The 261620-nt window shown below is 37.7% G+C and overlaps 1 protein-coding gene and 2 pseudogenes across 8 annotated transcripts; all 3 read left to right on the plus strand.

The window, feature by feature from the left end:
• The first annotated feature begins 45416 nt into the window (after nucleotides 1-45416).
• LOC128779822 (forkhead box protein M1 pseudogene) lies at nucleotides 45417-48900 on the plus strand (annotated as a pseudogene).
• A 15985-nt stretch (nucleotides 48901-64885) lies between these two features.
• Nucleotides 64886-65979, plus strand: LOC112311198 (farnesyl pyrophosphate synthase pseudogene; annotated as a pseudogene).
• Nucleotides 65980-74241: 8262 nt separating this feature from the next.
• On the plus strand, nucleotides 74242-228480 carry TSC22D1 (TSC22 domain family member 1). 8 transcript variants are annotated; one of them, XR_006656654.3, is made up of 3 exons: nucleotides 74242-77139; nucleotides 104812-104981; nucleotides 105879-138962. XR_006656654.3 is itself a non-coding variant. In XM_024569479.3 (3 exons), exons 1-3 carry the CDS (start codon nucleotides 74270-74272, stop codon nucleotides 227353-227355), a joined length of 3180 nt encoding a protein of 1059 aa, XP_024425247.2. In that variant the 5' UTR covers nucleotides 74242-74269; the 3' UTR covers nucleotides 227356-228480. The 8 variants fall into 8 exon arrangements, 7 of the variants coding, with proteins under 7 accessions (XP_024425247.2, XP_045058281.2, XP_053772424.1 ...); XM_024569479.3 differs by lacking the exons at nucleotides 104812-104981; nucleotides 105879-138962 and adding exons at nucleotides 225883-225934; nucleotides 227098-228480; XM_045202346.3 differs by having other exon boundaries at nucleotides 104825-104981.
• Nucleotides 228481-261620: the final 33140 nt, after the last annotated feature.

The following is a 261620-nucleotide window of genomic DNA, read 5'->3' on the forward strand; positions in this document are numbered from 1 at the left end:
TTCCTCCAGCAATCCCACCCCTTAGTTCATGTTCATGGGTCATGCATATAAGTTCTTTAGTACTTCATTTCCTATACTGTTCTTAACATCCCCCTGTCTATTCTGTACTTACCAGTTTGTACTACTTAATCCCTGCACCTTTTCCCCCATTCTTCCCCTTCTCCCTCCCAACTGATAACTCTCCAGATGATCTCCAAATCTATGATTCTCTTTCTGTTCTGCTTGTTTGCTTAGTTTGTTTTTTAGATTCAATTGTTGATGGTTGTGAGTGTATTGCCATTTTAATGTTCATAGTTTTGATCTTATTTTTCTTAAGTCCCTTTAACTTTTCATAAGTAATGGTTTGGTGATGATGAACTCCTTTAGTTTTACCTTGTCTGGGAAGCACTTTCTGCATAAAGAGAAGTTAACTCTCCTCATGGGCTCTGACCATGTCTTGCCCTCTCTCCCTGCCCTTGCGTTCTAAATGATAGCTTTGCTGGATAGAATAATCTAGATTGTAGGGCTTTGCTTTTCATCACTTTGAACACTTCTTGCCAGTCCCTTCTAGCCGCAAAGTTGCCTTTGAGAAATCAGCTGACAGTCTTATGGGAATTCCTTTGCAGCTAACTATCTGCTTTTCTCTTGCTGCTTTTAAGAGTCTTTCTTTGGCATTCTAATAATGATGTGTCTTTGTGTGGGCCTCTTTGGGTCCATCTTGTTTGGGACTCAATGTGCTACTTGGACTGGTATGTCTACTTCTTCCACCAAATTAGGGAAGTTTCCTTTTATATTTTTTCAAATAAGTTTTCAATTTCTTGCTTTTTCTCTTCTCCTTCTGGCACCTCTATGATTTCAATGTTGGTATGTTTGCATTTGTCCCACAGGCTCCTTAGCCTATCCTTGCTTTTTTGGATTCTTTTTTCTTCTTGCTTTTCTGATTGAATGTTTTTTTCCTCCTTGTGTTCCAAATCATTGATTTGATTCTCGGCTTCATCTACTCAACTGTTGGCTCCCTCTAAATTTTTCTTCATTTCACTTAGTGTAAACTTCATTTCTGCCTGGGTCTTATTTCTGCCTGAAGTGCCCAGTGAGTTCCTTGAGCATCCTAATAACCAATATTTTCAACTTTCCATCTGTTAGATTGCTTACCTCCATTTTGTTTAGCTCTTTTTCTGAAGTTTTGTTCCGTTCTTTTATTTGGGCCATGTTTCTTTTTCTTTTCATTTTTTGACAGTTTCTTTTTTTTACTGTTGTTCAAGAACAGTTGTCTGCATTTTCCACCCACCACTCCCCCTCATCTCACCCATCCCCACCTTCCACACTTGATACTAACCCCCTTTGGCTTTGTCCATGTGTCCTTTATACATGTTCCTGATGACCCTTCCCCCTTTTTCCCCCATTATGCCCTCCCCGCTCTGCTCTGGTTACTGCCAATTTGTTCTTTATTTTAATGTCTCTGGTTCTATTTTGTTCTCTGTTGTTTTGTTGATTAGGTTCCACTTACAGGTGAGATCATATGGTATTTGTCTTTCACCACCTGGCTCATTTCACTTAGCATAATGCTCTCCAGTTCCATCCATGCTGTTGAGAAAGGTAGGAGCTCCTTCTTCCTTTCTGCTGCATAGTATTCCATTGTGTAAATGTACCACAGTTTTTTGATCTACTCATTTACTGAAGGGCACTTAGGTGTCTTCTAACACTTGGCTATTGTAAATTGTGCTGCTATGAACACTGGGGTGCATAGGTTCTTTTGAATTGTTGTTTCAGGATTCTTAGGGAATAATCCCAGCATATATCTCTGGACCCCCTGCATGTCCTCCTTGGAGAAGTATCTGTTCAGGTCCTCTGCTGGTCCATGTTTCTTTGTCTCCTCATTTTGGTAGCCTCCCTGTGTTTTTTTCTATGTATTAGGTAGAGTTGTTTTGACTCTTTGTCTTAGTAACGTGACCTTTTGTAGAAAAGTGCACCAGTAAGTTGGATAGAGCAGAACCTTAGGTAATTGCCTGGAAAGGGCAACCAGGTTGATGGAGTCTCTGATAAGGTGTCACCACTCTGTGGCTGTGTGTGGGAAAGGGCTCAGAAAGGGGACAATGCTGCTACCTGGCCTCTGGAATTTTGTCTGGGAGAAGCTGTCCCCCAGCACTAACCTTGATGCCAGATACTTCAATTTCTCTCCATATGCCACTGCTGCCCTTTCAGCTGCTGTCCCCCTGCTAGAGCCCAGAGGGAGTGAGTCTGCCCAAGTCCTAAGTCCGTTGTGGGCCCGTTAAGATGAGACTCCTGAAAATCCCACAATTCCTTCCGTTGTCCCAACCGCCTCTGGGCTCTACAGCCTAAGATTATGGGGACATATCTTCCCTGCATTGGAACCCTGGGCTGGGTTGTCTGGTGTGGGGCTTAGATCCCTCGCTCCTAAGGCATCCCTCCAGATTTTTATTTACCACACGTGGGTGTGGGACCACCCATTCTATATCTCTATGTCCCTGTGCCTCTCTGTGCATCTCCATGTCTCCACCCCTCCTACCCATCTGGATGAATGTGACTTCTTTAATTCCTTGGTTATTGGACTTCCATGTGGCTCAATTTTCTGATGATTCTGGGTGATAGTTGTTTTGTAGTCCAGTTGTAATTTCTGCTGTGGTTGTGCAAGGATGCGAGCCATGTTTACCTATGCCTCTATCTTGACCAGAAGTTCAGAAACTCTTCTTATCACCACCTAAATGTTAGTCTCATATTCAACCCTTTTGTTAATGTTAGTATTTTAATGTCTTTTTTTTGCACTCTATATGTTCTCCCAGGTACATCTAATTTACTCCCATTCTTTTAATGATTACCTACCTACATAGGGACAACTGCAGTGTCAGTTCAGGTTCTCCAAGAAGCAGACACCAAAATGGAATTGGATGTCTAAGAGATTTATTGGGAGAAATATTTATAAGGGATAAAAGAGAGAGGGGTAGTCTTTAGACCTTTGTGCTAAAAGACTCTATGAAAGGGGAGTGGAAAGGAAGGAAATTGTGTGGAAAGGGCCTCAGATTGCAGTACAGTCCTGAAAGTCTGTGTTAGAGAAATGCTGCAGAGCATGGAACATGCTCAATCACTGGGTCGGAGCAGTCCAGGGAGAGCATGGTGGTATGAACAGGGCATTGAAGGTAAAGGAGAAAAGGCTGTCGGTCAGCTACATGCTTTGCAGCAGGTTCCCCTGACAGGAGATCAGAGCAGCACATGTCCACGATCCCCACCAAATTCTAATCTACATTTTAAGTTCTAACCTGTCTTTGAACCCAGCCTTCTACCCCAACTGCTTGTTCCCCATATCTATCCCACTCCCACAGAATCTCAAACGCAGTATGTCCAACACTGAACTTATACAAGGGCCTTACTCAAAGTTCCATATTTTCTCTCTTTCTTATCTCAGGATGTGGCACTGCCAACCACTCATCATCTAAGGATGTTCCCTTCCTTTTTCTCATGTCTGCACACATAATCAGTAAAAACATTCTGTGGATTTTATGTCTTAAATTTCTGTTAAATTAGTTAGTTGCTTCCTCTCCATATATACTACTGCTGCCTTTGCTTGGACCCTCAGCACCTCACTGTTGTAAGAGCTTCATCTGGTCTCCCCATCTCTGCTCTTTTGCAATTGCATTGTCAACAGAGTAATCTCTCCAACTCAAAACTGACCTCCTGAACTAATCATCTCAATATGACATAGTGAAGCTTAGAGGTGAGCCCTGAGTGTTACGAAAGTTCAAAGAGGGGGTGGTCAGCTTCAAGTGGAAATATAGGGAAGACTTCCAAGAAGACAAAACCTGAAAAAAAATCAAAGTAGATGACCAACCCCTGTTTAAATAGATACTTATTCACTCACCCGTGATTGTTCAAGGCCAAGAAAGTTTCATGCCACTGTTAAAACAGTGAATTGCTAATGGCAAATAATGAAGGCGTTTTAATTTCCCTGAAACTTGAGTATCTTTACATTTGGGATCTCTGTCTTTTAAGCACAGACAACAATGACATATGTCTGTTGGATGGGTTTCAAGTTCAGCCACAGGCTTAGCCTAGTGTTCCCTGACCTCACCTCATACTTCCCATCTCTTTTCAACTTGAAAGGCAAATTTATTCTCACCTGTCTTCAGAGAGGGATTGTTTATTGTCTCTTCAAAAAGAAACCTGAGAAGGCCAACAGCATAGGCCTTTCCTGCAGGTACAATGAATTCTTGATGTGTCTGAGAAACAACAGAGTCTATTTCAGTTTTCAGGGTGACAACTTTACAGAATCATTCAAGTTTTGAGTATTTTGAGTTGAATTTCAGAACATGTCCATCGAGATATGACTCTAATATGCTCTAGAGGATACTAGATATTTTGCTCAGTGAACTGACTTGTGAGTTTAATCAGCTAAATTATTCTTCCTCTGTCTCAACATCCAGGGTACAGTAATGAACACTTTCCATCTTTCAGAAGAAATTTATTTTCTTTTTTTTTTCTTTTTTTTAATTTTTATTTTTTTTAAAAATATATTTATTGATTATGCTATTACAGTTGTCCCATTTCCCCCCCACTCCACTCCATCCTGCCCACTCCCCTCCCTCCCACATTCCCCCCCCCCATAGTTCATGTCCATGGGTCATACTTATAAGTTCTTTGGCTTCTACATTTCCTACACTATTTTTACCCTCCCCCTGTCTATTTTCCACCTATCATCTATGCTACTTATTCTCTGTACCTTCCCCACCCCCCCTCCCACTCCCTTATTGACAACCCTCATGTTCTAGTTGTTTGCCTAGTTTGCTCTCGTTTTTGTTTTATGTGTGGTCGTTAATAACTGTGAGTTTGCTGTCATTTTTACTGTTCCTATTTTTTATCTTCTTTTTCTTAGGTAACTCCCTTTAACATTTCATATAATAAGGGCTTGGTGATGATGAGCTTCTTTAACTTGACCTTATCTGAGAAGCACTTGATCTTCCCTTCCATTCTAAATGATAGCTTTGCTGGATACAGTAATCTTGGATGTAGGTCCTTGCGTTTAATCTTGGGTAATGTAATTATGATGTGCCTTGGTGTGTTCCTCCTTGGGTCCAGCTTCTTTGGGACTCTCTGAGCCTCCTGGACTTCCCGGAAGTCTATTTCCTTTGCCAGATCGGGGAAGTTCTCCATCATTTGTTCAAATAAGTTTTCAATTTTTTGTTCTTCCTCTTCTCCTTCTGGCACCCCTATAATTCGGATGTTGGAACGTTTCAAGGTGTCCTGGAAGTTCCTAAGCCTCTCCTCATTTTTCCAAGTTCTTGTTTCTTCATTCTCTTCTGGTTGGATGTTTGTTTCTTCCTTCTGGTCTATACCATTGATTTGAGTCCCAGTTTCCTTCTCATCACTATTGGTTCCCTGTACATTTTCCTTTGTTTCTCTTAGCATAGGCTTCATTTTTTCATCTGTTTTTCGAACAGATTCAACCAAGTCTGTGAGCATATTGATAACCAGTGCTTTGAACTGTGCATCCGATAGGTTGGCTATCTCTTCCTCGCTTAGTTGTATTTTTTCTGGAGCTTTGAAGTGTTCTGTCATTTGGGCCATTTTTTTTTTTTTGTCTTGGCGTGTCTGTTACTTTAAGGGGTGGAGCCTTAGGTGTTCACCAGGGCGGGGTAATGCTGATCGCTGCACTGTGACGCTGTATGTGGGGGAGGGGCCAAGTGGGAGCAATGGCGCCCGCCTCACTGTCCTCTGGATTTCAATCTTTCACTCTGATACCCACAATCAAACTGGGCCCCTCTGGTGCTGGCTCCTGAGTAAGTGGGCCTGTGCACACTCTAGGCCCCTGTGGGTCTCTCCAACGTCCTCTCCTGTGAGGCTGGGAGTCTCTCCTGTTGCTGCCCCAACCCCCAGGGGCACTCTCAACCAGAGGTTTGAGGCTTCACTTCCCTGAGCTGGAGCCCGGGGTTGCACGGTCTGCTTCGCTGCCTGTCGTTAGTCCGGTTTATCTGTGGGCGAATGTGGTGCCTCAGGGTGCTACCCGCCACTCTGCCTGCCCCACTCTCCGCCACTCTGAGTCCAGCCCTCTGGGTTTATCTGTGCAAATGTGGGGCCGCAGGGTCTGCTAGTGCTCGGACTGCCTGTGCCATTTGTCCCACACTCCGCCAGTCTCAGTCCCTGCCACAGCCACGCGAGTCCTCTCCACCCCCGTGCCCGTCTCCGCCCCTCCTACCGGTCTGGATGAATGTTTATTTTCTATTTCCTTGGTGTTGGTCCCCCTTGCTGTTCGATTCTCCGTCAGTTCTGGTTGTGCGAGGAGGCACAGTGTGTCTACCTACGCCGCCATCTTGGTTCTCCTCAAAATTTATTTTCTATTTTCTATGAGACAATGCAATAAAAACTACAATAGAGCAGATGAACTGATACATGTGAAGATGTTATCAACTATAAATAATACCAAATATCAGCCTTATAATTTTGATACCTAAACATAATTTCCTTAGAGGATTTCATTTTAATAATAAGTAGTTTATAAACTTGCTTTCAATTAGTGTTTATTTCTAAAGGAAGTGATCCCATTATCATCCTTTCGATTGTAGGAGGAGAGAGAGACAGCAGGAGAAAGATGGCTGGAGGAAAAAGTCATGGATATGGATTTGATTGTTCAGGCTGATGATGCACTGCCTCTGCAGAGACATCCCCTGGGGCCCAGAACCCATTGGCCAGTGTAAGGCTTTTCCAAGTTTCCCTCTTTATTAGTAGACCAAACCAACACTTTGGTCTACTATAATCCAGGTAAGTTGAGACATCCTGTGGTGTCAGGATCAGTTGTAAAATGTGTGTCACACGTATACAATACTACTAATAAAGTTGTAGTGTTTTTATTAGTAGCAATCATTAGTACCATGAAATAAATGTGAGTTGATTAAGGGTTATTTTTAAAAGCCTCTCTCACTCCAGTGAGCTTTCCTATAAGAGAGACTGAGGAGGGAGATGGCAACTAATGGGCCAGTGGAGAATAGGAAACCACTCGATGGCAACTCCAGTGTTTTGTGCCTGAGAACCTCATCTGTGTTGGTTATCACAATCAGAATAAAATTGAGAACTGCTGGTCTAAGAATCTTTCAAGGAGACCTTTGAGCCTCTAAATTGGTGCATGACCATGCTTATGTGTGGCAGCTTTCTTCCCTCTTCCTTCTTACCTGGCCTCTGATGAAAATACTAACACAATACAATGTTCAGGGGGTTCTCATACTTCACAGGAACTCTGAAACCTCATTTCACTGAACTGTCTTGGAGTGGGTTGCTACATCTAGCTGGTTGCTACAGTCCTATCCTCAGGGCTCCAAATGCCCAAGGAGAAGCAGGAAACAACCAATCACCTTGCTGTTGTAGGACATTGGCATTGCATACTTAACACACCAGGAAAATTGGCTGTTTTTCTTTTTTCAAACAATAAACATTCAAACCCCATCTCTGCCATTTAACTACTGTGTGGCCTTAGGAAAGTTTCTTAATCTCTGCAAGGTAAACTTTTCTCATCCGCAAAATGGAAATACAGTAAGGTTGTTGTAAGGATTAGTGAGATGATGTTGTTGGGAAGAAAAACTTCCTCTTCCAGCTTGAGTTCAGATTATCTGGTGAAAAGACAAAGTTTAAGTACATTCACAGGAAATTTTGGAGGAAATGGCTCCCAAGCAGCAAGAGAAAGAGATTTATAACCAACTAAATAGGGAAAATGGAGGGAGGACAAAGGGCTTCTATGCAAGAACAAATAGAAGGTATGGCAGTTTCAGATAAAGTTTGTTAAGCAATTACTCATCCTGGTGATAATGGTTAATCTCCCTTCTGGCTGTAAACCTCCTAGAAAATGGATCTATGATAGCTGTATTTGGGAGGAGGTCTGACTTAAGTCACCCAAATAAGTCTAGATAAGGTTTTTTTTCTGCAGATGCTGTTTGTTCAGATGTTTTTAGTTTAAAATAGTCTTTGTGTCCCCAAGGTACATGTTGGAGTCCTTAACTGTAAAACACATAGTGCTATCTAGGTGTTAGTGGTGGTGCTGTTTCAAGATAGATAAATCTTTCAGAGTTCAAAGATATTACCCACAAAGTGACACAGTCACTCCTAGGGCCAATGGCTCCTTTCTAGACACTGAGAAGTAGAATATATCCTAGAGGTTATAGCAGTGAGGGCAGCCATGAGTAGAAATGCTTTGTTTGTCCCAAGAGGTGAAAAGCAATTCCCATTCTCTATGCTTCTATCAAAAAACACAAGTGAAGTGTTCCTGCCCCTACCTGGTAACAGCCTTGTCTTTGACCAGCACAGAAAAAATCAAGCTGAATAAACATCATTTTATTTATGAAGTTTTTACTCCAAGTATCTGTAGCAATGTTCAAAGTTAGGCAAGGCACATCACAGAGGGATTCTAAGAGACAAAGTAAGAATTATAATCACCTAACAAGAACCAGAAGAAAATCCACAACTCAGGTATGTATATTCTTAATTCCTGGAACACAGAGAGACTCTGCCAAAGTGAATATCTTTATATAAAGGTGTTATTTGTTTTCAAGGTATTTAAAACCCTTATAGGAAAAATCCTTAAAACAAGAGATAAATCTCTACTTTGTTCATTAGAGAAAAGAATGGCAGAATGGTCTATAAGGCATAGATTTTCATGTTTTATTTCTATTTTGTTAGGAAATCCATTTCCCATTTTATTTGTGGTATAGCATGTGTAGCTAGGAATGAAGACATATTAGAAAAAATTATGCAATATATAATTACATTGAAGATAGTGATTGTATCAAAACAGATTCTCAATGAGAAATTTGCTTTAAGTTTATTATTTATATTATTAAGGATTTATTAACTTCATGCAGTGCAAATGGGCATTGCACCAAATATATAAATGTTATTCTATCCTGGTGCAAAGAATTCAAAAGTGGATAAATCTGAACTTTTAATTGGGCCTATGTAACAAATATTTTCTTCAGTAAAGTAGATTCCCACCTTCCCCAGGCTACCTGGTAATAAATAAGAAGGAAGGACAGTAAGGTACATTGGTGGTTGGAAAATTAGGTTTGTTTGTTTGTTTGTTTTAGTGTAAATATATCACTCAGCATTTTTTTGTAGTGACTTAGTTACTGACTCCAAAGATTATCAGTCAGACTAGTGGTACATGCTAAAATATGTAATACATATTAACAAATAATCATTTGTGGAATTATTGGAAGAGTGGTGATATTTTTGTTATTCTAAGAGGTACTACTCTAAGTTTACCCATTCTTTCTTCCCTGTAGGCACTTGCTTATGATCAATAAATAGTACAACTATGTAATTGTTCTATTCACTTAAAAAAAATCTTGCTCTCGGAATATTGTCAGCATTTTATCTGCATTATTAATTCTTTTGGGTGTTAAATCCCAAAGCAGTAGTTTTAGCCCTGGTGTTATAAGCCATTGGTGTGTCATCATCATCTATGCAATGGAAAGGAAAGGATGACAACTCATGGGATGGGATGTGGGTGGGATTGAGCATAACTCATAGCTGCCCTGCTGGTGTACCTAGACCCATAAAACATCTTTGATGTTTGTGGGCATCAAGTTTGTCCCTTCAGAACACGCTTGAGGGTTCAGACCCCATGTGACTTAAGGTCGTGTTAACCCAGATGTTCTGCCTGGAACACAGTGGTACTATAAGTGGGCAGCTTTTAAAGGCTCCCTGATGATGACATGACAGTGGTGATGACAATGAACCTGTTAGTGTTGATGATAATATGCCTTTGTTCTCAAGTAGTTCCTGATTTCCTCTACTTCATCTCTTCTTAGCCTATACCCAGAAAAATTAGAAAGTTGGATAGCCAAAGACTCCTTTTCCCAGGAAGAACAATGAAAGTTAAGAGGTAAGATGTACCAACTTTTCTCCTCTGCTTGTTATACCTGTTGGCCTGGATAAAGGTAAGATCTGTTTTCCCATGTCTGCAACCCCACTGGAGCCCCATCAGTATAAGATCCAAGTTAAGCATGGCCAGAGAAGAATAATGGGTCTTATTCTTGTGGCAGACACTGTGCATTGCTCACTCAATAGCCAGCCTCACTCCCAACTGCTCTGTATTTACTGTGCATCTGTGTGTTCAGAGAAGGTAGTGCCTCCCCAGCTCTGGAGGATGAAACATAACGGTAAAGGCCGCCATACTGGTCTACTTCTCTTTGCCAGTCACAAGCTTAAGCATTTGACACTTTGACCTGTTCTTTACCTGAGGGTAAGTCTGCTGAAGCAAGTCTAGAAAAGCTTTTTTTCATTGATTGAAAATAAAAAGATGCACAGAAGGATGAATTTCTCTTCTTTTTTGGACATCTTCATATTCACAGGTTATACCTGTTACAGAGCTTGCCAAAACTATAAGCAAGCAGACTGGGGCCCTTTCATATATCATCTTGGTATGAGACCCAACAATTAATACTGGAAGGATCAAATCTTTATTTACAACGTTACAACCCTGGGGGATCCTGGAGCACTCATGCTTTCTGCCCTGTTTAGAGAACTGTTTAGAGCAGCTCAGCTCAGAGCCTTCCTTTTCCATGAGACCCAGCACTTTCCATGCTTCCCACCAGGCTGCTAGCCAAAAACCCCAAAAGTTTCCCATGTCCTTATCTTAAGCTGCCTGCACAAACAGTTCTCCAGTCTCTGGATCAAAGTCGCCATCCTCATGCAGCAGCCCTCTCCTTCAGGATCTGGGATATGTGTCCATCAGCCTCCATTTAATAGTTCAGAAAAGCATGTGCTATGTTTCTCTGGATAATGGGGAAACTAAGGAAAGGCCAAAATCTTAATAGTCCAGGTAAAAATCCAGGTGTAGCAGGACAGGATCTTATAAGGAAGTCCTTTGCAGCTCCCCAGGCTGCATGGCCTCCTTCCTCACTATAAACCACATCCTACAGGGCAGAAACCCTCCTCCTTTCTAAATTGCGTGGCCAAGACCATTCCCAAACCACATGGTCAAGAGCCCCTGCATGGCTGCTGCACTTGAGTTTAAATCCTTGCCCTGCTCCTTCTCTGTAACCCCATTTCCAACTCCTCCCACAATCGGCCACCTATGCCAGCCCTCATGTATCTTCTGCCTTTCTTGGTTGCCATTGCTAGTATTGGGCAGGCATGGTCTCCTGACATAGGGAAACCACCTCCTGGCTACATCACGGGTTAGCATGACTATAAAGTTAGCCAGCTGTTATTGATATGCAAAGTAACTCTCAATGGCTGTCTTCCACTTCTCCCTCCCCCAAGCCATGTTAGTGGGGGACTTTCCTATTTTGGGAACCTCTATATTCCCTGTTACATACCTAGAATTGCTGCAACCTAAAGGTCCATGAGAAGGGGGACATTGGCAGTACACTGGTGATGTTGAGCTGCTGAGCCAGAAAGAAGGGAAGTACCTGGGTCCTTGCTGCCATCATGGTGCCACCGTATTAAGCAAACTTTGAACTGCCCTTTCTGTGGAGTTCTAGTTAGTGTGAGATAATAAGCCTGTTATTCTTTAAACCATCTTAAAGAAGGTAGGACTTCTGCTGCTTGTGGCCAAAGACATTTAACAGACATACCCATTAGAGGATAAACCAAGGCTGTGGTCAGACAATCAGGCCCTCTAGTTGATAAAGGAACCACTGGCACTGGACCATGCATATAAGTTGTCTCATCATCTTAGATCAGTTGCTGATTTAAAAAAAATTTTAAGTATATTTTATTAATTATTCTATTAGAGTTTTCCCAAGTTTTTCCCCTTTATCCTCCCACTTCCCTGCACCCCTCAACCATCCAGCATTTCCCACCTTAGTTCATGTCCATGGGTTGTACATATAAGTTCTTTGACTTCTCTGTTTCCCATACCATTCTTAACCTCTCCCTGTCTATTTTATGCCTACCAATTATGCTTCTTGCCTTTCATGACTTCAAATACTTCTTTCCAGACCCTTCTTGCCTGCAAGGTTAATTTTGAGAAATCAGCTGACAGTCTTATGGGAACTCCTTTGTAGGTAACTCTCTCCTTTCCTCTTGCTACTTTTAATATTCTCTCGTTATCTTTCATCTTGGGTAACTTAATGATGATGTGCCTTGGTGTGTGCTTCCTTGGGTCCAATTTCTTTGGGACTCTCTGGGCTTTCTGGACTTCCTGGAAGTCTATTTTCTTCACCAGACTGGGGAGTTTTCCTTCATTATTTTTTGAAATAAGTTTTCAATGTAGTGTTCTTCCTCTTTTCCCTCTGGCACCCCTATGATTCTGATGTTGTAGTGCTTAAAGTTGTCCCAGAGGTTCCTAAGCCTCTCCTCATTTTTAAAATTCTGGTCCTTCATTCTGTTCCAGATGGATGTTTATTTCTTTCTTTTGTTCCAAATCGTATTTGAGTCCGTTTCCTTCCCTTCACTGTTGGTTCCCTGTATATTTTGCTTCATTTCACTTTGGGTAGCCTTCATTTCTTCCTTCATTTTGCAACTGAGCTCAATCAGCTCTGTGAGCATCCTGAGTACCAGTGTTTTGAACGCTGCATCAAGTAGGTTGTCTATGTCCTCATTGCTTAGCTCTTTTTCTGGAATTTCGATCTGTTCTTTCAATTGGGCCATAGCCATATTTCTTTGTCTCAGTGTACCTGTTATCTTATAAGGGGGCAGGGCCTTAGGTATTCAACAGGGCAAGGGAACCCTCTTGCTACATTGTGGTGATGTCTGTGGGGAAGGAATCAGAGAGAGAACAAGGTGGCTTTCTTGCTCTGCTCTAGCCCCACTTTCCAACTAACTCTCTCTTGTGACACTGGGAGTTTCTCCCACCGTGGCAACCTCTGCAGTAGTTTACAGCTAGCTTTGAGTCTTTAGTTTCCTGTTCAGCCAGCCCTGCCTCGCCCGCATGCTTGCCACCTTGCTAGCATGTCCTCTCAGTTCGACTGCCTGTCTCCCATCTCCACCCCTCCTACCAGTCTGTATGAATGTTTCTTTAACTCCTTGGTTGTCAGAATTCCATGCAGTTTAATTTTCTGGCACTTCTGTTGTTTTTAGATTGGTTATTATCCTTCTTTTGGTTGTGCGAGGAAGCAAAATTTTTCTACCTATGCCTCCATCTTGAAGGTCAAGATCAACTAAGAAATTCTTTTATTCTCTTTCTCTCTCAACATAAATAGCTTATTTTCCCCAATTATATATAATATTTTTAAAATTAAACAATCAACAAAAGTATAAAGAAAGTAACAAAATCATCTGAAATCCCATTCCTAAGATAACTGTCATTAACATTTTGGTGAGTTTTACATGTGTTTGTATATAAATGGGATTTTCTGGATCAGTCTGTCTGATTTCTCCAATCCTTTACCTAGATGATAAATGAATAATTATCTAATTAGAGCCTACTACAAATTTGGTTGTCAGACATAGCCTGATGCTTATGCTGCTTAGCAATATTTAAAAATCTGCCTCATTTCCTTCCTACCACACGTGGTTAGTTGACATATTATCAGTTCTTCTCAGGCACTACCCACATTGCTGAAAATAGTGAGTTTCTCTTCAAATCCCCTTTGCCTCTGTGGACTTCTGTCATGGCCCATGCATCAAAACAGGATAAGTAGGAGCAAAGAGAAAAGAGGCAAGTCAGGGCTACCTTGGGATGGGCAGCTGGCAAAGTTAGAAGACAGAAGCTGGAAAAGTGAAGCATATCAACCCAAGATGGTATGTTCACTGCAGCAAGGCCAAATCTAGATGCAAGAGCTAAAAAGTAGGATTGCAGTAAAAACCAATTCTGTTAGACACCTGAGTATGGCTCCAATAAGTTTTTATTCCAACGAACTCCAGATGCTAAAGAATTTAAAGGTATAAATGTGACTCATGACAGGCTGGATGGAGTTCTGGCTCTTGAGAACTGACCCAATGTCAATCTTTGGTCAATTATTCCCCTTACTCCACTTGCCTGACTGTAAGCCTTGAAACCAGCTCTTACCTTCATGAAGGCTAAGCTTGTACCATTCTTCATTCTATAGCTTATCTATGGAACTTCTCTTCCAGATGTAGTTGCTTAGGCTCAGCTGCACCCTGGTGAGTGGTTCTCTCGAATCATTCTTCCTGATGTTCCTAAAATGCTTGCCAAGCACTGACAAAAGATAATACATTTATTACTGCAAGCCATGTTCTAAGGTACAAGACAACCTATGTTTTGGTGCTGTTGTGTAAAAAGAAGAAAAAAATCACCAGATCCTTCAGTGTCCAAGTAAGACCTGAAAGGCCACTGGGAAGATGAAGGGGGCAGTTGTATACCACAGTAGAGGGGATCTGAAGGTCTAGTGGCTTTGTATGCAGATTTTCAAGCAATCTACTTGTTTTTAGCTATGTGTTCATTGTCACACAGGTTCCTGTGATTCCAACTCCTAAGCATTTCAGAGATTTTATGGAATAAATTAGATCACTCCTAGACTTCCCTCACTGCTGATTTAGGATTCATTTTTCACACGTCCACTAAGTCAGTCATCACTCATCCATATGCTTTATAGTTTTCTAAATGTTTGTCTTTATGGGTGTATGCTTACCTTTGAAATCTATTTATTCTTAACATTTTACTGTCATTTTCAAGGGGTTTGGGAAAGATCGAAGGAATATATGCTCCATAATCTTAAACCAGAAGTTAATATAAAAGCATTTGAAAAGGAGAGCAACATGATAAAAAACTGATATCATCTATAAAACACAGAATAAATTAGAGGGGCAGAAACTTAAGTCATGGAGGCAGGAGAGCACACAAAAACCCAATAGGAGAAAATTAAAAGTCTAAAATATGACTGTGGCAAAGAGAATGAAAAGGAGCAAGACATTTTTAAAAAAGGGGGGTAAAGGAAGGAATTTGTTGACCAATTGACCAAAGGGAAGAAAGAAGACTTCATGTGCTGTTGAGCTTTGGACAGAGTGACTGAGTGAATACTAAAAATGTATGAAGAAAAATGAAACAGGAAAAAGAGGTTTTGAGAAGAGTTGATGGGTTCTGTTTTTATAATGGTGACTGTTGAGAATGAGGGAAACAGTATGCTATTTTTTCAGAGCGTGCAAAATATAACAGAAATTCTGCCAACTCTCATCAAAATTTCAAATTAGTGTACAGGGAAATAAATTTTTTTAAAGATATTTGGAATACATACCCAAAAACTTCCAAGTGTAACATTGGAAATTAATGGATTCAGGGATTTAGGTAGTAATGTCCTCTCTCTTCCTCCATCTAAGGGTCACAGTTTTTGAGGAAAAGAGTTCTTATTATTTGGAGAGAGTAAATCAGAAAGTTTCTGATTTGGAAGTTACCAAGCACAATTTAAGTTTGGGGTACTACAATAAAATCACGGGGTTAAGAAAAATCCTGCAGTTTTCTTATCTCACTGGTAGCCAGGCAACCTTTTTAGTCAAGAGACCATAAGAACCTTTTAAAGAAATCTGACTAGCCCAAGAGGAAAACCTAAATATACAGGCAACAGAGGCTCCCTGTGCTAGTTCCAGATCTCCATAGAAACAGAATCAATAGGATATATGTATATTTATATGAAGAAATTTATTTTAAGGAATTGGCATGTGCAGCTGTGGGGGCCAGAAAGCCCAAAATCTGTTGAGCAGACCAGCAGGCTGGAAACTCAGACAAGAGTTGATGTTGCAGTCTTGACTGAAATCTGTAGGGCAGGCCAACAGGCTGGAAACTGAGGCAGGATTTCTTTGTTACAGTCTTTTCTCTGGGAAACCTGTTTTTTGTTCTTAAAGCTTTCAATTCATTGGATGAGGCCCATCCATATTATTGAGGGTAAATTCTTCTAAAGTCAATTGATTGTGGATGTTAATCACATGTATAAAATACTTTCACACCAATGTCTAGGGTAATGTTTGACCAAACAACTGGATACTATATACTAGCCAACTTGGCACATAAAATTTAACTTTCAGACTCCTTATTGAAACTGCTCAATTAGATCACCCCCACACTAAAGCTCACCATCAACAATGCTCACTCATGGTCAGCTTTTTAAATGCCCAATGCTAAAGAAAGAACAGCAAACCAAGAATAAGTAGATATCTGAAGAAAGTCACTTGGAATAAACAGAAACAATTCAGAGAAAAGAAAACAACAAAAAACTACTATTAATGTCCTCAGGGAGATAAGAGAAGATAATTCAGTTATGAAACAAGACAAAAACTATTCGGGAATAAAGGACTTAGAGAACAAAAAGCAGCTCTTGCAAATTATAAAAATCATAACAAATAGAAAACTTGGTAAAAGAGTTATAAGATAAAAATTAGAATATCTCCAAGAAAGCAAACAAAACAACAAAGAGATGGAAAATAGACAAAGAAAAGAAAAGAGGTCAGTTTAGGAGGATTGACATCTGAACAAGGTTTCTAAGAGAGAACAGAGAAGACCAATGAGGGAAAACTATCAAAAAAATAATTCAAAAGAATTCCCAAGCATTAAAGTTTCCAGATTGAAAAGGCTCAGCAAGTTCCCAGCCCAGTGGATAAATATATATCCACACTAAGCTACTTCATAACAAAATTTAAGAAAACAGATATGAGACGAAAGCTTTGGGTGAGGGGGAGGGATAGATTACATACAAATGATCCAGAATCACACTGACTTTTGGCTTCTCAACAGCATCAGTAGAAGGCAATGGAACAATGTCTTCAAAACTTTAAGTAAAAAAAAAATGAGCCAAACCTAGGAAATTTAAGAGTACAAGAATGATGTTTTCAGAAATGAAGTTCTCCAAAAATTCACTTCCCAAACATTTTTTCTAGGCAAGTAATGGAGGACGCATTCTTTATAAAAAAGAGAGAGAGAGACTTCTGGCCAAGATGGAGGCATACACAGATATGCTGTGCCTCCTCATACAATCAAAAGGAGGACAACCAAAAAATTAAAAACAAAAAACAATCAGAACTGTCAGAAAATTAAACTGTACGGAAGTCTGACAACCAAGGAGTTAAAGAAGAAACATTCATTCAGACAGGTAGGAGGGGCAGAGACAGGTGGCCAGGGCAGAGAGGACTCAAAGCAAGGTGGCAGCTGGAGGACCTGGGCAGAAGAGGTGGCACCTGATGGACCAGGTGGTCCCACATTTCCATGCAGACAAACTGGAAGGAACAACTGGGGAGCAAGACAGACTGAGCAACCCAGGGTTCCAGCATGGGTTAATAAAAGCCTCAAAACTTCTAACTGAAAAAACCTGTGGGGTTGTGGCAGCAGGAGAAACCCCCAGCCTCACAGGAGAGTTCGTTGGAGAGACCCACAGGGTCCTAGGATGTACACAAACCCACCCACAAGGGAATCAGCACCAGAGGCTCAGATTTGCTTGTGGGTAGTGGAGGAAGTTACTGAAAGCTGGCAGAGAGACTAGCAAGTGAAACTGTTCCCTCTCTGACCCCTGCCCCACATATAGCACCACAATGCAGCAAAGTGGGTTGTCCTGCCCTGGCCAATACCTAACACTCCAACCCTTACTACATAATAGATGTGCCAAGACAAAGAAATATGGCCCAAATGAAAAAACAGATAAAAGCTCCAGAAAAACTAGAACTAAGTGATGAAGAGATAGCCAACCTATCAGATGCAGAGTTCAAAACACTGGTAATCAGGGTGCTCACAGAAATGGTTGAGTATGGTCGCAAATTAGAGGAAGAAGTAAAGGCTATGAAAAATAAAATAAAGAAAAATATATAGGGAACCAACAGTGAAGGAAAGGAAACCGGGACTCACTTGAACCACTCGAATCGGTGGTTTGAAAAAATAAACATTCAACCAGAACACAATGAAGAAACAAGAATTCAAAAAAATAAATAAATAAAATAAGGACGCTTAGGAACCTCTTAGACAACTTTTAACATTCCAACATCGGAATCATTGGGGTGCCAGAAGGAAAGGAGGAACAGCAAGAAATTGAAAACTTATTTGAAAAAATAATGAAGGAAAACTTCTCCAATCTGGCAAAGGAAATAGACTTCCAGAAAGTCCACAAAGCTCAGAGAGTCCCAAAGAAGTTGTACCCAAGGGAGCACACACCAAGGCACATCATAATTACATTACCTAAGATTAAAGATAAAGAGAATCCTAAGAGAAGCAAGAGGAAAGGAAAGAGTTACCTACAAAAAGTGCTCATAAGGCTATCAGCTGATTTCTCAAAAGAAGCCTTGCAGGCAAGAAGGTTCTGGAAAGAAATATTTGAAGTCATGAAAGGCAAGGACCTACATTCAAGAGTACTCTATCCAGCAAAACTATCATTTAGAAGGGAAGGGCAGACAAAGTGCTTCCCTGATAAAGTAAAGTTAAGTAGTTCATCATCACCAAGCCATTATTATATGAAATGTTAAAGGACTTCTCTAAGAAAAAGAAGATCAAAACTATGAACAGTAAAATGAAAACAAACTCACAATTATTAACAACTGAACCTAAAAAAAAACAAAAACAAAGACAAACATGAACTAAACAAATACATAGAACAGGAACAGAATCACAGAAATAGAGATCACATGGAGGGTTATCAGCAGGGAAAAGGAGGGGGAGAATGGGGGAAATGGTACAGGGAATAAAAAGAATAAATGGTAGGTACAAAATAGAGAGCGGTTAAGAATCATATAGGAAATGGAGAAGTAAAAGAACTTATATGTACAACCCATGGACATGAACAAAGGCAGGTGGATGTGGGTAGGAGGGGGTGCAGGGTGGAGGGGAATAAAGGAGAGAAAAAATGGGACAACTGGAATAGCATAATCAATAAAATATATTTATAAAAGTGTGTTGAAAGGGGTGGGGTTGTATAAAGGGACTAAAAGGTAATGTAAAAAAATACAATAAAGATTCAATTTTCTTAAAAAAGTAAGTGATGGGAAAAAAAAGGAGTATGTAAAATTTAGGAATCAAGGGATCAAATGAAAAAGAGAAACAAAGGGAATACTTAGCAAGATGGTAAAGAGAGATCCCAGGACACAGCTGTATCATACAGAGAATAAGGTCAGAGGGTTCTGGGAGACATGTCTCTGAGAATATGAAATTAAGAGGACACCTGGCTCATTTGGACATATTAAATGGAAAATTATACCTTTTGGGGACAGGTTGGAAACAGAAAACTAAGCAAATTTAAACAAAAACAACAACAAGAAGCCCTGGCCAGTGTGGCTCAGTTGGTTGGAGCATCATCCCGTGGACTGAAGGTTCTCTAGTCTGATTACTGGCCAGGGCACGTGCCTTGGATGCAGGTTTGGCTCCGGCTAAAGCATGTGCAAGAGGCAACTGATTGATGTTTTTCTCTCACATCAGTGTTTATCTCCCTCCCTTCCCCTCACTCTAAAATCAATGAGCATGTCCTCAGGGGAAAGTAAAGCAAACAAACAGACAAAAAACCAAACAACAATAACAAAAAACCCCAAGACAACAACAAAAACATTAGTAAAGCCATGAAAAGCAAAAAGATACTGAAGAAAAGTAATAGCGCCAGTTAGTACTACTTGGCTCAGGTATGAACAGTATTTACCTAGTCAAAATTATGTAAATAGTGAATATTGTTTAACAAAATTATGTATTTGTGTGGAGGATATGTATCTGTGGTGCAGACAAGGAAGTGGAGAAAAAGAGAGAATCTTAATCATGTATAATAGGTATGGTAATACAGAAAAAAAAAATATATGGTAATACAGAAAAATCAAGAAACAGCAGTCCAGTAATGTTATTTAAAGAGTTAGAGGAAAATTACAGCAAAGAAAAAAAAAGAGTTAACAGGGTTTGTCTTCAGCTCACCTTGGCGGGGTAGCTCAGTTGATTAGAACATCATTCCCATAGGCAAAGGTGGTGGGTTCAATCCTTGGTCAGGGGCACATACAAGAATCAACCAATGAATGTATCAGTAAGTGGAACGACAAATTGATGTTTCTTCCCCCCCTCTCTCTTCCCCCTTCCTCTCTGTCTCTAAAATTAATAAATTAAAAAAATTATTTTTGAAAAAGTGTTTGTCTTTGGGAGGAGAAAGTTCATGGTAGAAACAGGAAGAGAAGAGGATGGTTGTTTTTCATAAGATTTGTAAAACAGTTTGATCCTTCTTGCATACATAATTTTGATAAAAATTCAAAACTAAAAAACAAAAAATACAACTTCCCGAACCTTCTGGCAATTTAAGAACTCAGCTTATGGAGTCAGAGTGACCTGGGTTTTAATACCAGCTTTGCCGCTTACCTACTATGTAACCCTGGACAAGTTATCTAAGTTGTCCAAACTCTGTGAGGAGGGGATAATAGTTCTCATTGTCACGGTAAATACTGACTGATTCATAGCCAGTGGTTGTAAAGAAAGAAAATAACCAATGGAAGTCTAAGCATTATGCCTGATACAAATCAGTGATGTATAAACTTTCACTAATATTTTTTTTTGTGCTATTATCAGGCTGACATTCAAACCTGATAATCTTTGTAATCTCTCCAATCTGCTTTTCCAGCCTCCTGTCTTATCACCACCTAGACAAACTCTAAGCATGTGCCAGGCAATGCTCATTCTTTCTTAAATATACCATGTTCTTTCTTGCCTCCCTGCTGTTTGTTGCTTGTGCAATTCTTTGTTTTCCTATCCACCAACCTATTTTGGTTGAAATAACAATTAAAATGAAATAAATGTAATACTATACCCTGAAAATAATTGGGCAATATTTGCATTCATAGGATCAAAATCCAAGATGTAAATATTTCCTTTAGGGGCTAAAAGCTGAAAGAAGGCATTCCAGTTTTGCTCAAGACATGTTAATCTTGCCATTATTCAAGGTTGCCATGGTTCCTTTTCGTTGCTTCCAGGACTTCTTCAGCTTATGCCACTATATCTGAACAAGTGGAAATAACCCCATTTGACTGAGACAGGCGGGGTAAGATTCTTGTGAGATATAGGTCAAGACTGGAAAAAGAAATGTAAGCCAAGATTTTTGTGACTCAGTTACAAACTGAGCCTGGCTGCCACTGACGCTATTTCCAGCTTCATTATTATTTTTTTTTCTGAGGAATCAGGGAGCAATTTATTTTGTAAACCAAAGAGATACTCTTTTCTCTTTTCCCTTCCTGTGGCATAAGTTAAATGGAAAAAAGTAGTAACCATTTGCTTGTAGTTTTAAAAAATAAAGTCTTGGATTTTGTAAGTAATTTGTTAGAGCCAATTAGAGAGAGCTTCATTACAATATGAAATAAGTCCTAGCCTAAAAATAAAGATTAAACCAATGAAAATTAACATAATTAAGTTTGACAAACCACACACTTCTGTCAACTTTTCATATTCACAGACATAGACAGAAGAGTCCCTTGAACAGAAATGAAAATCTTGTTTTTATGAAACTCACAAACCTATCTCTGATGATATTTATGTGTCATGGTATTTCTTTATTTGAAATCTTCACCCAAGGATATATGTTTATTGATTTTAGAGAGGGAGGGAGACAGAGATAGAGATAGAGAAATATAGATGTGAGAGAGAAACATCCATTGGTTGTCTCCCATGTGCGCTCTGACAGAGGATCGAACCTGCAACCTTTTAGTGTATGGGATGATGCTCTAACCAACTGAGGCACCTGGCCAAGGCTCTGGTGGTATTTTTTTGATTCTTATCTAGTCTCCTAGAGACTTTTGGTCTCTGGAGGATACAGGAAGTAAATAGTAATGTGGGAATAGTGTTAATTGCTCTTGGTTGCTTAAAATGGTCACAAGAGTTCATAATTTATAATTTCATAAATGATTTTATAAGGTATTCTTTAATAGATTTAAAGTAGAAGAGGGATATTATCTTTCTTCTAACCATGATTCTAAGTTCAATTCAGATAGACTATGCAGAATCTTATGCAAATTTAACAGCATTATCCTTGCTATCAATATTTTGTTGATTAGCTGACAATTTATGAATGTCCTTAAAGCATGTGATAATAAATCAGTTCTATAAGGTGTACATTTGTATGGTCTAGGAATATTTCCTTTCCTCATAGAGTAAATAATTTGTGAAAGGTTGTTTCATATGAGCTGTATTAATTTTTAAAGTATCAACAATAAAGTGAGTGATGAGAAAATTGTAATGCAAAATAGAACAGTTAAAAACCTCATGTTAGGTTTTAAAAGTGCCTGTTCCCTTGGCTTTAAGGAGGGATAAAGTAGAAGGCATTTATTTGAGCAAAGGACCTCTAAAATTTACACTTGCATTTCCACCTCAGTCCTGTTTCTATGCTCTCCCTCCCAAACCAAACACTATTTGCTCAGGATACTTCAGGAACAACTAGAGCACAGTTCAATCTCTATTTTAAATAATTTCTTATAAATTTAGTATTAACCCATGATTCCCCTTTATTTCTAATTACTTCCTTGCTTATTAATATCTGTATTAATTTAAATATATGTGCCTGCTTCAATCTCATGGTAACAAAGTCTTGGATAGTAGACAAAAATTTGTTGCCAATGATAAGTTTGCCAGCTGCAGGTTGAAACTGTTCTTGAAATAAGAAGGTCAAATCCAAAAAAGGACCCATCAACTAAGTTCCCAGGACCCTATAGTGTCCTGGTGGGTATGTGGTGGATATTAACGATTACACATGAAAGTAATATCGAATATGGGACTTTGTTGTTCAGAAATTTCATCTAATCATGGTGTCCTTGGGTTCAATACTATGACTTCAGATATAATGGCTGCCAACTCTTCAATTAACAGACTGATGAATATTGTTGAAAAATTGGCAGTTGTCAATGGTAATCTCACTAATGGATACTATATTTGATAAATTAATTCTTAGGCTTAACTTCTCTGTGGAGTGGAAAAGAATTAGAAAGTCAAAGAGAAAACAAAAAGTAAAAAGACAGTATCACAAGGTACAAATTTCAAAGATATGGCTTATAGTTTCTTAGAGAAAAGAACAAGAAGAAATAGACATTTCCAAAAATATAGCCGGTGACACAAGATGCCTCAAGTGTCTGAGTGGCATGAAATATTGCATTGCACAAGCACATTCATGTGTGCAAAAGCTTTTTGTTCATGATAATTTTACTGCTGTCTATGCAGGACTCACTCAATTACATTTGATGACCTCGTACTTTTTCTATAGCAGCATCTATAGAATGTTTAGTTTGGGTTTTCCAGAACAACAGTCTAATGGCCAACAAGGCCTTAAACCCCTTCCCACACAGGAGCACCTTGGGAACCCTATTCCTGATTGCAGGTGGTAACTGATCATTAGGTTTAATATTTCCTGATTTCTTTACTTTTTTTATTCAACTTTTTTTTCCTCTCTATTAACTGCTGGTAATATACATATTGGGGTAAAACACTTGACATGTTATTTCTGGTTTAATACTCCTCATTTTCAAATGTTCTTTTTTAGACTTTAATTAAACCTAGTTCCCTGAGGGCCTACAAGGAAAAACTGTTTTTGGTTTTTGTTTTGCTTTGTTTTGGGGGTGGGGGGTGGGTTGTTTTGTTTTTTTCCTGCAGAAGAGAACAATGAAAATGAAAGAATGACTACAGACAGTAATAGTGGAAAGGAATAATAAAAAAGAAAACATTCTGCCTTATTCTGAACTTACACACTTTTTGGCCTTTCCTCACACCTAAATTTACACTATTAAGCCTTTTGGGGGAAATCTGTTTCCTTGAGGAGTTGAGAGGTATTCTATTCTAATTCATAATATGAGAAAAAATACTCATTCACTGATTCCTTATATGTGTAACATCACATATAAATTAAAATACAAAATATTAAAAAAGTCCACTTTCAGCTAATTTGATTAGACAAATATGTTATTTTATTATTTATTATTAAATAATTAAAAGTATTATTATTTTTTCTTTTTTCTCCATTTTTAAAATTTCATTGCTGTCAAGTACAGTTATCTGCCTTCTCCCCCCACCTCTCCCCACACCTCAGCCATCCCACCTTCCTCCCCTAATTCCACCCCCCCTTGATTTTATCCATGTGTCCTTTATAGTTCCTGAAAACGCTTCATCCTTTCCCCCCCATTATCCCCTCACACCTCCCCTCTGGTTACTGTCAATTCGTTCTTAATTTCAATGTTTCTAGTTATTTTGCTTGCTTGTTTGTTTTGTTGATTAGGTTCCACTTAAAGGTGAGATCATATGGTATTTGTCTTTCACCACCTGGCTTATTTCACTTAGCATAATGCCCTCCAGTTCCAGCCATGCTGTTGCAAAGGGTAGGATCTCCTTCTTTCTTTCTGCTATAAAGTATACCATTGTGTAAATGTACCATAGGATTTTTTTTCATATTTAATTAATTTATTTTTTAAAGTACTTTTTATTGATTATGCTATTACAGTTTTCCCATTTTCCCCCCTTTATCACCCCAACCCTCCAGCATCCCCCTACCTTAGGTCATGTCCATGGGTTATACATATAAGTTCTTTGAATTCTCTGATTCCTATACCATTTTTTTATCTCTCCTCATCTATTTTATGCCTACTAATTATGCTTCTTCTTCCTTGTACATTTTCCCCCCATTCCTCCCTTCCCCCTCCCCACTGAAATCCCTCCGTGTGATGTCCATTTCTCTGATTCTGTTCCAGTTATAGTTGGTTGCTTAGTTTGTATTTATTTATTTTTTTAGGTTCAGTAGTTCATAGTTGTGAGTTTGTTGTCATTTTAATGTTCACAGTTTTGATCTTCTTTTTCTTAGATAAGTCCCTTTAACATTTCATATAATGATGGCTTGGTGATGATGAACTACTTTAACTTTACTTTATCAGGGAAGCACTTTGTCTGCCCTTCCATTCTAAATGATAGCTCTGCTGGATAGAGTACTCTTGGATGTAGGTCCTTGCCTCTCATGACTTGGAATACTTCTTTCCAGTCTCTTCTTGCCTGCAAGGTTTCTTTTGAGAAATCAGCTGATAGACTTATGAACACTTTTTCGTAGGTAACTCTTTCCTTTCCTCTTGCTTCTTTCAGGATTCTCTCTTTACCTTTAATCTTGGGTAACGTAATGATGATGTGCCTTGGTGTGTTCCTCTTTGGGTCTAACTTCTTTGGGACTCTCTGAGCTTTGTGAACTTTCTGGAAGTGTATTTCCTTCGCCACATTGGGGAAGTTTTCCTTCATTATTTCTTCCAATAAGTTTTCAATTTCTTGCTGTTGTTCTTCTCCTTCTGGCACCACTATAATTTGGATATTGGAAAATTTCAGGTTGTCCCAGAGGTTTGTAAGACTCTCTTCACTTTTTTGAATTCTTGTTTCTTCATTCTGTTCCAGTTGGATGTTTATTTTTTCCTTTTGTTCCAAATCATGGCTTTGAGTCCTAGTTTCCTTCCTGTGGCTATTGGTTCCCTGAATATTTTGCTTCATTTCATTTTGGGTATCTTTAATTTATTTTTTTCATTTTTCAACCAAGCTCCATCAGATCTGTGAGCATTTTGATTACCAGGGTTTTAAATTCTCCATTAGATAGGTTGGCTATCTCTTCATCGCTTAGCTCTCTTTCTGACATTTTGCTCTGTTCTTTCATTTGGGCCATATTTCTTTGTCTTGGCGCAAGTGATGAGTTGTAAGGGGGCAGGGCCTTAGGTATGCACATGGGCGGGGAAGTCTTCCTTGCTGTGCTGTGGCGCTGCCTGTAGTGGAGGGACCAGAGAGGGAACAATGCCGCTCACCTGCTAGTCTCTAGTGCACTTTCCAATGGACTCTTGTGTGACATTAGAAGTTTATCCCACTGCAGAAACCACCATAATACACAGTTAACTCTGAGTCTTGGTTTCCCCTTAAGTTGACTCTGCCTGCACAGCCCGCTACCTCACCTTGGTTTTTCTGAATAGGCCTGCATGGCCCACAGCCTTACCAGTCTACTTGTTCTGGTTGATTGTTTTCTCCACCTTGGTTGGTGGAGTTAAATGCAGTTTGATTTTCTGGCATTTCTGTTTGTTTATTGATTTTAAATTGGTTGTTATCCTCCTTTTGGTTATGCAGGGAAGTAAAAGGTATCTACCTATGTCTACATCTTGGCCAGAACTCCCGTATTATGTACCATAGTTTTTTGATCCATTCATTTACTGATGGTCCCCCTAGGTTGCTTCCAGCACTAGGCTATTGTAAATTGTGCTGCTATGAACATTGGGGTGCATAGGCTCTTTTGGATTGGTGTTTCAGTGTTCTTAGGATACAATCCTAGCAGTGGAATTGCTGGGGCAAAAGGTAGTCCCATTTTTAGTTTTCTGAGGAAATGCCATACTGTTTTCCACAGAGGTTGCACCAGTCTTTATTCCCATCAACAGTGCAGTAGGGTTCCATTTTCTCCTCAACCTCTCCAACACTTGTTGTTTGTTGCTTTGTTTATGATGGCCATTCTCACTGGTGTGAAGTGGTATCTCATTGAGGTTTTAATTTGCATCTCTCTGATGGCTAGTGATGCTGAGCATCTTTTCATATGACTCTGGGCCCTTTGTATGTCCTCCTTGGAGAAGTGTCTGTTCAAGTCTTTTGCCCATTTTTTAAATGGGTTGTTTGTGTTCCTGGAGTGGAGTCGTGTGAGTTCTATATATAGTTTGGAGAGCAAACCCTTATCTGAGGTATCATTGTCAAATATGTTTTCCCATATAGTTGGTTCTCTTTTCATTTTAATGTTGTTTTCTTTAGCTGTGCAGAAGCTTTTTTATTTTGATGAGATCCCATTTGTTTATTCTTTCCTTTATGTCCCTTGCTTTAGGGGACGTGTCTGTGAGGATGTTGCTGTGTGGAATGTCTGAGATTTTCCTGCCTATGTTCTCCTGTAGGACTTTTATGGTGTTATGATTTATATTAAGTCTTTTATCCACCTTAATTTATTTTTGTGTATGGTGTAAGTTGGTGATCGAGTTTCATTTTTTTGCATGTAGCTGTCCAGCTCTCCCAACATTTGTTGAAGAGGCTATTTTTGGTCCACTTTATGCTTCTTCCCCCTTTGTTGAATATTAGTTGACCATAGAGACTTGGGTTTATTTCTAGGCTGTCTATTCTGTTCCATTGGTCTATATGTCTGTTCTTAGGCCACTACCATACTGTTTTGATTACAGTCACCTTGTAATACAGTTTGATATCAGGTATTGTGATCCCTCCTACTTTGTCTTTCTTTCCCAAGATTGCTGCGGCTATTCGGGATCATTTTTGGTTCCACAAAAATTTTTGCAATGTTTGTCTTATATCTGTGAAATATGTCACTGGTACTTTAATAGGGATTGCACTGAATATATAAATCACTTTGGGTAGTATGGACATTTTGATGATGTTAATTCTTCCAATCCATGAACATGGTACATGTTTCCATTTGTTTGTGCCTTCCTTAATTTCTTTTTTCAGTGTGTGTAGTTTTCTGAATACAGGCCTTAAACTTGGTTAGGTTTATTAGTAGGTAGTTTATTTTTCTTGTTGTTTTATCAAATGGGATTTCTTTCCTGATTTCCGTTTCTGATATTTCATTGTTGTACCAAAATACCTCGGATTTCTGAATATTGACTTCGTGTACTGCTGTTTGGCTAAATTCACTTATTAGGTCAAGCAGTTTTTTGGTGAAGTCTATAGGATTTTCTGCATACACTATCATGTGATCTGCAAACAATGACAGTTTTGTTTCCTCCTTTCCAATTTGGATGCCATTTATTTCTTTGTCTTGTCTGATTGCTGTGGCTAGGAATTCCAATACTATGTTGGATAGAAATGGTGAAAGCAGACACCCTTGTCTTGTTCCTGATTTTAGTGGGAAAGTTTTTAGTTTTTGTCCATTGAGTATGATGTTGGCTGTAGGTCTCTCATATATGGCCTTTATTATGTTGAGGAATGCTCCCTCTATTCCCACTTTGCTGAGTGTTTTTATCATAAATCGGTGCTGTATCTTATCAAATGCTTTTTCCACATCTATTGATATGATCATATGATTTTTGTCTTTGCTATTGTTTATGTGAAGTATTATGTTTATTGATTTGTGAATATTGTACCATCCTTGCATCCCTGGGATGAATCCCACTTGATCATAGTGTATGATGTTTTTAATGTATTTCTTGATGTGGTTTGAAATATTTTGTTGAGGATTTTGGCATCTATGTTCATCAGCGATATTGGCCTGAAGTTTTCTTTCTTTTTTGTTTCTTTATCTGGTTTTGGGATTAGGATAATGCTATGTTCATAAAAAGAGTTTGGGACTCTTCCATATTCTTGGATTTTTTAGAATAGCCTGTGAAGAATAGGCATTAACTCTTCCTTAAATGTTTTGTAAAATTCTCCTGTGAAACCATCTGGTCCAGGGCTTTTGTGTGCTGGGAATGTCTTGATTATTGCTGCAAATTCATTAGCTGTTACTGGTCTGTTCAGGCTTTCTCCTTCCTCTTCATTCAGTTTAGAAGATTATATTTTTCTAGAAATGTGTCCATTTCACCTAGGTTTTCAAATTTCTTGGCATACAGTTCTTTGTAGTAATTTCTTACAATCCTTTGTATTTCTGTGGTATCAGTTGTAATCTTTCCTCTTTCAATTCTGATGTTGTGTATTTGGGCCCTCTCTGTTTTTTTCTTGGTGTGTCTGCTTAATGGCTTGTCGCTTTTTTCTTTTTAAAGAACCAGCTCCTAGATTTATTGATCCTTGGAATTGTGCTTTTAGTTTCTATGTTGTTTAATTCTGCTCTGATCTTGGTTATTTCCTTCCTTGTACTTGCTCTGGGTTGTCTTTGTTGTTTTTCCTCCAGTTCTTGTAGATGTAGGGTTAGATTGTTTATTTGAAATGTTTCTATCTTTTTTAGGTAGGCTGAATCACTATGAACTTCCCCCTCAGCACTGCCTTCGCTGTTTCCCATTAAGTTTTGGACTGTTGTGAGTTCTTTTTCACTTTTTTCCAGAAAGTTGTTGATTTCTTCCTTGATCCCATTCATTGTTTAATAGCTTGCTATTCAAACTCCATGAATTTGAGTGTTTTTGAGCTTTTTTCTTGGGTTGGTTTCTAGTTTCAGGCCCTTGTGGTCAGAGAAATGCTTGATAAGATTTCAATTTTCTTGAATTTGTTGAGGCTTGTTTTGTGTCTTATCATGTGGCCTATCTTTGAAAATGTTCCATATGCATTTGAAAAGAATGTGTATTTTGCTTCTTTGGGATGAAAGGTTCTGTATACATTAGTTAAGTCCATTTGATCTAGGGCATTGTTCAATTTCACAATATCCTTGTTGATATTTGATTTGGAAGATCTATCCATTTTTGACAGTGGGGTGTTGAAATCCCCTACTATAATTGTGTTTCTGTCAATATCTTTCTTGACGTCCTCCAAGATTTTCCTTATATATTTTGGTGCTCTTATGTCGGGTGCATATATGTTTATAATGTTTATGTCTTCTTGATGGGTTCTTCTCATGAGTATTATGAAGTATCATTCTGTGTCTCTTTTTATGGCCCTTGTTTTGAAGTCTATTTTGTCTGATATGAGTATTGCTACCTTTGGGGTTTTTTTGTTTTATTTTTTTGCTATCCATTCGCTTGGAATATTTTTTTTCAACCCTTCACTTTCAGTCTGTGTAAGTCTTTTGTCCTGAGTTGGGTCTCTTGTTGGCAGCACGTGTGTGATCATGATTTCTTATCTATTCAGCTACTCTATGTCTTTTGATTGGAGTATTTAATCCATTACATTTAACGTTATTATTGATAGGTACTTATTCATTGCCAATTTACTTCCTCCATACCTGTGTTTCTCTCTCTCCCACTCTTTTTCTTCCTTTTCTTAAAGCAGTCCCTTAGCATATCTTGCAGTACTGGTTTGATGGAGGTATATTCTTTGAGACTGCTTTTCTCTGGGATACTCCTTATTTTGCCATCCATTTTGATTGAGAGCCTTTGCTGGATAGAGTATTCTTGGTTTCAGGCCTTTGGTTTTCATTATTTGGAATATTTCTTGCTATTCCTCCTGGCTTGGAGTGTTTCCATTGAGAAGTCAGCTGCTAGCCTTATCGGGGCTCCCTTGTATGTTATTTCTTGTTTCTTCTTTGTTCCCTTTAAGATTCTCTGTTTGTCTTGGAATTTTGCCATTAATTTTGATATGTCTTGGATTGGGCCTCTTTGGGTTCCTGCTGATTGGGATCCTCTGTGCTTCCTGGATTTGTGTGGCTTTCTCTCTCATCAAATCAGGGAAGTTTTCCATCATTATTTCTTCAAACAGGTTTTCTATCCCTTTCTCTTCTTCTTCTCCTCTGGTATCCTTATTATATGGATATCATTATGTTTCATGTTGTCTTGCAGTCCTTTGTTCTTTTTGGGTTTTTTCCTTTTCTTGCTCTTTCTGGGTGTTTTTTTCTACCTTGTCCTACAGCTCACTGATCCGATCCTCTGCTTCATCTAGCCTGCTTTTCATTTCTTCTACTGTGTTCTTCAATTCAGAAATTGTATTCTTCATTTCCTCCTGGCTCATGTTGATAGTTTTCATTTCTTTTTTCATGCTGATATAGTTTGCAGTAAGTTCCTCATAGTTTCCCTGTAGTATTTGGTAATTGTAAGTGAGCTCATTGACCTTCTTTATAACCATTGCTTTAAATTCAATAGAGTTGACTTGCCTCTATTTCATTTAGCATTCTTTCTGAGGATTCCTCCTTTCCTTTCATTTGGGGTATGTTTCTTTGGCTTCCTATTATTTGTGAGACTCTTCTTGTTTGCTTCTGCTTCTTAAATTGATCTGTTTTGACTCCTTGAGTTTTTGGTGTGAACTTCTATGGTAGGAGATCTGTGAGATTCAGTGGTGCTGTCTCCTTGATCTCCTGAACTTGAAGCTCTTGGGATGTGGTTTATGTTGGTTCTCTGGATGTAATTTGGTTTTGATGTTAGTTCATTCTTTGGTTGGTCCTTCCGTCCAACTGGTTGACTGAGGGTCACTCTGCCCAGTGCATCTTGCATGCTGTTGTGCAGGTACTGCCAGAGGAAAACCACAAAGCCCAGGGAACAAAGCCATATCTGCAAAAGTTTTCTTGCCCTCCTCCTCCCCTACAATCTCAGTATCAATAGCAAAGGAACCAGTATTAATAAGGGTGTAAAGAGATTAAGACTATTATAAGAAAGGAGAGAAATACATTATAGTATAAATTCTAGTGACTTAATATGCACACACTTGCTGTACATAAGGGAATGTTAAAATGCTATGTAGTATAGAAAATATCACTAATTATGGAGAAGACCACAGTGGATTTTGTCTTGGTAGCTTCTAGTATTTACCACTGTCTTTTCTTTCTGGATCCGCCTCTGCTGATGTCATATGTTGACCTCGTCTGACCTTAGGCAGCCTGCTCTGAGACTGCCAGGGATCTACTATCTATGGTTGTCTCCTTCAGTTGCTAATCTAGTCACTCTGCACTCAGCAGTCAGGCTTAAGCCCCATAAGGCAGGGCAGAATTCCTGCTGGGGTTGGGGCTATTGTTTCCACTAAGGCTGCTGCTGCTCATGGAGGAGTGGTCTGCTTGAGCAGGATGTTGCTGCCATATGGGGGATGATTCAGTATCAGGATTGTAGCAGCTACACTCTCAGCTCTCTCCCAAAAGCTTCCATCCCCAGCTGGATGTCTCTAGCCCACTCTGCTCCCACCTTTGCCAGAATCCCAGGTAAGTGACAGCAAATGAAAATTTGTGTGTTGGCTCTTTAAATGGTTCTTTGTGTTCAGCCATCTGTCTCTGGCAGAGAGCAAACCTGCTGCAGAACAATGCTGCCATTTTTTGCCTCTGGTTGTTATCTATGTACTTTTTGGGCTCTGGTGCTCTAGGCTGTGGATCCCAGCTTAGGGTTTAGACCCCATTCTTCTCAGGGGGATCCAACCTGCCGCTTAATTATCCCTTTGGCACTGCTGCCTGTGGGCACCCAGCCAGTCCTTTTGAGTCCCTACTGCATTCCTTACCAGCCAGATTGTGCTGAAGGTGATTCTTCTGTCTGTCCGAGGTTATAAGGCTTCTTTCTTGCTATTGTTCTGGGTTTTTTTGTGGGTAATTTCTCCACAATTTAGCTGTAATTCCAGATTGGTCCTGGGAGGACGCTAGTGTGGCTTCCATTCACTCCTCCACCATCTTGCCCAGCTCCTTGAAGAGTGTTGTGAACAGTGGAAGAGGTTCTGGGAGAACTGGGTGAGGTCTCCAAGCTGCCTACTTCGAAAGGGAGTGAGGCATCATTGTCCTATGTACAGTGTTTCTGGTATCTAGTATCTTCAATTAATGAGAAATATCTCATATTCTATGGCTGGATATTTACCCTTCTCATTGCTCTTTATTCTGTTCTGCATTTTAGGCTTCTATCTGAGATCATTTTCTTTCTTCCTAAAAAATATCCTTCGTATTTTCTTTACTGTGAATTTGCTCATATGAATTTTATCAATTTTTACTTGTCTGGATATTTATCTCAGCTTCATTTTTGAAAAATGTTTTCATTGGGCATATAATTCTAGGTTAACAGTTATTTTATTCCAACATTATGCATTAATTATTTCATTTTATTTTGGTTTTTCTAAGTCTATGGAGAAATTAGCTATATGTCTAATTTTTGTTGCTTGGAAAGTTGTTGCTCCTTCTCCCCCAGATGCTTTAAAGAGTATTTCCTTTGTCTTTGGTTTCTATATGATCAATAGGTGTGGGATACTTTCATTTATCCTGTTTCGGTTCAGGATAAATTAAAAAACTGAATCTATGTAGTTATGTCTTTCACACATTTTAGAAAATTCCTAGCCATTGTCTCTTCCAATATGTCTTCTGCTTCATTCCGTTTCTCTTTCCTGTTGGTACTCTAATTACATGTATCTTGGACTGTGTCCTTGCATGCTCTATGGCTCTTATTGTTTGTTCTGTATTTCCCATCCTTTTTTCTCTCCAGTTGAGATATTTTCTTCTGCTCCATCTTTCAGTTAACTAATTCTCTTTTTAGCTTTATCTGATCTGTTTTTAATCTCTTCCATTAAATACTTAAATTTTAGTTATTTCATTTTTAAGTTATAAAACTTCTACCTGGCTTGTTTTTAGGTTTTCACTTCACATATAAAATCTCAGTCTTGTCTTTTATAATCTTGACATATTAAATACAGTTGTTTTTGAGTCTGTGACAGATGGAGTCCCAGCAGGTTTATTCCTGTTTTCTCTTCTTTATCTAGGTTTCTATTCATGTTCCCCACCTTGGGTATTTTGTTATTTTGGATGCCAGACATTTTTAGAGAAATTTGCTTCTATAGGCAACAAGGGATTCCAGAAATTCAATTTCATGGTTAAGATTATATGAAGCTGGGACTCAGTCCCTGCACAGGTCAAGTGACTCTCAACTTACCCTTATTACTATAGGGTAGCCTACTGAAATATTAACTCAAAGCTTTTACAGTTTACTAGGTTTATCTCTCACCCATTTGTGATTTCTGTTTTTTTCCTCAGTTCTACAAGCCTAGCAAAAACACCACTTGGTTTTTCAACTTGTCAGTCTCTTCTAGAATTGGTAAAGAGCTCTATAGGAAAAGTTGCCCTAACTGCCATGCTTATATTTGCTAGTTTCTTCTTCTCCTGGAACTTGGCCCTATAATTTTTAATTGACTTGTCAGTTCTCTAATGCCTTCAAGGACTTTTCTTATAAAAACATTTTCCCAGAGTTTTTCTTGTTATTGTTGTTTATAGTGGGAGTGTTTGTTTAAATTGCCCAGTCTACTACACCAGATGTGAAAAACCTCATCTTTTAAAAAGTCACATTATGCCACCAAAACTCTCTATACACAGAAGAAAATCCAATGTTTTAACCATGGTCCAGAAGATCCTGTGAAATCTGGCTCCAGGTTGCCTCTCCAACTTTATCTCCTTAAAGTTTTCCATAAATATAAGGATCAACAAAATGTAAACTTCTAGAAGAAAAAGATTACATGATATATTTATTACATAACCTCCATAATAGCATATCATCAAAGCAATATATCAGTTATGATTACATTTTAATTTATCCTAAAATATAAAGATTCCCAAAATAGTGGCTTCAACTACACAGTTTATTTCCTGCTTACATGGAAGAAGTCTGGAAATAGGCAGTCCAATGTTGTATGAATGCAGCAAGTACCAGGCACCCAAGTTCTTTCTATCAGAGTAAGGAGGAGGAGGGAAGTTAAGAGAATGTTTCTCCATTTTAGGAGACTATTTAGAAGTACCACATAACTCCTCTGCTTTCTTTTCATCAACAAGTCACATGGCTTCACCTAGGTATACAGCAACTGGGAAATTTAGTCTTTTAGCTGAGAAGCAGTATGCCAATCTAAAAAAAGAATTGGATACTTTTAGTAAAGAATAGGAAATATGGTACTGGCTTGTAATAATCTTTGCTATAAAAACAGCATAATTTTTTCTGAAATTGGAGTTTCTTGGATTATTTCTTTTCATTGATCTTGATTTCCTTAACTACTGCTCATATAGTAATTTATTTAGTGGTTGTAGCATTAAAATTAACTATTTCAATCTCCAAAAGATTCTTCTTACAAAATCTTACAATTGATACCTCTTCGCCAGGCAAATCAGCCTGTCTTCTCTTTCTTAAGCAAATGTGGAAATTTGTTTTTAGTGAAATCCCCTTTGGAAAAGTGAGAGATGGGGCAGTCTTCCTTGAACACTCAGGGTTGTCAATTACATATCTCCAGACTTCACTGTGGTTTTTACAAAATGTGGAAACTTCCCTTAATTAAACCATATCTATATTTAATTTATGTGGTGTGAATGTCATTGTCATAGTCCCTTTAGGCTACTATAACAAAAGGCCATAGAGTGGTCCACAAAAGAAATATCCAAACCTGCAGAGAGTTTTGATGAGTTTATTTGACTAAACTGATGACATATGCCAGGGAGCAAGATCTCAAATGCTCCAGAGAATAAGAGTTTGTTTGTTTGTTTTTTAAATTTTTTATTGTTATTCGATTACAGTTGTATGCCTTTTCTCCCCATCCCTCCACCCCACCCCAGCTGAGCCCACCTCCCTCCCCCATCTCCACCCTCCCCCTTGATTTTGTCCATGTGTCCTTTATAGCAGTTCCTGGGAGAATAAGAGTTTTGCATCTTCTTTTATGCATTTGAAATTAAGGAGGGAATATAAGGAAGATTACATTGAGGTGGAAAAAAGCAAGGCCAGGATTGGATTACAGGGTAGTTAACATTATTATGTGCTTTCTTAAGGATGGTTACACTGGATCATCAACCTTCTCTCCTCAATCCTGAGCTTCCTCAATTTGCCCAATATGTTCCTTTCTTGCTTAAGTTTACCAGAGGCAGTTACTGCTGCTTGCAACCAAGAACTTTACCTGAAACAGTCAAGGAAGAAGACAAGTGGAAATACATGCTGAAATGAAGATCTGAAATGAGATTCACTGAAAATGTATTTTTAGTTCCTAAAACAATAGGTATTGAGGACAAACAATTCTAGTTTAAACCTGAAACAACTTAGTGCAAATTAGTATTCAATCATCTCAGCACATCTCTAGGAGCAAATATAATCAACAAGAAGGTGTCCAAACAGTGAGAGTAATATTCTTTTTCAAGGATAACATTGACATCACAATTTTGAGTACTAAATAGAGAATTTGCTTCCTGCAAGGCAGGTTTACCTCTGTTTTCACTATGTAAGAGCTTTGTGTCTTTGATAATTTCACATCTTTAGCATGACTAAATTATTTTTTAATTCCAATTGAACTCCTTTAACTTGGCTAGTCCCTCCCCTGTCCTGCCTCCCCTTGACTTGCTCTGTGGGATTCTTTTCATTGCCAATGATTAAATTCTCTGTAAAAGCCTTAAAGGCAATAGACATTTTTGCTGGAAATGAGACACAAAACTGTCCAAAAATGAGAGGAGCAATCCCAAAGGTTAAGTGAAAAAATTTAAACTCATATTGTAGGGGGAGAAGTCTGGTTGCTCACTGAGTTTCTTACTGACTTTTTTTTGTCATAAAAAATAATCATTTAAATTGAATAAGAAACTCTTATTCTTCTCTTTTACCAAATATGCTAGGTTTTACATGTTTTAAACATCAAACAAACATCTCCGTAGAGAATGGCTTGCTGCCAATATGTGGTGTTCTCAGGAATCTTAAATGATCTCACTCTTAAAGGTTATCCTCACATACCAGACTCTTCACATACTAGAATAATAAACATAATTTAACCAAACATCTATATTTTTTTTAAAAGGCAAGCACCTGTGTTTAACTAAACTACAACATGGGAATGGAAATGCTCTTTCTCTTTCTCTTTACAAAGTATATTATACACTTTGCTATCCCTATTAAGAGTAAGAGAGCAATCTTTGGGTAGAATGACCCTTTCTCCTCATGAGCAGCTCGTCATGACATGCCAGACATTTAGAACAGCCCATGTATACCAGTTCTGTGTTGGTGGGTGAGTGATTCAAGATAAAAGGCTGAATTAGGATTCAGTCCTAATCCTGTTTGGGGTGCTGGTTTTATTGGGTCACAGCTTAGTGGTTAGAAGATGACTTCATATACCCACAATAGCACAGATTCATGGCTCCCTCCTCAAGTTATGCACATGAAAGGTACCACATTGTTTGTAATGTGCAAACATCAAATGTGATAAGTACAAATAAAAAGGACCCACAGTATACACTGTATGTATCTTAACTATTACCTTGTTATTTTAACCCTCATTTATGAAATATCTTACAATAGCTTTATTTTCTAGTAACTGGTGTGTGAAGCCATAATTGTGCCAAACTAAATTGCTTGTGAGTTTAGACAAGATGATAAGGAGGATTGTATAAAAATTATGTACTATCAAAACTGTACCATCTCAGCTTCAGTCAGTTGTTCAGTCTATCAATCCAAAAAGCCATGAGAAGCCCAAGGCTGGATATGAGGATATGATTCAGTTCATAAGAACTGAGCTCTAGATAGTAGCTCTTACAAAATAGGCCCTTGAAAATGTCTTTTCTTTATGTTTATTTGCCATGGGAAATGGTATCAATTTTAGCTCTGTGGAAGAAAATTTAGTTTTGGGGAAAAGTCACATCGGTTATTATGACAGGTCTCCCAAATGGTTAGATGACCCTTCAATAATAAAAAAAAGACCTAAGGGTCCTTTGCTTTTCTTATAATTTCTCAGGCTTCAATTCTATTGAAAAGTGACTTGAAAAACCATTCTATGAAATGACTCTTTAATATTTGATAAATGAGGCAGTCTTACGGGCCTATATGGCCACAGTAGTCATGCTTCTCACCTAAAACTGTATATATTCTCTTGGGATGGTCATTAAGCAAACATTTTGAGATTACACGAGTCAGTTCTTCTGTCTCATTTACAGAAGAAAGGAGAATAATGGAATAAAGTCTGGAGGGTTCAAAGGAAAAGAAAAGGCTATGCATATAAGCATGAAACATCTTTCTAACCTAGAGAGGCAACATGATTTGTGGCAAAGAGCCACATTCTAACTGAAAAAAATAAACAGAAGACATTTATTTCTAAATATTCATAACACTTTAATGAGATAGTGGGATAATATTATTAGGTCCTTAATGATTGAGAAAATTGAGGAAAAGGGATGCTAAAAAATATATAAAATACTACACTATTAATCTGAATTAAAACACCAGAACTTGCTCACTTATCCTCATACAGAGAAATGAACCTCTAGCTGGGGAGGGAACTGGATGATATAGATACCAGATATTCAGTTTCCATCAGATGCAGAAGTTGTTTCTATTCTACTCCAAGTGAGATAGCACTGCTTTTAACCACGGACTAAAAGAGCTCTGGAAATCTGACTCTCAGACCTCTCCCTTGGATTTCTCCTCTCCATCACACACTCCCAAACTCCAATGTAACTCCACACATACCTACCAGCTGCCTACAAGAGCCAGCTGCCCACAGTAGCCAGCTGTTTTAAGCCAGGCTGTCCAGGCAAGTCTTTGTATGGATGGGCAGCCTTTGGCAGCAGGAGAAGCCCTTCAGCAAAATTGTCCCTTTGGCCTCAGTTCTGACTTTTGACTGTAACCCAGGTCTGATAAAAAATAATACACACCCATTGTAGAAAACGTAAAAAATACACAGAAGTTTTTATTTGTTACATCACTCATGATCTCACCACCCAGAGTTGGGGTCACACTGTATATGCAATTTTGAATCCTACTTTACTTCTTTTTTTTTTTTTACTTAACTTTATATTGTGAGCACTTCTTCATGTCATAAAAACATTCTTTGTAATCACCACACACATCTACTCCATATAAAGTAATGATTTTAGAGATCAAGGAGAAAACACAAAACTGAAGGGGAAAAGTAAACAATCAAACACTGGAAGATGAAAGAATAATCGTTCCAATTACCAATTTGCACTAAAGGTTAAGGGGCAGGATGTTCAAGAAAAAAGTTAGGAACTAGTACAAGAGGAATGAAGCTACTTTGATAAATGTATAAAATAATGAAAAGATAGTGATTAGCAAAAGCATAACATATAGTATTTAAATACCAAGAAAATAATGGTTGTTGTGCAGCATCAAATTATACTGGTAAGATTAATGTAGCTTTATTAAATAATGAGAGTGAAATAGTTACATTTTCAAAAGCTGTTTAGAGAAAATATGTAAAAATGAGCTCATTAACTGTAAGTATAATATTCTTAAAATAGTATTGCAGGTTCCAACATTAGATTCCCTTTGGAATCTTCAGTGAAGGCACAGAAAAAGAGGTAATGGCAGAACTGTCCAATTCCCTAACTCTTCCTCAGTCAAAAATTATTCTCAAGAACAAGAAAAAAAATGTAGTATTTAACCTCTAGCAAACTGTTTTGGGTTCACCGAGTTTGATCCTGATACCACCAGCCCCTCACTTTGCTTCAGAGCTTTCTCCCACTACCCAATTATAGTCAGGGGAGTGGGCTAGACTCTGGGTTCCAATGGATCTGGGAAGAAAGAACTCAGATGAGAGCCTTCGAGAAGATTGTGGCTTATAAGCACACAGGTGGCACTAATAATATTCTTTAAAATGTTCATAAACAAAAATTTCCTCAATAAACTTTTTATTAATGCCCTAATATGTGCTATGCTAAGTGATATGGCTAGAAATTAATAAATCTTATTTGGATACAAAGTCAAAGAGAACACTGTCTAAATAAATTTAGGAAAATGCTTAGGCTAATAATTGAAAAATGTATAATAGATGGGGTGAATAAAAAAAAAGTCTGGTTGGTTTAAATTCAAAAAGCTTTCTGATAGGGAAACAATGTGAATTAAGAAATTGGAGAGGCAACTTCTGGCCAAGATGGAGGCATAGGTAGATACAGTTTGTCTCCTTGCACAACCAAAAGAAAGACAACAACAAATTTAAAAACAAAAAATAACCAGAACTGCCAGAAAATTGAACTGTATGGAATTCTGATAACCAAGGAGTTAAAGAAGAAACACTCATTCAGACTGGTAGGAGGGGTGAAGATGGGCAGCTGGGGCACAGAGGACACATGGCAAAGTGGCGGCTGACAGACTGGGCAGTCCCATGTTTGCATGCAGATAAACCAGAAGGAACAACTGGGGAGTGAAATAGACTGGGCATCCCAGGGTTTCAGTATGGGAAAAGAAAGCCTCAAAACCTCTGGCTGTAAAAATATGGGGGGGTTGCAGTGGTGGGAGAAACTCCCAGCCTCATAGGAGAGTTCACTGGAGAGACCCACAGGGTCCTAGAATGTACACAAACCTACCCACGTGGAAACCAGTACCAGAAGGGCCTAATTTTCTTGTGGGTAGTGGGGGAGATGACTGAAAGCTGTCTGAGAGCTGAGCCAGTGGCATTGTTCCCTCTCTGACCCCTCCCCCACATACAGCACCACAACACAGCAAAGTGGGTTGCCCCGCCCTGGTGAATCCCTGAGACGCCAACCCCCTTACAACATAACAGGTGCACCGGGAGAAAGAAATATGGCCCAGATGAAAGAATAGATCAAAACTCCAAGAATAGAAGTAAGTGATGAAGAGATAGCCAACCTATGAGATGCAGAGTTCAAAACACTGGTAATCAGGATGTTCACAGAAATGGTTGAGTACGGTCACAAAATAGAGGAAAAAGTGAAGTCTATGAAAAGCAAAATAAAGAAAAATATACAGGGAACCAACAGTGAAGGGAAGGAAACCAGGACTCAGATCAATAATTTGGAGCAGAAGGAAGAAATAAATATTCAACCAGAACACAATGAAGAAACAAGAATTAAAAAAAAATGAGGAGAGGCTTAGGAACAAGCAGGATAACTTTAAACATTCCAACAATGGAATCATAGGGGTGCCAGAAGGAGAAGAGGAACAGCAAGAAATTGGAAACTTATTTGAAACATAATGAATGAAAAATTCCCCAATCTGGTAAAGGAAATAGACTTCCAGGAAGTCCACAAAGCTCAGAGAGTCCCAAAGAAGTTGGACCCAAGGGAGCACACACCCAGGCACATCATAATTACATTACCTGAGATTAAAGATAAGGAATCTTAAAAGCAGTGAGAGAAAGGGAGACAGTTATCTACAAAGGAGTTCCCCATAAGACTATCAGCTGATTTCTCAAAAGAAACCTTAAAGGCAAGAAGGGGCTAGATAGAAGTATTTGAAGTCATGGAAGGCAAGGACCTACATTCAAGATTACTCTATCCAGCAAAACTATGATTTAGAATGAAAGGGCAGATAAAATGCTTCCCAGATAAGGTCAAATTAAAGGAGTTCATCATCACCAAGCCATCATTAAATGAAATATTAAAGGGACTTACCTAAGAAAAAGATCAAAACTATGAACAGTAAAATGACAACAAACTCACAACTATTAACAACTGAATCTAAAAACAAAAAGAAAAACAAACTAAGCAAACAACCAGAACAGGAACAGAATCACAGAAATGGAGATCACATGGAGGGTTATCATTGGTGTGGGGGAGAATAGGGGAAAAGGTACAGGGAGTAAGAAGCATAAACGGTAGGTACAAAATACATAGGGGGATATTAAGAATAGTATAGGATATGGGGAAGTCAAAGAACTTATATGTATGACCTATGGACATGAACTAAGGTGGGGGAATGCTTGTGGGAGGGGGGTGCAGGGTGGAGGGGAATAAAGGGGACAAAAAATGGGACAACTGGAATAGCATAATCAATAAAACATACTTTAAAAAATAAAAATAAAAAAATGAAAATTCAGTGACCTTCAAAAACAATAAATAAATAAACAAGCTTGAGAAACACTGAATTGAAAAAGAAAAAAAAAAGAAGAAAAATTGGAAAGGCAAAGTGGAGTAGTAGTCAGGAGACCATTTTCAGCCCATGCACTAGCTGTACAATTTTGAGCAAGATATTTAATTTTTCTGGATTTTTTTCTTTCTCTCTAAAACAGAAATCAGTGTTCACAAACTAAAATAAATAAAATATTCTCTTAATGGACTTATGGGTTCAAGAGGAAATTACAATGAAAATTAAAATATATTTTTGTAATACTTTTTATTTTTCAATTACAGGTGAAGTACAATATTATATTAGTTTCAGGATACAATGTAGTTATTAGATTTTTATATAACTTACAAAGTGATCATCCTCAAAAGTCTAGTATCCTTATAACACATATATAGTTATTATAATATGATTGACTATATTCCCTATGCTGTGCCATACATTCCCATGACTGTTTTTTTAATTGACAATTTGCGTGTCATAATCCCTTTTCACCCATGCCCCCAAGTCATCTGGCAACCATCAAAATGTTCTATGTATCTATGAGTTTGTTTCCATTTTGTTTATTTGTTTATTTTGTTTTTAGGTTCCACATATAAGTGAAGTCTTATGGTATTTGTCTTTCTCTGACTTTTTTACCTTAGTTTAATACCCTCTAGGTCTATCATGTTGTCACCAATGGCAAGATTCCATTCTTTTTTGTGGCTGAGTAATATTCTATTGTGTATATATACCACATCTCCTTTATCCATTCCTCTATTGATGAACAGTTAGGTAGCTTCCATATTTTGGCAATTGTAAATAATGCTGCAATAAACATAAGGATGCATATGTGTTTTTGAATTAATGTTTTGGGTTTCTTCAGAGAAATAGCCAGAAGTGAAATTGCTGGATCCTTCTTTGCCTCTTGTTATAGTCTTTGTTTTAAAGTCTATTTTGTCTGGTATAAGTATTGCTACTTCAGCTTTTTTTTTTCCATTTCAATTTGCATTCCATCCCTTTAATTTCAATCTGTGTGTATCCTTTGATCTGAAGTGGGTCTCTTCTAGACAGCATATATTTGGGTCTTGTTTTCTAATCTGTACATCCACCCTATGTATTTTTATTGGAGTATTTAATCCATGTACATTTAAAGTAATTATTGGTGGTTTGTAGTAATTGCCAGTTAATTATTCATACTTTGGATCATTTTTTCTTCTTAAAGAAGTCTCTTTAACATTTCTTGTAATATTGGTTTGGTGGTTATTCACTCCTTTAGCTCTTTCTTGTCTGGGAAGCTCTTTATCTGTCACTCAATTCAAAATAATGTCCTTGCTAGGTAGAATAATCTTGGTTGTAGGTCCTTGTTTTTTAATCACTTTTAATAGTTTATGCCAATCCCTTCTGGCTTGCAAAGTTTCTGTTGAGAAATTAGCTGGCAATCTTATAGGAACTCCCTTGTAAGTAACTGCTTTCTCTTGCTGCTTTTAAGATTCTCTCTTTGTGTTTAACCTTTGGCATTTTAATTATGATGTGTCTTAGTGTGGGTGTCTTTGGGTTCATCTTGTTTGGAACTCTCTGCACTTCCTGGGCTTGTATGTCTTTTTTCTTCACCAGGTTAGGGAAAGGTTTACATCATTATTTCTTCAAATAGTTTTTCAATTCTTTGTTCTCTCTCTTCTCCTTCTGGGACCCCTAAGATTTGAATATTGGTATGCTTGATGTTGTCCCAGAGCACCTTAAACTATCCTCATTTTTTAAAATTCTTTTTTTTCTTTGCTGTTCTGATAGGATGTTTTCTACTACCTTGTCTTCCAGATGGCTGATTCAGTCCTCTGCTTCATCTAATCTACTCTGATTCACTGTTATATATTCTACATTTTGGTTATTGTATTCTTCATTTCAGACTGGTTCTTTTTCATGTTTTCCATTTCCAATTTTATGTTTCCTATCTCTTTGTTAAGAGAATTGATTGAGTATCCTTTTTTTTTTTTTTTTTTTTTTTAAATATATTTATTGATTATGCTATTACAGTTGTCCCATTTCCCCCCCCACTCCACTCCATCCTGCCCACCCCCCTCCCTCCCACATCCCCCCCCCATAGTTCATGTCCATGGGTCATACTTATAAGTTCTTTGGCTTCTACATTTCCTACACTATTTTTACCCTCCCCCTGTCTATTTTCCACCTATCATCTATGCTACTTATTCTCTGTACCTTTACCCCCCTCTCCCCCTCCCACTCCCTTATTGACAACCCTCATGTTCTAGTTGTTTGCCTACAGAGTATCCTTTTAACCAGTGTTTTGAACTCTACATCTGGTAGATTTTCTCCATTTCATTCAGTTATTTTCCTGTTCTTTCATTTGGGACATGTTTCTTTGTCTCCTCATTTTGACTGCCTCTCTGTTTCAATGAATTAGGTGGAGCTTCTATATCTCTTGGTCTTAATAGGATGGCCTTATGTAGTGTCATAAGGCCATCCTACCTTATGGTGTCCTGGGAGGGTCAGTTGCACAGTCTCCCTGTTCACCTGAGCCAGGTGCTTCATATGTGTGCCTTGTGTGGGTCATGTGTGCCCTCTTGTAGTTGAGTCTTGATGGCTGTTGTACATCAGTGGGAGGGGTTAACCCTTAGGCTGACTAGCTGTGAGGACTGGCTGCGACTACAGTGGAGGAGCTGTTGTGCAAGCAGTATTTGCTTTAGTGGGGCTCTGGTGCCTGCTGAGTCTGCCTTTTGGATGTGTCATTTGTGGAAGTGGTTGGATGGTGGTCTGGTGTGGTCTGAAGCTAGCCCCTAGGTGTATTGGTTCTGGGCTCTATTAGGAGGGGCTCTGGTGTAGCCCAAGACCAGTCACTGCTTTTGCTCTGCCCAGAGCCACCTTATATGAGCTACAAAGTAATTTGAAGAGGGTTGCCACTTGTGTTGCACTTGGAGGTGCCTGGGAAAGGCTAAGCTGCAAACTGAGGCTGCTGCCAGTAGTGGCAGGCTTAGAGACACTTAGCAAAAGGTATGGGCACACTGAGGCTAAATGCTGCTTATTTGAGATTTGTGAATCTTTGAGAGAATTTAGGAAAGTCTGCAGCATAGGCCATTTGTGGAAAAGCCCCTGGAAATGATTTGGGTGGACCCCAAAGTTGGGTGGGTTGAGGGTCTCAGGAAATCACTTGGGCAAGGTGAACAAAATTAGCCAGGTTGATGGAGAATCAAATATGGTACCTGCCTGTGCCTGCAGGTGGAAGATTAGCAAAGGAACAATGGCTTTTGCCAGCATGTCTGTTTGGGAGCAAGCCACCTCTCTAATCCTAACCCCAAAGCCACATAATTCAGTTCTTCCCTGTATGTCCCTTGTACTTTTTGAGCTTCTGCTCCAGCACCGGAGCTCAAAGCAAGTGAGTCTGTCAGCAAGTAAGTGTGTGCACATACCCTTTAAAAGGAAAGCCTGGGACTGGGACTCCAGCAGTTCCCTGTCTCAGTTGCAATCCCTGCTGGTTTTCACAACCAGAGGTTCTAAGGACCTTTTTTCTAGGCACTGAAACCCTGGCGTTGGTAGCCCCGTTTTGGACTGGAGTGACTTGCTCCTCAAGAAGGACCTGTGCAGCCAAGATATCCCTCCAATTTTTAACCATCATGTGTGCATGTGGGACCTGCCCATTCTGGGTCTCCATTCTTCCTATCAGTCTGGATGTAGCTTCTTCTTTATATCCTTAATTATAGCAGTTCTCTTCAGCTAGACTTCAGGTGGCTCTCAGTGATTGTCTGTTCTGCAGTTTAGTTGTAATTTTGATGTGGTCATGGGAGAAAGTGAATATATCATTTACTTATTCCACTATATTCACTGGAAGTCCAAAAAACATTTTTATATGTACCACAACATATCAAAATTTGTGGATAATTGAAAGGTAATGGTAATTACTATTAATTAGAATAAAATGCATACATATAGGTAAATTTATTTAAAATATGTTGACATGCCCTTGCTGGTGGGGCTCAGTTGGTCGGAGCATCATCCCATACACCAGAAGGTTGGGGGTTCATTTCCCAGTCTGGGCTCATACCTAGGTTGCGTGTTCAATACCTTTTCGTGGTGTGTATGGGAGGCAACTAATTGGTGTTTCTCTCTCACACTGATGTGTCTCTCTCGCTCCTTTCCTATCTCTCTAAAATCAGTAAAAATATTTAAAAATTAAAAAAAATATATGTTGGGAAGAGCCCAGAACCCACCCTAGGAGCCCAGCAGTGACAGTAACTACAGTCGGGAGGGTCCCTGCTTGTGATTCTCAAGGAGTGTGAAAGCACAGATTTATAATGAAAACCAGCCCCCATTGGCCACTGATTCTTAAAAAATGGAGGCTGTCTCCTCCTGTTCAAATGCCCCTGGTGAAACATCAGAGGAGGAGCCTAAGAGGCCCCCTGCCCAACAAGAGCCTGGTCAAGTGCAGGTCTCCAAGGAGGTGGCAGAATCCACCTCTCACAAGTTTCCAGCCGGGATAAAGATTATTAACCACCCCACTGTGCCCAACACCCAAGTGGTGGCCATCCCCAACAATGACAATATCCAGAGCATTATCACAGAATTGACCTCCAAAAGAAAAGAGAGTGGCCGCAATGGGCCCAACAAATTCATCCTCCTCAGGTGTGGGGGAGCCCCCGTTAACCCTCCAGGGCCCCAGCCTCAAGCCCAAACCAGCAATGATCACAAAAGAACAGAAATGATCACTGAGAACCTGGGACCAAAACCTGCAGATGGTCACAGATTTGAATCTTCCTAGACTACCTGGAGCCCTTCTCAGGCAGTGATGGGAGAACTGTGCTGGTGGTGAGGCAGCAGGCTGCCCTCTTAACAACAGCTTGACCAACATCCGGTGGCTTGGAAATATGACTTCTGATGGATTGGGCTCCTGCAACATCAAGCAAAAGATGGAGGGAAAGGAGAATTGGCACTTGGAGCAGAGTCAGGACCAGGTGAACTGTTCTGTCACTCACCAGGGAAATCAGAGCTGGTTCAGGGAAGTCCTAAGAAGGGAAATGGATCAAGTGGCCTGTGCAGCAGAATTTCCAAATGCTGGTATTAGCACTCACTTACTGAGATTCTGTATAATTGTTTTTTTGTTTGTTTCTTATTTTTTTCTTTTTTTTATTGTTGTTCAAGTACAGTTGTCTCCATTTTCCTGTCACTCCCTCTTGCCCCACCCATCTGCACCTCCCACCCTTGCCTTTGGATTTGTCCATGTGTCCTTTATACATGTTCCTTGATGACCCCCTTCTCCCCCCATTATCCCCTCTCCCTTCCTTTCTGGTTACTGTCAATTTGTTCTTTATTTCAATGTCTCTGGTTATATTTTACTTGCTTGTTTGTTGTTGATTAGTGGTGAAAGACAAATACCATATGATCTGACCTATAAGTGGAAACTAATTGACAAAACAAGCAAGAGATTCTGTATAACTTTTGAGCTACTTTTCTGCTTGGGATCTTTCTCCCCCATCTGCAAAATTTGCTTGGGCGGAAGATTCCTCTGGCTTGCTGTATTCCATCAGCACTGCATTTAGTGGTCTGCCCTTAGAAGGTATTCAGGAAATGATGAAGAATTCTTAGTTTGAAAAGCCACTTAAACTTTAAAAGAGCAACCCAGGAATATGAAATGAATACAACATTTTAACCAGATAGTTTTCTTAGAAGGTATATTATTAGAAAATAAAGTGAGTTAGATCTGAATTTTAAATATTTGCCAGCAACCAGAATTGATTTGACCCAATTGTGTGGCCTGAAGTTGTTTTTCACAGTTGCTGCACACCTAGGTTCTGTTGTATATTCCTTTTAGTCATTCATTTCACAACCTTTAAAAGTGAAAATTTACATGTATGTGTACATATATAAAAATTGAGATGTTCACTTAAAACTCGTATAGTTTAAAAAGTTATTTATATAAATATAACAAACTTTTAAAGATAAATATATTAAATATATAAACTGACAAATATAAACAAACAAACAAATAAATAAAAGGTATGTTGATGTAAGAAACATCCAAATCTTTTGGATTAGGACATTTTTATAAAAGTGTATTCGAGGCAAACTGATGACACGCCAGGAAACACAATCTCAAATGCTCCTGAGAGTGGCAGTTTTGCAGTTTCTTTTACACATTTGGAATTAAGGAGGGAATGTAAGGAAGATTACATGAAGGTGGGAAAAAGCCAGGTACAGGATAGTTAACAAGATCATGTGCTCCCTTGAGGGTTTTTAAGCCTTCATGGGTCCAGAAATGAGGATTCTTTCCAGCATCTCAAGGATGTGTTAACCTATATGTACAAGAACAATGAATAAGGTTTGCTGAAAAAGAAGTTAAAGGCCCAGTGCATTACTACTCACCATGACCTTCCCAGTTAGTAATTTATGATCAGATCACCCTTTAAGGTTATTTCAGTCACTAAATTTATACATACCCTCTTTATCATTCACAAAATAAGACAGACTGAAAATAAGTGAGTTACATGTACAATTCAAAAATCTAGGAGAAAACAAATTGCAAAAGGAAAATTGTAAAGGAAATTAAGGAAATAGAAAAAATAATAAAAATACAGTTTATCAACAAAAGAATAAAGCTCATTATGGAAAAAAATCCAGACAAAGTAATTTATAGAAAGAAAATGATGGGCCAATTCCATTTATGAATTTAGATGGAAAATTTCTAAATTAACTACTAACAAATCATATGCAAAAATGAAAAATACATTGTGAGCTACAGGGCAGTCATTATTGAAAACAGCATGGGGATTAGAACTACCATATCATCTAGCAATCCCATTTCTAGGTATATGTATAACCAAAAGAATTCAGAGTAGGATCTCAAAGAGGCATTTGCACACCCATGTTTATTGAAGCTCTATTGACAATAGCCAAGAGGTGGAAGCAACTCAAATGTCCATACTGTATAGTTAAGTCCTCACTTAACATTATCAATAGGTTCTGTGACCTATGTGAAATGATATATGATAAAACCAATTGTGCCACAGGCTAATTGATACAAAAAGAGTTAAGTTCCTATGGCATCTCATCAACGTTATAAGGATATGATGCTGAACAAAAGAATGTTATAGAGGGGTCTGCTGTACATACAATGGAAAAAAGGAAATCTTGTCACATGCTACAATTTGGATGAACCTTGAAGATATTATACTAAGTGAAATAAGCTAGTCACAAGTGGATAATTTGATTTTCCTCATAGGAAGTATCTAAAGTAGTCAAAAACAGAAAATAGAAAGGTGATTACTAAGAGCTAGGAGGAGGAGGGTAGCAATTAGTGTCAGGAGGGTATAGAGTTTGAGTTGCAAAATAAAATAGTCCTAGAGATATGTGAACATACTTAACACTAGTGAACTGTAGACTTGAAAAAGGTTAAGATGATAAATATAATATTATGTGTTTTTACCACTATAAAAATTTAATTATGGCACAGAGGATAATACTCAGACATTAGAGTGAAATAGCCTGGGTTCCAATCCTAGCTCTACCACTTATCTAAGTAACCTCAGGAGAGATTACTTTTCTGCTCTTTAGTTCCTTATTAAAATAAGGATAAATATAGGTCCTAAAACAAAACAAAACAACAACGCCAAGCACATTGTGATGAAGATGTATTCCAAAATCTGTCAGCCTAATCCACCATATTAACAGATGAAAGGATCATTAAATACAGAAAATTTTTGTTAAAATTCAACATTTGAAATGTTCTTCTCTCCAACTTATGTGGCTTTTCCTTCTCTTCCTTTAGGTCCTGCTCAGATGTAGTCTTATCAGTGAGGCCTTTTCAGACCACCCTATTCTTCACAAACACCCAACCCCACCCTGTCATATTGTAACCCTGCTTTATATTTCTTCATAGCAGTACTTCCTAAGCATAAAGTTAATAGAAGAAACCACGAAGATAAAAATAGGCAAATTTGACTACTTAAAAATGTAAAAACTTTAGGATGCCAAAAAATCATAATCAACAAAATTAAAAAATTAGAGGGAATATTTATCATCAACATAACTGGCAAAGGGAAATGAGATCATATATAAATAATAATAGAAAAACTTTTATAGAAAAGTGAGCAAAGACATGAACAGATTAACCCATTCACATAACATGAATTAGTGACAATTAAACTTTTGAAAACAAAAATTCAACCTCACAAATAGTCTAAGAAATGCAAATTTAAGTAAAGAGATGCCTTTAAAAAGTCTTTGAAATTAGAATGATATTTTTTAGAATGATTTTTTAAATAATACAACTTCATGTGGTAAGTGAGGCCTTCATGCCCTGCTGGTGAGAATATAAAATGATGCACACTTTCTTATATTATCTACTGTAATGTAACAAGTTACTACAAAACTTAGGAACTCAAAGCAACAAACATCTGTCATTTCACAGTTTTTGTGGGACAGGGATCCAGGAAAGGCGCTCAGGAAGGGCAATGTGTATCTGGGGACTTTGCAGGCTCCAGTGGGGAAAGAGAACCAACTTTTAAGGTCACTCATGTGGTTTTTGGCCAGCCTCGGTGGCTTACAACTATAGTCTAATGACTTGAGTTCCTTGCCATGTGGACTTCTCCACAGTCTTCAGCATGTTCCCACACCATGGTAGCTGGCTTCCCTCAGGCCAGGGCCCTGGGAGAAAGTGACCAGGAGAGGAGCCACAGTGTCTTTTATAACCTAATCTTGCAGGTGACATACTATCGTTCTGCTATATTCTTCTGGTTATCCAAACAAATCCTTGTAGAATGTAGAAGAGGACTACATAAGGGTATGAAGACCTTCCTGATGAAGGCTGGTTACCACATTTCTTTAAGGCAGTTTGTCAATATTTTAAAGTTTATGCCTACCCCTTAATCCAATATTGTTAGGTAATTACATCTCTAGCATTTTATTCTAAGAAAATAATCATATACGTGGACAAATATTATGCCTAAACATTTACTATTACATTTTTATAATAGTAAAATATGGAAATAATTTAAATGTATAATAGAGGATTTATTATTAAATAAATGGTAATACCATATGATGGATTATTATGTATCCATCAACAGTGGTGATTCTGAAGAATTTTCATATCATAGGAAAATGATAAAATGCTTTTTTTCTTTAAGACAGGACATGATAATTTATATATAACATACTTGCTATGTAAAAATTAAGATGTATATATAATCATGTTAAAAAAGGTTGAGCATATGCTAATGCAGTGAGAAGATAAAATAGTACATATGTATTCCCAGCATACCTCCCCTGACCCCTAAAAAGAAAGTTTAACTTGGATCTGGCTATGAAGAAACAATCAAAGAAATCTAGCTTGTGGATTTGTTATATTAATATTAATAAATGTAATATTACAAAATGACTGGTTGCAATCTTTAAAAATAATCAGTGTTACAAAAGACAGAAAAAGACTAGGGAATTGCTCCAGATTGAAAGAAGGTGCAATGCATTTTCCTCAATTGATTCTTAGATTTTTTTTAAAGTTATAAAGGATATTATTAGAACAATAACTGGGCAAATTTGAACCTAGATTTTATATTACATAACAGTGTTGTAACAACAGTAAATTTCCTGAGTGTGATCATAGTATTATGATTATGGAGAAGAATGCCATTATAATTAGGAGACATATGTTAAAGTCTTTAGGGTTGAAATGTCCCGCAACTAACTCTCATGTGTATGTGTGTATGTGTAGTGAGGATGAGACAGAAAGCTACACAGAGAAGAAGTAAATGTAGCAAGATGTTAACAATTAATGAATCTTGGTGAAGGGTATAGGTGTTCATCCAACTTTCCAAATGGTCTGAAAGTTGAAAAAATGATCTTTTAAAAGTAAATGAAACATTAGAAAGGACTAAGTGGCTTTATTTTATTGTAAAATTAAGATAAAAGTTTATACTTTTCTGTAGTTAAATATTTTCAATATTTTAATATAATGAGCATGCTATTTCTATAGTTGGCAAATAATAAAAGTTGTATAAAAACAGATTTTTCTTCATTAGGAATGTCCATTTAAATTTTGTGTACATGATTCTATAATTGTTAGTGACTTTAACATTGTATATGGCATAAATTTTGTCTTGCAACTGAAATAAGATGATTAGGAGACAACATATAGAGCAACCACATATGCTGGTTGTAAAAGACCTAGGTTAACAACATGAATGATCCTCAAAAGCATTGTGTACATTATACAGGTGGGGTAAAAGTAGATTTACAGTTGTGAGTACGCCAGAGTTTATTTTTGTATTATTACTCATTAATTATTGTATTATTTTCCATATAAACAATTGTTAACCCACTTTTGTCCAACCCTGTATAAAATGTCTTTAAAAATGGCAAATACAGAGACAGAAATTAGAGTAGTGGTGCCTAGGAATAATGAGTGACTATAGATGGGCATAAGGGTTCTTTTTAGGGTGATGGAAATGTTCTAAAATTATATTGCAGTGATAGTTGAATAACTTTGTAAATATATTAAAATCCATTGAATTCTACACTCAGAACAGGTGAATTTTATGGTATATAAATATCTCAGTTATTATAAAAGATATAGATTAAAATATTTTAGTCAATGAAACACACTCTCAATTTGAAGACATATCAAAAGTATGAGAAGTCTAGCTATGGCTGGGTAGCTCAGTTGGAGTGTCATCCTGCACACCAAAAGGTTGTGGGTTCGATTTCCAATCAGAGCATCTGCCTAGGTTGTGGATTAGATCTCTGGCCCAGGTGTGTCTGGGAGGCAACAGATCGATGTTTCTCTCTCACATCGATGTTTATCTTTCTCTCTCTCTCTCTCTCCCTTTCTCTAATCAATAATAAAAAATATCCTCAGGTGAGGATTTAAAAAAAGTATGAGAAGTCTATTAGAACTACTTGTAACATAGCCAATAGAACCTTATTATTTTATCCTTAGATTTTCCTTATTTAAATCAAAAGAAGCAAAATTAATTCAGACTTCCTGGAGGCATTTAGATGTAGAGAAACATATGATTTGTAGACTAATTTTTTAAAATACACTTTTGTAAATTTAAAGTGCCCACAATGACTAGAATCAAGCTAGTAGTGGATCATAGAAGACATGTTGCTTAATGATTTAAGCTGCTTTATAACTATAATTTAAATCTTTGATTCTTTCAGCAATTGATTGTTGAATGTTTACTATTGCCAGTTTTACAGGTAACTGCCAACATATAATTCTCTTGAGTAATGATAAAGGTAAATACTTAAAAATGCTTTTTAGAGTCAGATTTATAAGCATATCTTTTTTTTTAATAGGCAATGACAATGTAAGTTTACTCTCAGTCCATGAATCATGATGGTTAATGCAATCTGAATTAGTGAGATCTCACTGTGTTCTCCAAAGTGTTAATGAGGTTATTCTTTGTAAATCTAAATGACTCTATAATATTCATTAAAAGATATTTGAGAGACTCGGGAGAAGATGGCAGCGAGATAGGTGGGAGCGGAGTCCACTTTCCCTCAGCACCAGTGAAACACCTACCTGATCTGAGGAACAGAGCGAACAGCCAACGGTATTCCAGCATATATGAAGATCGGAGACCAAAGATAGAGGACATTGAAAGATCTGAAGGTAAGAAGAGTGCTTAAGGACAATAAGGTCCCTGGGACCTGCACGGGGACCAGGGTGGCTGAAGCCCCAGCCCAGATGCAAAGTCTGCTCAGGATTCTTGGGAGAGAGCCAGGCTGGGCTGTATGAGCAGCCAGGTGCTTGTTTGGACCAGGGGGGCTTGAATAGGAAGAATTTCTCAAAAAGAAAAACACAAAATAGAGGCACTCAGCAGCTAGTTAGAGAAATGTCCGCAGCAGCCGTGGCCTCTGGCACCCCTCCCCGCTCAGCCCCTGGACTGTGAACGCTGGATAAGCAGCCCCAGCACACACCTGAAGCCCAGTTGCAGGCACCCAGATTAGCAGTATGGGCGCCCACACCTGAAACCTCGGGTGGGTGCGCACCGGGAGCAGAGGCTAGCTGCCCCGCGACCCAGGCCCAAAGTGGCAGATCGGCTGATCAATGGCCTGGCTGCTTGAGAGCAACCACACCTAAAAGCACCGGTTCTGAACAACTCCTCCCAAGCCCCTGCACACAGAGCCCTGCAGAACCTACTGGCTCTCTAGGATGAAGGAAGAATGCCCAGCAGAGGGGAGCTGCAGGGCTATGGGAGACTGCATTCCCCGGAAAGACTCGACCCAGTAGGGGGCTGAACTACCCCATAGCAGCACCGAAAGCCCCTAGCATCTAAGACAGCAAAGAGCAAGAAGGGGGAGTGTGAGTTGCCCCTAATTGGTGCAACTCAAGGACAGCACAACTGGTGAACTAAAGGCCTAGTGGGGAGCAGAAGGACCCTGAGGAACTGGACTGCAGGCTGAACAACAGCGAAGACTGTGGCTCAGGAAGGGAGAAAAGAGAAACCAATCCCTCCAACCACCCCCTCCCATTTCACAGACAGGAAGACTAGCAGAACTAACCTGACCGCTTTAAAGCAAGCAGAAGAATTTTTTTTCTCCTTTCCCCCCAAATTCCTTCTTCCTTTCTGTCCTTCTTTCTTTTTTTTATTCCTTCTTCCTGCCTTCTTTTATTTATTCCTTTGTTTTAATTATTGTTAAAATTCCTTCTTATCTTGCCTCCGATCTTTCTTTATTCCCTCTTCCTTCATTCCTTTCCTTTTCTATTCCCTTTTTCCCTCCTTCCCTTCCCCCCCCTGTTTCTCCCCCTTTCTCTTTTTCCCACAGGTGAGACAATAAAACCAGGAGTGCTGAAAAGACCAGAGTTAGACTGTGTTACACCCATAAATGTCAGCTCAAGACTTGTGAGCACAGGAGATTAAGGAGACAGCACCACTAAATCCCATTGGCATTCTACCATAGAAGTTCATACCATAAACCCAGGGAGTCAGAAAAGATCAATTTAAGAAGCAGAGGCTAACAAGAAGAGTCTCACAAACAATGGGAAGACAAAGAAACAATCCCCAAATGAGAGGAAAGGAGGAAGCCTCAGAAAGAATGCTAACTGAAAAAGAGGCAAGTCAACTATCAGATACTGAGTTCAAAGCAATGGTTATCAGGAAGCTCACTGAGCTCACAGAGAACTACCAGAAACTACAGGGACACTACAATGAACTCACTGCAAACTATATCAACATGAAAAAGGAAATAGAAACTATCAACAAGGGCCAAGAGGAAATGAAGAATACAACTTCTGAATTGAAGAACACAGTAGAAGGAATGAAAAGCAGACTTGATGAAGCACAGGATTGGATCAGCAAGCTAGAGGACAAAGTAGAAAAAAACACCCAGAAAGAGCAAGAAAAGGAAACGAGGCTCAGAAAGAATGAAGAGGCAATAAGGGAAATGCAGGACAACATGAAACGTAATAATATCCATATAATAGGAATACCAGAGGAGAAGAAGAAGAGAAAGGGATAGAAAACCTGTTTGAAAAAGTAATGATGGAAAATTTCCCTAATCTGATGAGAGAAAAAGTCACCCAAATCCAGGAAACACAGAGAGTCCCAAGCAAGAGGAACCCAAAGAGGCCCACTGCAAGACACATCATCATTAAAATGGCAAAATTCCAAGACAAAGAGATAATCTTAAAGGCAGCAAGGGAGAAAGAGGAAGTAACATACAAGGGAGCCCCAATAAGGTTAGCAGCTGACTTCACAATGGAAATACTCCAAGCCAGAAGAGAATGGCAAAAAATATTCCAAGTAATGAGAACCAGAGGCCTGCAATCAAGACTACTTTACCCAGCAAGGCCCTCGATCAAGATAGAAGGCCAAATAAAGAGTTTCCCAGACAAAACAAGTCTAAAAGAATACACTTCCACCAAACCAGCTCTGCAAGGGATGCTAAATGGACTGCTTTAAGGAAAGGAAGGAAAAGAGAAATACAGAGGAACACAGGTAGGACAAAATGGCAACAAATAACTACCTATCGATAATAACCTTAAACGTAAATGGATTAAATACTCCAATCAAAAGACATAGAATAGCTGAACGGATAAGAAAACATGACCCACACATATGCTGCCAACAAGAGACCCACCTTAGGACAAAAGACCTACACAGACTGAAAGTGAAGGGCTGGAAACAAATTTTCCAAGCAAACAGACAGGAAAAAAAGCAGGGGTAGCAATACTCACCTCAGACAAAATAGACTTCCAAAGAAGGGCCATAAAGAGAGACCCAGAAGGTCACTTCATAATGCTCCAAGGAAGAATCCACCAAGAAGACATAAACATTGTAAATATATATGCACCCAACATAGGAGCACCCAAATACATAAAGAAAATCTTGGAGGACTTCAAGAAAGATATTGACAACAACACAATTACAGTAGGGGACTTTAACACCCCACTGTCAAAAATGGACAGGTCTTCCAAACAAAATATCAAGAAGGATATTGTGTCACTTAACAATACCCTAGAGGAAATGGACTTAACTGATATATATAGAGCTTTTCATCCCAAAGAAGCAAAATACACATTCTTTTCAAGTGTCCATGGAACTTTTTCAAAGATAGAACACATGAGAGGACACAAAGCAAGCCTCAACAAATTCAAGAAAATTGAAATCATACCAAGCATTTTCATTGACCGCAAGGGACTGAAACTAGAAACCAACCCCAAAGGAAAAAACCCAAAACACTCAAAATCGTGGAGACTGAATAGCATGCTATGAAACAATGAATGGGTCAAGAATGAGATTAGGGAAGAAATCAAAAACTTTCTGGAAACAAATGAAAATGAACTCACAACAATCCAAAACCTATGGGACACAGCAAAAGCAGTCCTGAGAGGGAAGTTCATAGCAATACAGGCCTACCTTAAAAAGATAGAAACATTTCAAACAAACAACCTAACCCTATGCCTACAAGAACTCGAGGAACAACAACAAAGACAGCCCAGAGCAAGCAGAAGGAAGGAAATAACCAAGATCAGAGCAGAGTTAAATGACATAGAGACTAAAAGCACAATTCTAAGGATCAATGAATCCAGGAGCTGGTTCTTTGAAAAGATAAACAAAATTGACAAGTCTTTAAGTAGGCTCATGAAGAAAAAAACAGAGAGGATCCAAATAAACACAATTAGAAAATAAAGAGGAGAGATTACAACTGATACCACAAAAATACAAAGGATTGTAAGAAATTACTATGAAGAACTGTATGCCAAGAAGTTTGAAAACCTAGGTGAATGGACACATTTCTAGAAAAATATAATCTTCCAAAACTGAATGAAGAAGAAGCAGAAAACCTGAACAGACCAATAACAGCAAACGAAATTGAAGCAGTCATCAAAAAACTCCCAAGACACAAAAGCCCTGGACCAGATGGTTTCACAGGAGAATTCTACAAAGCATTTAAGGAACAGATAACCCCTATCCTTCACAGACTATTCGAAAAATCCAAAGTGATGGAAGACTCCCAAACTTTTTAATAAAGCCAGCATCATCCAAATCCCAAACCAGATAAAGACACAATGAAAAAAGAAAACTTCAGGCCAATATCGCTGATGCACATAGATGCTAAAATTCTCAACAAAATATTGTCAACCGCATCCAGCAATACATTACAAAGATCATACACCATGACCAAGTGGAATTCATCCCAGGGATGCAAAGACGGTACAATATTTGCAAATCAATATATATAATACATCACATCAACAACAGCAAAGACAAAAATCACATGATCATATCAATAGATGCGGAAAAAGCATTTGATAAGATACAGCACCCATTTCTGATAAAAACACTCAGGAAAGTGGGAATATAGGGAGCTTTCCTCAACATAATAAAGGCCATATATGAGAGACCTACAGCCAACATCATACTCAATGGACAAAAACTTAGAGCTTTCCCACTAAGATCAGGAGCAACACAAGGATGCCTCTCTTACCACTCCTATTCAACATAGTATTGGAACTCCTAGCCACAGAAATCAGATAAGAAAAAGAAATAAAAGGCATCCAAATTGGAAAGGAGGAAATTAAACTGTCACTGTTTGCAGATGACATGATTGTGTACATGGAAAATCCTATAGACTCCCCCAAAAAACTACTCGACGTAATAAATGCATTTGGCAAAACAGCTGGATACAAAGTCAATACTCAGAAATCAAAGGCATTCCTGTATACCAACAATGAAACTGCAGAAAGAGAAATCAGGAAAAAATCCCATTTGATGTAGCAACAAGAAAAATAAAGTACTTAGGAATATACCTAATCAAGGAGGTAAAAGACCTGTCCTCAGAAAACTATGCAACACTGAAGAAAGAAATTAAGGAAGATAGACACTAATGGAAGCACGTACCATGCTCATGGATTGGAAGAATTAACTTCATCAAAATGGTCATACTACCCAAAGCGATTTATAGATTCAATGCAATTCCTACTAAAGTACCAATGAGATATTTCACAGATATAGAACAAACATCTCACAAATTCATATGGGACCATAAATGACCCTGAATAGCTGCAGCAATTTTGAGAAAGAAGAACAAAGCAGGAGGGATCACAATACCTGATATCCAACTGTATTACAAGGCTACTGTAATCAGAACAGCCTGGTACTGGCATACAAACAGGCACATAGACCAATGGAACAGAGCAGAGAGCCCAGAAATAAACTCAAGTCTTTACGGTCAATTAATATTTGAAAAGGAGGCAGTTGCATAAAATGGAGCAAAGACAGCCTCTTCAACAGATGGTATGGGGAGATCTGGACAGCTATGTGCAAAAAAATGAAACTCGATCAACAACTTACGCCATACACAAAAATAAACTCAAGATGGATAAAAGACTTAAATATAAGTTGTAACACCATAAAAGTCCTAGAGGAAAACATTGGCAGGAAAATCTCAGACATTCCACACAGCAACATCCTCACAGACATGTCCCCTAAAGCAAGGGACATAAAGGAAAGAATAAACAAATGGGACCTCATCAAAATAAGAAGCTTCTGCATGGCTAAAGAAAACAGCACTAAATTACAAAGAGAACCAACAGTATGGGAAAACATATTTGCCAATGATACCTCAGACAAGGGCATGATCTCCAAAATATATAAAGAATTCACATGACTGCACTCCAGGAAGACAAACAACCCAATTAAAAAATGGGCAAAGGACTTGAACAGACACTTCTTCAAGGAAGACATACAGAGGGCCCAGAGACATATGAAAAGATGCTCAGCATCACTAGCCATCAGAGAGATGCAAATTAAAACCACAATGAGGTACCATCTCTCACCAGTCAGAGTGGCCAAGATAAAGAAATGCACAAAGAAATGTTGGAGAGGTTGTGAAGAAAAGGGAACCCTAGTGCACTGTTGGTGGGAATGCAGACTGGTGAGTCCACTGTGGAAAACAGTATGGCATTTCCTCAGAAAACTAAAAATGGGATTACCTTTTGCCCCAGCAATTCCACTGCTAGGATTGTATCCTAAGAACACTGAAACACCAATCCAAAGAATCTGTGCACCCCAATGTTCATAGCAGCACAATTACAATAGCCAAGTACTGGAAGCAACCTAAGTGCCCATCAGCAACTGAGTGGATCCAAAAACTATGGTATATTTACACAATGGAATTTTATGCAGCAGAGAGAAAGAAGGATCTCCTACCCTTTGCAACAGCATGGATGGAACTGGAGAGCATTATGCTAAGTGAAATAAGTCAGGTGGTGAGGGACAAATACCATATGATCTCTCCATTAACTGGAACATAATAAATAGAAGAAAAAAGCAAACAAAATGTAACCAGAGACATTGAAGTTAAGAACAATCTAACAATGGTCAGGGGGGAGTGGGGAGGGGACAGTGAGGAGAGGGGATTACAGAAACTACTATAAAGGACACATGGACAAAATCAAGGGGGAGGATGGAGGTGGGGGAGGGAGGGGGGTTCAGCTGGGGTGGGTTGGAGGGATTGGGAGAAAAGGAACACAAGTGTAATTGAATAACAATAAAAAATTAAAATAAAAAAGATATTTGATCAGAATTAGAAAATCTTGTACCAATTTCAATTGTGGCAATCAGTTCTAAAGTATTGTGTTAACTGGACACTCCACTAATTCTTCTAGGACCCATCAGGCACTTATTCACACAGTCCTTGAATGGCTCGGCATAAGCATGACAGGACAGGGCCTGGCCTGATTAATGAGTTTGGAACACTGTCAGAACAGGCTCTGCACTGATGCATTTGAAAAAAAATGCACAGCATGGAGTAGAATTAATGTTCATAGGACAACCCTTGACCAATGGGTAATGAAGATCACTAGAAAAATGTTAACTCCTTTTGTCCACTGGAAAACACATTGTGAGGCTCCTACAATGACAGCAACTTCCTAGTACATCCACGTATTGGTTATCCCTCCTTTCTGTTTCACCCTGCCTGCTCATATTTCTGTCTCTTAGCCACATGATTTTCAAATAAACTACCTGCGTGCAATCCTTGTCTCTTATTTTGGAGGAACTCAGGTTAAGATGTGGGATATTTGACAAATACAATATATAGTACTTGTTAATAAATTCTTGCTGAATAATTGACAATGTCGTACCAATAGATTTGCATTTTTCACTTGAATTGCATCATTCAAGTGGTAGGAATTTTATTAATTTTTTAAAAAGCCCCTAGTGTTATAGGAAATAAAGTCCCTAATGTACATTTGATGACAGAATCTTTATAATATAGTTCTGCCTATATCTGTCACTCAAACACCTCAACTAAACAGGGGTAGGCAAAAGTATGTTTATGGTTGTAATACAAATAAGTACAATATTTAATAAATGATAATATAAGAATAAACCCTGTGTTTCCCATACTCGCAAATGTAAACCTACTTTTTGTCAACCCTGCATATTTGGGTAGTTGACATTAAGAAATCAGCTTAGTCCTCAAAGACATTAATGATATAAAATCATGTTCAGGAGTCCAAATTCTGAATGCCTGGCCTTCCTTTTTGTTTGAAAAATGTGTGCCTTCCTGTCCCACCCCCAAGTAAATAAACAAAAATTAGAGAGCCAAGTCAGAGACAAAGGTGGGTCCTTTAAATAGTAAGAGTGTGCTGCTTACCCTTCTAGGGACCTCTGCCAACCAACCACAGGCATCTGAGAGCTCTGAGTTAATTTTAAAATCCATGCTGCCTTTGAAAAATTCTGGATATTACCTTAGTACTGTAGGTAAGTACTTGTTCCACTACTGACCCTATTATTCTCTGATGACCCAATATTTCCACATTTCTGCTGGTTGTCTAAGTGTAACATATTACTATCATTCTAGAATGTTCTGTCATGAAGTATGTAGGCACAAACTGAGTTTTCTGTTTCACATTAAAAATGAGCTACAATTTAGGCAAGTCCTTAATAAATGTTTGTGGGCAGAGAGACCTCATTGAAATAACAGTGTTCAATTCTTCATTATCTTTACTATCAAAAGAAAGCAGTGATGGAAATCTTCCAAAAATAGTGGATAAAATATAATAGACTTTGAATTAAATTTAATAGATCCCCCCCCACCTCAATGTATTTGCCTGCCTAAACTCTTTTTTGGAGGGGCGGGATCTAGACCAAAATCTAAATGATTTTACATTCCCTGTGCAGACATTGTGATAAGGGGATGAGAAACCTGACTGTTTGAGAGGTTCAGGATGGTTTGGGAATGCAAACTGCCCATTGGAAATTCACATGCAGACGAGATGGTAGTTGTACCTAAAATACAGATCAAAATGCAATTAAATCTGTGCAATAGACTTTAGGCTCTGCTCGTCTAGCCCTGGGACTGCCATAGCCAAGTCAGTAGAATGGAGGCTTTTCCTGAACAGACAAGCAAGTTTAAGCTTTTAAAATGGTCCCTAGTTTCCTTGTTGAAAGCAGATCTCTAGCCTTGGCCAGGTAGTTCACCTGGTTGGAGTATTGTCCTGATATGCCAATGTTGTGGGTTCAATACTTGGTCATGGCATATACAAAAATCAACCAATAAATGTGTAAATGAGTAGAACAACTAACTGATGTTTCTCTCTCTTCCTTTCTCTCTTTCTAAAACCAATAAATAAATTTTTTTAAAGAAAATAGAGCTCTAGGTTATGTCTTAATTTCATTTCACAGTTTTAAAGGTAGACCTGGTAACTTATTACTGTCATTTTTAGACATAAAACCCACTTTCTAGTCTTTCTCCTTATGAAATATCCTGTCATATATAGGAATGGGCTACCATGAAATAAAATCAGTGAATGTTAAACATAAGAGAAAGGGACATAATTTTGTTCTATGCATGGGTGTTTGCTATCATAATGTTTGTTAAGAAACAAGTATCCTCAAAGAATCCTTTAGAGCAGGGGTGTCAAACTCATTTTCACCAGGGGCCACATCAGCCTCGCACTTGCCTTCAAAGGGCTGAATGTAATTTTAGGACTGTATAAATTAACTATTTCTTGACAGTTAAGTGAGAGCTCGGCACTGCCGCCAGGTAGAAACAAGGTGCTGGGCTGGATAAAACAAGATGGAGGTCTGGATTTAGCCCACAGGTCTTGTGTTTGCCACCTGTGTTTAGAGTGTTGTTATTGTCTCTGCTTTCTGCTATGTTTGTTGTATTTTCCTGGTATTATTAGTAATGTTGTTAGATTTAGTTATATAGAAACACAGGATCTTTTCTTCTCTGAAATATTTTCCATGAAAAAACAAACAAAAACCCAACAACAAGAAATTAAGACAGCACAAAACTCACACATTTATTTGGAGTCAATTATCATACTAAGGAGCCATAATTGCAGTTTTTTACATCTGTACTGGGCGGGTACTACCATATGCTCATTCCCCAGCAGATGTTAGTATCGATGAGGTGTCATGGTTTCTAAACTATATTGCTGCTCTTATTTCACATTAAAATTATTCTTAGCTAATTTCAGAAGATCTATATTGTGCCTATATGTAATTGGTGGATTAAGAGGTGTTTGCAATAATTTGGAAGTCTCTGTTTACCTTTAACCTGGAGGAAATCTGAACCAAATTGTTAGCCAGCTGCTTTCCTTTTGTCCCTTGTTTATAATAGTTTTGCACTTTGAGTGGGGGTGAGGGTCAGGGGAAGGTTGCCTCCTTTTGTGCCCTCATTGACATATAAGACAATTGTATAGGCAATTTTGTCTCCTAAAAAATAGGCGGTAGATATTCAATCACTGACATTGAAGTTGGATCAATCTTTTAAAAAAATTTTTTAAAAAGATTTTATTTATCTTTTAGAGAGAGGGGAGGGGAGGGAGAAAGAAAGGGAGAGAGACGTCAACGTACAAGAAAAATATCAGTTAGTTGCCTCTTGCAAGCCCCAATCTGGGACCTAAATTGCAATCCAGATATATGCCCTGACTAAGAATCAAACCAGCAACGTTTTGGTTGGCAGGCTGGCACTCAATCCACTGAGCCACACCAGCCAGGGCTAAAGTTGGATCAGTCTTATCTTTCTTGTTCCTAGTTCTCAGGATAACCAGATCCCACAAATTATCATGTACTTTTAGTCACATGCTTTAATCTAATGAGGTAAAAATGTCTGCAACATAACTTAGATGAGAGCATACATGGTTGTTGATATGTATTTGTGAAATGTTGAAAGTTTTTTTTTTAATTAGTTGATGTCCTTTTATTTGTTTTTATCCTGTATGTTTTTGTAGCAGTACTATTCATGAAATACAATTCATTATGTACTTGGGATGAAAGAAATAGCAAATGGTGTTATTAACTGTTGCTGCATGGTTATCACAAAGAAGAAAAAGAAATATAACTTCCTTGGGATTTCATCAAAGTGAAAATGGTTATAACTTCAATTTCTGAGGTGTGGTGAGGGCAATGGGTGGAACAGTGAATGGGAAGGGAAGAAACAGAGGGATGGAGAATGATGTCTGTTATAAAATCTATTCAGCATTCAAAAAACTTTTTGACTTGTAGATCAAATCTATTTTAAACTACATTAAGGTCTGAGTCTTAAATGAATGACTCGTCTGGTACAAGTAGTAAGTAATAAGATGAATGTTAAATTAATGTCTTATTAGAACAGGATCATTGGAAACAGTGCCAAATACTATTCTCTTTGGACATTTTAATAATGCAGAGCTGGGTGAAAATGGTGATTCACCTCCTCTGAAGATCCTACATATCTGAGAGGCTCTGAGGCCCTAATCTCCCTGTTCTTCCAAAGGGACATACAGACATTCTACTTTCAGTCAATTACTGTCTATTCATTGGGAATAAACTCAACTACAGAATCATTATCATTAAAAAAGAACTTATTGAATACTGTGCTAAAAATATTATGTACTACTTAATTTTAAAACATATCCATAAAAATCAGCATGGTATCTTCTTTATTCTAAACTTAGCTATATAATAGAAGATGTTTTTTATTATACTGGTAATTGTTGGGGTGAAAAAAAAATTTTTCTTCTACCCTTCTGAGTTTTTAGCTAAGAACCTTGTAATAAAAGACAGATTAACAAGAGAAAAACAAAGAAAAGCTTATTAACATGTATACCTTATGCATACATGGGGGATGCCCAGGAAAAATGAGTAACTCTCCAAGGTGGCTTAGAATTCAGGATTAAATACCATCTTAATTAGTAAAGGGCAGGGGGAATATAGCCTCCTAGGGAGAGTAAATGAATTGAAGGAAAGGACCCTTAGAAGAATATCAATGGATGGGAGGTAGTCTCCTTTCCCTGGTTCATAAAACTCCAAGGGAGGGGATTTATGACAGTTAAGTTCCTTCTGGAGGATCTGTTTTTAGGCAAGTAAGGGGAGTTAAGAGAAAGTCTCTCCCTGTATTTGCTGTTTAATTAATTAATTAATTAACTAATTAATTAATTTTGGGGGGGAGAAAGAGAGAGAGGGAAGGGAAGGGAAGGGATGAGATGTTTTCCACTTATGCATTGATTGGGTGGTTCTTGTAGGTGCCCTGACCTATATGTAGGTGCCCTATATTGGGATGACTCTCTAACCAATTTTGCTACCCAGCCAGAGCTGAAAACCATTTGCTGTTTTTTTAAGTGACTACAGCTCAACATAGTCAATGTACCAGAGCAGCATATTTTGGGGTGGATCCTGTTACCCTTCACAATCATAAATAGGAAAAATGTTCCATGTGGGGATACATGAAAAATAGTAGCAGAGCCCTCATTCAATATTACTACTTCACAATGTTTGACCAATAGTGCTAGTAAATTTTTTAGAATATTAACTACGTTAAACTTAAAAAAAATAGGTCATTTTAGCTGAAGTTACTCCATTCATTGTAGGCTTTGTACATTTTTCAGAAAATAGTTCTGGAGCTCATCTAACTGGAAGAAGCACATGACTTTTCCCCATTCTTAAGCCAGGATGTACGGAATGCATTTCCAGAAACCACAAAGCCTAAGGATCCCAGTTCTAATCAATACTTAACATAATGCACTGTATCTAAACATTTGCAAACCTATCAGAAAAGGAGATCAGACTCAACTCCTCTTACCATTTTCACTAAACAAAAATGATCTGGGCATGATGTTCCATGAAAAAAGAGTAGTCAGAAAGTTGTTATAGGCTTAGTGTGGGCAAGGAGAATTTTACAGAGATCAAGTAAGGAACAGAGAAGGAAATTTAATACTGTTGGACACCTTTGACCAAAATTTTAATGAGCTTCTTTCCTAATGTCATAACTTCTGAACTTAATGTTCTTCAGAAACATCTTATGAAAAGTCCAGGGAAAAGAACCCACATCCAGTAACAGAGTACTTCACTCTTCCCTCAGAATGAATGGAGACCAGAAATTGGATGTTTATGACCAAAAAAGGAAGGGTTTCATCCAAAACTTCTCTGAGATTGTCAGGGTGCTGACTGACGATGATATGGGGCACCCAGAAATAGGAGATGCTATTGCCCGTCTCAAGGAGGTCCTGGAGTACGTCAATGGAGGCAAGTACCAGTGGGGCATGACCATGCTGACAACCTTCCAGGATCTGGTGGAACTGAGAAGGCTGGATGCCGACGGTCTGCAGCAGGCCATGACTGTGGGCTGGTGTGTGGAACTGCTCCAAGCTTTCTTCCTGGTGTCAGATGACATTATGGATTCATTCCTCACCCAACGGGGCCAGGTCTGCTGGTATCAGAAGCCAGGCATAGGTTTGGATGCCATCAATGATGCAATTCTGGAAGCATGTATCTATTGACTGCTGAAGCTCTACTGCTGAGAGCAGCCCTATCACCTAAACCTGATGGAGCTCTTCCTGCAGGGTTCTTATCAGACTGAGATTGGACAGGCCCTGAACCTCATCACAGCCCCACAAGGCAGAGTGGATCTTGGCAGGTACACTGAAAAGAGGTATAAATCTATTGTCAAGTATAAGACAGCTTTCTACTCCTTCTACCTTCCTCCTACCTGTAGCTGCTGTCATGTATATGGCGTTGATGGGGAGAAGGAACATGCCAATGCCAAGGAGATCCTGCTGGAGATGGGGGAGCTCTTTCAGGTTCAGGATGATTACCTTGATCTCTTTTGGGACTCCAGTGTGACAGGCAAGATTGGCCCTGACATCCAGGACAGTCATGCAGCTGGCTGGTGGTTCAGTGTCTGCAACAGGCCTCTTTGGAACAGCTCCAGATCTTGCAGGAGAATTATGGACAGAAGGAGGCTGAGAAGGTGGCCCGGGTGAAGGTGCTGTATGAGGAACTGAATCTGCAGGCTGTGTTCACGCACTATGAATAAGACAGTTACAGCCGCGTCATGGGTCTCATTGAGCAGCACTCAACGCCACTGCCCCCAGCCATCTTCCTGAGGCTGGTGCACAAGATCTACAAGAGGAAAAAGTGAACTAGAGACTACGAGGGCAGGGAGGGAGGCTCTCAATAAATTACAGTAAGTTCTCAAAAAAAAAATAGTCCAGTAGTAAAGTTCATGTGATAAACTATAATGACCATTATTACATAATGTGGGATTTAAGAAATTCTTTACAAGTTCTTACTGAGTTCCTATCATATGCTGACAGTAAAAATAAGACTTAGCTCCTTTCTTAGGATGTTTTCATTTTAAGTATTCCTTTCAAAATTCTTGTTATTTATCAAATAATTTGGGATCAACATTGAGGTAATATAGAGTATTACCTCATTTTATTCAAAACATGTACTGTGTGTGGTTCAGTGGATTGAGTGCTGGCCTGCCAACCGATAGGCCCGCTGGTGCACTTCCCAGTCAGGGCACATGCCTGGGTTGTGGGACAGGGTGTGTGAGAGGCAACTGATCAAAACATGTTTTGGTATATGTGTAATTAACTATTTTTGTACATCAATTATGACTTGAATAAAGAGGGTGTCTAGAAACTCTTCTGAAACATCAAAGTTAAACTACGGGGTTGACATTGTCATGTGATCCCATTCTGTCTATAAATAACTGGGGCAAGAAAGCACCTTCTGTTGGACCTTCTCTTCCAATTTTTGATAGAAAGCTTTGCTGGCATCTTTGCAATTAACTTTACATTTAACTCAGTGAAGAGGGTGAGTCAGTTGTGTAGTTAATTTTCTTGAATTTGTCAACTGTGTATGTATTACTTGTAATAAAACATATCAATTTTGTTGAGCTTTCCCTCCTGAATTACATCTCATGCTTTTCTTTGAAATTTCAACATTTCCTCATTAATCATTCTAACTTTATCATTCATAAAGCTTTTATAAACAAATTCCATACGTAAACAGTACTACAGCCTTTAATGTTCTATGTCATGCTATTAACCAGATTTTATCCTGTGCTTCTGACTATAGTTTAGCTTGCATGCATCTAAGATTTTCTTTTCTTCTTTTTAAAAGTATTAAAATCGGGAAAGATTTTTGCCTTTAAGATCAATGATTTTCTGTTTTTCTTCTAAAATGAAATTAACTCAAAATGTCAATTTAAGTTACTAAAACTATTTTATCAATTTTATTCTCCTAATAGATAAGCCAGAGCAGAGGAAGAAGATGAATGACCAAAGGAAAATTCCATATTAAGGAATGACTTCAACAGCTATTCCTTTTCCCTTCAGCTTTGAGACTCATGATATGCCTATGTATTCTATCTTTAAATGTAAAGGAACAGTAGCTGCTATGATTTGTTTGTACCTCTTGACCTGGTTTTGGTTTATGTATGGTAAAAAGATGAAGGTCTTATTAAAATTATGATACCAAAAATATAACAAATATGATTATTTCTATAACTTTAAGTATTCAAAAAGATGTAAAAATACAAATAGTCCTCAGAATATGTTGGAAAGACTAGGTTATTATTTCCTCTATTCTACATGCTCTTGTATTCAATAAAAGTTAATTGCTAAAATGGGAAAACATTTATCTTGTCTTGTATATACAGCTTTCCTCAATTATGTGTGATTAATACCTTTTTTAAAAAGCATTCAAAATCTGTTTTTGATCAGTGAAGGATCATCCAACTTGTCAAATCATTGTTCCTGTTCATTTATGTCCAGTTCCTATGTGGCCATAGTAGAGTCTTTAAAATGTGCTTTCTTTCTTAGAATATCTCTGCATCAGGAGAAAATGGTGCTCCTAGATCTTCGGTGATACCTAATTTAGGAAACTTGAAACATGAGTATTCTGTAGAAATTTAACTTGGAAGCTAGAATTGGCAGGAGACTGATTTAACAGTATGTCTTGGAGGCAGCTTTGAAGGGCTGGTTGTATTGCAGGGATTTGTACCTTAGCCCCACTGTTGACAAATTGTTAGACTTCAACCTTTTTGCACCTCACTTTCCTTATTTGTAAAAAGGGGTAATTATAGTTCCTACTTTATACGGTTGTGAAGATCAAGTGAGTTAAAACACTTAAAGCATTTAGAATGATGTGTAGTATAAAGTAGGCATTCAATAAATATTAGTTATCATCTGAAGAAATTGGAGGGTTGATTTAATTTAAAATTTTTAAATTAACAAGTGATGTTTTCAATGCCACTTCATAGTTTTGTAGCAGAAGTTAGAAATGATTTTTTTTTTATCCTCACCCAAGGGCATGCTCATTGATTTTGTCCTTGCGTGAGGGTAACGGGAGAGAGAGGGAGAGAAACATCAATCGGCTTCCTCTCGTATGTTCCCCGACTGGGATCTGAACCTGTAACCTATGCATGTGCCCTGACTGAAAATCGAACACACAACCTTTTAGTTTATGGGATGATGCTCCAACCAACTGAGCCACAATGGCCAAGGCTGATTTTTTTTTTCAGTTGTAAGAAAATTCTCCAAATTAATACATTTGTAAGTCAGAAAAGATGGACTATAGAAGAATCTGTAACATTTACATTGGTTCAAACAGAAGAAGTCTTTTATCCTCTTCATGCAGAAGAAATGCTGTATGCAATTAGTGTGTATGTGGCATATCTCCCTCGGTTTACAAAAGCATTAAAAGAACACATTAATTTCCAAGAAAATTTTGAAAAATACTAGTCCCTAGAGTTCAGATTGCTTTTTCAGAAAACCACCTCAACCCGGAGACATAGAATCTGAAAATAAGACCTGAGTATCCAGATTTAGGAATAAACCTTGGACAAGTTCTTTAACCTCTCTGTGATCACTTATTTCTAAAATGAAATTAATAATGCCTTCTCTATCCAAGGGTAGACCTAAATGAGCTAATGGTATCAGTGCGGCCTCTGAACCACAAATTCAAGTTTCTGTACTGTCTTATGATTCAAAAAATATGACAAACGTGTTTATTTCTGTAAGTATTCAAAAGATGTACAAATACAAATTGGGCCTTAGGACATGTTGGAAAGATTAGGTTAATATTGTCTCCAGTCTATAGGCTCTCATATTCAGTCAAAGCTAATTGCTAAAATGGGAGAATATTTATATCCTTCTTTGAGGATATAAAATTGTTTAGCTGACCAGGAACATACTTATATTGAAAGCTTAACAAATCCTGCAAAATATTATAAGCTAAATAATACTCACTGAAATTTGAGTGAAGTTTCAAAATAAGCATTTTGTGGTATTACAAAAGTCAAATAGCATTTACATGCTGTGGTATCCCCATGCATGTCTTCCTATGTCAAAATGTGTGACTTTTTCACGTTTATATAATTCATTGTTGAAAAGAAAGCCAAGGCCCCAAATGGAATCACTTGTACAATTAATATATGACCCAATTGCAGTTCCAAGCTTCTCCAGGAATGTAATGTTAATGGGTCAGTCTGGAATTTTCTGGTGAGTACCAATGAGGTAATATGTCATGTGACTCTTTATTTCCTCCACCTCCAGAAGCTGAAACAACCTGCCTGATAAGAACTCCCTCTCCTTCTCTAAGTTAACCTTGCCTGAAACAATGTTGTCTTTTCTTTTGGTAATAACTTTGTCCCACCCAATTCCACCTATAAATGCTTTCCATATCCTATAGCTTCTTGGAGCACCTCTCTACTTGCCAGATTGGATGTTGCCTGATTCACCACTTCCTCAATAAAGACAATTAGATCTTCACATTTACTCTATTGAGTTTTTGGTCTTTAACATGTTTAAAAGTTTGACTTCTTTTTCAGATGACATTCAAAAGTTCCAGCTAAGTAATATTGCATGCCTGAAGTACTGGTTAGGTAGAATAATTCCTGGAGTGGAACAGTGGCATTATTTTCTGTACACATTTCTCTTTAATATCTACTTTTGCCAGTCACAGTCATTATGAGTATAAATATTTCCTTCTTGCTCTTTGAGGGCTTTACTTCTGGAGAATTGCTTGGCTTTAAATACTGACCTATTTAATAGTTCTCACAACTAGGTAAATAATATAATGTTAAGCTAATTTTCTATTTTATGGTAGAAAAAACCCCCACTGAAAACAGTCAAATCTACCTATTGGTTTGCAATGTCACAATAATTGGATTTTAGTGAACACTGCACTACACATTAATCTTTTAGTTAACAGAGTTATTGAGGGCTATACCTTCAGAATGCAACAGGTGAAATTCAGTCTTTCAAAAGGCAAAGGATAACTCTAAGTACTGGGTTGAAAGGATTTATGAGTTCATTACACATAGCGGTATGCATTCAATATTAATATAAAAATGCAGTCTTTATAAATTAAATGGTGGTAACACGGTAACACCTGGTTGTTTAAGTGCTTCTGTTTGTTTTAATGTACTTGTATCCAGGTATTGCTGGTCATGGAAATGGTGGCAACTAGAGAGAGGGGTTGGAGAAAGACATATATGCATATGTGTGCATTCACAGAGTCATTTTTTCAAACTCAGGTTTCCATAACTGCAGATTTGCTCTTTATGTCTTAGTGGAATGTGATGGAGCTCAAACAGGAATTTTAAAGTGCTATGGCAGACAAAAATGAAATGTATTTGAAAAGATCATATTTGCTTATGTTATTGTGGAAAAGTTTTAACAAAACTCTCATTTAAAAGAAATAATATTCCTACCCCCAAGATCAAAACAGCCAAAACAACAATACCCTTTACTCCTGGTTATTAGAACAAATATCTGTTTTTATAGGATCATTCTGATAACTCATTCTTTCAACTCTGGGTAAAACTTTATTATGTGTTTCTTCTGCTTCTAACCATATCAGCAGGATCATAAAAGGTATTTAGGTGCCCCAGGGGGCGTTGAGCTGTTGTTTGGGGTAATTTAAAACTCTTACCTAAGGCAACATTTTGAGAGACCAAGAGCATTTTCTTTTACACTGTAGTTTCATCTACATTCCAGGGCAATTTCAATTGGTTAGGATAGTTTTTATTTTCCATTTAAAAACTGTTGAAAAAGCATGTCAGATTTGCATTTCAGCAATGGATGGCAACCATTACAGGAATATCATATGAAACAAAAGCTTTTGGGGTATTAAAAAAGAAATTATATTTTTGTAAAACACATAAATGGTCATAGTTATATAAAAATACAATCATTCAGATTAATACATGAATATCACAAAACAAGTACAAATGTATTTCATTTTTATTACATATCCCTATTTATGAGCACATAATTTTGCATCTGGCACAGAGCTCCACATAGGCAATTTAAAGTAAAAAATAAATGTAGTCCTGCTTTTTGGGTTTATTTGCAGGGTGGAGCACAGAAAAAGCAACAATATATCATAGCTCTGATACAGGATTATGTGGGATATTGAGGATGCATTTCTATTCAACAGTATAAGAGAATGATGTGAAGTTTTGAGAGATTGATGGGGGGGGAGGTTTAGAGAAACCAAAAAGCAACATATTTATTTGACAATTAGATTTGTATCAAAACACTGCAAAAAGCTACAGTTGTTTATGCTTTAACAAGATCCTGAAATAGGATTGTATATATTTGTCAAGCTGTGAAAGTTACTCAACCAGGCCTAACCATAAACGTGCAGCCCTGGCCAGGTAAGCTCAGTTGGTTAGAGTGTCTGTCTCAGTACAAAAGTGCAGGTTCAATCTCCAGTCAGGTGACATATAAGAATAAACCGATGAATGCATTAATATGTGGAATAACAAATCAATGTTTCTCTCTCTCCCTTCCTTCCCCTCTCTTTCTAAAATCAGTAAATTAAAAAAGTTTAGTTCCCCGACTTAGAACTAAATTGAAAAAATAAAAATTTCTCTCTAGGGTTTGCCATATTTGTTGTTTTTTAATCAAGAAATACATTTTCGCTTCACAGTAAAAAATGTTTAGAGTTACAATGTTTTAACATGGTAATGCCAGGGAAGCAACTTCCAGTAAATTGCCTTTAATCAAAATGCCAACATTGCCTCCGTAGAACTAAAAGTCTCAAGCAGGTTTTTAAACTAGAATTGCCATGGCTCTTTCCTTTTCTAGACTATGGTCTTCACTTATCATTGCACTCGTGTTGCTACCTGAGTAAGCAACTTTGTCTTTTAAGTCTCACCTGTGTGGGTTACAGCCTGGACAATGAAACGAAAAGACATCCCTGCTGGAGATAGCTCCACCTGTTGAGGTTAGCTAGTTTACAGAGCCTGCGGCTTCTTTGCTCCAGGTAAGGGCGGAGGGCAAGCTCTCTGTCTCTAAGAACCCTCCCCAGAGAAACTTAGGCAATTTATCTAGCAAACGGCTGCAATGTCTGCCGGGCTGGCTGGCCCCTGCCTGTCAAGGGTGAGGGGACCGCCTGGCAGCCACGACTGCACAACACAAAAGGCAGCACCTATTGTGAGGAGCCACCGGCCTTCTGTGGACCCTGCAGCTCCGGCACTAGGGCATCATCTTCTGAGGGGATAGTGGTGGCGCCGCCCGGGTAGAGCCCAGGTGCGCAAAAGAGAGGAAGGCTCCCCCACACGCCGGAGGAAGAAAGCCTGACTCATGTCGTGGCGGTGGTGGCGGCGGCAGCGGGCTCCTGGGAACCGAAACTCGTGATGCTGTTGCTGCGGAGAAAAGCCTCATTATCTATTCTGAAGGAGGGGGGGCACCACCCAGGGCGCATACACCCGATACGCAGGGCTCCAACAACCTCCTTGCCTGCTCCCTCTGCTCCCGCGTGAGCGCGCTCACGACAGCCGCGTGTGAAAAAAGAGCAGACACACCTAACCTGCGCGTGCCCCTCATCCTGCCCCACCCCCACCCAGGCAGAGTCTTACAGGCTGACCCGGATTCGCTCCCCCGGCCGAAATTCCCACCCACCCACCCACCCAACCCTTGGCTTCAGCGTGCCCGCCAGCCTTCGGCAACTTCCGTCAGGACTCCAGGCTCTCGCGGACGTCCGAACACCCGTCATCTCCTCGGCTGGACCGGCTTTATCTCTGCAGCGCCCGGGCGCATGCGCAGACGCCATCTTCCCTCTTTCCCCTTGGCTGGCCCTCTCCCCCCGCCGCCGCCGCCACCGCCACCGCCTTCTCTCGCCGACGTTCGCCCCTCCTCCTCCTCCTCCAGTGCTCCGGCGCTGGTCCCTCCTCTCCCAAAGCCGCGAGAGACCAAGGGATACGGTGGAGCGAGAGGAGAGCACTAGTAACAACCACCTCAGCCCCCTCCCTGGCTGCTGCCCTCCCCCTGCACTCACCCGCCCAGGTGGCCGATTCCGACCAACCCCACCTCTCGTTCTTTGAAAGGCTTCGGCTGCAGTCGCTGCACCAGCACGTCTGGCCACCAACGCCCCCGAGAAAGGAGCAGCTGCCGCTAGTGGCCCCCCTCCTGCCCGGGCCGCGAGAGCAGCGGGGTGAGGACGATCAGGCTGCGGAGGAAGAGGATAGGAGCGGCTCGCACCCTCCACGTTAGTGCACGTCCGGAAGGTTCCAGTGCCGGCCCCCTACTCTCTGAGGACGTGTGCCGAGCTGAGGCGCCTGCCTGAGGGAGGAAAATGCTGGGGCTCCCTGGCTGCCAGTGATGGAGCGGTCCCTGGGCTCCCGCTGCCGCACCCCGGCCGTACTCCGCGAGGACCTGGCGTCTCTGCGCACCCGCCCGCATCTCGTTGCTGGGCTCACCGTACCCGGTGCCCCGCCACCGCCCTGCTTGGAGCCTCGTCGTCCGGGCCCCAGTCTTGGCCAGCGTTTCCCGGAGCAGCCATCGAGAGCCCAGGGGGTTTGAAAGGGTCCGCGGGGCGCGGGGCGCGGGGGGAGGGCCTAGCGGGGACAGCGGGGGCGAGAGGGGAGGTTTGAGCGACACTGAGCCTCTGGGCTCCCCGGCCGTGGCAGCTGAGCCAGGGGTGGCGAGGGGAAGGCGACACTCGCTTTGCGCTGCCTTCTTGCAGAGCGACCGGGAGGGTTTTGCAGCGGCCGCCAGGGGAGCGGCGGGAGGAGGGTTTGAGGTGGCCTCTGAGGTAGTTCGGGGAAGGTGGGCATTTCTTGGTTTTTCCCAGCCTTCTCCTGGTCTACCCCCTCCGCTTCTCTCCCCCTCCCTCCCGCCCCACACCCCACGTGAAGCGGAATATAAAAGGGGGTGTGATATTAGAGGGGAAAGTGAATGGTGAAGGACTGAAGGGGTCCCCGACCTCCCTGTTCACCATAGTTCATCCTCCCTTCCCGAAGCTCGCCTTGGAAGGCAGGAGCAGCCGGCGCCTTCGGCTGAAGAGGAGAAGGAGGGATCCCGCCGGGCGGAGCATCGGGGCTGGCTTTACTCCCGGCGTCTTGAATACAAAGATTACCGTGCAGAAGGAAATTGGCACTCGCCTCCTCCGCCGCCCCCGTACCCAACACAATGCACCAGCCGCCTGAGTCCGCCGCGTCCGCAGCCGCTGCAGACATTAGTGCTAGGAAGATGGCGCACGCAGCGATGTTCCCTAGAAGGGGCAGCGGCAGTGGCAGCGCCTCTGCTCTCAATGCCGCAGGTACCGGCGTAGTTAGTAATGCCCCATCTTCCGAGGATCTTCCGCCTCCTTCGCTGCTCCAGCCGCCACCTCCTGCAGCATCTTGTACTTCGGGACCACAGCCTCCGCCTCCACAAAGCCTGAACCTCCTTTCGCAGGCTCAGCTGCAGACACAGCCTCTCGCACCAGGCGGAACTCAAATGAAAAAGAAAAGTGGCTTTCAGATAACTAGCGTTACCCCGGCCCAGATCTCCGCCAGCATCAGCTCTAACAACAGTATAGCAGAGGACACTGAGAGCTATGATGATTTGGATGAATCTCACACGGAAGATCTTTCGTCTTCCGAGATCCTTGATGTATCACTTTCCAGGGCTACTGACTTAGGGGAACCTGAACGCAGCTCCTCAGAAGAGACGCTTAATAACTTCCAGGAAGCTGAAACACCTGGGGCAGTCTCTCCCAACCAGCCTCACCTTCCTCAGCCTCATTTGCCTCACCTTCCACAACAGAATGTTGTGATTAATGGGAATGCTCATCCACACCACCTCCATCACCACCATCACATTCATCATGGGCACCACCTCCACCATGGGCACCACCACCCATCCCATGCTGCTGTGGCCAGTACATCCATTCCGGGAGGGCCACCCTCAAGCCCAATATCCAGAAAACTCTCTACAACTGGAAGCTCTGACAGTGTTATACCAGCTGCACCGACTTCTGCTGCATCATTGGGTGGCTCACCTGCATCTGTAATGACTAATATCCGTGCTCCCAGTGCTACAAGCAGTATAGGAGTAAATTCTGTTACTGGCACTAATACGATGAATAATGTTACCATTACTGCTGTGGGTAGTTTTAATCCTAATGTGACAAGCAACATGCTTGGTAATGCTAATATAACCACAAGCAATATTCCTAGTGCTGCTAGTGTGAGTGTTGGGCCCGGAGTTAACAGCAGTGTTAATGTGAATATCTTGAGTGGCATGGGCAATGGTACTATTTCTTCCTCTGCTGTTGTTAACAGTGTACCTAATGCAGCTGCAGGGATGGCTGTGGGATCAGTTTCAAGTCAGCAACAACAGCCAACAATTAACACTTCAAGGTTCAGAGTTGTGAAGTTAGATTCTAGTTCTGAACCATTTAAAAAAGGTAGGTGGACTTGCACTGAGTTCTATGAAAAAGAGAATGCTGTACCTGCTACAGAAAGTATGGTGATAAATAAAGTGGTGGAAACTGTAAAACAAAACCCAATAGAAGTGACTTCTGAGAGGGAGAGCACTAGTGGGAGTTCAGTGAGCAGTAGTGTCAGCACACTGAGTCACTACACAGAGAGTGTGGGAAGTGGAGAGATGGGAGTCCCTACTGTGGTGGTGCAGCAACAGCAGCAGCAGCAACCAGCTCTTCAAGGTTTGGCCCTTCAGCAGATGGATTTCAGTAGCACTGGCCCGCAGAGTATTTCAACAGTTAGTATACCACAGAGTGTTTCTCAGTCACAGATCTCACAAGTACAATTACAGTCTCAAGAACTGAGCTATCAGCAAAAGCAAGGTGTTCAACCAGTACCTCTGCAAGCTGCTATCAGTGCTGTGCCTAGTATCCAGCCATCACCTGTTAATGTGGTTGGTGTAACTTCAGCTTTAGGTCAGCAGCCTTCCATTTCTAGTTTGGCTCAGCCCCAACTGCCATATTCTCAGACGGCTCCTCCTGTGCAAGCTCCCCTTCCAGGAGTACCATCCCAGCAGTTACAATATGGACAACAATCGACTGTTCCCACACAGATGGCTCCAGGTCATAATAAACCACTAACTCAAATTCCTACTTCTGAGTTTGTACAGCAGCAGCCAAGTCTTCAAAAAGGAATGTCCTCTGGTCAGCCCAGTTCTGCAGCAGTGGGAGCAGGAACAACGGTGATTCCTATGGCTCAGCCACAGAGTATCCAGCTGCCGGTGCAGTCCGTGGCAGTCCAAGCACAACCTGTAGGGGCATCTGGCCAGCCTGTTGGCCAGGCTCAAACAGCAGTATCTGCTGTACCAACTGGCAGTCAAATTGCAAATATTGGTCAACAAGCAAGTATATCCACCGCAGTGCAGCAGCCCTCTTCCCAAGTCACACCTGCAGCTATTCAGCAAGGTGCTCCTCCATCTTCACAAATAGTTCCACCTGCTCAAACTGCGATTATTCATCAGGGAGTTCAAACTAGTGCTTCAGGCCTTCCTCAACAACTGGTCATTGCACCCCAAAGTACTTTGTTAACTGTGCCTCCCCCGCCACAAGGAGTAGAACCAGTAGCTCCAGGAGTTGTTTCACAACAGTTGCCTGTAGTTAGTCCTGTACCCTCTGCTAGTAATATTTCTGTTACAAATCAGGTTAGTTCAGCTGGTCCTTCTGGAATGTCTTCTGCCCCAACAAACATGGTTCCACCACAGAATATAGCACAAACCCCTGCCACTCAAAATGGTAACATGGTTCAAAGTGTTAGTCAACCTCCCTCCATAGCAGCTAATATAAATTTGCCTTTGGCACAACAGATATCACTAAGTTCTCAGTTCTCTGCACAATCATTAGCTCAGGCAATTGGAAGCCAAATTGAAGATGCCAGGCGCCCTGTGGAACCCTCCTTAGTTGGCTTACCTCAGACTATGAGTGGTGACAGTGGGGGAATGTCAGCAGTTTCAGATGGGAGTAGCAGCAGCCTAGCAGCCTCTGCTTCTCTTTTCCCGTTGAAGGTGCTACCGCTGGTGGATGGCGAGGATGAGAGGTAAGATCATGCCATATTTCTGCAGACATTCAACAGATTCAGAGTTTATTTAGTAGCTACATATGTAAATGGTATAAGTAATACATAAACATTTGACAAAATAATTACTGAGCATTAAGAATTGGTTTGGGAGCACTAAGTGGTTTTTATTATTTATAAAATGCTTTTTGAAAAAGATTATGAAGGGAAAGTTAACTTTTAACCCATATAATAGTTCATCTGTTTTTTTGAATGAGTAAAATCCTTATGATAATCTCCTGGGAGGGGTATGGTTCTCACATTTGTTTTTCCTTGACTGGACAGTCCTTTTCAGTTCTACTGTGTTTGGTCTTAGTCTGTGAAAATACTGTTACTCGCTTTTCTTAGTCAGACATTACAAGGTAGATGTCCTAATCTGGGTTATGTAGTTTGCCCACAAACTAATTAACCAACTTTAGTGTACCTATTTAATGGTCATTTTATCTGAACAGTGAAGGAGGAATGGGAATCTTAAAGGATTTTTTTTTGGGAGGGGGGGAGGGCATACACTGTTAAAACAACCAGATTTATTTTTGGTGGTAATAAGCTGTGCATTTTTACTTTCGCATAGTAGATCAAGGTGGTAGCCATTTTAAAAGAGTGAAGAAAGTACTGTATTTTGTTGTGTATAATGCACACTTTTTTGCCCAGATTTTTGAGGGAAAATTAAGAATGTGCATTATATATGTGTGTAATGATTACATACCATGGGTATAATAATGGGTATAATTATCCCATGTATAATGCACACAAAACCATGGGTGCACATTACACACGGGAGTGCATTATACATGGCAAAATACATGTCTTGGAGGGTTGAATTTATAGAGACATGAAAATAAGAGTTTGTTTTGCCAATCTACTCCACCTGTTCCCTTCTTTACTTATCAAAAAGCCCAATAAAGCCTAAAATACATTATTAAATTAGTGTTTTCTTAACTGAATTGGAAATAATGTGCTAATCACACTTACAGAATCAAATTGTCTTTGAAGCTGACTGGCTAGAAAAGCTGTGAAATATCTCATGACTCTACATTGCTTTAAATAAGTTGACTTTAAAGGAATTTTATAGCAAATTTGCCAGTCTGACTAACCTTGATCAAAATAATACAGGAGTTATGGAACTGAGAAACTTGAAAGATATTTAATTATTTTAGTGTTAGTTGGAGATTTTTGTGATTGAACTTTCAAAAACCAATAGGAACATTTACATACTCTCAAAAACCAATAGGAACATTTATATTCTAAATGTATATCTGTGGCTTTCACTTTGGAAAAATTAAGGATATTTCAAAAGAATTGCCATTTTAGTAAAAGAAAAAGACCAAATGTTTCAGAAAGGTTTTCATGATTTTTTTAGTTACTTAAAAGAAGGTATAAGACGTGGTTTATTGAAAGAATTTAAAATACTGTTTTCCAAGATTTTTATTATTTTTCTAATAGCCATATAATTAAAATCTTGTTACCTAACCAAATATATTCTGTACTAGGTACTTTAAACTGTACTTTAAAAGGTAGGCGTTTTGTAGGAGGTAGTTTCATTAATAGCCTATTATAATTATTGTTAAACCTTTAATTTTATCATATCATGCTGATACTCATCTGTAATTGCTAATATTCAGCTATAATTTTAAAGATTATTACTGCAAATATTAATGTTTTCTAAATCTAAAGGGCGTAATCTGGGTGAAGTACTTATAAAAACAGGTATATTATATGGGTGGTAAATTTAGAGAAATGAAAGACTGGTGAAGTATGTAAATGAAAACTGTACATTGTGGGTTCAAACCTGACATGATTTTTGTTAATTACCATGTGGTCTCCTGGCATGACTTGATGTTTTTTTTCCTTCTGGTGGTAGGGCATGATAGAACTTTCCACATCTTGCTTTTCCAGACAAGTCAGATGTTTGTACCTTCAACCAGGTTTTTAACTGTAGGGATAGAGTCCCAGTTTAAGGTATTAGTACAAAAATAATTTTTCCACATAGTGACTGAGATGAAGATTAATTAGGGACAAATTAGGTAGAAAGGTTTGGAATCGAAGGGACAAAAAGATGCTGAGAAATATGAATAAATATTGGTATTAAGTAACCTGAGTTAACTGTACCTGTTTTCTGTTTACTACATATTGGAGCCTTTGTTAAGTTAATACAAAAGTTAAGGCATCAAATCTTGAAAATTTCTGTTTCAGAGTTATCCTTTAAATTCTGAAAAATAAAAATATTTCATCCCCCAAATACCTGAAAGGTCAGAAAAGCTAAATATGTATATTATTTTCTTTATTTTGTTTTACTGCAGATTATTTCTTTTGTCACTATAGTTTGGAAAAAGAAATGTTTTATTTAAATTTTCCCTTGGAAGGGGATTTGAGAATATCTGCAAGAGAAAAAAATGATAGCGATTTAAAAAATTCTTTTACCTTTTCTTCTCACGTTAGTTTGTGTATCACTTGCATATTCTGGGATTGGTCACCTGTTAGTCTCTCATGGAGAAAAGGGTACATTATAATAAATATTATGACTTAGAAAACATTTGAACAAATTTTGGTGGGTAGGACAAATCAAGAGTTATTCTTTAGTCATCTTTTGAAATAATGCTCAACACTTTAAATTAAAAAAAATGTAAAGAAATGTTTATTAGATTAAATGTTTTATTTGGCCACTGGCAGAGACTATAAAGATAAGAAACATGGATCAGACAGTAATATTATATCTTGTTTTTAAAAGTTCATTCTCTTTAAAAAGGTCTTAATGTCTTATTTTAGTCTATAGCATGCACTTACCGTTTCAACACAGGGGAAGATAGAGGTATTTAACACTGATACATAATATTTTGTGTTTTGTGATTATTAGTACAGCCTCTTATATGAAATTGTTCAAAATTCTATTCATCCTTCAAGACAGCTCAGATGTTACCTCTGAAGCATTCTCTTCACCCAAGGAATGTTGTTTCCTTAGCATTTTTTAGTGTTCCTTTATGTAAGGCACTGAACACATTCAATTTATGTTTACCCATTTTTTCCTCAAGGCAAAAACTAAATATTTTTGAATGAATTAATGAAGAGAACTTTCTCTGTTTCTCCTATCATGATTTAAAATTTATATTGCCTCATCTTAAGCACAACTGTTAGAGATACAGGATCATATAATTTATGCAACAAATTGAAAAGAAATGAATAGAAAAATTTACTTTTTGTACATCTTTTACCTCATCATTCCTTGAGCTGAATTGGTATTGATCTTCTAAAGTTGGCCCTCAGATATTTATTAAAGAGAAATGAGAGTTATCTACAATATAAAATAGCAATATTCATTTTGCCTATTTCTGAGAATGGTAGCATCAGATAAAATACTTTAACTGTGAAATACTAATTTATGAATTTTCATTATATTTAGGGTATTCCTGCACAAAGAGTCAAATAATTTACATGGTTATCAAATAAAAGCTTCCTGCCTCCTTCCTTTCCATTTTCCCATTCCTAGAAGCAGTTACTTTCACCTCTTTTAGATGATTATTTTTTAGGTGATATTTACTTTGTAGTCTCTAAATAACTTGTATTGGTTAGGAGCATGGACTCTGGCATTAGAATGCTTAGGTTTGTCATTTACTAGTTTTATGTAATGTTGGGCTACTTAACCCCTCTGTCTCTGTTCATTAAAAAAAATAGGAGTTAATAGTACTACCTCATTGGTTTATTACAAGAATTAAGGGAATTTGGAAAGCCCTTAGAACTGTGTCTAATTCATATGCCCTATATAAATATGTGTTAAATAAAATACTTGTGTTTGTTTTTGGCTTTATTAACTTCCTGGATATAAAATGTTTAACTCTTGCCATCACCTACTCCTGTACACTGTCCTGCACTTGCCTCCCTTCTCCCATCCCATAGCTATCTAGTAAACATAGTATACTACTATATGTGGTATATATATATTTCTGTGTACTATTTAGCATATAGAAATGTTAGTGAGTTGTTCCCCCTGCATCCTTAAGTTTTCATGTATCAGCATAATCTGTTTCCTTCAAGTTGCCTTTTGTCTCATTTTTGTGTGTTTTGGGTTTTACCTCTTGTAAAGTCTTTTCTCAGGTGTCTGGTGATTCTTGGTTGTCTGCTTGCACTTAAGTGTAGGAAACAAAAGAACTGATAAATTCTTAGTGTGACTTGTTGACTGTTGCCATAGATAGGTTGGTCTGGCTGGAGTTCATTGTCATACAGGTCCTTCCCCAATGCACTTTCTAATTTTCTGTATAGCTATGACTAATTCAACTTTTCACCAACTGTATGACAGTATCCTGAATATCTCTCAGGATATTCAGATATATCAGGTATTGTTATCAATTTTGTCTTCCCGAGGAAGTTTCTCCTTTATCCCTCAGACTTCCATTGTGGACTGATTGCCCTCTAGACTTGGTACAAAAGTTTTATCATGGGATTCTCTTCATTTTCTCCTGTGGTTAGATCTCCATTTTCCAATGACAGATATCATGTTTATTCTTGGTTTTCTTGATGTTTTAAAATCATTTTAGTTTGCCCTGACACTTGTTTGATTGTATTATTTTACAATTTTGCTCTGTTGCTTTTTAGTTTCCATATTGCTTTTGATAAGTTGGAAGCCATTCTGATTCCTTGTATATTGTGTGTGACCTGTATGTATGTGGTTTGTTTTTCTTTGTTTTCCCCTTGTTTACTCTCTCTTTCCTTCTGTCTTCTCATTTTTTAAATCTCTGAAAGCCCTTAAGATTATATTTGTTTCCAGTGTTCTGAAATTTTACAGTGGGAGGGTCCTAGTGTTCTTGGATCTCTCTTCATCCATGGTGCTGAGTACTTGACATGACCTTTCAGCCTGGAAGCATCTTTTAATCTTGGGATTATTTTCTTGAAGGAAGTTGTTGATTCTTTCCATTTTCTCCCTTTTTTCCCCCTTTCTCAAACTCCTTTTATTGGGATAATAGGCCTTCTTGACCAGTCTTCTACTTTTCTCATACTTTCTTTTCTAAATCTTTTTTTTGCTGTTCTTCTATTGAGTTTTCATTTATAGTATATATAATTTCCAAGAGCTTTTGTTTTTGTCTTTGCTTCATTTAAATAATATCCTGTTCTAAAAACAATAGCACTTTCTCTTAGCCGTCTAAATATATAAATAAATGATAGATTTTTGTAAAAAGATATTTTTCCTCACTGTGATGTGCCTCCAGTTTTCTGTTTTCTCTCTCTCTCTCTTTTTCTTTCTTTTCTTCTTTTTTCTTTTCTTCCTGTTTTTATTTGATTTGGTTCTGTGTAAGGGTAGGGGAATAAAATGCTGAATTATAAAGTCTTTTTAGCCTCACTGTATGGTACCAGGCTGGGCTGTTTGATTGGAGGACTCTTGATGTCAGTTTGTTCGGGTCTTTTCTTCTAGCTGGCTAGATTCTCTAGAGAAGGCTCTTCTGATTCTTGCATGGAGGTGAAGGTCTACATACATTTTGGAGGAAGGGGAGAAGGGAATGGAGTAAAAGATTTTGGGGAGTCTTAGCAACCTCATAAATGTTTCTTCACTTAATCATCCTATTTTCAGTATGTTCTCCTGCCTACTGCTATGTCTGATTTCCTCAGTCTTGGGGTCTTGTGTTTCATATTCTCCAGAGAATGTATTTTCATTTTTTTTTTTTTGCTGGGTTGGGGAGGGACATTTGGGATCTGTGGGGTTTGTTGCTTAAAGAGACTTTTTAAATAAATCTTCCTTATTTTAGCACCCTCTCTCCCTCACATCCCACATCAGATGTTATGTGGTACTGCCAATTCCTGAGTCTTTTGGGGATTTTACAGTTTAAATTGGGTTTATTCTTAGCTTTCTCCACTATTTGCTAAGGATTTGATTTTCTAGTGTTTTGCTAAGTCATTTGTCACTCAGCCATCTGTTTTCCAGCTTCCAAATTTTTGTTGCTATTGTCTTTACACTTGTTCTCTCAATTTTTTTGACCTTGTGTCTTTATATCTTAAAAAAATGTCTTTATATCATTTAGTGGGATTTTTACAAAAGGAGTGTAAAGGATGTGTGTGTTTACTATTATTGACACCTATCTTAACTGTGGAATCCTGCACTATTAAATGTAAGAACTTTGTGAATTTTAATAAAGTAATTGCTCCAAGATTTGATCTATAAAATTTATAATACACATTTTTAAGAGTAGAGTTGCTTAGCTTACATCTAGCAGAAAAAGGAGTAGTATCTAACCCAGAATTTCAATCCACAGAAGTGATTAAAACTGTTAGAATTAGATTCAATTAATATTATCACATTTAATCATCTCAGCAGTCTTGTGAATTAAGTTTCTTCTGTTTTACTGGTGAATAAACTGAAGCTTACTTAGTTTATTGGAGAGGCAAAGTGAGTTGTCAAGTTACATATATAGCAGTAAAGCGGACAGGATTAAAAGCCATCTTCCCAATTCAAAATCTAGTGCTGATTCTACTATTTATAAAGACAACAAGAAGTAATGCTGATGCCCATAAATAATAGAGTGGCTATAATCATGAAAAAAGGTAGGCTTCATTGATGTGTGTAGAACATACCAACATTTACCTATAAAACCTTGGCTAAAAAGAAGTGGGTAAAGTCATCACAGTGGTATACCTGGAATGCAGTAGACATTCAAATGTTAAATGAATTAATATTAATTTTTTTCTTTTGAAAGATGTGTGAAAATTATCTTTTCAGGAAACTTACTTTAATTTTCTAATTTAAATTCAGTCTTTGTAACACTGGCTTCAGAATTGTAAAAACAATTAAATTTATTCTTGTTTAGAAAGTTTAATTTAAAAATATGAAACTGTAAAGCATGACCCATTCTGATCCTGCAGTATTAGCACCCTGGTGGTTGTTTTTTTCCCATGTCACTGTGTTGTTAGGGTTGACTATGTATGTCATGGTAAGAATATACTTTAATGGCTCATTAAAAGGGTACATGAGGGAAAAAATTTTAAAGTATGTTTACATTATTTTGAAGACCTATTTATGAGTTTTAGATGCTGTAATGACTTTCTCCCCTAGCTTATGTATACTAAAATGTCATCCTCATTGTCTGTTTCTCTCCATCCGTCCATCTTCCTGTATTTTTTTTTTTTACAAGTCAGTTTGACCTGGAAATCTTACTTGACCTTTTGTTATTACTAGGCCAAGTTTACCTTTGTTTTACTTGTTTCCTGAAACACTCTTTTGCTTTCAGTGATAGCCTTCTTAGTTTCTTCCCGCTTTACTGGCAACTCCTTTTCAGTTTCTTTCACATTCACTTTATCAGACTCAGTGTTGGGGCTTCTTTGGATTTGAGTCCTCTTCCTACTATCTTTCCCCTAGGAAGTCATCTGTTCTCTGGCTTTAAATACAATCTGTATGCTGCCAGCTCCTGAATGCATTATTAACTGGCCCACACTTCTTAAGTTTGACTGATAGACATCTGCCTTTATAATATCTCTCCTTGCATTCTTGTAGGCCTCTCAGTCTCAACAGATCATAAACTTTACCTAACCTGTCAGATTTTCTCCTTTAGTCATTCTCATTTTAACATTGTTTCTTACTCTGCAATAGCTTCTCACTAGCCTCCAGCAAACAGTCTTGCCTTTCTCTGATATTATATCTTTTAGTCAGAATGATGTTCTTAAAATGGAAATTTGTTTAGATCACTCACCCAAGACCCTTTAAAGCTGTTCCATTTCTTTTGTTTATTTCTGGCCTTATATTTCACTTTCTCCCTCACTTTCTGCATTCCCACTGCCTTCTTTCAGTTCCTGAAGTTGCCATCTATTCTTATTTTTACCTGTATGCTTTGACATATTTTGTTCCTGTACCTGAATATCCCCTATTGCACCTCCTTTTCATTCCTACTTAAAGCTTAACTGTCACTTTTTGAGAGGCCTTCTCTGACATACCAATCTAAATTTAGGTTCTTTGTTAAAATTCTTCAGTAGTACCTTGTTCTTTTGTAATGCTTATTATAGTTTGTAGTATTTTTTTTTGCTTACCTGCTTGATGATTTTAAGCTTCATAAGAGGGATGTTTGGTATGCTACTATATAGCTAACGTGTATATTTCAGTGTCTTACACACAGTAGGTACTCAATAAAAATCTGCTTAATGAATAAATGAAAAAATATTTTTAATATAACATAAGGACAACTTATTTTTTAAAAAACACTGTTATGATATATTTGAAAGGTAGATAAGTTCTTTATGATCATTCTATACCACTCTTTTCTCCTTTAATAGGGGTGATTGAGAATTAATTACTTTTCACTGTTTGATACAAAAAATCAATGTATACTTGCTGCTTTTAACAAGCATTTTGTTTTATGTTTATACTTACTTTGTATTTATTTTTCAAAGGTTTTATTTATTTTTGAGAAATGGGAAGGGAGGGAGAAAGAGAGGGAAGGAAACATGGATGTGTGAGAGATACATCAAGTGGTTGCCTCTCCCACATCCCCAAATGGGCACCTGGCTTATAACCCAGGCTTGTGCCCTAAGTGGGAATCTGATCAGCAATCCTTTGGTTCACAGGCCAGCGCTCAATCCACTGAGACACACCAGCCAGGGCTATTTTGTATTTATTTAATACTTATGTTTATGCCAATAAAATTTCTCCAGCTTGTACAAAACAAAAACCCTTTTATTTCAAAATTAGAATATCAGTATTTATCCACTTTTGACTGGGTCTGCTATTTAGCATATAATGATTCTTAAATATTTAAGTATTACCTTGGAAGTCTTTGGTGCAGTTTCAGCTGTTGAAAATATAAATATTTAACTTGTAAAATGACACATTTGTGTTAAGAAAGTTTTCTTTATTAAAGAATTTTCTTTATTGAACAGTTTAGTCACCTTTGAGTTAATTACTTGTTTACTGATCTATTTTACTTATGGTTATTGTAGTTATTTGTTATTAAATAAGTTATAGACTATGTCAAGGGAGAGGAACCATGGAAACATTTTCTCAGAGATCAGAATTAGCAATAAGTGTTATTGATTATATATGGGTATTAAATGGGAGTAAAAAAAGCATTAAGAGATGAGGCCATGAGGAAAGGGAGAATTTATTGGGTTGGCCAAAAAGTCCATTTAGTTTTTTCTGTAAAATAAAAGGCACATTTTTCATTTTCACCAATATCTTTATTGCTCAGGGTATTTTGAATATGTCAGCTATCTCATGCTATTGACTTCTAGTGGGTAGAGGAGAGATGTGCTGCTAAACACCTTGTAGTACATAACACAGCCTTACAGCAAAGAATTATTTGGCCGAAATGTCAGTAGTACCAAGAAACTTTGCAAAACACTTATAGCACATTCTGTCAGTCACAACACCTTCATACACAGCGCAAATCTTTTTTTTGAGTTTCCGTCATATTTTTACCTTTCTTGAAATAATAAAGAATAATATGTCAAAAATATTTCATATTTTTTCCATCTTCAATATTAAAATGGCCACATAAAAATTCACCAATTTTGATTTTTTCAAAAATGCATGCTGATAATGATAGCTGTCACAATACACCCTAACAAAATTGTTTCAAATGAAGTTAAAGACAGCTAAGCACTATGAGAGCCATTGTACAGAAAAAACTAAATAAACTTTTTGGTCAACCCAAAAGAATGCCTTTATAGAAGGGCAAATACAGAATCTGATGTTGTAATGCAATGATCACCACCATTCTGAGTCTCTGAAGTCTTCTTATACTTTTTGTGGATATAATATTAGAAGAGGTTGTCTTGCTTCCAGTTAAGACACTTAACTGGAGAGAACATTTACTGTGGCTTGATTTTACTGAGTATTAACATTAGATCATAATGAATGGTTGCTCTTCCTCATCCATGGAGCCATAGAATAAAGGGTTACTCAAATTTATATGGTTAAGACAAATGAAATAGCATCTTATTTTTCCAGGCCTCCCAGATTATTTTTGTATTATCAGCTCAGTGCTCAGGTTGAGGAACTCCTGATACCCTGTGTATACCTGAGTGTTCTTTTTTTTTTTGGAGTAAATTGTAGACAGATTGATTATAAAATTGCTTATTGTTAAGAGACTTCATTCTCTCTTAGTTCATCTAGTTATCTAATTTCTTTGGTTATTAGGCTTTCCTAGTATATTGTCACATGGTAACAAGGAGCATATTGACTTGTTAGGAATACTTTGAAGGTATAAATGTACAATTGAAATAATATGTCGTATTACATTTTTGCTATTGTATGGCTATGATATTATGTATAGGGGTGATAGTGATAAAATCACATTCTTGTGTGATTTTGGGGGGTTGTTTTAGCAAAGCATTTTGAAATAGCTTTTGTCCTCTTGAGTTCTAGCAGTTTTAAAGTTGGTAAGATGCTTTTTTAAAATTTTCACAGAGGAAAAAAAATGGAGTCTTTCATACATTTGGTCAGTAATTAAATATTGTTTCTATGGTGTATTACGCACTGATTTTAGCTTGTTCATAGGCAGACTCTACACCAGTTTAGTAATGATAGCAGTAGTAATAGCAGTAGGAATAGTTGAAATTTATAGCTTTTATTACATGCACTTAACATATATCAACTTATTTAATTCTCAGAACCTTATTTATCCATTATGTGTTAAGTACTATTATTTATCCCTATTTTGCAGGTAAGAAAACTGAAGCATAGAGAGATTAAGCAACTTATTCAAAGTTACATAGCTAGTAAGCGGGAGCTGGGACTTAAACTGGGATGTAAGTTCCAGAGTTGGTGCTCTTAACAGCTTTTGTGGTCTATTCCCTCTGTACCATATAATTAGAACCAAGGTATTCTGTTGTTTCCTCTTTCAACTTAAATGCTGGGAACTGCAAATATTTCTTATCTGATTATATCCTCAAATATTATTGTTTTAATCTTGGAAGTTTGGGTAAGGATTCTAATCTTGTCTTGTACTCAAGAATATAAATTCCATGAGAACAAGAACCTTAGTCATCTAGTTTACCTCTGTATTCCCAATTCATGCCATAGTGCTTGGCTTATAGTATTTTCTGAAATATTTGTTGAATAAGTGCATTCAGACATGTGGCAGAAAAAACTCCACAAACATCCAATATAGGGATATAACTACTGCCAAATACTTTGCCATTCTGTTACACAAAATGGCACATCCATTTTGATAAGAAGTTACTTCCAGATATGTTACTATAACTATTGTTTTAAACCCCCTTCACCGATCTGTCAAATGGATATATTTATTGAGTAGGTGTAAATCATAGTATCTAGAAATGGTGTAGGCAGAGCTGTAATCAAACATGTTTCTTGTTCTCAAGGGGAGTATATACCACATATATATGGGGAATGTATAGGACAATTTAAGTGCAAAGTAAATTTTAAACTACATGGAATATGAACTTAAAGATTCAGAGCTGGGAATCTTGAGATCTCATTCAACTCTTGATTTATATGATAGATGGAGGCACATATTTAGAGAGGCTAAGTGAATTCTCTGGCATAGTGTTATAAAATGTTTCTTAGATTGGAACTAGAACTCTAGTTTCCAAAATGGCATTGGAAATTGCATTCAAAGTTCACAGATAGGATAGAATTGACCCTTGGTAGGTCAGGAAAGCAGTGTTATTTGAAGTGACTTTTTGAAAGTTTTGGATTGAAGGAGAATGTTTCAGGTAGGAGAATATTAATACAAATGGGAGGAAATAAAACATTCTGGGCATCAGTAAGGTAACAGTTGGATTTACTAAGCTTGCCTCAGGAAGTGGTAAGAAGTGACTGAAGATTGAATCGGGGAGTGATTTGACCCTTAACTCTTGTTGACTAAATGATGTTTAAGGAAGGTCAGTATAAAAGAAGTCTGTAGTTTGCATTAGAGTGGGGGTAAACCTAGAAGAAGGAAGGACCAGTTAGGAAATTATGATTTCTAGTTATTAATGAATGAAGGACATAAATTAGGGTGATAGTGATTTCCCCTGTAAAATGATTTGGTATAGGAGCCCTTTGGTTAGCAAATTTCTCAATTTATAAAAATACTATATTCACTTTCCTACCTGCTTTTTTAAAGCAGTATGTTTCTCATTTTAAAAAAAGAAAGAAAAAATATATAACTTAATTTCCCAGAAAACCTGTTATCTATAACTACAGTTTTAAAGGTCTGAAGGATAACTAGTTATAACTTAAGGTAGGATTTTTTTGCAATTTAATATTTTCATAGGGTTTGTCTGTATCTAATCCAAAGCAGATGTGCCCCAAATATATTTAGTAATAAAAAGGAATACAAGTGAATGTGAACTTATATTTTGGGGTTTGTTCTGTACATTCATAAATGAACTAATATTTTAGGGTTGGTTCTTTACATTAATGGTTGTAGAGACCTTTGCCTGCTTCCTTTTCATACTAACCGGATTCCATAGCCAGTCTCTTCAACATAATGGACAGAGGAGGCATTATTTCTTCCTGTCCGCTGACCACTCCTAGGCATCTACCGAAAGGGAAATAGTACAGATTTATTTAAAATGTGAACAGCATTAATACTATTATTGACACTAAATGTGAGTAATATGATTATTTTATTGACATTTAAAGTGCCACAAAACTACCTTACTCCTTTATATATTGGTGCCTTTTTTCAGTTTGCCTGCCATTTTTTTAAGCCAGAATTTATTTCTATTTAAAAATGCTCAAGAGACTTTAAAATGGCCGAAAGGCCTGAAGATGTCCAAGTTTAATATAAGATCAAACTCAGGTGCTATCTTTCAATTTCTCCATTACTAAGCTATTAATTTGATGCTTGTTAATGAAACACCCTGATAATTCTTTTAGTTGGGTTCTGGTGATTTCCTCTGACTCGTGGTATCTTTCATAAATGGTCATCAGCTTATGAACGATGAAAAATGTAATACCAGAAATAATCATGAAACATCTGAGGATTCTACTTGAATATCTTTTATGCATTATTCTTTGAAACCAGGCCCAATGATTATCAGTTTGTGTAGTGGAGATCATGATGAATGTCATCTGCAAAGACTGGTATTAAATGCAGCTCTTTCAGAACGGAAGCCAGCAAACACCCTTCAAGATGAAACACCCGCTTGCCATTTTTAAATTTTGAGAATGTGTACATATACAGGAATATACTTTTTAAAAAAAGGACGTTATGAATTGTCCTTGGATTACAAAGATGTAATTTATTTAATAATGATCTGCACAGCACTGTCTCTATTCTTTTTTTAATTAAAAAATGAATTTATTTTTTAAAACTTAAAAAAAATTACAGTTGACATTCAATATTTCAGTTGTATGGCATAATGGTTAGATATTTATATTATTTACGAAGTGATTCCCTCTGATAATTCTAGTACCTTCTTGACATAACTGTTCTTAAGGAGAGCCAACAGCTGATTTCAAGATTAAGTGTGTGTGTACATATACATATATAATATGCATACATATGCACAGAAAAGGATAACAGGTAACAGATTTCATATATTACTTTACTACTATTTTTGGTCTTTTGCTTTGGTTTTTTCACCTATTTGTAATTTATCTTGTAATATTTATATTTATTTTTGTAAGCTGCTTGAAACATTTTAGGGAATGATTTAGGATAGAAATCCAATAAGTGGGAAAAAGTATGACAAAGTAGGATATGATAAATTTTGAGGGGTACTAATAAAGCAGTATTGAGAATTAGAATGTAATGATCACATGCTTTTGAGGTGATATTAGACAGAACTTTGATAGCTATGGGGATTAGTAGTTCATTTTAGTAGAGAAAACTTACACCAAAAAAGCCCAAGATCCTGGGAATATTTATAGAAAAGAACATAGGACATAATCTAAGTTGGTAGGAGATAGTATCTATATACAGGAATACACAATAGAAGATAAAATTAGCTTTGAAAAGCCTAAAGGCAAGATTGAGAAGTCTGGATTTAATTGGATATGGAATGGAGGGCCTCTTTTAGGTTTTGTACTTTGTAGTGACTTGATCGGTACTACGTTTCAGGAAAGTGCCGAATTTACTTGGGATGTCTCATTGCTTCCATAATGGGGTCTGAGAACTCAGTAATTCTTTTTTTGCAAATGGTGGAAATGGAGGCATATTCTCTTTGTGGTTGCAATCTGAACTGGTTGTTTGAACCAATGACCTTGGCCTCTTCAGGAAAGCTAAGGAGGTAAGGACCCCAGCACACATGGTAACACTCCACTTCCATGGTGGTGGAACATAGCTCTGGAACGTTAAGGCTTCCAAAACTGCTTAAAATTGTTTATACAAAATAAAACCATATGGAATTTTTTTGTGTGTGGCTATTTTTGCATAGCATTTCTGGTCCTTTTTTAGAATTTTTTTTAAGTCTTAGATTTGTTAGCGTTATCATCTTAAAGCAGAAGAGGGAGGGGAAGGAAAAGAAATGGAATTCTGAGGCACATAAGGTGATGTTGGTAAAGTAGCAGTTTTTATAGCCTGACAGCAAGATAGGAGTTAGAAATTTTTTTAAAAACCCAAAGAAATATAATATGGCATTGAATGTTCATTAGTTGAAAGTTAGATTATATTTGGTGTATTATTTTAAGGAAGCATGGACATAGAGAACAAATTCTAAATGGTGTTAATTGCTGAGCTATAGGCAAGTATAAAGAGACAGTCTTTTTAGTTGTACAATACCTGACTTCTCTGTATCATTTAACCATAACAAATCACTTTACTGATCCATATTGCTTTTTTTCAATTCTAAAATAAGTGCTTCACATTTTTCCAGCTTTCAGAATAGTGAGGTTATTCTATAAGAAATTAATAATGTGTTAGAAATAAAAGCTAGACGTTTACAGATAGAAACTGCTGAGAATGTTTTCAGTAGTAAAATTGAAAGTCTTTAATAGATGCTAAGATTTAAATGATTATTAATCATTTTCTTTGTAGTGAGATTACTGGTAAATAATCGATATCTTAGTTATCTACTCTGTACAAGGTATTTTGTAGACAGTTACTTAGATATTTTACTGTAATAAAGATTATTCTCCCTCAATATTTTCTTTGACATATTTTTACTAATTACCTTTCTCAACACAGTAAATCAAATAATTGTGTCAAGGGAAGCTAATTTCTCTTGTTCCACATGTCCTTTTTAAATAAATGGATAACCCAGACCACTTTTTTTAATAAGGAAGTTTTGATTATGCTTAATATTAAATAAATTTTTTAAAAAATTTTTATTTACTTTGAGAGAGAGGGGAAAGGAGGGAGAAGGAGGTAGAGAAAAAAATCAATGTATGAGAGAGACATCGGTCATCGGTACCCTCAACTGGGGACCTGGCCTGCATCCCAGGCATGTACCTTGACTGGGAATTGATCTGGTGATCTTTCAGTTTGCTGGCCAGCATTCATTTCACTGAGCCACACCTGCCTGGGCTAATTTTGTTTTCTTAGTTGTGTTCTTTTAGATAGTTTTGTTGTGGTATTTTCAACAATGGAGAGTTTTCTCCTGTTGAAATGCTCTTACGTTTTAAAAATTACTTTTTAAAGATGGCATTCAGTGAAACTTATATTAGTAAATTTATTTTGAAAAAAGTACTGGTTTTTAAGTTACCATTTTTGGCTTGATCTTTGTTTCTTTAAGAGTTTTGCTTTGGGTGCAAGGTGGTTAAGTGGAATTGAGAAAAATCTCTGGTTTTGGCTATATGCTGTATACTAATCATATACTGATAAGCCATCAACTGTCTGGGTCTTTCCTTATCTTCTTCTCTTGTAAGGGTTTGTCACTGTAGATTGTTCTAACTTCTATTTTAGTGTCAGGCATGGAGCCATGTCTTGTCTTTGGTTGATACTCCATATTATTGTAAAATCTTGGAACAGGGGATTAGGGTGATTTTCTTAGCTGTTCTTCATTGTCATTGCATGTTTTTCCTCTTCGGGAATCTACCAAACATTATTTACCAATTATTCTATTAAATGATGACAGGATTTATATGTTTGTATAGCCAGTTATATTTATTATTAGGAATTTTACTTATTGTGAGGTTCCAGGGAGAAAGAGTGGATCAAGAATGAGAAGATAAGTCCAAACTAGATATTTTATTTGTTTCTTGCCTTCAGTTTTGAACCCCATAATAATAAATCATGATGCTGCATCCCAATCCTTTTAGGAACAAGTATGTTTAATGCTTATTGAACATACATAATATTTGAATTATAAACCTCTTTAGCTCTTCTTTTGTAATTTTATATAAGATTTAAGATAAATTTGTAGGGGTGCTGAAGATTATGTGAGAGGTGATTATAAAATCTCTTTTACTATGTTATTGCCTGATATATTACTATAAGTAAAATATTGTCAAGTTCAGTAACTTGATCAGATAATTACTAAGTGATGGAACTAGTATTCCATTAGATAATTTGATTCCAAAGCTTATACTCTTAATCATTCTGGTGATTGCCCTAGCTCACTGATAAGCAGCAAGAGGTAGCATCTGACAACTAAAAAAGCCACCCTTAGTCAACTAATATGGAGGCATTTGGCCCTACAGTCATCATTGGTTCCTCATTGTAGAGTTGTACAATGACTGGTGTTTCTAATGATCTGTTCAATCTTAATTTAGTAGTTTTAGTACATTTTGAAAGCATTTTCTTCCCCAAATGATTAAATTTTCCAAACTTTTGCTAAAGAATGAACTTTAAATTTGGAAAATTTGCTTAAGTGGAATAGAGTTTCTGAAGAATAAATGAATATAGACATAGTTTTATGACATGAACATTTCAGTAAATCAGAATGGTAACCTTCCATTGGTCTCAGTTAGTGAGCTTTTACTATAAGCTGTTGATATTTAGGTCATTTTTTATGCTTAATGTGATCAAATTACATTATAATACTTTTTAACACCAGTGGTTTGAGTTAGAGGCTTAAGCATGACTGGGGAAAAGAAACAGAAAAATAGAAAGGTAGAAGAACATAAAAGGAGATGGAAGAGGATCTGGTGGTAATTGATAATTTATTAAACAATTTTGTTGCCTGAATCTAGCTATATAAATTATTTTAGAAAAATTACCTAAGCCTTCTATTAGCTTAGAAGGCTTTTTATACTCTTTACTGGTATTGTGATGATTTATTTATTTAAGAAATATTTATTGAATGCTTGTTTTGTATGTTAGCAGTGAGAAAAGATACTAAGGATACAAAAAGTCATGGTTTTGGTCTTTAAGAGTTTTGTTGGGCATCCATAAGAAGCATCACATGATGTTGATATATTTGTATTATTCAATTTGTTATGTTTAGTTGTTATTCCATATATAGTGTGCATGACAGCTTTTTTATGCAAATAAGTTGATTAATGTAGGCTGTAGATTAAGGAGCATAGAGCATAATGAGGTCAAATTTAATGAGCATTAGCCTTGGCATTGATCTGGTATCTAATCTTGCCTACATTACCACTTCATTGAATGACCTTGGTAAATATAAGTGTAAACTCAATTTCCTTACCTGTTAAGTGGGAGAAATAGCTACTTTTGGCTCTGTTATTGGCAGGATTAAAGGAGATAAAATATGTAATGCACTTAGCTCAGTTCTTAGTTTTGTAAAGGGCAGCTGCTCTTATTTCTGTGACAGATGAGACTGATTTTTTTCTTAAGCACTGTAAATTTTTTTGTATGTAACTCATCACTTTTCTTTTTTCTTTTTAAAATACTTTTTCAAGCACTGTAAATTAAAATTAAAAGCTTGCCTACACATTCAGAGACATTCTTCATACTTTAGCCTTCTAAACCAGTGATTCTGTGTCTTTGTGGTATTTTTGGTACAGCCTTTCTTACCTGTGGTTCCATAAGAGAATTAATCACTTCAGGAAAAGAATGACTACTTTCTCAATTCTTCTAAGAGTGGTGTATACTTACTATGTAGATGAATGATAGAAAATAAATTTATTACATATAAGGAAAGTATTGAGGATTCTTTTGCTGAATCCTTGGCTGCTAGGACTATACTATATTTGATTATTTGGGAAAATGCTTCAAAATTCTTAAATTTACAGAAACAAAAGTTGTTGCAAAGCACACCTTCCTGTGTTTCATAATGGGGGGGGTACTTTACAGGAATGTCATGTGTCATGTGGAGTAATTAATACTCCAAAATAGACCCATTTCCTTAATCAAGCGATTTTAAAATGTTTTCATTGTAAAGATTATTTTAGGTGGGATAATGCCCTAAGAACCGTCTGTTTCACACTTGGTCCCATGTGGGACTGAAGACTATCTCCTTAGAGGAAAAGGAATTAATCAGTTTGTTTTTAATAAGAAAATGAGTCAGTACCTACTTTTAAGTGTCAAAGATTCATTGAGCTAGATTTTGAAATCTATTATAAAAGATTCAAAACCAGTGATTTTAGACTATTAGTTCTTCAAGTGAATAAAAATAGTTCTACAGCTGAGGGATTTTGGAATGCTTTTTTGTTGTGTTCATCTTGAGGGTTACTACTGCATTTTAGTTTATTAAAGACCGAAAGATTCTGCAGAAGAGAGACAGTTTTATTTATAACTCCAACTCTTTTTATTGTATTAATACCTGTTAATGTTCGGCAGAACCAGTGTGTTCATTGGAACACACTTTGGGAAATGTTACCTTGCTTCATTTTATATATGAGAAATAATATGGGTCATGTACTTAAGTGATGGCAGTCTTCAGCTTGAGCCCATCTCTACATTTATTCTATTCTAGCAGTTCCTTTTCTGCTGTACCATCCTGTTTTTTTAATAAGTACTTGATTTACATTAGGAATAAAAGTAATTGTTGTCATGTGAGAGTATATACCAAGCGATACATCTGCCAGAAGTTTAAGAACGTATTTTGAGAAGTACAGCACTGACATATTTGCAGCCTCATTTAATTGGCCCTGTCATTGTAAATGGCTTGCAGACCTGAGGGATAGACTTCATAGAGTTAGTATATTCCTCGGGGAAACTCCTAAACAAGATAGAAAAAACTATTCGGTTCACCAAAAAGTCTGCTTCTTTTCCTGTAAAGTAAAAGACATTTTTCATATGCACCAATAACTTTATTGTTTTGGGTATTTTGGCTATCTCCTGCAGTATTGGTTTTTAGTAGGTAGAGGCCAGAGGTGCTGTTAAACATCTTCCAGTGCATAAGACAGCCAGCCCCACAGCAAAGAATTTTTCCTTCAAAATGTCAGTAGTACAAGAAACTTTGCAAACCGCTTTTGACATGTTTGATCATTCATAGCACCTTCTCCATACACTGCACAAGTCTTTTTTTGTGTTTCAGTTGTTTTCACCTTTCTTGAAATAATAAAGCATAATATGCCAAAAATGTTGCATATTTTCTTCCATCTTCAGTATTGAAATGGCTACAAAAAAGTTCACCAATTTTGATAAGTTTTTTTTAAATGCACGCTGATATGACAGCTGTCACAATAAAATCTAACAGAATTAGTTCAAATGAAGTTAGAGACAACTAAGCACTACAAAGAGCCATTGTACAGAAAAAACTAACTGAATTTTTGGCCAACCCAATTGTTAAAACTCTAAACATTCAAAGACAGGGAAGCTAATCAGAATTTGTTTTGTGATTTGGTTACCATTAACACAGAACATTTTACTAACTGTGTTTCTTTTGTTTTAGAGTTAAAGCTTGATATTGCCAATAAAGTAAAGAAGCCAGTTGCACATTCTTGTTCCCCATTTATCCATTTCTTATGTTACACTTAACTTGAAAAATGAAAAAAGAAAGAAGTATAAAAAGGGATGTCAGATTCTGAGGAGAAAATTTGAAATCTTTTTGGAACTAAACGATTTATCAAAGGGGTAAAAAGAATGGTTGTTATTGGAGATGTTTCTGAAGATACATTGGTAGATTAAGAAAGGAATTTTGGCTCTTTTGGTAATGTCTTTGAAGATAGAACACCATAAAACTGCAGAAGTCAAAATTTTAAAAACAAGCTGCATTTGACAGTTTCAGAAGTTTGATTAAGGTTTTGAAGAAAGACTAGAAAGATTATTTTTACTACTTAGAAGTACTATAATCTGGTATTAACTTTTGAATAAAGGTAAAGGAGTGACTTATTTAAACATGTGAAACGATGTACATGTTTTATTTTTTAATGAAAAAATAAATTTAATGAAATTTTCTCATTTGCTTAATCCAGAACTTGTGTTTTAGTAGTTCAAGGTCTTAATATAAAATTTGTTGTGGCTTGTAGAAAGCTTTATTAATATCCCATCAAATGTTAATTAAACTTCACATATCCCTTATATCAAATCATATTTGTTAAATTCTTAACTTGGTGGTGATGTTCTTTTCCCTGTATTTACCTTTCCACTATTTTCTCTTTGGCACTATTTTCCTTTAAAAGACATGGATTGTGACTATAAAAATCTTATTCCCAAAATATGTGGAAAGTCTTAGCTACAAAAGCTGTGAATGGTCACTAAAATACCAGAATTAAGTTTTTTTCCCAGGATTTTTATGAAATTCTCATACATTTATAAGACTATCCTTTGTTAGGCAAGTTAATGTATATATAACATGTAAACTAGAAATTGAAGTTAGAAAAAGATCTTTCTGCACCTTGCATTTTTGTAGTACTTAAAAGGTGAGAGGGATTTCTGTTTACCATTTCAACATACATTAGATACAAGCTTTTCAGGTTTAGTAAGACCCTGTTCCTAGATTATCTATGTTGCTGATAACTGAGTTTTGCTACAATTTACCTCTAAGTTTCATTGCCTTGTCAAACTTTCATAGGTTGATAGAAATTGCAAAGCAAATAACTGTCAAATTTTCTATGTTTAATGAAATTGAAGGAAAGAATGGGAGGGTTCTACTTAAAACAGAATGTGTTTAACATTTTATAATATACTAATAATTAAAAAGAAAATATTTAATTGTTAATAAGAATAACATGATTTGTAAAAGTATAAAATTAGTTAAAAGTCGGAATCCTGGAGACAAATTGGTTTTGAATTTTCTGCTCTGCATCTTAATTCTGTGTTCTTAGGTGAGAGTTACTTTACTACTTTGTGTCTTAACCTTATTAGCAAAATTGTGATGATTATAATACTGTATTCCTCAGGTATTGTGAGGACTGAATGAGGCAGTATATATAAAATGCATAATAATATTAAGTTCTCAAATATGTTAAAAATAAAACCAAAGGTTATAAATATTTGCAACTGATTTTATAAGTGGAGGTAAAATTATTTGGGAGATTTATAATTTTGATTTTTAGTAAAAAATGTAAGAGGGACATTTATGGCACTGAACTTTGTTTCCTATGAAAAATTTTTTAAAATGAGCAGAAGTTTTTCCCCCCTTTTTTAAATGCAGGAATAAAAATCATACACGATAATTTAAATTTGAAAACCTTTTTTTATCCACCTACTCTATTATATGTTTGCTGTAGTCTAAAGTTAGTTTCCACACTAGTTGTTTAATGTAAACATTATTCAGTTTTTGTGTTTGTAGGTGAGATTTTCTCACACACTTTTTTCCTGAATCATAGTTCTCAGTGTAGAGAGCTGTTTACCAAAGAAACTAAACATAAGCAAGACTATCACCATCTGATTACTTTACTTATATTACTACAGAACATGACATAATAGTGTCATTTCTTAGAGGATTAGTTTTTAGAGAAAGATTGGGGGGTAAACTTTTCATATCAATAAAAAATATAGACTTATTTTTTTTCTTAATAGATACTGCATAGGTGTGTCAAATATGGTACCTTATTCAGAACTCTGTTTCATTTTTTGTTTTTAACTTTATTTAAAAATAATTTGACTTAAAAAGTTGCAAAATACTATAAAAGTTCTCATTACACCTTCACCCATCTTTCCCTAATGTTCATATTTTATATGACCATAAAACAAATAATAGAAATCAGTAATTAATACTAACTAATCTGTAAATGTATTCCCAAGTGATCTTTTTCTGGTTCAGGATTCAACCTAGGATCTCATTTGTGCTTAATTGTCATGTCCTCTTAAGTCTCTTTCAGTCTGGGCTGGTTCTTCATTCTCTCTTTCCCTTTCATGACCTTGACATTTGTGAAGTACTGGCTAGTTAGAATGCTCCTCAATTTGTGTGTCTGATGTTCTTTCATGATCAGATTGCGATTATACATTTTTGGCAAGGATTCCACAAAACCGACGTTGTGTTCTTATCAATGTATTATATAAGGAGGTACACGATGTCGATTTGACCCATTATTGGTGATGTTATCTTCATCATTTGGTTAAGGAGCTGTCTGCCAGGTTTCTACACTGTTAAATTACTCCCTTTCTCTATAAATAGCAAGTACCTTGTGGGGAGATATTTTGAGACCAAGTAAATATCCTGTTTCTCATCATACTTCCACCCATTAATTTTAGCATCCCTTAATGATTCTTGCTTGATAAGAACCTTTTGAATTTAATTCTTTAACATCTTTTTGCTGTTGACTGATATATTTCTTGTCTTAGATTAATAAGAATCACAAAGGAATTAATGTAAAGGCATCCTAACTGATAAAACATTTTATTTCTTTCTGTAGTCTTTTATATCCATGTTTTTCTAAATGAATTCAAAAATGAAGCACAACACAAAATCCTGTAATAAAAAATGTGGTAGAAAGATGATCCTTTATTTTTCCCTTCCTAGTACATTATATATCCTTCAAAATATGCTAGTCATTATTAGAAAAAGCCAAATATTTATGCTAGCAAAATAAACAGGTAAAGAAGATGCTAGAGAAGTAAAAGTAATGGGCTAGGTTAATTATGAAAAGAATTGGCCACAGTGATTTAGAGGTTTTTCTTAAAATTACTTTCATTAAGGTTTTCTTTTTTGTCAAATATAGAAGCCTTTTTATTCAGAGGAGGCAGTGGTAAATTTAATATTTTTGTATTTAGTCTTCTTAACCCTGAAGTTGTCTTTTTAAAGGCGAGTTGACCCTGAAGTTGACTTTCTTATAATTGATACATATTTTTATGATTGCTTTTTATCTTTTATTCTGTAGTGGATTAACTACTCTTAAAAGTGTATTGTGCATTATTTCTTTTTTATTTGTTTTACTTCTTCATCTTATAAACTGGTAGAAGATGAAGACACAGTTGGGTTAGCTCTTTCTTGTCTGTCTTTTAACAAATACTTGACATTTAAACTGAGTGAAGTAATTTGATTCCTAATAACATTTTGGAAAGTGTGCTTTCCAAAAGGGTGAGTGGAAAGTACGGGGGTCTGGCACAAATAATGCCTCCTTTTTATTATAAAATCTTTTATTGCAAAATCATAAGCATGTGATTCTGTAACATAACAGTATCACACTCAAGCACACCATATGACATTTTAGGTGAAATGTTCAATTTAAAACTATAAATTGTTACACACATATCCTACCAACCACACTCAAGCAAGCCTTCTGCAGGACCCTGTATATTGATAAATCTTGGAATGTGGAGTTCTTAAAACATTTATAGTAGTTTTTTTATTCTCATTACAACTTTCTTTTAGGACACTGCTTTCCATGATTAAGTGTGTATCCTCATAATGCTATGCATTCTTTAAAGTTACAAGTTTTCTTCCCTGTTTTGATGTTCTTAAGGTGTATCCTGTTTGACAATATATATGATTGTGGTTTAGAAATAATCTTCTTTTCTTCCAGAGCCAATACAATACCTTTGCTAACTAGTTCTAAGGAAGTTGGATTTTGCTTGTTTGCTTGCTTTTTGGCATTATCACTCACTTTTTAAAATTGAAGATTTGAAATTGGATGTCCTGGCAAATGTCTGGGTTTCTTACTAATTTTAAATCTGGAAAAAGAATATTAGAAAATCTATAATGGGTGTTGTAATTTAGCTAAAATTTGGATCATCTCAGGATAATACCTTTGAAGTTTCAGCTGATCATACTCAAAAATTAATCCTAGAAGCTGATCCCCAAAAGAGATCCATGAAAGCAATACTTTTGATTGTTTTTATTTTCTTTAGGATTAGAAAGTTGAACTCTTTAGTGTCTACTTTAGATACCAGCCACTTAACAAAATTCTTCTCTTTTTTCTTAATCAGTAGGCTTCATTTATTTGTAAATATTTACTGAATTTACCTACTTCAGTGTGCCAAACACTCTTCTAGGGGTGGGAGATTTAAAAGCTATTTCTGTTAAGGGTGTTTTATCATTTTTTTCTTAATGCTAGCTGGGGCTGTTCTGGACACTTGGAGGGATTTATGAGAAATTCTTTTTCTTTATAAATGTGCCTTAGAACAAGTAAAATGAATGATAAATGATGAATAGGAAAAATATTATATCATGCTTTCATTTTACATAAAATGTCTTATTTTATGAGTAATCTGTAAATCTATAAATTAGCAAGTTCAACTTCAGATCAATTAATTACAGCACAAGTGAATAGAAATCACAGTCTTTATAAATAAGAATGTGTTCCTTCTATTTCATTGCTTAAAAATGGTTAGGTACAGCTTTTCCTCTTCAGTATGAGAAATGTTTAAAACTAGCAGTGTATGCTCCTTTAATAATTTGATATTGAGAATACTGCAAATAGTTTAATTTGTACATTTCAGGAAATTTTTTAAATGGTATTTCCATATTAAATACTTAGATTTATTGATTCTGATTTGAATGTAACTGGAGTTTTTAGTTATGAACATAACTAAAAACTCCAGTAGTTATAACTGTTTATAACTAAACAGTTATATTGTTTTAGTTTCTTTGTGGCATTTCAGCATTGCTGATTTTCTTGGCTTTGGTTTGAAATTTATTCTCTAGTGGAGTCCTGCAGTGGAATACTTACTTCTTTTCCTCTTGAAGCATCACATAGAGGAATGCTGTCTATTAAAATAGAATTAGGTAAGGTCCTACTGTGTCATTTTTATGAGCCTCCATCAAGTCTCACAAAGGCATCTTTGTCTTGTTTGATTAATGATCTCATTTTGACAGTGTCTTTACATTTTCTATATAAATGGTGTAATATCAAATCCACACTGTTGTTACATTATTCACTCCTAAAGCAAGAGAGATACTAGCTCTCCTCAATGATTCAAAATAATTTCTTTTTAGGGAAATATGCATGTTTAATTTTGAGGTATAAATATGTTGATTCTACAAGTTTTTTACTTCAGGCAAAATAAAGAAGGTATATCCTGAAAGTAATCTGACTTGGGTGAAGTTTATAAGTGGATCTACTTCTCTAGCTGACGCACTTGCCCTATAACCTAAAGGACAAGTGTTTGGTGTTTTTTTAAATCTAAGTTTGTTGTATTTTTAATTTATATATTCTGTGGGGTATAATAAAGGTTTGGAACTCCTACTAGGAGAAATTGTAAACTTAGCCCAATATCAATTTGAGCAAGATATGATTTTTGGGGGGTTGTTTTTATTTTTAAAGTGAATTGGGTCTATAAATTTAAAGAAAAATTAGCAGGTGTATTTGTTGTTCAAAGTAGAATGTTTCCTTTTTGCCTGTTATTTTCGTTCACATATATTGCTACTACTGATTAGTATTCAAGAAATGGAGAATTCTATCTTGTTTATAATTTCTTAATATATTTTGAACTATCTTAAAGTTAAGTTTTCCTAAGATCTCATTAATTTGGAAATATTTAATAATTTTCCTCATTTCTATTGAAATATTAAACATGAAAAGAGTGTTTTGTCAAGGAAATTGATTAGAAAAGACTAGAGGATGATTGCTTAATAATTTTAAAAGCACTTTTGTAGCACCTCTGTGCTCTGTATAGATACATGAAAAACATAAATAAGACAGCTCTGGTGTGTTAAGCCTTTTTCATCTGTTCAAGAGCCATCCCTTAGGAACAAGCTATGGAATACTTTGTTAATGTGTTTGGGATTTTTGGATTCTAGAGAAATATCTAAGTAGATTGCATTTCTTGAGATATTATTCAGGTCTTTTTCTAATTTTACCACTTTCCTGTAGTCATTCCTCATTATACCTCCTTAATGTGATTATACAGTAAAATACTGTTTTAAGCTACTGCTCAAAAAATATAGTCTGTAGTTTCTTCAAAACTAAAAGACTTCGGGACTTAAACTCTATTGGAAACTTAAAGTGAAAAAAATAGTTGGCACACAGGCTTACGGAGTATTTTCATAGTTACTTATTTGATACCTCTTGTGAGACAGCAGTTTCGCCCCTTGATATCTTTTAGATTTCTTTTTTCATTTCTTTATTTCTTTAATTTTTGGAAGTGACAGATTTGATGGTTAAATTCATAGGTTTTATTTTCTTAGTCCAAACTATTTTCATTTCTCACTTGTACAGAATTCAGTATATTCCTAAAGCAGAAGTGTTAGCTCATTGTTTCATCATTAGGCTTTAAAAAAACTTAATCCATGTGTTGTTAGGTAATGGAATAACCATTCCTTTTCAGCTGTTGGTATATTTCCAAACTGGCTGGCAGAGCCAGGAGGAAGTTGAAGGCACTAAAATATTAACTTTGGTTGGTTGCTACCTTCTTAGTGCTGAGACTATAACCTTTGTTGGTTGATAGAACAAGAGAGCACAATCCTCGTTCCACTAACAGGTAAGGAACACTTGTGATAACCAGTTGCCGTGAGAGAGAGATTACTTGATAATATTTTTTAAAAATTTATCCCAAAATATAATATGTCCCTGAAATAAAATAATGTGACTATTATGTTCCATACAGCAGGAATATACAGCACCTTTCTATTTAGAATAAGATCTGAAATTTAATAGGGATGTATCATGGTACCACAAAGTATAATTGATCTATTTTCTACTGTTAAAATTTATCCTGCAGTCCCTATAACTTTAAATACATGTCTGCCTGTCTTTATTCTCCTTTCAGCTTTTTCTTGATCAAATGCTGTATGCTTTGAACTTCCTTCTCTTATTTACCTCATTCCTGTAACAATGTAAACTATTTTTCAGTATCTATCATCATCTATAATTTGGGTATATCTTACTGCTTTAATTTCTGCATTGTAGCCATTAATGATTATTTCCTGGTCCTTCTTGATCTCAAACCAAAGGATCATATGTTTTAAAAAGATTTATATTCTGTATTGCCTCTATCCACTATTCTGCCCTCCCACTTTTATATTTGAGTGCTTTAGGAATAAATCTTTTTCAGTGACAGTAGTCATAGCTTGATAAAATTTAGGTTTAGCTTTGTATTGCTGTAATATGGGACTGTAGGCTGATTAATTCTTTAAATTACTAAAGACAAACACCAAGAACAAATCAGCTTCTTAAACAATTCCCAAGATTTATTAGTATTCCTGTTAATGTGCTTGATTATTCTGTTCCTACTTTTCAGTCCATCTTCTTCTCTTTGACAGAGAATTAACTGGGACTCCTTCTTTAACATATCTGAGGTCGAGTGCCTTTCCCTGTCCCTTTAAGATTACTATGATCTTATTTCCAGTTATAATTTATCATTTTCGATTTGATCTTTACCACTTGAAGTTAAGTGGTTTGTCACAGTGTGTGTTATGGCTTAGACAAAGATAGGTCCCTTAATAGTTACTGAGGAATTAATCATTTGTGGGGACAGACTTCTAATTCAAATTAAGAAGGCAATAAACAACGTATGCCCAAAGATAGCTCTTTTTTATCCTGAGGATAAATCATTACAAACTCAAATGACCAGAGAATGTAATTTCTTAATAAGAATTTTCTCTTAAATCTATATTCAGCTCTCTATTTCAGTGCTTCTCTCCTACCAGAGGTGCAAGGAGTGATCCTAGAACCACAGATACAGCCAAGACCACGGAGAGCTTTTGACGTCAGGGGTCCACTTTCTCCACTGAACCCTTGGAGGCAGAATATCCAGCTTCTGGAGAGAGTGGGAAAGGATAATAAACAAGTGGGTGCTTTCCATTATTTACTTGGGTTTATTTATAGATTGGAGTGTCCTTCCTTTGCCCATTTAATTCTATTGGTAAACTCCTTGGGTTCATATTAGAGCTGAGCAGGGCTACAATCTGTTTGATTTTCTAAGAATGCTAACTAGTGCCCATTAAAAAAAAAAGACCTAAATTTATTTAATTTTCTCTCCAGATAATTAAAGCAGTGCTTAATTTGGGGCACTTGATTTGGTGAATACTTGTGTAGTTCACAGTACGTATAAAAAAAGAATATACTTGCCCATTTTAGCCTTTAATGGTACTAGTGGACTTCTAAGTTGCTGGTTTATATTCCAGTAATTGAGAAGTTTCTGTATTTCATCTTTGGGCAAGCTGGACATCTGAACTCTCCTAACTTATAAAGTCTGATGTCCAGGTATTATCCTACCCTGTAATTGAGAAATTATCCTGTGAGAAATTTTTGGTCTTTTTCCTACCTAAAACCTTAGGACTTCATATTAGCAGATACATTGATAGTACTGTTACGGTTTTACTGTCAAATGTAGGCTTCATTCTTTAATAAGATAATATGAATGAATGTAAGTTTTAGGGTATAATATTCCTGAAAGCTATGTTAAATATATTCAGAAGTAGTTTTCCAGTCCTTAGTTAGGAATAATGTTATTTGTGACAAAAGCCTTGTCCTAGATTTTCCCCATGGCATTAAAATGGTTTTCTCTTAGTTTCTTTGATGCCAAGGGTAGGATTTTGATTCCAGGAAATTCTTATCATCTACAATGGGTAGAACGTAAACTTGGTACCTTTGGCAAGTTTTCATTTTTCCTTGGTGGATTCCTTCTGTGACTCCAGGTATCTTGATAATGGGAGACTGGTTTATTTGTTCTCTAATTGCCCAGATTTCTTTCAACTGGTAAACATCATACTTCTTCAGCAAAAGGAACTCTTCTAGCAGAGCCTTCATGGATGATATCTGTCACACATGCAGCACCTGCAGTTTGGAAGGCAGTGGTGAACGGAGCCATGCAATATATCTAGAAGACACAAGGATGAGAGAGCCACCTGATCTTGTCATTTATAAACTTTAACATTTATTTTGGTGTACTCTTGGTCTGGAAATGGAAAGGCTCAAATAATGAAATAATTTTTTCAGATTGGAATTTTACATGGCCATGAAAATATTCCTTTCTATTCAGAAGACTGAAATAGAGGAAGCATGAGAGACTCCTTTCTTTTAAAAGCAGCTCTCTGTATCTGTTTCACTTAAAAGATTTGTGGGATTGAAATCACCTTAATCAAGCAGGAAAACTTTTTTTTTTAGTATAGGAGATCCAAAAACTTACTGAAACTGTTTTTTGTTACCTGAAAATGAAAGGAACTAGAAATAAAGGATGCTTAATTACTTCCAAATTACTTTTAAAATTAGGGCAGCACTCTTAGCTTATCTTTTTCTGGTCTTGAGCCTTGTTCTCATTTGTCAAATAAACAGTGATTTCGGTATAGAAGTAGAAGAGACATCTTTTGAGATGAAAGTAGCTTACTCCTTCTTCTAAAGTAGTAAATACCTGTTAAACTTGAGGTATTGTCCTGCATTGAAGGCATAGTAAAATTTGAATGATACTGAAACAAAGTCAATTAATAGCATATGTAATTGTTGCAAGGTAATTACCCGAACTATCATTTGAGGGTAATAGTTATCAAAATTTTTCTATTTCTCTTTTTGGTATCTACTAACTGGCCAGTGAAAGCTATTAAAGAAGTTTTTAAAAATTACCCGATGTTGCCAGTTTGTTTTATTTGGTATAAATTTTAATAGAAATTGTAGAATTATTAATATAGAAGCATCTAACATATTTTAGGCATCTAGAAACATTTGCTAAATTATAACCTGGCCTTTACTTTTTCTTGGCTATCTATTAGAGCTTTTTTTTTCTCATTAATTATAAATACACTTTTGTAAAGTACTTAAAAGTAAGCTTAAAAGATCAATTTAAACTAAAATTTCTTTAGAGAGCTCTGAATTTTCATAAATGATTACAGCTTTTAATGCTTGGTTTGTTTTGTTAAATGTTAGTAAGACAGTTTTTACAAACACATAAATTTAAAAAATAATACTCAACATCTTAGAAAGAACTCAGGGGAATTGAAAGTGAAATTTCTTGGAAATTAAGTTAGTCTTTGAACTAGTTTATGGCCTGTGAGATTATATAGCCTTTTGTTTCAGTTTTGAAAGATGAAAAGTGATTTAATCTCTTAATCATATGCTTTGATTAAATTTTAGCTCTGTTCCTTAAAGTGTGCAAAAGAAATGTAAGTGCATTTCTATTCCCTTCTTTCAACTAAAAACTATTTAAAAGTGAAACATTTTGTGTATTAATGTGAAATGATTTGTTTATATAAACTTTTATTTTAATATATTTTTCTTTCAGATTTTTAAATATTTTGTGTCATGCAATTCTATATTTTTCAGTGTTTATTTTATGAATATTAATACAAGCTAATTTTTTTCTAGAATGACTGTAATATTTGTATTATGTGATCATTTGAAAACTAATAAATATTTTCTCCATGAAAAAAAATGCACTTACTGATAAATGGCTTATTTTTGTTTCAGGAGTAGAAATTGAAAACTACAACAATATTTTTAAGTGTATATTAATTTTATGTGTCTTTCTCTTAAGTATTTCTGAATATATATCCTGTCCTAGTGTATGTTAACCTTTTTTGAGAAAACAGTTTTTAAACTGTTAAATTAAAATGATTCTTTACTGGGTCACCCAGTGCCAAATTTATGAAATAGTTGATGTGTTTAGTCTTATTTTTGCATTTTCATGATTAGCTTCATCTTAGTTTTGTTTCAAGAATTGGATTTTTAGATACCATTTTTATGTCAATTTTGCAAACCATGAAAACTCTTGGTTTTGAGTCAAAATTACACACCTTAGGAGTAATATGGTTAAATCTTTTAAAAGCAAGATTGATAAAAATATAATATCTCATAATATAGCATGCAAACGACAACTTCTATACCCAGGAAAACACATTTGAAAATAATGGCTGATTAGAGACTACCTAATTTATAATAGCTGTTAACAGGAGAAGAGAACTGTTTTATATTTTAGTGTTCTGCTTGAACAAATAATTGTAGACGGTGAAATACTGATTTAGGAATCTCTTGCTTTTAACTTGATATCAAGACAACATGGAAAAGGATAAAATTTGGTTTTAATGATTCTGGTTTTTATAGCTACCTAAACTTAATTGAAGCCCCTGGAACAATTTCCCTTTTCTATGCAGAGTCTGCTAGAAGCAAGAGGATTTCCCTTTTGATTTGAAGAAAACTTAATAAGAAATAGCCTCTAAAGATTAAAAAATAAAGATGATGGGGTCCTGGGCAATAAATAAAAGTTGAATTAATGACAGTGGGTTGAATGAAGTAATTTGACTTCTCAAAGAAAGTATACTCTAAAGAAATTAGTAAAGGGAATTATAACTTAGAATAGCTACTATATTTGGGGAGGTGGGAAGGGAAATTAATTTTTTTTCTTGGCTTTATTAGTCTGGTAAGTTTGGAAAGATGAGTAAGGATTCTCTGGATAAAATTTTGTTTTGAGTTAAAGCTACAAAAAGGTTTACAGACAATAATACTTCAATGGAAGGCTGTATGTTACCTGAATACAAAAAATTTGTCTTCAACTATATGTGTATGAAAAGGAGGAATGTGAAAGGTTAATAAAAGCTTACACCAGAAACTTCAAACATTATAAAATAATGGTGAAATGAGAGTTTTAAATACTTTAATTAATTTTTATTACATGGGCTCTTCTCTACACCATCAGTAGCTTTAAAATAAAAATATTACAGAATTTCGAACATGGGTTACCTTTATAGCTTTGAAGTACAAGAACATAAGCTTATTGGTTCATCATTGTTAATTGGATTAACTATTGTATACATTTTTTTCTTTAGTGAGGAAACAGTTTTTTAAAATAGCTTCATTTTTAAAAAGTACATGATATAATGTGACATAGTTTATTGTAAATATGTGCACAGATCTGATTTTACTGTGCTGCATTGAAACAGTTGAGCAAAATGTCTGTGCTTAAGTGTCCTAAGCAATTCCTTGCTTTCTTTTTATTCAGATATTTTTTATTTCCTAAACAGACTTCAATTTAATATAGTTCTAAAATGTGAAAGATTGGTATTTCCAGGAGTAAGCACATAGGTGCTCTAAAGTTTTTTTCAACTAATATGTACATCTAAGGTAATTAGATTACTGCAGTTAGGGAACTTTGAAATAAATATGCATCGGAGTTTTCAGGAATTATGATCAAGGGATGTCTACTCAAGAGGTAAGATATGTCATAGGTAGAAAAATGTTCAAAATGTGTTCAATGTAATGTCTGATGATAAGTGAACCACGACAGATATCCTTGGATTTTCAGGTAGATGTAGAATTTGGGAAATAATTTTCCCTAAAAAATCTCTTCCAGAGAAGAGAAATGGATAAACCACAAATTGGTTTTGTGTGATTTTGGAGTACATTTAGAAACATACATCCAGGGCCATTGCACCCTTTGTGTGTTTGACCTCCTATATTCCAAGGCATCTCCTACCCTTACACTCTCAGTGTTTATGATCTTTATTTAATTTAGTATTTCTTAGGTCCTGCACACTATTAAAATATTGTACTTTGCATGGAAAGTTGAGTACTTATTCCATGAGTTTATTGCCTGGCTTCATTTTTGCTGTAAGTGCCTATTTTTATTAAATGATACCTAGAACATAGAAAACAGTAGCTATACTGAGTAATTTTTACTTTGGTGTTGAGAAATTCAAGTTTTATAAACATTCACTTAAACATTGTAACTTGGGAATCTTATGGGTTAAGTAATAATATTGTTGGTTAGTAGATAAAATCATTCAGAAAAGAAAGGTATACTGTTATTGTCTAAGGAATATTAAGCAGGTTCAATGAGTCAAGGCTTAGCATATTTAGTATATATAGAAACAGGAAAACGCAGTCTTCAATACAGATGAGCTAGAAAAATGATTAGGTTTTTTCCTAGAATTAAATTACTAGTATAATTTACTCAGTAGATGGCAACTATAATATTCCATCCTATCTTTGTAAGAACACCAGCTTGTGAGTATTTGGCTTTTACTTAAAATGGCTTGCTGTCTATTCCACTTTTTACCTTTAGGAGCAAACGATGATGACTTCAACTAGTGAGAGAACTTACTACTTGATAAGGTAGCTGGTTTCATGTTCACGATGCTCTAATGTTAAGTTGATCCAGAATTTGCTTTTATGTCATTTTTTATTTGAAAATTACCTTAGAAATAATTTAGCTTAGCACCCTCATATTATATGGAAGATAACTGGTATCCAGGAATAGCACATATATTTCTACTATCACATAATTGATAAAATGTCTGTAGTACTCAAGCTGCTTTTGCAAGCTCAGAGACCTGTACTTAACTGTGTTTTACTGCCTTCTCATGTAGATCCTATTTCTAGAAAACAGCAAGTCTGATTTTCTTCAAATATGACAGCCTTCAGAACTTATAACATGGCTGTTAGACCTCATCAGTTCCAAGCCAAGTTTTTTTTCCCCCTACAAATTAAGCACCTCTATTTTCTTGCTCTTATTCACGTTAGTATGGTTTTCAGATCCTTATGAGTTTTGTAGATCTTCTCTGAATGTGCTTCAGTTTATCATTGTTTTCCTTAATGCATGACACTGAACCAAGTCAGTACAGGTATGCTTACCCTGTGTTTGGCTCTGGGATACTCATGCCACTTTGTTTGTCCTTTCATATTTACTCATGAGGATGCTTAATTTTATTCATGTTGATATTCTGTTGACTAAAAGGAATTACATAGTGATATGTAAAATATTTTGTTTTTCTAAAAATTAGGTTAGTAGTGTGTTTATGCAAAGGCTAATGTTCACAGTTTAGTGGAAAAGAAAAACATTGACTCAAGGTATAGATAAGAGCTTGAGAAATCCTAGTAAAAAAACTACGATTTTCATTTCAATTATTTATTTGCTGAGTTCTGACTCTTAACTGTAAATTCCACATTAAATAACCTTTGTAATGTAAAATGTTATTTTATCAGGTTCTCCTTGATAATTTAAGGGTAACCAGGCCCACTGGAACTAGACTGTTCACATTGAGAAGAAAAGGAACTTCAGTTTAGTAACAAAATTAGAAATGAAAGGCAGTGCTTTAGTGGAAAAGTTTGGAATATATACCAAACAGCAGAAGATGATGAAGTAGCCCTAAAACCTGAGGGCGTGGCCTAAGTTATAATGCAAGCATAGTTTTTATGTTGCCTCTTGAAAAATAGTGCAAATACTCTGCTATAGCAATGTTGTTTTGGTATAACTTTTAAATTATCCGTTAGGTATTTATGTTTTTCTCTCAAATTTTAAATTGAGTTCCAGGAGGACACAAGTTGTTTGTTTAATAGTTGTGTATACCTCTTAGGGTACAAGTACCTTTGTTTGAGAAGCACTGGCTTGATGTGTAGGGTGTCTTCTACTTTACCTGAATTAGAAAGAATTTTAGGGTAAATGACAAAAGAACAAACATTTACATGCCTACTCTATGCACCTTTGAGTAGGTGTTTTACAAATATTTATCTAAATCCAGCTGACCTGTGAGAAAAGTAATTTTTCTATTTTACACATAAAGATAGTGAAACTCAGAGGTGACAAAACCTGACCAAGGGCACATAATCAGTAAGAAACAAAGGTGGCATTTGAAGAATCTCAAAATCTAAAGAATTCTCTTGCACCACTGATTGCTGGACATCTTTGCCCAAAAGAGTGCATACTCTCAAGAAAATTGCATATAGAACTCAGTGTTTAAAATAGATAAAAGGGATGTATTACTTAGTATGCATGTCTTAACCAACTTTTTTTATTTTAAAAATTTTAGTTTTACAGAAAAATACGCCAGAACAATACAGAGTTCTCCCCTTCATGAATACCTGGTGTCTCCTCTGATACTTTACACTATTACTAACATCTTGCTTTTCTGTGGCACATTTGTTACAAGTAATGAACTAATATTGATACATCACTATTAGAACTAGTTTACATTAGGGTTCACTCTGTGTCATGCTATGCCAAATACATACTATTGATTGCATCACAGTTATAAGGTCATAATAGAAGTTTCACTGACCTACAAATAGATTGTGCTCCACCTGTTCATCCCTTCCCTATCTCCCCATTCCTGGTAACCAATAGTTTTTTTCTGTGTCTATAATTTTCCCACTTCTAAAATGTTATGGGTGGGCCCATAAGTTGAGTGGGATGAAGTCTCTGGATCTCCAGGGTGGGGCAAACAGTGTTAGGCAAGTTGATGGAGCCTCAGATACAGCACCACCGGCCTGCCAGCTCTGTGGCTTTGTAACCTTTTTACACTGGCTTCTTTCACCTAGCAATACACAATACCTTTGTTTTTGTGTATTATCTTTGTCCAGGTGTCCAAATCTTTTGCCCATTTTAAAAATCAGTTGTTTGTCTTCTTACTGAGTTTGTAAGAATTGGGGTTTTTTTGGTATATTTTTGGATGCCAGTCCTTTAACATATAATCATTTTGCAAATAGGCTGCAGCTTGTTTTTTCATGTTCTCTCCCTGTAGTGTGCTGCCTTATGGAGCAGTTTAAAATGTTAATCAAGTCCACTTAATAAACTTGAATGGCTCATGCTTTTGGTGTTGTATCTGAAAAGTCATCACCAAACCAACCTATGGTCACTTAGATTTTCTTATGTTATATTTTGAAACTTCTACAGTTTTAAATTTTACATTTAGGTCTATGGTTCATTTTAACTTTTTTGAAAGTGTAAGGTGTTTTTTTGTGTGTGTCCAGTTCTAACACCATTTGTTGAAAAGAATGTCCTTTCTCCTTTGATTTTTCTTTGCTTTTTCAAAGATGAGTTGACTATATTTGTATAAGTCTGTTTCTGGGCTTTTTATTACATTCCATTGGCCATTCTATTCTTTTGCCAATAACATGTCTTGAATACTGTAGCTTTTTGGTAAGTCTTAAAATTGGGTAGTGTTATTCCTCTGACTTTGTTCTTCAGTATTTTGCTGGCTATTTTGGGTCTTTTGCCTTTTCATATAGCCTTTAGAATCAGTTTGTCTTCATCTACAAAATAACTTTCTGAGATCATATAGCCTTTAGAATCAGTTTGTCTTCATCTACAAAATAACTTTCTGGGATTTTGATTGGGGTTGCAATTGATCTAAAGATCAATTTGGGAAAAACTGACTTCTAATAGTATTTAGTATTCCTAACTATGAACATGAAATATCTCTCCCTTTATTTAGATCTGTGATTTTTCATGAACATCTTGTAGTATTTTCCTCACATACATCTTTGTACATATTTTGTTAAAGCAATACCTAAATATTTCATTTTGGGGGTGCTAATGTAAATTGTGTATTTTTAATTCCAAATCCCACTTGTTCACTGCTAGTATATAGGGAAACAATTAACATTACCTGTATCTTGCGGGGAGAGGGGGTGGTTCTTCTTCTTAGGGATTTGTAAAGACAGCTTTGTTGGTTTTCTTCTCTTGTTCCCGGTACTAGGGGGTAAGCATCCAGTGTCTCACCAATAAGTATGATGTTAGCTATAGGTTTTTTCGTAGATATTCTTAATCATCTTGAGGAAGTTACCCCTGGATTCTAGTTTCTGTACAGTTTTATTTTTAATCATAAGTAGATGGTTGGCTTTTTCAAATGCTTATTTTAAAACATTTTATTGATTATGTTAATACAGTTGTCCCAATTTTTCCCCCTTTGCCTCCTACACCCAGCACCCCTCCCTCCCTCAGGCAATCCCCACACCATTGTTCATGTCCATGGGTCATGTCTATAGGTTCTTTGGCTACTCCATTTTCCTATTCTGTACTTAACATGGCTATTCTGTAACTACATATTTGTACTTTTTAATTCCCTCACCTCTTCACCTTTCCCCCATGACATCCTCCAATCTGGCAACCATCAAAATGCTCTCAGTGGCCATGATTCTGTCTCTGTTCTTTGCTTAGTGTGTTTATTAGACTCAATTGTTGATATGTATGTGTTTGTTGCCATTTTATTGTTCATAGTTTTGATCATCTTTTTCTTAAATAAGTCCCTTTAACATTTCGTATAATATTGACTTGGTGATGATGAACTCCTTTAGTTTTATCTTGTCTGGGAAGTTCTTTATCTGATCTTTGAGTCTAAAAGATATCCTTGCTGGGAAGAGATATTTAGGCTGTAGGTCCCTCACCAAATTAGGGAAGTTTTCTTTTATTATTTTTTCAAATAGATTTCCAATTTCTTGCTCTTTCTCTTCTCTTTCTGGCACCCCTAGGATTCGAATGTTGGACCTCTTGAAGTTGTCCCAGAAGCTGCTTACACTATCCTCCTTATTTTGGATTCTATTTTGTTCTTGTTCTGATTGACTATGTTTTGCTTCCTTATATTCCAAATCATTGATTCTCAGTTTCATCCACTCTTCTGTTACCCTGTAAATTGTTCTTTGTTTCAATTTGTGTATCCTTCATTTCTGACTGGATCTTTTTTATGCTGCTGAGGTCCTCACTAATTTTCTTGAGCATCCTTATAACCAGTGTTTTGAACTGATAGATTGCTTATCTCCTTTTTGTTTAGTTCTTTTTCTGGAGTTTTGATGTGTTCTTTCATTTGGGCCATATTTCTCTGTCACCTCGTTTTGGCAGCCTCCCTGTCTTTGTTTCTATTTATTAGGTAGAGCTGCTTTGACTCTGTCTTGGTAGTGTAGCCTCATGTAGTAGATGTCCTGTAGTGTCCAGTGGCACAGCCTTCCCTATCACCCAAGCTGGGTACTCAGGGTACGCCCTCCATGTGGGCTGAGTACACCCTCCTCTTGTAGTTGAGCCTTGCTTGCTATTGGTAAGTCAGTGGGAGGGATGTACCCAGGCTAGTCAACTGCAAGGACTGGCTGTGACGGCTGACCACCATCCTATGTGGAGGATCAGCTGTGCAGGGGAAGGGTGGTGGTGTTTCATCATGGTGTGTAGCTGTCCACTGGGTGCATAGGCTCTTGGGTTTCCCAGGTGATGCAGGTCAAGGTCAGCCCCAACCTGTTTTGTCTGGGGCCACCCTGTCTGAGCTATAAAGTAATCTGCATATGGCTGCTACTTATGCTGGGCTTGGAGATTCCCAGGTAAAGCCAAGCTTTGAATCTAGGCTGGCTGCTGCTACTGCTGGGCCTGGGACCATTCAGCAAGAGGTATGGTGGTTAGGGGCTCACTGAGGCTTGCTGTTGCTTGTTTGAAGCATGAGCCAAGACCAGCCACTCAGATGGAAAAGCAGCTGGGTGGGCCCGTAAGTTGAGTGGGATGAAGTCTCTGGATCTCCATGGTGGGGCAAACAGTGTTAGCCAAGTTGATGGAGCCTCAGATATGGCACCAGCCTGGTGGCTCTGTGGCTTGTGGCAGGAATGTTCAATAAAGGAAAAATGGCCTCTGGCCATCTTTCTGCATGAGAGGAAGCCGTCCTCCAGCTCTTTGATGCCAAACACTTCACTTCCTTCCTGTATGCCACTAATGCTTTCAAACTCCTACCCTGGTGCCGAGCTCCGAGGGAGTGAGTCAGAATAAGTCTGTGGGTTCTTTTAGAGGAACTTCTTGGGACTCCATAAGTTTCTTCCACTGACTCAGTCCCTGCTGTGTTTTGCAGCCGGAAGTTATGGGGTCTTATCTTCCAGGCACTGGAACCCTGGTTTGAGGGGCCTGTTGTGGGACTGGGACTCCTATCTCCTGAGATATCGCTCCCGGATTTTTATCCATCACACGTGGGTGTGGGACTAGCTTGTTCCGTTTTTCCACCTCTTCTATCCGTCTGAGTGGATGTGGTTTCTTTAATGTTGTAATTGTTAGACTTCATTCAACCCGATTCCTGATAGTTCTGTATGATAAGGTTCTATATTTTAGTTGTAATTTTGATGTGGTTTTGTGAGGAGGTGAGCCATGTTTATGCTGCCATCTTGACTGGAATTCTTCTCAATTGCTTTTTCTGAATGTATTGATATGATCATACGGTTTTTCTTTGGCCTGTTGATGTGATGGATTATGTGAATTGATCTTTGAATGTTGAACCAGCCTTGCAGATGTAGAATATATCAAAGTGGTCATGGCATATAATATTTTTACACATTATTGGATTTGATTTTATACAAAATTGGATGTTAATTTCTGTCAAAGATACTTATATCAGTGTTAATGAGAGATATTGGTGTTTAATTTCCTTATCATGTGTTATTTTGATTCTGTTTTCTCATTGAATGAGTTAGGAATTATTCTGTTTGCATTTTCCGAAAGATTGTGGAAAATTGGTATCATTGTATTATATGTTTGCTAGAGTTCATTAAGTATTTGGTAGCATTTATCATTTTATAAATATTTGGTGACACTGCCTAGGCTTGGTGCTTTCTCTTTGGGAAGGTTATTAATTATTGATTCAAATTCTTCAGTAGGTATATGCCTATGCAGTTTGTTTTTCTTGGGTATGTTTTGGTAGATTGTATCATTTAAGGATTTGAACCATTTCATTAAAGATACTAAATTTGGGGGAATAGGGTGATTCATAATGGGCTGAATTATCTTTTTTATGTCCATGGAATCAGTAGTGATGACTTCTTTCATTTGTGATATTGGTTGTTTACATCTCGTTTCTTTTTATTTGATGGCCTGGCTAGTGATTTATCAATTTTATTGGTATAATAATGAGGTTTTGGCGTTGTTGATTTTTCTGTATTTTACAGTTTTTAGTTTCATTGATTTCTATTCTAATTTTTATTTCTTTTGTTTTTGCCTTAGGTTTATTTTGCTCTTTCAAAGCACTTTTGCTGTATCCCAGAATTTTGATGTTATATTTTCATTTTCTTTTACATTGATATTTTTAAAAGTTTCTCTTGAGACTTTTTTCTACCATGTGTTTTACAAGTATGCTGTTTAATCTCCAACATTTTGGGTTTTTCAATCTATCTGCAAATAATACGGTATTTGTTATTGAATTTTAATTTATTTTCATTGTGGTCTGAGAGCATACTTTGTATGATTTCTGTTCTTTAAAATTTTGTTTGTTTTATGGCCCTTAATTTTGGTCAGTGTTCCGTGTGAGCTTGAGAAGAAATATGGATGAAATATTGTTTAGATGTCAGTTGGATCCAGTGTATTGATAGTGTTGTTCAGCTGCAAAATGTTCTTTCTGATTTTCTGCCTGCTGGATCTGTCATTTACTGATAGAGCAGTATTAAAGTCTTTAAGTATAATAGTGGATTCATCAACTTCTCATTTTAGTTCTATCCATTTTTGCCTTACATATATTAAGCCTCTGTTGTTAAGTAAATACTTATTAAGGATTGTTATACATTCATAGAGAATCGAGACCATCATTATGTAATGCCCCTCTTTACATCTGATAACTTTTTCTTGTTCTGAAGTGTGCTTTTCCTGAAATTAGTATTGTTATTCTAGCTTTCTTTTGATTAGTGTTATCATGGTATATCTTTCTTTATGCCTTTACGTTTAACTTTATATTTAAAGTGGATTTCATGTGGACAACTTCTAGTTTAGTCTTGGGTTTTTATACACTTTATAGTCTTTGTATTTAAATTGATAGATTTTAACCATTTACATTTAAAGTGATTATTGCTATTGTATTCATATGAATCTTTTCTATTGATTGCCCATGTACTTACAAAATTTATTTTGTCATACTCTTTACTGTCATCTCTGGTATTGAACATTTTATGTAATTCTATTTCTTCTCTTAGCATATCAATTATACTTCTAAAATAGTATTTTAGTTGTTGCACTAGAGTTTGTAATACACATTTGCAATGACTCCACGTTCAAATAACATGGTACTGCTTCATGGATAGTGTAGGTTCCTGATAACACAGTATTCCCACTGCTTCCCTCCCATCCCTTATAACATTGCTGATCTTTATTTCACTTTTCCATAAGCTATAATCATCCATTGTATTGTTGCTGTCATTTTGAACAAACTCTGTTAGATCAATCTAAAATTTTAAAAATAAAAGGTTTTATTTTGCCTTCTTGTATTTCTTTTCTGATGCTCTCCTGGAAAGAAATTGTGTAGGCCTTTTCTCTGGAGAACTTATTTAGCCTTTCTTTTAAGGCGGGTCTACTGGTGACAAATTTCCTCCATTTTTGTTTGAGAAAGGTGTTTTTCCCTCCTTCACTTTTGAAGGAAAATTTTCTGAATATAGGATTCTATAGATTGGTAATTTTTAAAAAATAATTTAAATATTTTATTTCACTCTTTTTTTTTACATGGTTTCTGAAGAAATGTCTGATATAACAGCCTTATTCCTCTATAGGTAAGGTTTTCCTTTCCCTACTGATAACTCTGGCTTCTTTCAATATTTAAAAAAAATTTTCTGCAGTTTGATTATGATATGCCTAAGCACAAATAAAATATTTTGGTATTTATCCTGCTTCATGTTGTCTGAGCTTTCTAGATATGTTAATAAATTTTGGGCAAGATTTAAAAAATATTTCTTCTGTTGCTTTCTCCTTTCTCCTTCTGGTATTCCCATATGCATATGTTAAATCTTTTTAAATTGCCCCACGGTTTTTGGATATTCTATCTCTCTCTCTCTCTCTCTCTCTCTCTCTTGTTCATTTCAGTTTAGTAAGTTTCTGTTGACATATCTTTTAGATCACTGATATTTTCTTAGACAATGTCCAGTGAGCCCATGGAATAAATTACTTTTTTTTGTTCCTGTTTTTGTCTTACTGCATATTCTTTTGATTCTTAGAATTTTTCCATTTGTTTACATTACCCATCTCTTCTTGCATGCTATCCACTTTTTTCAACAGAGCTTTTAGCATATTAGCAACTTGAAATTGTTGGCCTAATAATTCTAAAATATCTTTCATATCTGAATTTAGTTCTGAGTATTTTCTGCCTTTTAGCATGCCTTGAAATCTTTTGTTAAATGCAGACATGATATATTGGATAAAAGGAACGTAGGCAAATAGACCTATATATGAGGTTTAAGTTGATTGGTCTAGGTATTAGTCTGTTTACTGCTTGCTGTAGGTGTATGTGTCAGAGGCTAAAATTTCTTACAGTGTCCTTTTTTGGCCTACACTCTCTGGGATTTCTTAGAGACTCCTTTATAAATAGAATATGAGCCTTGCTATTCTGTAGTTGTTATTACCTGTTGGTGTGGTGGTAAGGTATGGAGGGAGGGAAAGTGTTTTGTGGTCCTGTCACTCGGTCTCAGTCTTTTAGTGGACTGTGCTTTGGGCTTTTGACTTTTCCAAGTGTCCTTATGTCCTCCCCCACCCTCTATGGGACAGGAAGTGTAGAGGGGGCCTGATTTAAATATTTCCCTTTCTCCATTCTGTTAAATTTTATACGTTTCATGTTGGTTAGCCTCTGATAAAATAGTTTTCAGAGGGTAACTATTGAGGGTAGTCCTTTGTTAAGGAGAGCTGCATGTGCTGAGCACATTTCAAAATGATTACTTGCCCATGTCTTGCCTCCAAAATCAGCAGGAAGTTTTTTCTCTTTACCTTCAGAACCTGATGGTGCTTCTGGGAATGAAACTCGTGAAAGTGTGGGAGGCCCCATTAGGTGGGTTTTCTAGGAGTTTTTCATCTCTCAAGCTTCTAGCAGTTATTTTCCTTTAAGTTTTTCTTTTTAAATAAATTTTTTGATTACAGTTGACATACAGTATTACATTAGTGTCCGGTTTAAAACATAGTGATTAAACATTTATATAATTTATGAAGTGATCACTGTTCAAAGTCTAGTACTCATCTGTCACCATACGTGGTGGTTATAATATTATTGACTGTATTCCATATTCTGTACTTTATATCCCTATAACTATTTTTATGACTGGCAATTTGTACTTTTTGATCACCTACCTTCTAACTCCCGTCCTCTTGGTGACCCACCAAAATGTTCTCTGCATCTATGAGTTTGCTTCTGTTTTTTATTTTGTTTGCATTCCACATATTGGTGAAATCATGTTATTTGTCCTTCTCTGTCTGACTTTTTTCACTTATCATAACCTGTGGGTCCCTTTGTGTTGTTGCAAATGGTCAGACTTAGTTCTTTTTTATGGCTGAGTAATATTCCATTGTATATATGTACTGTATCTTCTTTATCCACTAATCTGTTGTTGGGCACTTAGGCTACTTCCAGATATTGGTTATTTTATATAATGCTGCAGTGATCATAGGGATGCATTTTTGGGTAAACACCCAAAAGTGGGATTGCTGGGTTATAAGATAGTTCTATTTTTAATTTTCTAGGAACCTCCATACTGTTTTCAACAGTGGCTGCGCCAATCTGCATTGCAACCAACAGGGCACAAGGATTCTCTTTACTCCACTTCTTTGCCAAAGTTGTTGTTTGTTGACTTATTGATGCTAGCCATGCTGACAGGTGTGAGGTGATATGTCATTGTGGTTTTAATTTGTGTTTCCCTGATTACTAGTGATGTTGAGCATATTTTCATATGTCCATTGTTTATATGTATGTCTTTTGAGAAAAGTCTATTCAGGTCCTCTGCCCATTTTTAATTGAATTTTTTTGGTGTTTATTTTTATGAGTGCTTTATATATTTTGGATATTAGCACCTAATTGGATATAACATTGGCAAATATCCTCTCCCATTCCATAGGTTGTCTTTTTGCTTTGGTGATGGTTTCCTTTGCTGTATAAAAAATTTTAATTTGATGCAGTGCTATTTGTTTAATTCCCTTCAAGTTGTCTACGTATTATTGGCTATTGTGGTGGTTTTTGCTTGTGGTAAGTTGTGGTTTTCTGTGTTTGCCTGGTTCTTCAGTTTTGGGGGTGGCAGTTTGTACTATAAATTTGGTTCTCTGATGAATCTAAGAAGACTTGTTGGCTTTTAATTTTAAGCTTTTTTCTTACTGTGTGCATGGGAGCAACACCTTGTTGAACTGGAAACTAGGAGTCATATGCATTTTTATTTTTATTTTTATTTTTAATCTTCACCTGAGGATATGTTTATTGATTTTAGAGAGAGAGGAAGGGGGAAAGAGAGAAAGAGGAGAGAAACATTGATGTGAGGGATGGTTGCCTCCCATATGCACCCCAACTGGGGATGAACCCACAGTCTAGGGAGGATATGCTCTGACTAGGAATTGAACCTGTAACCTTTTGATGTATGGGACTGTGCTCCAATGGATTGAGCCACCTGGCTAGGGCCAGTATGCATTCTTAAATATTTGAATTTGTGTTCAATTTAGTTTGAATCTTAACACTTACAAGTGAGGGTTCTTTACTGGGAGCCTTCTAAACCATTGCAGTTATTTAATTAGATTCATTTAATCCTGTTGCACATTTTTCATTGTCCTCTAGAGCCTGGATCTATCTCTTGTATTTTGTCAAGGAATTAGTGACTTAAGTATTTTGTCTATGAGCAAATCTTCCTCTCTACTAGAGCATTCCCGCCACCATCTAATTATACTGTCGTGTAACTTCTTAAGAAATGGAAACCACCCTGACCCTTTCCCCACACCCAACTACTGTAATATGCACTTTTATTACCAAGAATTGTCTACTCATGTTGTTATAATTCTCAAATTCTATTTACTTTTCAATCTATTCCAGTTTTGCTTCTGTTACCATTATGACAGTTTTTGTCACCGTCATCTAGGTGCTTCCCGTTGCCATATCCATTGGACACTTATCTGCCCCTTCTTACTTGACATTTTAGAATTCAGTGTAGTTGAACACTCCTTTCTGAAATGTTTTTTTCTTGACTGACTTCTGGTTTTCATCACAGCCTTTTTAGTTGCTGTTGCTGGTCTTACTCTTTCATCCAACTGTGGAATGTAGTTCAGTGCTCAGTCCTTGAGCTTTTTCCTTGACTAATTCTCCCTTTACACTTAAGTGATGTTATCTTATTCATTCCCTTTGGCCAGCTGGTTGGCCAAAAAGTTCATTTAGTTTTTTTCTGTAAAATAAAAGACACATTTTTCATTTGGACCAATAACTTTATTGATTTGGATATTTGAATATGTCAGATATCTCCCACTGTTGGCTTCTAATGGGTAGAGGACAGCTGTGCTGCTAAACATCTTTCAATGCATAAGACAGCCCTACAGCAAATAATTATTTGGCCAAAATGTCAATAGTACCAAGAAAATTCGCAAACCACTTGACACTTTCAGTCACAGAACCTCCATACCCTGCATAAATCTTTTTATGTGTTTTAGTTGTGTTTTTTACCTTTCTTGAAATAATAAAGCATAATACGCTGAAAATATTGCGTATCTTCCATCCTCAGTGTTAAAATGACTACAGAAAAGTCCACCAATTTTGGTGTATTTTTAAAATGCATGCTGATGTGACAGCTGTCACAACACGGCCTAACAAAACTGTTTCAAATGAAGTTAAAGATAACTAAGTGCTATTAGAGCCATCTTACAGAAAAAGCCAAATGAACTTTTTGGCCAACTCAATACTTTTCTTTTGTTAACTCTTTCTAAGTTTTTACCTCCTTTTCAGCCACCTCCTCATCTCCAGTTTTGATATCTCATTTGGATAATTAAAAAAAGTTAACATATGCAACCCTGAACTATTTTTTTCTTAATCTTCCTGGTCTCAGTGCAGCACCACTGTTCATCTCATGTGAAGAAGGAGCAGGCTCTTCTTCACCTACCATATACAATCTTCATTATTAGTTAGTCTTACTGTTGTTGGATTTTATTTTTTCAGCTGTTTTTTGGATTACAGAAAAATTCAGCAGAAAGTACAGAGAATTTCCATGTTAATTTCTTTTCCCTTGTTTTGTCTACTAGTATTTTGCGTTAGTTTAGTACATATTATAGTTTAATCAGTTTTAATATATTCAAGTCCATAGTTTACATTAGGGTTCAGTCTTCATGTCTTGTGATTCTGTGGGTTTTGCTAAGTGTACAATGTCATATATCCACTATTATATTCTTATAGAAAAGTTTCACTGCCCTTAAAAATTGCTCTGCTCTAGCTATTCATTCCTTACAACCCCAATCCCTGGCAACCACTGATCTTTTTTTAAAAAAAATAATTTATTTATTTACTTATTTATTTACTGTCTTTAATCCTCACCTGAGGATATGTTTACTGATTTTATTGGGGGAGCATGGGAGTTGGAGAGAAACATAGACCAATTACTTCCCATATGTGCCCTGACTGGGGATTGAACCTGCAACTTTTTGGTGTGTGGGATGACGCTCCAACTAACTGAGCCACTTGGCCAGGATCACTTTGTAATTTTTTTATTACAGTTGACATATGATATATTAGTTTCAGGTGTATGCCCCAGTGATTAGAGGTTACATAACTTACTAGGTAATTGTGTTAAATCTCACACTCATCTGACACCATATATAGTTATTAGAATTTTATTGTCTATATTTCACATTCTGTAACTATTCTGTAACAACCAATTTTTACTTCTTAATCCCTTCACCTTTTTCACGCATCTCTCCAACCCCCTCCCATCTGGCAACCATCAGAATGTTTTCTGTATTTATGAGTTTGTTTCAGTTTTGCTTGTTTGCTTATTTTGTTTCTCAGATTTAATTGTTGATAGGTGTTTATTGCTATTTTATTTTTCATATTTTGCCTCTTGTTTTGCTTTCCTAGAATGTCATATAGCTGGAATCACACAGTGTGTAGCCTTTTCTCACTGGCATCTTTTACTTAGCAATATGCAGTTAGAGTTCCTCCTTGTCTTTTTGTGGCTTGATAGCACAAAATTTCTTTTCATCACTATAGATCTGCCACAGTTTGTTTACGCATTTGACTTTGGAGGACATCTTGGTTGCTTCCAAATGTTGGCACTTAGGAATGAAGCTGCTGTACACATTTGTGTGCAGGTTTTTTGTGGGCATATATTTTCATCTCATTTGGGCAATTGCTGGATCTAATAATGGTAAACCTATGCTTAGCTTTGCAAGAAATCGCCAAACTGTTTTCCAAAAGTGGCTTTAATTTTGCATTCTCACCAATAGTAAATGAGAGTTCCTGCTGATCTACATTCACACCAGTATTTGGTGGTGTCAGAGTTTGGATCGTAGCCTCTCTAATAGGTGTGTAGTGGTATCTCATTGTTTTAATTTAATTCCCTAGTGACTTAAGTATTTGAGGATCTTTTCATATGCTTATTTTCCATCTGTGTAACATCTTTGGAGAAGTACTTGTTCAGATATTTTGCCCATTATAAAAGTCAGTTTTGGAGCTGTTTTTTTTTTTTCTGAGTTTTAAGACTTCTTTGTAAATTTTGGATATCAGTCCTTTACCAGGTAAGTGTTTTGCAAATATTTTCTATTCTGGCTTGTCTTTTCACTAACTTAACAGGGTCTTTGTTGCATAGCAGAAGTTTTAAATTTTAATGAAGTCCACTTCATCCGTTTTTTCTTTAATGGATCATGCTTTTGGTGTTTTATCTGAAAACCCATTGCAAAACCCTGGTCACTTATATTTTCTCCTGTGTTACCTTCTGGAAGTTTTATAGTTTTGACTTTTACATTTAGGTCTGTGATTCATTTTGATTTAATTTTTTTGAAAGGTAAATTGTGTGTGTGTGTGTCCAGTTGTTCTAACACCGTATGTTGATAAGAATGTCCCCTTTCCTTTGAATTTTCTTTGCTCCTTTTTCAAAGATTGGATTTACTGCTTAAATGTCTGTCAAACCTGTCCGCTTCTCACTTTGTCTGTCTATCAACCTCTACTCCAAGGCACTGTCATCTGTTGCCTGAACTATTGCAGTAGCCCTACTGGTCTCCTTGCTTAATCCCTTGACTTTTTTGTTCTTCACAGAATATTTGTTAGAATGTTAAAGTACAAATAAATCTTTTTAAAAAATCTTTTAAAAAAGATTTTAATTTATTTTTTAGAGAGGGGGGAGGGGAGGGAGAGAGGGAGAGATACATCCATCAGTTACCTCTTGCTCATCACCAGCTGGGGACCTGGCCCATAACCCAGGCATGTGCCCTGACAGGGAATTGAACCAGCAATCTCTCTATTCATAGGCCGGTGCTCAATCCACTGAGCCACACCAGCCAGGGCCACAAATAAAATCTTACATGTTCCCTGCTTAATATTTAATTGCTTTCTTTTGCAAAAACAATAAAATCTAAATTATTTCTCTTGGCCTATGAGGCCCTAAATGAAATTGCATGATTTCTTGAGACCAGGGAATATTGTGTGTTATTTATATATTTTTTAGTTCCTCATACAGGAGTTGCCTCAGAGTAGAACACTGAACAAATATTTCAATGAAGAAGGTATAGGCAACCTCTGAGATGCCCAAATATAATGAGGGAGATCACTCATAAATACATCAGTTGCACTGACACTTGAATGATGTTGGATGGCTGTTGAAGTCCTGGAAAATAAGCAATGAAAGGTTAAAAAAAGAAAGAGAAACCTTTCTGTGACTCAGTTTCCTCATCTTTGAGTGAGCTATTACTTACCTCACAGGATTGTTCTGAGGATTAAGTGGCCTAATATATATATAAAGCATTATGATGTGTCTGGTCCAATAAATATAAAAGTTTCTGTTATTATATGAAGTCTTTATCATTTTAAACTAAACTTTTATTACATTAGAATACACTTACATTTAGTAACATGCAGCTTTCTCAACAGACATCTCACTTCCCACTTTATAGAGAACGACTCCTGATGGCAAATATAAATCTTACCTTCTCATCACACATTCTTCTTTCTTCCACCTGTGCTGTACATCATATTACCTCTGCTTTCTTAGAAATCTTTAAGATTTTTTATTCCTTTTAAAAAAATATTTAGCTTCTCCCTTTCAACTATATCTTTATATGCATACAAACATGTTAAATTCTTTCCAACTGAACAAAAATGATGTCTAACTGTGGCCACTGCCTCACCTCTTCCTGTAGTCCCCAAACTTAAAAAACTGACTATAACATTCTTTCCATTTCTTTCAATGCCCCTCATTTCTCCGCCCACTCCGATCTTGTTTTTACCTCTTAATGACTTTATTGAAATAATACTATTGAAGATATCAGTGATCTTACCACCTAATCAAACGGACATTTTTCATACCTTGACATATGTGTGCTGTCAGCTGATTCACCACGATTGATGGGATTCTCTTCATTTTTTTGGGTCTGTGAGTCTTTACTCTGATTTCCTTGTATCTTTTTGGCTGGTTCTTACTCTCCTTTGCACTCATTCTCACTCTACCCAGGCTTAATTTTATATATTGGAGTTCTTAAGGCTGGGTCCTTGGGTCATTATCTCTCAATTATTTGGGTTTCTCTATCCATACCATAATTAATATCAGAATCCTTGTGTCAGCAGCTTCATTGTCCATGGTTTTAGTTACCTGCAATCAACTGGAGGCCAAAAATATGAAATGAAAAATACAAGAAATAAACAATTCATAAGTTTTAAAATGTGCACCACTCTTGAGTATTGTGATGAAATCTCATGCCATTCTGTTCCATCCCACCCACGACATGAATCGTCCCTTTGTCCAGTGTATCTGCCTATTAGTCACTTAGTAGCCATCTGGTTATCAAATCAACTACTATAGTATCTCAGCCCTGTGCTCAAATAACCCTTATTTTACTTAATAGTGGTCCCACAGTGCAAGAGTAGTGAGCTAGAAATTTGGATAACCCAAAGAGAACTTTTAAAGTACTTTAAGTGAAAAGGTGAATGTTCTTGAATTAATATGGAAAGAAAAAACTGTATGCTGAAGTTGCTAAGATCTGCAGTAAGAATGAATATTATATCTGTGAAATTGCCTAGTTTACAAATTAAAACTATCATATGTATGTGTATATAGGAAAGAAAACATAGTGTATATAGAGTTCAATACTATCTGAGGTTTCCGGCATTCACTAGGGGCCTTAGCACATATGCCCTTGGAGAAAGGGGTACCACTATACTTTATATCAGTGGTTCAAGTTTAAAAACACTGGTCAAATTTTATAGCTTGAACTACTTACTTGATGTATCTTTGCTCCCAAGAGCACTTCAAACATGTTTATGAATTTTTGATCTTTTTCCACCTCAAACCTCGACTTCCTTTACCATTCCTCATTTCAGTGAATATCACCACTGTCCATCCAGTTATGCATGCTGAAGAATTAGATATCATTATGCATATCTGTGTATTCCTTACACCTTTACCCAGTTTGCCATCCAGTCCTGTTGATTTTTGTGTCTAAAATATCTCAACAACCTATTTCTCTGTCTCCACTACTCAGGCTTAGTCTATTGTTTCCTAACTTGAACTATAACAGTTCTGATTGGCCATCTTATATACATACTTGTGCTAATTGAATTATTCTCCCCAGTGCAGCCAGAGTGATGTTTCTTAGTGATATTATTCCTAAAACACTCAGTTGGTCTCTATTGCTCTTGGGATCCACGGGTAGGATAGAGACAAAAATCCATAATCTAATTTGTGAAACCCAGGAAGACCAAGTCCCTGTTCACCTCTCCAGTCTTACCTTTGACAATTTTTTGGTGTTTTTCTCTCTCCTTCTCATCCTCTGTCTCAGTTCAGTGGTCATTTCCTTACCTCAGCAATAAGACATCAGATGTTCTTGAATATGCTAGATCACAGTGCTATGCACATACTGTATCATTGCTGATAGGCACGTTTTTATATTTTTGTGGACCATTTCTGCCTCTAGCTAAAAGCCTCTGAGAGAAAAGGATCTTGTTTGCTTTTACTTTCCGTTTGCCAGTACTTAGCACAGTTGACTGGCTTATTCCCTTTATTCCCTTAAGATACCACTCTTATTTTTCTTTTACTTAGTTAAAAAAAGTAATCAATGAAAGATAATCTCACAATAATATTATTGAAAGAATTTTCAATAAAAGTTGAATTAACCTGAACCGTAACATTCTTCCAGCCCCCATCTTTCCATGATGGTAAAAGAAATGTTACTTGAGCCCTGGCTGGTGTGGCTCAGTGGATTGAGTGCCGGCCTGTGAACCAAGGAGTTGCCAGTTCGATTCCCAATTAGGGCACATGCCTAGGTTGTGGGCCAGGTCCCCAGTGGGGGGCACTCAAGAGGCAACCACAAATTGATGTTTCTCTCCTCTTTCTCCCTCCTTTCCCCTCTCTAAAAATAAATAAATAAAATCTTAAGAAAAAAAGAAATGTTACTTGAGGAAAAATTCTAGAGTGTATTTCTAGACTCTGGTACATTATGAAAACAATTGTCATTTGATAATGGTTCCACTATTCAGGCCTTCCAAAACTGAAAAATTAGATCTGTTTCTGACTTAGCAAATTAAATACTCAAGCTTGTTTTGATTTGGCTTTAAGTGCTGGTTTGATCGATACCTTTCTGAACTCTCAGGCCATCTGAGTTGTGAGCATCTCTGGAAGGGGTATTTAGTGACAATTTGAGTTTTAAGAATATCATGAGATTTTAAAAAAAATTTAGTGTGATTTGTAGTGAATCATTGCTTGTTTGCTTGTTTAGTTCTTTATTTCAGTAATTTACTCTTCCTTTTTTTCCTCATACTATTGTTTCTTTAGGAAGATTACCCACTGTCACCATTTCTGTTTTTATTCCTCCGTTGAGGAGATTTTCCACACCATTCTTATAAGGGGTCTAAGAGGATGTCGTAACAGATTTAAGTTTTGTCTTGACTCAGTTTATGCTTTTTGTATTAGAGAAGTTTAGATTGGAAAGACTCAGTTTGCCATTTAAGATTAGATGTTTTTCAAAGGAAACTTTAAAGATCTGTCACAGAAACTTTTTGTAATTTTAGGGTCTGTTTTTCTAGGCTCTGAATAATAAATGCTCCTGGTAGCCTGGCATTTGTTAGTTGGAATAAAATAATCACTTCAGCCCTTTGTAATCACTTAAAATACTCATTAACTGTGAGTCATTGTTTTGAAATAATGTACATTATAGCACTTTTTGTGGTTCTTGCTTGAATTGCCTAATGTTTTGTAGAATAGCTTTGTGGCATTTGTGAGCTTGGAGTACATTTTTATTCTGAAAATTGGGTAGTGCCAGACAACAGTCTATTTATTTCCATCCAGTCAAATTGGTAGTAAGATGTCCTTTTGTAGAGCAAAACATACACTGAATCATAGAAGTTTTTTTGTTATTGAGGTATTGAGTTTATTTTAAGAAACTGTATGTTTGAATTATTAGGGAACTAATTACCTGGAACATTTTAGAAAACATATAAATATGTTTCTTTGCTAAAGATGGAATGGCATTTTTTTATTTTCCAAATTTATAATATTCCTTTGAAAGCAGAGAATAACTTTCATATTTACTTAACAAGTTAAAAGCCAGTCTCTATTAAATATACACTAAATAAAATGTATACATATAAAATAGCTTACTAAATGCTTCCTAAAATTTCTAAAGTTTTCATTATAAGGACTTGGTGATTTTTTTCACAAGTATTTTTTATTCAGAATTTTTTGAGTATGTAGTCTTTTTTCAAAGTTGATGGCATTCTACTATCAAGATATACATATTCTATGTCTTTTCTTTATGGAAAATGTGACTTAATAAATTTGGTTTTTCAATATTTAAAAAGGCATTAAAAACAATCTTGTAATTTCTAACAAGTTTTTAAATATATTCGGCAGCGCAGCTTTCCATATGAAGTGTTAAAGCAGAGTTTTGGTATCTTATTTTGAAAATTCAGTGCATTAAACACAAAACCCAAGAATTACCTCACAGTCATCTTTGTTTTCTGCACTCCGTGCTGATGGTGGATACAGAACTATCTGAAGATGTTTTATGCATGCCTTCTAATTAAGTAGTCTGAATTCCAGAACCTTTGTTTAAACATACTACATTCATCTTCCTCTAGTACAGTTTCTTAAAAGGAATATAACATATTAGTATTAGCAAATTTAGATTGCTTTTTCATTCAATCCACTAAAACATGCCTTTTCCACTCAATCTACTGAAAACATCAGGTTACCTATAACAAAGAAGAGGTCCCAAAAGATTCAACACATCTTTTATGTTCTTGGAAATGCATTCAGTTGTGACATGAAGGCTCCGCCAGGAATGAGGACATTTATATGTAAATTCTAACTTTATAGTTTTTCAGTGAAAAATTGGATACTACTTATTGGCCATGCTTTTGGACATCATCTTAATCTTTCAGTTTTTCTTGATAGGAAAAGGGGAACAAAATGTTATATAAATTAGTTTTTTATTGCTCACCTCTATAAATCAGAGGTGGTTTTTTAGCTCACCCCTAGTATTTGTACATACATTATCAGTGTGCAGATCTGAGAGGTTTTTTAGATCACTGTCAGCATTTCAGTACAGATCACAAAATGATGGGGATGTTTCTAAATATCAGTCTGTAATATGCTTCATTATTTTTAAATACTTCATTAAACTCTAGGACAATAATAGAATTCTGATTCTGTGGTCAGTTTATTTTGACTCGTTTTCTTTATGGCTGTCAGAGATGGGTTACAAAGAGATATAGATTCAAATGGCAGTCTTTCCTAAATCATAATGCTTAGATTTGAATACCATCTAGCATTTCTGCAGAGGTTGTTGGTGATATTTCACTAGTCCTCATAGTCTGTCCTTTCACCTGATTGGAAGGTGTTAAGTTTGTATCATTTTAAGAAATAGGTTAAAAACCCGATAAACTTATTTTGGAAGATTTTTGAAACAGTTTAAAAATTAGGTTTCTAATTTCTAACTTTTTGTGCAAATGAGATGCTTTTAAAAAGTTACTCTCCTAACAAATCAAAAAATGCTGGAGATGTTTTGAAACATCCATCTTTAAAATTCCTTTCCCATAGGAAGTTACTCTAGAAAAGCAGTCACATGCTCAAGAACTATTAAAACATTTCTCTTACGTTGATGGTACAGGTACAATGTTTGCTGATTTGAAGATTCTGTTTTGTGGCTCAACCTCGTCATCACAGGAGAGGTCAGCAAATTTTCAATGATTTACTTTCTGTAAAAGAAAAATCCATAGTTCGTCTTTTGAATTCAACAACTCTTAAATTCTCAACAATAGATAATTAGTAAACTGTAGGAGAAAAAGATTTTCAGCGGCTTCCTAGCTCATTCAAAATATCTAAGTGATTCTTGTATTTTTAAAGATTTTTAAAACATAAAATTTACCAAATTTATGATACCCTGGACCATTTAGTACACACTTTCTATTTTACTGTCTTTATTGCAGTTAACTTGCCTATGATTCAGTGACTCATTGGGTAATTTTGCTGTTGAGATTACATTTGCACCAGTACAACTTTCCTTTAATTCTTCACATACCCACAAGCACAATGTTTTACTTTGGAAGCAGAATCTAGCAAATACTATATCATAGGCTGAGACATGTATGCAATGTATTCACTTGTGTCCAACCTCCTGTACTACATACTTTGTGTTGATACTTCTTTCTTCAAACGTGAAGCAATCTTTCCTATAATTCTTCTGGCAATTTCTACTGATTAAAGATTGCATTTTTATTTGTCACTATCCCTTTTTAAAAAATATTTTGCCTATTTTTACCACAGGAGGAAGAGCAAGTCTTTCCCCAATGTATAACTTTATTAGTAATACTTAGTGAGCATTGTAAGATTTTTAAAGAACTAGATTGAATTTGTATGGCTTTAAACATATCTGTGGAAAAATAGAGATGTTTGTCTTTATGTTCTGGATGTATAATTTTCAGATGTCTTGCTAATAGCGATGCCTTCATAGTCTCATTAATTATAATAACGATGTGTATTTAGAACTGTGATTGTCAGTTTTGGTAGTGGATATAAACCTATGTTTCAGACAGAGTTCTTGATAGTTTGTGGGTTCTTTCACAGATCTGATTAGCATGATGTTGTATTTATCAGATAATGTGGTTCATAGGGTACTGGTGCTGGGAGAAGTGTTCAGGTCTGCCATTGCCCTTTTATTTGCTTGTGTGAACTTGGCTGGCCAAAAAGTTCTTTTGTTTTTTTCCGTAAGATGGCTCTAGTACTGCTTAGTTGTCTTTAACTTCATTCAAAACAAATTTGTTAAATTGTGACAGCTGTTGTATCAGTGTGAATTAAAAAAATATTATCAAAATTGGTGGATTTTTGTGTAGCCATTTTAATATTGAGAATGAAAGAAAATATGTAATATTTTCAGCATATTATGCTTTATTATTCCAAGAAAGGTAAAAATGCAACTGAAACACAAAAAACATTTTTTTGCAGAGTATGGAGAAGGTGCTATGACTGACTGTGTCAAAAGTGGTCTGCAAAATTTCAATTTTTTTATCACTCAGGAGATAGCTGATATACTTAAAATATCCAAATCGATAAAGTTATTGTTGAAAATGAAAAATCTGTCTTATGTTATAGAAAAAACTAAACAGACTTCATGGCCAACCCAGTATATATATCATTAATATTATCCTAATCCTATGTTCCTTTGCAGGAGTTATTTTTAAAGCCATTTCTCCATTTGACATGAGTTATTTTAAGACAGTATAACTCACTGAATAAGATGCCCATAAACTGCAGAATTTAAAACATTGAAAATAACCAGGTAAGGGTGCTACTGAAAATTTCTAAACTTTGATGAGACCATTGAGGAAACCTATAAGTGGAGCCCAACTTGAACACTGTAGTTGGCAGAGACCATCTGACCAAGGGTTAGGCTGTGTGAGCCAGTGTCAGCTTGCATATTAAATATCAACAGAGCTCAGTGTCTTTCTTAACTTTTTGCTTTTTTTTAACATTAAAAGGAATTTTATTATTTTCTTCCTGCACCAAATAGACTGCCTCTATTTTGGAGTTACTGGATTAGAATATGGTTTCAAAAATTAGGATTTTTCTCTTTCATTGTCCTTCAAAATTAATTTTCATGCCAATTAAAGTAAATTCTAACCTTGCTCTACAGTTCCTGATTTCTTTCTATCACCCAATTCCCTCAAATTTTTTAAATTTATTTTTTAGAGATGGGGGAAGAGAGGGGGAAGAGAGGGAGAGGAACATCAATATGTGGTTGCCTCTTATATGCCCCCAACTGGGGACCCTGCCGGCAACCCAGGCATGTGCTCTGACTGGGAATTAAACTAGCGACCCTTATGCCTCACAAAGCCAGCACTCAGTCTACTGAGCCACACCAGCCAGGGCCCAAATTTTTCATTTCCAAGTTTATCTAATGTTCTGAATTAAAGCAATGTACAATGTTGTTGATAGATAAATATTAAAGCAAAATTTGATAATAGTCATGATACTCTGATAGCTAGATACTGTAATTAGGACTGGCTATGAATAAGTAACCTATTTTTAACTTGGCCCTTTTTTGTTTTTAATTACAAATACTCTTTGTGAATTAATATAATTTGTTTATCTCTACTTTGAAGCAGTTTTGAGTTTTCTTCTAGGATTTATAATTTCTTTTTTTCTCAAAACTATTTTGAATGTGTTGACATTTTCTTGAGATTGAAATAAAGAAAAAGACAGCATTGGGCTGCAAAATACTTTAAAATGCTCAGGTTTTGATAGAGAAGGAAGAATGTTCCTAAACATTTTCAGTTTGAAAACATGCTGTTATTGTTGTGTTTTAGAACATGTAGGAGGTAATTTATTCTGGAAAATTTTCTAATTCTTACTGTTCATTTTCTCTGACTTTTACTAATATTTTGGTGAGGAGGAAGTAACTATTTACCATTGCTCCTCTATATTTTAAATGTAATGGTCATAGATAAGTAGACACTGTAAGAAAAATATTAGTTTGTGAAATGGGCTATAGCATAGGTTTAATAGAGAATTTTTGAAAATTAGCTTCCATTTTAGTTGTTACTTCTGATTATTAAAAGGGTTGTGTGTGTGTGTTTTATATGCATACACAATCTAGATTTAAGTATGTTTATATAGTAGGCATATACATGTATTTGTGTCACACAAGCACTTCATTGACCCCAGGTTAGAAGTGAACATGGTAGATCAGATAGCTGTAATTCTACGTTGCTTTTTTTTTTTTTTTAAGAATTATTGGTATGTTAAAGATTTAAGAGATCAGGAGGTAGCAAGAAGAGGGGTGACTAACAACTGGGTAAGATTGGGGAAGCAACTAATATCCCTTTCTTCATCTTAGTGGTATCAATCTGCTTTTGCTAAAATGTTTTATTTTCTACTTTGTGTAGCTTCCGTTAGTAGTGTTGCTGTTTCCATAAATAGGAGGGGAAAGAAAGGGAATAATAGAGGCAAAACGTGTCTTTTAAAGTCATGTCTTTAAGGGGAGAAATGGCAAGTGCCTTGGTCTCATATTTCTACTTAATGGATTTTTGATGGGCTGATGTTAGTGTGTCTTTCTACGTTTTGCTACTTCTAATGTAAATCAAATAGTATTTCACTTGTAATGTTAATATTTTTTCATAATAAGGAAGGATATTTTTTACTGATATAGTGCAGTCACTGGGTGTCCTTTGAAGGTAGCCTGGGTGTGTGAGATGTGTTGGGATTTTTTTTTCTGTCAACTGGCTGGCTACCCTATGGCTTGTTTCCATTGGCCATTATACCCAGGTACCTTTTTGGAGCCCGAATCCAAGACTTTTATTTATTAAGAATACTATTTAAGGTTATTAAGAGAGTGTTGTTTTTTAAAGCAGGATTTTTAGAATTAAGAGGGAGGTCATCTATGGTGGAGGGAAAAATCAGAAGAGCCTTTAATCATTAATCATCAATTTTTAGTGCCCTGAATGATTCCTAAGCTCACTAATGTTGTTCGATAAAACACTTTTTAAAAAATAGCATTGATGCCAAAGTTCTGCAGATAAAGTAACACATTGCTCTAGGGATGATACAGATTAACTAGAACATTTCCAAACTACTTTTTGGAAATAGGATATGTTTTTGTTAAAATCAACCCCACTTCCTGTTTCAACCATTCATTTCAATAAGTATTACAGAAGGGCGACATAAAAAGTGTTTATCTACTCTCAAAAATAGTATAATGGAAGTATGGATTTTGTTGTTATTAACATCCTTATTTCCCTCTGTGAAATTACTGCTTATTTGAAGTGAGGTGGTTTTGTTTTCAAATTTTAAAAATGTTACACATTGCAAAGTATTGCTCTTACCTCTCTTCCAATTCACACAGTATTCTCTCTCTCTCTAATTCCAGCCCTTGGCAGCCACTATTAAGTTGTTTATTATCCTTTGAAACATTTAAGGATTCAGAATTTATATTCATATTTTTTCACTTTTTAAAGGTTTACACAAAAGGTAGCACTCTGTACACACTGTTCTGTTCTTTGCTTCTTTTATGTAGTAAATAGACTAGCTGCTCATTTAAGAAAATTGTAGAGTACTGTATTATACAGCTGTATCATATTTTACCCAGCCTCTAATCAATCTATATTTAGGTTGTTTCTTACCTTTTACTAATACCATAATGAGTGACCTTGTATATATATCATTTTCTATCTGTGTAAGTATATTCATAAGTTAAATTGCAGGGTCCAAGGTTATGTTTTTGTAATTTTGATGACTATTGTTGATTTCCTATCTGTGAGAGTTGTACAATTTATGCTCCCACAAGCAATGGATGAGAGTGCCAGTTTTCCTACTGCCTTGTTGTTGGAGTCATGCTATTGAATATTTGGATTTTTGCCCATCTTTTAGGTGAAAATTTTATCTCAGAGTAGTTTTAATTTGCATGTTTCTTATAAATGACTTTTTTCCTTATGAATGACTTTAAGCTTCTTTTCCTATATATTTTTCTCTCCATGTACTGCCAGTTCATATCTTGGGCCTTTTTTTTTTTTTTTAAAGTTCTTTGTTGGTGATATGATGAGTAGCCAGTGTTTTTCTCAGTTGGACATTTTTCTCTTGCTTTTACTTATGGTGGAAATTTGGGGAGGTATGAGGTTTTTAATTTTTATGTGGTCAAATTCATCATTTTTTTATGACTAAAATTTTGAGTCAGAACAATCTTCTTTACTCCAAGGATATAAAGAAATTGTCTTACTTGTTTTTAAACTGTTTGCTTTATTTTTTCCTATATGAATCAACTCCTTTGGAGTTTATTTTAGTTTGCTGAGTCGATCCAACTTTATCTTTTGCAGATGGCTCCTAGTTGGTTTGATAACATTTAATGAATAATTTATATTTTCTCCAGATGATCAGATCATGCACAGAATGAGTTTTATTAGAATATCCTTCAGTGTTTTGATTTGAAAGGTGGTGGAAGATGAGTATGTAATAGAAAAGGTAACATTTATTTTTAGTTAATTTCTTAGTTGAGTGACAACCTTTTAGTTATCTATAGTAACCCACATGATGAAAGGAACTTTTCCAAAACTTTTCTCCTATGCTATTTGAAGTGTTTAGGTTATCGTTAAAGTTTATCTATCAAAACTATTTTAATTGGTGTCTGGGGTTGTTCAAGCCTATTGGGATAACTTGTGATCTGAATTCTCTTCTCCCAGAGATCTTAATTAGCTAACTCAACAGCAAACCTACAAGGAAACCGTGGAAGAGAAAAGACAAAGTTCTCTCCTGTGGTTCAGCATAGCATTGGCTGATATTGTATGGTAGTTATAGTTAAATATATTTTCCCTATTAGCTGTTAGGATTTCCAATGCCTTATGCCAATTCTGAATCAAAGTGAAGCAATAGCCTGGTTTTATGAGCTGATTTCTGTTCTTGTCAATTCACATTATTTTGGGAGTACTTTATTGTTAAATACTTCTCTCTATTTTGTTAGACCACTTTCTTTCTAATCCATTTATCTCCACATTTTCAAGTGTGAAGACCTGTTTTTTATATCAAAAAAACTTCGTAGATCTTTGTGTTTTTTATATACAGTGACTAAGAAAATACTTGACAAAAATCTATTATTTCTTGTGGTGGGATTGAGATTAATATTGTAATTCATCATGAAAAGCATGTACATGCATTCGAAAAAGTAAATTAGGTTCATGTTTGAGATACACAGGATCGAGGCAATCATTACTATCAATCACGTATTAGATCCTGTACATAACTCACTTTAACTGAGCTGTAGATGAGAAGTAAAGCAAAACACTGTAAGAGAGTTAGTCCCATCTCTCTAGCAGTTGACTTTATAGGGTAAACAATCATTACAACATTTAAGTGTTAGGACTGGAGAGGTAGAGAATTACTCTGTGATTGGTCACAGTTAAATCTAATCTGGTGTGGGGAGTAGGGAGGACCTGCCACAGGTGACTTGAAGCTGATCTGTAAAGAGGATCATGAGAGTTAGGACTGGAGGGAGGCAAGAAGATTAACTGCTGAGGCAATTTCAGAATTTAGGCAAGTGCTAGCATGGGCCTGAATTAGGACAAGGCTTTAAGAGGTAGGAATGAAGATACTGATTTAAGAAGAGTTTAGGAATTCCATCTTGTTAATTGATTGTTGCAGGTATAAGAAAGGGATAAATGAAGAATAACTTGGTTTTTCTAGGTGGGAGGTGGTTCTGTTTTACAGAAATAGGGAATATAGATAGGAGGAACAAGTTTACAGAGGGAAAAATTACTTTTAATCATGTTGAGTTCGAAACAGATACCCAACTAGAAATGGCCAATGAGCATTGAAATTTGAGCTGAAGATTTGGATAAAGTTTTAAAATGAACTTGGGAGCTGTCATCTTAATGGTGATAATTAAAGCTATGAGAGTAGAGGTGACCATCGAGGAGGTGTATGTAGAATGAAAAGAACACAAGACTAAGGTGGAACTTTTGGGAACATCAGCATTTAAAGGATGGGAAGATTCTGATTATGGCCTTTGATTAGGCAATTTCTCTTCACTTGAATTGTTGTCCAGGCTCTTCACTTAACCAAGTCTAATCACTTTTCAGTGTTTGAATTAAAACCTGTCTTCATCACAAAACTGTTTCTACTACTTTCTCTAGAAATTAGATGAAAAGGCATTTATTGGTGGTAGTATTTACTGTATTTTATTTTTTAAATTTTATTAATTTTATTAGGTCGACATTAGTTAAGATTATGTAAGTTTCAAGTGTATAATTCTGTGATGGTGAACACACAAAGCAGTTATTTTTAATCATAATCAAGTACTAGTTCACAGAGTCCCAGACTGTTGGCTTGTCTGGTTCCTGATTTCAGATTGCATACTAAGCAACTGCTGCTGTATGTCAACAATTATTAGGTGCTTGGTGTTATAGATAAAGGAATAAGATGTACTTCCTGATGTTTGGATACCAACAACAAAATGGAAAAAATAAGACAACTAGGTGAATGTTTTATGAAGTTCATAACTTCCTTTATTTCTACTTCCAAATGTAATTAAGAATTAATTTATTGCTAAATTAACCTTATCCCTTCCCCCCTACACTATTGTAGTTGACTTAAGCTCAACTGTAGGAAAGTAGAAAAATTCTAGGTATAGATTTTTGTTTGTGTTTTTTGAAAGTATTTCAAATTATACCTCATTTATCCAACTTTTCATAATTTAACATTTTTCCATATTATCACAAGGTCTTTGGAAACATTTTATTTTGCTGTATGCAAACAATATATGGAGGTACAGAGCTTATTCTCTTATTGCCAGGCACTTACTTCATTTTTCCACTATTTTTTAAAAATAAAATTATAGTGCTTTAATGAACATTCATATTTGTGCATTAATCTTTTTTTTAAATTTTAATTTTGTATTGTTTTCTTTTTTTGTTATTGCACTTTTAATTTTTTTTATATTTATTGATTATGCTATTACAGTTCTCCCATTTCCCCCCCCCTCAGTCCACTCCATCCTGCCCACCTCCCACATTCCCCCCCTATAGTTCATGTCCATTGGTCATATTTATAAGTTCTTTGGCTTCTACATTTCCTACACTATTCTTACCCTCCCCCTGTCTATTTTCCACCTATCATCTATGCTACTTATTCTATGTACCTTTCCCCGTCTCTCCCCCTCCCACTCCACTATTGTCAACCCTCCATGTGATCTCCATCTCTATGGTTCTGTTCCTGTTCTACTTGTTTGCTTAGTTTGCTCTTGTTTTTGTTTTAGGTGTGGTCGTTAATAACTGTGAGTTTGCAGTCATTTTTACTGTTCCTATTTTTGATCTTCTTTTTCTTAGGTAACTCCCTTTAACATTTCATATAATAAGGGCTTGGTGATGATGAACTTCTTTAACTTGACCTTATCTGAGAAGCACTTTATCTTCCCTTCCATTCTAAATGATAGCTTTGCTGGGTACAGTAATCTTGGATGTAGGTCCTTGTGTTTAATCTTGGGTAATGTAATTATGATGTGCCTTGGTGTGTTCCTCCTTGGGTCCAGCTTCTTTGGGACCCTCTGAGCTTCCTGGACTTCCCGGAAGTTTATTTCTTTTGCCAGATTAGGGAAGTTCTCCTTCATTATTTGTTCAGATAAGTTTTCAATTTTTTGTTCTTTCTATTCTCCTTCTGGCACCCCTATAATTCGGATGTTGGAACGTTTCAAGATGCCCTGGAGGGTCCTAAGCCTCTCCTCATTTTTCCGAGTTCTTGTTTCTTCATTCTTTTCTGGTTGGATGTTTGTTTCTTCCTTCTGGTCCACACCATTGATTTGAGTCCCAGTTTCCTTCACATCACTATTGGTTCCCTGTACATTTTCGTTTGTTTCTCTTAGCATAGGCTTCATTTTTTCATCTGGTTTTTGAACAGATTCAACCAATTCTGTGAGTGTCTTGATAACCAGTGTTTTGAACTGTGCATCCGATAGGTTGGCTATCTCTTCCTCACTTAGTTGTATTTTTTCTGGAGCTTTGAGGTGTTCTGTCATTTGGGCCATTTTTTTTTTTTTTGTTTGTCTTGGCGCGTCTGTTACTTTACTGTGAGTTTGCTGTCATTTTTACTGTTCATATTTTTGATCTTCTTTTTCTTAGATAAATCCCTTCAACATTTCATATAATAAGGGCTTGGTGATGATGAACTCCTTGAACTTGACCTTATCTGAGAAGCACTTTATCTGCCCTTTCCTTCTAAATGAAAACTTTGCTGGATAGAGCAATCTTGGATGTAGGTCCTTGCCTTTCATGACTTGGAATACTTCTTGCCAGCCCCTTCTTGCCTGCAAAGTTTTTTTAAGAAAGCAGCTGACAGTCCTATGAGAACTCCTTTGTAGGTAACTGTCCCCTTTTCTCTTGTGGCTTTTAATCTTGGCTAATGTAATGATGATGTGCCTTGGTGTGTTCCTCCTTGGGTCCAACTTCTTTGGTAGTCTCTGAGCTTCCTGGACTTCCTGGAAGTCTATTTCCTTTGCCATATTGTGAAAGTTCTCCTTCATTATTTGTTCAAATAAGTTTTCAATTTGTTGCTCTTCCTCTTCTCCTTCTGGTACCCCTATGACTAGGATGTTGGAATGTTTAAAGATGTCCTGGAGGTTCCTAAGCCTCTTCTCATTTTTTTGAATTCTTGTTTCTTCATTCTTTTCTGGTTGAATGTTTCTTTCTTCCTTCTGGTCCACACCGTTGATTTGAGTCCCAGTTTCCTTCCTGTCACTGTTGGTTCCCTGTACATTTTCCTTTATTTCACTCAGCATAGCCTTCATTTTTTCATCTAATTTGTGACCAAATTCAACCAATTCTATGAGCATCCTGATTATCAATAGTGTTTTGAACTATGCATCTGATAAGTTGGCTATCTCTTTGTTGCTTAGTTGTATTTTTTCTGGAGCTTTGCTCTGTTCTTTCATTTGGGCCATTTTTTTTTTTTTTTTGTCTTGGGGTGACATCATGACATCATACCTAGTAGTGTTTTATTTATATGGTTTTAAAGAAACAGTAAACATTATCATTGGGATGGACATTTAATTACTATTACCATTCTCCTTGAGACTTTCAGTAGTCATACAATTAATCTTACTAAAACATCTCCTTTCAATACCCAGTTCAGAAACCTTACAGGGGTGTCTAGCCTTTTGGTGTCTCTGGGCCACACTGGAAGAAGAGCTGTCTTGGGCCACACTTTAAATACACAAACACTTAATGAAAACTGATGAGCAAAAGAAAGGTTTTAAGTAAATTTACATTTTTGTGTTGGGCTGCATTCATGGCCATCCTGGGCCACAAGTGGCTTGCAGGCCGCGATGGACCCCCTTGCTAGTGACTTTCTATTATTTGCTTCTAGCTGACTACTAACTTTTACTATGTTACTTCAACATACCCCTTGATTTTTCTTCTGCATCCTTTTTATTTAGAATTTCCACTCCACTCTTTTCCTGGAACTTACCCATCCTGGGACCACATTTCAAGTTCTACCTAATTACACATAATGTTTTGGAAACCCAATGTGTACTTGTTTTTGTACATTAAAAAGAAACTGTCACTCATCCACACTCTACCTTAATAATTTTTTTGGGCCAGCAGGGCAGAATGGTTAAAAGAATGGACTCTGGAGATGCATTGTGTGCATTCTCATCCCAGTTGCACCTCGTACTAGTTCTGTACCTTGAACTGCTTACTTAACCTTTCTGAGCCTCATTTTTTTCATCTATAAATTGGGAACAGTAATAGTACCCCACTCACAGGGCTGTTGTACAAATCAGAGAGTTAATATATGCTTAAAACAGTGCTCAGTACTAAATAGATGTTTGCTCTTGTTAGTACATATTTTAAAAAGATCATATTTGACAACTTCCTTAAGGGTGAGGAATGTCTTGTTCTTTCTATCATGGTATACTTAGTAGGTATTCAGTAATTATTGAATGAAATTGAAATTTATTGAAAAAGCCAGTTGTCCTGTAATAGCTACTGTGGTTTCGAAAAAAGGTTGCTTAAACTTGCATGGAGTACTTTCAGCAGCCATTAAGTGAGGGTACAGTGTTTCTGGGATAATTTAATAGCAGAGTATACTGTTTCCTTGCTTAATTATGGTTTGGAAAAAGAACTATGTAGTTTAAAAATACATACTTTTGAACAAAATCATACAAAGATGAAATGATGAAACTTTGAATACTAAAACACTTAAAATATAAGCTTCAGTGCTTTAAATTTTAAAGACGACAACAACAATGAATTAATGATGAGCAACAATCATCCCAGTAAAACTAACCAGTTATATAAGTTTCCTAGAACATTGGTTTTATGCTCTCTTCTAGGATTTTTAGCCTTCATAGGCATTTGGCTTTTTTAACACATTTAATAGAGGTTTTGAGTAACTTACAATTGCATACAAGATGTCCAGGATTAATATCTGCTGTTGGTCTTGTATTTTAAATTTCAATACATTGCAAATTGTGTTAATGATGTTTTAAGCTTAAAATATTTGACATTGTACCTGGTAGTGTTTTATTTATATGTTTTTAAAGAAACAGTAAGCATCATTTGGGTGGATATTTAATTACTATTATTCTCCTTGAGACTTTCAGTAGGAACTTGAATAGCAGCTCTAAAACTGGACCACAGGTGAAGTACAGAGTAATATTTGGTTTCAATGGGAAAAAGGGAAGAAATATCCATTAAATATAGGCTTAATTTTTCTGGTTCCAAGAAGAGAAAAATTGAGTTTTCACCAATAAATAGAAACTGACTAAATGCCTTAAGAAAGTAAAATTATTTTTTTCACTTTAATATTTTATTCCATTTGGTGATTCCTTTGGTAAAGTAGTTTTTTCCTCTATAGGTTTTACAGGAGCTTTGAAGCATCAGACAAAGAACCGCTCACTGTCAATACCAGTAAACCCAGGAGCTCAAATTCCCATTATGTAATCATTGTTTGTAATAAAGTCTAGGTATATTATCTTGCATATTTAACAAAGAGTTAAAAGACTAAATTTTCCTCTTTTTATGTTTATTTGCTCAAAGACTTAATAATGCCTCCTAATTTGGTCATGCATTTATTTCAAGATTTTTTATATGTTAAAGTGTTCTAAGTGTTTCTAGTTGAAATAAAAATACAGGTATATTCAAGAATCTAAAAAGTTAGGTTTTGTAATGGATCAATATTTAAATAAAAGGAGGAAAGGTATCAAGTAATTGTAATAAAATATTCATCAGTTGTAGGATGACCTACTCATCTACTTGCCAAGTGTTCTGTTTCTGTTTATAACCTTTGTGTAGAGACATTGAGAGTTTATGCTGTAAATTTCTGCATTCTCTCTGCTTTAGAGTTGGAAATACTGAAAGATTTTTATATTCTAGTACACCTCCCCCCAAAGCACAAAAAATTGAAGAAAATTCTTGGACAAATTTATTAGCAATGGCAATATGAAAATTCAAGGCTATATGGCATCCTGGAGTTTCTGTGGAAATCATTTACTTCCTTCTTCTTCTGCCATGTTAAGTTTAGTCTAGATTTGAATATTCCAAAATAGAGCCCCAACAGATTTCTAGAGATTTTCGTCTTTAATATATCACTTCTGTACCCTCTGTTCTTTTCTATATTCTTTAGTGTATGTACGTGGGAACATTAGAAGCTATTTGAAGAAACTAGGAAGTAAAATTGTTAAAATAGCAACTTTCATGTTGATAACTTGAAAATTATGGATTGTAGATGTGTTTCTGTTAATGTGAATCTTGTACATAATTTTTATCTTCAAATTTATTATGTTTAAGAAGCGCATATTTATTGTCTCTTATGACTGGTGCTATATACATAGTTTGACTTAATTGAGGCTTATGTCAAGTAAGCTAGTTTTACTATTTGAATGAATTCTTTTTTTATTTATGGCTATTATTAGTTCCCAATGATCAATTAAACATTCTGAAATGTCCTTTTGTGGTCTTATGCTGTGGAAATACAAGGGAAGTTTGTTGTGGTTCTTATTTTAAATGACTTGCAGTTATGTTATAAAAAAATGTATGCATGTGGAATAATTATAAAAATAGCAAATCATTAAGGATTAGGTCACAAAGTACAGTCTATATGGAAGAAGAGCTTAGTGGATTCAGAGGAACGGGATTGGATTTACTGAAGGACCCTGGAGCTAGACTGTTTGGATTTGACTCCTGGTTCTGCCACGATAGTTACTAGCTACGTGAGTTTAGAAAAGTAACTCAGCTTCTTCAGGCATTTGTTTTCATGTAATGACTTGACTTCTTTGCTTTGCATCTGGAGTGACACTAGTTAAGAACCACCTTTGAGAGAATTTTCTTTGTGCAGTGGTTACAGTGAGGAACCCTAGTTGAGGCTCAAATGAGTTAACATAATAAATTATGTGGAACAGGGTTTGAAAGTGTTAATTGTTGTTAGACTGTAAAAGGATGAGGATTTAATCTGAGGTAAAGAGAGTTTCAGGCTGAGAGAAGTTAAAAGGTTATCTAAAAGTGTTTTCCATCTCAAACAAGTATCTAGTTACTTTGTGTCTCTGGGACCAAAATGGGTCTTGGAAAACAACTTAGTCATCAATCAGAAAAGCATGGAACATTTCAAAGAAGGATTACACATATGGAAAAAACCCCCACAACAGTTCTTAAAGCATATTACCTGTGTCAAAGTCATTTAAATGTACAAATATATTGAAACTATGAAAGAGTGATAAAAATTTTTAATGAGCTAGTGATTGCAAATGGACATTAACCATATATCAAAAAGGTGAATTTACACGCTTTTTTTTCTTGTGATTACAGTTTTTTCATAAAAAGCAAGTTGGAGAGAGGCATTTAGTTAGTTTGATCTACAGTGTGATGCAAGCACAATTTGTTTACGTTAAGTACTAACTGCTTGTTGAATGTAATAAGATCATTGCTAATATCGGGAGAGCCATTCAATGGAGTGTCACCGACAGTGTGTGTGTTAGTGTTCATTTCTCTCTCTCTGTCTCTCATTCTTGCATACACACACACATAATTTCAATATATTTGTAAATTTAAAGGACTTTGATACAGTTAATATGCTTATTTAGAAGTTAAGTTTTTTTTTTTTTTAACTACAATAGGCTCCTAGCTCATCATCCTACATTTAGAGTCCTCCTGGTCCTGCATGCCTCCCTGCATGGCACTTCTGTGATCGTTTTCTTTTATCTGTTCAACCTGATCTTCACTAGTATGCTTACCCTCTTCCTCAGCCCATCCCCTGGGACCAAATCAGGCCTCAGAGAAAATTTTAAAAGTTCCAGTTCAATACTCGGGGATTCAACGATAGGGGTAGTTGCTGATAATTTGATACTTTATCATTTATAATTGGTATACTGCTTTGTTCCTATGATCACTTCTCCACCTTGCACCCCAATTCAGGTGCCTGGGCTACTTTTATTTCTCTTTGCAGAGTCATTGCTTTGCTAAGTCTAAACTTATTCATGGAACTCAGAGACTGACCTTTCTGATGTGTCACATTTGCAGCTGCTCATCTTCTAGGAGATGTCTGTTAATTTATTTTAAAACCTTGTGATACCAACCACTTGCCTAATTTTTACCCATTGTCTCTCAGGGTTTTGTCTGTTTTCTACCTACTAAATTTTTTGGAACTACCTACTACTGGTTCACTGCCTCCTAATCTCTACTTCTAAATCCTTACTCCTTCCAGTCACACTGCAGGAACCTCAGGCACTGCCTAAAAATGACAATGGCAGAGAGTGAAATGTTGTTTATAAAATTTCTCTGGTGAAGGAAGGAGCCCATAGAGTGGATTCTATTAAAAACATGAGATAAAGTAAGGCCATAGACAAAAACTGAGAAAACTTTAGCATTAAGGGCCCAGGAGGAAGACTTCTTTCTTTTGGATGAGATTATAAATTAGAAATAAGATGGAGTGTGGGGAGGAGAGTTCAGGAACATAATTCATTGGCTTTATCATCTCTGAAATTTAGGTAGAGATGTTGCCTGTGGATAGTGAGATAAATTGCAATGGCTGCAACAGAATGAAAAAAGAAAATATGTAATGGTTTATATGGGGAATGATTATATAGTCAACCAAGAATGAATATAAGGATTGTTGAACTGCTGTGGAATAAGTAAATTCCCTGATTATGGTCCCTGTAACATTTGGGAGCCCAGGAACAGACTGGCTAATAATTAGTCAAGTATGTATATAAGGCTTTTCAAGGATTATATTTGAGTATTAAAGGCAGTTTACAAAAATATATCCAGCATACCAAAATAAAATTAAGTTTGCATTGTGGCAAAGGAGAAAAAAGAGGTTGAAAATAATATGGAGTTGAGAATGAGTATTATACTTAGATATGAGGAAGTCTAATAATGGACCATAAATTAGTTGAGAGCTTTCTAGTAGCTCTAGCAAAGGCATTAATTAAGCAAAGCACAAGAGCTGAGAAAATACTGGCCTGAGGTCTTCTCTGCAAATTTATGTCCTAATGAAAATATGGAACCAACTTTGGGTCAGCAGAAATAGCCTTTGGGAAAATCAGTCTTGACTACAAGAAAGTTTGCAGTGATGCTTCATTCTTTCTGGTGATGGAAATCTATAGATGTTTATTGGGCAGAATTAGACTGGATTAGAACAATTAGAATAAAACGAACTCTCTTAACAATGAAAACCCATACCTATAGTTTGTCATTCAATTACTATTCTACAGGAAGTATTTATAAACTTTTGGTATTTCAAAATACCGGTTTACCGGTCATCATCAAGGCAGTCTAAAGTTATATTCCTGCTCATTTTGGGCTTACCTGGGTACATTCAAATTTAGATTGTCAAAACATTCTCAGATATCCAGTGTTTTCATCAGAAACAATTACAAGGAAAGAGTGAGAATACTTTCTTTGAAAAAGTATTCTGAAAGAATTTAGTTTCTAGCATATTATCTAATACCAACCAAATGATTGGGTGACTGGAACAACAAAGGGCGGTGTGAGTCAGAGAATTGGTCGGTAGTAGTGCAGGAGTGAGAATAGCCATATGTCTACCTTTGAAGACCAAAACTGATTTGTGTCTCCAGTGAGAGAGCAGTTAGTTAAATTTTTATCTCAAAACTAATTAAGGGATTTTACCTTGACTGTATCCTTATTTAATAAAAAAATTTTATTAAATTGGTTTTGAGCAATTTTTTAATAAGAAGGATTGGAAAGTATTCTTTCATGTATTAAAAGCATTAAGTCAGGAGCTCTTGTCTTAATTAGTGTAAAGATGGATTACTAAGCAGAAACATTGCACAAGCAAGTTGCTAATTATTCTCTCAGATATTGGCTAGCAGTGGAGACCTTATGATGAAATAGCAAAGGGTGAGCAGATCTATGGATTATTTTATGTTTGACTGACTGTGTAAATGACTCATTGGATGAACATTTGGTGGTGAGGTACTTGAGAGAAAAATAGGAAGTCATGGCCCTGGCTCTCAAGAGTCTAGTCTATAGGAAAGTAAGCCACTACAGTGTGGTAAGTTCTGTAATTAAATACTTGGTATGCTGTGAAAGTAGTGAATTGGGAGCTGGAGAATAACCCATTTCAGAGGATGAGACATTTAGTTGAATTTTGAGGGAATTTACTTGCTTGAAAAAGGATCACCCCAGTTGGTGGAAGTTCAGAAACCTTACACAGCGTAGATCTTTGAAGTAGGAAGGATATACCCTATGTATAATGGGGAAATGCAGGGAATGGCAAGAGATGACACCAGAGTGGCGGGAAGGGGCTGGAATAGGAAAGGACTTTTGTGCTAGAATAAAGAGCTTCACTCTTTTTTTTATAAATTTGATTTTAGAGAGAGGAAGGCAGGCAGAGAGAGAGAGAGAGAGAGAGAGAGAAACATTGATCTGTTGTTACAACACATTTTTGCATTCATTGGTTGATTCTTGTATGTGCCCTGACCAGGGATGGAACCCACAACCTTGGCATATTGGGATGATGCTGTAACCAGCTGAGATACCCACCCATGGCAGGAGCTTCATTCTTAAAAGCTATATGGAAACATGGAAGGGTTTTGAGTAGAAAAGGTATATGATTAAATTTGCACTTTAGAAGGATGGCTCTGACAGCAATTTAAAGAAGGCTTTAGATATGGGAACAGTACTGTTAGCAAACAAGGTTATATGAGACACTGCTGTAATTAGTGAGAAGTGATAGCCCTAAATTAAGGCTGAGACAGTGTGGCAAGGAAAAGGAGGAGAGAATCACATTCTATCTATCTATATGTATCTATCTATCTATCTATCTATCTATCTAATGTCTTTTATTTAACACAGTATGTTAAAACCATGATCATTTCAATACATAATCAACATTAAAATTATCAGTGATATATTGTATATTTTTATATCAAATCTTCAAAATTTGTTTTTTATTTTTTGTTGCATTTTCCATTACTATTTGTCCCCCTTATACCTTCTCCACTGCAATCACCACACTGTTGTCCATGTTTATGAGTCCTTTTTCCTTTTTGCTCTATCTTTCCACCCCCTAACGCTCCCCACCCCAAGCTGTCAGCCTGCCCTTTATCTGTGAGCCTATCTCTATGATTTCTCTCATGTGTGGGATCTAATGAACAAACTGACAAGCAAAACAGAGAATCACATTCTAACATGGAGGTAGAACCTACAATACTTTGACTCAGTGCCAGATAGGCTGTGAGAGATGATAGAAAAAAAGAACTGAAGATAATTTGTGGCCTTCTGATTCAGGCCACAAATATTTTGTTTTGTTTTTAATTTGAGGTGAAGTTCAGTTTAACATAAACAAAAATAACCATTTTAAAGTGTACAATTCAGTAATATTTAGGCCATTCACAGTGTTGTATAATCACCACTTTTATCAAGTTCCAAAACATTTTCATCTCCCAGTAGAAAACACCATACCCATTAAAGCAGTGATTTCCCATTAGCTCTGACCCCAGCCACTGGCAACTACCAATCTACTTTCTATTTCTATGGATTCACCTATTCTGAATATTTCATATGAAATATGTGATAAATTAGACCAGCAAATATGACCTCTTTTGTCTGGTTTCTTTTAGTTAGCATGATTCCCAGGGTCATCCATGTTATAGCATGAATCAGTACTTAATTCATTTGTATGGCTGAATAACGTTCTATGTATATATGTACTACATTCTGTTTATTCATCTGTTAAAGGACATTTGAGTTGTTTCCCCTTTTAGCTGTTGTGAAGAGTTTCTATGAACATTAGTTTACAAGTATTGGTTTGGGTACCTGTTTTTAGTTCTTTTGGTTATATACCTAAGAGTGGAATTGCTGGATCATATGGTAATTCTGGGTTTTACTTTTTGAAAAACCACCAAACTGTTTTCCACAGTGGCTGTACCATTTTATGTTCCCGCCAGCAATATACAGGGTTCTAATTTCTCCACATTCTTACCAATACTTGTTATTTTCTGTATTTTTAATTATAGTCATCCTAGTGGTTGTGAAGTGGTATCTCATTGTGGTTTTGATTTGCATTTCCCTAATGACTGACGATGTTGAGCATTTTCACATGCTTGTAAACCATTTGTATATCTTCCTTATTCCGCTCCTAGGTATATACCCCAAAAGTCTGTTCAATATATATATAAGACCCTTGTTAGATATATAATTTGCATATATTTTCTCCCATTTATAGTTTTTCTTCACTTTCTTGATAATGTCCTTCGATCCACAAAAGTTTTAATTTTGATGAACTTCAATTTATCTATTTCTTCTGTTGCTTGCGTTTTTGGTGTTATATGTAAGAATCCATTGCCAAACTGTAAGAATTTTATATTTTGATTGTTAGTCTATTTTGAGATTGTATACAGTATGAGTAGGTGTCCACTTTTATTCTTTGGCATCCAACTTTATTCTTTTGCATGTGGACATCCAGTTGTGCCAGCACTATGTGTTGAAGAGACTATTCTTACCCAATTGAATGGTCTTGGCTCCCCTGTCTGAAATCAGTTGGCTGGAGTTATATGGGTTTATTTCTGTATCTTTGTTGTGTGTGATCTTTGAAGCTTGTGGTCAGCTAGTGTTTTTTATTTATTTATTCATTTATTTTTTATTTTTAGAGAGGGGCCGGGAGGGAGAAAGAGAGGGAGAGAAACATTGATTTGAGAGACAAACATTCATCAGCTGCCTCTTTTATGTGCCCAACTGGGGACCGAACCAGCCGCCCAGCAGGCATGTTACCTGACAGGGAGTTGAACCAGTGACCTTTCACTTTGTGGGATGATGCCCAACCAACCGAGCCACACTGGGCAGGGCTCAGCTAGTGTTTTGACAGATATTGCCTTGAATACCTGGAGTTCCCCACCCCACCCTACCTCCTCCCCACCAAATAACCCCAACTCTTTGAGTCTGTGCAGATTGGCTCTGTATTGGGAAACTTCCTCAATGCTTAGGTAGCCCATGTACAATTCTCCCTTCCCCTTGGACTGAGCCTAAAGATCAGGGTGAAAGTTTAGAGTCTTTTCACATGCTGCCCTGGGCATGCACTTTGGCTTTCTAAATTCTCTAGTATGCGTGGTAGTTTTTCGATGTACAGATTTTTCGAAGAATCTCTCTTCCTAGGCTTTCAGCATATTTTTGCGTGCCTTAACTATAATGTTTTGCCTCTCAGGCACACCAGTTTCATTTGCCTTTCAATATTTTAGAGGAATATCCTCTGCTTAGACACATTTCTGCCCTGAGAGAGTCTGAGTTAAGTGAAGCCAAGGCAAGCTCTTCAGTCCTTCAGGTTGTCCCCAGATAGCTAGGAACAAACACACAGTTCTTTGAGAACGAGTGGGCCAGGGTCTCACACTGGGAATGTGGGCTTCATCCTCAACACTGCTGATGAGCTGGCTTGTAGAGGAGGGAGTTGGGGGGAGGGAGGATGTTGTGGGGGGAAGGGCAAGTAAAAATGCTGCAAAGTTTGCCTACCATTTTTGTGTTTCCTCTTTCTTTATCTAGTATTTTTGCTTGGTTGCTGTAAACCTTTAACTATTTTCCAGAGTTCTGACAAAATTGGTTCAGATAGTTTTACTCACTTTTTTTTTTCCTGGAGGTATGGGCCTTGGGACTACTTATTGCATCATTTTTGCTGATATCACTTCTACAGGTGGCTTTTGAAGAATGAATTTGATGGGAGAGGTGAAGAGTGTTTGAGCTATAGAGAGGGATTTGAGAGTTATCAGGTGTAGATAGCTACCCAGGGAGAGTATATTTCTTGAGCAGTTTTCAAGAGAAGTATTAAAACTCATGTTTATACATGTATTTTAGTCACTTGATATGGGATTTGTATAAAAGAAACATTATAACTTTTAAGTAAATTATAAAAATAAATACCTATGAATCTACTGCCCAACTTAAGAAAACTAAAACGTTATAGTATCTTTGAAATTATTTTGTATTCCATGCAATCCAGTTCTTCACCTTCCCTTATCTTCCTCCAAGGGCAAAAAGTATAGTGATTGGGGTGTGGCAGGGGGCTAATATTCCTGTGTTTTCAAACAAAACAGATCACAAAGCAGGTTAACTAGATATGTACATATCTCTTAATTTTATTCCTGTAGGGAATCTTGACGAGCTTGACTTTTTTTGATTTTTGATAATTTTTGCTTTTTTTTATTCTTCAGGTACAGTTGTCTCCATTTTCATGTTTTACATTTTTCATTCACTGTTGTTTTAAGAGTATCCCTATTGTATATAGCTGTATGCTATACATTTTAATGAATACCTAAAACCTAGATGTGTGAATGTTATACAATCTATCCATTCTCTTGAAGGTATTTAGAGTTGTTTTCAGTTTTATTTTTGTTATTATTTTTTTGGCCAGCATGAGCAGTGCACAAGTATGAACATTTATATATATATATATATATATATGTAAGACATACAGGGTGGGATAAAAGTAAGTTAACAGTTGTGAATATGCGAAACACAGAGTTTATTCTTGTATTATTATTTCTTTATTATTAATTGTTGTATTTGAGAATGGATACAACTGTAAACCTACTTTTGCCTCACCTTGTATAGTGTTTCTACAGGAGTGGAATGGCTGAATCCTGAAAGATACACATGTTCATCTTTACAAGATGATGTCACACTGATTTCCACAAGGATTGTTCCAATTTGCCCTCCTACCAGCAACACATAAAAAATCCTACTGATTGGTATTTTTGCCAACATTTGGTATTGACGGTACCAAATGTTGCTGATACAGTGTGTGTAAATATGGGTTCATTGAGGTTTTAGTTTGAGGATGAGCATTTGTAATATTTTTATTAACCATGTATGTTATCTCCTCAAATTATTATTTTTTTCATTTTTTTATTGGAATTTTTGGATTGTACTTATTTGTGGAAGGTCTGTATTGTATTCTGGATACTAATCTTTTGTTGGCTATATATATTGTCAGTATTATCACCTAGTTTGTGATATGCCTTTTTACTTTATGAAGTCCTTGAAACAGAAGTTCTTAATTTTAATGTATTCAAATTTATGAATTTTTTTATGGTTAGTGATTTTGGGTTTAAGACAAGACAGTTTCTTATAATTTCTTCTAAAATATTAAAATTTTGTCTTGTACATTTACATCTTTAACTATCCAGAATTATTTTTTATTTTTATTAAAAAAATAACATTCTATTTATTTATTCTTAGAGGGGTGGAGAGAAAGAAAGAGATGGAGAGAAGCATCAGTGTGAGAGAGAAAATTGATCAGTTGCCTCTTGTATGTGCCCCAGCCAGGGACCGAACTGGCAACCCAGGCATGTGCCCTGACCAGGAATTGAACCAACCCCTCACATTGCAGAATGATGTCCAACCAACTGAGCCACACTTGTCAGGGCCAGAATTAATTTTTAAAAAATTGAAATATAGTATGTAGAGAGAAAGTGCAGAAATTCTAAGTGTATTACTTGATGAATTATCATATACTGGATATATAATGGCCATCAGATTTAAATTAATAAAATATTTCTAGCATTCTAGAATCCCCTCTCAAACTACCTTATTACTACCCCCTTTCTTCTCCCTAAAGATACCTATTGTATAGATTTCAATTATAATTGTATCACTTAATTTTGTCCATTTGAACTTTATATAAATGAAATTACTCTATATATTTTTTATTTCTTTTTTCTCATTCAGTGTTATATTTGTGAGATATATCATTGTTCTTGAGTTTAGTAGGAGCTTGTAAATTTTCATAGCTATGTAGTATTTCATTGTATAAATATACCACATTCTGTTTTTCTATTCCATTGATAGACATTTGGTTTGTTGACATTTAGAGACTTATGAAAAATGCAGCTATGAATATTCTTATATATATATGTCTTTTGGTGTACATATGTTTGCATTTCTTTGGAAATTCCTAGGAATCAAACTGTATGTTCATCTTTGGTAGATGTTGCCAGATTTTCAAGTGGTTGTAACTGTTTGCACACCTACTAGCTGTGTATATGTTCCAGTTGCTCCACATTCCATCTACCATTTAGATTTAAGCCCACTTGTCAATCTTTCTAATTTTAGCCATCTTGGTGGGTGTCGTGTTTCCTCACTATGGTTTTAAATTTATTACCCTTACTGTTAATGAGATAGAGAGACAGATAGACATACAGGCAATTTGGATATATTATTTTATAAAGTGCTTGTTTATGTCTCTGCCCATTTTTCTATATTGTTGTTTCTCTTTTTCTTACTGATTTTAGGAGATCTTTATTCCTTAAATGACCTATTTGATATGTTACAAATATCTCCTCTCACAGTATGACTTATGTTTTCATACTTTTATTGAAGCCTTTTAATGAACATAAATTCCCATTTTTGATGTAGTTCAGTTTGTTTTTTTCTTTGTAAGATGTTTACATCTTTCATGTTCCTTTTAAGAAGTCTTTGTCTATTCCTAAGATATTTTCCTAAGTTATTTTTTGAAACTGTTTTACTTTTTTATTTTCAGCTATAATGCATTTGATTTAATTCTTTTGTATGGTATGAGGTGGGGATCAAGAGTAATTTTTTCCCTTATAGTTGCAGCTAGTTGGCTCAGCCCTAATATTTGAAAAGTCCATCTTTTATCTTCTTTGCAGTACTCCTTTTGTCATAAATTCAAAAGTCCATTTGTGCATTCTGTTCTGTGTTTTGTTACGACTTTTATTTTTTAAAAAATTTGAATTTAGATATAATTGACACATAACATTATATTAGTTTCAGGTGTATAGTGTAATGATTTGATATATGTATATATTGCAAAATGATCACAGTAAGGTTTATGTTAAGATCCATCACTACACATACCTACAAATTATTTTTTGTGATGAGAACTTTTAAGGTTTATTCTCTCAGCAAGTTGCAAATATATAATAGTGTTATTAACTATAGTCACCATGATGTACATTACATCCCAGGACTTATTAATTTTATAACTGGAAGTTCATACTTTTTGACCTTTACCCATTGAACATCCTCCCCCTTGCCTTTGGCAATTACCAATTTGATCTCAGAATCTATGTATGTGTTTGTTTTTATTTTTAAGATTCCACATACATGATACTATCTTTCACTTAGCATAAGGCCCTTAAGGTCCATCCATATTGTTGGAAATGACAGAATTTCCTTGCTTTCTGTGGCTATATAATATTCCAATTGTGTGTATGCACATACATGTATGCTTTCTTTATCCTTCATCTATCAGTGGATGTGTACATTGCTTCCATGTCTTGTTTAGTGTAAGTAATGCTGCAATGAACGTGGGGGTGCATATATCTTTTCAGATTAGTGTCTTTGTTTCTTTTGGGTAAAAAAACCCGGGAGTGGAATTACTGAGTCGTAAGATAGTTCTATTTTTAAGTATTTTTTAGTCCTCACCTGAGGATGGAGATTATATATATATATTTTAGAGAGAGAGGAAGGGGGAGAGATATTTAGAGAGAAAGATTGATGTGAGAGAGAAACATTGATTGGTTGCCTCCCACATGCATCCTGGCTGGGGATTGAACCTGCAACCTAGATATGTACCTTGACCAGGAATTGAACCCACAACATTTTGGTACACGGGATGATGCTCCAGTCAGCCGAGCCAACTGGACAGGGCTTGTTTTTAATCTTTTGAGGGGCATTCATACTGTTTTCATAGTGGCTGCACGAATTTGCCAGTTTACTTTCCCATCAATAGTGCACAGGGAATCCCTTTTCTTCACTTCCTTGCTAACACTTGTTATTTCTTGTCTTTTTGATAATAATTATTCTGACAGGTGTGAGATGACATCTCATTGTGGTTTTGATTGCATTTTCCTGGTAATTGGTGATGTTGAGCCCCTTTTTGGCCACCTGTATGTCTTCTTTGGAAATATGTCCATTCAGATCCTCTGCCCATTATAAAACTGCATTTTTATTTATTTTTTTGCTATTGAGTTGTATGAGTTCTTTATATACAGGGATGGGCAAAAGTAGGTTTACTGTTGTTATTATGGAAAAAGGCATACAGATTATGATTATTACAATAGCTAAACTGTTTTATGCACTCACAACTGTAAATCTACTTTTGCCTACCCCTGTATTTTGGATAGTTAACCATTCATCAGATGCATGGTTTGCAAATATTTTCTTTCATTCCATAAATTAGCTTTTTATCTTATTAATGTTTTCCTTTGCTGTGCAGGCCTGTTTAGTTTGATGTAGTCCCACTTGTTGAATTTTTGGTTTTGGTGCCCTTGCTTTTGGTATCAAATCCAAAAATCATTGTTAAGACTAATGTCAAGAAGTTTTATGGTTTCAGGTCTTATGTTCAAGTCTAATCCATTTGGAGTTAATATTTGTCTATGGTGTAATACAGTGATCCAGTGTTCTTTGGCATGTGGCTGTTCAGTTTTCCCAACACCATTTATTAAAGAGTCTATCCTTTCCCCATTATATATTCTTGGGGTCTTTGTTGTAAATTAGTTGATCATATATGCATGGGTATACTTCTGGGCTCTCCATTCTGTTTCATTGAACTATGTGTCTGGTTTTATGCCAGTACTATACTGTTTTGATTACTTTAGCCTTGTAATATAGTTTGAAATTAAGAAGCATGCGTTTTCCAGCTTTGTTCTTTCTCAAGATTGCTTTGGTTATTCAGGGTCCTTTGTGTTTCCACACAAATTTTAGGATTGTTTGTTCTATTTCTGTGAAAAATGACATTGGAATTTTAATAGGGATTGTATTGAATTTGTATATTGCTTTGAGTAGTGTGGACATTTAAAATATTAATTCCCCCAAAACATGAGCACAGAATATCTTTGCGTTTATTTGTGTCTTCAGTTTCTTTCAGCAGTGTCTTACAGTTTTCAGTCTATCATCTCCTTGGATAGATAAATTCCTGGGTATTTTATTCTTTTTGATGCATTTGTAAATGGGATTTAAAAATTATCTCTTTCTGATAGTTCATTATTAGTGTCTGAAAATGCAACAGATTTTTGTGTAATGATTTTGTACTCTCTACCTGTACTGAATTTGTTGATTAGTTCTAACAGTTTTTGGTGTAGTCCTTAGGGTTTTCTATATGTAATATTATGTTCTGTGCAAATAGTGACAGTTTTAGTTTGTTTCCTTTCCAACTTGAATGTCTTTTTTTTTCCTTGCCTAGTTGCTCACTTTGATTAGGAATTCTACTACCATGATAAATAAAAGTGGCAAGAGTAAGTATCCTTGTCTTGTTTCTGATCTTAGAGGAAAAGCTTTCAGCTTTTCATTGTTGATTATGATCTTAGCTGTAGACTTGTCATATATGGCCTTTATTATTTTGAGGTATGTTCCTTCTATACCCATTATGTTGAGAGTTTTTTATCATAAATGAGTGTTGAATTTTGTCAAATGCTTTTCCTGTATCGAGATATTGTTTGATTTTTATCTTTCATTTTGTTAATGTGGTGTTATCTAAGTGATTTGTGGATTTTGAACTATCCTTGCATTTCTGAAATAAACCCCACTTGATCATGGTGCATGATCCTTTTAATGTATTGCTGGATTCTGTTTGCTCATACTTTGTTGAGGATTTTTGCATTATTGTTCTTCAGGGATATTAGCCTGTAATTTTCTTTTCTTATGGTGTCTTTGTCTGGTTTTGGTATCAGGGTAATGCGTCTCATAAAATAAGTTTGGAAGTTTTCCCTCCTCTTCTATTTTGGAAGGCTTTGGAAAGGATTGGTATTAATTCTTTGAATATTTGGTAGAATTCACTAGTGAAGACATCTGGTCCTCAACTTCTGTTTGTTGGTAGGCTTTGGATTTTGACTCAATCTTCTTACTAGGAATTGGTGTGTTCAGATTTCCTTTTTTTCATGATTTAGTCTTTGTAGATAGTGTGCTTCTAGGAATTTATCTTTTTCTTCTAGTTTTCCAATTTGTTGGCATGTGATTGTCCATAGCAGTCTTTTATGATCCTTTGTATTTCTTTGTTATCAGTTATAATGTCTTCCTCTTTCATTTCTGATTTTATTTGAGCCCCCTCTCTTTTTTCTTGGTTTAGTGTAGCTAAAAGTTTATCTGTTTTGTGTATGTTTTCTAAAAACCAGTCCTTCATTTCATTGATGTATTCTTTTGATATACTATTGCTTTACTAAAAGTTTTGATATTTGGGGGGCTAAGCTCCTCTACCTTCTTATTCTTTAAGGTTCCTTGTATTATGGGGATCTTTTTTTATATATAATTTTATGGTTCCTCATAAAACTATTTTGTGGTTTTGATGTAATATTACTAAATCTACAGATCAATTTGGGGCTATAGATTTATTACTTTTTAAATAATAAATTTAGTTTATTCTAAAAGGATGCATATTCTTTAATTTTGAAGTTGAGGATTTTCTGTGTCCATTAAGTCATCTTTTAAAGTTTCTTTGTTTAGATCTTTAATATCTAATAATTTTGTCTCTTTGCCCTAACAATAATAAAGGTAATTTGACACTTGCTCCCTTAGAGTTTTATCAAAATTTGCTTTATATGTATTCAGTGCATACAAGTTTAGAATTCTTATATATTCCTGGTGCATTGAAGCTATGTCAGGCCTCTCTCTTTAACGTTAATGATGCCTTTTGCCTATTTTATTAAATTTTAACAGGTTATTAAACTGTTCTTTAATCGGTATTGCCAATGATATTTTTTTTCTGTTTTCTGTTTTTAACATTTCCATATATTTATATTTTAGTGTTTCTCTTATAAATACTAAATAACAGGATTTTTTGTAGCAGGAGGGACATTTCTTTTTTATCCCCCTTTACCGGCTTAGGATCTGTATATTTTACTTATGTTCTTTTTGTTTATACCTTTTGTATAATATACAACAAAATGTAAGTTTAATCAATATCTTAAAATCCATTTCTTCTAGAAAAAAATATAGTATCCTTACCCCATTTTAACACCCATTATTACCACCTTTCCCATTCTCCACAATGTACATGATATTGTTGTCCATAATTTTAACTTCATTTTTAATAGTTTCGCAGATTTGGCATTGTTATTTTCTATACCCAATGTTTGTTTTGCTTTAAGTACATATATATAATTTTTTTATCCTGCACACAGGGTTTATTGGTGATACGTTCTCATGGAAAAGAATGGGCCTTGCCCAGGTAGGGGAGAAAGGCAATAGCAATGGAGAAAGCATTTGTTCTGAGAACTTACATAGTTGGAGGGATGGGGGAAGGTGAAGTTAAGTATTGATTGACAGGTACAGGCGGTGGTAGCTTTTCAGAATGGGGGTGTGAATACCCAAAGGTGTTAGTGGGCTTCTTCCTTTAGGCACTGTGGGCCTTTCAGGCCTTGGGATGAAAGCAGTTTCAAAGGCTTTTTTTCCCAAATAGTGGAGACAATACATAGAATTTCAAGGACTGCTGAGTCAGTGGTGGGACATGTATTCCTCCTCATCCCTGCCTTGGTTTGCTATCTATCCTACCTAATACCCCCCCTCAAGCATTTGGAACCCAAATCTTTGGGGGTTTGGAGGCAATGACCGCTCTGGCTGCTTCCTGCTGTAAAAAGCTCTTTGGGGTCCATCTGTTTACAAACTCTCAGCCAGAGGAGGTGGAGGGAGGTGTGCTTCCCTCTGGGCAAGAGTTTAGTTTGTGATAGATGTCTGGAGCCTCCAGTCCCAGAGGTTGTAGTTGTTTGTGACCATCATTTGTAGCTTCATAGCCTCTATTCTAGAAGAGATAAATTTAGTTAGTAAATTGATTATTATGCGTCCAGATAGTAATATTACTAGTATAATTAATAACAGTGTTGCAAAGGGCTTTTATGTCTTCTGCCATGAATTTGGGCCCTAAAAAGGGGTTGAAGTTTTTGATCCTAGATGCAGATTCAAGGAAGATTTGGATGTTTTGCTGGACTTGTCCTGACTTGTTAACATAGAAGCAATACTTGTCCTTGAGGTATAAACATGTTCCTCTTCCTGAGACTGCAAGGAGGTCTAATGACCTTTTATTTTGGAGGACAACTCCAGCCGATGAGTCCAGTTGTTCTTGGAGTGCCGCAAGCATTTCCCATTTTAGTTAATGATTTGGCCATTTCCTGTGATAGATGGTGGTACATCCCTCATGAAGCACCCCCTACTGCTGCTCCTGTGGCAGAGAGGATCCCAATAAGTGATATTAGAGAAATCATGGCACCAGTCCTTTTGAAAAGATGTCCTTGTCCTCATAAGGCGAATGGGTGGTAGGCATTCCCCACGCTATAAAAACATCAGGAATAACATACCCAAGGGAACAGATTCCCCTCCACTGTGGAGGGAAGGTCCAATATGCCTGGGACCCACAAAAGATTCCTGTCAAAGGGGTTTCTGCCATCAAAGCAGTTTTTGCCAGTTTAACTGGCTGGGTTTCTACAGAGACATGTCTGCCATTGACTAGTTGTTTGTTTCTTGGGTATTTAGTGCCCCACCATTGTAATCCTTGCGCTGCCAGTGAGGCTGTGACCAGGGGGTCTATTATGGGAATGTGGAAATTTGTGCTATTTATGAATTCAGTAAAGATAAGGGCCTCTCTTCAGTCCAAAATGTATGGCAACTCGAGAGCTGCGGTACAGAGTGATACAGTTCTCTCTTTCTTGTGGGAGGAATTCATTAACTTGATAGGACAGCCTGCCTTGGCAGTATGCTGTTTTTGGTGAGTTTTGGTGTGAAGGTTGGGCTAGGCACGGCCAGCTTTGGAAAGCAGGTGTGTATGAAATTTGTTTCATTCCCCCAGGTTAGTAATTCCCTCAGAGATACAGGGTATTGCAGTGAGGAAAATGCCACAAGTAGTATTTGTGAGCGGGTGATCTGAGATCAGAAAATTTTGTCGGTGTTGGCTGTCAGCAAGCCTTCCCACAAGTGTGCCTCCTAGCATTACTGACAATGCAGAAGGGGTTGCTGACCTGTAGATGGTTTATTAAGTGAGAAAACAGAGGCCCTCTCAGGGAGCATTGACTGCTAGTGGAGAAAGTCCTGGGCAAGAGTTTAGCAAGGCTTGAGTGGCTATGATACCCATGGGCTGGAATGTACAGACTTCATCAAGGGTAATGGAGATGTTTCCCCACTGTTCTGGTGCCAATGGCTGAACATAGCCTCAGCTACAGGTGGAAAGATAAAGCCAACTGGAAGAATTTAATTTTAAAGATTGGGCCATGTGATTGGCTAATGGATAGGCAGTTTTATAGGTGGAGATTTAGCATAAGCAAAAGGGGGTGAGGGGTAAAATAGGAAACTACTTATCAGACTCAAGAGTAGTCCTTCCAAAAAGGAACTTGAGGTTCTTTACTGGCTCACAGCAATATGTAGCCTTGTCCTGCTGTTCCGAAAGTCCTGAGGGTTTAGTTGACTCTGCACAGTTTGACTTGAGAGTCAAACTGGAGATGCCAGGAGCCTTGATGGTACATTCCAAACATCTGGAGACAAAGGGTAAGATCTGAATCATGGCACCATTTATGTTATGGGAGAAACTCCCAGAAACTGGATTCTTCTCGTCAATACATTAAAGAATTACAGATCAGTGACTCTACTGTTGTGCAAGCAGGTGATCCATTCTCATGGAAGAGAATAGTCCTTGCCCAGGTTGGGGAGAAAGGCAAGAGAAAGAGTGCTTTAATGATACTTTTACCAGCTTCCTTGCTTACTGTTTCTTTTTGTAACTCAGCCCTTTTTAATGGAGCATTTTCTTCTTAAGAATATTGTTTGGAAGTTCCTTTAGTGAATGTTAAATGGTAGTAAACTTCTGTTTTATGTTTATTTGAAAATGTCTTTATTTTACTTGAGTTCTTGAAAGGTCTGTGTACCCAATTCTAGGTTGAAAGTTATTCTAGTCATCTGTTCTTTCTGCAATAGAACATTTTTGAAATGTCTTTCTAATGAAAAAATGTCATGCGAAATCTGATGTTTATTATGTGTGGGCTTAATAAAAATAATCTCATGACAAAGCCTCTTAATAATCTTGTACAAAGTTTTTATTAGGTTATTGGCAGAATTGCTCTACATTTAAAAACTGAAATGACTAAAAGAACTTCCTGTGCCCATATGTGTGTGACTGCCCTTAGGTCTGTGGATAGAGTCACTGTGGTCCTTATTTACAGCCTTTTGTTTGTTTATACTAAGGACCCATTTTTCAGAAACTCATACTTTATTAGTCAGTTATAACTGGGCAGGCTGTCTGCATTTCAGACTTTTAAAATCTTATTTTATAGCTATTGCTTTGATTTAAGTCAGCTTAAGTGGATTTTTTAAATATAATGTGCCATTTGTTTTCTTTTTTTCCCATGCTGTTTCCAGTTCTTGCTCTTACATTAAAAAAAATTAACATAACTGTAATCAGAGCATAGATACTGTTCTGTGTTTTTTTTCTACTTAGTATTATATAATATTTCCCACCCCTAAGAGTCTGCCATGAATCATACATACACTCGGCAAAGCCTAGATATGTTTTACCTCCTATGGGGGAGAGCTGCCATTTTGGGCCTTTAGGTCAAGTCTTCCTCTTGGCCTAGAGACATTCCAAATACTCAGGTAGATTTAAACAGTTGATCCACAATGCAGAATGTTATATGGTCCCTGAAGCAAACTATAGAAATTTTATTAAGGTTAGGTTGATTTGGTATTGATTAATCAGGTAATATTCTCATTTCCTCCCTTTGACAAAAACCCTAATACCAGTTCACCTTAAATTTTGGAAACATACTATTTGTACATGGCTTTCAAATAATTTTATTTAATAGTTAATAGTTATTCCAGCCCTGGCTGGTGTAGCTCAGTGGATTGAACTCAGGCTGCTAACCAAAGGGTGGCCAGTTCGATTCCCAGTCAAGGCACATGCTTGGATTGCAGGCCAGGTCCTCAGAAGGGGCCACATGAGAGGCAACCACACATTGATGTTTCTCTCCCTCTTTTTTTCCCCTCCCTTCCCCTCTGTCTAAAAATAAATAAATAAAATATTTTTAAAAAAGTGATTTCAGTTATTTCCAGTATATTTTAAGTAAATTGTTTTATTGAAGGATTACATGCAAAGAAGTAACCAAAGCATAATAATATACAGCTCGATGAATTTTTACAAAGTGAACATAGCCATAGAACCAGCACCCATATCAAAAAGCAGAATATTAGTTTTGGCTATTTTTTGTGCTCTATCTATACAAATGGAATCATAATATGCACTTTTGGATCTGGCTTCTGGAAGTGTGCATGCACTCAGCTTTAGTAGCTACTATTAAAACATGGCTATATCGATTTACATTCCCATCAGCACTGGTTCCACAGCTTTGCTAACTTTGTCTTGTTCATTTTAGCTGTTCTGATGCATGTGTACTGGTATTACGTGTTGATTCTAATTTGCATTTTCCTGATACCTAATGTATTTGAGCACTTTTTCAAATGGTTAGTGGCCTTTGGGACATCCTTTTCTGTGAAGTGCAAATTTTGCCTAGTTTCCAATGGATTGTTTGCCTTTTTTCTTGATTCCTAGGAGTTCTTTCTGTATTCCGAATACCAGTCCCTTGTTGTATTATGAGGATCTTGTACTCTGTCACTCATTTTATTTTTCTACACTTCCTAGTTTATTTTGCTGATTGTTTTGCTTCATCCCAAACCAACAGATTCCAAGCTTAAACTGATCAAATAGATGAAAAGCGAACTTGAATGTGTCAGGGTAAAAGCTACTGCTCTCACCACTCTACTTAACATACCTGCATCATCTCTGATGATGAGTCTTACTAGATACACAAACAAGAAGTACTATTATGCTGTTTAATGTTCAGGTTCTGACCAATAAGAAGACAACCTTCTTTGTGACAATTCACTTTCTATGATTGATTACCTCATCTGGCCCTGGTTTGCACGGCTGGAAGCACTGGAGTTAAATGAGTAAAACATGTGAATATTTTGTGCATATTTTAGGATACTGATAATTGGAATAGTATATGTTGACCTTTTTCTGAACAGAAATTAAAATATTTTATATAACTATCATGAATGGGAAAAAGGAAATAAGGAAATACTTGGGTATGTCATATACCAACATTCACCACTGCTTCGCATCTGGGGCGTTAAGTGGGTTTAGCACTATTATTGCTGCCAGTTTCCTGCGACTCTGATAATTATAACAATGGTAAAAAAAAAGGGGGGGGGAGGGAGTAGAGTATGCGCATATTCACTGAATCTCTATGTATCACTCATACTATATACTCTATACTTGTATATCTTTTCTTCTTTTGTTATTGCTGTAGTCCTACCTTCTATTTTATAAATGAAGAAATTGAGTTTGAAAGTTGTTTAAGTGACTTCCTACAGTATTGTATCATCATATGTGTTGGGTCAGGAGTCAGAACACAAGTCCTTGTGTATTTTCTGCAATTCTAGTGTCATTTAATTTAATGTATCCTATGGAATCCTCTTCATGCAGTTGAACAGGCAGACTGGATACCCATTTGTGGTAGTTGACGTTAGGTTGTGCAACTCCCCTGACCCTAACTAATAATATTGCTATACTATTCTGTGTTGTTTCAAAGGCTTATAATTAGATTCATTTGTGGGACTTGAAATGACTGCCTTATGCCATAAACCATTAAACAAATTTATCATGGGTATCACTTGTGCTTTTAACGATTTCTATAACTCTCTGCCTTCCCCTGCTTGAATTCCCATCCTAGACTAACATGACATGTAATAATAAACAACTATACATTTTCCTCTGCTAGACTAGTTAAAATAACTTATCACATACTTACAAGCCTAACATTAAGAGACACTATTTATCTCTGGTTTGGGAAGTGCTGTTTAGAGTGCATAGAAGATGGACTATTTTGGGAAGGGGGATAGGACTGAATTTGTCTAAAGGAAATTATTCTGCATTCTCTTAACCGGTTTTGTGGAGATGGAAATTGCATTGTAGATAGTAAGAAACTTTAGAGGGATGTGTGCACATTCCTATTGTTTACTGTAGAAATAATTTCAAACTCCCAGGCTACTCAAACCCCCAATTGTCAGGTATTATTTGTTTTGAGTTTCTGTTACATGTTTGTATACTTCTTACAGTTTCTCAGACTTTGTGATATTATGCCTGTTGTATTTGTCAACTTTTTATTCTCTATTTAAGTAATACTTGAGAAAAATGACCCAGATTTATATATAAAATGCCTATGTGTTCAGATTTTTAATATTAGGTTAGAAATTAAGTTATATAGAATATTATGTCAATAAGATTTTACTTAATTTAAGATAGCATGGGTTATATATTTAAAAATAATTTTCCTAGAAGGGTATGGACTGCTGGTTTTTTTAAGTAGGATATGATGTGTTAGCGCCATCTACTGGTAAGTAAGGGTAATCACTTCTTGGTGTGCTGATTTTTCTCCATGCAGTATTCTTAAATCTTGCATATTAATGTGGGTATTCTCACTTACTTGACTACTCTGTAGGATATAGAGATTTGGGGATATTAAAATGATATTTTATCCGTCTCTATATCTTGCTTCATGGTTCTTGTCAAAGTACTGGTGGCAAATTTTCTACAACGTTCTTGACAATTCCAGATTTCAAAGTAAAGCTAGCTGATTATACTAGCTGTTATAGAGTCCTTGTTTAAGAATTTTCTAATTGTTATGGAAGTGGTGGATCAAAATTGGGACTTAAATTGAACTTCCCATTTGTAGTTGAAAGACTGTCCATGGAAAATTATGTCTCAATATGTTACTTGTTATATCATTAATTGAATGTCCAAATCTGCATAGCACAGTATTGAGTATATTAGTAATTTAGAGGAAAACCTGTGTCTAAATAATATAGTCATTTTCTTGGAGTCTAATTTGTTAATGAAAAGGACATTCCACAAATAGGTGCACATAATACACTGATTAAGAGTTTGGGCTTTAAAGTTAGACTCCCTGACTTTAAATATTGGCTGTACCACTTGTTCCACTGTGATCTTGAGGCCATTAACCTTCATCTCTCCGAGCCTCAGTTTTCTTATCTGTAAGTGAGAATAATAGTATCTACCTCCTGGGATTATGGTGAAGTATAAACAATAAAATACTCCTTTTCAAGCACTTAGCACAGCCCCTGGCACATAGTACATACATAATAAATACTAGTTGCTATCATTATTGTCATTAATATTTTATTGCTGTTTATATATTCAAAGTGAATATAATATTTCAATAAATAATTTTAATTTTAGTAATGAATACCTTTTTGAAACCTGTAACATTTGAATAAAATATGTAGCTTAAGAATATAAACATTCAAAATGTTTACTATTTGTTTCTATGCATCATTTAGAATAAAGGATGGCATGGTAAAAAGTGTAAAGAACAAGGCCTTTTGAGTCTCCAGTTACCAGCAGTGTAACTTGCAGCATGCTCAATTTCTTATTCTGAAAAATGGGTTTTTTGAGGATTAAATGATATAATATATGTATAAAGCCATCATTATTGGTACTTAGTAAATTAATAGAACAAAAATGTGAATTCTGTCTTTTGATAACAACATACTACAAGTTTACTAACAGGTATGTATTTCTATAATTTTGCTTTATGTTACTCATGCTACAAAATAAGATATTAAGCATTTATATTTGTTGGAGTTTGAGAAAGATACAAAGAAATTGTGATATCCTCAAGGAGTATAATTGAGGAGATAGGATATAAATAAGTGAAGGCTTTTGTTTTAATTTGAATAATGCAATAATATTTGTATGTGATTATTAAATTATACAGAAAATATTTTTTAGGAGTTCAAAGGAGTACTACTTTTCACAGTGGACCTAACTTACTAACTTTACTATTACATTTTATTTTGGTAGTTGTGGTCCCTTGGGCATTGTAGGAGGACATAAAGAAGATAAAACCCACTCATGGATTATTAGGAATATTTATTGATGGTACATGTTACCTACCAACATCGTGGACCAGGGCTGTGGATATACCAGACTTTGAGGCGATGGTGGCGATGTGTGTGGTGGTAAAATGATCAACTGAGTGTTGTTTCTGAGCATGGGAGATTCAGAAATTTATGAATGGATGCATGCATGCCTCTGTGCCACCCTGCCACCCACACTTCTGAAATTGTCCTTTCATAGATACCACTAATGACTTGCTGACTATCAAATCTCAAGTCCAAGGTCCACTTTTCAGTCCTTATCTCATGGATCTCTCTGTCCTTGCATTGTTGCCTGTCACTTCCTGAGTTGTCCCTGGGCTTCTGTGTACTGTTCTCTCCTAGTCCTTTTCTCCTTGGGCCTCCTTCTTCTTATTTACTGTTTGTTTTTTAACTCCCTAGCCCTCTTAAATGTTGGTGTTTCCTTAGGTTCTATCATTTGTCCTCCCTTTTTACTATCTAGGTTTGCTTTACATTCCAGGAACCCTATCCATACGTTGATGATTGGGTGCCTCCATTTAAGTTTTTTTTTTTAATATATTTATTGATTATGCTATTACAGTTTTCCCATTCCCCCCCCCTCACTCCACTCCATCCTGCCCACCCTCTCCCTCCCACATTCCCCCCCTATAGTTCATGTCCATGGGTCATACTTATAAGTTCTTTGGCTTCTACATTTCCTACACTATTCTTACCCTCCCCCTGTCTATTTTCCACCTATCATCTATGCTACTTATTCTCTGTACCTTTCCCCCCCTCTCCCCCTCCCACTCCCCTATTGACAACCCTCTATGTGATCTCCATTTCTGTGGTTCTGTTCCTGTTCTAGTTGTTTGCTTAGTCTGCTCTTGTTTTTGTTTTAGGTGTGGTTGTTAATAACTGTGAGTTTGCTGTCATTTTTACTGTTCCTATTTTTGATCTTCTTTTTCTTAGGTAAGTCCCTTTAACATTTCATATAATAAGGGCTTGGTGATGATGAACTTCTTTAACTTGACCTTATCTGAGAAGCACTTTATCTTCCCTTCCATTCTAAATGATAGCTTTGCTGGATACAGTAATCTTGGATGTAGGTCCTTGCCTTTCATGACTTGGAATACTTCTTTCCAGCCCCTTCTTGCCTGTAAGGTCTCTTTGGAGAAATCAGCTGACAGTCTTATGGGAAGTCCTTTGTAGGTAACTGTCTCCTTTTCTCTTGCTGCTTCTAAGATTCTCTCCTTCTGCTTAATCTTAGGTAATGTAATTATGATGTGCCTTGGTGTGTTCCTCCTTGGGTCCAGCTTCCTTGGGACTCTCTGAGCTTCCTGGACTTCTTGGAAGTCTATTTCCTTTGCCAGACTGGGGAAGTTCTCCTTCATTATTTGTTCAAATAAGTTTTCAATTTTTTGTTCTTCCTCTTCTCCTTCTGGCACCCCTATAATTCGGATGTTGGAACGTTTCAAGATGTCCTGGAGGGTCCTAAGCCTCTCCTCATTTTTCTGAATTCTTGTTTCTTCATTCTTTTCTGGTTGGATGTTTCTTTCTTCCTTCTGGTCCACACCATTGATTTGAGTCCCAGTTTCCTTCACATCACTATTGGTTCCCTGTACATTTTCGTTTGTTTCTCTTAGCATAGGCTTCATTTTTTCATCTGGTTTTCGAACAGATTCAACCAATTCTGTGAGTGTCTTGATAACCAGTGTTTTGAACTGTGCATCCGATAGGTTGGCTATCTCTTCCTCGCTTAGTGGTATTTTTTCTGGAGCTTTGAAGTGTTCTGTCATTTGGGCCTTTTTTTTTGTCTTGGTGCATCTGTTACTTAAAGGGGTGGACCCTTAGGTGTTCCCCGGGGCGGGGTAACACTGGTCGCTGTGCTGTGATGCTGTACGTGGGGGAGGGGCCCAGAGGGAGCAATGGCGCCTGCTCCCCTCTCCACCGGATTTCAGTCTTTCACTGCAATACCCACAATCAAACTGGGCCCCTCTGGTGCTGGTTCCCGAGTGGGTGGGCTTGTGCATGCCCTAGGCCCCTGTGGGTCTCTCCAACGACCTCTCCTGTGAGGCTGGGAGTCTCTCCTGCTGCTGCCCCAACCCCCACGGGCGTTTTCAATCAGAGGTTTGAGGCTTTATTTCTCCGAGCTGGAGCCCTGGGTTACGCGGTCTGCTTTGCTCCCCGCCGTTTGTCCGGTTTATCTGTGCGCGAGTGTGGGGCCTCAGGGTGCTACCCGCCGCTCTGCCTGCCCCGTTCTCCGCCACTCTGAGTCTGGCCCTCTCGATTTATCTGTGGGCGAATGTGGGGCCGCAGGGTCTGCTAGTGGTCAGACTGCCTGCCCCTTTTGTCCCACACTCCGCCAGTCTCGGTCCCGGCTGCCCGTCTCCTTCCCTCCTACCGGTCTGGATGAGTGTTTATTTTTTATTTCCTTGGTGTCGGACTTCCTTGCCGTTCGATTCTCTGTCAGTTCTGGTTGTGCGAGGAGGCGCAGTGTGTCTACCTACGCCGGCATCTTGGTTCTCTCCCTCCATTTAAGTTTTATCTCTGGAACCAAGTTCAGCCACTGATAGTACAAGGGAAAGAGTATGAGCTTTGGACTCTCATCATCTCCATCACCTGTTTACACAATACTGCCACCCTAAGTAAACATATAATCCATGTAAAACAACCACCTGAGAACCATAGAAACTCATGTAAAAGTAGCATGTTTGGGATAGAAACAGCCTCAAGAAGTGTCTTTAACCTTCTCTGTCCCTGAACTACACTCTATAGAAATTTGGGAGCTGCCCTGAGTGTCCCCAGTTGCCCTGTGAACATATTTACTTTCATGTCCCATCCAGACTGGACTCCTCATTTATCATTCCTTTCAAACATCCTGCTTCTCCTGTACTCTGTTACAGTCGACAATACTAAGATGTATTCTGTATCATAAGCCCAAACCCCCAAATCATTCGAAACTCTGCTTCTCCCTTATCTTAAATAATCAGTTAGTCCTGGAATCACTACTTCATTAACCTCTTTCATCTATGATGAAATTTACTTCATTATTACTCTTTGATTAATTCTCTTGCTTTCACTTGAATTTTATGTCTCAAGTACCTACCAAAATGTTTGGTAGTAAATGTTCAAGTAATACTTTCATATGTAGAAATAATCAGCAGTCCCTAGTTCCCAAGGAATTAATAGCATCACCCTAAGGTCCTAAAAAAGCCAAAGCACTAGAAACAATAGGTCATCTAACATTAATTTTAAAAATGTTATATTAATGAGTGTTAAAACAAGTTATTTTAAGGTAAAATATTTTAAGATATTTTCCTTTACAATTTCTTAATTTAAAAGAGTGTTTTCTATGTCATTGATACATTTTGGAATTTGAACACTTCTAATTCCTTAAGTTTTTAAAAATAAAGTCCAGACTTTCTTCCTGTCAGTGTTATGTCATTGATCCAGTTTTTCTTATTTAATAATATTTTTCAGTATTATCTTTGTTCATTGGATGCTCTCAAATGGTGGTTTCATAGTTTTGTTTTTGTCAAATGTGTAACTGTGGCTTCCATTTGTTGCCATTTTTGACACAAGTGGTTCCCATTTTACAGCAGTCCTTTCAGCACCAGCCTAGAGGGGTAGACTTTTTCCATTTCAGTCCTATATAAATAGCATACGAGAGGATAGTATGTTCCAAGTTCTAAATGGTTACAACTTATGTACATAGCTTTTCCAATGGTTTCAATATTTGATATAAGATAATAGTCAGATAATTGAAACTTGAACTTTCAGATAACTAATCTTATTTTAACCTTCTAAGTTTATTTTAAATTCTGAGATGATTATGGTTTGATGTCAACTCAGGTTCAGCATTGGGGTGATAAGTTGTCTTATATGGTGTCTACTACTTAACTTTTCCGTCTTGTTAGGCTACAGCTAATTCTTCCTGGACTGATAGTAACTCGCCCTTTTCATTTGGTTGCTTTTAATGTCCTGAGTCTCAGAAAGCCAGATAATCAGGTCTTAAGAATTGTATGATAAACAAGAGTCAGTCATTCTGAAATAAGATCTAAGAAACAGTGTATTTCTTTGGATTAGTGGCTTTATGAGAACTTTTTCAGCTCTTCAGAGTTAGCTGTCATTCCTTGAGTTTCTAGATTGTTTACTGAAAGATAGAGTTGCTGATTCTAGATACCTAGATGTACTTCCCATTTGTTAATAGTTCATCTAGTTCTGGTGTTTTCTGGAATCCATCCTGTGTAGTTTATTTCACTGTAGTTTATTTGTCATGAGTATCACTTATACTTGTAACAATTTCTGTCACTCCCAGGCTTCCCCTGCATGAATACCCACCCTAAATTAACATGACATGTAATAATAAATACCTATGTTCTGCTCATAGAGCCATGTGGGGCAGAGCAAGAGAGCTTAATTTCTTTTTTCTCAGTAATATTAGAGAGCTCTAATCTTTGGTGATAGAGGTCCTGACTGAAAATCTCTATTTACACAAACACACATGTACATACACACAGTACGTGTGTATGCTTGTGTTTATATACACACATTAATCTTACTGCTGTTGGTTCACTGTCCAAGTTCCTGCCTAGAGCAGTTTATAAGGAGTTCTAGTGTCCATGAGTGCACACTGGGCTGTCTCCTGGGTGGTGTGTGTAGCAGGAAAGACTATACACTGTGGTGGAATGTGGGAAATAAACTGAGTGGGCGTTTTCCATAGTTTGATGCTGGCTTATATTTTGGAATGTTTGTAAATTGATGATGATTGCCTTAATTATATAAAGAATTGCTCTGTATTAAAAATGTAGAAAAATTCAATACCCCATTATTTTAATCTTTTCAAATTTTGAGTTGCCATATTCATTCTCTGTAGAAGCAGTGGAGTATGTACATTCTACCATCAGGCTGCTGGATTCCAGGCCTGATTCATAGATTATTTACTTATGCCTGTGAAGTTGGGCTTGTTACTTAGTCTTTTTATGCCTCAGCTTTCCTCCCTATAAGATGGTAAAATAGAGTTGTTGTGGGGACTACATGAGATGCTAAATGTATAAAGTACTTGGAAGTGTTTGTGGTTAAGTAGTGGTAATCTTACTATTCTATACATTTTTTTCTGAGGAGAACACTGAAAATGAAAGTAAATTTTATTATTTTTAAACAGAGCACAGGCCACAGTATCGAAAGGCTTTTTTTTTTTAAGATTTTATTTATTTCTTTTTAGACAGAGGGGAAGAGAGTGAGAAAGAGAGAGAGAGAAGCATCAATGTGTGGTTGCCTCTCATGTGCCCCCCCGCCCCCCAAGGACTCAGCCCAGAACCCAGGCATGTGCCCTGACTGGAAATCGAACCAGCGACCATTGGGTTCAGAGGCAGGCATTCAGTCCACTGAGCCACACCAGCCAGGGCTAAAGTACATTTTAATGTCTTCAAACTTAAGACTGCTGCAATCTTGTGGCATCACCAAAAGAATGTTACGATTTAACTATTTAAGCAATTGAAAAGTAGTTTAAACTAAGTTCTGTCCTAGCTTTCACAAGGAATTGGTGAAGTTATTTTACCTTTTTACATAAGGACTCTTTTAAAATAGGACTAATACTTGCTGTATTCCTGTGGTCTCCTCTTTTCCTTCTTTTAAACACTTCTGGCTTCCAGGGAGTGTTTTAGGCACTGGGGATACAAACTGAGAAAAGCATACATGTTCCCTGTCTGCTGTTAATGAAGTGTAAGAAGGGAGTCAGATTGCCTGATCTTTAATCAGACAGGTGAATAAATTTACTAAGCAGCAGTATTTAGGTCTATGAGTGCATTTGACAGGACAATCCCACCTGGTCTAAGGATTCAGGAAAGACTCACTTCAGGAAGAACTTAAGATGAGAGCTGAGGGAACATGGCAGGTAGAGATTTAAGGTTAAGATAGAAAGAAGCCATTACTATCTATGAAGCATGTATATTTAAAAAATAATGAATTCTTTTCTTAAAGTGGTGGGTTTTTTCCTGTTAAATATATGCATTTTATCTAGGAAAATCCATATAATAGTCTTTAAAAAATGTAAAAACAACTTTTAACTCCTAATGTAGACAAATCATCATAATATTTGACTCATAATTGATTTTAAAATAAAAAATTTAGGGGGGTGGAGAAGGGTATAGTGGAGGAGGGTATAAATGGTGATGGATGGAGACTTGATTTGGGGCGGTGAGCACAATACAGCATACAGATGACGTGTTGTAGAACTGTGCAGCTGAAACCCGTATAATTTTGTTAACCTGAGTCACCCCAATAAATTCAATAGAAGGAAAAATAAAAATATTTATTTCAAGTGTAAGATGTTCTTGGTGATTTGGGTGTCAGATTATGTGGGTTAGGATAATACTCTTTTTAAACTATTATCACTGCTTTTGTATATTGGCACCACTTATTGGATAATAATCAACAAAAGGCAGAGAATTTCATTAGTTATTCTATTTCAAGTTACAAATAATTTATATTTTTGACTGATTTAGAACTATTCTGTTTTATAATTCTAATGTATTTTTGTAGACTTAGAGTCTTAGAAATAAATTACACAAGTTCTATGGTTTGATGTACAAAGTTGAATTGACTTTGAGTAATACCTAATTTATACACTCTGTCAACAATCACATTTTAGCTAATTTTTAGAAACTCCATGTTATTTTTGACTTGAACATTTTTTGTTAGAATATGGGTTTTTCCCCCACTGATAATTTTCAAAAAAAATTTTATTGTATTTTTCCATTACCATTTAACCCCCTTAAATCCCTGCAGTCACCACATTGTTGTCCGTGTCCATGAGTCCTTTATCCTTTTTGCTCAATCCCTCCACCCCCAATACCCCCTACTCCTGAGCTGTCATCCTGCTCTCTATCTATGAGTCTGTCACTGTTTTGCTTGTTAGTTCAGTTTGTTCATTAGATTCCAGTATGAGTACAATTTTGTATGGTATTTGTCTTTCTCTGAATGGCTTATTTCACTTAGCATAATGTTCTCCAGGTCCATCCATACTGTTGCAAAGGGTTAAATTTTCTTCTTTTTTCAGGCCAAGTAGTGTTCCATTGTGTAAATGTCCCATAGTTGTTTTATCCATTCATCTACTGATGGACACTTGGGCTGCTTCCATGTCTTGGTGATTGTAAATAATGCTGCAACAAAAATAGGGGTGCTTATGTTCTATCGAATTAGTATTTTGGGTTCCTTTAGATATATTCCCTGAAGTGGGCTCCCTGTGTCAAAAGGCAGATTCATTTTTAATTTTTTGAGATAACTCCATACTGCTTTCCACAGCGGCTGCACCAGTCTGCATTCCCACCAACAGTGCAAAAGTGTTCCTCTTTCTCCACATTGTCATCAGCACTTGTTGTTTGTTGAGTTATTAATGATGGCCATTCTGCTGGGTGTGAGGTGATAGCTCATTGTAGTTTTCATTTGCGTTTTCCTGATTAGTGATGTTGATTCATGTTTTAGTGGCAGTTGTCTCTACCTGATAATGTGGTGTACCAGTCTCTTTTCCAAGTATTTCTTGGGAGTCCAAAAGAGTATCCCAGATTGGCTTGTGTAGCTTTCTGGTGTCAACCATATGCCATTAGTTTTAATTTTCTTCTCTTCTGGCCACCCACAGAGGTTCTGTCATGTTCACAGGGCAGTGCCACCTTTAGTGGATTTTGTTGCTGATCCTTCTCTTGGTCATTGCAGGGACAGGCTGGCTTGGGTCACTGGTGATTTATAGGACTTGCTGGTGAAGCTTTTATTTGTGGGAAAGATTTGTTTGTGAAATAATTTTTTTACTCCTGGTTCAATTTTATTTAATGGTGACATAGGCCTATTCAGATTTCATGTCTCTTCATTGATCTGCTTCAGTAAATTATATATTTTCTAACAATTTATCTCTTTATATTATTAAAATTATAGTTATGTTCCATTTTCTTTCCTGATATACTTACTTCTGTCTTCTCTTTTTTTCTTAATCACTGGAGTTTTAGCAGTTTATTTTTACAGTCTTTTCACAGATCCAGATTTTGACTTTGTTAAACTTCTAGTATTTTAATATATCTTACTGTTATCTTTATTAATTCCTTTCTTGTATTTTTATTTTGGGTGTATTTTGCTGTTCCCCCCCCCCGCCCCCCAACTAATCTTTAGCCTTTATTCTAATGTTCAAAACTATATTTTTCCTGAGCATTACTTTAGTTGCATCCTGCAAGTTTTAATATATAATATACTATATTTGTTGTTTATTTTAATCTTATAAAAATATCTGTTCTTGTGATGTTGACCCCTTTGCATTATACTTTCTATTATAAATTTTGCTTAAGTTTCTAAAGTTTAATCTGTTTTTTAAAAATCCAAGTTGTATGTTTGCTAATTATATACATCTCTGTTTCATAATTTATACCATCCTGCTGTTATTTATGTTAATTTGACCTTTCACTTTTCTTTGGTTGATTATATCAGTCTTTTTCTACCTCTGGAGTAGTATGCAGATGGTTTAGGAGAAAAACAAATGAAGAGCTATATGTTTCTCCTTATTTCCTAGCCCATCCTCACCTCTGTTCCAGTAAAATGTTATATTTATAGGACTAGATCTCTTAGGAATGGAAAAGCTGTCAGGCAGCTAGTTTCTCCATTTCTGTCTGAGACCTTGATATCCACTTGCTTCAGTTTTGCTTTGCTGGCTGCTTGATTTTACCTCCCTTCTTGCCCTTCCTTCCCCCATAGCTCCTTTTCTCCCTCCCTGCTCCCTGCCTTCCCGTCTCCACCCCTTCCTTGACCCTTTCTTTTCCTCAAATCTTCTTCCTTCCGTTCTTGAATCTTTACTGTCCCTCCCACCCTCTGCCACACACACACTTACAAGCATGTTTCAAAAGTTGAAAAAACCCTACTAGGTACTTCTGATTTGGGGATCAAGGAGAAATGATAAACAGTTATAGATTTGTTATGCTTTAAGGAAACCTAAAGAAAATCCATGCCCTTTTAAATCCTTGAAACATAAGCAAATTACTATACTTAAAGAACTTTAGTTCTTTCTGAAGCTGAGAGTCATCAGAAATAAAGTAGGTTGTTGCCCCTTTAAATAGAAACTGCCTTGAGGACTGATGGAACTTTGGGACGTCTTCTTCCAGAAGCACTGGGTCCACCAGGAGTGTCAGTTGGGCCTGGGTGGCAGAGCTGCCCTAGGAAAGCCACCGTGGTGTGTGTGTCATGACACTCTTTATAGAGCCTGTTGATAGACCTGCTGTGAGTACTGCATTGTAATTCCAGTTATCGTGGAAGGAATTGCCCCTTGGTTGTCCTAAACATTGTTGCTACCTTGAAAAGCAGTTGGCTTCTAAAATAGTCATTTTGAAAAAAAAAATACCCATTTTGGAGGATGAAATTAGGTTTAGTTCTGCCATTTTTGATTTTTGTTCTGTTTTTCCCAGTTGAGGCATTTTAAAAACTATTTTTAAAACTACTTGAAGAATTATTTGGAGATTATGAAGGGAGAAATTTCTTCCCTTCAGTTAATAGAAATGAATTGTTTGAAGGTCTTTTTTTGTTTAAGATCTTTAAAAATGTAGTTGCATAATAGCTTTTCAATTTGTTTGATTCACCAGTTGAATCCATTATAAATTGACTTAAAATTGTAAATGATTTAGAATTTTTGTATCAACATTTTCTCTCAGGAAATATAATCTCCATTTACCCATACTTGAAAATGATGTTAGTTGTACTTCAGTATATTTTCAACACAGAGTCTTTAAATTTATATGTAAAGCATCAGTTACATGGTTCCTTTGAAATATTCAAAACTTTTGTGAATGCTTCTTGGAGCTCGTAAATTCTAGCTTAATGTTTAAAATACATATGATGTTTCTGTCTACTAATTCTATAGCTTGAACTGATTTAAATGTGGCAAAAGTACTCAGTTGTATAGTTCTACATAAATTTAAAATACTTCAGAGTAGTTGGTATTAATTGTTCAGATTAAGAATTAATTTAGATTTATAATTTTAAAACCACTTAAGTTTCAAAATGAGCTGTTAACTGGCTTAGAGAAAATAATTATAGGAATTCTGTAGTTAGTTTACTATAAAAACACTGTTTATAATTATTTTTATTTAAAGGGAGGTGAATCAAAAGAATAATGGACAAATAAACTTTTAAGTCTTCTATAATTAAATTGTATATTCATTAATATTAAGTTTGAATAACAGATATGTACATTAGAGCTTAAAATACAAACAGGAAATTTTCTGCTTAACATAAATGAAAATTCTTGAATCTTAAAGGAGAAATAAGCTTTTTGCCTAAAATTAACCCTTACATATGGCACACATGATGGCAAAACTTTCTAATTATTTTAAGTGAAAAATTAATCAATTTATAAAAAATTCTAATGTATTTTTTATTTATGGGTTCCTGAAATGTAAGCTTTCTAATAAAATAGTCACATAATTTTACAGCAATAAGGGACCTAGAGATCATTTAATATCTGATTACTAATGGTCAAATAGTGCTTGTTTTTATAACAATATAGGTGCAGATGGAAAGTTCTTTTTATTTATTTTTTTAAAAGAGAGATCATTGAAATAGCTTAGATTTTAGTTACTGACAAGTAGACAACCAGTGTGGTTGTTTAAGATGTAGGGTTTTTTTTTTTTGATATATTTATTGATTATGCTATTACAGTTGTCCCATTTCCGCCCCTTCACTCAACTCCATCCTGCCCACTCCCTCCCTCCCACATTCCCCCGCTATAGTTCATGTCCATGGGTCATACTTATAAGTTCTTTGGCTTCTACATTTCCTACACTATTCTTACCCTCCCCCTGTCTATTTTCCGCCTATCATTTATGCTATTTCTTCTCTGTACCTTCCCCCCCTCCCCCTCCCAATCCCCTATTGATAACCCTCCATGTGATCTCCATTTCTGTGGTTCTGTTTCTGTTCTAGTTGTTTGCTTAGTTTTCTTTTGTTTTGGTTTTAGGTGTGGTTGTTTATAACTGTGAGTTTGCTGTCATTTTTACTGTTCCTATTTTTGATCTTTTTCTTAGATAAGTCCCTTTAACATTTCATATAATAAGGGCTTGGTGATGATGAACTTCTTTAACTTGACCTTATCTGAGAAGCACTTTATCTTCCCTTCCATTCTAAATGATAGCTTTCCAGCAAAGATGTAGTTTTATTAGGATTAACTTGTGATGATTTTTTAAAAAATACACGTTTCTTAAACCTAATAAAACTTATAACTCACAAATAAATATATCACTGAAATTAATGGTTAATTGAAGATATTTTGGATATATAGAATAAATTTTATCTTAATTGTAGTATTAAATAATCTCATTTGCCCATCTCGCTTGTGATATGACACACCTCTGTGATAATTGGCTTTAGGAGTAACTTAATGCTTCATAAGTGCTTTTACATGTATTGTCTGACTTGGATCCTTGAAATAACCTGTGAGGGATGTAAGGCAAATATTTCTATTCTTATTTTACAAGTGGTAAAATTGAAGTCTAGCTATTTACTTATAGGAGCATGGCTGCTCAGTCAGACTAGGTCACACTCTTTTAGTCCCGATTTTGTACTTTTTCTATGTAGGTATTATATATGAAGTATGCTCAAAAATTATTTTTTGAATGAATTAGCATCTATAATTTTCATCATAAAAGCAACATATGCTCATTGAAGATTTAATTAGAAATTTCTTTAAGAAATTTGGGAGATTCGAGAAATTAGAAGGTAATATCCTTCAAATCAGTCTATATCGCATTGAAGGAAAAAATTATCTCAAGTAATCATATATATGTGATTGTGATATATTAAAGCTTAATTATATATTTGTACATTTAAAAGCATATAATTATAGTGTATATATGTGTGCATATCTATATATGTGTGTGTATTTAACTGATAATCATGTTTTATTGGCAATTTAAAATCTGATCTGAGTGAAGAAGCTTTTCTAAAGGAATTTATGTCTACTTTTAGGGCTTTAGGGAGAAACCTAAGAAAAACTGTTTATTAAGATAGCTAAAAGGGGAAGTGGAATAAAGAAAGAGCTGTGATAAAACTTTGAAAGATGGAGCTTTATTAAAACAATGAAATGTAAACCAATAACTTACAAATTTTTGTTTCTTGATTTTCTTTCATCTTCTATTTTCCTGAGTTTACTTATGGAATTTATACATAATCCTGATATCTTGGTTTTTACTGTAACCAGTTAGTGTATTATTTGGACATTTTAACTCTTAGACTAAAAGGATAAGAGATTGTGAAAATATGTATTTGCATAACCATTATTCTTTTTTGATATGTGTATCAATTTTAGAGAGAAAAAGGAGGGGGGAGGGGGAGAGAAAGAGAAAGAGAATTGCCCTTGTGGGAGAGAAACATTGACTGGTTGCCTCCTGTAGGTGCCCCGACCAGGGGATTGACAACCCGCAACCGCATACCTAGGTTGTGGGTATGTGCCCTGACCAGAGATTGTCAGTCCTCAGCCTTTTCAGTGTGCCGCACTGCACTCCAACCAACAGAGCCACCCAGTCAAGGCCATAATCATTACTCTTGATAAAACTTTTTATTTTGTACTTTTTTTATTAATGCCAATCTCAACTCTTTGTAGTACAAGACTTTATACTATAAAAATAAATACTTATTAGCCAAAGCTACTCAAATGTGGAGCTTATCTAGAGAATGGAAGGAATGGCCAAAAATAAATACCTCAAAACAAAATTAGCTGCCTTTCTTCCAAAATTCCGTTATTTTGCATACTTGTCTTGAAATATAATACTGTCTCTTACTATACTGTCTCTTTGTGCCTCTTTTACTAATGTATACATTTTTGAGGGTAAAGGCTATTCCTTTTCATATATCTGTCCTCAGCACCTGGTTCATATAGCAGTTCTTAAAAGTTTTGAAAGGGTGAATGTGTAAGGGGAGAGAGAAATCAGATATGTTAATGGTTATGAGTATTTGAGGGATCGATGCCAGCATGCAGAGTAAAAAGTGCTGACAGCTCTGGGGTTGTGAGATAAAAGGTGAGCAGTACTTGTTAAATCAAAGAAATAAATTCAAATGATGTCATAGAACAAAGGAGTGCAACAGTCTCTTTGCCCTCTCTCCTGAAAGCTTTTGTAGTCTAGAAGAAAACATAAATGCTGTTGAGAGGCATCATTAACAGACAGCCAAAATAAAAATTTAGCCAAAAGATCAAATTAATTATCTTTTCAGGAACAATGTAAACAGATACTCTATTTTTATTTATATAAATGCCTATCCTATTAGATATGGTGGTTAAGACCATAGAAACTGAAAGTAGATGGTCTCAGTCACCTAAGCCTCAATATCCACATTGGTAAGATGGGGATGACAATGGTACCTTCTTCACAAGTTTAACATGAGGATTGTTAGATGAGGTGGACCAAAGTACGTAGCACAGACATAGGAAAATGCTTGAGAAATGTTATTGATTACATTGAGCAATATTGAACCATTTTAAATTTATATATATAGAAATTTCATATGGTTCAATCATATTACCATCATATTTTTCTGTAATTGATGTTCATATTTTTATAAAATAAACTTCCAATCCTTATATTTCAAAGGATCATCATTTAATTTTCTAAAAGGAATTGTTATAGGTGGTGCTGTGAAAATGTGTGTGGTCCTATATTTTTATCCACTATTTTAGATCTAACATTTTTTATGTCTACCTGGTGTTAAGAAACTTAATTATTTAGGTTCATTGAAGAGTCTGAACAATCTAAGAATTAGAACATACATTTAGTAAAGATACTATAGAAGTTTACCATGCTTCATTTATTCCTATTTCATAGTCTAAAATTGATCACAAGCACTACTAGCTATTGATCAATAAACATTTTGCAGTTCCATTTATTTAGTATAGTTATTTAATTACCAGAAAGGAAAACATGGTACATAACTGATGCTAAGAATTTATTGAGAGTTACAAGTGTTCACAATTGCATTTGTACATCTTTTATTTGAAGAGGGAATTTAGTTTTGAACTGAGAAACAATTTTATCAAGCTAAACATTGACAATTTAATACATTTCTATAAATTTTAGTGAACATTAATATCAAGATTTTTAAATAATTGTTATCTTGATTAATATTTTTCTAAATAAGCACATTTTGAAAAATCAGAATTCATTTTAAAGTATGAAGAGATGAAGTGCTTTTGAACAGGTACCACAAGGTGGCAGGATTGTACTTTTGTACATTATTTTTGCTTCTCTGTACAGCAAACATTTCATTACCTAAATTGAAGTTTTCCATGTGGTTAACTGTTAAGCATTTTATGTACCAGAACTTTCAAATTTTAACTTTTGTGATGGGAAACTTTATAAACTACATTCTATACTTTCCTGAATTCTTAGAAAAATATAACAACTTTTATCCATGAGTCATTTGAATACGTTATGAATTGCGATTAAGCTGAAGTGATAGATACACGTGGTGGGGAGGGATGAGGACAGAGTCCCAGCAGAGACTGTATCTTGTGCACTTAAAGGCTGTGCCTGACATCAGCTTGCTTTCTGCTTATCTACATTGTTTCCTGTTAAAGTGAAGTGAATCATGTCAAGTGTCAGACTTGGGTGTGGTGGAACATGATTGTTTTCTGCAAAATTAAAGTTGAAGGCATGTTTTACCTCGTCCCAGGAAGTTTTGCAACAGGTTGTTTGGGGAAGGAAAATAAACTATGAAGCTTAAGAATTCCTCATCTCAAAGTCCACTCTGTTAAAGGCAGCCCCGGATCATGAGGAATAGGATTCTGTGGTTATGAGGTACATTCGAAACTAATGTAATTACTTGTGGAGCAACTTTAAGAAATTGTTCTTATAATAATATTTTAGACTCTGAATTGTACATAGTTTGTATGAATGAGATGATATTGATTATAAAAGATGTGTCCAGACATGAATCTATTTCCCTGGTAAATCTATTTTCCTGATCTGGTCATTGGAGAGCTGTCCCAGAGTAGTTTGTGCTTTAGTGGTAATACAGTAAGCAGTGGTGCGATGTTCAGTTTCTTAGACTTCTCAGTTTGTTTATTTATGGATGCTGCTTTTTGCCTGACCCTTTCTTTCTCCTCTCTTACACTACCAGGTCTGGAGTTGTTCTGTGAATCTGTTAGGAATGATTAGACTATAGAGAGGTTTTCTTTGGGATTGGGTCCCTTCATTAATTATTTGCATGCTTTTCTAATTTTTAAAAAGATATTATATACAGAATTCACTGGACCAAATTTCAAAATGAATCAGTTTTAACCTCACAGAAGCACTAAGAAAGCTTCACTAGTTAAGCTTCACCGATTAAGGGGCTAGGAAGAGGACATGGTTTCCAAGAGCCACCCTGTGTTTCTTTGACTCTAATATGCTCGTCTTCCTGCCTTCGACTTTGCTGCCCTCACTAGTAATCATCAACTTATGAAGGGTTTCTTCCCCCTCCTCTTTCATTCAGCCCTTCTGGGGTAATTGGGGAACTTTTATAAGAGCACGAGAGAAGCCACAGGAAATGACAGGTAAGTTATCTTCACCTGAAATGGATATTGGAGCATAGACACTTGATCCTTTCTTCTTTGTTCCTGATAGTACAACTTTTATTTTTCTTTTAACTAATGGTAGATGAGGAAGTAGAAGTTTCACAACTAAAATATATGGATAAATTGCCCTAGCTTGTAATTTTGGGTTGTACACATTTTCTTCTTGGCAAGGTACTATATTTTTAAGTAAAAATAACTTTATTCAAAATTTGCAGACTGGTTTTGTAAATTATATAAAAGATTCATGCTTTAAGAAACAGTCTAAACCCTCCCTGTTGCTTGGGGCTGTTTTCGTGTAACTGTACACTCTGAAACTAAATTACCTCTAACTCTGAGATTACCTGAAAGATAATGCAAGAGCTTAGCTTGTATTAACATCCTTCTACACATTCTGCAAAAAGGTTAACTATTAGCAAAAACAGCTCTTTTGAAGTGGTACCAAATTTGAGCACTTAATTCTAAGATAGCTAGAATCTCACTGAAAGGATTTAAAAAATAAGCCCACAATTTAAGTATTTTTCTAATTTTTAATGTGGTTTTAAGATATATTTACTTCTTGTTTTTATGAAGAAAATTGGGTTAAAATACATTGTAGTTCAATTGTTTTAAAAAGAAGTTTGAAATGACGTAGGGATAGTTACAGACCTTGAATGCTATGCCAAAGGTTGGGGTTTTACCCTAAAGGTAATCTGGAATCATTAAAGCACTTGTAATTGAATGAGTGACAGGCATAAAAATTAAGAAAGTTTTAAGAAAATTAGCCTGGCAGGGAAATACAGGATACATTTACTTGGATCTGCCTGGATGGAGATTGGAACCAGGTTGACCATTTGGGATGATGTGATAGGAATCTGCAAGTCTAATGAAATGGCTCTGCAGTAGGGTGATTACAGTAGGAATATAAGAAGAAATAAAAGACATTATTACAGAACAATTGACAAGACTGCGATTAAGAAAATATATAAAATTTCTATTTTTGTAAGGGACTGAGACTTAAACACAAGCCTATCTTCTATAGCAAAACAATTTCTGTACATTTAGTACATTGCAAATTCTTCATTATAAAGAAAATAATGCTACTTGATTTAAAGCCTAGTAATTGAAGACACTGTTGATTTTGAACTTGATTTCATAGAATAATATGGATAAAATTGACTTTGAAAGATTGGGTTCTCAAATACTAGCAGCCTCAAAATCACTTTGTTAATGACAACAAACTCACAACTATCAACACCTAGAACCTAAAAAAACTAAAACTAAAACAAACAACTAGAACAGGAACAGAGTCAGAGAAATGGACAACACATAGAGGGTTATCAGCAGGGAGGGGGAGAGGGAAAATAGGGGAAAAGGTACAGGGAATAAGAAGCATAAATGGTTGGTACAAAATAGGGGAGGTAAAGAGAGTATGGGAAATGGAGAAGCCAAACAACTTGTATGTACAACCCACAGACGTGAAGTAAGGGGTGGAATGCTGGTGGGAGGGGGTATAGGGCGGAGGGGAATAAAGGGGAGAAGAAAAATGGGACAACTGTAATAGCATAATCAATAAAGTATATTTTAAAAAATCACTTTACTGGGTGTTGGGAAGGTTTTATTTTATTTTATTGTTTTTTGGTTCCTTTTTAAAATTTTTATATTTCAATTACAGTTGATGTTCAATATTATATTAGTTTCAGGTACACAGAATAGTGATTAGACATTTATACAATTTATGAAGTGATCCCCTCAATAATTCTAGTACCCACCAGGCACCATACATAGTTAGCACCATATGATTGACTATATTCATTATGCTCTACTTTATGTCTACATGAGTGTTTTATAACTACCAGTTAGTACTTAAAAAAAAAATTTATTGTTATTCAATACAGTTGTATGCCTTTTCTCCCCATCCTTCTACCCCACCCCAGCTGAACCCACCTCCCTCCTCCACCTCCACCCTCCCCCTTGATTTTGTCCATGTGCCCTTTATAGTAGTTCCTGTAATTCCCTCTCCTCACTGTGCCCTCCCCACTCCCCCCTGACTATTGTTAGATTGTTCTTAACTTCAATGTCTCTGGTTATATTTTGTTTCCTTTTTTCTTCTGTTGATTATGTTCCAGTTAAAGGTGAGATCATATGGTATTTGTCCCTCACTTCCTGGTTTATTTCATTTAGCATAATGCTTTCCAGTCCATCCATGCTGTTGCAAAGGGTATAAGCTCCTTCTTTCACTCTGCTGCATAGAATTCCATTGTGTAAATATACCATAGTTTTTGGATCCACTCATTTGCTGATGGGCACTTAGGTTGCTTCCAGTACCTGGCTATTGTAAGTTGTGCTGCTATGAACATTGAGGTGCATAGGTTCTTTTGGATTGGTGTTTCAGGGTTCTTAGGGTATAATCCCAGCAGTGGAATTACTGGGTCAAAGGGCACTTCCATTTTTAGTTTTCTGAGGAAATTCCATACTGTTTTCCACAGTGGCCTCACCAGTCTGCATTCGCACCAACAGTGCACTAGAGTTTCCTTTTCTCCGCATCCTCTCCAACATTTGTTTGTGGATTTGTTTATGATGGCCACTCTGACTGGTGTGAGATGGTACCTCATTGTGGTTTTAATTTGCATCTCTCTGATGGCTAGTGATGCTGAGCATCTTTCCATATGTCTCTGAGCCCTCTGTATGTCATCCTTAGAGAAGTGTCTCTTCCAGTCCTTTGCCCATTTTATAATTGGGTTGTTTGTCTTCCTGAAGTGGAATCCTGTGAGTTCTTTATATATTTTGGAGATCAGGCCCTTGTCTGAGGTATCATTGGCAAATATGTTTTCCCATACTGTTGGTTCTCTTTCTATTTTAATGTTTTTTATTTAGCCATGCGGAAGGTTTTTATTTTGATGAGGTCCCAATTGTTTATTCTTTCCTTTATGTCCCTTGCTTTAGGGGATGTGTCTGTGAGGATGTTGCTGCGTGGAATGTCTGAGATTTTCCTGCCAATGTTTTCCTTGAGGACTTTCATGGTGTTACAACTTATTTCTAAGTCTTTTAACCATCTTGAATTTATTTTTGTGTATGGCGTAAGTTGGTGATTGAGTTTCATTTTTTTGCACGTAGCTGTCCAGATCTCCCAACACCATCTGTTGAAGAGTCTATTTTTGATCCATTTTATGCTCCTGCCTCCTTTGTCAAATATTAATTGACCATAAAGACTTGAGTTTATTTCTGTGCTATCTGTTCTGTTCCATTGGTCTACGTGCCTCTTTTTATGCCAGTACCAGGCTGTTTTGATGACAGTGGCCTTGTAATACAGGTGGATATCAGGTATTGTGATCCCTCCTGCATTGTTCTTCTTTCTCAAAATTGCTGCAGCTATTCGGGGTCGTTTATGGTTCCATAAGAATTTCTGAAATGTTTGTTCTATATCTGTGAAATATGTCATGAGTACTTTAATAGGGATTGCATGGAATCTATAAATTGCTTTGGGTAGTATGGCCATTTTGATGATGTTAATTCTTCCAATCCATGAGCATGGTACATGCTTTCATTTGTTTGTGTCTTCCTTAATTTCTTTCTTCAGTGTTGTGTAGTTTTCTGAGTACAGGTCTTTTACCTCCTTGGTTAGGTTTATTCCTAGGTACTTCATTTTTTTTGTTGCTATATCAAGTGGGATTTTTCCCCCGATTTCTGTTTCTGCAGATTCGTTGTTGGTATACAGTAATGCCTTTGATTTCTGAGTATTGACTTTGTATCCAGCTGTTTTGCCAAATTCATTTATTAAGTCGAGTAGTTTTTTGGTGGAGTCTATAGGATTTTCCATGTACACTATCATGTCATCTGCAAACAGTGACAGTTTCATTTCCTCCTTTCCAATTTGGATGCCTTTTATTTCTTTTTCTTGTCTGATTGCTGTGGCAAGGAGTTCCAATACTGTGTTGAATAGGAGTGGTGAGAGAGGGCATCCTTGTCTTGTTCTTAGTGGGAAAGCTCTAAGTTTTTGTCCATTGAGTATGATGTTGGCTGTAGGTCTCTCATATATGGCCTTTATTATGTTGAGGAACGCTCCCTCTATTCCCATTTTGCTGAGTGTTTCTATGAGAAATGGGTGCTGTATCTTATCAAATGCTTTTTCTGCATCTATTGATATGATCATGTGATTTTTGTCTTTACTGTTGTTTATGTGGTGTATTATGTTTATTAATTTGCGAATATTGTACCATCCTTGCATCCCTGGGATGAATCCCACTTGATCATGGTGTATGATCTTTTTAATGTATTGCTGGATGTGGTTTGCCAATATTTTGTTGAGGATTTTAGAGTCCATTTTCACAGCGACATTGGCCTGAAGTTTTCTTTCTTTGTTGTGTCTTTAGCTGGTTTTGGGATTAGGATGATGCTGGCTTCATAAAAAGAGTTTGGGAGTCTTCCATCAGTTTGGATTTTTCCAATAGTCTCTGAAGGATAGGGGTTAGCTCTTCCTTAAAGGCTTTGTAGAATTCTCCTGTGAAACCATCTGGTCCAGGGCTGTTGTGTGTTGGGAGTTTTTTGATGACTGCTTCAGTTTCGTCTGCTGTTATTGGTCTGTACAGGTTTTCTGCTTCTTCTTCATTCAGTTTTGGAAGATTATATTTTTCTAGAAATGTGTCCATTTCACCTAGGTTTTCAAATTTCTTGGCATACAGTTCTTCATAGTAATTGCTTACAATCCTTTGTATTTCTGTGGTATCAGTTGTAATCTCTCCTCTTTACTTTCTAATTGTGTTTATTTGGATCCTCTTTTTTTCTTGATAAGTCTACTTAAAGGCTTGTCAATTTTGTTTATCTTTTCAAAGAACCAGTTCCTGGATTCATTGATCCTTAGAATTGTGCTTTTAGTCTCTATGTCATTTAGCTCTGCTCTGATCTTGGTTATTTACTTCCTTCTGCTTGCTCTGGGCTGTCTTTGTTGTTGTTCCTCGAGTTCTTGTAGGCATAGGGTTAGGTTGTTTATTTGAAATGTTTCTATCTTTTTAAGGTAGGCCTGTATTGCTATGAACTTCCCTCTCAGGACTGCTTTTGCTGTGTCCCATAGGTTTTGGATTGTTGTGAGTTCATTTTCATTTGTTTCCAGAAAGTTTTTGATTTCTTCCCTAATCTCATTCTTGACCCATTCATTGTTTAATAGCATGCTATTCAATCTCCATGTTTTTGCATGTTTTGGGGTTTTTTCCTTGAGATTTGTTTCTAGTTTCAGTCCCTTGTGGTCAGAGAAAATGCTTGATATGATTTCAATTTTCTTGAATTTGTTGAGGCTTGCTTTGTGTCCTCTCATGTGTTCTATATTTGAAAATGTTCCAGGTACACTTGAAAAGAATGTGTATTTTGCTTCTTTGGGATGAAAAGTTCTATATATATCTGTTCAGTCCATTTCATCCAGGGTATTGTTAAGTGACACAATATCATTCTTGATATTTTGTTTGGAACTTCCATCCAGCTTTGACTGTGGGGTGTTAAAATCCCCTACTATAATTGTGTTGCTGTCAATATCTTTCTTGAAGTCCTCCAAGATTTTCTTTATGTATTTGGGTGTTCCTATGTTGGGTGTGTATATATTTACAATGTTTATGTCTTCTTGGTGGATTCTTCCTTGGAGTATTATGAAGTGACCTTCTGGGTCTCTCTTTATGGCCCTTCTTTTGAAGTCTATTTTGTCTGATATGAGTATTACTACCTCTGTTTCTTTTTCCCGTCAGTTTGCTTGGAAAATTTGTTTCTAGCCCTTCACTTTCAGTCTGTGTAGGTCTTTTGTCCTGAGGTGGGTCTCTTGTAGGCAGCATATGTGTGGGTCATGTTTTCTTATCCATTCATCTATTCTAAGTCTTTTGATTGGAGCATTTAATCCATTTACATTTAAGGTTATTATTGATAGTTATTCATTGCCATTTTTTCATACCTGTGTTCCTCTCTCTCTCTCTTTTCCTTCCTTAAAGCAGTCCCTTTACCATCTGTTGCAGACATGGTTTGGCGGAGGTGTATTCTTTTAGACTTGTTTTGTCTGGGAAACTCTTTATTTGGCCTTCTATCTTGATTGAGAGCCTTGCTGGGTAAAGTAGTCTTGCTTGCTGGCCTCTGGTTCTCATTACTTGGAATATTTTTTGCCATTCTCTTTTGGCTTGAAGCGTTTCCATTGAGAAGTCAGTTGCTAACCTTATTGGGGCTCCCTTGTATGTTACTTCCTCTTTCTCCCTTGCTGCCTTTAAGGTCCTCTCTTTGTCTTGGAATTTTGCCATTTTAATGATGATGTGTCTTGCAGTGGGCCTCTTTGGGTTCCTCTTGATTGGGACTCTCTGTGTTTCCTGGACTTGTGTGACTTTTTCTCTCATCAGATTAGGGAAATTTTCCATCATTACTTTTTCAAACAGGTTTTCTATTCCTTGTTCTTCTTCTTCTCCTGCTAGTATTCCTATTATACGGATATTGTTACGTTTCATGTTGTCCTGCATTTCCCTTATTACCTCTTCATTCTTTCTGAGCCTCTTTTCCTTTTCTTGATCATTCTGGGTGTTTTTTTCTACTGTGTCCTCCAGCTTGCTGATCCGATCCTCTGCTTTATCTGGCCTGCTTTTGATTCCTTCTACTGTGTTCTTCAGTTCAGAAATTGTATTCTTCATTTCCTCCTGGCCCTTGTTGATAGTTTCTATTTCCTTTTTCATGTTGATATAGTTTGCAGTGAGTTCATTGTAGTTTCCCTGTAGTTTCTGGTAGTTCTCTGTGAGCTCAGTGAGCTTCCTGATAACCATTGCTTTGAACTCAGTATCTGATAGTTGACTTGCCTCTTTTTCACTCAGCATTCTTTCTGAGGCTTCCTTCTTTCCTTTCATTGGGGGATTGTTTTTTTGTCTTCCCATTGTTTGTGAGACTCTTCTTGTTAGCCTCTGCTTCTTAAATTGATGAGTCCCTGTGTTCTGAGTCCCTGGGTTTATGGTATGAACTTCTATGGTAGAATGCCAATGGGATTCAGTGGTGCCGTCTCCTTAATCTCCTGTGCTCACTGGTCTTGAGCTGGCATTTATGGGTCTAACACGGTCTAACTCTGATCTTTTCAGTGCTCCAGGTTTTATTGTTTCACCTGTGGGAAAAAGAGAAAGAAGGAAAAAAAAAAAGAAAAAAAAGGGAAGGGAAGGAGGGAAAAAGGGAATAGAAAAGGAATGGAAAGAAAGAGGGAAGGAAGGGACAAGGAATAAAAAAAGATCGGAGGCAAGATAAGAAGGAATTTTAACAATAATTAAAAAAATAAAAGAAGGCAGGAAGAAGGAATAAAAAAGGTAAAGGATGGAAGGAAGAAGGAATAAGAAAAGAAAGAAGGACAGAAAGGAAGAAGGAATTTAGGGGGAAAGGAGGAAAAAAGAAAAGTCTTGTGCTGGCTTTAAACCGGTCAGGTTAGTGCTGCTGGTCTTCCTGTCTGTGAAATGGGAGGGCGTAGTTGGAATGATTGGTTTCACTTTTCCCCCTTCCTGAGCCACAGTCTTCGCTGTTGTTCAGCCTGCAGTCCAGTTCCTCAGGGTCCCTCTGCTCCCCACTAGGCCTTTAGTACAACAGTTGTGCTGTCCTTGAGTTGCACCAATTAGGGGCAACTCACACTCCCCCTTCTTGCTCTTTGCTGTCTTAGATGCTAGGGGCTCTTGGTGCTGCTATAGGGTAGTTCAGCCCCCTACTGGGTCGAGTCTTTCCAGGTAATGCAGTCTCCCATAGCCCTGCAGCTCCCCTCTGCTGGGCGTTCTGCCTTCCTCCTAGAGAGCGAGTAGGCCCTGCGGGGCTCTGTGTGCAGGGGCTAGGCAGGAGTTGTTCAGAACCGGTACTTTTAGGTGTGGTCTCCCGCAGGCAGCCAGGCCGTTGATCAGGTTGCGCTGCCGATCCCCGGCTTTGGGCCTGGGGGCAGGGCAGCCAGCCAGGGATCCGGGTGTGCACCCACCCGAGGTTTCAGGTGTGGGCACCCAGCCGGGTTTTTAGTTGTGGGTGCCCAGTCTGCTAATCTGGGTGCGTGCCAGCTGGGCTTCAGGTGAGAGCTGGATCTGCTTATCCTGCGTTCGCAGTCCATAGGCTGAGGTGGGGAGGGGTGCCGGAGGCCACGGCTGCTGCAGAGAGTTCTCGAACTAGCCGCTGAGTGCCTCTATTTTCTTTTTCTTTTTGAGAAATTCTTCCTATGCAAGCCCCCTGGTCCAAACAAGCACCTGGCCTCTCACACAGCCCAGCCTGGCTCTCTCCCAAGAATTCTGCAGCAGACCCTGCGCCCGGGCGGGGGTTTTCAGCTGTCCTGGTCCCCATGCTGGTCCCAGGGACCTTATTGTCCTTAAGCACTCTTCTTATCATCAGATCTTTCAATGTCCTCTCTCTTTGGTCTCCGATCTTCATATATGCTGGAATATCGTTGGCTGTTCGCTCTGTTCCTCAGATCAGCTAGGTATTTCACTGGTGCGGAGGGGAAGTGGACTCTCCTCCCACCTATCTCGCAGCCATTTTCTCTGAATCCAGTTAGTGCTTCTTAATCCCTTCACCTTTTTCACCCAGCCACCGAAACTCCCTGTCATCTAGTATTCCTCAGTTTGTTCTCTATCTACATGAGTCTGTGTGTGTTTTGTTTGTTCATTTATTTTGCTCTTTAGATTCCACATATAAGTGAAATCATAGAGTATTTATCTTTCTCTGTCTGACTTACTTCATTTAGCATAATGCCCTCTGGGTCCATCATGGCGCAAATGGTAAGATTTCTTTTTTTTTTTTTTTTTTGTCCAAGTAATATCCCATTGTGTATGTACCACACCTTTATCTACTTGTCTACTGATCGACACTTGGGCTGCTTCCATATCTTGGCTATTGTAAATAATGTTGCAAAAATCATAGAGATGCACATGTCTCTTCAAATTAGTGTTTTGGATTTCTTCAGATATATACCCAGAAAGGGAATCGCTGGGTCATAAGGTATTTCTATTTTTAAGTTTTTGAGGAACCTCTATACTGTTTTCCACAATGGCTGCACCAGTTTGCAATCCAACTAGCAGTTCTCTTTTCTCCACATTCTTGTCAACACTTGTTTGTTGATTTATTGACGATAGGCATTCTGACAAGTGTGAAGTTTGTCTCGTTGTGATTTTAATTGGCATTTCTCTAATGATTAGTGACATTGAGCAACTTTTCATATGTCTGTTGCCCATCTCTATGTCCTCTTTGGAGAAGTGTCTCTTCAGGTCTTCTGCCTACTTTTAATTGGTTGGTTTGTTTTCTTGCTGTTGAGTTATATGAGTTATTTATAAATTTTGGATATTAACCTCTTATCAGATGTATCATTGGTGAATATCTTCTCCCATTCAGTGGATTGTCTTTTTGTTTTGTTGATGGTTTTCTTTGCTGTGAAAAAACTTTTTAGTTTTATGTAGTTCCCTTTGTGTGTATCCATATATATATATATATATATATATATATATTTGTTTTGTTTTGCTTGTCCAAGGAGATATGTCTGAAAAAATAGTGTTAAGATCTGTCTGAGATTTTACTGCCTATATTTTCTTCTAGGAGTTTTATAGTTTCAGGTCTTAAATTTAACTCTTTAAGCCATTTTGAGTTTATTCTTGTAATGGTGCAAGAAGGTGGTCTACTTTCATTTTTGCATGTATCTGCCCAATTTTCCCAGTACCGTTTATTGAATAGTCTGTTTTTATCCCATTGTATGTTCTTTGTCATATATTAATTGACTATATAGGTGTGGGTTTATCTGTTCTCTGTATTCTGTTCCATTGGTCTGTGTGTGTGTGTTTATGCCAGTACCATGCTATTTTGATAGTATAGTTTTGTAGTGTAATTTGATATCAGGTTGCAGCGTGACACCTCCAACTTTGTTCTTCTTTCCAAGATTGCTGTGGCTATTCGGGGTCTTCTGTGATTCTATATAAATTTTAAGATAATTTGTTTTAGTTCTGTGAAAAATGCCATTGATATTTTGATTAGGGATTGCATTGAATCTATAGATTTCTTTGAGTAGTACAGACATTTTAATGAAGTTAATTCTTTCTACCCATGAACATGATACATGCTTCCATTTGCGTATGTCTTCAACAATTTCTTTCTTCAGTGTCTTATCATTTTCCAGGTACAGGTCTTTTACCTACCTGGTTAATTTTATTCCTAGGTATTTTTTTTAGATGCAGTTGTAAATAGAATTGCTTTCTTAATTTCTCTTTCTGACAGTTCATTATTGGTGTATAAAAATTCCACCTATTTTGGAATGCTACTTTCCTGAATTCATTTATCAGTTCTATTAGATTTTTGGTTCGTTTGTTTTGTTTTGGTCTAGAGAGCCTAGAATCTCTAGGCTCTCTCTGTGTAGTTTCATGTCATCTGTAAATAACAGTTTTTCTTCTTTCCTTCCAATTTGGATTCCTTTTATTTCTTGTCTGATTGCTGTGGCTTGGACTTCCAATACTATGTTAAATAAAAGTGGTGAAAATGGACAATCCTGTCTTGTTCCTGACCTTAAGGATGTTAGTTATGGGTTTGTCCTATATGGCCTGTATTATGTTGAGGTATGTCCCCTCAATCCCCATTTTGCTGAGAGTTATTATAAATGGGTGCTGGATTTTGTTAAATGCTTTTTCTGCATCTATGGATATGGTCATGTGATTTGTATTTTTCATTTTGTCTATGTGGTATATCACAATTGATTTGCAGATATTGTACCAGCCTTATATCCTAGAAATAAATCTCACTTAATCATGGTGTATGATCTTTTTAATATACTGCTGAATTTGGTTTGCTAATATCTTGTTGAGGATTTTAGCATCTATGTTCATCAGGAGTATTGGCCTATAATTTTATTTTTTTGTAATGTCTTTGTCTGGTTTTGGAATCAAGGTAATGATGTCTTCATAAAATGAGATTGGAAGCCTTCCCTCCTCTTGAATTTTTTGGGAATAGTTCAAAAGGGACTGGTGTTAATTCTTCTTTGAATATGTGGTAAAATTCACCCATGAAACCATCTGGTCCAGGTCTTTTGTTTTGGGAGTTTTTTGATTATTGATTTAATTTTGTTGGTAGTAATTGGCCTGTTGAGATGTTGTTTCTTCTTGATTCAGTCTTGGAGGATTGTATGTTTCTAGAAATTTACCATTTCTTTTAGATTGTCCAATTTGTTGACATATAATTGTAGTATTTTCTTATAATCCTTTGTGTTCCTTTGGTGTCAGTTATCACTTCTATTTATTTCTGATTTTATTTATTTGAGTTCTTTCTCTTTTTTATCGATGAGTCTAATAAAAGGTTTATCAACTTGGTGTGTTTTTTTCCCCTCAAAGATCAAGCTCTTGGATTCATTGATTTATCTGTATTTTTTAGACTTTTTATTTCTGCTTTTATCTTTATTAATTCCTTCCTTCTACTCACTTTGGGCTTTTTCTCCTAGTTTCTCCAAGTGTAAGGTTAGATTGTTTACTTCAGATTTTTCTTGTTTTTTTCAGATAGGCATCTAATGGTACAAATTTCAGTATAGGACTGCTTTTGCTGTATCCCATAGATTTTGGGTTGTGCTCTCATTTTCATTTGTTTCAAGATATCTTTTGATTTTTTCCCCTTGATCTCATTGTTAACCCATTCATTGCTTAGAAACATGTTTTTTAGCCTCTATGTCTTTGTGTGTGTTTCAGTTTTTTTTCTTGTGATTGATTTCTAGTTTCATACCATTATAGTCTGAGAAGATGCTTGATGTGATTTTAATCTTCTTATATTTATCAAGAGTTGTTTTGTGTCCTAACATGTGGTCTATCCTGGAAAAAGTTCTATGTGCAATTGAAAGAATGTATATTCTCCTGCTTTGGGGTGAAATGCTGTGAAAATATCAATTAAATCTATCTGATTTAGTCTGTCATTTAAGGATACTGTTTCCTTGTTGATTTTCTCTCTGGAAGATCTATCCATTGATGTCAATGGGTGTTAAAATTCCCTACTCTGACTATATTACTGTCGATTTGTCTCTTTATATCCATCAATCTTTGCTTTATATATAGGTGTTTGGACTGAATGCTTTATCATTATATAATGTCTTTCTTCATCTAATATCATAGTCTTTGTTTTAAAGTCTATTTTATGTGATGTAAGTATTGCTGCCCCAGATTTTTGTTTTTTGTGTGTTTCCATTTGCATGAAATACTTGCCTTCATCCCTTTAATTTCATTTTTCAATCTAAAGTGGGACTCTTGTAGACAGCCTATATGTGGGTCTTTTTTTCTTATCCATTTAGCTACCTTATATCTTTTGATTAGAGCATCTAATCTACTTAAATTTAAAGCTATTATTGATAGGTACATAGTTATTGCCATTTTATTATTCACATTTATGTTCCTTTTCATTCTTTTTAAAGAAGTCCTTTTAACATTTTTCTAATGCTAGTTTGGTGATGATGAACTCCTTAATTTTTTCTTGTCTAGGAAGTTCTTTATTTCTCCTCTCCTTTCATTTTAAATGATAGTCTTGCTGGGTAGAGTAGTCTGGGTTATAGGTCCTTGTTTGTTATCACTTTGAATATTTCATGCCTTCAATCCCTCCTAGCCTGCAAAGTTTCTGTTGAGAAATCAGCTGACAGTTTTATGGGAGCTCTCTTTTGGCTAACTAACTGTCTTTCTCTTGCTGCTTTTAAGATTCTTTTTCTTTAACAGTTGCCATTTTATTTATGATGTGCCTTGGTGTGGGCCTCTTTGAGGACATCTTGGCTGGGACTCTGCACTTCCTGGACTTGTATGTCTTCTTTTTTTAAGCCAGGTTAGGGAAATTTTCACTCATTATTTCTTCAAATAGTTTCTCAATCCCTTGCTCTCTCTTGTCCCAGGGGTCCCTTAAAGTAGTCTCGTTTTTTTGGATTCTTTTTCTTTTTGCTGTTTTGATTGTGTGTTTTCTGCTACTTTGTTTTCGAAATTGCTGATTGTTTCCTCTGCTTCACCTAATCTTCAAGTAATTCCTTCCAGTGTATTCTTATTTTAGTTATTGTATTTTAATTTCTATCTGGTTCTTTTTTATGGTTTCTGTGTCTTTTTTAATGCGTACTGTTTGTCTGTTGAAGTTTTGAGTTTATCTGTTCTTCCCCTAGGTTCCTTGAACATCCTTATGACCAGTGTTTTGGACCTTGTATTTGGGAGATTGCTTGCTTACATTTCTTTTTCTGTCCTGTTCTTTAATATTGGACTTGTTTTTTTTGTCTCCCCATTTTGGCTGTCTCTCTCTCTTTCTATGTGCCAAGTCTTGGCAGGGGGGCCTTATGTAATAGTAGGAGGGGGAGGATGAGGAGGAGTAATAGTTGTATGGGGCCCAGTGATGCAGTCTCCCTGGTCACCTGAGCTGGGTGCTCCAGGTGTGTTTCTTGTGTTGACTGTGTGTGCCCTTCTGTTGTAGTTTAGCCTTGATTGCTGTTGACACATCAGTGGGTGGGATTGACTCTCAAGGCAGGCTGACTATGAGGAATGGCCACAACCACAGCATACAAACTGCTCTTTGGGAACTGACCCCATTGAGCGGGATGTGCCCAGAGGAGTCTGGTGTCAGCTAAGACCTCCCTTTGGGTGTGCCACTTTGTGGGGCCAACTGGGTGATGTTCTCTTGTGATCTGAAGCCAGCTGCTGGGTTCATTTTCTCTGGGACCTTCTGAGAGGGACTGAGGTGAAGATCAATGTCAGATGCTGCCTGTGACTGGCCTGGGACTGCCTGTTAGGACAAAGTGATCCACAGTTGGTAACTGCCTATGTTGGGCCTGGATGCATGTGGGAGTGGCCACACTGCAAGTCGAGGTTGACTGCCACCCATACCCAGTCTGCAGCATGTCAGTAAAAAGTCCATGGTACCCTCATATCTGCTGCTACTTTCTGGGTGCCCATAAGGCTCAGCTGCTGAAAGACCTTCGGGCAGAATGCGAGTTGGGTGAGGCAGGATCTCATGAAGTCCCCAGGGTGGGGTGAGTGGTTTTCACCAGGTTAATTCAGATGCAGATTTGTTGCCAGATCTGGGCCTGAGGTGTTTGCCCTTTAAGAGGATGCCTGGGTTTCCAGCAGCCTTCTGTCTCACCCAAATAGACGGATTCCCACTGATGTTCATAGACAAGTGTTATGTGGGCTCCTCTTCCTGGCACTGGTGTTTCAGGCAGGGGAGCCCAGCCTGAGGCTGGGGACCCTTGCTCCTCAGGGAGGGACCTCTGCAGCTGAGATATCTCTCCCAGTTATCAACTGCAGGGCCAGCCTGTTTTATGTCTCTGCCCCTCCTACCAGTCTCCATTTGGTATCAGCTTTATATCCTTAGTTATAGGAATTCTGTTCATCCAGTCTTCAGATGGTTCTCCAGGTTGATTGTTAATGTAATTTAGTGTAATTTCCAGGTGCAGCATCCACTGAAGACGGCATACTCTGCCATCTTGACTGGAACTGGTGGGAGAGTGTTTTAAAGGAGGCAGAATGTTGTGGTATAGAGCACAAACTGTATATAGGTCTACAGGTTTGAGACACGGATCTGCCATGGGCAAGTTATTTAACTTACTCGTGTCCCAGTTAACTATTAGGGTTGTTCAGGAACTGAATCAGATGATAAATATAAAGTGCTTAGAAGGTTGCCTGGTACATTGTAAATGCTGAATAAATGGTAGCATCTATCATTTTCTACTGCTGGAGGTTCTAATTTGTACCTTTGTCAATGGGCTCAGGAATCTGTGTTTTTAAAATACCCCTTCCTATGATTGCGATCATCAAGTTTAAAAACTTTTGTTGCAACCTGCTTTTCTACCTCCTTATAATAAGACTGTATTTAAACCATTCTATTTATTTTTATCCTCTATTTTGTCATTCCAAAGATGAATATGTTTTAAATGACATGTGCTACCGTTTCAGTGTGCTAGATCAGTAACTTTTGAAGTTTACCTAATCCCTCTGGAAATTTGTCCAAGCCTCGTTCAACCCCATTCCTTCTCCCTTTTACTCCTAGCAAAGTTTTTTAAATTTAAATTATATTTTATTGTTTATGCTATTATAGTTGTCCCAATTTTTCTCCTTTGCCCCCTCTACCCAGCACCCCTACCTACTCCCTCAGGCAATCCCCATACCACTGAACCATGTCCATGGGTCATGCATATATATGTTCTTTGACTACTATATTCCTTATGCCACAGGTGGCAAACACAAGGCCCATAGGCCGAATCCGGCCCTCCACCTTGTTATGTCTGGCCCAGCACCTTGTTTCTACCTGGCGGGAGCACTGAGCTCTCGCTTAACTGTTAAGGAATAGTTACATTTATACAGTCCTAAAATTATATTCAGCCCTTTAAAGGCAACCATGAGGCTGATGTGGCCCCTGGTGAAAATGAGTTTGACACCCCTGCCTTATGCTATACTTCATTCCCATGACTATTATGTAACAACAAATTTGTACTTAATTCCTTCACCTTTTTGCCCATTCCCCCTGCCTCCCTCCCATCTGGCAACCATAAAAAATGTTCTCTATATCTATGATTCTGTTTCTGTTCTGCTTGTTTTGTTTATTTTGTTTTTTAGATTCAGTTGTTGATAGAGATGTATTTATTGCCATTTTATTGTTTGTATTTTTGATCTTCTTAAAGAAGACTCTTTAACATTTCATATAAATGTTATGGACTGGTGGTGATGAAATCCTTATGCTTTTTTTTTTTTTTTTTTTGTCTGGGAAGCTCTTTATGTGTCCTTTGCTTCTAAATGATAGCTTTGCTGGGTAGAGTAATCTTGATAGTAGGTCCTTGTTTTTCATCACTTGGAATATTTCTTGCCAGTCCCTTCTAGCCTGTAAAGTTTCTTCTGCGAAATCAGCTGACAGTCTTATGGGAACTCCCCTGCAGATAACTTACTGCTATTCTCTTGCTGCTTTTAAGATTCTCTCTTTATCTTTAACCTTTGGCATTTTAATTATGATGTGTCTTGGTGTGGGCCTGTTTGCATCCATCTTGCTTGGGACTCTCTGTGCTTCCTGGACTTGCATGTCTATTTCCTCACCAAATTAGGGAAAGTTTTTTTCAATATTTTTTCAAATGTCCAATTTCTTGTTCTTTCTCTTCTTCTTCTGGCACCCCTATAATGCAGATGTTGGAACACTTGAAGTTGTCCCAGAGGCTCCTTACACTATCCTCGTGTTTTTGGATTCTTTTTTCGTCTTTTCTGAGTCGTGGTTTTTGTTTCCTTACATTCTATATCATTGCTTTGATTATCGGCTTCACCCATTCTACTGTTGATCCCCTGTAAATTGTTCTTTTTTTTTTTCCCATTAGTATATCTTTCATTTCTGCCTGGGTCTTTTTTATTTTGTTGAGGTACTCACTAAGTTCCTTGAGCATCCTTATAACCAGTGTTTTGAATTCTGTGTCTGATAGATTGCTCATTTCCAGTTTGTTTAGTTTTTTTTTCTGGAGTTTTGATGTGTTCTTTCATTTGGGCCATGTTTCTTTGTGTGCTCATTTTGGCAGCCTCCCTGTGTTTCTATGTATTAGGTAGAGCTGCTTTGACTCTGTGTTTTGGTAGTGTGGCCTAATGTAGTAGGTTTCATAGGGTCCAGTGGCAAGCCTTCCCTATCACCTAAGCTGGGTACTCAAGGTGAGCCCTCAGTGTGGGCTGAGTATGCCCTCCTCTTGTAGTTGAGCCTTGACTACCGTTGGCAGGTCAGTGTGAGGGATATACCCAGGCCAGTCAGCTGCAAGGACTGGCTGTGACCACTGACCACCAGCCTCTGCCCTTTGTGGAGGACCAGCTGTGCAGGGGCAGGGTGATGGTCTTCCAACATGGTGTGTAGGTGTCCACTGAGTGCTCAGGCTCTGGGGGGTTTCCCAGGTGGTGCAGGCAAGTATCAGCCAACACCTGTATTCCACCTGGGACCACAAAGCAATCTGAGATGGCTGCTACTTGAGCTGGGCTTGGAGTTTCCCAGGTGAAGCCAACCTGTGGTCCAAAGTTTGTTGCTGCTAGTGCTGGGCCTGGTGTTGCTTAGCCAGAAGTATGGGGGCTGGGGGCTCACTGAGGCTGGCTGTTGCTTGTTTGAGAGGATTTAGGAAGATGTGAAGACTGAAAAGCCACTTTTAACAGCTTGCGTGTGGTGTAAGTTGGGTGGGCTGTAAGTTGGAGCCTCAGGGATTCATCAGGGTGGAGAAAGCCATGTGAGCCAGGTTGATGGAGTCTCAGATATGGCCCCTTCTGTTGGCTCTGTGGCTCCGTGGGGAGGGCTCAGAAAAGGAACAGTGGCCTCTGCTTGCCTTTCTGTGTGGGAGAAGGCTGTCCTGCCGCTCTCACCTTGATGCTGGATAGTTCGGTTCTTCCTTGTATGCCAGGGGTGCCTTTTAAGCTGCTCCCCCAGTGTTAGATCTCAGAAGGAGTACATCTAAGTCCGTGTGCAGGGCCTTTATGAGGAACTGCTTGGGAATCCAGTAATTCCTTTCACCAACTCACACCCCAGTGGTTTTTATAGCCAGAAGTCATGGGTTTATAGCCAGAAGGTGGCTTATCTTCCTGGCACTGGACCCCTGGGCTGGAGGCCCTAGTGTTGGGCTGGGACTCCTCCCTCTTAAGATATCCCTCCCAAATTTTTATGTACCACATATGGGAGTGGGACCATCCCATTCCAGGTCTCTGTGTCTCTATGTCTCCTACCATTTCTGGATGGATGTGGTTTCTTTAGTTCTGTAGTTGTAAGACTTCCATTTAACTCTATTTCTGACAGTTTTGAGTGATGGTTTTTATGTAGTGTAGTTGCATTTTTGATGAGGTTGTGTGAGGAGTCGAGCCGTGTTTACCTACCCCTCCATCTTGGCCAGAAGTCTCTTTTTGTTGCCCCCAGCAAATTTTTTAAAACTTAAAATATACTTGCCATACAATATTACATGGGTGTCATATGTACAGCATAGTTATTCAATATTTATATACCTTATGAATTGATACCCCCTCCAGCTGAAAAGAGGATTCTAGCCCTTAGGTACTATTCGTACATGTACCCTCACCCAGAAGCCAAGATTGGTGCTCCTTGGTGCTGGCCCTCACACTCTAGCTCTGCTTAAAGTGTTACCTGTGCCCTCAAAAATATCCTTTTAAACTTTGTTGGGAAAAATGAATATATAGTCTTATTTACAGATTACAATTGCAAACTTTTTTAATGCATAAATAATATCAGGTTTGGTTTTTTAAATTCTTCCAAAGACCTATTCTCCAATTTTCTATTGCTGGTGTCTTGCTCTGATCTAGTGGTTCTTAGCCGTAGTTTAACATTGAAATCACCTTGTAGGAGCATTGAACATGCTTTTTAAAAATGAAACAATGAGAATGACATAACTTTACAGAAAGTTTAGGAAGTAGAAGTCACCCTTGATCCTCTTCTACTATAATGATGTTCTACTACAACAACAACTACTACCACTATTATAACATGGCCTTTTAAAATATATATTCTATTAATTTTTATTACTGTTACAAATTACACTAAAATTTAGGCTTAAAACAACCATAGATATGTATATCTTACTTAGCTACTGAGTGTCAGTAATTTGGGAGTGACTTAGTGGGATGATGGTTATGGCCCAGGGTCTTTCATGAGGATACGGCCAACATGTCAGCCAGGGTGACAGTCATCTGTAGGCTTGACACGAGACTGGAGGATCCACTTCCAAGACAGCTCACTTACATGGTTGGCAAGTTGATGCCAGGATGCCCCTCCATTCCTTAGGTGAAACTCTGCATAGGGCTGCATGAAGGTCTTCATGATAAAACAGCTGGCTTCTTTCAGCGAGAGTGATCAGAAAGTGAGTATGGCAGAAACCTTGTTACTTAGCTTTAAAGTCACACACCACCATTTGTGCAGTATTCTTCTCAGATCAGCACTGTTCACTGTGGAAGGGGACTATACAAGGGTGTGAATATCAAGAGGGGAGGATCACTGGAGGCTTTCTTGAAGACTGACTACTACATATGTGTGTTCATTGGCATAAAACATGCACAGTTTGTATCTTTTCATTCACTTAATATAATTATTTTCCATGTCACTTAGTTTCTATTAATTTTTGGCCACAATTCCTTAGTTTCTTAACATGAGATTATAAAATAAAGTAATCGTACTTCATTTTCTCCAAAATTCAATTCAGGAGGCAATGAGTACTTTCTATGTACATAGCTAAGCATTTTTAATTTGTCACCATATTCCTAAATATATGAAAATATAAGCTATGTACATACATGTAAATTAATTATGGGTACAGCAAACAAATGAAAAATGACTGATTTTTGTTTTATTTTTTTCTTTCATGGATTTGATTTACTATTTTGGCATTGTTCTTTGACAAATACTGTGACTAGATTACAGTTAAGGATTCTTAATTATATTTTACAAACAAATAATATAAATTTCTAGATAAAAGTTGTTCATGAAATTCTCTAATATCACTCATTGAAGGATTTAGACATTTCTTTTAAAATGCTATCTTTAGCCCTGGCTGGTGTGGCTCAGTGAATTGAGTGCAGGCCCACAAACCAAAGGTTACTGGTTTGATTCCCATTTAGGGCACATGCCTGGGTTTCGGGTCAGGTCCCCAATAGGGGGTGTGCGAGAGGCAACCACACATTGATGTTTCTCTCACTTTCTCCCTCCCTTACCCTCTCTCTAAAAACAAACAAATAAATAAAAATTTTTTAAAAGGCTATCTTTAAACAGAAAATTAGTTTCTTTATATAAAGTTTGTAATGAAATTCAGTAGTTAATCTGAATTTATTCCTATTGATCCATCTCTGAGTTCAAGTGCGATGTATTTTACACATGGGTTGTTTAGCATGTTAACTTCTAATTCAGTGTCTGGTGCAAGCAGACACTGAGCTACAGTTCAGCTAGAGCTACTGTTTCTATAATTATGGATAAACTGAAGAATAATACAGGTATGTGAGAAGTCTGGCTATGTCAAATGAGTTGAATTTGATTAATAGATGTTAAGTTACTGTCATACTTAAAAGAATTCCATGGACTTCTTTTTTATTGTTGTTTTTTGATATATTGTTTAATTCAATTTGCCAATATTTTTAGAATTTTGTGTCTATATGTAGATTATTTTAGTTACTTAAAGTGAACTTAAAAAGCTTTCTATTTTCTATGCTCTATAACATTGTCACCAATGAAAATTTTCTTCAAATTATAAAAAATTACCTGAAGATTTATTTGTGACCATGGACTTTTAAACTGAAATTCCATAAATTTAGGAAACCACATACCATTTTTATATACATTTATCCTTTTTATGCTTGTGCGTATTCACAGATGGTGATATCTGGTTTTGTTACTTTGCGAAGTAAAATTGATTCCTTTGATCAAACACTGGAGAAACTTATATGCAGTATTTTCCTGTGTGATGAACGTTAGTCCTAGAATTAGTGGCATGGACTAAATTTATTAAGTGGATCTGTTTTCATTGAAATGAGTGGCTTCTGCAGAATTTGGTGCTTTCCACTTAAGGTCTTCATGTGTAGAATAGCACTTTCTCTTTGATTGTGAGAAATATTGTGCCTGATATTTTTTATTGTTATTTGCTCTTCAATCCATGTACTCAACAGTTTTTCCATGTCTTCTGTTTCTTCTGAGTTGTTCTTATTGACTTCTTAGCACTTGAAGTTCCTCTAGCCATAGATGTTTCTTTTATTTTCATGTGTTTATCTTTGTAGGTTCCCAGCATTGACTTCTTTATGCCTCTTGCTGTGGAGATATCACATGGTCTCCTCTTTTCTTTCAAAACACCCTATTCCCACTTCTTTTCAATATATAAAATTAGCTTTTTTGATACACTGGTTGGTGTTTCTGAACCAGGACAATTAGACATGTTTGGGATGCAGAACAAGTGCTTTTTTTACATAGAAAAGTTAACATTTGCTAAAGGAATAGCAAAACCTAATTTTGTAGGATAACAGACATAGTGAACTGATGTAGCTGGTATATATTTGAGGTGTATGTGTGTGTGTGTTTCTAAGTGGCTTGGTTTCATTGGGTGCAGTTTCCTGCATTCATTTAGTATTTCTTGAGGACTGAAGCACAAGCAAAATGTGAAGAGTGCATTATGCTCGAATTATTTTCTATCATATAAATGGTGTTGGAACAAATTTACATTTTCCAAACATGCTTTATAACAGAACAAGTTGTACTTCACAGGCTCTTTGAATTTTAAAAGATATGATCTGTAGTTCTAGGAAGTTTTCTTGAATGACTGGGTTAGCCACAAAGTCCATTTAGTTTTTTCCATAAAATCCAAGTATTTTATTGAAAGAAATAAAAGAAAATATTTCCATAAAATTTTTCCACATTTTTCATCTTCACCAATAACTTTATTGATTTGGATATTTTGAGTATGTTGGATATCTCCCCTGTTGTATAACATTGTTCTCAATTGAAGTCTCAATTTGATCTCTATCAACTTCAGCTGGTCTATCCAGACTGTGGAGTATCATCCAGCACAAAACTTCACAAACCACTTTTGACACTTTTGATCAGTTACAGCACATTCTTCATGCACTGCACAAATCTTTTTCCGCATTTCAGTTGTGTTTTTACCTTTCTTGAAATGATAAAGCATAATGTGCTGAAAATGCTGTGTATTTTCTTCCATCTTCAATATTAAAATGGCCACATGAAAATTCACCAATTTCGATGTTTTTTTAACTGCACACTGGTATGACAGCTGTCACAATAAAATCTAACAGAATTATTTCGAATGAAGTTCAAGGCAACTAAGTGCTGTTAGAGCCACCTTAAGAAAAAAACCAAATGAACTTCTTGGCCAACTTCCTCTGTATTCTCTGTTCTGTTTCTGAGACTTCTGTCATTCAAATGTTAGCCCTTCTAAACTACTTTCTTTCTTATTTTTCTCCTTCTTTGGTATTTTATTCTTGTTTCTGAGATAATTTTTCAACTGTAATTTCCATTTATTCTACTGAGTTTTCACTTGTGCTCTCATACCAATTTTTCAATTTCTGAGAGGTCTTTTTGGAATTTTTATTTCATTGTTTTTTAATATTGTTTTTTTCTTCCCCCTTACTATTTTATCTATGTAATCTTTTAAGGCCTTTAATGTTGCTTTATTTCTCAACATAATCTTTCCACCAGGGTTGTTTTTTTTTTCCCCCTAGTGTTGGTTATGTTAGAGGATGGTTGACCCTTGCTTAGTTATTCAGTTGTGTAAGATTATGGTGGCAAATAGGGTCCCTGTTTTATACTGGCTCATCTTGCTTGCACAATGTACTTTGAGGGCATGTGGTTTATAAGTGTTGGATTCTCCAATGTATAGCAACTATCTTTTAGACTTTCTTTAATGCTTGTTCAGGTTTCAGTCTATTGAAATTGACATCTCTCCTATTTATCCTTGTATGTTTAAAACTTAATTTTCTATCTCTTTAATGGTTTATAGGTAGAAACAGACAAATGAGTGTGTTCAATCTATCAAATTTACCCAGAAACAGCTTTGGACAGCTGTGTAGTAGAACAAAGTAAATTCCTTGTGACATTTATTCTCATGGCTTTATGAAACTATACAAACCAAGACTCAGAAAAGAGCTCTCACTGCAAATCTAATGGGTAACTGTGTGGGCAGACAACTCTACAGAAGGACATCACTTGGTTAAACTTTGAGACAGAAAAAGATTTGAGTCTTTATTGGAAGGTGAAAAGCACCCCAAAATAATTTTTGAAGAAAGTAGTTTAGGAGACTACAAGGTGGTATATAATACTTATTGCTGTATTGCTATTAAGTACCCAGCAGTGCTTCTTAAATGCATGTATGTATCATAATTCTGATCTCAGTAAATATTCTTCTCCAAGAGGATTTCAGAATACCAAGATGCAAAAGCAAGAGAGAGCTCTTGGATCATATATTGCATTTGCTGCATGATCCCCTGATACTTCATGGTGGCTTGACTTTATTGAGACTCTTGAATATCAGATGAGCATTTCATCCTCTTGTTCTCTCTGTTTGAAAAGCTCTTTAATGACTGATTGCTTCATTTCTTTCAGGTCTTTACTCAAAACTCACTTTCTTACGGAGGCCATCCTTGATGGCTTTGTCTGAAAATTTCTCTCTCTGACAATGCATATCCCTGCTTCCATTCTTTAACTTGTATCCTCAGTACTGTCACTGTCTCACATATTACATATCTGCTTCTTTGTCTTGTTTACTTTCTGAACCCTGTTTGAATGTAGGTAGTTTATATAATTCATTTAAAAAATCTTTTCTGTTCCAAGCATACTTCATTGTTAAGACAGGTTAATTGCTTATTTAATCTAGTTATCCTAATTAGGTAAGATATTTGCTTTTTTAAAAATGTCTTAATATAATCTAATTGGTCTCCTTCCCCTGCCCCCAATTTATTAAAGGTAATCAGAGAGTTGTTAATTAACTCTTTTTTTATTCACAATATGTACTTGAGGTGTTCAAATGCAAGTTTTATGTAATTTGTGCAGAATTATCCTAACCTGGAGTAATAGATGATAAGACTTATGCCTTCGTACTGACACCATATTTTTTCACTAGATGCATTTATCTTTAATTTTTTTCTCATTTTTTTATTGTTGTTCAAGTACAGTTGACACCATTTTTTAAAATGGCCTTTACGAAACATCTTGTTTTATTTGAAATTATGATTGAATATTAAATATATGTAGTATTTAATTTATTTAATGGATGAAGGATTTAATTTTTTGACATTAAACTAAATTAGGCGAATCATTTTGTATTTTAACTTTAATTTTGGTTACTTAAACAGCCTTACTTTGGTTTTTAAGACTTGTCTCTGTTACTTAATAACTTTGTCACATTTGCATCAAAGCTCTCCTCTTCTGCCAAATCAAGCTAAACTGTGTCTCTAGCAGTATGGAATAGGAATGTGAGAGCCTGATCAGTTCTCATGTTTATCAACCCCCCATCTTCCTTCCCTGAACAAACTCTCTTTCTGTGGGGCTGGTGTATCAGGAGAGGGGAAAAACAGGTGCCCTTACCTCGAGCCTGCAGTCCTCTCCTTGGGCAGCCATAATGTCTATTCTATTTGTAGTCTGTGGGCTTGATGTGGACACGTGGTGGCCCCAACAGGCCCCACAGATAAGGGGCTAGTCCCCATGTAGCTCACCTAGCTCTTGCCAGCTTCTAGGACATAGCTTCATCTAACAGTTGACCCTCAGCTGGTAGCTTTATGCTGCTTTCTTTTGCACCCTCTCTGTAACTATTTACTGAAGTCTCTCAACTTATTGGGGACAACAAACATGTTACGGTTTGGTTTTATTTCTTCTAATTACTGCCACTATTGTATTCTGTTGAATCTTCCTTTCACATTGGTAGCAGGCTTCCTATCTGGAAATAGGTTGACAAGTATGTCACTTTCCAGTAAAATTTGGTTATGTAAACAATTTTTTAAAAATCAGCTCTTCACTTGGTCCTCCAATAATATTCCAATAACTTTGTCCTTTGACAGATGGTTACTAGACTTACCATGGTGATCACTTCATAAGGTATATAAATGTTGAATCACTGTGTTTTACACTTGAAATTAATATAATATTGTATGTGAACTATAATAAAAAATAAAAACAATTTAAAAATAAGAAAACTTGACTCATGTTAGAATCAAAGCCCTTTACTCTGTCCACTCTTACACCCGAAAGGGTGGAGGGAACTTAGTCTGGATCCTGGCACCTTGGAACGGGGGTGTTGTGTGGCTCTCACATGCTCTCCTTCCTCTTCTCAGTGAGTAGTGCACTAGCATTGGGTGGGGAGGGAACACAGAGGGATATACAGAAGTCTCTGTGTGTCGGCTCTTGTAGTGTCCCACTTCTCTGTGTTGGTTGTAACTGCTTTTCTGTCTGCCTCTGTCTCTGTCTGACTGGCTGTTGGCTCTCTCTGTGAGGCAGCCATTCACATGTGGACTCTCATAGGACATACTTGGTCGTTCTTTGGAAAACCCTTGACACTGGAGATCCAATCTGATCTATTCATTCTCAACCCCCTCTACACACAAATTACCTTCATTGTCTTGCTTCTTGGTCTCTTCACGGAATAGGCTGCTCTCCTGGACAAGTTTCTTGCAAAATGGCTCAAGCCTAGCAACCTTCTGTGGTGTTCACTAGACTCATGGAAAACTCAGGTGTCTTTGCCGTGCCAGCTTGCTGCCCAGAGGCATGAAGCCTCTCAACTCTACCATGTCATTCCAACATATATTCCTGAAGTATTCTCATTCACTTCCATGGTTATTTACTGCTATCAACTTCCAAATATTTTTCTTAAGCCAGACCTCTCCTAAGTTCCAAAAACATATTTCCCACAATCTAGGGTGTCCTGTCAATGTTACTTCCCAGAACCAGCTCCTCCCCTTAACTTCAGTGTCATCCTGGTGAATGGCATCACCTTCTACACATTCACATGATTCAGAAAGAAGCTGGGAGTCCTCTTGCCTCTCTTACCTCCCATAAGCCAGTCCTGTCAGTTCTATCTCCCAAATATCATACGGATTTATTCCCATTTTCTCTCTGTCCCCCCTTTTTTGTGCTGCTGGCCCTCATAATTTCCTTCCTTTTATTTCAAGTTGCACCTCCTTTAGTTTTGTACATTGTGGTCAGGGTGACGCTGCTAAAACAAAGATCCCATCATCGTATTGTCTGCCTGCTTAAAATCCTTTTGTGTGGACCCCAAGTGCCCTCAGACTAAAGTCTGATCTCCGGCCTATGAGGCCCCAGCCTATGTTCAACTAGTTTTCCTTTTACTGCTTTTCTTCATACCTCCCACCACTAATCCCCAGCTTCTTACTCCCTAGCCGCTACTGTTAGATGTCCAAACTCATCCTTCTGCTTCATGTCCCAGGCTTTTCTCTGGCCCTGCCCTTTTCATGGAGTGTTCTCATTCTCTTTGTACCTTGTGATCCATCTGGACAGCTCCACGTGTTTTTCAGGGCCCAGAGGAGAGGCTTCTGCCCTTGAAAACATCCCCTGGCTTCTTTCTGCTAACCATTATTCTTTACATATACCCAAATGATACCAGATTTCACATGTCTTTCTCTCCCGCACACCTTTATTTGCCCCTGGGTCATTGAAAGCAGGGACCATCTCTTATTCGTCTTGATGATTTTAGTGCCAAACCTAAATAAATGTGAGTGCTCAGTGTTAAATAAATATGAATAAATGAATGAAGGAATGCCTGAAGAGCTAATGCATAGTAAAATGCTTTAGTCTAATTGGTATCCTTCTAGCCAGATGTATTATTATAGTGACCATTTCTTTTACAGTGGTTGGTAGTAAGTTTAAATACTAAAAAGTGATCATTGCAAATTTATATTTCCCACTCTATTGACTTTAATAGCCCACTCAGTACTTTATTATTTTCAATGTGTCCTCCTCTTCCTCTTATGAATAAAGGAGAATATAGTAATGTCAGAGTTACAATCTTGGGAAATGCTGGGAAGGAGATCCCAGGTGATTTACTAAGAGTAAAGATCTGTGGGCATCATACTGGGAAGCCACAGCGGTTCTCAGCTCTGATAAGGCCATTTTCTCCTCTTGTTCCTGGATACAAACCTTGGGAACACAGACTGCATTCCTTTAGGAGTGAGCTTCCTTCTCTCTGGGCTACTTGGATTCTGCTGGGCCCTTTTTCTCACAGCTCTCAAGGGCTCTCCAGGGAACTATCAGAGCTTATGAAAGCAGTTTGAAAATTAGTCTTAGGCTTGTTCACAAAGTAACATGCCTGCCAGCAGGCTGTGTCTGTGTGTTTGTGGTGAGCTGCCAGGAAAGCACCTTCCCAGTGACTGTGGAACTCGCTGGCACTGGGACTGATCCAAATGCCCATCAGCCTCTCTGGCATCATAATCTAATAATATGAAGCTCAGGAGGGCCAGCTCTCACCAGAAGTTCAGTATGTCTACCCAGGACAAGGTCTAGAAACCTTGTATACGGGCTGCCCAGATCACTTGCCAAATGTGTCTCTGGCTTTGGTTTCTTCACAGATGCACAGCTAGTTTGTGTGTCTCAAGGGAAGAATCCATCAAGAAGTCAAACATTGTAAATATATATGCACCCAACATAGGAGCACCCAAATACATAAAGAAAATATTGGAGGACTTCAAGAAAGATACTGACAGCAACACAATTATAGTACGGGATTTCAACACCCCACTGTCAAAAATGGACAGATCTTCCAAATTATCAACAAAGATACTGTAGCATTGAACAATGCCCTAGATAAAATGGACTTAACTGAAGAAGAGCCTTTTATCCCAAAGAAGCAAAATACACATTCTTTTCAAATGCACATGGAACATTTTCAAAGATAGACCACATGATAGGACACAAAACAAGCCTCAACAAGTTCAAGAAAATTGAAATCATATCAAGCATTTTCTCCGACCACAAGGAACTGAAACTAGAAACCAACTTCAGGGAAAAAGCATGCAAAACAAACAAACTCATGGAGATTGACTAGCATGCTATTAAACAATGAATGGGTCAAGAAGGAAATTAGTGAAGAGATCAAAAAGTTTCTGGAAACAAATGAAAATGAACTCACAACAATCCAAAACTTATAGGATACAGTCCTGAGAGGTAAGTTCATAGTGATACAGGCCTACCTAAAAAAGAGAGAAACATTTCAAATAAACAACCTAACTCTACACCTACAAGAACTCAGTGAACAACAAGAAAGAGCCCAGAGCAAGTACAAGGAAGGGAATAACCAAGATCAGAGCAGAATTAAATGACATAGAGACTAAAAGGACAATTTTCAGAATCAATGAATGCAGGAGCTGGTTCTTTGCAAAGATAAACAAAATTGACAAGCCTTTAAGCAGACTCATCAAGAAAAGAAGAGACTGGACCCAAATAAACACAATCAGAAGTGAAAGAGGAAAGATTACAACTGATACCACAGAAACACAAAGGATTGTAAAAAATAACTATGAAGAACTATATGCCAAGAAATTTGAAAACCTAAGTGAAATGGACACATTTCTAGAAAAACACAATCTTCCAAAACTGAATGAAGAAGCAGCAGAAAGTCTGAACAGACTAATAACAGCTGATGAAATTGAAGCAATCATCAAAAAACTCGCAACACACAAAAGCCCTGGACCAGGTAGCTTCACAGGAGAATTCTACAAAGCATTTAAGAGAGAGCTAACCCCCATCCTTCACAGATTATTCCAAAAAACTCAAGAAGATGGAAGACTCCCAAACTCTTTTTATGAAGCCAGCATCATCCTAATCCCAAAACCAGATAAAGACAACAAAGAAAGTAAACCTCAGGCCAATATCGCTAATGAACATAGACGCTAAAATCCTCAATAAGATATTGGCAAACCTCATCCAGCAATATGTTAAAAAGATCGTACACCATAATCAAGTGGGATTCATCCCAGGGATGCAAGGATGATACAATATTTGAAAATCAATAAACGATAATACACCACATAAACAACAGCAAAGACAAAAATCACATGATCATATCAATAGATGCAGAAAAAGCATTTGATAAGGTACAGCACCCATTTATGATAAAAACACTTAGCAAAGTGGGAATAGAGGGAGCATTCTTCAACATAATAAAGGCCATGTACGAAAGACCTACAACCAACATCATACTCAAAGGACAAAAAGTTAGAGCTTTCCCACTAAGATCAGGAACAAGACAAGGATGCTCTCTCTCACCACTCCTATTCGACATAGTATTGGAAATCCTAGCCATAGCAATGAGACAAGAAAAAGAAATAAAAGATATCCAAATTGGAAAGGAGGAAGTAAAACTGTCATTGTTTGCAGATTACATGATACTATACATAGAAAATCTTATAGACTCCACCAAAATACTACTCGACCTAATAAATGAATTTTGTCAAAACAATGGGATACAAAGTCAATATTCAGAAAACAAAGGCATTTTTGTACACTAACAATGAAATATCAGAAGCAGAAATCAGGAAAAAAATCCTATTTGATGTAGCAACAAGAAAAATAAAGTACCTAGGAATAAAACTAACTAAGGAGGTAAAAGACCTGTACTCAGAAAGCTACACAACACTGAAGAAAGAAATTAAGGAAGACACAAACAAATAGAAGCATGTACCATGCTCATGGATTGGAAGAATTAATACCAAAATGTCCATACTATCCAAAGTGATTAATAGATTCAATGCAACCTCTATTAAAGTACCAATGACATATTTCACAGATATAGAACAAACATTTCAGAAATTTATATGGAACCCCAAGCGACCCCGAATTTTGAGAAAGAAGAACAAAATAAGAGGGATCACAATACCTGATATCAAATTGTATTACAAGGTGACTGTAATCAAAATAGTATGGTACTGGCATAAGAATAGACACGTAGACCAGTGGAACATAACAGAGAGCCCAGATATAAACCCAAGTCTCTATGGTCAATTAGTATTTGACAAAGGGGGAAGAAGCATAAAATGGAGTAAAAATAGCCCCTTCAACAGATGGTATTGGGAGATCTGTGTGAAACTCGACAAGCAACTTACACCATACACAGAAATAAATTCGAGGTGTATAAAAGAATTAAATACAAATCATGGCACCATAAAACTCCTAAAGGAAAACATCAGGAAAATTTCAAAGATTCCACCCAGCAACATTTTCACTGATATGTCCCCTAAAGCAAGGGACATGAAGGAAAGAATAAACAAATGGGCCTCATGAAATTAAAAAGCTTCTGCATGGCTAAACAAAATAGCATTAAAATGGAAAAAGAACCAACTATATGGGAAAACATATTTGCCAATGATACCTCAGACAATGGTTTGATCTCCAAAATATATAAAGAACTCACACGACTCCACTCCAGGAAGACAAATAACCCAATTAATAAATGGGCAAAAGACTTGAACAGACATTTCTCCAAGGAGGACATACAGAGGGCCCAGAGACATATGAAAAGATGCTCAGCATCACTAGCCATCAGAGGGATGCAAATTAAAACCACAATGAGGTACCATCTCACACTGGTCAGAGTGGCCATCATAAACAAATCAACAAACAAGTGTTGGAGAGGATGTGGAGAAAAGGGAACCCTAGTGCACTGTTGGTGGGAATGCAGACTGGTGAGGCCACTGTGGAAAACAGTATGGAATTTCCTCAGAAAACTAAAAATGGAAGTGCCCTTTGACCCAGCATTTCCGCTGGTGGGATTATACCCTAAGAACCCTGAAACACCAATCCAATAGAACCTACGCACCCCAATGTTCATAGCAGCACAATTTACAATAGCCAAGTGTTGGAAGCAACCTAAGTGCCCATCAGCAAATGAGTGGATCCAAAAGCTATGGTACATTTACGCAATGGAATTCTATGCAGCAGAGATAAAGAAGGAGCTCTTACCCTTTGCAACAACATGGATGGAACTGGAGAGCATTATGCTAAGTGAAATAAGCCAGGTGGTGAGGGACAAATATCATATGATCTCACCTTTAACTGGAACATAATCAACAGAAGAAAAAAGCAAACAAAGTAAAACCAGAGACATTGAAGTTAAGAACAATCTAACAATAACCAGAGGGGAGGGGGAGGGGACAGTGGGGGAAGGGTTTTCAGGAACTACTATAAAGGACACATGGACAAAGCCAAGGGGAAGGGTGGAAGCAAGGGAGAGAGATGGGATTGGTTGGGGTTGGGGGGGAGTGGTGGTGGGGAAATGCAGACAAGTGTAATTGAACAACAATAAAGTAATTAAAAAATAAAAAGAGATTGTTCTATGTGTTACCCTACAATTAATCAGATAAACCCTGGACCAAACGTACAACATCTTTTCTTACATTTCTAAACCTAGAGATTTTGGAAATTAGAACTAGATGATCGTTAAGGTCCATTCCAACTCTAAATTTCTGAATAGATCAATTAAAGAAACCCTCAGGCCACATTTAAGTTGCTGAGCTGGAGTCCAGAGAGACCATAAAATGGAAATGTGTCCCTTGATGAAAGAACAGAGTTATCTTTTCCAATTTCTTGATGGTTGTCTATGTCTACACTGGATTAGACATTCAAGTAGCTGTGTGATACTCTAGAATTCATTTTCACCTTCATAAATAAAACTGTTCAGTTGAGCTTCATCTGCAAAAACTATCAACAATAGTTTTTGGATCTCTAAAGGGCCTACTCTAATGGCCCTAGGGGGTCTGAATGCATAGATTAAAAGTTAAACTAGTTTCTGTTGGCTCTTATTTCTCTAGTGCTTATCGTAACTATCTTCTGAAATTTAACTTGAAAAATTCGCTTAAAGTAAGTTACTTTTAAAAAGTAAGAGTTTAAAACATCTGTTTTCTATAGTTATGCAAAAGTAAAATAGAAAGTGTTCAGTTTTGGTAGGAGATTTGCATGAGGTTTTCGAAATAGCAAATCATAAGCAGGACAACTTCTCTCATCTTCAGAAATCTTATATAGAATATCATTTGGCTTCTCAATCTGTGATGCCCCTTTAATGTGTGGCTCTTGATTTTCATAATCTACCACTATTAAACACAAATGGTAATTTATGAAGAAATTTGGCTTTGAGAAGCTTATTTTCACAAAGATGAAAAGTACAAAAGAAGAGTCTTCACCGTTTGAATCATTGCTTAAAGTCATTGATTCTTTTTAGCATATTTTAGAATTATTAGTTACATTAAATAGGGCAAAGACATAGAGGCATATGCATATAGATAAGGGAGTACTAGAAATTATTTCTAGAATTATAACAATTTAAAAGTAATCATATTCAGAGAGAAAATATACAGAAAAATATATTTATAGAGGGCCTTGTATATTGGATATGTGTGTGTATAAATAAAAGGTTGTATTTAAATTTGTTAGCATTTTGTTAGGATTTTTGAAATTCTCACACAGGTATTTTTTTTTATAGTCTTTTCACACTAATATGGGATGTAGGGAACCTGTAGTATCAGTATATCTTACTTCTCTTGCAGATTAATCACCAATAAACTTGATAGCTTTATGAACAAAGCAAAATTAGACTTTAAAATTCAAACTAAATAATATATTTCATGTGATTATAGAGCAATTAACTACCATATTTTGCTGTGTATTATGCACACCCAAATTTTTGTGTGCATTGTACACGGGATTATTATATGTGTTGTTATACCCATGTACAATGCACATCTTTATTTTCTCCCAAAAAATTTGGGCAAAAAAGTGCACATTATAAACGGCAAAATATAGTAGTTACAAAGTAGGCATTTTTAACTGTTTTCAATGAAAGCATTTATGTTCTTGGGTTAAAACTTTTATTTAATACCTTTTTTCTACTTTGCTTTTAAAATACTTTTAATCAAAATAATACATGTACAGGCTCTAAAGTAGTCAGATTTATAGAAACAGAGAGTAGAGTGGTGATTACTGGGACTCGGGGTAGGGGGATTGTCTAATGGGTGTAGTTTCAGCCATTATACAAAATGAAAAAGTTTTGGAGATCTGTTTCATAACAATGTATATATACTTATTGCTACTGAATTATATGCTTAAAAATGATTAAGATGATAAGTTTTAGGTTATATGTGTTTTACCATATTAAAAAATATGTGCATATATATATAAAGATCAAGTGGAATTAATAAAAAAAGTAGCAGTTCCTTTTTTTTTATTCTCCCCAGTCTGCTACCTAGAGGCAGCCACATTTCCCCCCTCATTTTTTAGTTAATTTATGTACAGTAAAGTTTCTCTTTTTGGAAAACAGTTCTACAGGTTCTGACAAACACAAACAGTGGTTGCACCACCACCACAATCAAGATATGAAACAGTTCCATCACCTATAAAAGCCTCCTCTCATCCAGTGGTCTGGCAATTTCTGATCTATTGTCTGTCCCTCTAGTTTTGCCTTTTCTGGAATGGCATATAAATGCAATCAAAGTTTGCAGCCTTTGAGTCTGGCTTCCTTCATTTACCATACTATATTTGAAATTCATTCATGTTATTACATGTATTAACAGTTTTTTGGGGTTTTTTTTTGCAGAATAGTATTCCCTTGTATAGATGTGCAACAGTTGATCCATTCTCCATTGAATGACATTTCGGTTGTTTATAGTTTTGATTAATTATGATAAAGCTATTCAGTATACAGTTATGTGAGAACATAAATTTCATTTTACTTAGGTTAATAACATAGGATTTTGGGGTTTTATGGAAAGTGTGTCATGTTTATGAGCAACTACTGCGCTCTTGCACAAAGTGGTTGAGTTATTTTGCATTCTTATCATCAACATATGAGTATTTCAATTGTTCTGCATTCTCACCAACAGTTGGTATTTTTAGGTTTAATTTTTTAAAAAACTTTGAGTTTAGCAGGTGTGTAGTGGTATTTCATTATGGTTTGAGTTTGCATTTCTGTAATGATTAATGGTGTTTATTTTTTCTATGTGCTTATTTATCATTCATATATCTTCTTTGATAAAGTGTCTCATGCCTACATTTTTTAAAATTGTGTTGTTTTCTTGCCATTGAGTTTTGAGTTCTTTATATAATTTAGATATAGGTCCTTTATAAGATAGGTGAGTTACAATATTTAAATATGATCTATAGTTTGTCTTTTCATTCTTGTAGCAGTGTCTTTTAAAAACAGAAATTCTTGATTTTTATAAAGTCTGGTTTATTGATATTTTTCTTTTATGGATTGTGCTTTTGTTGTTGTATCTAAGAAATCTTTACCTTATCCAAAGTCTCAAAGATATCTCCTGTTTTCTTGCAGAAGTTTTATGGTTTTGGATTTTGCATTTAGGTCTATGATTCATTTGAAGTTAATATTTCACATGTTGGGAGGAATGGATCAAGTAGGTTTTTGTTTTGTTTTGTTTTTGTATATGGCTATCCAGTTGTTCCCATACTATTTGTTGAAAAGATTATCTTCCTGCACCAAATCTCTTTACATCTTTGGCAGAAATCAATTTCCCATATATGTGTGGGTCTATTTCTGACCTCCCTGTACTGTTTCATTGCTCTGTAGGTTTGGCCTTTACCAGTACCACCCTATCCTGGCCAGAGTAGCTTTATAGAATGTCTTAAGATTAGGTAGTGGGGTCCTTTAGCTTTGTTCTAAAATTATTTTTGTTATTCTAGTTCCTTTGCCTTTACATCTAAATTTTAGGAACACTTTGTCATTTTCTACACAAAGTCTTGCTGGGATTTTGATTGGGATCACACTGAATCTGTACATTAGTTTGGGGTGGGCAAATTGAAATATTAACAGTATTGAGTCTTTTAAAGATGATCACGGTATATCTCACCATTTATTTGGGTCTCTGATTTCTTTCACCAACATTTTATAGCTTTCAGTACATATTTTGTTAGATTTATACCTATTTTATGTATTTTTATGATACTGTAAATGAAACTTTAAGGTTTCAATTTTTCATGGCAATATATTGAAATACAATTGATTTATTTTCTATATTGAATTTCTATCCTGTGACATTGACAAACATGCTTCTTGTTAGTTCTAGTAGTTTATTTGTGCACTCTTTGGGATTTTCTACACAGACAACCTGTAAACAGAATAGAGATGGTTTTATTTTTTCTTTCTAACCTGGATGCCCTTTATTTCTCGTGTGTGTGTTGCCTTATTGCCTGCCAGCTACCTCCAGTGTGTTGTTGACTGAGAGTGCTGAGAGTGGACAGTTCTGACTTGTTTCAGTCTGAGGGGGAACCATTTATTCTTTTACTATTAAGTGTGATATCAGCTGAATTTTTTGGTACCTGTCCTTTATCAAGTCCAAGGATGAACCCTTTAATATTTTTCTGAAAGTTTATTTTTTATCACAAATGGATGTTTAATTTTGTCAAATTGCTCTTTCTGCATCTATTGAGATGATCCTGTAGGTTCTTTTTTTTTTTCTTTAGTCTGTTGATAGAGTGAATCATTAGTCTGTTGATAAGAGTGAGTTTTGCATTTTCAGGATAAAGTCCATTTGGTCATGATATATTTATTATCCTTTTTATATATTGTTGGGTTCAATTCGCTAAAATTTTGTTAAAATTTTATATCTGTTCATCAGAGCTGTTGTCTGTAGTTTTATTTTTCTTTTTGTTTTCATAATGTTTTTGTCTGATTTTAGTATTAGAGTAATGATGGTCTCATAGAATGAGTTGGGAAGCATTTTCTCTTCTTCAATTTTCTGGAAGAGTTTGTGTAGAGTTGGCATTATTTCTTCCTTAAATGTTTAGTGGAATTCACTAGTGAAACCATTTGGATTTGAGGTTTTTTGTGTAGTAAGATTTTAAACTAAAAATTAATTTAAAAAATAGATCTATTTATATTATATATTTCTCCTTGGGTGAGTTTTTTGGTAGTTTGTGTCTTTCTGGAAATTTGTCCATTTCATCTAAGTTGTTACATTTATTACAATAAATACAATATGTTGTATTTTTATTTTAATTTAGTTCAAAATACTCATTGATTTTTCTTTTGACTATTTGACCCATGCATTATTTATTTATTTACTTATTTTTGAAGGATTTATTTATTTATTTAGAAAGAGGGCAAGGAGAGGAAGAAAGGAAAAGAGAGAAACATCGATGTGCCAGGGAAACATCAATCAGTTGCCTCTTGCACGCCCCCAACCGGGGACCTGGCTTGCAACCCAGTGTGCCCTGACTGGGAATCAAACAGGCAACCTTTAGGTTTGTGGGACAACACCTGACCCACTGAGCCACACCAGTCGGCCAACCTTTGGTTTATATAGCTATGAGTTATGTCATTGGGAAATTTGGAGATTTCCCTGATAATTTTCTATAATTGATTACTACTTTAATACCATTGTGCTCATAGAACATATATTATTTGAGTCCTTTTAAATTTATAGAGACTTGACTTATGGATCAGAATATAGGTCTATCTTGGTAAAAATTCATTGTGTGCTTGCAACACATGTGTATTCTGTTGTTATTTCATGGAATGTTCTACAGAACCAGTTAGGTCAAATGGTTAAATCAAATGTTCTGTATTCTTACTGTCTGCTTACTTATTCTTTTAATTATTGAAAAAATATATTGAAAATTCCAACTTTAATTGTGGATTTTTCTATTTCTCCTTGCAAGTCTATGAATTTTTGCTTTATGTATTTTGAAGCTCTGTTATCAGTATGTAAACATTTAGGATTTTTATGACCTTGATGAATTGACCCTTTTATTTATTATGAAATGATCTTTGGTCCATTTTATATGAATAGTATAGCCACTTCAGTGTTTCATGATTGATAAATGGAATATCTTCTTTCATTCTATTTTACCTATTTGTGCCCTTATATTTAAAATATATTTCTTATAGGCAGCATATAGTTGAGTCTCATTTTTTTAAATCTAATCTGACAGTCTTTACCTTTTAATAGGGTGCTTGAGAACATTTACATTTATTGTGATTATTGCTATAGTTGGTTTAAATATATCTTGCTGTTTGTGTTTTATTCTGTTCTTTATTCCTCCTTCCCTCTTATTCTACCTCCTGTTAGATTATATATTTTCTTATGATTCTGTTTTCTCTCCATTATTGACTTACTAGCTACGACTCTTTGTATTGTTACTTTGGTTGTTTTACAGTTTGTAGCATACATTGACCCTTGAACAACAGGGGGGTTAGTGGCACAGGCCCTTGTGTAGTCATAAATTGCATGTAACTTTTGACTCCACAACAACTTAGTTGTCCCTTGATATCTGGAGTATTAGTCCCAGGACCTCCATGGACACCAAAGTCCATGGTTGCTCAAGATCCCTACATAAAATCGGGAAGATCAATTCAATGCGTATAGTTGGCCTCTGTGTCTGCAGACTCCCAACCAGAAATCCAAAACAGTACATGTCTTTTTTTTTTTTTTTGTAAGTTTTTATTTACTTATTTTGAGAGGGAGGGAAGGGAGGGAGAAAGAGAGAGAGAAAGAAACATCAATGTGTGAGACAGGTCCCCAGAAACATCAGGGGACCTGGCCTGCAACCCAGGCACGTGCCCTGACCAGGAACCAAACTGGAGACCTTTTCGTTTGTGGGAATGATGCCCAACCCACTGAACCACACCAGTCAGGGTGAAAACAGTACAGGTATTTATTGAAAAAAATCCTCATATTAGTGGACCTGTGCAGTTCTAATTTGTTTAAGGGCCAACTGCACATTTTTAACTTATCACAGTCTTCTTTCAGGTTAGAAGGCCTCTTGGCCTGTGTTCTAATTTTGTCATTCATTTGACTTTTACAATTTCTTACAGTGTAGATCTGCCAATGATGAATTGTTCCGCTTTTATATGTCTGAAAAAAATGAATTTCACCTTCATTTTTAAAAAATGTAGTAGTAGTAGTATTTTTTTTATCCTAACCCAAGGACATGCTTATGGATTTTAGAGAGAGAGGAAAGGAAGGAGTAAAGGAGAGTATAGGGGAGAGAGAGAAGGAGAGAGAGAGAGAGAGACGGTGGGGGGGGAGAGAGGGGGTGGGTGGAGAGAGACATTGATGGGTTGACTCTCATACAAACCTGTAACCTAGGCATGTGCCCTGACTTGGAGAATCTACAACTGTTGGGTTTACAGGACGATGCTAATAACACACTAGCTAGGGCTCACCTTCATTTTGAAAGATATTTTCACTGGACATAGAATTGTAGGTTGACAGGTTTTTAAATTTTTTCTTTCAGGAGTTTAAAGATATTGCTGCACTGTCTTCTATCTAGTTTCTGTCTAGTTTCCTGCCAGAAGTCTGCCATCATACTTTGTTGCTCTGTGTGTTGTCTACTTCTTTTCTCTGGCTGCTTTTAAGATTTTTTTCTTTATCATTGGTTTTAAGCTATTTGATTACGATTTATCTTGTAGTTTTCTTCACAATTCTCTTGCGTGAGGTTTGTTTAGCTTCTTGGATCTATTGTTTTAATAAAATTTGAGGAAAATTTTCATTATTTCTTCAAATCTTTCTCTCTCCTTCCGTTTTCTTCTTTAGGGACTTCACTACATATATTTGTTTGAAACTGGCCCACAATTTAATGTTACTTTCTTTTTTTGTTTTGTTCTTTTTTCAGTTTTTTTTCTCTGTTTTATTTTGATAGTTTCCATTGCTAATATATTCCTAATATTGCTTCAGCCCTATTTAATCTGCTATTAATCCCATGCAGTGTAGTTTTCTTCTTGAACATTATATTTTTCATCTTCATAAATCTAATTTAGGTTTTCTTTATACCATCCATACCTCTACTTAATATGCTAATGTTTTCCTCTACCTTCTTGAACATATAAAATATGGTTATAATAATTGTTTTAAGGTTCTTGTCTAGAAATTGTATCATTTTTGTCTTATCTGGGTCATTCTGATTGATTGATATTCTTCCTCATTGGGAGTCATATTTCCTTGCTTGTTTGTATGCCTGGTACATTTCAATGGATGCCAGACATTGCGAATTACTGAATGCTAACTGTATTTTATTTAATACCCTCCGGCTTTGCTTTGGGACAAAATTAAGTTACTTGAAAATAGTTTGATCTTTTCAAGCCTTCCTTTTAAACTGCACACAAGACCAAAAACACTGTTCAGTCTAGAACTAATTTTTCCCCAGTGCTTTGACAGTATCCTTCTGAATATCTGGTTCCCTGTGTTTACAAGTCTTTTTCACTCAAGCTGGTAGTAACACCAACTATTCCTAACCCTATGTGATTTCCAAAAATTGTTCTGCTTCTGTGGAGTGGCTCTTTACCAGCCTCAGGTAATTTCCTTCCATGCATGTACTGATAAGTGCTCAGCTGAAGCCTGGGAGCAGAGGAACCATCTGCAGACCCCATTCTCTGTCTTTTATTTTAAAGTGTTTTTCATTCAAAGCAATACCTGTACATACCTAAAGATCAAATAAAATGAATAGAAAAAAGTATTAGCAGTTGCTCTTTTTTTAGTCCCCCAGTGTATTCCTCAGAAGCAGTTTTCATTTTTATCTCTTCTCATATTTACCTACACATGTCAATGTAATGTATTTATACTGTTATTTCCTCCTTTTTCAGTTTTAATATTTTCTAATCAAGCTACAACTAGTAGGTTAGGACTTATCACTTTTAAACCATTTGTACCACACGTTTTTCTTCCCACCAATTTCCCAACACAGTTACCTTTTCAAAGTTAAACCAATAAAAATTAATGTGATTATGTAAATTTTATTTATAAGCATACTGTTTTACTTGCTTTTGTTTTCTGTAAAACTGTCTTCAAAGTTAATTGCTCCATTAGATCTGTCTACATACCTCCCTGTAGTTCCCCTGCCTTCTTCAGTTGCTCACATTTTAAATCATCATCTGTTTATTACCACTGAAGCCCAATCTCTCTCCCAAAAGCTCCATTTTCCTATGCCCCGTTATAGATCAGGTGCTGTTTAGGCTTGCTTAGCAGCCACCACCCTGAGATTTCCTTCCCCATCATCCTGTCGTTGATTCCCTACCTTCTCTCCAGTGTTTGAGTCCCCAGTTCATGTGTGCCATGTCTGTCTGTCTGTCTCCCCTTTTGGAATATAAGGTGTCTTATTTAAAGACAGGTGTTTTTTTTTTTAATTGTGGTAAGTACACTTAACCTGAGATTCATGGTCTTCACAAAGTTTTAAACGTACAACACAGTATCGTTGACTGTAGATATAAGGTTGTATAGAAGATCTCTAGAATTTATTCATCTTGTTAAACCCTTTTTCTAGGTTTGTTTCTCTGTCTTGGTCTCTGAAATATCAGTAAATATTTTTATTCTATCTTTACACTTAGATGATGTTTGACCAAAAGAAACATCATATTCTTCCACAAGGAAGACATTTTGAGGACATTTTCTCCATTCTTCTCTGGCAGCCAGCACAACCATTCTGATACTAGTTTCTTTTTCTGTTTAGAAGTTTTTAGGATTTTCTCTGAGTGATCTTTAGTTTCATGATGATGTTCTTTGGCGTAGGGCTTTTTTTCTTTTATTGTGGTGGTCATGTTATATTTAATCTGGTAACTTGTGCCCTTCAGTTCTGGAAAAAATCTTAATTTTTTAAAACATTTCTTTCCCTTTGCTCTGTGTTTTTGGAGTTCATTCTATTTTGATGTTGGATCTCGTAGATTTATCCCATAGTCTCTTATCTCTCAATTCCATTTCTTTTTCTTTTGTTCTACTTGGTAGAAGATTTTTGTTAACTTTATCTTTAAACTTTTCTATAGAAAATCAAGGAAATTTAAAATAAAGTTGAATTTTCTTGTTTTGATTTCTTTGAATTGCTTCTTGTTCTGACAGTATGTGGGACCCAACACTAAAACATTACTTGTTATTTATTTGTAAGTCACCTTTAACTAAGAATCCTATAGATTCACTTGCTAAACCTGGTAACCCTATTCCCAGGGCCTAGTGAGAGTAAACCAGAAAAGGGGAAGTGACCTGCAGTCCATGGACAACAGTGATTTGTTAGATGCAGGACAGTATGCTTTAGCCTTTTTCCTCACAGTCCCTTTAGATTTGTAAAGAGTTTGGATAGGGAGACAGAGATGATCCTATTGGAGTGATGGATTCCCCAACTGTTACTGTATTGGTCAAGTCAGATCAAATTTGAAAAAAAAAGCACATGTTACTGAATTAGAAATACAGAGGCCCTGCCCTAGCTCCTCTTCTCATATCCTAGAATGCTGTTAATATGCAGAGTGATTGAATTGGAATCCAGGTAAAAAGGCTTTTAAGCAAAACAGAACAAAAACAAATACAACAACAACACACCCAATCTCCAATGTTCAGGCTGCTTCCTGTGCTCCAGATTACCCGCTGAAGTGAGACCTGATCTCTGCCCAATGCCTGAAGATCATTATTATCATTCATGCCCTTAGGCCTCTCTCCTGGAGGCAAAGTAGTGTTCTCTCTGTCCTCTAGGCTGGTCTTTTGTTGAGCTCTAAGTAGGCACTAGACTCAGATATTTTGTCTTGCAAAGAGAAGAATCTTTGAGAGTAATTCTAGCCATCAGTGCTTCAGAAATTTCTGACCCATGGGTTTTCTGCTGTGGAGCTTCCCTCCAATCCTTTTGCCTTCTTTTTAAAATTATCTTTTTAGTTTTCATTTAAAAATCTATTTTTAAAGGAAATTAGCACATTGATTTGAAATATGTGAAAATAAATGTTTCTAATCTTTTTTGTTGTATTTCTTTTGGTCTGCAAATATTCCAGAAATATATATACCAATGTTCAAGGATGTTGTACAATGACATTTCTTATAATTTTATTTAAAATAGCAAAATATTGGAGATGACTATAATGTTTCTCTGTAGGTACATGAATTAAACAGACTGTGGTCGCTTGTATTTTGGCTTCTGTAGCTTAATACAATGGATGATCAGTCGAAATTAATGAAATGAAAATGAAACCAACTTTTCTTTCTGTTTGCGTTCAAGAACATCATGAATAATTAAAATTCAGTTAATTCAGTAATTTAAAGTTCAACTGGGAATTTTAAATTTATTTCTTTATATGACCTTAAAGTTTTATTATTTTTTTTAGTTCTTTCTTATAGCTTAAGATGCCTTAAATTTTTCCTGGTCAGTTCAAATATGTAAATAGATTTAATTTCAGATAGCTTTAGTGATAACTAACTTTTAAATATAGAAACTATAATGTAGTAAGTAATAATTGTGTTTAGCATTCATAGACATAGGGACCATATGCCTGCTCCACTTTGTTTCTTTTTACTAAAACTGGGTGCCTTCCTTGAATAAATTTCTACCATGAGATAGTATATATATGAATGAATTTTCATAAATTATAAATATGCTATCAACTGTTACTCGCTATTCAAAAACAAAGCTTTAAAATTGGGAGAATAATATGAACCTTACAATAAAAATGTTTCTGCTTTATAGTCAGTCACATTTTGGTTTTAACCCAGAAGAGAACTGCCCTTTCCATCGTCTACCACATTCACCAGATTTGGTTCCTAATCACTCTGTAAGTTTTTAAAACCAAATGCTCCCTCCCAGCATTGGGTCAACTTAAAAGAATGTCTGAAAGGCTCTGGTGGCAATAAAAATTTCCTAAATTAAAAGGAAACTGCTTCAGGGAGAATGGTTGTTTGAGAGAGAAAAGACAACACTCTCTGTATATGTCTATGTGTGTGCTTGTAAATAGAATATATATACGTATGTGTATATTCTATGGTCAAATTTTATGTTGGAATTATTTATGATTATATAACCTGCCAATGGATCACAAAACTAGTGGTGGTTTCTGGTTTCTGGTTTTTGGTTTTATAGTGTTATGCCATTAGAGGGCAGTATTGTAGAGGTTAAACTTACCTTCTTAAATATATTGAATTACAAATTTTATAATTTATAAGCAAATCTAAGGCCTTAGATTTTCAGTATATCAACTTGTAATCTCGATGCCTCCCTGAAAATATTTCACAATAATAGAGGGAATGTGTAACGGGTTAAGCTATTTTACACACAGATCTCTTGATTTGGGTTTGGAGAAGGGAATTATTTTGGTCAGTGCTGCCAAACTGAAATACAGTGAAATACGTAGTTCACAGTAGGTCAGCCCCTCTATAGAACTGAGTTTATAGTAATCAGCCACTTTAGGGACTTACTGAAAACAGATCCATGGATGATTCAAACTGTGGGTCGACTTTTCTAGCTAATAAGTGGAAGAAGAGATGAGATTTTAAAGTTTATGGTTCGAGGGACATTTTGGGAGGAACCACTTGATTTTATCTGGTAGATTCCCGTTTGCTTCTTTATATATACGCCTGGCAGACTATGTAACGCTTTTTGTTTTGTTTGTACACGAATTTAATAAATTCACGGAGAGGTAGTATTTCTCAAAAAGCAAGTGTGATTTTTTCACTCTATAATTCACTGGCTTTTAAAAAGAAGTATTATTACAGTACGGTTATTACCTTTATCGGTGAAACCGCCTATAAAATCCTCCCTTCACTGCTGCCTGTAAGAACTAGATAATTGAAATCGAGATACTCGAGCTCCTCCAAGTCTAAGCGTTGGGACTGGGCATGCCCAGTAGCTCGGGAGGTTCTGGTTGCAAATAGGAAGCTTTCGTCGTTCAGCAGCCGCGGGGACAGGCAGCTCGGTGGACTGGGGTCCGACTCCCTTAAACGTAAGCACGTGCGGGGCCCCAATCGTATTTCTCCAGGATCCTTGACGTTTTTTGCAGAAGCAGTGGTCCGGCTTTTCGAGGCTGTGGAGGTCTCAGAGGCCCAGCACCCAGCCCCTGCGAAAGCGGCCTTGGCCAGCCCACCCGAAGAGCGGGATCTGGAGGCTGGGGGCGGGGGAATGGTGTGTGTGGGGGGGGGGGGGGAGGCAGCGAAACAGGAGGAGGGCGGGGAAGGGAGAAGGGGCGGCTCCAATGGTGTGTTGTCCAATTGCCGCGGCTCTTCCCTGCATATATTTTGCACCGAGACCAGAGCCCTACTGGATCCTAGTGGAACCCGGCAGCCGACTTGTGAAGCTTCTCGGCACCGTTTGTGATCGGCATCTTCTTGGGATTGCCAAGCCCCAGAAGCCGGGTCTCTTAAATTAGGGCAGCTGTTTTCTATTTCTCCCTGGGCTGCAGAAACCTAGGAGATTTTTATCTAGCTCAAACAAGGCTGCTGGTATTCCTTTTTTTTTCCGCGAGGGTGTTTTTGGATGCAATTGCATGAAATCCCAATGGTGTAGACCAGTGGCGATGGATCTAGGAGTTTACCAACTGAGACATTTTTCAATTTCTTTCTTGTCATCCTTGCTGGGGACTGAAAACGCCTCTGTGAGACTTGACAATAGGTAAATGTCGGCTGGGATAGTGTCTTTAAATATACTCGTTGAGATACTTGTAATAATGCAGGTGAAAGATAGCCATGCGAATTCCTTTGTCCATTAGGACTTTGAGAGAGTACAGTGATACGGATGTTGCTTTTTGTAGTGTTTAGCCTTTTCGCCAGCCTGGCCACAAAACAGGCTTTTAGCACATTATGTAATTTAGCCCTTTGTGGCTCATAGAATAGGGAAATGTCTGGATATTCATTAATAAGAGAGGGACTTATGTTTTATGGAGGGTGATATATTACATAACCTTAAATAATATTTCAAAAATGGTGCTAGAAACATCACAAATTGGAAAATCCTTTGTGTGTGTGTGTGTTGGACGTTTAAGATAAATTCCATTTATCAATTTTCCCCCTTTTTTCCAGCTCCTCTGGTGCAAGTGTCGTAGCTATTGACAACAAAATCGAGCAAGCTATGGTATGTACTGATTAAAAATCATTTGTACTAAATGTGGGCACAGTACAAAAAGCAAGCTGTCTTGGGATGGAACCCGTGCATCCATAGTTAGGATGGTGATGGCTCTGCATACATTAGAAATGCCTGCACTGCCCCCATTCTGTCAGCGTGAAGCCACGCACCAAGGCTGCCATGGAGAAAGGGGCTCCGAGGATGTTCAGTGGTCTTTACAAGACCGATCTCTCACAACCTCGGGATTTGTGCATCGTCCCTTTTTGCTGGGGAATTACTAGGGAAGCGCCAGCCTTGCGTGTCCTCCGGTGATGGGCACATCTCTAGGGATGTGGCTTTACTAGGAAGCCTAAGGTTTACTAGGGAGCCCAGGGTTGGGGAGGGCCAGAAGTGGGGAACTCGGAAAGGAGCCATCTAGTCCGGACCCAGATGGATCCTAGTGATGTAGGCTACTGCACAATGAAGACAAATCCGAAAAAAAGTTTTGTCTTCCCAGCCTGCGCCTGGATTTCTCCTATTTTTTATTCCGCCTTGGCTGTTCTTTGTTATTGGAGCAGCGCCTGTGGCTCTTCTCACGGGATTCTCTTCCCACTGTTGCTAGGCAAACTCCGAACCTTTAATTCGGAGCTATAAATAAATCGAGCTCTCATTGGTTGCAGTGTCTGCCCAGGTTTCTGTGATGTCAGTATAATCTCGAAAGGAAGGGGGGTAAGGGTGGAGGGAGGAAAATGCGGCAACATGCTCCGTAGGAACTGGCTGCAGCCGGTGCTGAGGGAGGCGGTCTGGCGGCAGCAGGCGGGCGGGGGCAGGAGGGACTTGGGGGCGGGGAAGTGGTTATGGTTGCCGTGGGCTTGGACATTCCTGCGACCGCGCTCCTGCTTGGCACTCAGAGCCTCAGTGCATGTTGCCACCTCAAATAGGAACCTGACTGTTTGCACTGCTGGCTAACTGCTGCAAAGCATAGACTTTTAAAAAGTTGATCACTTATACATTAAACTCGAGTGTTGTACAGGTGTGATTCTATTCAGATTTCCCCTGGTGCCGCTAAATGAACAATAAAAGCAAGATATTTAAATGGCGAGGGAGATCCAGGCAAAATAATAGTTTAGAAATAAGGTGCCTGGGAAATAGTAAATAGTAAGTTAAACCCTTTTTTCCCCTCTCCCTTTCAGGATCTGGTGAAAAGTCATTTGATGTATGCAGTTAGAGAGGAAGTGGAGGTCCTCAAAGAGCAAATCAAAGAACTAATAGAGAAAAATTCCCAGCTGGAGCAAGAAAACAATCTGCTGAAGACACTGGCCAGTCCTGAGCAGCTTGCCCAGTTTCAGGCCCAGCTGCAGACTGGTTCCCCCCCTGCTACCACACAGCCACAGGGGACCACACAGCCCCCAGCCCAGCCAGCGTCCCAGGGCTCAGGACCAACTGCATAGCCTTCTATGCCCCTGCAGAACTGGCTACTGCTGTCTGAACTCAACAGACCGGAGATGATGTACTAGGGGGAATCTGCCTCCACAGTCACCCATTTCATTGCTCGCTGCAAAAGAGACGTGAGACTGACATATGCCATTATCTCTTTCTTCCAGTATTAAACACCCATATGCTTTTGGCTTGAAGAAATTTCTTAGTTGGGTGAATTAAAGGTGAATAGAGAATTAGCATGGATATATTGGGACCTCGTGCAGCTTGGCAGGTATTTGAGAAATGGTTTAATTGATGCTGAGGAGCTGTGTGCCTTTCCATCCCTTCCCTGCTCCCCATCCTTACTTCCAAGAGTTGTCTCCTGCTTGTGTAGTGTACGACATGGGTTACAGAGCAGTGGAGCTGCACTGGACTGTCCTGTCCTCTCTCCTCTTCACCCATGAGGAACTTGAAAGGGAGGTAAAAGGGAAGACTGGTGCATAGTCTTGCCTAAAATGAGGGGAAACAGTTCATTGTACAAATTGATAACTGTCACCAAAATCCATAAAAAACAATAGTACTGTGTGCCTCTTTCTGAAACAGTGGATAACACAAAACTATTAAGAGTGACTCAAAGGTGACAGCTAGCTGGGACCTAGGCCACCTTACCATGAAGGATGTTTTGCTTATTATATATTTGTGTATGTAGTGTAACTATTTTGTACAATAGAGGACTGTAACTACTACTTAGGTTGTACAGATTGAAATTTAAATGTTTCATTGTCTGTCTGAAGAGGTGTGGATTGTCTTTATAGAGAGATCTACATAAAAAAATGCTACGTGAAGAAAACCACACCTAAAGAAATTTTAAGAATTTGACAGTTAGTCATTTTGTGTAATCTGAAATCTAGCTGCTGAATATCTTGAAGTAAATCCCTGTTCACTGAAGTCTTTAGATTGAGCTGGTTGAATACTTTGAAGAATGATCAGTTCTAGCTAATGAGATGAATTTCCCAGTAGGGTTTCTGCATATTACCTGTATAGTAGTTATATGCATACGTTTCTGTGCATGTTCTCTACACAGTTGTAAGGTGTCACTGTATTTAACTGTTGCACTTGTCAACTTTCAATAAAGCATATAAAATGTTGATAAACAAGTGTTTTCATACTACAGTGTTAACATAATTGCAGTCATTCCCACAACTATTTCTAGGTAAAGTTACAACTATTTGACTAGTGAAATCCTGAAGAAGGGTAAAAGGGTTGGGCAAAGTGGGAATCCTAGTGGTTTGACTATGGAGGTGAAAGGAAATGGACATTGCATTATTTCAGCCAGTAAGTGTAGAGAGACATAGTGAAGGAGACAGAGCTTAGTTCTTCAGACTAGTGTGATCTGGACAAGTGGCTTTACTTCTCAGGGCTGATGTGTGGGGCATTGAAAGAAGATCATCTTTAAGTTCCCCTATGGCTTTAAATTTCTAGGAGTCCATGAAAGTCTTAATTTTCCAGTGTGTACCAGCTGAGAGGGGAATGAGACTTATTCTGTATATAATTCCACTAAGCACATTTAGGTTAAAAATATGGACATTAAAGAAGCTAGTTTCCACTTTTAGGATACCGTGGATTGGGATGTCTTTTCTAGTGTGAATTGAGGCTCCAGCTCCTGGGAATGTCTAAGCAGAAGACAGAGTGATTCCAGGGGTTTCCTCTGAACTCGAGGTGGGTCTGGAGAACAAGGGCATCTCTTCTAGTTGCTTCCTTAAGACTGTAAAATAGGTTGAAATTTAAAATGTGATGGAATTTTAAAGCAAATGGGCACCTGATAAGTGAGCCTGAGGGGTCCCACTCTTTTCTAGGAGCAATGCCAGCTGCTGTGACTTTAAACAGGATGCTCTTATCAGCTCTGGAATCTGCCCCAGGACTTCAGCAATGGCCCTTTCCCACGCCCCCTCCACCCAGTGGGAATCAGGGCATTGCTGAGCTCTAAGGCTTATTTAAGGCCTTGCAGAAGAAGGACTTAACTTTTCTGAATCCTTTATTTCTCTAATGTATAGCTGTTGGGACATGGATGGTAAATGAAACACCAGAGCACCTTGAAAAGAAATGGATAGCATGCATGTGTTACAAAGCTCAGAGCAACTGGTGTGGCGACAGAGCTCATGGTGAAGCAGGAACTGCTGACCACCACAGGCTGGTGGCAGTTGCCATAAACTTGGTTTGGGGAAATTGGAGAGGACTTAAAAAAAATCTTCATCATATTAGTTTAAAGGTTGTGTAATTTTGACTTAAAGAGATACTTATGTTGTAATTACATTTCTTTTAGAAAGAAAACTATAGTGAATGGAAATCTCCAGCCATTTCACCTTTTCTGTTTTCAGTGAAGATATTTAATGCCAAAGGTGGTAATTGTGGAAACTTTGAGAAATTTTATGTCAGTGTGTTATTAAGATAATAGAGAACTTTCTTCTAGGCTATTTAATGGAATTTGGAGCCTTTATTTAAAATGTGGCACTCCTGTGACATTTTGGGAGCTGAATATTATAAAACAAGAGGGAGTAAAATCAAAAGGTGTTTTTTGACACATACTCATTTAGTAATCACTAACCATGCTTTAAGTCTGCGATTTGCAACCTTTTTCATCTCGTGGGACACATAAACACACCAAACTATATTTTTTGCCAATCTGACAAAATATTGGTGTAAGTTTGACTCATTCACACTGGTCAGCGATTGTGTTGGCTGTTGTCATTTTTTGAATTTGACAATCTAAGGGAGGGGTGTCAAACTCATTTTCAGTGTTGGGGGGGCATGTCAGCCTCGCGGTTGCCTTCAAAGGGCTGAATGTAATTTTAGGACTATTAATGTAATTACTCCTTAACTAAGGGCAGGGAGCTCTACATTCGGCCCTTTAAAGGCAACCGAGAGGCTGATGTGGCCCCCACTGAAAATGAGTTTGACACCCCGAAACTAAGGGAAAAGAGGTCAGTGCCCCTGACTAAATAGTCAAGTATTGTACGTTTGAGAAATTTCTATGGCACACTGCTGCTTTAAGTGATTGACTTTTATTTCAGGGTGTTTAAGGTAATTTTAAAAGGTATTTTACTACTTGTTTGCAGACATGATTAGACCTTTGTTGGCCTGCGAGTTATTGTATAATTGACTCCATCATACTTAATGTTCAGCGGAGTAGGGAAGACTTAACGGGAATGGAATGTTGTGCCGGTGCTGGGTGTTCATGGATGGCATCAGCAGCTGCAGCAGGAGGGAGCGGTGAGCAGTGAAAGAGAAACAGGAATTTTACATGATTTTAATGCGTGTCTGCTTTCTGTTTCAAATTAACAATGTTCATAACTCAGTAATTCTGTGCTTTTTGGCGTACTTATAAAGCATAAATTCATTTTTCATTATGTGATGAATATGTAATGCTGGAATCAATTTTAGATTTACATAAGAAATGTATAGGAGCTAATTATAACTGAAATTAGAAATGAAAATTAATTTCAATAGACAGTACACTGCCTTTCTTTTATATAAGATAAGTAGTTGGAACTACCAGAACCTGACAATGTAACTATTTTCCGACAGCAAAAATGGCATTAAAGATTAGAAACAGGCAGAGAAAGTGAAGTTCCCTCCAGATAAAGTTGTCTGGAAATGGACAAATGCGCCCACCCACCAGTGGAACACAGAAGCAGATTGTGCAGGAAGTTTCCTGCATGGGTGTGGGGAGAACACAGTGCAGAGGGCCAGCCTGGCCCTGCAGTCACCAGTAGGGTGACCTTGAGACAAGGAGTGGAACCTTGCAGACCCCTTCTTATCTGTACAATGAGGAGATGGATCAGACCAGGAAGATCCTGTCCCGCCTTAAGGTGCTACAGTCCTCTGCTTTGTGTGATGACTTTACTCTTTTGCTGAGGAATATGCTGGTTTTGTTTGTTCACTTCTTGGGCTAAGATTAATTTAGTTTTAACCCTAGGTCTGCCATTGACCTTGGGCAGGTGACTTTATTTGCATGCTAAAATGGGGACATGCTCTCTCCATAGGGTTTTTGTAAAGATAATGCTGGAGAGCAGTAAACACAGTGATGGGTTTAGAGCAAGTGGTTAAGGAATGTTAGCCTTATATTTTTGAGGCATTTGTCCTCTTGTTCTTGTTTGTTTATATATTTAACTTTGTGTTTTTTGTAGGAATAAAGCTGTGGAAGTTTTATTTAATAGCTTTTGATTTAGCACTTAACAATAGTGGTGGTTGTTAAAATCTTACTACAAAAACATTCTTAAAATGCCATTTCAAATATAGACAAATACACCATTTCTTCTGTGTCTAAATATCTAGTGCTGGCTGGGTAGCTCATTTGGTTAGAAAGTCATCCCGATACACCAAGGTTGCAGGTTCAATCCCTGGTCAAAGCACATACGACAAGCATAAAAAAGTGGAACAAATTGATGTTTCTCTCTTTCTCTTGTCCCCCTCCCTCTCCTTCTTTAAAATCAACTAAATAATAGGAATACCTAAAGGCAGCTGTTTCATTTATGTGGTTGAAGAAGAGATTCGTTGGGAATTGTTTATGTTTGAAAATCATGTTAGTAGAGGTATATGCACAATTACCGTTGGGGTGTGTGTATATATGTGTGTGTGTGTGTATATATATACATATATATATGTACACACACACACACATATATATATATATACACACATATATATAATCTTAAATTACTGATTTCTTATGTAGAAAAGCTCTGTGTAAAACAGCCATGAAATGGCCACCAGGCAGGCCCAAAGTCACCGGGATGAGTAATCAGGCTTTATCAACAACTATTGGAAGGTGCCGTGGCCATTTTAAAATGTGCAGAATTACTCCAGTATTACAATATGAGTCTGTGCTTCAGTCCAGGTGTTGTGGAAACATATCTGTGGGGCATGACAGAAGTTCTTGAGTGGAGAGGTAGGACCTCAGGAGGTGGTGTGAATGTGGCAGTTGGAGGGCGTGCGCTCCATCCACAAGTTAAGGGACCAGTTGCTGCTTAGCTCTGTTCAGTTGTTGCTGTGTGGGGAGTCAGCACTGTGTCACCAGGTCTTCCAACTTTTCAGGATAAACTGTATCTGAAAATTTCTGATTTTTGGACACTGTGCAGACCAAACGAAAGTACGCCTACTATGCTGATGTGGCCCACAGGCTTTGAGTTTCCACTCCCTACCTTCTGTACCTGTCTTGAGAGCCAGTCTCCTGTCCTAAATGGCTGCTCATCCTTCAGCACAAAACAACCTTTTTGATTTTTGGACATGGGCACAGGCTCCCTGGTAAGCTATGCGTTCCTTTATTCAGAGACCATTTACTGAGTACCCTCCACGCGTCAGAGACAGTGCAGTGAGCAAGGCACACAGTCTCCACCCTCGGGGACAGCCCAAGGAGTTGCCTTTAAGATAAATGAGGTACTTTGTTTTCTGCCTTATATGAAATTTGCCTTATGTGATAAAATAACTGAATAATTTCTTCACTATTCCTTCTCAGATGAACCCTTGGCAAACATCTTTCTGGGAGTTCTTTTAAGAATTCTTGTTAAATCGATAGCATTTGCTCATGGGGATATAAACTCCTTCACTACATCTTATAGCTGACTCATTTAGGGACAAAGACAGATGTGTGTACCACAAGGTTCTATCACACATGCCCCAACTTTCCAGGAATAACATATTTCAATTAAAGTAATCAGTCCTATTGTTTCAAGTTCATTCCATTCATGCCCCAATAGTGCCGTGTGATCACTGCAGACTAACAGACCAAGAAAAGAAAAGACTTAGTTTCTCTCCTTAAGGAGAGAGTGGATGTGATGATGACCCACAGCACTGGTTTGCCCGGGACAGAGGGTGTTCCTGGGAAGTGGAGCTTTCCATGCTAAAATGGGGAAAGTCCCAGGCCAACTGGCGCAAGTTGGTCACCCTAGATCCCATTTCCTCGTTTAGCTGGACACACAGCTAAATTACATCTCCCAGTCCCCTGAAGATAGGTGTGACCACAGGACTCACTTTTAACCAATGAATTAAGAGCTGAAGTACCGAACACTTTCAGAGTTGGCCCTAAGAAAGCCGTTTTGGGGGATCTCCTGTGCTCCTTCCCCTAACACCGACCCAATAGAGATGACCTGGTGTTCTTGAAGGTGACAGAGCTTCTGTCAGCCTGGGTCCCTGAATAACTATGGGGTGTCCTCCCCTACCAACCTGGAACCAGCCAGCACAGTCACATGAGCAAGAACATGTCAGTCATTAGGCATTTTAGAATCTGCTTGCTTCAGTGGCTAACCTAAACTAACGAAAATGAGTACCCTGAAGTCAGGTGCTGCTGTCAAAAAACCCTAAAATGTGTGGCACTGACTAGGATGGGGGGTGATAATGAAACTATGGATCTCAAGAGATTGGGACCCATAGTGTAACTGCCGAAACATTTTCTAAAACTCTTGCCTGTGATATCTTAGGAGAGTGCCCATGTAGCTGTGAGCAGTCAGAAAGTTATGACCTCTGGCTCTTTATTTTGTTTGGCAAAGACTTTCAAGAAAAAAAAATTGAGCTCAGGAGAAAGGAAAGGGGATAAAAGTGCATAAATGTGGGGCTGTCTGATATTGGAAACACCCACTGCTTCTAGATCCCGAGGAGGTTGAAATAAGGAGGAAATGCCCATAACACTTTTCAGTTAGACAAGGTACTTCGCCCTTCAGCAAAGATGGGATAAAAGCGTGGACTCCCCATACGTGCCTTTGGTTTCAGATGAATTCCAGGTGCTTGTTGTTCAGCTGATGGAATAGTCAAGACAGAGTACAAAAACAACACAATCATATCCAGAAAAATATTTTAGGTCTTGCTTCTGACACATTGAATTAATGGGATAAAGATAGGGGAGAAGCCTACTAAGTGTTTGAGGGACTTTTATTGCCAAGGGAAACATTAGCCAGGTCAGACTTCAACAACAACATGTTGAAACTTTGAAAGGACACTTAGGCCCCCAAACTTGCAGGAACTGGAATTAGGTGAAGCAAATGTCTCAAGCTGTATAGCTCACAAGGAGAGCATTTTCCCCATACTCACACTTCATGTGTGGCATGGAGGAGACTGGACAAGAAAACCTCCCAGAACTAGGGGCTTGGTGTTTTAGAGAATAATGAGCCAGGGATTTGTTCCCAGAGAGCAGAATCAGAATATAAGAAAGGAGCTCCCACTGCCAGGGCAAAGGGGTCTCCTCAGTGCCTGACCAACAGGAGTTCATAACTGCTGAGGGCTGGGGCCTGCTGTGTCCCACATGCTGCCAATAGGAGTTTTATCACAGTTGTCATGCCAAGGCTCCGCCATTGTGATTGTCATTGGAAGGGAAAATAAATTTGTCTTAATTCCACAACTTTAGGAGCAACACTCAAACTCGTGCCTCACCTAGCAATTTTGGAGTTTGAGTTGGATGTAGTAGCTGGATGGGACTTTTGGCTGCCTGTGAGGAGGACGAATGTGTTCTGTGAGGGCAAGAAGATGAATATATATATTTGAATCCAAAGGGAGGGCCATGGAAGAGACTGATAGGAGTTTACAAAAAAAACATTTCCCCTTCCTGGGTGCATAGATGACAGTTCCCAGACTCCCTTGCAGCTGAGTGAGCCCATATGATTAAAGCCAAGGGAGCTTGGGCACACAGGCTATTTTGTCACTTCCTGATTCATAAAAACTTCCCGTGGGCAATCCTCAATGCTCTCTCACCATCAGCCAGTTCATTGGAGACATCTCTACTACCACTTCGTAAGCTTCATGTTCAAGATGGCACACAGCCTTACCAGCCTGTGCCCCTGAATGGACAGCAGAGCCACTTTCTTGTCTCGTTACTCCCCAACCCCAAACTACTGAGAACTGTTACAAGACAGCAAGAACTAATTTCAATTACATCTCAGACATGTGTTTCTCAGTCTGTTTCTTTAACTGGCACACAAACATGGACTACCTGAGCAATACCACAATGTAATGGACATGGAGAACCAAGGAGCAGTAGGTAGAGCTAGGTGAGTTGAATACATCACAGGGGTTCCAAGAAGAGGTGAATCTTGAGGTTGACTTGGAAGAAGCTGTAAAACAACACACAAGAAAGATAACTTTCTACATTGTTGTCAAAAACAATTACCTTCCCATGTGATAAAAATGAAATACCTTCCTAGGAGTTTGAAAAAAAATGCTATGCAGTGAGAACTATCCTGCTGAACTTGTAAAGTGTAACTTATTTTGAGAAACACCAATGGCAAAAAGCCAGCTAAGATCACAGGTCACAATTCTGTGATCATCAGGCCATATCAAGCCTACTGACCAGACCTGGCTCTCAGACATCCTTTTACAGTGTTTTTTGGGTATCATTCCAAGTTCTGGCAACCTTAAGTCTGTCTGTATTCCCTCATGATGATAATCAGCTGATGCTCAGTCATAGCTGTTGTCACTGTGGCCTCCAGCCTGCCAGAGCCCACCACTCCTGTGACGGCCTCATGCTGGCAATTGCCATCATTTGTCACTCATCCGGTTACATACTTGACTTAGGTAGGCATTTGAGGCTGTGTCTCAAAGCCAGACTTTAACACTTGATTCATAAAGTTTTGTGACAACTCATTTTAACAATATCTTTAAAATTCACATAATTTGGACCCTTAAAAAAGAAAACAAGTAGACCTTGTTTTATTATCTCTTAGGTTTTATTTTCCTTCATAGGTACAAGCTGTTGTTAATGAGCAGAGTTATGCTTTTTCCTTCAACGTGTGGAATGGTTGGACTGGGTCCCAGCCAGCATGAAGACCTGCAGTCTCCTGGGGAAAGGAAAGTGGAACCCATTCGCTACTGTTATGGCACGTTAGTGAGCAGTTACTATGTGCTAATCAATTGAAATGACTAATTTTTCCTTACATCAGCCCTGTGAAAAATGTCTTATCCTAATTACAGAAGAAGAGAGAGTAACTTGCCAAGTTAAGGTAAAGAGCTGATAAATGTGATGCAGACCAGATGTGTCTGACACCAAGGTCTGAGCTGTTAGCCACCATTTCGACCACTTCTAAAGCCAGGCAGCCCCATCCAGTGGAGCATGTCTGGGGCCTGTGGCTGCCCCAGTGCTGGCCTTCTGTCCATTCCTCAGTGTGTGTCCCAAAGAGGGGTGAATTTGGCCGTGCGGGTCAGGGCTGGCAGGAAAACCCGCCCAGCTAGAAAAGAGCAATAGATAATCCCCTGCTCTGAACTCTTCCCAGTCTGCCAAGCTGCTTGACTAGCAGGGCCCAGGGAATTCTGTGTCCTTGTAAGGGAATTTTGCACTAGAAAGGGAAGCTTAGGTACCATTTGAGTCAGAGAATCTAGGTGAATACACAGTGCAAAGGCAAGTAGCCCCCTTCTCCCTGTCCAGCATAGCACCAGACAGATCCACTGCGTGGATGAGACAGCTGCCTTTCCTGCTGCAATAGCATGGCTGCTTGTCCCAGAAAAGCCAGCACTGGAAGATGGAATTTTCCTATGAAGGATGTTACTACTCATTCATAAAACACACTACATTAATTAATCACCCAGAATATGTCAACCTTAGGGAGTCCCCCTAAGAACCGTGGGTACAGCAGTGAAAGCACTTCTGTTTTTGAGGTCACCCAGTCCAGAGGCACAGATATATTATTAAGAATTATTATAATGCAAAAGACTATCTCTCAACATTTTGGAACACAGTAGAGGGAAGGTGGGTAACTGAGGGAGAAGGGAAGAGACAGCTTCAGAAAGAAGGCTTTGGTCTCCTAATTTTGGTTTGAGAAGAGGTGTTGGAATATCATTTGCTGTTGGCTGCAGAGTCCATTCTCCCTCCTTTCTTTGAGAAACCCCTATGTGACCACAGAAATGACCTTGCTCGATATCGGCCCTTTACTGGCCACGTGACCCAACCTGGTCCAGTCAGAGCCAACTTTAGCCCACGAAAGACTCAGAGTCTTGTCCCAGCCTCATTCTCTCTGCTGGATTCAGTTTGAAAATGAACCGCTTATAGTGCTGCAGCCCTGAGCAAAGAGCTTGGGGCTCCTGAAGATGGAAGCATCGTAAAGAAAGCTGGGCAGACATGTTGCTCTTTGTGACTCATTTGAACCCTGCGGTCATCTGGTCTGAAGTCACATCTACAGCCCCCACCCCAACCTGCATTGTTCTTTTCTCTGAAGCTGATTTAAGTCAGGTTTATCGTGGCTTGCAAACTGGAGGATCCCTAAGTCTAATACAGGTACTTTCTCTGCTTCCTTGTCAACAGATTTTTTCCCCACAGGGATAATTATTGTTGCATGCTTTGAATTCTCAAAGTTCTACAAGAGAGAGAAGTCTGTTGTGAGATAAAGAAAGAACTACAGCCTACCTCCCATAGTTTCAAATTGAGTCCATTCACATGTGAAAAATCTTACTAATATTATGGGTGAAGCACACATTCTTTGGTGTACTTAACTGGTCCTTGTGGTTGAGCATTCGATAACATGACCGACAATCTACATGGAGGTAGTGGTCAGCTCTGTCTGGGGAGGTCATAGAAGACACCCTGAGAAAGTGATGCTTAAATTGTGCCTTCTAGGAAAAAATGGAGAGTGCCACGAGGCAGGGCAGGGGGTGGGGGGAGCAGGAGGGAGGAAGGGAAGGAGTGTGGGAGGCACCTTGTGAACTGGCTGAGGAATGGAAACGATGCTGGTTTCCTCCAGCTGCAGCTAGGCTGATAAGGTCTGAGTGGGAGGTGGGCTCAGGACTGGAGGGCCTTGTAATCATGCTAATGAGTTATAGGGAAGGAAGACTATGTAAAGTCCATTTATGAAGAATTAACATGGAATGAGATTGTATGCAGAGGAACCGATTATTGAGCCATTGAAATAGATTACGGTGCCAGAAAGGAAGCACACCGGGAAGCAATGTGTCAGGGTGGGGTGGGGAGAACTGTAGTGATTGGTGAGTGATAGTGCCATCACTGGGACAGGAACAGAAAGGTAGACCAGTCTGGGAGCTTAAACACGCTTAGTTTTGAGTATGTAGAGTGAGGCGCCTCTCAGGTGGGCATCTCAGAGGAGCTTTCTTCTTGCCAGCCTGACCGACAGCTGTGGGACTGCGGGACAGAACTGGGCTGTTCAGCAGAGGCTCTGATGCTCCCCAGTGCTCATGCTTTTCTTCTTGAGCACAGCCTGGCTCCCTTTCTCCCCTCCCTGGCAGTAACAGGGAGTGGTGGAATGTGATCCACAGGCATGGCCCTGAAGAACTTGGCACAATCTCTGGGCATCCCAAGCTGAGTGGGAGGGCTGTGAGGACAGGGGGAGCGCCGAGCTACAGACTGCAGGAGCCGCCTTCTGAGTGGCTATGTGGAGCAGGGCACTTCCTCCCTAACCTTCCTCCTGAGTCAGAATGCACTATGGAAAGAATAAATAGTAAACTTTACCTGGAATACTTGGTCCCAGACACGTGGGGTGGGGGGTTGTTAGCCTGCCTTGACTAAGACACAGCTGAAGTGAGTGAGTGGAGAGTCATTTCTGTGCGTGGAGGAGAGCCTGGGGGCAATGTGCTGCTCAGGAATAGTCTAGTTCAGGAAGAGAGGTGGAGGGTAGAGCCTGGGAAAACCTGGCTGAAGGAGGAGCTGAAGAAGAACCACCCACAGAGAAGGCGAAAACACAGGTGGGACAGGCAGGTGAGCCTGGGAGGCAGGGAAATGTAGGAAAAGAGTGTGGGTGACATTGTAATGTGCTTGAGAGATGTCAGGACAGACTGACAACAGAAAAGTGTCCGTGGAGGTTGACAAGAAAAGGAGGTGAGACGCTTAGATGAGCTGGAGCAGAAACTTGCTATGAGGGGCCTGAGTGATGAAGGGGGGTGAAGGGGAGTTAAGAGGGATTCAACTTGTCTAGAAGAGAAAGGAGAGAGGCAGAGAAACAGCTAAACAGAAGATCAAGAGGAAAATTAAAATAGGAGACATTTGCACATGCCGATCACTCACAGATAATAACTGACACTGCCTGAGGAAGCAAGAAGAAATTGGAACCACAACACTGGTATGGGAATCAGGCCAAGCACACATCAGAGCAGGTGTCGGGAAACTGCACATCCCCTCTATGGACCAAACTTGGCCTCTGTGAACTGGGAAGTGGGGATCTGCTCAGAAACTTTGGATGGCAGAGGCTGAAAGTTTGAGAAAATCACTTTGTGAAGAGAGAACCACAAAGACTTGTAGAAGGAAACGATTCAAGTAAAGGGCTTTAGATTCTAATAGCACATCCAGACCCCACAAATCCTTACAATCCCCACAGAAGCCTCTGCCCCTAAGTCACCAGGCTCCAGGACTGAGGTCTGGGGCTGTGCAGAAGACAGGATGGACTCAGATGAGACTGGAGATCACAGAGGCGGTAACTAAGACAGTCCACATGTGAGAAAACACAGGCCTGTGTTGGAGCCGTGGTTTAAGGGAAAGGGGTGGGGCGATTGGGACTTAAAGACTTGAAAGCTGTAGAGTTGAGAGGAATGCATGACCAACTAGATATGAATGTTAGGACATTGGTCCTGGATGGGCTCCTGGGATAGACAGTGTGTCCTTAGGAGGTTTTATCCCAGCAGTACTGAAACCTACAAAGTTACACAACAGAGTCATACACTACACAGGATTGGGGGTGGGGGTGTCCCTACACAGACTCCTTTTACAGAGGGGACCCTGAGTCCCAGGAGCATGAAGGCACTTACCTATGATCACAGAGTTAGTGTCTAAGACAGCCCTGGAACCAAAAGTGATTGGAAAGGAAAGAGAAGAGGTGGGGAGAAGAAGAGAGAAAGGGCATTCATTCATTCATTCCTCTACTCACTTCTTTGTCAGCAGATAAGTATTGCCTTTTAGGTGCTGGGGCCACAAACTTGACCTGGTACCTGCCTTTAGGGAACTTCTGGCCAGGGTGAGGATATAGACAGCCTCTGGAACAAAGTGGGCAGGGTACAGTGGGACACCAAGGAGGAAAGGGGCAGTTCTGCCTGCAGCGCTGGAGTGGGTGGGCAATGAGTTCCTCTTGAAGCAAGTTGACTGAGTCTTAAAAGATGAGGTGGCCCAAGTGGAAAAGGACATCTCAACAGAGGGAGTGAGTGCCAGGCCAGAAAGTAGACTGTCTGAGGTAGCCCTTGGGTTGAAAGAGTGAGTGCCTCTCCTTGGAGATCCCATTTTGACTGGGAGGGAAATATTGGGAAACTTCAAAGAGAGGTCTTGCTGTAGTGTGGGTTATGGCTTTGCTCCATGCAAGCCTGTCAGTGCAAATCAGCTAGCAGAGTGGAGAGAAGGTGTCCCATGTCTCTCAGCTGAGAACTGGAGGGGGCAGAGCGCAAAGCCAGACCCCGGGCCCCAGGATCAGCACCACTGCACCCAAACTGCCAGATACACACATGAAAAGTGACAGTGCTAAAAATCTATGAGACAGAGCATTGAGGGAGAGAGTGAATAACTCCATCCTGCTGGGAAGGAGGAGCAGAGTAGGACCCTGAGGAATAAATATCATTTTGATAGAGTTGATGAGAGTCTTAGAGACAGAAAAGCTATACTGGGGGAACCATGGATTATTCTGATGGCACTTCTACCTTGGGAAGGAGTGTCTGTGGATTTCAAAGCAACCAGCAGCTGGAATCTATGGTTTCTCTAAACCCTGGCTCCTTGGGTCTGCCCACTTCACCCTCTTACCTGCTAGGGTCAGCAGTTTTCTTACCAAGGGTGTCATTTTTACAGTTTGTCTGTCACTGTGCAGATGCTAAATAAATGTCTGTTGAATGAATGAAAAAAAGGCAATGAGAAAAGATTTGGAAGGACCTCAATCTTTCCACCAATAGGGAAAATCTTTTGTAATTCTGGGATTATCAAACAGGAAGTTCAGTTTACCCACAGGTCTTTTTTTTTTTTTAAAAGAATTTACTTATTTATTTTTAGAGAAAGGGGAAGGGAGGAACAAAGAGAGGGAGAGACACATCAGTGTGTGGTTGCCTTTCACATGCCCCCTACTGGGGACCTGCCCCCAAACCCAGGCATGTGCCCTGACTGGGAATTGAACCAGCGTTCACTTTGCTTCACAGGCCCATGCTCAATCCACTGAGCTACACCAGCCAGGTTACCCATAGGTCTTAAATTGTCACTTCCTTCTGCAGGATTCTTCATCTTTTTTTGTGCCTTGAATCCTTTTGGTGTTTGGTGAAACATTGTCAGAACAAGGGGTGTGTGTGTGTGTGTTTAAGTCTTTGTCAAATAGTAGATTCTTTTTTTAGAACAAGGTTTTAAGTATTATAATAAAATATGCAAGAGCATAAAACCTTTATATTAAAATGTGGATATTAGAATATTTAAAAAATAAATTAGTGGGAGGGTAATAGAAAATGCTTATTTATTAATATTAACTAACAAGATAAAATAGTAGGTTTCATTAATTGCTGTGATTTTGAAGTGATGGTGAGGTTAATGATATTTTGAAATACCTGCAACATATGTAACATATCTGAAATGTCTATGATCTCCACTGGTAATAAAGTCACAGAAACTGCTAACACTACTTACTGTGTTATGTTGTCTGCACTTATTACCAAAGGAAATGCTAAATGACAATTAGAGGTTAGTGAAACAAGCGTGCATTCCGCCCCACCCCATCGAAGCTAGTGCAGCCTCTGAATTCTCCCCTGGTTAGGAGCTTCTGTCCACTATTCCTCGGCCTCTTCATCTCCTGTGGTCACTGGGGTGGGAGCACACCTGGTGCTGTAGACCATCACATGGAGCTCAAGCAGGGAAGTGCTGGAGTTTAGGAAGAACTTTGATCCTTGGGATGTAGGAGGAAGTGGTTTGTCACCACGAAAAAACACTAGATTCAAAAGCTCTAACAGTTTGAATGGGCTGTTGGAGTAAAGGGTGCAGGACACAATGGGACGTGAAGGAGTAGGCTACTCACTTGGGAGGTTTTAAGCAGGCCTAAACTTTGAATTTTCTTCTTTTCACTGAACAAGGATTCAAGGAGCTGCATAAAACCTTTGAATTAATAGAGGTCAGTTGAAGGTATATGTTTGTTTATTGGTCTGTTTGTTTTTTAGGCTGTGCTTCAAATTGGAAATGATGGAAAGGTCGATGAGAGTATGTAGGAACACTCGTTCTTCGTCTGGCTCAGCAACTCTGCAGGGCAGTTTGGCACCCTGTACCCAAAACCTTAGATGTGTGTGTACAGTTTGGTTCAGCAATCCTGTTGTTAGTTTTCTTAATAAAATAACTACATGCTTTTTACAAATATATGTGTACAAAATGTTTATTGGTGTTTTAAACAATAGTAGAAGCAAACAAACAAACAAAAGACCATTTGTATGATCTTTTATCATATATCATAAAAAAGATCATATATTTGCAATATATTGCAAAGAGGGCAAAACCAACAGAACCAGATCCAAAAGAGTCTTCCAGTTCGGTATCAAACTGGAAGCTGAAATACACCGTGGTGGAAAATGTGGGCGCGCTTGTGCGACATGCCAACAGTGCTCATGTCTGCAAGGTGGGATTGCCCATGGCATTGTTTCCTCTGCGTGCTCTTCTGGGCTTTCTAAAGTTCCTGCACCCGCATGTAATACATAGCTTAGATAAATATATTTTCCAGGACATGTAAGGTAAATTTGTGTGGACAGAAGGACCACTGCACATGTTTCAGAAAATCATTTCCCTAAGATTTTAGAGCTGAATTCAAATGTCTTTCCTAACAGGGTGAATTAAATGAGGACAACTTAAGAAAGAAAGAAAGAAAAAAAAAGTGTCCCAGGGAGCTGCCTGAAGCATTCGAATGGCTAATCATCCAAAGCCAGATTCTCTGGGGCGAGCTGTCATCAGGCCCCTCCTCCCAACACTGCTCTCTCCACTAACAGTGGCAAACTTGGTGGTTAGACTTGGTTGTGCCAGAGAACATGTTACTAGCAAATGATTTAGGTTGTGGCTGTGATTCAGGCTGACACGTGGGCATGGGTGGTGAGTGTCTCACGGGGTGTAGGAACCAGTGGGCTAAGAGGACCTTTCCTCACTCCTGAGCCCTCACTTCCTCCTCTCACCTAGAAGGGGCAGGCAACTCTAGAAGGAACACAAATTCATCTTGTTAAAACATAGCCCTCTGGAACCCGCTAGCTTCAAATGTCTGAAAGTGGTGATACTTTGGCTTTACAAACTTTATCTCGCAGAGATCGACTGTGTCTCGATTAGAACAAATATTTATAGTACATTTCTGCCTTTGCTCCACAAATATTTACTAAGTGCTCACGTCACAGAAAACATTTGTGGCTCCCTGTAGGACCCTGGGGACCTCTGTCCACCATCCCTTCAGCAGATTCCATCCTTCCCAGTCTGGTTAAGGGAAGGCCTTCGGGTGAGGATGTAGAGCATTGAGGGGAGGGACTCCTGTCCTGGGCTGGGCAAGGGCCTCGCTGGGGAGGCCAGAGAGGCTGAGCTTTGACGTTGGTGGAGTTGGTCAGGGTTGTCCTGGGTCCAACGCCCACCCATCCACCCACATCTGAAGAGATCTTCTCTGTATAACTACAACAGAGCTATAAGTACCTAATACAGCTTCTGCTACCTGCAGAGGGGAGACAGGAAAGAAGTTGGTTCAATCTAGAAAAGTGCTAGGGGAGCATGAATGTAAAGGGCAGCCTTGGGGCAAAGAAGGAAATGACCAGCTCTGCTGGAGGGGAGAGGACAAGGGGATTCCAAGGAAAGAGCGGTGTAAAAGCAGAGACTGTGAGACAAGACAGTCTGGCCCGGAAGCCAAGCCAATTGCCCCAGAGGAGGCTCAGGGAGCATGGTGGTCACCCTAGGGGCTGTGCAGAGCTGAAACCACAGGAATGTACTCAGCTTTGCCTGTAGGAATCTTGTGCTGACATCTGTGGGGAGGACAGATGGGGGTGGGGAGCTGGGGAGGAACCAGGGCTGTGTGGCACAGAGACCACTCGGGAAGCTGCAGTCATGTGCAGTGGGGGTGACCCTGGGAGGAGGGAGCAGGCCTGAGACATATCCAGGAATAAAAAAGGTAGCAGTGGTGGGTAAGGAGACCAAGGGCGTGAGGGCCAGCAGTTACTGGTGCTATGTGTGGCAGCCTGCACAGGTAAAGGCAAGATGCTGAGTTGTTCTGAGTTAGTACTGGGATATCCTGATGGGGAGCCCAGTAGACTGTCATTTGCTAGGCTTTGGAGCTCAGGAGAGAGGACCCTGGTCTAGAGCTGACAGACAGACCTGCCCTGGTAAAGGGGACCAGCTGCTAATGCTACCACTTGTGACCTTGGGCGAGTTGTTTTACTGCTCAGGGCCTTAGTTTCCTCCTCTGTATTGTGTGGATTGTGGTGCAGGTGGTGAGGGTTAAATGAAATAACCTATGTATTGTGCTTAGAACAATGCCTGGTGCAAAGAAGCGCCCAAAGAGTGTTAGCTACTGCCTATGACTGTCTGGGACTCCTCAGGTTTTAAGTGGTGGTTGAAGCCCTAGGAATGGATGAGATGGCTCAGTTAGTTGTGAGCTGGAGGAAGCTCAGGATAGCTGTGACCTTGAGCAGGTGAGGATGCTTTCTCACTCAGTTTTTGAGTATCTAAGGCAGAATGGTAGCCTTAGAATAAATCACAGGGTTGTGTGTTTCAAATCTTTTAAAAATAAATTTTCTCCAGACCTTTTACATACTGCAAACAACTTAGTTTTATGAGCAAGCCAAATTAAACATTTATTCTTTATGTTTCTAAATGAACAGAGTGACACTGTAAATATCACACAGGACATTTCTAAGGTACCTCGAAACCACTGTTGATCTAAAACTTGCTGTTAACCAGCTGTGTGACCTTGGGGAGCCACCCACTCTCTCTGAGCCCGAGTTAATTCACAGTAAAATGAGTCGGTCAGATAAGAATCATCTCTCAGGTTTCTTCCAGTCCTAAAAGTCTAGTTCTAAAGGCAACTGTTACATTTTAGTTACTTGATCAACTTGAAAGTTAAATGATGAAACTTCCTTAAAAACATGTATGAGGAGAGAGCAGAGGAGAGGCTTTGTCCATGAGATGCCCAAGCAGGTGGCAGAGGACAGTGTGATGGAGCACATGGCGCTCAGTTCTCAGAATCCCACAGCCCCAGTGGGGAGGACCAGCTGGTTGGTCAGCAGCCTGGCTGGGCCCTTCTGTGTATGAGCCACTGTGCTTGAGGTAGGCACCCTCCCACGACCATGACAGACGTGGTCTCCGCCTCTGTATATTTACAGTCTGTTGGAAAAGTGAGATACTGAACAAGTCCCACTGATGAATGAAGTGATGCTAAGACTGGGCAAGTTCCTGAATTTCTTCAGCCTTCTCTGTAAAATGGGGATACAAATGTTTACCTCGGGGAGCATTACCAGAGCAACTGCACTACATGATTTATTTCTTTGCCTTTATGGGCTTGCGGAGACACATAGAGTACAACAAACTTTAATAAATGAGGACATTGGGATGAAGAGATGACACAATGAAAAAAAGGTAAATTAATCTCCAAATTGCACATGGATGACTCCATAGAGTTGCTAGCAGTGGGCAGCTAATTCAGTTCTGAGCTTCTAAGCTATCAAAGACAGAAGGAAATGTGATCGGTCTGATCATATCACTTTGAGTTGAAATTTGTCAGTGGCTTCCTATTGCCCTTAGACAAAAGCCAAGCGCCTTTCCCCCTCTTACAGCTCTCTCTGCTCCCACCAGCCCCTCCCATTTTATGTCATAGAGAAGCCAAACTTCTGCGTTTCTTGAGCCAGCCATTTTCCTGCTCTCTCATTCTTTCTTTCTGGCTGAGCTCACCTGTTTCTTCCTCTAGGAAGCTTCGCTGCCTCTGAGGCAGGGTGAGAGAGTGCTGCTCTCTGCTCCCCAAGAGTCCTGTATGTCATTCCTTGTAAGCTCCCCATGCCTGTAATTGTGGGTCTGTCTTCCCTCTAGTCGCCCAACCACTTTCCTGTGGACTCATCCTTCCCAGAGTACTTGGACTCACAGTAGGCTCTCAGTAAACATTAGTACAGTGAGCAGACCTGTGGAAAGTTGCACGGCTTTCCCATCCTGAGATCTGTGTCAGGTTCCCCCACGGATCTTCAGACAGGGCGTGTCATGGGGTATGGGCGGCACACCGTGTGGCCCATAGCCTGGCTGGTCAGGTTAAATAAATGGTGATCTACGAAAAATGGAAAGAGGCTGATGATGTGGTGGTTACTGCAGGACTCGCTAAAGAAGCTAATCTCAGATGTTACGAATTGAAGTGGGAGTTTACTGAAAGGGAGAGGAGAAGAGGGAATAGATGAGTCTACACCTTATATAAGCCTGCAAAGGGTTATTAGGATGCCTGCTTTCTATTAGCACCCCTTTGTGAGGCATATCTGTAGATGTTAGTGAGATTTTAGAAATAAACACAAGATCAACCCCAGAAAAGAGAAAGCAGAAGTTGGTACAAAACCATAGGCCCAGGAGACATATTCTAGGGCAAAGGTCACATAGGTGAAGGGCCAGTAACTTATCTGAACTATCCACAGTGAAGACAGATAACAGGCAATCAGAAGTTCACATGGTAGAACCTTTCAGCCTTGCTGAGCTGTGAAGGTGCTGTGGTAACCTCGTGGTAAATATTCTGGAACCTTGAACTTTCTACACTAACAATTTACAACTAGAGACTGATCCAAAGACCTTTAAACATTATAAATATACATATATGGGCATATACACACATACACACCACAGGGGTGGGCAAAAGTAGGTTTCCAGTTGTGACTACATGAAACAGTTTATTCTTGTATTATTTATTTGTCTGTTTATTTATTTATTGGACTTTTTATTGTCATTATTTCATGTCCTTACTGATGACTTATCTTTTAGGTAATGATGGCTGGTAATTTAACCTACTTTTGTCCACCTCTGTGTGTGTGTGTGTGTGTATTTAGAGTGTAAGCTACTTAAACAGTAAGAACGTTCTTTTTTATGAATTTTCCACAATATCTGTTCTAGAACCTTCACATCATACTCTTGTTGAATTGAATTGTATTCAAAGGACTGGAGATGAACAGTTTTCGGATATAGAGAAGACATGCTAAGCTTAATGCTATAGGGCTGCATTTCAGATACGTTAAAAGAATTACTCATTTGTAAAAATATTCACTACCTCATTAAAAAACTATCCAGAGCCCATGTGAAAAAAGCCGTAGGGGTTTTAGACATAGTGCATTCCATGTGAGCCATCACTGTGCAACTACTTCCAAGAAGATCCTCAGGGTTGATGGGCTGCACTCATAAAAGAGTGTGATGGTTCTTTCCGCCACTGGTCAAACCACATCTGGAGTACCCTCGTATATGAGATCAATAAGCCCAGGATGCATTCAGGAAATGGTGACTAGGAAGGAGAAACCCTCAAACTTATAAGATGTGGGAAACAAGTGAAATAACATTCATTCATGCTATCATTCATCTTCTCACCCAAACCAGAACCTCCATACTGATGCTAGACTCTCACCTCCCTCAGTCTGTCTTGGATCTCAGCACAGCTTGTGGTTCCTCAGTGTTCCCAGTGGAGTTCTGGTGTCCCCTGCATATTCCCACTCTCTGCAGCAGCCTCCTTCCTCTAGGACTGCACACTTCAACCTTCTCATGGCTCTCAGGATGAGCTTTCTGAAATGCACATCTGTTGGTGTTACTCCCTGCTTAAAATCCTTATTGAATGCTCATTCATTTAGCATCTATCTGACTCAAGACCATTGTTACAGCCTTAGCCTATTACCTACCATCCCCTTCACAATCACCCTTGGCTCTGGCAGGGCCATAAACCTGGCAGGTCCCTCAAAATGCCATTCACTTTCTCACCTCCACACTTTGGCACAGATGGTTTCCTTTGCATGGTGAGCTAGGATAGAAACTCAACTTTGAGACTATGCTAGGACAGAAACTTAACTCCTAGCTAACAAACAAAACGAGAAAGTATTATCATGAATGCAATATATGTCTCAATCTAAGGTAACCCTGAATATAAAACATTGCCCACTAAGAAGATTCTCTGCCCTGCCTCAATTTTTTCCCCTAAATTGAATAGATACACTTACTGGGGTGGGGGTGAGGGGGAGATGGCAGCCAATAGTTCTAACCTTTCATCCTTCCAGCATTCTGAATTCAGAGGTGAGACAAAGTTTTCTTCCCCAGCAGGGGATCCTTGAAAAACTCTCTGAGGGGCTGGGCTTTCAGCTTTCCCTGATCTAAGGACTGTGGCCAGGGAATAGGGGCTCACTCTGATTGCCCTGCCCAGCAGAGATGGGCAGAGTACTGCAGCTGGGACCCACCAGGACCCTCTGCAGGGTAGATGGTTCCCAAAGGAAAGGATGCTGGGAAGACAGACCATTACGTCTTCTGTCTTGTGAGCCTTCCCTAACCTTCCCTGAAGAGTCCAGTGTTTCTTCCTAGGTGCTCCCAGAAGCCCTCATTAATACCTCTCTCCCAGCACAGGTTACCTCGCTGTGGTTTTTTGGATCACATGACTTTTTATCTAATTGATGTAAGTTTGTGAGAGAGAGGATTTTGTTTGTACTGGCCCTCTTCTGCCTGCTCTCCATATTCACTCTCCACTGTTCTTCACCCTGCTTGCCCATATTGGACTGCATCACTGAGCCCCTAGGCCAGTTCAGCCAGTGGAGCTTATGGCAGGAGATGAGAGGGAGAGAGAAGAGTGAGGCTGAGATGTTTATCCTTCTGGCTCCTTCCCGGCAGGGCTCCTGTGAGCTGGCTACCTCACTGAAGGTGTCTACTGACGGTGACAGGTGCTGTCAGAGAGTTTCCTCCACATAGCTTTGGGCTGCGGAAACATCTCCCTTCTCTTGTCCATTCCAACCTTGCTCTGCTGTTCACAGCCCGGTTCCGTGCTATCTCTTTAGGTTTCCCTGTACCCTGCCCACGCCAGCTAAATAGCTCCTTTATTAAACTCTCCTCATATTACCCAATTAGAGCATGCCACCTGGTTCCTACCAGGCCCCTGCCTAACAGTGTTCCATTCATCTCTGTTTCCCCAGGATTCAGAACAGCGCCTTTCACACCAAGGGCACTTAATAAATTCAGGAATTAAGGAATGATTGAACATAGGCTGCATAGAGGAGTGTTGAGTCCTGTATGGAAAATAGACCAGAGGAGTAGCTTTCACATTTTTTTTGGCCAGAATTCACAGTGAGGAACATAGCTCCTATTGCAGTGCAGTAGACATGTACGTATTTATATATAACTAAGCGGGAAGTTTTGTGAAGCACTGCCTTGCTATTCTGCTCTATTTCAACTTCAAATTCTCGTTATGGCCCACTATGTCGGTTTTGTGGCCCAGAGACTAGTTGGAATCCATGGCTTGGAGAGTCTGTGAGAATGCAGTAATGCCACAGTGATGATGCGTTTGATGGGAGCTGGCATCATTGCCTTGAAAAATCAAATGAAATTGTCATTCTAAGTTCAGTTTTCGTAGAATTCTTATTTGACGTTGGTCTTTCTTAGGTTTAGCCTAATTTGGAGAAGGGATGGATTTGAGCTCCTAAAACACACTGATGGACATGAGCAATTTAAAGCATCAGGCTCATAAAAGTCCATGTTAGGGCCCGTAGGCCCAAATGCTCTGGGTAAGTCTGAAGAAGAAAGCGAACCTTACATGCCTGCCCTAAGTGTCCCTGGGCCTCTCCTCTCTGTCTCTGCTGCCACAAGGAGTACCTTCTCCTCCTCAGCAAAAAGCATGTCTTAGTGCCTCGGTTACACAGAAAGTTTGACCAAGAGGACCACCTGGGCCTGTGTCTCCAGAGGCTGATGGTCACTAGGGCCATGGAATCCACCTGTAAGTGATACTGTCTCACTGTTTCAAACTCAGCCCGTCTGTGGTCCTCTCCACCTCAAAAATTGTGTGATTCTATTTTCAAAACTGAATTTTATGTTCTCTAAAATTAACTCCACCCCCCCACCCCCCGACCAATTCACCATCTGTTATTCTTCTGGTATTTGAACTGTGAAGCCAAGTTAGAAGGATAGAAGATGATAATAGTTATTATTTAACTGAGATTCTGAATCAAATCCTCAAACTCTGTCTTCAACTGGACATCAACTCCCTTCAAATATTCTGAGAGAGACAAAGGCAAAAACCCTCTGCAAGCCCAGGTAAGTGGGCATGAGACCAGATGGGGCTCCAAGGTCATTCTTTCATGAAATTCATATCAACACCTATGATTGTCAAGCACAGGAAGAGAGAACAGTGAAGAAACAGAGTCCCTGTCCTGGTGAAGCTTATGTTTTGGCATGGGAATCAGGAAAGAAACAAATAAACAAATATTTGAACATCAAGATAGGAGATGGTAGTAAGTGCAGAAAGTAAGCCCAGCACAGGCGTGTGCCAGGCAGAGAGTTGGGTATACACGTGTGTAGATGTGCATGTCTGTGTGTGCATGCGTGTTCATGGGAAAAGTTATTGATTAATTTATTTGTTTTCTGTTTAATCGATTTTTAAAGTTTATTTTTGTATTATTGTTGACATTATATTAATTTCAAGTGTATAACATAGTGGTTAGACATTTATACACCTTATAGAGTGATCACCCCCTAAGTCTAGTAATTCATGGGAGCATTATTTTAGTTAGCGATGTCAGTGAGGGCTCTTTGAGGAGTAACATTTGAGGGGAGAGCCAAGGGGATTTGAGTGAAGGAAATATCTAGGGAAAAGCATTTGGTGTGAGGAAGAGCACACTCAAAGGCCTTGAGACCATTAAGGAGATTCTTCCCCATCAGGGGCAGAGGCAGACCCAGGGTCTGACTTCTCTCCCTCAGCCCATGCCAAATGTGGCACAATTTTGACACATAAACTCATCAAGTTTTAGACTCATTTTTAATTTTGGTAAAATATACATCACATACAATTTACCGCCTTAACCCTGTTTAAGAGTGCAGTTCAGTGGCATTAAGCACTTCCACACTGTTATGCAGCCATCACCACATCCCATCCACAGAACCAGCTCTCCAGCTTAGGAAAGTGGAACTCTGTGCTTGTTAAACAGTGACTCCCCATCCCCTCTTCCCAGGCCCTGGCAACCACCATTCCACTTTCTGTCTCTAGAAATTTGACCATTCTAGGTATATCAGGTAACTAAAATCATACAATATTTATCCTTTTGTGATGGGCTTATTTCACTTAGCACAATGTCCTCGAGGTTCATCCCTGTCACGGCATGTGTCAGAACTCCTTTCCTCTTTAAGGCTGAGTGATATTTCATTACACACGTAGGCCACATTTTGTTCATCCATTCATTTATTGATGGACCCTGGGTTGCTTCTGCCTCTTTGCTGTTGTGAATAATGCTGTCTTGAACATGTGTGTGCAAATATCTCTTTCAGTCCCTGCTTTCAACTTTTGGGGATATCTACCCAGAAGTGGATCAACAGTTTTAGATCCCTTTCCCATTGAGATGATCCACGGCTGTTTGCGTGCGGCCGCCTGTTCAGGAGGGCTGCTGCCGTCTGTTTGCAAGTCCCTCCCTCCTCTGGACTATGAGTTCCTGGGGGACAGGAAGCCTGTGCTTGACATTCCCACACTCCAGAGCTGTGGAAGGCACACAGTCTGCCCTCCAGAAGGATTTACTAATGAACAAATCTGTCCAGGGCTGTTGCTGAGAGGAGGGTGAAGGGTGGGTTGGACTGAGCCCTATCTGGACCCCCTTGCGTGTATTTTTTACATATTAGGCTTCTCTGATTTTGTTTGGAAAGAGAGCACTGCCTCTAAAATGAAAATGGATAAAATCCAACTTCCTGTGGGAGACTTAGAAAGCCACCAAGGGTAATTATCTGCCACACATCCAGATGCAGTTCATGGCTCTGCCAGGATCCGAATCCAGGCTTCCCCATTCTCTGTTAAGCTCTGCTACCATGGCCTTTGTCTCTGTCCTTTACCTTAAAGGTCAGAGCAGTGCTAAGGACAGGAGAGAGGGCAGCACCCTCCCAGCCTGGGCCTGGGCCCCTGCCGGGTTGGGCAGCCCCACGTGTAACCAGCAGGAAGGCCTCCCTCAGGCAGGGGCTGTACTTTCCTTTCCCATGGGCTTTAATCGAGGCAGGTGTCTCAGCACAGAAGCTCCTCAGGGCAGCCCTGGCTGAGGCAGCCCAGCTGATGCCCAGATGGCTCAGCCAGGGCAAACTGATCAAGCTCTTCACAATCCGAATCTCTTTCTCCCTGAGGAGATGGTCGGCTTCCTATGACCTGCAGTAGACTGTGTGTGACAGACACAGAGAGAGGCACGAAGCATGTGGGACGTGTGTGTGTGTGTGTAGGAGAAACCCAGGTGTGGTGTGTGAGTATATGCATGTGTGAATGTGTGTAAGAGAGAGGCCCAAAGTGTGGATTGTGTGTCTGTGTATGAGTGTGTGTGTGTGTGTATGTGGGTGTGAGACAGGCCCAAGGTGGTATGGCATGTGAGTGTATGGAGTGTGAATGTGTGTGTGTGTGTGTGTGTGTGTGTTGGTAGAGCAGAGACAGCAAGAGAGAAGAATGTGATGCACAGAAACAGAATCTTCCTCAGAGATTTGTAGTTAAATGGTCAGAAAAGCACTTGGAACGGTACCTGGCACCGAGTAAGGACCATGTGGATGATTTTTATTATTATGAAGGCAGAAAGAGAGTGAGGTAGATTCAGAGAGAGAGAGAGAGAGGGAGAGAGAGGGAGGGAAGGAGGAGGTGGAAGTCACTAGTCCCTGAAACCCCAACAATCTACCCAGAAGGCAGAATCTGGGCAGAGCCTCCTTGTATGCTTATTCTCCCATAAAGCTGACTATGCTCACCTTCCACTTTTTAAAATTTAAATAACACAGCCTTTATTGTGTAAAGGAAAATAATTTTTTGGGTTCCCTGAAGTACTTCAGCACAGTGCATAGAAAATCTGCTTGCCAACAGCCATTGAGCCCAGGGACAGCGATGATGTGGTCTCTGGTGGCCACTCATCTCCCCCGTAGCCCTCCCTGTCCTGCCTCCCCACAGATCATTTGGATAACATCCCATCTTTGGCAGGAGTGGAACCCCAGATGTGTGGGGTTATGGGCGAATCCCACACAGCCTATGGCCCCCTGGATGGGGATGGGTCCTGGGTCCCTGCAGACCCTGAAAGGCAGCTCCCCTGAGACCAGTGGGAGCTCCATCTCCCTGCTACTTGAAGGCGCCCCCTGCTTTGCAACAGCTCTGAAGGGACAAGGTGAATGGGGCCCCCATGATGTCCAGGATGATTCACAATCCAGACCCTCACAAGGGGACTTAAATTCTGTCTTGTTTGTCAATGAGACTGACGAGAGGCCTTCGGGAGGGCTCCTTCCCAGCAGCCCAGCAAGCTTGGGCAACTGCTGTCCTCAGGCTTCCTGCCAGGATGGCTGCCCTAACAGCGCTGTTTGACCTCTGCACCTAGAGAAAAGCAAATAGCCAGACCAAATGACTGTTCGCATTTGCTCCATACTCTCTTAGGCTGAGATCTCTGAAGGATCACTGAGAAGCATTCAGGGAGAAGGAAATGAGCCCAGCTTCACTGGAGAGAGAATTCGGAGCCAGCTCTGCCTGGGGAAGGAAGAGTGTACAGCCCAGTGAGGGACTGAGGGATGGACAATGGGGGCCAGCCAACAAGTACAGCCAGTGAGGCTTGACGAGGAAATGCTGAGTACCCCAAGCCTGGGGAAGAGAATAAGCAGCCTTGTTAGATACAGTGCAGCAACTGCTAATATTTAGTGGGAGAGACACAGAGACAGGCAGAGAGAGAGACAAGGGCAGAAAGAGGCACCCGATGACCCCCCCTTCCCCGTCCAGCACTATGTTGTCAGGAGTGTCTTCCTAGGGAAAAGCACAAGCCCTCACTGTGAAGACTGAAGACTCAGACTATTTTAAGGACTGGTCCTTGGGGTCTGTGCTGGCCTCTGGCTCAGCATAGTGGCGGGGGGGGGGGGGGGGGGGGGGCGGGGGAGGCTGGTTTCCTTCAGCTCCGTTTGCAACCCTAAGCAGATCCCAAGCTGGTTTATTACATCAGCTACTTTTCCCCTCCTCAGCCCCTGGGGAGTTGGGCCAGGTTGGAAAACAGCAGGAGCCTTCTCCAACACAAATAAACGATGATGGCAGGTAGCAGCTCTGATGAGAAAAATGGGGAGAAACAGTTTATGGATTTCACTCAGGTTGAAAGGGGTGGGGGCCAAATCTGGCCCCTTTCAGGGCTATAGGCCAATCCAGGGAGACAGAGCCAGAGAGATGGAGAGATGGCCCTTGAAATACAGGTTTGGTGACTTCTGACAGTAAATGGCCTTAATTCACAGGGGAGCCCTTCTGTTTCTTTGCCATTCTTTGCCTATTTTCAGCGTTTGTTGTAAAATAGAAACACCCAGCCAGGATCTCCCTGTGCTGCATAGGCAGAGAACAAATGGAATGTTTTCCTGCTGGGTAAAACAGCCCACGTTTTCCCATATGCAGAGCATGGAACAATTTCATCGACCTTCCCTCTCCCTTTAATTTCCCCCCAAACCTTCCTGAAGGGAGAGCAAACGCCAGGTTTGTGGCTGTATGTCTAATATACAGATAACTTTTATGACACTGTCATATTGAAAGTCATGTGTCTGGCAGCCCCCTTGACTTCCTCAGGAGGAAAATTAGATTGTGCATCAAACACCAGTGTTAAAGGAAGGGGCCCCTGGAATGCCAGATGCTGCTCCATGTACTGGGGGAGCTTTTAGGAGCTTGATAGCCTAGGATGGGGCCCACAGCACCCCAGCCCACCCTGCTCTCTGCTCTTCCTGAGTTCCAGACATACCTGGTCCATGGAATTGAGGGCCCTTTACTGCGTGTAAATCCTGATTCCCGACCATCCTGTCAATACCTTGTCACCAGAAATGTACCTTTATCCTCCTCTCACTGTCCCCCACGATCCCCAGCTTTATTGAAATGATAATAGTCTGATATAAGTGGGGAAAATAAGCCCTTTTCTCATATAGAGATAATACAAGTTTTGAACTGGACGTGTATCTACCATCCCTTCTAGAAGCGTTGCCCTGTGAGATGTGTTTCTGAGAGAGCAGTTGAGAATGTTGGCAGTGTATGTGACATGCAGGCCCCTGAAATGTGGCTCGGGCAAACATATCTGGTGATTTCATGTGGATGATAAAGTGAATTGCTAAAATGTCAGAAAGTCCTCTCCCTCCTTGTTTTCTTCTCTCTTCCTTTCCCTCCCTCCCTCCCTCCCTCCCTCCGTTCCTTCCTTCCTTCCTCCCCTTTCCTTCCTTCTTCCTTTCCCTTCCCTCTTTCCTTCCCTTCCTTCTCTTTCCCCACCTTGTCCTCTCCTCCATCCCCTTCATCCCCTCCATCCCCCAGTTCTCCATGTGTTTTGAATCTCCAGCGCTAATTGACTGCATGTCCCATCTCCATTCCCTTTGGGGGTAACATAGGAGGTTTGAAGATAATATAATTAGAATGAAAGTAGTAATCAGTCAGTCTTTTAACAGATACCAATGGTCTTCCATGGCACAGATTAATTTTGAAACTTGCCTAAACTCTACCTCCAGGTAATACTATAAACACCAATAAAAACACTGACAACATTACGCATGTGTGCTTTGACTGCTTTCTGTATCAGCTGAGACGGGTTATGTTAACCCCCCTCACGTCCCAGTCTAGGCATTCTTGCTGCTGAGAGCATGGTGTTCTGAGCGAGGGCCCTGGTAGGGGTAGGATTTTGAATATGAAATATTTTTTTGGTGCAGTCCCCACCTGTCCTGAGTAGCAATTATTATAATATTTTTATATGATTGCCAACAGTGGTTACATATATAATTGTATACAGATACATAATTATATGTATATAATTTGTGTAGCATACATAATCTATATATTATATATATATAATATATACAGTTTTTTCAAAGCAATGCCACATACATCATATCATTTGCTTCCCACAACAGCCCTGTGATGTGGGAGGACTCTCTTCAAATATCCAGGTGAGGAAATCAAGGTCCACAGAAAAAGTGAGGAGCAGAAGCCAGGGCAAGAACCCAGTGGCTTGGCATCTGGTCTGGGGCTGTTTCTGGAAGTTCTCTTTGCCTTCCAGAACTCCAGTCCTGCTGAAACTATGTACTCACCAAAGGCTATTACTTGTTGACTCATTCATGCATTCATTTCATGAATGTTTTTGAGCTCCAGGCCCTGTTCTTCCTCTTGGATGTATAGCAGTGAAAATAAAACACAAGCCAGCTCTTTCAGTCGGTAAGGTCAGCCCTTGTTAGGGGCAGTGCAGTGGCCAAGTGCACCGGTGCTGGGGCCACTCTGCTGGGGTTTAAATCCCACCCCCTCTCTACCAGCAGCGTGACCTTCAGGGAGTTTTTTGAACCTTCTGTGTCTCAATTTCCTCATTGGTAGGACGGGGATTATTATAGTTCCCACCTGAGGGGCATTTTGTGAAGATTAAACAGGTCAGTACTCATGGGTGCCTGACTAGTGTTTGGTACACAGTAAGCCTTCTGCAAGTGAGTAAAACCCTCCTTTTGTGGAGACTAAAAAACCAAGTGTGTGCTGTTATAAAATGCTTAACAATGCTTTGCAGCAACTTTTGGGTGATGACCTCATGCTTATTTCTTTCTGGTCTCTTCTTCTTAGCAGTAACTACCTCTCTCACCTGTACCCTACATCCATCGTGCTCCCTCCGGGAAGAAATGAGTAATAATCTCATGGCGAATTTAAAAATATTCATCTGGGCTTCTCTTCTAGAGCTCTACGCACCTCTGCTCAGATGTCATTGTGTCCCTATGTAATATTTAAAGTTTGTATCTGTCAAAGTAAGATAAAACAGAAGTCTTTGTGTATAGATTTGTGTATTGGGGACTTTCAAGATGTCAGCGATATAGTCTATGCCTCTGTTTTGATAAATGACATTTGAACATTCAAGGCCAAAACTCTTCAGTAGAGAACTTGACTTCTCCACTCTTTCCCCACGACCCCACCGTTAAACTTCGCTTTGTCTGTCAGGTCTCCCACTGGGAGACCCTACTCACATACCAAGGCACTTGATATCCTTTGTATTCACCCCCAAAGATTTCCTCACAGCTCTGCCAAGGCAGAACAATTACCTGTATCACCTTTATTACTTAAATTCTAAATTTCTCCTTAGGAGATTCTGCCTTCTGCCATGAACAAGGGGTTACTACAGTGTTTTAGAGATGAGGGTTTGTGCGTAAATCCATGACTAGGTTGCCACATGTCCTCATTTGCCCAGGACAGTCACAGTTTTGTGTGGTGTCCTGGTATAATTATTAATAAATTATCAATGGTACCTACGTGCACATGTTGCAGCATCCTGGCTTGCATGATAAATCCCACAGCCACTTCCCCATGGCCCACAACAAGCTTTCTCTGGGACCCTGCCTGTGAGCTTGGCGCAGATGGGCTCTAAAGGCCTAAGGAGCACAATGAGATTTAGACCCTAAGAAAAGGTGATGGTTAGAAAATTGACCACAATTCAACGTTCAATGTTATAATCATACAACATGCTAAAAATAATACTGTGGCAGAAACAGAGTTCATGAAGCACCCATGTGCACCCTGCTATTACCCAGTTTCCCTTGCAGATAAATTGGGGCCATGTGACTAGTTTTGGCTGATAAAGTGAGTGGAAGTGAGGGGTCACTCCCGGGCCAAGGCAGTGGAGAGCTGCTGTCCTTTTGCATCTCTCGCTCTCTATTCTGTGGTGACTTTGTACCGTGATGGCAGCGTAACCTGGATTCTGAGACACCCCTGGAGGGAAGCCCTTGCCAACCTGCCTCTGACTTGTGTGAGAGAAGGAAATGTTCATTGTGCTAAGTGGCTGAGCTTTTGGGGGGTTGTTACTGCAGCACAGCAGTACCCTAACTCACAATGAAATGAGAACTATTACAGCCCTATCTACAGAAAGAATTATACACAATGGTCTACATGGTCTCTTTTAGGTTATAAGAATATAGGGGACCTTCTTGGCTATACCCTGATCACACTGTTTAAAATCCCACCCATCCTCCCAGTTACTATTACGTTATCTTGCTTTTTTTTTCATAGTGGTTATTGACACATTTATGTGTTATGTATCCCCCACTAAAATGTAAGTTCCATGAAGGCAAGGGACTTGTGCCTTAAACAGGGCCTGGCACATAGTAGGCACTTAGTGTAATTTTGAAAAGTGAATTGTGGGCTGAAAATTCTGTATATAACTATCATCTCTGAGATTCAAGAAGGTAATAAAAGAAAGGCTCTCCTACCTTTATTAAATGCTTAGAATGAAGCAATGAAGGGGTAGAGACAGAAGTCAAAGACATAGACTCTCTTCAATGGGTTTTCAATCTATTTAGTAGACAAAATATAGAGGCATGAAACAAGTAAGGAGCAAAACTCTAGCTACAAAATAGTTAACTAAGTGTGAAAGAGGAAGGGGAGAGGCCTGTACAGACAGCTAACCGTGGCCAACTCTCTGGACCAGGCAGTTTTGGCACAAAACCTGGAGCAGTGGTTCTCAAACTTTTGTTCATGTGGGATCACCTGGTGAGCTCTTAAAGCCCCACTGCTGGGCCCCACCCCCAGAGTTTCCAGTTCAGTGGGTCTGGGTTAAAGCCTGTGGATTTCCATTTCTAACAACTTCCTAGGTGATGCTGATGAAGGTCAAGGAAAGGGGAACCACAATTTGAGGACTGTGCTCCAGAGCAGGGGCTGATAAACCATGGTCCTACCAGACCCACTTAATTTTTAAAATAAAGTTTTATTGCAACGTAGTACATCCATTCCTTTAAGTATTATCTATGGCTGCTTTCAAGCTACAACAGTGTAGCTGAATAGTCTTGAGACCATGTGGACCACAAAGCCTCAAATACTGTCTGATTCTCTACCGAAAAAGTTTGCTGACTCCTGGGAGAAAGTCAGACCCATGGCTGGCAGATGTAGCCACAGGACTTGAGAATGTTCAAAGAGAGGGTCCTGTGTTTGAGATCTATCACAATTTGCAGCTGATGCCTGATGACGACTTGTGAACAGTAAAGGATATCATCCAAATGACATTTTTGCCTCCCAAGCTCTGGGGACCAAGTGTGGAATGACAGGAGGAATAATACATTCAAATATTCTTGTATCTGGCTAGGATGAGAAACGTCTTAGAGCAAAGTGCACATTTCCTTCCCTTCTGAACCAGCGAACACATTCACCCGTTGCTGGCCTTCCTAGAAAAAGTGTTTGATCTGTCAGAATTCCTTGGAGGGCGGGAACCTGGAAAAAGCCCTTAGCCTTCCCACCACACACCCGTTTCCCTCCTACAGAACTCTGAGAGGTAAGTATTAAGTGCCCTGTCTGTGGTCTATTTGCGACAACAAATACACACAAGACCTGGAGTAAGATAAGACATCATGTCTCATTGCCACTGAGCTCTGTGGAGCACCCCAAATGCTTACACTTTCAGCGGGAGACACTCTTTGGATCAGAGTTGATGCAATATTAGGTTTGGGGTATTACCTCTGGATTCCTGCTTTGGTTTAATTAAAATGTGTGCTGGTGGATTTGTTTTTAAATGTTAATTGGTGGACAGGTAGCATCAGAATCATCTGCATGAATGTTTTTTTTTAAAAAATACATGTACCCATTTTTCACAGAGTTTGATTTTCAGCAGATTCCTGCTTTTAACCAGCCTTCCAGTCGTCCCAACCCCTAGTGTTTGTAATGCACAGCACATGAATGCCAACAATGGAATCTGGTGTTTGTTTTACATTGTTTCAAAGACTTAAGGTGGTGCTAGTGGTCTCTCTGAAGGATCTGCCAATGTCCCTTAAACCCCAAAATAAGTTACTTACGTACCAGTGGAGGGACTGATTGGCTGTGACTGAGATGCGGCGTCAGATTCTCATCAGGATTGGAAGTGGGATTCGCACTTTCTTACCTTATGGGTACTGCTTCTCTGTCTCTTACTAAGGGCTTGGTTTTCCTCTGCCTAGTATTTTTCAAAGTATGGGTTATTTAGCCATTTGAGGAAGGTGCAACCAGCATTAAAAAAAAAATAGAGTACAAAAAAATCAGAGTTCATGACATGTGTTAAGGATAAGTGTTGCTCGGTAAAACTTGTTTTGGTGGGTGTGCTGTGCATTGGGTTGCTGTGTAAATCTTACTATGTGTCATGCCAAACGATATTCGTAAGTCTTCACCGTACAACGTAAACCAACCATACCCTAATTACTTAGGGCTCTTCCTGTCTCTGCTTGCAGAAGACTGATAGAAGAAGTCACCAGGGAGGGCAGACTATCCTATGGCAGTATTTCAGGGAGGCCACCTGGAAACTAAGGGAAAACCAATTTTCGGATGATCAAATAGCCTGGGGATATAAATCACTCAGCCTACCACACCTGTCACCTGGGGCTAGCTGAAGTCATCTGGCCAATTTTCAGTTTCCCTTTCCTTGAAATGGGGTAATAATGATCCTACTATTACAGTTTGGGAAATACCAAATAGGGGGAGGAGGGAAGATTCTGTCCAACAAAGGATGAATCACAAAGCTCGGGCCTTTCCTGAGGGTGTGGTAGGTGTCCTTATATTGGCATTAGAGGGAGAAAGAGGAAGGCCCACAGGCAGATCAAGTCTAGGCAACGTGGAGTCAGAGAGGACATATATGGGAGCACAGACCAGGTGAACCTATCTCAAGAGGCCTTTCTTCTTCTGACCTGTTGGCAGGCAGCTCTGGGGGCTGATCATTCACAGTACACTGGTCTCACTCGGCGGCCTAGAATAGGATAGCCAGACAGAGCCAACATAATGTGGGGACCAGTTCATGAACATGATTTATGTGCAGCCCTCAAGTGGTGGGGAATGTTTTTTGCTGCCTTGAGAAGGGCAGAGGGCTTGGGAGCAGTGGGGAGCACAGTGGGGAGCACAGTGGGGTTGGGGGTGTCCCTGGGACTGCTAATTTTGGACCAACCCTGGCACCCTCTCTTCTCAATGGGAAAGAAAAAGGCAGGAGGGGAATTTGGAAGATGGAAGAAAAGAAAGCCTTAAAGAATATCACTAAAGGGTCTGGGGTGAGAGACTATAGTAGACCAAAAATAAGTAAATTTAAAAAATAAAAATAAAATAACAATCTTGCCTTCTATTTTGAAGTGTGCCCCTTACAACAAAGCCTCTGAGTTGTTGAGAGAGGTCCTAGCCACTTCTACCACTTCTATTTTTAAAGCTCTCAGAGTATTATAGGATAAAACATGCTAAGAATGCAAAGACAGAATTAAAAAAACCAACAAAGA

The sequence above is a fragment of the Desmodus rotundus genome, chromosome 13 (assembly GCF_022682495.2).
Source record: "Desmodus rotundus isolate HL8 chromosome 13, HLdesRot8A.1, whole genome shotgun sequence".
In the NCBI taxonomy this organism is placed as follows: Eukaryota; Metazoa; Chordata; class Mammalia; order Chiroptera; family Phyllostomidae; genus Desmodus; species Desmodus rotundus.

What these genes read in the sequence shown, in the direction of transcription:
- TSC22D1 (XM_024569479.3), top strand. Translation starts at nt 74,270, where the DNA reads ATGCACCAGCCGCCTGAGTCCGCCGCGTCCGCAGCCGCTGCAGACATT. An exon ending in GTGGATGGCGAGGATGAGAG is followed by an intron (nt 77,140 to 225,882) that starts GTAAGATCATGC and finishes CCTTTTTTCCAG; the next exon opens with CTCCTCTGGTGCAAGTGTCG. An exon ending in ACAAAATCGAGCAAGCTATG is followed by an intron (nt 225,935 to 227,097) that starts GTATGTACTGAT and finishes TCTCCCTTTCAG; the next exon opens with GATCTGGTGAAAAGTCATTT.